The sequence below is a fragment of the Staurois parvus genome, unplaced genomic scaffold, assembly GCF_062004578.1.
Source record: "Staurois parvus isolate SC_StPar_1 unplaced genomic scaffold, SC_StPar_1.0 ptg000727l, whole genome shotgun sequence".
Taxonomy (NCBI): domain Eukaryota; kingdom Metazoa; phylum Chordata; class Amphibia; order Anura; family Ranidae; genus Staurois; species Staurois parvus.
The window spans coordinates 5064787-5353144 of record NW_028318523.1 but is presented as its reverse complement, the minus strand read 5'-3'; the positions used below and the strand labels follow the sequence as shown (position 1 = coordinate 5353144).

The 288358-nt window shown below is 41.8% G+C and overlaps 2 protein-coding genes across 6 annotated transcripts in view; both read left to right on the top strand.

Annotated features, from left to right (window-relative positions):
• The first annotated feature begins 116324 nt into the window (after positions 1–116324).
• Positions 116325–244606, top strand: PPM1B (protein phosphatase, Mg2+/Mn2+ dependent 1B). 5 transcript variants are annotated; one of them, XM_089653932.1, is made up of 6 exons: positions 116325–116496; positions 210845–211704; positions 218429–218546; positions 225944–226055; positions 228401–228458; positions 230800–232811. In XM_089653932.1, the coding sequence occupies exons 2-6, from the start codon at positions 210859–210861 to the stop codon at positions 231052–231054; spliced, it is 1389 nt and encodes a 462-aa protein (XP_089510058.1). In that variant the 5' UTR covers positions 116325–116496; positions 210845–210858; the 3' UTR covers positions 231055–232811. The 5 variants fall into 5 exon arrangements, with proteins under 5 accessions (XP_089510058.1, XP_089510060.1, XP_089510061.1 ...); XM_089653934.1 differs by lacking the exons at positions 116325–116496; positions 230800–232811 and adding exons at positions 166518–166703; positions 237350–244606; XM_089653935.1 differs by lacking the exons at positions 116325–116496; positions 230800–232811 and adding exons at positions 166518–166703; positions 232818–235036.
• Positions 244607–282579: 37973 nt separating this feature from the next.
• The window catches only part of SLC3A1 (solute carrier family 3 member 1), a 28869-nt gene continuing 23090 nt past the window's right edge, over positions 282580–288358 (top strand). Inside the window, exons 1-3 of the mRNA XM_089653929.1 lie at positions 282580–283191; positions 287002–287181; positions 287292–287446. Coding sequence (XP_089510055.1) covers positions 282777–283191; positions 287002–287181; positions 287292–287446 — 750 coding nt within the window. The 5' untranslated portion in view covers positions 282580–282776. The remainder of the gene's footprint in view (positions 283192–287001; positions 287182–287291; positions 287447–288358) is intronic.

Below are 288358 nucleotides of genomic sequence, written 5' to 3'. Positions count from 1 at the left end.
GTGTGGGACCTGCACCGAGGGGTAGCATAGCCAGGGGCGAAGAATAGAGGGAACCCCGATAGCATCATGGACCACCAGTGAGGGAGGGGTCAGCAATCCCTAGTATTGGCAGCGGCACGGTGGTCAAAACATAGTATTGGAACATGGCATACAGAAACATTCCTAACTGAGAGCCAGAGGCTCTAAATAGTCTAAGAACTTTATGACCATAACAGCAGGTTAATAGCATTGAAGTACAATAATGCAGGACCGTAAATACAAATAGAAAGATGCTCGAGTGAGATGAGAGTCACTTGTGTTGTGTAGAAATTCACAGGTGGAGGGAGAGGGAAAAAAAAAAAAAAGGAACCAGTTGACGTCCAAGGACCTGACAAAAATAAAAAATGAGAAGCAGGTCAGCAATAAAGCTAAAGGGGATAAACTAGAAGATATTTGCTCTGTCAAAGTGGTCTTTATGTCGTCGTAGTAAAGTTGACATGTTGCCTCTTTGCTGGGTCTTTTCACGGAATGAGTTGGTCTCTCGGGCCTGGGTCTCGGGGTGTATGGTGGGGGTGTAGAGGGCACACGATATCAGATAAATTGGCTTGCAGGTATAGAAGGGCTTCCTCTGGGTGTGTAAATGATTTACATTCCCCTGTAGGCGTCGTGAAGCGGAGTGTAGCAGAGTACGCAAGGGTGAATTTGACCCCTTTTTGGTATAATGCAGCGCATATTTGTTGGAACGCTTTTCGTTTGCGTGAGACTTCCTGAGAGTAGTCAGCAAATAGTAATAGTTTATGGCCATCTAGTTGTAGGGAGCGTGAATTGCAAAACAAGTTTAGGATAGCCACGCGGTCAGCGTAATTAAGATATTTGACCATTATAGAGCGTGGCGTGCGTCTGTCATTTGAGGGCGCCCCAAGACGGTGTGCTCTCTCAACCTGGCAAGGTGATGGGATACCCAGCGCAGCGGGAATGCGCATAGAACATATGTCGGGCAGTGTGCCTGCGTTGTAAGATTCTGGGAGTCCTACGACACGCAGGTTGTTCCTGCGCGAATGATTCTCTAAGTCGTCAAGTTAATCCAGGATATTTTGCTGCGTGCGTTTGGAGTGTAAAGCGCCCTCCTGCATAGTTAAAACTCATCCTCTAGGTCAGAGAGGTGTTGTTCAGCTTCAGATATACGTTTGGCGTTGTCTCCCAAGTCCCTTCTAAGTTGCTCTATGCCCTGCGTTACTGTCCACTGCCTGAGTAATAGTAGGTAGCAATAAAGAAGCGACAGCCTGTGCAATTTTATCATACTGGTTCCGTCGGACTAAGAGTGTCAGAATGCCCCAGTGAGTTTGTGGTGAGTGGCTGTAATTCTGCCATACCTGCTCCAGTGTCTGTGTCTATGCTGCTGCTCATGCTGCTGCTGTGGAGCTTTTGTTTGGCGGTCCTCTTAGCTGCAGGAGTAGGAGAATTGTTCCCCTGAGGCCGTGCAGCGAGACCGGAGCTGGGTGGAGCCGGCAACAAGTACCGGTCCATGCAGGGAGAATCAGGAGAAGTTCGGGGGCACTCTTGATGAGCGTCTCGGGTGCAGGGAGCTGGCTTTTTATGCCACGGGTCCTGCTCCCGGTGCCGGAACCGGAGGATTTGTCTTTTTTTAAGCCAGGCTAACTATGTAACTATGTGAATCTGGAATTTATTTTGCATCCAAGGAATCTGTAAGTGATCTGCTGTGGCATCTAAGACCCCCCAACCCTCTCTCCTTCTACCTTCTTTCCAAGTTCAACATTAAAACTTTAAAAAGATCAAAAGTGACTGGCACCCAATTTCTGTTCAAATCTCCCTATTATAGCCATGGACTCAGCCCTGGGGTAAATACCAACTCGCTCCCTGCCTCTGTAGGTGTTATCTTGCCATCAGGGGGTGCTACACTATGAAAAAAGACATTTCGAATTTGCCTGTTTCACTGTGCTTGCCTCTAATGTTGACTGTCTTCGCAAGCTAAACGGATCATGTCATTTTACCATGCCTTTAGCCCACCTGTCCAGCAAAGCCATAGAGGAAAATTAGTCTTGGCTTTAAGAAGTTCACCTTAGTAACTGGAGCTCATCCAATCAAAGAGAAAATGTATTCATTGAGAAAATGTAAAGTGTTCTCTGAATAGCGCCTGTGCACGGTAAGCAGTAGGGTAGTGGCTCGGCACAGGACCGGGAAGCTAGAGGAGATCACAGGCATAGTGTTGTCTGCTTCACTGATTTCCGGCTTCCATTGGGATCCTACAGGCATGGCACATACATATTACATTGGACCAAGCTGGACCAAGATAACTGCCAAATAGTCAGTAACTAAACTTCAGCTTTAAACCTGGAATAGGAGCAGCAGTGACAAGTGGGAATGAATGAAGAAATGGGGCCAGGGGAGCCAACAAGCTTGAGTTGGGCTTTAACCTCCCTGGAGGTATTCCCGAGTGAAGCTCGGGGTAAAGTTTCAGTACCACAAACGGTAACCCCCGAGCTACACTCGGGAATACACTGCAGCGCTGCTCCGGGATCCCTCGATCACTTACCTTGTCCTGCGCTCCCGCGGTATCCCCCCATGCAGCATCCCCGGCAATGTCCTCCGGCCGATGCCGGCATCTGTCTTCTGGGTTCCGTTCCCTGCGACGTCAGGATGTACGGGGTCGGAACCGGCGGGAAATTTAAAAACATCAAAAAGTGACATTCACTCAATACACTAAAATCACACAGTATAACATTACTGTATCAAACCATTTCACATACATATTGTCCCGAGTGCTTTGTCCTGCGCCCTGCCTGCATTTTTACTGTTCTTTCTGCCTGGAAACTGAGAAACGTCCATGGCGTCCAAAAAGCGTCCCTTTAGGTCAAAATTGGTTTTAGACCGGCTAGAGAACAGCGATAGTAAATCAGAACCACTTGCAGAATTGAGTGATAATGATTCGTGGGGGAAATTCATCATCAGACACTGAAAATGATTTTGCGACTTTACTCAGTGATGTGCGAACTTGGCGCTATATTTCAAATTTCAGTGTTTTTGGTTTGATTACATTATTGAATTAAATTTATTATTATATTATTATTTTTTATGATTATTTATTAAATTATAATTTATGATTTCATGTTTCAAATTGTATCATACCCGGGATGTTTACTAGACTCTTGTTCGGACAGATTTCAGTGAGTTATTCCTAAAAATTACAGCCTACAATAAAAAAAAAACATATTTCCATGCAAAAAAATGTACCGCTTTGAGCACAGAAATATGATTGATAGGCGTTTGCCAAGTGTTAAAACTGCACCACAAACGCCTATAATGAAGTTAAATAGTATTAACGCTCCGCAACCACGTCGCAACCATGTCGCAACCGCCAGCCAGGCGTTTGAGGAGCGGCACCATAGACTTGAATGGGAGGCTTCAACTCCTCCTGACTCAACAAGAAAGGTCAGCTTTGCCCCAAAGCGACACTAACGCTACAGTGTGAACAGCACTGTGTGCTGCCATGTGCAGAATTTTCATAGGCGTTGGAGAAGTGTTAAAAACACTTCCCAAACACCTGTCTGACACCTGCTGACAAAGCTAGTGTGAACTGAGCCTAATATTCCAGCCAGTACAATGCTCAAACACCATATGTGCAGAAATGCATATACATATTGTAATGTTAGAGATGTTTGGGGTTTTTTCACCAAATTCTAGCAGAAAAAAAATGCTCCAAAAATTGTTTTTTCTTAAATCCCTGTGCATGAAATCTTATAATGGTCATTTGGTCCTATAGGGCTTTGTAGACACTGGATATGTTTAACAGTGTTCTTAGGGGCATCTGTCTTTTTTTTTTCCCTGTGTCTACATGTCCCGGCATGTTATTCTATGTATCCATGCACATATAGCTGTTCAAATGTAGAAAACAAAAACCCCACTGCCAGTGCGTCCAGGAACAGTGGCGTTTTGGCAGAAAAAATGCTTGGCAACTGTAAATGTGTATAAGCACATCTAAATGCCGGTTATTGCTAGGTACGTGGAGTGCTTGAGAATTCATTCATTTCAATGGCTTAACATGAATAACCTGTTACGTGTATTTACATGCATCAAGAGTCTTTTCTGCCACAACGCTGCTGCCAGGAGGAAAGGTGTCTAGAAAAGATGGCTAGGGCCTCGTGCATGCTGGGCGTTTTTAAGGCTGATGTTTTTGGCTTTTGGTGTTTTTTTATACAGTCAATAAACTCCCCAGCATGTTATCCTATGTATCCATGCACACAGAGGCTTTCATCAGAGTCTTTTGGCAGGAACATTTTCTGGCTGGAAAAAAAAAACCCAGAACTAGTGGGATTTTAGAGCTTTTTAGCTGTAAAAAAAAATTCTCTAAGTCCTCATGCACATTTGACATTTTCACAGCAGCTGTTTTTGGCTTTTGGTGTTTTTTTTTCTACAGAAAGTAAACTCCGCACCATGTTATCCTATGTGTCCATGCACACATAGGCTGTAATCAGAACTTTTGGCAGGGGCATTTTTTGGCTGGAAAAACCCCCCAGAACTAGTGGGTTTCTAGCGGAGGTTTTATTTTTTTTGAGGAAGGTTATCTTTTGCATTAACAATTTTTATTGATTGTCACATATATATATATATATATATATATATATATATATATATTGTGACAGTATGAACGGCGAGGTGATAGAGGGACGCTATGTGTCACCTCGCATACGCTCATACCTGACAGTTTAGGTGGAGTCCACTCCGGGTTTTCGGGGCCACAGTTAAGCAGGTGGGTCCAGACCAGAGTTTGGGCTCCACTGATGTCCACCAACAGGTGATATAAAAAGGGCAGGGCTGGAGCAAGGAGTCGCTCGTGGCCTGGGACTCAGAGAGGTATTCTGAGAGAGCTGTGTGTGTACGATACCTACAAGAAAAGGTTTGCTTTTGTTTTGTTTTGGTGACAGGGAGAAGCCCTTCACCTCTGAGAGAGGAAATGTCTTCTGTTTAGTTAGTGCCTGGATGGCAAGGGTTTATTTTGATGTTTTGTTTATTTTGATATTTTTTACAAACCTTTTAAATAAAACTGACAACCAGTCAGATTTTGACGAAAGCCTGCTGTGCGGTCTACCTTTTTCCCAGGGAAGGAGATCCCCCCCCCCCCAAGCTAACCCCACAATATATATATATATATATATATATATATATATATATATATATATACAAAGAACACGTTAAAAAAGAATAAAGGAGAAAGAAGGAGCACATCGATGGTGAGGACTGCATGGTTACAAACATAATAATGTCATATAGCTACATTGGGGAGGCCATCAGAACTGTACATTTGTAGAAAGGTGGGAGGAGGAGAAATTGTCCCATGGGTGCCACACTGCCTCGAGCACAGTGGTCGAGCAGGCATGTATAGCAGTCAGGTATTCCATCCGTCGCACATCGGCAATAATTTTAAACAGAGTTGACACCGAAGGAGGTATAGCAGATAGCCAACACATAGGAATGCTTCTTCTGGCCGCTGTCAGAATATGTGTGGTGAGTTTCCTGGCCATTTTGGGAAGACCTGGGAATGGCAGGCTCAATAAAAAGTATAGGGCTCAAAAGGGAGAGAGGTATGCAATAACAATTGTAACTAGAAAAGCTACAATTTCTGGGGAAATTGTGTGAAGTGTTCTTGTTTCCACCAGTAGTCTACAACTGGAGTGGGCGGAGTAACTGGGTGGAGTGGCTGGAGTAACCGTTGTGTGGTTGGAGTGGCTGGAGCAGGGGCGGACTGACCATTCAGGCACTCGGGCACTGCCCGAGGGCCCAGGGTCAGTAGGGGGCCCCATGAGATGCCCCTGGTACCTTTTCATAGGCTTTTTGGGTGTGGTTTGAGTGTGGGCAAGGACACAGGGGCCCCATGATCCCCTCTTTCCCGGGGGCCCCATGAGTTGCCCCTGAACTAGAGTAACTGAAAAGGTTGGACTGGGCAGAGTAACTTTATGGAGTAGGCAGGGTAACTGTGTGGAGTGTTTGGAGTGAGTAAAGATAGTAAACATTACACTAACCAATTGATTGATCAAATTTAAAAAGTGCACATGGCAAGCTTGATAGAGTGAGAAATGCATTTCAACTTTTAATTATTTATATAGCACATCAAACGGTTTTAGTTTAAAAATTATAAATCCTACACCGAAGAGCTTTATATTGTGAGAATCACAAGACCCAGACCTACATTTTGATGCATAGTATGTCTCTGAAATATTAAAAATGAAGGCACAGTCACAGTTTAGAAATTGCCCTTCAAATTTGAGGTGGCTAGAGTGGAGTTTCAATGAATGTCAATGGGCGGCGTGAGTTGCAAACAAATGGTCATATTGTGAAAACTATCAGGACTATGGCTTAGCCGTGGACATTTTTAGTGGCAGCGGGGTTAGCTGAACGTTTTGATATAAGATTTGTGTAGGTGGGCTTGAAAATGAGGGAGTGATGGCAGTTTAGAAATCATATCCTGATTTTTCAGCTCACACTCTAGCTTTTGTCAGCTCCCACTCTAGTTTTGAACCATCCGCCATTCATTCCTATGGGACCAATTTCACCACAAAAACCCCGATATTTCATGAACCATTCGACGAAACGTTCCACAAAGTAATAGCACACCAATCGGGAACAATCCGCACGTTTCGGTGTATTACTGTCTATGTAGTGTAAAAACTGTGGGAGGAGGTAGGGTGGTAAATTTGGCTATAATAATAAGAATATATATGTGAGATAACAGTAAGTGGTCTTGCCATGCAAGAACACTTAAAAAAGACAAAACCTCTTCCCAAAAAGGGACAATGGATCCACAAGTCCAAAAAATGTGGAAGAGGGAGCCAAAATCTTTCCCACAACGCCAGCAGGCGGAAGAAGCATTCGGGTTAAAAGTATGAATAACCTCGGGGGTTGTGTGCTGCTTGGACCTTGAAGAAGGGGACACTCCCCGAAAGCTTGTCCTCAAAATTGTATGTTAGTGCAAATAAAAAAGTATCACGGACAGTACTCAATTGTTTCTGTACCACAACATCAAAATTGTGTATGTATTTTCTCTATAAACCACACAAACAGAAGATTTAGATGCGTTGTCCCAAATTTTCTTCCACTGCGTTATATCAATGTCACATTGCACAAACTGGGGCCACTTGCGCATGTAATGGTGAGTGTCATTAGAGAGGGGGGTAGCGTCCATTATGTATGTATTAAAAATGATGCCCTTTTTATGTGGGCCCCTAGAGGAGGTTTTTTAGCAGTCAGGCTCCATGCACACGGGGCATTTTGATAACACTGGTAACGTTAGCTGTGTAAAGTCACGTTAAAAACGTAAGTTTTTCAGCTTTTTTTAACATTTTTGCATTAGCGTTTAGCAGTGTTTTGCCGCGATTTGCAGCATTTTTCCATGTTTGCGGTTTTGGCATTTTGTTTGACCAAAAAAAAAAAGTCAGAAAACGCCAGTTTGCAGCATTTTAACACGTTTTGCCGCGTTGTAGAGCGTTTTTACAGCTAAAAAAACTCTCACTAGTCCTGGGTTTTTTTCCCAGCCAAAAAACGCCCCTGCGAAAAAACATTGATTATAGTCTATGTGTGCATGAACACATAGGATAACATGCTGGGGAGTTTATTGGCTCTAGAAAAAAACATCAAAAGCCAAAAACAGCCGCTGTAAAAAAGTCCAGTGTGCATGAGGACTAACATGGCAAAGCACAGCAAACCAGTGTTTTTGGATGTTTTTTGAGCAAAAAAATTTTTTTTGGTAAAAAAAGCAAATGTGGAAAAACGCAGCTAAATGCTAATGCAAAAACGCTAAAACATGCTGAAAAACTCACATTTTTAATGTGACTTTACACAGCTAACACTACCAGCATTAATAAAACGCACAATGTACACAAAGCCTCAAGCTGAAAAACGCTGAAAAATGTGGCTGAACGCTAAAGCAAAAACGCTAAAACATGCTGAAAAGCCTCCAGCTAAAAAACATCTATCCAGTGTTTCTGAGTGTTTTTAAACCTGAAGATTTTGTGGGAGTATAATTTTGATAAAAAGCACAAACGCTGAAAAACACTAGAAAACGCAGAAAAAAGCGAATGCAAAAACACGACAAAACTCATGTTTTTATTGCAGCATTCTACAGCTAATGCTATTGGCGTTTTTATAATGTCTAGTGTGCATGAGGCCTAAAGCGTCCAGTGTGCATGAGGCCTAAAGCGTCCAGTGTGCATGAGGCCTAAAGCGTCCAGTGTGCATGAGGCCTAAAGCGTCCAGCGCGCATGAGGCCTAAAGCGTCCAGCGCGCATGAGGCCTAAAGCGTCCAGCGCGCATGAGGCCTAAAGCGTCCAGCGCGCATGAGGCCTAAAGCGTCCAGCGCGCATGAGGCCTAAAGCGTCCAGCGCGCATGAGGCCTAAAGCGTCCAGCGCGCATGAGGCCTAAAGCGTCCAGCGCGCATGAGGCCTAAAGCGTAAAGCGCGCATGAGGCCTAAAGCGTAAAGCGCGCATGAGGCCTAAAGCGTAAAGCGCGCATGAGGCCTAAAGCGTAAAGCGCGCATGAGGCGTAAAGCGTGCATGAGGCCTAAAGCGTCCAGTGTGCATGAGGCCTAAAGCGTGTAGCGTGCATGAAGCCTAAAGCATCCAGTGTGCATGAAGCCTGAAGAGACCAGCGTGCATGAGGCCTAAAGCGTCCAGCGTGCATGAGGCCTAAAGCGTCCAGCGCGCATGAGGCTTAAAGCGTCCAGCGCGCATGAGGCTTAAAGCGTCCAGCGCGCATGAGGCTTAAAGCGTCCAGCGCGCATGAGGCCTAAAGCGTCCAGCGCGCATGAGGCCTAAAGCGTCCAGCGCGCATGAGGCCTAAAGCGTCCAGCGCGCATGAGGCCTAAAGCGTCCAGCGCGCATGAGGCCTAAAGCGTCCAGTGTGCATGAGGCCTGATGATCACTTGGATCCACCATGAGCTCCTACACAGACATTACATGAAGCATTATCAAGTGACATTCAGATTACCATAATGCTTATTGCATATTAGTACACACTGATTTTATACAACCTTGGCATGCACATAAAAAAAAAAAAAAGGGAGCTTCTTTTTATTTTACCCTTCGACATTAATCAGGAATTATCATACAGCTGCGTCATGTCTATTTACATTATATATATATATACACCTGTATAACCTTTCAGTGAAATATCTATGGAGCCCAAGATTGAGATTACTAGCACTAGGTGGCGCACTCTACTTCTGTATTAAATTTATTGGGCCTCAGGTTGTATGCAATGAATTAAACTGCAGAGTGCAAAGTATATTCCATGTAACATGAGCGAAAGGTTCGCGCGTGGTCTAGCTTGCCAAAATGACATTTTTTAAAGTAAAATGTTATAGCAAATTCAGAAATACTAGAGTGCTTGAAATCAAATGTTATATAATTGGCTGATCCAAGTTAATAATTATGACAATAATTCAGCGGTTAGTACAATTGCATTAGGTGTTAGATGTTGACCAGAAATATGTATTTATTACAGGCATTTTTATAACACAGACAATTTATACAGCACTTTACATATATTGTACATTCACATCAGCCATGGGGAAGCATAGTGGTTAGTACAGAGGAAAGAATAGTGCGGTGCTAAATCCTACTAAATAAAATGACCTTATACATGAAAAATCTTCAATACATGATATATGTGCAAAGAAAATCACTCTCAATTGTTATAATCAATTCCCAGATGAAATATCAATCCATACATGACATATGGACAGATACTACAAATAATAATCAAATGGTGATAACAAATAAAAACGTTCAATCAATGAATTGTATTTCCAAATTCATATAGTGTCCAAAACAGTGCGAGTCCTCATGCACACCTGACGTTTTTACAGCGGCTGTTTTTGGCTTTTGAGGGTTTTTTCCTGCAGCCAATAAACCCCCCAGCATGTTATCCTATCCATGCACACATAGACTGGAATCAACGTTTTTTGGCAGGGACATTTTTTGGCTTAAAAAAAAAAAACCCAGGACTACAGGGTTTCTAGAGGAGTTTTTTAGCTGTAAAAATGCACTAATGCTGAAAAACGTGGCAAAACGCGGTAAAACACAGCAAACTGGCCAGCATAGTAATACCAGCATTCCAGTCCCTGGTCACCTATTCAGAAGTCCTGGATGGAAAGGAGCTCACAGCCAAAGCTTGTTTAACCTCCCTAGCAGTATTCCCGAGTGTAGCTCGGGGTAAAATGTCTGTACCAAAAGCGGTAACCCCGAGTTACACTCGGGCTTACCATGCGGCGCTGCATAGGGAGTCCCTGCAGCACTTACCTTGTCCTTCGCTCCCGTGATGTGTCCCCTGCAGCGTCCCCGGCCATCTCCTCCGGCCGATGCCGGCATCTGGCTTCTGTGTCCCGGTCCCTGTGGCGGGAAATTTGAAAATTTTAAAAAATTTCATTTTTTTCAAAACACATTTTTCATAGTAAAACATTGCTGTTTCAACCAATTTCACATACATTTTGTCCCGAGTGCTTTGTCCTGTGCCCTGCCTGCATTTTGTCTGTTCTTTCTGCCTCGAAACTGAGAAACATCCATGGCGTCCAAAAAGTGTCCCTTTAGGTCAAAAGTGTGTTTAGATCAGCTAGAGAACAGCGATAGTAAATCAGAACCACTTGCAGAATTGAGTGATAATGATTCGTGGGGGAAATTCGTCATCAGACACTGAAAACGATTTTGCGACTTTGCTCAGCGATGTGCGAACTTAGCGCTATATTTCAAATTTCAGTGTTTTCGGTTTGATTATATTATTGAATTTATTATTATTATATTATTATTTTTTATGATTATTTACTAAATTATAATTTATGATTTCGTGTTTCAAATTTTATCATACCCGGGATGTTTAATAGACTCTTGTTCGGACAGATTTCAGTGAGTTATTCCTAAGAAAAACAGGCCTACAATAAAAAAACTACATATTTCCATGCAAAATAATGGTACCGCTTTCAGCACCAAAAATCTGAAATAATCATACCGCTAGGGAGGTTAAAGCTTTCTTTGACAAGCGTGCACCACCAGTATGGGGCTCCAACCATAAAGCTCATTTAGAGGCTGTAAAGGAAGGTCTTCTACCTAGGAGAGGCTGAACCTGGCTGGGTAAGGGATACCTTACGGCTCTAGTTCTCACCTGATCAGGACTGAAGCCAGGACGTATCCCTTACCGTTTGTCACCCCAAATCATTATGACACCTGTTGACATCTCTTCCTGTTTACCTATTCTTGGCTATGGCTAGGTTCACCCTCGTGCAGGTTGCCGGACACGTTCAATTGAACGGACTGCTGTACCTGCAAAAAAAGTGGGGAAAAAGTTCCCAACCCTTTTTTAAAAAACACGGCCCCATGGAACCGAATGTTGCTGTGGGGCAATTCGGTTTCAAATGCCTGAAAATGTGCTGCTTTTTCCGATCCATTTGTGTGCCATTAGGATTAAATGGCACCCTTATGCACCTGTTAAAAAGCAGCACATTTTACCTGCAGGTTGGGAACGTGTTCGATTGCGCACGCATTTCTCACCTTCACAAGTGTGAACCATTGCTCCTTCATCCTGAGTGGAGCCATCATTATACAGGAAATGTGTTACTGGCTGGATCACCAAGAAAAAATACTAAATTCTCCTCTCCCCCATAAAATGAAGATAAATAGTGGAAGGAAACCTATTTGCAGTCCAAATCAGGAGAGCAGCCAATATTAACCATGGCTGTTTTGCTTTGTACCTTTTAGGTCACTTTGCAATAAAGCAATTGTAATCCTCTCTAGGTTAGTTAGTTTTTTTTTTAGTCAGAGGCTGAGTAGCACCCTGGGGATGAGTCAGCCTGGGGAGTGAAGTAGTGAGGTTCCCTCAGGACAGGCTGGGGGGCTCTAATAAATCAGGGCTTCTGGAGCCCTCCCACCTCTCCAGAAACCTGAGAGCCTTCTGAAGGAGGAGGGGAGGAGGCCTAAAACTGCATGTTTCAGGGACTCTGGTCAATCCCCTGGCAAGAGGCTGGGCATGGTGACTACGGCAATCCTCAAATGTGGCGGGTCCTGGGGGGAGGTGTGCAGTGTTGGGTGGAAGATGGATTGAGGAAGGCTGGAGTGTGGAGTCTAGGAGGGGGCCCCAGGGAGGGGAGCCCATCAACTGGCAGGTTGCTGGAAAAGAGGATCTCTACTGCCTCAACGTCTTCTGGGAAGGACAGCCTGTGTAGCAGGGAAGGAGGAAGCCCAGTGTAAGACCAACCACCAATCCACCAAGCTAACAGAAGAGGACAGTGAGTACTCCTACACCCCCTGGGCCAGATACGGGGAGAGGGCAGTCATGTGCAAGACGCAACTAGCTCCTCATCTGGGACTATTCTAAATTAACAGCTCTTGGGCCCCCTTGCCCAAGGAATACTCTCAGGCAGCTGGGTGAAGAGGAGGAATCATCTGGGGTCTGAGGAGGTACATAAAAGAGCCTTTGGTGCTCTTCAAGAAAAGAGACTTTCTATCCACAATTTTGTACATACCTGAGCAGGGGCGGACTGACAACTCATGGGGCCCCTGGGCAATAGGGGATCATGGGGCCCCTGTGTCCTTGCTCAAACTCAAAAAAGCCTATGAAAAATGTACCAGGGGCATCTCATGGGGCCCCCTACTGACCCCTGGCCCTCGGGCAGTGCCTGAGTTTCCAAATGGTCAGTCCGCCCCTGTACCTGGCTAAGTTTGCCCTCAAGTTCTGCAGTTCCTCGGGCATCCCCTAGATCCCATCCCAAGTTCTTAACCCCTGATGAAAAAGCCTGGTAAAAACTACTGCATCCATGACATTTAAGGGCCAGTTTACGCAATGCCTGCACTTGAATCGCACAGGAACGCATTGTGCGTTCCTGTGTGATTTAGACCACATTTAAAACACACTCCATTTGCGATCTGCCACGGGTATCAACGGAAAGCTAATGACACCTCAAACGCAGTGCATTTGCCCGCACCTGCCGATATTGGATCACATGGAACTTTTATACCATATGATCCGGTTGAAGTGCATTTTAAAAAGTAGTGCATGCCCTACTTTTGGTGTGGTGCAGTACGATTTAAACCAATTCAAAATAAATAGGCTGAAATCGCACTGCACCGAACCGCGTGTGAATCTCACAGGATCGCACACCGCATTCCTGTGCGATTCATGTGTTGGTATGGTGTAGATCTGCCCTCAGGACTGGTAATCTGCAATATATTACATTTTTGTTTTTGAGTTTAAGGGCTCATTCACACTTGACTTTAGTTCTAACTCCTGCCAAACGCACCCTATAGCGTTTGTCAGGCGTTAGACAGGCGTTTGGGAAGCGTTTTTAACACTCCTCAAACGCTCCCAAAATGCCCTATGCACAGTTTTGAGGCGGTTGATAGGCATTTGCCAAGCGCTAAAACCGCACCACCATCTCCTATAATGAAGTTAAATGGTATTAACCCTCCGCAACTGCGTTGCAACCGTACTGCAACGCCTGCCAGCGGCACCAAAGATTTGAATGGGAGGCTTCAACTCCTCCTGACTCAACACTAGGCGTCAGTTTTGCCGCGATGCAACGCTAACGCTTCCTTGTGAACAGCATTGTGTGCTGCCACGTGCAGAATTTTCATAGGCGTTTGAGAAGCATTAAAAACTCTTCCCAAACGCCTGTCTGACACCTGCTGACAAAGCTAGTGTGAACGTAGCCTAACACTGTTTTAAGTGCTGATTCACAATGGAATTGCACAAGATTGCTCTGAGTTACTGTACTATTCAGTGAGACGCAATTTTTAGCCGATTCATCTGATGGGATCAGACTGGATCACACCAAAAGTAGTGCATGCACTGCTTTTAAAAACACACGGCAACCAGATTCCATGGTACCATGCAGGGGCGGACTGACCATTTGGAAACTCGGGCACTGCCCGACGGCCTGGGGTCAGTAGGGGGCCCCATGAGATGCCCCTGGTACCTTTTTCATAGGCTTTTTTGAGTTTGGGCAATGAAACAGGGGCCCCATGATCCCATATTGCCCGGGTGCCCCATGAGTTGTCAGTCCACCCCTGGTACCATGCAATCCAGTGCAGGCAAATGTGTTTGTGATCTGCGTTTGGGGTGTTGTTAGGATTTCATTGACACCAGCAGCAGATCGCACACCCTGTGCGTCTTGAACGCGGTCCAGGAAATGCACACAAAACACGAGTTTCCTGCCCCAGGTTCTGGTGTGAATGGGTCCTCAGTCCATAAGGCCACTTGGGGTCTTTTTGTCCAGAAGGCACATGGTAGCTTAATGTCAAAGCTGCACAGAAATCAATTTTTATCCGCTCCAACCCTACAGGGAGCCGAAACTTGTGTGCCTACAGTCACCGGCAATATCAATCCGGTCTTGGTTGCTTAGGTTTTTGCGTTTCGCTCTGTGCTGCCTTAATAGCTTGAAAGTGTTAAGTTGACCAGTATGAAAAAAAATCATCAGTATGGTGACTAGCTTAATGTATGTATAAGGGAATGAAAAGTTAATGAGAAAGTTGCGTGGGAGGGAAAATGAGGAGTTCAATTTTTGACATGCTGAGCTTGTTCTTGGTAAGAAAATGGCTAAACATGACAGGCGATTGTTTTCTTCCAGTCTAACTGCTGTGTTAGTGCGTTACATCCAGCTGAAAGGATCTCTCAGATCACCCATCAAGTAAACCATTCATTTATTCCCTTTCTTCCCCCCTCTCCTCGTTGTGTAGCACTTGCTCGTGTGTTGCTGCTCCTTCAGCTGGATTAAGCAATTAGAGACCTCCCCCTGTTACTCCGTAGGGCAGTTAAGTAGCATACAGCCATTAACCTTTCCGTCATAGTTCATGTACAGTAAATCTCCTCGGAAACACACTCCATTCTGATTGGCTGGTGCAGACAACGGGAGGAAAAAAAAATATCCTACTGGACTTTTTCTTTCTGCTTAAATTAAAATTCAGGTGCCATATAAGCACATTAACTTATGTATTTTTTTGGAAATAATGTGAAAAAATAAAACGTAATCTACTTGTTCTAAAAAGAAAAAATGCAATTTTAAAATACATTTTTCACTAGATTAAAAAAAAATTCTACTTAAAGAAAATACTTAAAGAATAATTCCAGGTATCAGCATGTTATATATAGGAACATTGGTCCAACGTGGATAGAGTTCTGAGTCCCATGCCAACTGGCTGCTCTCCTGCATTGTGAACACAGGAGGTTGGCCATTTGACACGGGCGCCATTCACAGAATGCTTTGCATTTTCTGAATGACTCTCTGATTAGATGAGGTGGAGAGGCAGGGAGGTGATGTCATCCTCTCCACTTCATCCAGTCAAAAAATGCTTTGCAAGGTATGGTATGTACATACATACTGCACCAATATAACTAGGTAGTCTTGGACATTCCTGAGGAGCACCCAAGTTTGAACTAGGGATTCCTTGAGCTGCAGTAAAATATTCTACCACTGAGCTATACATTGAAGAAAATACTGTAGGGAGGCAAGTAATTCCTGCTAGTCTTGGGAAATAATAAGAGCACTCTTTGCATTTTCTGAATGAATGCAAATTGTTCTCTGATAAGACGGGGTGGAGAGGCGGGGCAGTGATGTCACACTTTGTACCTCGTCCAATCAAAGAACGCTTTGCAAGGTACGGTATATACATAGCTGGACCAATGTAATTATGTATAAAATATCCATATCCATGCATGGCTGTCTTAATGAATGGGCACTGTTCAGGGGCCTCAGGTGCATGGGGGCCCCATGATTGGGGCCAGACAAGGGCGACCCGGCACTGTGTTGGGGGGTTGCACTGGTGATTTCCCCACTACTGCTGCTTCTCTTTGACAGAAGTAACTGCAATGTCACCTGTCAGAAGACACAGTGGCTGGGTTCTGCTGGAGGGACCATTAAGCTTTCTCCTCCCTCCTGTAGGGGGCGGAAGAGGGCCAGCACAGAGACTGAGTACTCACCTCAGTCTCAGTGTAGGAGAGGAGCAAGGAGGTGCCTTCATTTCAGGTAGGAACAGCATTTGTGATCTGTTTATACAAGGGGGAGGGGGCACAACTTTGATGTGGACACCTGATGTATGAGAGCACTGTGATGGGGACAACTGATGGCTGGGGACACCTGATGTAGGCTGATTGGGGACCCAGTGTATTACTTTGCTCAGGGGCCCATGATGCTACAAGATGGCACTGTATCCATGTAACTATGTATAAATATCCATATACTTCTCTTTAAACTTGGACATTGGGCACCCCAAAGACTTCTTGATCTGCAGTCAAACTACCGCTGAAAACTCAGGAAGGTGAGTGATTCTTCTTAGTTTTGGGGCTATTCAGAGAATGCAAAGTGTTTTCTGATTGGAAGAGATGGAAAGACAGTGTGGTGACATCATACTCTTCACTTAATCCAAAAGAAAATGCAAAGCATTCCCTGAATGGCACATGTGCCGAACGGCTGAACACCAGTATGCACAATGCATCAGGCCAGCCACTCGGCTCAGGACCCAGAAGCAGGTGGAGATCACTGGATCATCAGACTACTTTAGTGGCTTCCAGCTTCCAGGGGCATTAGCCAGGTATGATATATACTAGCTTACAATGGTCCAAACTTCATATAACAAGCTGATGCCTGGAATTATTCTTTAATACTAACCTGTTGGGCTGCCCACATAGCTACTCCCGGTTCTAGTGCTACCAAAGACTCTTGGGCATCTGACATTTCTGAAAGTGTAGCATGTCTGCCCCAAATCCCCCCTCCCAACCCATGTACTGTGGTTTCCTGTGGTTTCATCTGCTAGCCCCTTTATAACTATAGGACACAGAAGTGACAGAGGAGTCGGTGGATGGAACCACAGAATAGAAGTATGACTAAAGGCAAAACACTTTTCTTAGTTTTGAATAGAGTAGAGAGGGATTAAAACACCTAACAGGTATTTATTGCTGTCTATATTTGTCCTGGTGACTGTTATCACCAAAAGTGAAATAAAATCCCAAATTTTGGGTTGTCACCAGAATAGGAATAGAGAGAAAAACTTTCCATGGGAACACTAGTTTTGGTGATCAGTTTCCTGATGACAAGGGATTCCATCATTTTTGAGGGATTTTCACTCCATGTTTTGGCTAAGGTTGGCAATATATTGATACAAATTTGGCCAGGACCGAATTTAGCTCAATGTGTGGCCATCCTTGCTCCACAGAAGTTGATCGTTAGATCATGGTTTGGAGGGTTCCTCTATACTCCTCATGTTTCCGGATGGAGGAATCTGTTAATTTTTTTTGTTTGTTTAGCTGGTGGCTGAGTGAAAAATGCTAATCATCTAAGGTCAGCTTTAGAGAAGGAAAATCTCCACATTGGGACACTAAGGGGGTTATTTACTAAACCTGGAGAGTACAAAATCTGGTGCAGCTCTGCATATAAACCAATCAGATTCAAGGTTGCATTGCCAAAGCCTAATTGAACAAGCTGAAGGTAAAAGTTGATTGGCTGCCACGTACAGCTGCACCAAATTCTGAGCGCTGCAGTTTTAGCAAGTCCCCCAGAATGTGAAAAAACTGACAGGGGTTATAACCCTCCCTTATTCTTTTCAAAGTGAAAAAAATGCCTATAGTTCTACTTTAATGAAAAACGAAGTAACCAAGGATTTTATAATGAATTATGCACGCTTTGCTGTAGTACTCACATTCTGTCCAGGACTGTCTGCTGCAGACACTCTGCTCCAATGTCAAGCCACCAGTCCTCTTTCATGGTGAATGATGCTGGTTGCTGGAGATAGGCTTTAAATAATTTGTGGCCCCCAGTTACCTACCAGGGACAGCCTGTGATGACACCAGGGGGCAGGTCTAAATTCTGCTTCTTTGGAAGGATTCATGCTTTTAGCAGCTAGTCTCCTTTTATTAATTGATCAATTTTTTTTTTGACAGAGGCAAATGGGTTCAAAGCTGCAGATAGCAATTTTTATTAGATCCCTGGTTTGAACCTTTTTTATAGCTTATCAACCGCACAGTAAACTCACTAAATGACCATCTTGGGGGGATAGACAAAGTGTTTACCTTATTGTTCCAACACCTAGATATAACACCCCATACTCATCTCTTTGTTGGAGAGATTGTCAAACACAAGGATTATTTAGTTATATCTGCCCTCTGACACTGGGGTATTGGATAAGAAATAGTCATAGTATTTCTGTTTCAAGCTCTTTATTATATTTTAACAAGAGAAATACAAAAGTCAAGCATATGAATCGCCCACACAGTTGCTGTGATAGACAACCAGTACAGGCTAAGCAATAACAATTCAGTCAAATATGTCAAGTATCAAAATAGAAGAAATCTGGGAAAATTGGGATTAAACTAATGAATGGAATATGGAGAAAAGCCAGGTTCCAAAATTCTCTCTTAGACTCTATAGGGGAGGCTCTGCCCCTCAGTCAACCCCACAAGGTGGTGGCTGTGTGAGCATAGTAAAAGAAGAGCTACACAAAGGAAAAGGGGAGAAGGTTGTTTAGGAAGGTGAGAGGAAGAAGGAAGGGGGTAACTCGGATGCGGAGGCCTGTCTCGGAGGGGGCAGTCAGAGAAAGCCTAGGCATGATAGGTAAAGTGATGGGAACTCATATGAGATCCAAGGTTCCTAAACCCTAAGAAATTTAGCATGGTAGTCAGATACTGAATATGTGTTCGAGGAGCATCATTGTGGTCTATCTTGTGAATGGCCACCAGCTCGGTCTTCCAGGCTTGCACTATAGTCCATTTAGATGAAATAAAAAGATATGTGGCCAATTTCTGTTGTGAGGTGTATAGCCTGGGAATAGGGTAGTGTAAAAGGGCCAATTGTGCGTCCTTACAGACCGATAGTCATAATATTTCAAGGAGTCACTTCAATCTCCCTCTTACTTTAATCGTAGACAAGGCAAGGAGGGAAGTAGGGCTACGAGATTAGAAATGGACACAAGGCAAGGAGAGGAGTAAGAGTTCAAGTTAAAAATCAGAGAAAAGGCAGGGAGAAAAGTAAAGGTTCAAATTCAGAATCAGAGACAAGGCAAGGAGAATAGCAAGGGTTCAGGATCAGAATCAGATATAAGGTAGAAAGGAGAGGAAAGGATTTAGGTTCACATTCTGAGAAAATGGGCAGCACAGTGGCTAAGTGGTTAACATTTCCACCTAACAGCACTAGGGTCATTGGTTTGAATACCAACCATGGCACTAACTACCTGGAGTTTGTATGTTCTCCCTGTGCCTGTGTGGATTTCCTCCGTGTATTCCAGTTTCCTCCCACACTCCAAAGACATGGTGGTAGGTTAACTGTCTCCTGTCTAAATTGGCCTGAATATGTATGAATGTGATATTGTATACTTCTTGAGCACAGGGAAGTGAATGTATAATAGATATCTAAAACACTGCATAAATTGACAGTGTTATATAAGTACCTGTAATAATAACTAATACAGTGAGGGTTGTAAGGGTTCAGGATAAGAGGCAAAGCAGAAGGGGGCGTAAGGGTTCAGAATCGGAAGAAAGGTGGAGAAGGGATTAACCCCCCTGGAGGTATTCCCGAGTGTAGCTCGGGGTAAAGTTTCAGCACCACAAGCGGTAATCCCGAGCTACACTCAGGAATACCTTGCAGCGTTGCTTTGGGATCCCTTCTTCACTTACCTTGTCCTGCGCTCCCGCGATGTCCCCCATGCAACATCCCTGGCCATGTCCTCTGGCCGATGCCGGCATCTGTCTTCCGAGTTCCGTTCCCTGCGACGTCGGGACATACGGGATGTACAGGGGACGGAACTGGTGGGAAATTTAAAAATGTCAAAAAGCGACATTCACTAAATACACTAAAATCACATAGTAAAACATTACTGTATCAAACCATTTCACATACATTTTGTCCCGAGTGCTTTGTCCTGCGCCCTGCCTGCATTTTTACTGTTCTTTCTGCCTGGAAACTGAGAAACGTCCATGGCGTCCAAAAAGCGTCCCTTTAGGTCAAAAGCGGTTTTAGACCGGCTAGAGAACAGCGATAGTAAATCAGAACCACTTGCAGAATTGAGTGATAATGATTCGTGGGGAAATTCGTCATCAGACACTGAAAACAATTTTGCGACTTTGCTCAGCAATGTGCGAACTTGGCGCTCTATTTCAAATTTCATTGTTTTTAGTTTGATTATATTATTGAATTATATTTATTATTATTATATTATTATTTTTTATGATTATTTATTCAATTATAATTTATGATTTCGTGTTTCAAATTTTGTCATACCCGGGATGTTTACTAGACTCTTGTTCGGACAGAGTTCAGTGAGTTATTCCTAAAAATTACAGGCCTACAATAAAAAAAATACATATTTCCATGCAAGAAAATGTACCACTTTGAACACAGAAATACTGACATAATCAGACCGCTAGGGAGGCTACGGCTCCATGCACACAAGCATTTTTTCTAGCTCCTAGAGTTTTCCTATGTGTCCATGCATACTACTTTAGGCTATTAACATTTCTCTGAGCTTCAGTGTCTAGGAGCAGTAACAAAATTGTTTTTGTTGAGATTTTTGGACCGTTTTTCCAACAGAAAAAAACTGTAAACTCTCCTAAATGCTACTAAAACGCTCCTAACAGCTTTTTTTGAAGGTTTTATTTTTTTCTTCTACATGTACTGTAAAAACCCTAATAAAACACTAACACTTCCAAATGCTCCTAAATCCTTCTGAATGCTACTAAAATGTTATTATCAGCGGTTTTTATCCAGCGTTTTTGAGCTTAAAAAAAAAGCTAGTGTGCATGGAGCCTAAGGGTTGAGAGCCAGAAAAAAGGCAAGGAGGGGAGTAAGGGTTCAGAATTGGAGACAAGACAGGGGGAACAGTAAGTTTTCAGGATCGGAACTGAAAACAAAGCAGGGAGCAGTTGAGTACTCATGATCAGAAAAGGCAGAAGGGGGGGGGGGGGTAAAGGATAGAGTTCAGGATGAAAATCAGAAACAAGGCAGTAGGGGAAGAAGGCAAGCCATACTTGGGTTGAATTCTGAATTAATTATTTTTTTTCCGCAAATTTTGTGCGTTTTGTAACATGATGGTTCCATCATTGCTTTCGAAAAAGAAATGAGCATGAGTTGTGACCTGAAAAGAAAAGATTGCCAGCCACGAAAATGTTTTTCTGTAGCAACATGAGGTGAAATTGAAGGCTTGGCTGGTCGAATATCAAAATCAATGGTGGCACCATTGGATTCCAAAATGCATAAAAATTTCAAATTTTCTAAAGAAAATGTGTTCAGGTTTCAACCCAAGTATGGCCTGCATAAAGGCTTAGCTTAAGAAACAGAAAAAAGGCAAGGGGGGGGATAAGGGTTCAGAACTGCAGTCAAGGCAGGCGGAAGAGTAAGTGTTCAGGATCAGAACTGAAAACAAAGCAGTTAGCAGTTGAGGATCAGAAGAGGCAGGAGGAGGAGTAAAGGATAGAGTTCAGGATGAAAATCAGAAACAAGGCAGTATGGGAGTATGGGTTCAGATTCAGAATCAGACATAACAAAGAGGATAGTAATGCAGACCATAGGTGGGTCGAATTCCGAAATAATTTTCTTTTGAAAATTGTAACTAAGAATGTTCTTTCGAATTTCACACCATTAGTGGGCTGCGGCATTGGCAGATTTTGGTGCGGCCATAGAATTTGAGGGATCGGGCATTTTGGAAATTTTTAATCATTATTGGAAGAATCGTGTGAGAAATATAATTGAAAAAGAAATGAGCATGAGCTGTGACCTGGAAAGAAAAGAAGATTCTCAGCGACGAAAATTCTTTTCTGTAGCAACATGAAATTGAAGACTTGGTCAAATTTCAAAATCAATGGTGGCACCGTCGGATTAGAAAACGCACAAAATTTCCAATTTTTTAAAGGAAATGTGTTCAGAATTCAACCAATGTATGGCCTGCATAAGGGCTTAGCTTGAGAGACAGAAAAAAGGCAAGGCGGGGGGGGGGGGGGGGGTAAGGGTTCAGAATTGGAGTCAAGGCAGGCGGAACAGTAAGTGTTCAGGATCAGAACTGAAAACAAAGCAGGGAGCAGTTGAGGATCAGAAAAGGCAGCAGGAGGAGTAAAGGATAGAGTTCAGGATGAAAATCAGAAACAAGGCAGTATGGGAGTATGGGTTCAGATACAGAATCAGACATGACAGAGGGGATAGTAATGCAGACCATAGATGGATCGAATTCCAAAGAAATTTTCTTTTGAAAATTGTAACTAAGAATGTTCTTTCGAATTTCGCACCATTAGTGGGCCGTGGCATTGGCAGATTTTGGTGAGGTTATAGAATTTGAGGGATCGGGCATTTTGGAAATTTTTAATCATTATTGGAAGAATCGTGTGAGAAATATAATCAAAAACGAAATGAGCATTAGCTGTGACCTGGAAAGAAAAGAAAATTCCCAGCGACGAAAATTCTTTTCTGTAGCAACTTGAAATTGAAGACTCGGCCGAATTTCGAAATCAATGGTGGCACCGTCGGATTAGAAAACACACAAAATTTCCAATTTTTTTAAAGAGAATTTGTTCAGAATTCGACCCATGTATAGCCTGCCTAAGGGTTTAAGATCAGAATCACAAACAAAGTAGAGAGGAGGTAAGGATTCAGGTTTACAGTCATAGCAAGGGCAGAGAGGGGAGTAAGGGTTCAGGTTAAGAATCAAGGAGAAAGGTAAAGGTTCAGAATCAGAGACAAGGCAGGGAGGGGAGCTCGGGTTCAGGTTCAGAATTGGGAGCAGAGTGAGAGTTCAGGATCAGAATCAGAGAAAAGGCAGGAAGGGGAGTAAGGGTTCAGGTTCAGAATTGGGAGCAGAGTGAGAGTTCAGAATCAGAATCAGAGAAAAGGCAGGAAGGGGAGTAAGGGATAGAGTTCAGAGTGAAAATCAGAAACACGGCAGTAGGGAAGTGAGGATTCAAAATCAACATCAGGGCAGAATGGGAAGTAAGGGTCAAGGCTCCAAATTTAGAATCAGAGAAATGTCAGGTAGGGAAATAAAGGTTTAGTTTCAGAAGCAGAGACGAGGCGGGTAAGGTTTCAAAGAAAAGGCAGAAAGGGATGTGAGGATTAAGGCTCAGAATTACAGAAAAGGAAATCAAGAGAATAAGGGTTCAGGTTGAGAATCAGACAAGGCAGTGAGAGTAAGATAAAGACAGAAATACAGGAAGACAGTGGGGGAAATTCACTAAAACTGGTGCACTCAGAATCTGGTGCAGCTGTGCATGGCAGCCAATCAGCTTCTAATTTTAGCTTGTTCAATTAAGCTTTGGCAATAAAACCTGGAAGCTGATTGGTTTCTATGCAGAGCTGCACCAGATTTTGCACTCTCCAGGTTTAGTAAATAAGCCCCATAGTGTTGCTAGCTGATCATAAATGGCCATCACCAAGGTGCAGGACTGAAACTGTATGGTCTTCCATGGAGCCACTGATGGTGTGTAGCAGGACAATCACCAATTTGCAGCCTTTGGGGTTTTTTTTAACTGCTTTAATGTAAACTGACTTCCAAAGATGCTATGTAACCTAATGAATGCTATTCAGAAGATCTGATATGCATACTTTTTCAGGGTTGGCTATTCAAAGTATTGAAAATAGCCAGTAAACAAGTCAGGCAGGAGCTTGGCAATTGCAGCCTTTATGTTTTGCTCATGACATGTTTCTTTAAAAAGGAACCTTGTACTTATTTTCTTTTTTTTTTCCCTTTATTTTTACCTGCTGATCTGGCCAGTTATTCTATTATTTTTCTATTCCAGTTAACCTCTTGCCGACTGCCTCACATAGGAGTACTGTGGCACAGTGGCACAGTGGCTCTCCTACGTCAGATCATGGTAGGAGGCGCGAGTCCCTGTGAAAAGTCACAGCACAAGCCAATCAGGGAGTCCTGACCAATGATTGCCAGCCAGGACTTGCTGAATGGCAAAGAGGAGGACAGGATAGAGATCTGTGAGTGTAAACAACACAGAGCTCTGTCCTGTCAGCGGGATGTGCCTTTTTTTGCTTCCCTGTGAAGCAGTAGATAAAAACAGGCACATCTTTTAGTAAAAACACCGCACAGTAAATACACCAAGCACTGTTAGGCACACATTTAACCCTTTGATTGCCTTTAGATGTTAATCCCTCTCCAACCAGTATTATTATTAGTAAAGACAAGAATTCTGAAATTCAGAGGGGAGTTCAAAGGCACCACATCCCAAAAGGCATAACAATATCAAGAAAAAGAAAGAGGGGATACAAAGAAAAAGAAAAAAAGAGGAGAAAAAACTCCTCACTGGTGAAAAGAAGAATAAATGGGACTTTAAAGGTGCCATAAAAAATGTAAAACTAAAATTTATAACGTTTATTACAATCATTTAAAAAATCTCATATAATAGAAATACAATTTGAGTGTCCCAAACTTGATGATATTTTAGTCAGTGTTACATACTCGGTGCAATAATTCTCAACATGTTCCGCCTGATTAAAGCTTCTTCAGGAATTATTGCATGTAGCATCTACAACAACAAATCGTGCTAAGTTACGGAATATAATAATAAATGTGTTAAACAAACTGAAAAACCTAAGGGCTCATGTACACAGGGCGTTTGGAAAACTCTTCTGAACGATGGAAAGTGACTTCTGGAAAACGTAGGTTAAAAAGCTGCGTTTGCATAATGCATTTAGCCACGTTTATGCACATTTGCATTTAGAAGCTTTTTAAAAGATAACCTCAGGAGACCTTCCCAAATGCCCAGAATGCACTGAAAAATAATAAATTCACTAAAAAAGGCTACTAAAATACTGCAGGAGTTATTTTATCAAGTCATGCAGTATTTTAGTAGTGAAAAGCATGCATTAATGTTTCAGCTGTCAGCGGGCTTCTCACTGACAGCTGAATGTAAAAGAAAGAAATGCCTACAATTAAAAAATAATTTTAAAAAATGGTGTGGGGTTCCCCCTCCCATCCATACCAAGCCCTTCGGGTCTGGTATGGATCTTTAGGGGAAGCCCCATGCCAAAATTTAAAACAAAATCCGTACCAGACCCTTATCCGAGCATGCAGCCCAGCAGGTTAGGAAAGTGCTCGCTCGCCCCCCCCTGAACCATTCCAGGCCACATGCCCTCTTTGACAAGTCCTTTAACCCCCCTGGCGGTATTCCCGAGTGTAGCTCGGGGTAGAGTTTCAGTACCAAAAGCGGTAACCCCGAGCTACACTCGGGCTTACCATGTGGCGTTGCATAGGGGTTCCCTACAGCGCTTACCTTGTCCTTCGCTCCTGCGATGCGTCCCCTGCAGCATCCCCGGCCATCTCCTCCAGCCGATGCCGGCATCTGGCTTCCGTGTTCCGGTCCCTGCGACGTCGGGACGTACGGGCGACGGAACCGGCGGCAAATTTGAAAATGTAAAAAAAATGAAATTTTTTTTAAAACGAATATTTCATAGCAAAACATTACTGTATCAAACCATTTCACATACATTTTGTCCCGAGTGCTTTGTCCTGTGCCCTGCCTGCATTGTTACTGTTCTTTCTGCCTGGAAACTTAGAAAAGTCCACGGCGTCCAAAAAGTGTCCCTTTAGGACAAAATCGGTTTTAGACCAGCTAGAGAACAGCGAGAGTAAATCAGAACCACTTGCAGAATTGAGTGATAATGATTCGTGGGGGAAATTTGTCATCAGACACTGAAAACGATTTTGCGACTTTGCTCAGTGATGTGCGAACTTGGCGCTATATTTCAAATTTCAGTGTTTTTGGTTTGATTATATTATTTAATTAAATTTATTATTATTATATTATTATTATTTTTTATGATTGTTTATTAAATTATAATTTATGATTTCGTGTTTCAAGTTTTATCATATCCGGAATGTTTACTAGACTCTTGTTCGGACAGATTTCAGGGAGTTATTCCTAAATTACAGGCCTACAATAAAAAAAATACATATTTCCATGCAATAAAATGGTACCGCTTTTGGTACAAAATTCCTGACATAATCATACCGCCAGGGAGGTTAATAAAAGAATGTCCCCTGAAGTAGATCCAACATCAATCACAATGTCACGATGTCCGCCGCCGCTCTGAGGAAAAAAAAAGGCTCCACGATCGTCTCTGGCCCCTGGCCGTCTGCTCAGAAGCCGGTTTGACAGTTCCTAAATATGTAAAGGGCGGGGCCACCTGGTGACATCACCCATGTGACCCCCGTGCCTGTGTGACATCATTGACCAGTGCATACTGGTCACTGATGTCACACGGGGGTGGGGGCCCCGCCCCTTATATATTTAAGAACTGTCAAACCAGCTTCTGAGCAGACAGCCGGGGGCCAGCGATAGTGGCGGAGCTTTTCTTTTCACCTCCTCGGAGTGGCGGCAGCGGACATCGTGACATCGTGATTGACGTTGGATCTACTTCGGGGGACATTCTTTTATTAAAGGATTTGTAAAAGAATGACTCCTGTTTTTTTGCCACACTACAGCTTTTTTTTTTGTGAATGGGTAGCGGTACCATGTACCCCATACTCATTCACGTGGGGGGGGGCGGGATCTAGGGGCCCTCTTGCTAAAGGGGGCTTCCAGATTCCGATAAGCCCCCCTCCCGAAGACCCCCACAACCACCAGCCAGGGTTGTGGGGAAGAGGCCCTTGTCCCCATCAACAAGGGGACAAGGTGCTTTGGGGGGGGAGAGCTCCCCCTACCCCAAAGCACCCCCCATGTTGAAAGCATGTGGCCTGGTATGGTGCGGGGGGGGGCGCTCGCTCACCCCCACCCTTTCCTGACCTGCCGGGCTGCATGCTCGGATAAGGGTCTGGTATGGATTTTGGGGGGGAACCCCACGCTATTATTATGGATCAAAATCAATACCAGACCTGAAGGGCTTGGTATGGACGGGAGGGGGGACCCCATGCCAGTTTTTAAATTATTTCTTTTACATTCAGCTGTCAGAGGGAACCCCACTGACAGCTGAAACATGATGCATGCTTTTCACTACTAAAATTCCGCATGACTTGATAAAATCATGAGGTATTTTAGTAGCCTTTTTTAATGAATTCAAATGGGTTTTAAAAAAAAATTCTATGTGGTATCCTACCGCATACTCGGATACAGTAGGATACTGCTTAGTGAATTGTGCCCTGGATATGGACCAGTCAAAAAACGCTTCTAACCGCAAACGCTTATAAACACGGTTAGCTGCTTCTACAAGCGTTTGAAACGCTGATAAAATCTACTCCTGAACACAAGTTTGCTGCGTTCAAAAAAACGACTGTAAACTCAACTGTAGAGATGAGCGAATCGAACTTGGCGAAGTGGAATTCGTTTCGAATATTAGGAAAAATTCGATTCGCATCGAATCCGAAAATTAGCAAACTTCGGATGCACGAATCGAATTTTTCCCGATCGGCCGATTTTCATCCCTTCTACAGCCGGCAAAAAGTGTCCCTGCAGAGAGCTCCGCTATTTCTGACAGTTCTCTGACAGTTCCTTCACATTTACAGCGGTTGAAACATTGTATCTATTTGTTTCCATTTAGGATACAGATGTTTTTATTCGGAAACAAATAGATACAATGTTTCAACCGCTGTAAATGTGAAGGAACTGTCAGAGAACTGCCAGAAATAGCGGAGCTCTCTGCAGATACACTTTTTGCTGGAATGGAATTCTTCTTATTTTCATCCTACTTCTTCTTCTTCTTCTTCTTCTTCTTCTTCTTCTTCTTCTTCATCCTCATCCTCTTCTTCTTCTTCTTCTTCTTCTTCTTCCTCATCCTCAGAAGAAGAAGAGGATGAAGAAGAAGAAGAGGATGAGGATGAAGAAGAAGAAGAAGAAGAAGTAGGATGAAAATAAGAAGAATTCCATTCCAGCAAAAAGTGTATCTGCAGAGAGCTCCGCTATTTCTGACAGTTCTCTGACAGTTCCTTCACATTTACAGCGGTTGAAACATTGTATCTATTTGTTTCCGAATAAAAACATCTGTATCCTAAATGGAAACAAATAGATACAATGTTTCAACCGCTGTAAATGTGAAGGAACTGTCAGAGAACTGTCAGAAATAGCGGAGCTCTCTGCAGGTACACTTTTTGCTGGAATGGAATTCTTCTTATTTTCATCCTTCTTCTTCTTCTTCTTCTTCTTCTTCTTCTTCTTCTTCTTCTTCTTCTTCTTCTTCCTCATCCTCATCCTCATCCTCTTCTTCTCCTTCTTCATCTTCTTCTTCTTCTTCTTCTTCATCTTCTTCTTCATCTTCTTCTTCTTCTTCTTCTTCTTCTTCATCTTCTTCTTCTTCATCATCTTCTTCTTCATCATCTTCTTCTTCATCATCTTCTTCTTCATCATCTTCTTCTTCTTCTTCTTCTTCATCTTCATCATCTTCTTCTTCTTCTTCATCCTCATTTTCTTCTTCTTCTTCTTCATCCTCATCCTCTTCTTCTTCATCCTCATCCTCTTCTTCTTCTTCCTCATCCTCTTCTTCTTCTTCTTTTTCTTCTTCTTCATCTTCTTCTTCATCATCATCTTCTTCTTCATCATCTTCTTCATCATCATCTTCTTCTTCATCATCATCTTCTTCTTCTTCTTCATCATCATCATCTTCTTCTTCATCATCATCATCTTCTTCTTCTTCTTCTTCATCATCTTCTTCATCATCTTCTTCATCATCATCTTCTTCTTCTTCTTCATCATCTTCTTCATCATCATCTTCTTCTTCATCATCTTCTTCTTCTTCTTCTTCATCATCTTCTTCTTCTTCTTCATCATCTTCTTCTTCTTCATCATCTTCTTCTTCTTCTTCATCATCTTCTTCTTCTTCATCATCTTCTTCTTCTTCATCTTCTTCGTTGTGCCCCGTGACTGCCCAAATGAGTGAAGTGTGCGGTGATTCTAAGATCGACGGCACTCATCTGCATGTCATACTGACTGACAGTATTATTTCTCTTCCCCAGCAGACTCCAAGGGCATTTAAATTAAAGGTACAGTGTTCTGCACTAATATAAAGGCTCTCTGAAGTCTAGAAACCCTTTTAATAAGTTAAATTCGCAGTGAATAAATTCGCATCGAATCAAATTTATTCCGCAAATTCGGCGAATCAGCCGAATCGAATTTTTGAATAATTCGCTCATCTCTACTCAACTGCCTGAAAAAGGACTGTAAACGACGATGTGTACATGCACACATAGGAAAACATTAGGGAGAGTTCAGTGGCTGGTGAAAAAAACGCAGAAAAGCTCCTGAACCTGAGTTTATCAGTTGCAGTGTACATGAGCCCTAAGTATATGAATCAATGAATTGAAAATATGTAAGTTGAAAATATATAATCATACATGTGCTATATTTTAAACACACATCTCAAAAATCATTGAAGGGCAGCTTACCAGCTATTTCATGACTGGTTCAATAGGGCACTTTAAACCACACTTAGCATGTGGTTTTAAAGATACAAAAATTTCTTATATTGGCCTGGATACAGAGACAACTCGGATGGTTGATAGAGAAACCCATATAGGCTCACTGTAAAGATGTACAAGAATTGCATCAACTGCCACTCACAAAGTCCCCATATTTACTCAACTGATTTAGGCAATAACAATATACCTTTTAGAGATGGAAGTATATCAAAGAAATAGCTGCTCAGTGGGCACTAATTATCACTGCCATATTAATAGCATTGCATCAAACAAAGAGCCAAAAATATTGGTCCAAATGGAAAACTGAAACAAAAAATATAATAACTTAAGAAAAATAAAGCGTCTACAAGAAGCATAAAGGGGATGGAGCAAAACTCACACGTCACAATCTAACCACTGTAAATTTGCTGGACGTCACAATCACTCTCAATTTAAGTCCAATATGGGGGGCATTTCCTCACCTTCATCCTGTTCTTTACCGGTTACCAATTCCATCTCAGTTTCTTATGGTGGACCTAACCACATGTCCACCAATTTACCCAATGTTTCCACAATCCCCAAAATGGGAAACATATCGAACAGTACGTTCAGTGAACTTCCATCCTCCACTGATATACCCACAGTACCCATTGTTTTAGGGGGGACAAGCCCTATTGATAATGGCTTTGAATTCAATAATCGTTGAAATAACTCGACTTCGAGGTATAGGTTTATACCAAACTATATTGTTCAAAATGTTCATTACCATGAGTTCATATTGGTCAAGATCCATCACCATAATGGTTCCCCCTTTACCTGAGGACTTAATAATGATTTGTTCATTGTTTGAAAGAGAGATTAGAGCTCGTTGTTGGGAATGAGTCAGATCGGATATAGGCATTTCCCCCCAAGGGGTATCCTGAATTGCTTTACATACCTGTTGTATAAAGGCCCAAATGTTGGGATTAGCTTGTAAGAGAGAAAAGAATGAGATTTAGGTTTATGAGATAATGGGGAAGGAAAGGAAGGAGTGTTCTCTACATCATTGTCATTGATTTCATTTTTACCTTCCTCCAATAGTTCCATGCGATCACCAAGTGATTTCATGTCATGAATGGTTAGATCCTGCCATATGGGATTGTCCAAAGAATTGGTATTAGATTGCGTACGATCCTTATCATAAATCACTTTATACATCAATCGATGTGCAAATAAGTGGATATCCTTGATGAGATCAAACTGGTCCACCCTCTGGGCCGGATAAAATGTCAGGCCCAGATGGAGGACGTGGATCTCATCAGGAGAAAGATGAATAGAAAGCATGTTTATTACTTCGAGCTGGGTTTGAACATTAGAGGTTTGGGACTGAACAATTCCACTTCAGATGTCTTTCTGGGATTCATCAGTGTCCCCCCTAAAAAAATGGGTGCTGTGGGTATATCAGTGGAGGATGTAAGTTAACTGAATGTACTGCTCGATATGTTTCCCATTTTGGGGATTGTGGAAACATTGGATAGATTGGTCGACATATGGTTAGGTCCACCATAAGAAACTGAGGTGGAATTGGTAACCGATAAAAAACCGGATGAAGGTGAGGAAATGCCCCCCATATTGGACTTAAATTGAGAGTGATTGTGACGTCCAGCAAATTTACGCTAAGTGTTTTTCATATCCAAGTGCCCTATTGAACCAGTCATGAAATAGCTGGTAAGTTGCCCTTCAATGATTTTTCAGACATTCGTTTAAAATATAGCATATGTATGATTACATATTTTCAATTCATTGATTCATATACTTATGTTTTTCAATCCGTTTAACACATTTATTATCATATTCTGTAACTTAGCATGATTTGTTGTTGTAGATGCTACATGCAATAACTCCTGAAGAAGCCTTAATCAGGCGAAACATGTTGAGAATTATTGCACCGAATATGTAACACTGACTATAAAATCATCATCAAGTTTGGGACACTCAAATTGTATTTCTTTTATATGAGATTATTTAAATGATTGTAATAAACATTATAAGTTTTAGTTTTTCTTATTTTTTTATGGCACCTTTAAAGTCTCATTTCTCTTCTTTTCACCAGTGAGGAGTTTATTCTCCTCCTCTATTTTTCTTTTTCCTTGTATCCCCTCTTTGTTTTACTTGATATTGATGCCTATTGGGATGTGGTGCCTTTGAGCTCCCCACTGAATTTCAGAATTCTTGTCTTTACTAATAATAATACCTGCTGGGGAGGAATTAACATCTAAAGGCAATCAAAGGGCTAAATGTGTGCCTAATAGTGCTTGGTGTATTTACTGTGCACTGTTTTTACTAAGGGATGCGCCTGTTTTTATCCCCAAACAAAAAACGGCAAATCCCCGCTGACAGGACAGAGCTCTGTGTTGTTTACACTCACAGAGCTCTATCCTGTCTTCCTCTTTGCCATTCAGCAAGTCCCGGCTGGCAATCATTGGCCAGGACCCACTGATTGACTTGTGCTGTGACTTCTCACAGGGGAGATTTTTTAAATGATTGTAATAAATGTTATAAATGTTAGTTTTAGTTTTTCACATTTTTTATGGCACCTTTAAAGTCCCATTTACTCTTCTTTTCACCAGTGAGGAGTTTATTCTTCTCCTCTTTTTTCTTTATTATTATTAGTACACTGTCAGTGTATATTATTAGCTCTGATCACTGTATTAGTGTCATTGGTTCCCACGAAGTGTCAAAAGTGTCAGTGTAAGATTCCCCACCATATTATCACAGTGCTTCTATAAGTCGCTGATCACTGCCATTACTAGTATAAAAAATAATTAAATAAATAAAAATCCCAGTATATATACCATAGTTTGTAAATGCTATAACTTTCATGCAGACCAATCAATCTACACTTATTGAAAATTTTTTTACCAAAAATATCTAGCAGAATATAATTTGTGAAGAAAAGAGATTTTACATTTTTATTGGATATGTTTTATAGCAGAAAGTAAAAAATATAGTTTTTTCTTCCAAAGTTTTCAGTGTTTTTTCATTTACATCACAAAAAGTTAAAAAAAAACCCCAATGGTAATCAAATGCCACCAAAAGAAAACGTTATTTGTGAGGAAAAAAAATGATATAATGCTAAAGTAACACAATGCCAAATAGCACAAAATGGCCTGGTTATGAAGGGATTCAAATCTTCAGGAGGACAAGTGGTGAAAGTGAAAATTTAGTCATAAAATTCATAAAATAGTCCTGCTATATCAGTTCAGGCTTGCCATAATTCATGGTTAACCTGAAACTGATAACCTATTTAAAATTTTAGGTACAGTAATTATTCATCATTTCATAGGTATATGCAGTTTTGAGTCTGGACATGTTTGGTATCTGTGTACATGACGTAACCCCATCTTAAATATTTTACCAAATAATTGGGTATCATATTGCTTTTTGTGCATTAGAGATCATTTTATTGTATATGTTCCTAAAAATATGCAATAGATAACAAAAAAAAATTTCAACTGCCACCAATTTATTCTACAGGGCCTCTGCTTTCAGAAAATATATAAAGTTTGTGGATGCTAAGTAATTTTCTAGCCAAAATTGCTGATTTAAACGTGTGTGAAACAAAATTAAAAAATTGCACTGGATGCAAAGTGGTTATTACCGTTTTAATAAAGGACAAGCGCTGAAACGGAGCAGGGGAAGGAACAGAAGCAACAGATCCGAGAGAACATGGGTTGAACCCTGTTAGACGCTCAGGGATATAAGCCAGAGTTCTCTTTTAATCCTCATGCCCATCTAGAAAAACCTAAAAAAATGTGTAAAAACTCCATTTAAAAGTTTCCTAAAATCTCCATGAATTTAGTTTGTTTATCTTCAGTTACTTTGTATTTGTACCTGGGTGATCGCAGTTAATTTCACATATACAGTAGAGCACAATTTTATTTTGCTATTGCCTCTTGAGTACCAACAGCTCTGTCTTGATGGGTTAATAAACCTTATTGTCTGTAAAACAGCTGACACATATTGAGTAGCAATTGCACACTTGGAATGTTCGAAAAATGATTGGACTTGGCAGGATTGTTACAAATTTTAATGGGGACTCATCGCTCGGGCGCCAGCTTCCCGTCTATCCTTCCCGTGGCTCAAAATATGGAAATTTTTATTACTGCGCCTGTTTTTATTGTATAGGTTTCAATAAATAGTTTTCAAAACATTTATGTTGGAGTCATTTCCGAACGTATCACTTCCTTCTAATCAAATATAGGTCCTAATTTTCATGTTGCTCTAAGGGAAACAAGTCATCAATTGGCGATCTGCATGATACGCACACTGGCAATTGTAGTGCCGCTGCCAGGCCGATGGCATGTTGTGCTTGCCAAAAAAACAGATGTTCCTGCTAGACTAATACATTTCCCAGCTTGACGCTTTTATCAGAGCTACAGAGCAGCTTGAAAACCGGCATGGTGATGAGCACACACTATTTTACATCTCTCAGAAATTAGGCATATAATAGAGGAAGTAGAGGAAGTAAAAGTGCATTGGCGTCTATGAACACACAGAAGAGATACTGGTGCCTCTAATGCAAATGGGCACTGTTTGTAAGTCAACTATCGCTGCTTCACTTTCATCATCATAGAGGAAATGAGGCTTCCAAAACCACTAAATCTAAAATACTTGTAGGTGTTTCCGAAAAGGCCAGAAATAGAAAGTTGCCTTCTTAAAGTTGAGGTTCAGGCAGATAAAACAGACACAGACCAATGCAATACTTGAATTTAGCCAGTTATCAGCCTCTTCCAATCCATTGTAAAGCTCGGACTGAGCTCCGGTCCGATCATATGATTGGCTCGGCTCCCAGCACCTGCTTCAGGGGAAAGAAGGGACAGTGGACAATGGATATCCCATAGTAAGTCTATGGGTGATGTCACCACCTAGGCATAGCAGCTGTTTGTTACTGCCTCTCCTCTTCCCTAAAGCTGGTCGCTGGGGAGGCTACATGCCTGGACCAGTGCACCCTTAGATTAGGTAAGTATGCACATCTTTTCCTCTCCTCTTCCCTGAAGCCGGTCGCTGGGGAGGCCACATGCCTGGACCAGTGCACCCTTAGATTAGGTAAGTATGCACATCTTTTCCTCTCTTCTTCCCTGAAGCCGGTCGCTGGGGAGGCCACATGCCTGGACCAGTGCACCCCTAGATTAGGTAAGTATGCACATCTTTCCGTTATAGGCTAGTTAGTATAGGACTTAAAATGGTGGTGGGAGCAGGTTTAGCCACATGCCTACCCGGCACTAATACTCCCATCCTGCCCAGGCCAGCCCAATTTTCAGCTTTCAGCGCGGTCGCACTTTGAAAGACAATTGCAACACTACCCATATGAAATTTCTATAATTTTTTCACACAAATAATGCTTTCTTTTGGTGGTATTATTAAATACTGGATTTTTTTTATTTTTTGCTAAACAAATAAAAAAAGACCAAACATTTTGAAAGAAAAAAGTTTTTCTTAGTTGGTGTTGTAAAATTTTGCAAACAGGTAATTTTTCTCCTTCACTGATGTGTGCTGATGAGGCTGCACTGATGGGCACTGATACGCAACATGGATAGCCTGCACTGATGGGCACTGAAGAGGCAGCACTGATGAAGTGGCACTGATGGGCACTGATAGACTGCACAGATGGGCACTGATGAGGTAGCACTGATGAGGCGGCACCGGTGGGCACTGAAGGGGAGGCACTCATGAGGCTGTACTGATATGATGCACTGATGGGCACTGATAGGCAGCACTAATAGGCAGCACTGAAGGGCACTAATAGGCAGCACAGAAGGGTACTGATAGGTGGCACAGACTGGGACATTTATAGGTGGCTTTTATAGGTGCAACTGATGGGCACTGACTGGCAGTACTGATGAGCATTAACTGGCATCACTGTTGGACACTGATTGGCAGCACTGATAGACTGTTCTCTGATTGGATGAGGTGGGAAGTATGATGTCACAACCCCGCCTCTCAACCTTATCCAATCAGAGAAGGCTTTTCATTCATTCAAAAAATGCAGCATGGCAGCCTCTCACCATGAAACCTGGAAACTAGTGGAGATCACTGGTGTAGCGGTGTCTGCGTCAGTGATTTCCAGCTTCCAGAGACATGGGCCAAGTATGGTATATACATGTCAGGAATCAGCAGCAGGGGTAGCTACACTCAGGAAACTGAAGTAGTTCTCCTGTGAGTTTGACAGAGGACATCACGGCAGTTGAGGTGGTTAAAGCTATTGATAAGGTTGCCATTAAGAGGTCACCTGGGCCAGATGGATTGACAGCCGAGTTTTAGAAGCACTTTAAGGTTGCTCTGGACCCATATTTGGTGGAGGTTTTTAATGGTTGTCTGAGAGAGGGTTCGCTTTCTACCTCCATGCGACAATCTGCAGTGATTCTACTGTCAAAGGGTAAAGATTCTTTGAGAATTGAGAATTGGTGGCCCATTGGACTTCTCAATGTTGATAAGAAGATACTGGCAAAGATCATTTTCTGTTGTTTATCGTCTGTTGCAGGCAATTTACTTTCTCACCTTCAGCACTGTTCAGTTCAGGGTAGAAGCACTTTTTCAGCTGTGTTAGCAGGGCTACAGGCTGGGGAAAGTTCCTGCTGGGATTGGATCAGGCCAAAGCTTTTGATCGGGTCAATCATGAGTACATATGGCTGCTTCTTGGCAAGTATGGCCTGGAGGGGGGCTTTATCGATTGGCTGAAGATTTTATACAAGGGGGCTGAAACATTCTTGCTTGTAAATGGTTGGATTGGACGGCCCTTTGAGGTTGGCTCAGGTGTGCATCAGGGGTGTCCTTTGAGTCCTCTACTATACGCGTTCGCAATCGATCCCTTCATTCAAAGGATAGAGAGCGGACCGTTGTGTGGAGTTCTTTTGGGCCTTCCTGGGGAGCCTCCTCTGAGGGCAGTGGCATATGCCGATGATGTGTCTGTTTTCATCACTGGGAAGCAGGAGGCGGAAGAGGTGGTCTCAGTGATACAACAGTATGCTGGCTCAAAGATCAATCAGGATAAGAGTGAGGTTTTCTGGATGGCTTTCCGGATGCTTTCCCAGATCCCCAGCAAGAAATTAAAGTTTTAGGCATCAGATTTTGTCCCAATGATTACGGCTTTGCAAATTGGGTAAGCAGGCTACAAGATGCCGATGCCAAGATTGCCAGCTGGAAGGATTGGAAACTATCTTACAAGGAAAGGATTGACCTGATTAAAACTTACCTGATCCCAGTATTTCTGTATGTCAGCTTAGATTGTGTTTTGCCAGTGTCTCTCTATGTGAAGATCTACAGTTGTTTCTCTAAGCTGTTATGGGGGTGCAGACTGAACCTCATTAAGAGGTTTGTAACCTACCTTCCCAGGTGAATGGGTGGCCTAGGTATGGTAAACCGGGTGGTTTTCTCTGATGTTTTTGAAACATAATTTTGGTAGCATGCTGGCAGAGGAATCGCCTGGGTGGGTTGTTATTTTTCAGTTTAGGCCTTTTGTGCGGAGCTGGGAGAATGGTGGGCCAGTGAAAAGCCTGAGGGTCTAACATGGTATGTTGCCCTGTGCCTGAAAATGCATCAGCAATGGCAAGTGATGGTGGAGGACATTAATTCTCTTCCTAGGAAGGCCCTGGAGAGGAGGGTTGTTGAATCTGCCTTTAACGAGCCATTGGCCTTGAAGAATTGCCCAGGCCCTGTTATGAGGAAGGGTCTGCGTTCGATGGATCTGGAGAGAATCCCGTTAAAGTTTTGGGATTTGGCCTGGCTCTCGTTCCATGGCAGACTCTACGTGAAGGGTAACCTGAAGCATCGCTCTGCAGAGAACCATGGTTGTCCAAGAGTGGAGTGTGGTGGGGTGGAGGAGACGATGGACCATTTCTTGCTTCAGTGCCCCTTCAATATAGAAGTCTACATGCGAATGGGTGGGGCTCTGGGCATCCCTTTCCTTTCCCTCTTGAGTTATGCAGAATGGTTTTACAGAGCCTTTAAAACTCACTGGGACTTTGATTTGGAGACACTTTTTCTAGTTAGCTTAGTAGTCTGTTACTACACGTGGAATGCATGGTGTCAGGTTTCCATTCACAAAAAAGTCCTTCCTGTCGAGGTGGTGGTGCACAACATTCTGGGTGAGGTTGGGAAGATTTGAGGTCTTGAGAAGGACAGGTGGTGGCCGAGAGCCTGGACAAAGGCGTGGAGAAAGGTCAGGTCCCCGTAACTGCTGTCTGTCAGTCTCTGGGTGCGTAGCTTCTCTTTCTGTCCTTTCATCCTCTAGATTTTTGTAAGATCAGATTTTTTAAAAAAGGCTGCAAGCATGGGTTCAATATTTAATTGTTTCTTAGCCTCAGGGTGTGTTTAGGTGTAGGTAGGGTTTGTCGAGATACAATATAAAGATAATAATATTAAAATATGATTAGTTCTGTTGATGGTTTTCTCGGCAAAAAAGCCATTTCCTGTTTTCTATGCTGAAGTAAGCTATTTTTGTTTAAAGTGTGTTACTAAACCCAGGACCCTGCATTCACTATATCTGGTCTCCCACAGTACTCTGTGTGGACAGTGCTAATTGGACCTGTGCTGATCACATGCGCTCTCACAAGAAAAAAAACCTCTAAGCAATACACACCAAACTAAGCATGTTCTTATGACTACGGATTTGATCTGTATCAGGTGGACATTTCAACAAGAGGAGGAGCAGAGAAGAAAGGATCAAACAGCCTTTTTACACAATGCAGAGGATTAACTCCTTAGGTTCCATAGTGAGTATAACAAGATGCTTTACTGCATATACAGACGGATTTTACTGTTGTGGGTTTAGTAACACTTTATATCTCTATCTCTATCTATATATAAAACTATGTATTGTCAGGGCCTGGATCAACCGCACAGTGCCACCAGCAGGTGATCCAGGCCCTGACAATACATAGTTATATTGGTCTAAGCAAGTCGAATATGACTGTAAAAATATCCATAACTGTAATTAATTTTTAATTATATTTATTTATATTTTATTTATTCTATATATATGTAAATATGTTTTTATTATGTTTATTTGTAAGATTTTTAATAAACAAAAATGTACACTCAGGAAATTGAATATGTGTATGCTTTAACCTCCCTGGAGGTATTCCTGAGTGTAGCTCGGGGTAAAGTTTCAGCACCACAAGCGGTAACCCCGAGCTACACTCGGGAATACACTGCAGCACTACTCTGGGATCTCTTCTTCACTTACCTTGTCCTGCTCTCCCGCGATGTCCCCCCTGCAGTGTCCACCGCAATGTCCTCCGGCCAATGCCGGCATCTGTCTTCTGGGTTCCGTTCCCTGCGATGTCAGGACGTACGGGGGCGGAACTGGCGGGAAATTTGAAAGTTGCAAAAGTGACATTCACTAAATACACTAAAATCACTTAGTAAAACATTCCTGTATCAAACCATTTCACATACATTTTGTCCCGAGTGCTTTGTCCTGTGCCCTGCCTCCATTTTTACTGTTCTTTCTGTCTGGAAACTGAGAAATGTCCATGGCGTCCAAAAAGCGTCCCTTTAGGTCAAAAGCGGTTTTAGACCGGCTAGAGAACAGCGATAGTAAGTTAGAACCACTTGCAGAATTGAGTGATAAAGATTCGTGGGGGAAATTCGTCATCAGCACTGAAAACGATTTTGCGACTTTGCTCAGTGATGTGCGAACTTGGCGCTCTATTTCAAATTTCTGTTTTTGGTTTAATTATATTTAATTAAATTTATTATTATATTATTATTTTTTATGATTATTTATTAAATTATAATTTATGATTTCGTGTTTCAATTTTTAACATACCCGGGATGTTTACTAGACTCTTGTTCGGACAGATTTCAGTAAGTTATTCCTAAAAATTACAGGCCTACAATAACAAAAATACATATTTCCATGCAAAAAAATGTACCGCTTTGAGCACAGAAATACTGACATAATCAGACCGCTAAGGAGGTTAAGTACAAAGTAAAACAAAAACCATCCAAACACCAGCAAACAGAACATACAGAAAACATGAAGATATAAGTAAACCAAAATCAAATGACAAAATGCCTGACAACCTAACAAAGTGACAGAAAGCCTAACTAGCAAATACAATATATACAAAATGGGGAACACAGAAAAACAGGGTAAAATTGAAGGTGCATGGAACAGTCAGGAAGGGGGAACCAAGACAGGTATCAGGAACAAAGAGGAGTAGCTATAAGGCTGCAGAGTACAGAGTATATGTACAAGGCAAAAGCAAGATCAGGGTCAGGATAAATTGCAACCAGTACAGGACTGGAAGATCAAAACACTGAAGTGACGGGTAATAGAAAAGGAGGGACTAAATACCCTCCCAGCAGCCAGCATCAGGTGGAGACTGATTACTGGGATCTGCTGGCTGCTTGGAGGCACCCGCTGGTGTACACTGGAACTACAACCTTCCACTCTGGAAAGCACAGTACCGCCAGCAGGTGATCCAGGCCCTGACAATACATAGTTATATTGGTCCAAGCAAGTCGAATATGACTGTAAAAAATATCCATAACTGTAATTCATTTGTAAAAGAAAAGTATGAGCTGGAGAAAAAAACCCCATTATACTCACCTAGGTGGATGCAGCATTGAACCGATGCTGCATCTGTCCCTTGCCGACTCTGCAGTGAGAACTGAGCGATCAAAGACCATGGTTGCTCAGTTCTCCCCTTTGTTCTGAGCAGAGAGATGTGACTGTAAGTCTCTGGCTGTATGCTCTGCCTCACCCCCAACGCTGGGCTGTGGAGGGGGTGAGCCAGGTGCTGGTCCAGGGTTCTGGATGGATCCTGACAATATGGTTGAGATCTTTGCAGAGCCTGAACCAGCTCTGTGACGTCAGCCAACAGTGGGCTACAGCTGAACTAACCACTCCTGTGATCCATAGGAGAAGTACAGCCAAAAAAGCTTTGGCTATACTTTGCCTTTAATTATTGTTAATAATTGAAGAAGTTGAAATATATGTACCAGGCAGATTTAGTGGATTTAACTGTTTTATATGTTGCTGTGAATAACTCAGAAGCATCTTGAGTGCTCATGCAAACTGGCCGTTTTTACAGCGGTGTTTTTGGCTTTTGACATTTTTTTCTACAGCCAGTAAACCCCCCAGCATGTTATCCTATGTGTCCATGCACACATAGATTATAATCAACGTTTTTTGGCAGGGATGTTTTTTGGCTGGAAAAAAAAACAGGACTAGTGGGTTTCTAGAGGAATTTTTTAGCTGTAAAAATGCTCTAACGCTGAAAAAAGCGGTAAAATGCTGTAAAACACTGCAAAACAGCATTTTTGGAGATTTCTTTTTTACCCCCCCAAATTTTTTTTTGGTAAAAAAAACTGCTAATAAATGCAAACGTGGGAAAATGCCGCTAAACGCTAATGCAAAAACGCTAAAAAAAAGCTGAAAAACTCAGGTTTTTAATGTGACTTTATACAGCTAATGTTACCAGCTTTAACAAAACGTCCCGTGTGCATAAGGACTTACTGACGTAGTCCCTGACCACCAGGTGAAGAACCCCCACACACTGTCAGGGAAGGGGAGTCAGTTTGGAGCTGGGGGTCGGTTTGGTATTACATGGTGGTATTTACATAGTATTAATATGGTGATGTTACATGTGACACCCTAAATATTGGTGCCGCACTCTATTTATTATTGTAAAAATAAAAAAATTAAAGAATTATTATTTGTACCATTATTATTTAAACTAATGTGTGTTAATCGCTCTTAATTATCACCATGAGTGAACATTTGTGCACCTTGTGCCAATAAAAAATAATAAATAATAAATAAAAAATAAAAAAAAAGTTTTCTACAAAACTACATCCCCCAGAGGAAGCTACGAGTCCCTGTAGCGTAAAGCGTAGGGGAGGGGCAGTGACGTCACCACGCATCTACATTCAGACACGGCGAGTATTGACAGTGTGGGCAGGCACACCAACAAGGCTGGTCTCACCGCTATCCGCAGTTATAATATGAAAAGTGCATTCCTTTTTTAACTCATGTGAGTGTATTACTAGCGTACATTAAAGCTATATACCCTGGATAAGACACTATGTACTTCTTTTTATTCCCCTTATGATCCATGGGAGGAGAGCTGGAGTAAGGAGAGTGTGGGGGAAGGAGAGATCTTGTTTACCACAGTGATTTACAGAACAGCTTCTATTGATAACCATTGCAGCTACACAGTATATGCCAGCAAAAAGGAGAGTATACTGCATTCATTTTTCTGCTGAACCTATAAGGAATTTGACTCTATCACACTGCATATGGGACTATTTATCCTCAAATTATTTTTATTATTTATAATTATTTTGTTTTTTATTATATTATTTTTATTTTTTATTGGCACAAGGTGCACAAATGTTTACTCATGGTGATAATTAAGAGAGATTAACACACATTAGTTTAAATAATAATGGTACAAATAATAATTCTTTAATTTTTTTATTTTTACAATAATAAATAGAGCGCAGCACCCAACACAATTTTTTGCTATCTTACTGACGCACACCACGTGAGGGTGAGCAAGGGCGCCTGCGACATATTGTTTATATATACACAGATATTTGTATCCCTCAGTGGCTCACAAGTATATTTTATATAAGAACCCTAAATATGGGTGTCACATCTAATATACTCTAAATGGTAGTTTCAGCCTTTAAATCAGCAGTGTAGTGCCACAGAAGCATCTTGACTTAGTCATTGTCCACCGGGGAGAAGAACCCCAGTACACTGTTGGGGCGCAAGTCAGTTTGGACATGGGGGTCAACTCGGTATTAACATGGTGGTATTTACTTAATATTAACATGGTGATGTTACATGTTACAACGTAAATATGGGTGTCACATATAACATACTCTAAAAGGCAGAGGTAGTGTTAGCCTTTAAATCAACAGTGTAGTGCCACAGAAGCACCTTGACGTAGTCCTTGCCCACCGGGGAGAAGAATCCCCAAACACTATTGGGGTGCCGGTCAATTTGGAGATGTGAGTCAACTTGTTATTAACATGGTAGTATTTACATAATATTAACATGGTGATGTTACATGTTACACCCTAAAGATGAGTATCACATGTAATATTCTCTAAAAGGTAGAGTGAGCTTAACAGCATAGTGTCACAGAAGCATCTTGAGCTAGTTTTTGCCCATCAGGGAGAAGAACCTGCACACACAGTCAGGGAAAGAGGGTCAGTTTGGAGGTGGGGATTGGTTTGATTTTAACATGGAGGTATTTGCATGATATTAACATGGTTATGTTACATGTTTAACCCTAACTATGGGTGTTACATGTAACATACTCAGAAAAGTAGAGTTAGCCTTTAAATCAATAGTGTAGTGCCACAGAAGCATCGTAACATAGTCCTTGCACACAGCGGCATATTTACCACAAGCCAAACAAGGCATTTGCCTAGGGTGGCAAATTTCAGGGGGGAAATACTGCCCCCTGGAAGAAGAGACACACATGGCAGGGATGGGGACCTGGTGAGGTTCTGCCATGGAATCCAAGGAGGCTGTGTGCTGCTGGAGGGTGTAAGCTTCCTGCACAAGGAAGGAAGACACTGGGCCTGGTTCTGGGGAAGGGCTGCTTTCTGGAGAGGTTAAGGCTAGTACTTGACTAACTGTATCTCTCTCTGTGGGTGGGATGTGTTTGGCAGAGAGTAAAGGCGAGGCCCAGGAGGAGGGGAGTTGTGATGTTGGCAGAGAGTGGCAGGGCCTGGATATTTGGTGCTGGCAGTGGTGGGGGGCATCCAATTTTAGTGGTGGTGGGGGCTAGGGGGATGCTGGTAGTGGTGGTGGGGGGGGGCAATTTAGGGCATAGGGCAACACAAGAGCTAAATACTCCACTGCTTGCACACTGGATCGCACATACCTTTTGACACTGGGACGAGTCTATGGTTTTACTGATGTGAAAAGAGCACATACATAAAATAACACATGCTTCCCAACTCATTGCCCAAGACTCCAGAGCACCTGATACAAAATCACAATATTTAAACTCATATTTCATTTTTTTGACTGATGAAATTATGCAAAACTGATCTAAAAAAGTATATATTTTTTTACTTTCCTGAACACAAAATTGCACTTAAGAGTAATTTTTCTATATGCATAGATTTCCATCTTAAAGCTGAAAGAGTTAAGCACTTCTTGCAAATCAATTTAAATAAGTATATTTGACGCAACTAAATTCAATTTAGCTTTACCCAGGAAAAGAATAGTGTAAATGCTATCAATTTGTTTATAATCTTTGCAATCAGTAATCTTATGATTCACAAACACGGTCATGCTGTTCATTCATTATTATTTACAATATTCTCCCTGCAGTAAAAGAAGTCTTTTGTGCTCCATTTTTACCTTAAGTACTTCTCCATTCTTTCAGTATTGATCCTGTTATGTGAATGGAGCCTCTTCCCAATATGGGCCTGTAATGGCTGCAGGGAGATAGGTCTGCACTGACAGAATGTGCTTCCTCTAATTTACGACTCCAGATGAGAAAATTGTGTTTTTATGCCCTAACACTGTTTTGTTGTCTTTTTCTAAAGACCAATTGTACATCTCACTGCTGGCTTTGCAGAATCTTTGGAGTATGTGGGGTTTAGCCAATCATGATAAAATAATACCAACCGCGCATGAAAAAGAGACCACTCCAGCAGACCCCTGCCGCACACAACAATGTGGCAACGACAGACCTCAGGTTTGATGCACTAAAGATCAATGAATGAAACAGTTGCACGCAAAAAAAAAAATCTTCACATCATTTCTTATAGATAGTCAGAACTCTAATTGGGTTTATACACGATTCTGAATAATCTGCTTTAAAGGACAACTTCACCTTTTTTAAAGCTTTCCTTTAATACATCTCCCCACCTTCCCAAATCCAGCCCAGAGATCTCTCCTCTGACAAGGTTGTGTCCTATATATACTCAAATGTGTGCTGAGGCCCCATGGGTAAGCTGCTATTATGGCGGTGTCCAGTGGTCCATTGGAGTACAGATTACCCATACTGCACTAGGTTATTGAGTTCCATATTTTGGTTGGTTTAATCAGATGTGAGAAGGTTGGATCAAAACCTTGGCCAATAGTGATATAATTTTAGCGGTACCCCCATAGGAGCCGCTTGTATGATGTCCTGGTTACCCCATACTTTACCCAGCAGTCTGGCACAGTGTATTTCTTCAGCCAAATACACACACACACACTTCTGCTTGATGTCTTCAATGACCAGTCCTGGGGATGTTTGTTTTTTGGAGTTTATTGTAGAACGGGGGATAAGGATGGGGAATTGTAGAAGGATGCTCCAAAATCAGAACTATTCACACTGAGGACATCTAGCTGATCTCTTCGTTGAACACTTATGAAGTTTTGCCTGTTAGTAGATAGCAGACTTCCCTTTGTCACTTATAGCAGCAAGTAATTTAGGAGTGATCAAAGTCCTTTTGCAGTAGTAGTAGTTACAGGGCTGAGCTCCTCAGGTATAAGCCAGTTATGACAGACTGCGACAACACAAAGGTAACGTAGCTAAGCAAAGTCCTTTGCTGTAGCAACACTTGGATAAGCTCTTCAGAACACTGGCCGGTGTTCCCTTTTTCCTGACCAAAGCAGACAACCAACCCCAGTGGAGGTAGCAAGCACAGAGCATCCCCAAGTTCCTCAATGTTAGTACTCACAAGGCTCAAGGATAGAATGGTTGCCCCCTTTCAAACTTCCAAGCAAAGCCCTCCAGTGATACCAGAGAGAGCTTTGGTGGTCAACTCCCCTCAGTTAACTTACTAAAGAACCCGAGTCTAACTTTAGGCCCTCAGGTCAACCCACCTGAGGCCACATGACAGCGTGTGCCAGGCAAGGCAGCCTGCCTCCTTCCTGGCTGGTGCAATCCACTCCCAGGAAAGACTCTGAACTCATGTGCTCTAAGACTATAAATACCACTGACAGCATGCAATGGGACTGCCTTCCCCTGCAATTGGCCAGGGCTGTATCCATATTCATGCTGTTCATTTGCCTGGCCCCTACCTATGTTCTGGAAGGCTCTCATAGCTTCCTGAAGGCAGGCAGAACTCAGACAAACTCCAACAACACCAGAGCAGCATGAGCATACCTAACTAATCAATCACAGCACTCTGTTAAGCAGAAAACCTGAATTTACCTAACAGACTCTTCAGTAAGCAGAGAAACACAGCTATGCCTAACATAACTATACACAACTATACACATCCTAACACCTAACTAGGAGCGTGCCTGAAAAAGAGAGCACTCCAGCAGGCCCTTGCCGCACACAGCAGTGTGACAAATGACAGACCTCAAGCTTGATTCCCCAAAGATCAATAAAGAAAATAGTTCTCGCAAAACAAAAATCTTCACATAGTTTCTTAAAGATAGCCAAAACTGTAATGGGGTTTATGCAAGATTCTGAATAATCTGTCTAAAAGGACAATGTCACCTTTTATGAAGCTGTCTTTCATAAATCATTTCACACCTTCCTGAATCCAGCCCAGAGATCTTTCCTCTAGCATCTCTGTGTCCTATATACAGTATACTTTATGGTCCCATGGATAAACTGCAATTTAGCGGTCTCCAGTGATCCATCAGAGTACAGCTTAGCCATACTGCACTAGGCTATGGAAGTTCATATTTTGGTTGGTTTAATCAGATGTGGGAAGATTTGTTCAAAACCTTGGCCAATCATGATAAAATAAAACCAACTGCACAGGAAAAGTCGAACACTCCAGTAGACCCCTGCAGCACACAACAATCTGACAACGATAGACCATGGGCTTGCTTCACAAAAGATCAATGAATGAAATGGTTTCACAAAAGAGAAAAATCTTCACACCACTTTATAAAGATAGCCAGAAGTGTAACTGGGCTTATGCAAGAGTCTGAATATTCTGTCTTAAAGGACAACTTCATCTTTTGCAGAGTTGTCTTTGAATAAATCCTCACCACCACCCTGAGTTCAGCCCAGAGATCTTTTCTCTGACGAGGCTGGGCCCAATACAGACTCTATGGCCCCATTAATAAGCTGCTATTATGGTTGTCCAGTGGTCCATCAGAGTACATACTGCAGTAGGTCATGGTACTCTGTATTTTGGTTGGTTTAATCAGATGTAGAGGATATGTTCAAAACTTTGACCAATCATGGTAAAATAATACCAACCACTCATGAAAAGGAGACCACTCCAGTAGACCCCTGCAGCAAACAACAAGATGGGGGGATTGATTAACAAAATATGGTTTAATGCAAACGAAAAAAAAAATCTTCATATAGTTAGTCTGGCTGAAAAAAGACAAAACTCCATCCAGTTCAGCCGTAAAAAAAAAGTTTTTTCCCAGAGAAAGGCAAAAAAAACCCCAGCAAAGCATGATCCAATTTACTCGTGCACGGGAATTAATTCCTTCCTGATCCCCCGAGAGGCAATCGGATATTCCCTGGATCAACTTTACCTATAAATTGGCCTTACGCCAATCCAGTGGTACTATGCCAGTCGTTAGAGAGTCCCTAAAAATGAGAAACAAAGGCTTTGAAAGGACAGAGCTCAATTCTTTAAGGACCTGTGGGTGTATGCTATCTGGTCCAGGTGCTTTATTCACCTTTATTCTGTCTAAATATTTTTGGATTATATCAATTGTGAGCCAATGTGGATCATCTGGGGCTCTGTCAATACCATGCCCATTATGGACAAGAGCTCCCTCATGCTCCTTTGTATACACAGAGCTGAAGAAAGAATTTAATAAATTTGCCTTCTCTTTGTCCCCAGTCACCCACTCTAGATTATTTTGTAAAGGGCCTACATGCTCAGACCGGATCTTTTTACTATTAATATATTGGAAGAATTTTTTGGGGTTGGTCCTGCTATCTTTTGCAATCTGTTGTTCGTTTTCAATTTCTTCACATTGCTTCTGAAGGAGAACTAAAACTATAATTGGCCTCATGCAAGATTCTGAATATTGCGTCTTAAAGGACAACTTCAACCTAAGTAAACCTGTCTTTTAATTATTCCTCCACCTCCCTGAGTCCAGCCCATCTAGGATAATACTTACCTTACTTCCCAATACAGAGATCTTTCCTCTGTCAAGGTTGGTTCCTATTTATACTGTGCATGTGTGCTGAAACCTCATTGATTCCTATAGGTAGGTTGTCATCAGGGGCGGACTGACAACTCATGGGGCCCCCGGGCAATAGGGGATCATGGGGCCCCTGTATCCTTGCCCAAACTCAAAAAAGCCTATGAAAAAGGTACCAGGGGCATCTCATGGGGCCCCCTACTGACCCTGGGCCCTTGGGCAGTGCCCGAGTTTCCAAGTGGTCAGTCCACCCCTGGCTGTCATCATAGGTGTCTCAAGTGGTTCTTCAGAATAAAAACTGAATACACCTGGTGCTCATAGAGAAGGGTTTATTTATTTATTTCAGGTACTTACATCGTTAGGGAGATGCAGGAGATAAACACATGTGGACTGGGCACTGTTTGTTCTGTAGGGCTATATGCAGAATATCTAACAGGTTATAGGCCCAGACGGCAGGTCATAGGTATAAGATACAGCAACAGAAAGAAGACTGTAACAGAAAAAAAAGAAACTGTCCAGTAACACAGCTACAACAAAGCTTTCATTTGCAAACCTGACAAACCAGAACTACCAGTCTTGGCTAAGAAGAGAAAGTACGTGAAAATGTATAAATTAAGTCAGCCAAGAACACCTTTTGAGTGGATAGAGAAAAATCAGAAAGCTCAGAGCACAATCTCTCTTAGCATAGAAGATGATAAAATCATACATACACAGGTATCTGCTATGCAGAGCAATACAAAGCAGCATGCTTGTGCTGACAGGGGAGAGATCTGTATTGCTTACATACAGACCTCTGCCCTGTCAGTGTTCCTTGGTGATCACTGAGTGCTGGCGGGGAATCTCCGGCTGGGACCCGGCGATTGACAGCTGTAGCAACCAATGGCGGAGCGGGTAGAGAGGCGTGCACATGCACGCTCCCTACCCGGAAATACAAAATCACGTATATATAGGTGATTTTGCGCAGCCCTGCCGCCCTGTAGCAGTAAATGCCATTTATTTTACCTCTATGTATCACCGCAAATTGCGACCTGTTGTAATGCATTGCAATGCTACGCCTAAAAAATCAACCTGTTCTACCTTTGTCATGTAACACTTTGGTGCGAACTGAAACAATGGGACATAAAGCAATTTGCCTTGTCAATGCCTTGGGAATCAGTTGGGCAACAGTGCCCAGCATAGCCTAAGGAGGCTTGTGTCAACCAGTCCACCGTCAATGAAGACTCTGCTGACATCTGTGCCCACAATTCTGATAATGATTGAACATCAGCTTCAGGTCGCTTGACCCTGGCAAAAAGCATCATGAGACCTGCTCTCCTCAGGTGTGAGTTAGGTTTCTGCTGCTTTTCACATTACTACCCTAAGTCTCTTCTGCCTGCCTTATTAAAGACCTTACTTTATTAGTATGTAATGGAAGAATGTTTTTGCAGTCATTAACCTATGTGAATACAGGCCTGGATTTTGGAGCAATGTACGGCAGTGTATTATACACAGCATGAGCTATGCATAGAATTCTTTCTGTTCAGTGTATCACAATTGAGAGGAAATACATTTACATTTCTTCTTCTTGAGAATAAGAAGCCTCCTCATGGTGGAGCTAGTACTCTGTGTCCATTGCTCAGAAAGCACTAGGGAAGCAAGCAAGCGCTGGCACTGCTTAGAAAGTCAATGTAAGCCAGGCCAGCTGTACTGGAAAAACCCAGAGCAACTAATCAAGTTAAAGTGACACTAGATTATATCCTTGTTCTCCAAAATTAATCCATTCACATCCATTTAATTAATGGTCCTTTAATCTATTTTTCACAAAATAATTTCTTACTATGTTTTTTTTGGCCTCCTTGTAATGTCCCCCGTGAGCTCCCTAATCTATCCTTTCCCCCCTCACTTCTGTTTGTTTGAAATGAGCAGTGCACATTAGTTGCAGTCAAGCACACTGCTCTACACAAACTACAAATCCTATAGTCTATGGTCTATCTCAGGAGGGAATCTTACAGTGGGACCACGGAGAACAAACGTAGCTACCCATTAACAGGAAGTCAGATCACAGCAGCAATTAACAAAGAATTTGGAGATTTGGGGGAGGCTGAGAGCAATAGAAGGGAATTTTGGGGTTAAGAATACATGCTTGAATAGATTTTTTTTTTTAACCAGAGTTTAGTGCCACATTGATCAATATTCTATATTTAAAGCTAACTGATAGTCTTGGAAATAATCTATAAAAATGAGGGAAATCCCCTCTTAAACAGCTGTCACTTGAACAAGTGCCCCCCACTGGAAGATCTCCCCTCACCTCCTAACCAATAATAACCATATGGAGCCCCAGCCAGCAGCTGACAAGGAGAGGAGCAGCTGCAGTTTTCATTGTGTCTGCTGTTCTGTTGCTGTCCTTGCTTGTGTTCATCAAAGGCTTTTATACAGCCACAGTTTGAAAAGAGACTACACAGGATGTGGTCAGCACCTGGATAACCTGCTAGTGGCAATATGGTTCCCATAACTGAAGGGTGCAGTTTGGTAGCCACCAGAGGGTATCTCTCAGCAGTCAGCAGATTCCACCTGATGCTGGCTGTTGGGAAGGTTTATAACCCCTCGTTGATTTGCATCAGTGCTTCAGTGCTTGCTGTTACCCATATCCCTGCTTGCAGATTATCCTCATCCCTGCTTTATCCTGTATCTTGCATCCAGTACCTGTATGCCGTTACCCCATCTCTACTCCCCTAGTGCCCAGTCCCAGTCCTGTCATGCCCAGTCATGCCCTGTTAATGTCTGCTTCCCTCCCTCCATTTGTATATAGTTTATTACATTTGGGTTGTTGGTTTGGTTTTGTTTTGCTTCACTATCAGGTTTATTTTTCACTTTTGTTTTGTGTAAAATAGGATTTGGTGTTGTGTGCATTATTACACTTCATTCTAATCATACTCAGTCTGATTTCAGTTTCCTAAGTACAACTACGCTGAATTGGGGTCATCCTTGCTGCCGTTGGATACATGTACTTGATATCCCTTACACTAGGATTGTGGGAGGCACGGGCAGACTGACAACTCATGGGGCCCCCAGGCAATAAGAGATAATGGGGCCCCCTGTGTCTCCACCTACACTAAAGTCAAAGCCATACCCACAGAACACCCCACCTACATATTGCAGCTCAGCTGCATATATAGGGCATTAAAAATAACTTAAAAAATAATATAACAATGTCTTGGGGTCCTCCTTCTATCCATACCAAGCCCTTAGGGTCTGATATGGATTTTGAGGAGAACCCCCACGCCAAAATTAAGAAAAAATGGCTTGGGGTCCCTCCCAAGATGCATAACAGTCCCTTATCCGAGCATACAGCCCGGAAGGTCAGGAAAGGGGGCAGATGAGCGAGTGCCCCTCCTCCTGAACCATACCAGGCCACATGCCCTCAATCCCGATGCCCACCGTTGCCTCTACCCGAAAAGAGGGAGGGAAAAAAGGCTCCGCTCCCGACGCTGGCTCCCGGCCATCTGCCTGCTCTGCTGGCTTAACAGTTCTTAACCACTTGAGCTCCAGAGGATTTACCCCCGTTAATGACCAGGCCTCTTTTTGCTACTTGGCACTGCACTAATATGCAATGCTGCACCCAAACGAAATTTACGTCATTTTTTTCACACAAATAAAGCTTTCTTTCGGTGGTATTTGATCATCTGTGCGCTTTTTATTTCTCACGCTATAAACAAAAAAAGGCCAAAAATTTTGAAGAAAAACAATATTTTTTATTTTCAGCTATAAAAATTATATAGTAAACTCAAAGTTGGTTATAAATTTAGGCCAAAATGTATTCTGCTCCATGTTTTTGGTAAAAAAAAATCCCAATGAGTGTATATTGATTGCTTTGTGTGGAAGTTATAGCGTCTACAAACTATGGCATAAATACTGCAACTTACGCCATTTTTCTGCTATACAGCGCTGCGCTAGTTTAACAATTGCGCGGTCATGCAATACGGTACATAAATGAAATTTAAATCCTTTTTTTCCCACATATTGAGCTTTCTTTTGGTGGTATTTTGATCGCCTGTGCGGTTTTTATTTTTTGCGCTATAAAAAAAAAGCTGACAATTTTGAGGAAAAAAAATAAATATTTTGGACTTTTTGCTATAAAACATGTCCAGTAAAAAAAAATGCAAAAATCAAATTTAGTCATAAATTTCTGCCAAAATGCATTCTGCGACATGTCTTTGCTAACAAAAAAAAAAAACGTGTAAATTAATTGGTTTACGTGAAAGTTATAGCGTTTACAAATGGCGGGAAAGATACTGGGATTTTTAGGTTTTTTTTTAATACTAATAATGGCGGCGATCAGTGACTTATGGCAGCGACCAGCAACTTATGGCGGCAATCAGCGACTTATGGCGGGACTGCGGTGGACATTCTGACATTGGCGGGTACTGACTTGGGGTCACTGACATCCCCAAAAACACTAATACAGTGATCAGTGCAAAAAGAAAAACACTGACACTGTACTAATGGCAATGGGGAGGAAGGGGTTAACTTTATTTTGCAGGGAAGGGTTATCTGAGTGAGGGGAGTGTTTTACTAGGGGGCGGGGGTGTGTACTGGATGGGACAAGGCTGATCGAGAGAGAGAAACTCTTCTGTCTCGATCAGCTCGTCCTTGAGCTGATAAGGAAGTGACAGACAGCACAGCTACTGCAGCTGTGCTCTCTGTCACTGTTTACCGCCGATCGCCGGGAAACAGCCGCTAAGGACCGGCTGTGACCCGGCTACTGACATCCGCGGCGGTGATCAGCGGGACAGATAGGGCGGCGGCGCGCCTCGCACGTGCCCCCTATTTGTTTACAAAACACACGTTTTAAAACGTGGTTTTGCCTGCCAGTGCCGCCCTGCTGCCGTATTTCTACAGTGGCTGGGCGGCAAGTGGTTAAATATGTAAGGGGCGGGCCACCCAGTGACATCACGTGTGTGGTCCCACCTCCTTGTGACATCATTGACCCAACATGCCCCGGCTGATAATGCCACAAAGGGCGGGGTCACACACCTGATGTCCCCCTTATATATTTAAGAACTGTCAAGCAAGCGGAGCAGGCAGAAGGCCAGGAGCCAGCGTCAGGAGCAGAAACTTTTTTAAAAAATTTTTTGGGTAGTGGCGGCAGTGGCGGTCATCGTGATTGACATTGGATCTACTACGGGGACATTCTTACAGTTTTCTTCTTTTAATAAAGGACTTGTCAAAGATTGTCTCCTTTTTCCACACTACAGTTTTTTTTGTGTGAATGAGTAGCGGTACCATGTACCACATATTCACATGGGGGGCGGGATCTGGGGGTCCCCTTGCTAAAGGGTGCTTCCAGATTCTGATAAGCCCCCCACCCACAGACCCTCACAACCACCGGCCAGGGTTATGGGGAAGAGGCCAGTTTGAACTGGCTTTTCTTATCCCCCTTTGTTGATAAGATGTATATATCCTTGTTCCTTGCCAATAATAGCCACTATTAGATTGGGGTAGGCTGGCAAGTTGAACTGGATAGTTCTACTTTTTTGGAAATTTTTCACATAGTGACAGCCCCCCATGTTCACTGTTTTAAAAAGCCAGTTATAGACCTGGGCAGGTGATCAGTTTTTTCTTTGTATGCTTTGTAGGTCCAGTGGGTGCACTGGACTCCCTAGCTGCCGTTGTGCAATATGCTGGGTGTCAGGTGCGCTCCCATAACCTTTTTAATGAAGGGTGGGGCTCCCCTCATGTTTATCTGCCCTTGTTTCTATCCATTTAAATGCATGTGCCTCTACTGTGAGGACTCTTTAGATTTGTAGAGTTAGGACCACAGATACTCAGGGTGCCGTGACGCGGCTCTGTGGCTTACGTATGTATTTGCAAATGTGTGCTAACTAAACCCCTGTTTTTAAACGCATGTTTCTAGATAGGTTAATTTGGTTTTTGATAGTTGGCTAACTGGCTGACAGTTTGAACTGGCTTTTCTTATCCCCCTTTGTTGATAAGATGTATATATCCTTGTTCCTTGCCAATAATAGCCACTATTAGATTGGGGTAGGCTGGCAAGTTGAACTGGATAGTTCTACTTTTTTGGAAATTTTTCACATAGTGACAGCCCCCCATGTTCACTGTTTAAAAAGCCAGTTATAGACCTGGGCAGGTGATCAGTTTTTTCTTTTTTTTTCTTTATGGGGAAGAGGCTCTTGCCCCATCAACTTGGGGACAAGGTGCTTTATGGGAGGGGAGCCCCCTCCATCCCAATGCACCCCTCAATGTGGCCTGGTATGGTTCAGGAGGGGGGGCGCTCACTCATCCCCCCTTTCCTGACCTGCCAGGCTGCATGCTCGGAAGGGTCTGGTATGGATTTCAGGGGGGGGACCGCCACGCCATTTTAAAAATGTATTTTGGTGTGGGGGTTCCCCTCAAAATCCATGCCAGACCCAAAGAGCTTGGTATGGATGGAGGGGGGACCCAACGCCGTTTTTTAAATTTTTTTTTAATTGCTGGCAATTCTTTCTTTTACTTCCAGCTGTTAGTGGGGAACCCCGCTGACAGCTGAAACATTAACACATGGTTTTAACTTCTAAAATACTGCATGATTTGATAAAATACTCATGCGGTATTTTAGTAGCGTTTTTTGGTGACTTCAAACTTTTTTTTTCTTTTAAATGCTATGCGGTATCCTACCGCATACTCGGATGTGGTAAGATACTGCTTAGTGAATTGTGCCCAGTGAGGCTCTCACCGGGTCTCCTACTGACCCCGGGCCCTCGGGCAATGCCGAATGGTCAGTCTGCCCCTGGTGGGAGTTATAGTCCCACATAGACTGCACTGGATTGATAACATAGAAATAGAGGACTGCAGATCCCAGGAGACTCTGGGGCATAGAGAGGTTTTTGATCCTGCTATTTTCGCAGGTTGGGGGAAAGAAGAGCAGGAGCCATTGAGGAAAGGCTGAATGCACAGTTGGTTGCTGGCAGAACACGCAGCTGCAGCTGATAGACGGAAAGCACAGTAACAGACAGCTTGGACCTAGGAGAGATCCTAGGAGAGATCCATGGATGTTGTTGAAGTTTGCTGTTGAACCAAGAAGCAAGAAGAAGGATGTTATGGACACTTACCAGCTGTGTTTCACACAGTAAGCAGAGGGAGAGGATCTATTAACACAGGAGTTTATAAAAGGCTGCTTGCCAAACAACCCTACATTTTGACCAAATAGAGTTCGCATTTACAAGCACCACAGTGTCAGGGCCCGTGTCAGCTGTTAAGGGGACAGAGCTATCTGTAACACATTGATAGTACCTGCAATAGTTCTTAAAGAGACAATAGCCTGAGCACTCCAATGTAACAGTATGGGCCCCAACGGACTGGCCATCAGAAGAAGAGGGGGTGGGACTATATTACAGACTGCTGGTGGTATAGTACACCCTAGACAGGATTTCCTCAGCTTAGAGTTTAATAGGAATTGCTATCTATACCAATTGAGTGTTTGTTTACAGTACATTTCATTTCTTCTTGCTTTTTTTCTTACTGTCTACCTGTTTGAGATATATATATTAATATATTGTCATAACCTTCACCTATATGCAGTGAGTGGGCTTATATAGGATCAGTGAGAGTCTGGTCTCTGTGCTGGGAGCACATTGTGGTTTTGGCACGCTGTGCTACTTCCACTACAAACACAAGTACGCATATATGCAGCCTCACGGAAGAAGACCCACTTCAATGAGGCCATATATAGGTGTACATGCGATGGCAAGGGGTTAGTCCATACAGTTTGAAACTGTTATATTTGTCCCCTTTCCTGATATCTCCTCCTCTTTCTTTCTTTTAAAAATTAACAATAAATACAGGGCACATCCATGACACAGAATTCATGAAACTTCTAAAGACAGAGATTAAAAGAAGCTGTTTACCATCAGTCTCGCTCTCCTCTTCTCTCACTTCCTTCTGTCACTCCAACGAACATTGAATATGAAGCTGTATAAACATAGCACATAGGGAAAAGGAGGAGAGGAGATGACTCACTGTTCTAACCTATTCACTTTTGTTTGTAACTTGGATCTTGAGCTATTGAGCTCTGTAAATGGCTGGCTTTTAAGCAAAACAGCTAGTAGCCTGCTATATTTTTGACATGTAGCTGATAGGCTCCACCAGTCGGCTGAAGATAGGGAAGTGTCAACCACTTGTCCTCCCCTTCATGACCAGGCTGTGCTATTCGGATCTGTGCAGTCATGCAACACTACACAAATTACATGTATAGAATTTTTTCACACAAATAGAGCTTTATTTTTGTGGTATTTGATCATCGCTGGATTTTTGCTTTCATTTTTTGTGCTTTAAACAAAAAAAGACCCAATATTTTTTTCTTTTTGCTATAAAACATGTCCAGTAAAAAAAAAAAAAGTATTTATAAATTCAGGCCAAAATGTAATCTGCTACATGTCTTTGGTAAAAATAAATCCCAATAAGTGTATACTATTTGGCCTGCATGAAAATTAGAGCATCTACAAACTATGATATATATATACTGGAATTTTAATTTTTTTATACTAGTAATGGCATCGATCAGCAACTTATAGCAGGACTGCGATAATACGACGGTCATTCCGACGCTGCTGGGAACTGACTAACTGCCACCAACATCCCAATGACACTAGTACAGTGATCAGTGCTAATAAAAACACTGGGCAGGAAGGGGTTAACATCCAGGGGGATCAAAGGGTTAAGTATGTGTTAGGGAGTGATTTAACTTTGAACATTGTGGTGTTTTATTAGGAGATGTGCTGGTTCTTATCTCCCTGCTTTGTAGAGATATAAAAACCAGCACGTCCCCTTCTGACAGGAGAGAGATCTGTGTTTGTTACACTAACAGATCTCTCTTCTGTTATCCGCTCTGCCGATCACCGCGGCCATGAATTGCTGGTCGGGTCCCAGTGATTGACACCTACGGGAGCCAATGACAGCACGGGTAGGACGACGCGTGCCCCCTACCTGGAAATGAAGAATTATATATATATATATATACTGTGTGTATATATATATATATATATGTATATATATATATGTGGTTCTGTGCAGAACAGCTGCCGTGTAGCAGTAAAACTGCTATAGGGTGTACCCCAAGCAATTAAAAGATAATGCCACCTTTCTGATCATGTTACATGGTCAGCATGCACTACCAACACCACCTTTTACAGGATCGCAGGGTTCCTCTCCCTGCAGGCTCCTGTCAAATGTGATATTGGCACAGTTGTGTGTGTCTCCACGTGTACAGAAAGTTGTGAATGTAGAAACTACAAGTCCCATCTGCCAATGCAGCAGAGAAACCATAGTTCTCAATGGAGCACAAGTGTGGTGTCACCGTAGATACTTCAGTAGTGTGCAGGAGACAGAGCATTGCACCTCCGATGCTTTGCAGGCTCTAATGCAAGTAACAAATGCACATTTTTGCTTTTTGTAAAATAGGCCAATTTTTCTTTGCAAAGGGTGGAATTCTTCTTTAAACAGTCGTATGCATAATATCAGACACAGGATCCAGACACTAGAGCTCTGATCTAACAAAACGCCTTGTTTTTATTTGCTCATTGTGAGTGTGATTTTAAGGGGGGTTTGTTTGGCAATAAATTTGTTGGATGATACTGCACTATGGCGAGTATTTTCTTTACCCACATGTGCTAATCTGGATATGAGAGGATGTTCTCTGGAGTTTGTTTGGTGATTTGCTGGATACACAGTAGTATGCTGAGTAATTACCAACACATGAGGATCGTCCTTTGAAGTCTGTTTGGTGAATGCTGGATATATACTGACATGCTGGTTAATTACTAGCACATGGTGAGTGTGCATTTTAATGGGCATTTTTGAGCACTGAATACCTCATTGCTTATGAAGGAGGATCTCATTACTTCATTTACTGAGGATCATGTTTATATGGACTTTTCTGAATGGACTATATTGAGATTCCCTATTTATTGATTTTTTGTTTGCACTATTAATATGCACTTATTTGGTGGTGGTTATATTTAGTTGTGTGATTTGGTTTGCGCTATTATTTGTGATTTGTATATTTTTCACATTTTTATTATTATTTTGAGTTTTTTAATAATAGCAGCATCCAGTGAGTGTATTTCCTCTCTTTATTATATTGGCGCAATGATGTTGGTATAATAGAAGTATTGTATTTATTGGAACATTTCTTTGGTAACTAACTTTTTAGTCATAATATCATATTTGCTTCAAGATAAAAAAACCCTGAAAAAATGGTTCTGTGTAAATGTTACGTAGGACAGCTAAGACAAATCAGTGCCTTCAGGCTTATTGGTTGGGTTAGTTATGTACTTGCTTTTGTTCAGTAATACTGTAGGTCAAAGTGGCTTCTGCTGACTAATACGGGATAGCACAGTGGCTAAATGGTTAGCACTTCCACCTGGCAGTACTAGAGTCATTGGTTCAAATCCTGACCATGGCACCACCTGTCTGGAGTTTGCATGTTCTCTCTGTGCCTGCTTGGGTTTCCTTTGGGTGCTCCAGTTTCCTTCCACAATTCAAGGACATGCTGGTAGGTTAGCTGGATCCTGTCTAAACTGGCCCTAGTATGTGTGTATGAATGTGAGTTAGGGACCTTAGATTGTACGCCCCTTGAGGGTTAGGGATTGATAAATATACAATATATATGTAAAGCACTGCATATATTGACAGCACTATATAAGTACCTGTAATAAATAAAATACATAGTTGAGCAAAATCAAGATCTTCATGGATACCAAACTCATCTGCAAAAAAAAAAAAGTTGCGTTTGTTTATCCTCATGGAATAGAGGTTAGGTTAATAGAAAAAAAATTAGACTGTGAATGCAAATTGATTTTTTCCACTACAGTGCTCATTGCCTCCTTTCTACAATCAACCTGTATGGTCATTAGAAACAAACAAGGAAAGTATTTTACTGTACAGCCCAAACCCCCCTCCAACAAAAACCATCCACCAGAGATGTTCTGAAATGACATTTGAAGGAGAACTCTGGGCAAAAATCAGTCATACTTGTGTAACGTGAATCATTTTGGCAGGCTCACTTATTTCATATCAAGAAATAAATACAGTAATGTCCCATAAACCTTTGACTGTATGGTAGCAATTGAATCCTGTTTTATGAAAATACTTTGGGTTTAAATATATATAGTACCATGCCAGAATCACAAGTGCCACCTTCAGCTCTACAATCACAGTCTGTATTCCCTATGTGAATGTATTGGTAGGCTATCGTTGTCACCAACTTAAAGCAGTATTAAACCCAAAAGAAAACATTTAATATTTTGCAGCTTAGCATTTCCAGGATGTGATGGCTGCATTCGTTGTCTTTTTTAGGCTTTCTTTCTTCTATTTTCATCTAGTGATCCAGCCAGTAAGTCTGTTGTTTTTCAAAAGAAAAAGCTCTCCAGTAGAATATATCAATTACAGGGATGATACAAACCATTTACCACTGACAAGAATGACTAGTTTAGTGTTACTAAACCCACAACAGTAAAATCAGTCTGTATATGCAGTAAAGCATGCTTGTTATACTCACTGTGGATTGTGTAAGAAGGCTGTTTGATCCTGTTTTCTCTGATTCTCCCCTTCTTCCAGTGTCTCCCTCTTAGCTCCTGATAAGGCATATCTGTGGAGTCACTCTGCACATGCCCAGTTTGGTGTGTATTGCTAGAGAGGGTTTTTTTTTTTCTTGGGAGAGTGCATGTGATCAGCACAGGGCCAATAAGCACTGTCCAGACAGAGGTCAGGGGTTCTGCATCTTCCTAGAGCTGAATGAAAACTCCTGTAACATGGTCCATAAGGTGGAGGTAGCCTTTAAATGTACATTTAATCCTATGGGAAGATATTTTTTGATGAATGTGCTGGCGGCAGGGTTTCAGACCAGATTACATAGAGAGTAATTATACTGCTTTCTTCTATCCTTCCTTCCTTTCTTACCTTCCCTGGCGTTATGATTATTTTAGATTTTTGGTGCTGAAAGCGGTACCATTATTTTGCATGGAAATTTGGCGTTTTATATTGTAGGCCTGTAATTTTTAGGAATAACTCACTGAAATCTGTCCAAACAAGAGTCTAGTAATCATCCCGGGTATGATAAAACTTGAAACACGAAATCATAAATTATAATTTAATAAATAATAATAAAAAATAATAATATAATAATAAATTTAATTCAATAATATAATCAAACCAAAAACACTGAAATTTGAAATATAGCGCCAAGTTCGCACATCACTGAGCAAAGTCGCAAAATCGTTTTCAGTGTCAGATGACGAATTTCCCGCACGAATCATTATCACTCAATTCTGCAAGTGGTTCTGATTTACTATCGCTGTTCTCTAGCCGGTCTAAAACCGCTTTTGACCTAAAGGGACGCTTTTTGGATGCCATGGACGTTTCTCAGTTTCCAGGCAGAAAGAACAGTAAAAGTGCAGGCAGGGCACAGGACAAAGCACTCGGGACAAAATGTATGTGAAATGGTTTGATACAGGAATGTTTTACTATGTGATTTTAGTGAATTTAGTGAATGTCCCTTTTTGTCATTTTCAAATTTTCTGCCGTTCCGTCCCCTGTACATCCCGATGCTCGCAGGGAACGGAACCCAGATGAGAGATGCCGGCATCCGCCAGAGGACATTGCCGGGGACACTGCAGGAGGGACATCGCGGGAGCGCAGGACAAGGTAAGAGCAAGAGGGATCCCGGAGCAGCGCCGCATGGTATTCCCGAGTGTAGCTCAGGGTTACCGCTTGTGGTACTGAAACTTTACCCCGAGCTTCACTCGGGAATACCGCCAGGGAGGTTAAAGCAGTAGTAAACTCCACGTTTTTATTTATACCCTCAGATAAGCCAATAATAAGGCAACGTTTAGGAGATATGTACTTTAGTAGCAGCATGTGACATCACCAGCATATGTGCACTGCACTCTCAATGGACGACATGCTGTCCATGGAGAGAGTTGTACTCCGGCCGTGACTCCCATGCACATGCACGGAAGTGATGTCATTGTGGCTCAGCCGTTCAAGCATCCAGATCCCATGAACCTGGAAGGAAGACCGGGTGAAAATGGAAGCCCTGTCAGGGACAGTGCGCCGCTGGAGGAATCCATTTTAAGATAAGTCTCTCATAGTGTGCAAGTGTGTGATGCATACTAGCACATTATAACATTGTCCTGCAGGGTCCCAATTTTTCATTTTTTTTTTTTTTTTTGAGGTTTACTACAGCTTTAACAACAAATATATATGTACTGTAAGATATCAACAATAGAGAAATACCCAATGTTCTGTCCTGACTACACGTTTCCTTGCATGTAGCTTGACATGCAGCTAAACCCGCCTATTCTGCAATAAACTAGACTGAGTGTAATCTTGAAGCTTTGTTAACAAAACAGGGTGGTAAAACTATTAGGAAAAAAACAGATGAGAAATACATACAATCAGTGTAGAAACGTACAGAAAACACAATGAATAGTTAGGCTATAGATGACGATAAGTGATTCTCACCAGCGATGCTCCTGGTAGGGAATGCAAAAAGATGCAGGTTCCAGTTCAATATGTGTTCTGATAGCTGGCTCCTTCTCTCCCAGTCGCTAAGATGGAGTCTGAATTCCCAAGAGACATCTCTACCCTTTCTCTCAGAATTATGGGTATTTTTTAACTCTTATAAAAACAGTCTCTAGTTTCTGTAAAACAGTAAATTTTTTACCGGCTCCATTGAGTGGCCGAATATAATGCTGAAGGCTGAATTTTCCCTGTTGGAGGTAGAACATCCAATGACAGCCAGTGAAATATAGGTTTCTACATCAGTATTAGTTATGCAGTGAAGGAGAGGTCCCTCAAGCCGCACATTGCTACAAATCTACTAATGAAGAACTGTGTGCACTTCACTACATGCTGATGTTCGGAGCTTGGATGAGCTCCGTTTCCGGCCCGCACTCCTAGCAGTTGACAATTGATTGGTATCCTCTAGGACAGTGGTTCTCAACCTTCCTAATGCCGTGACCCTTTAATACAGTTCCTCATGTTGTGGTGACCCCCAATCATAAAATTATTTACCCAGTAATTATAATTCATGAGTGTCGTTTTACTTCCAATACTGCTGCTTTCAACACAGTAGCTGCTTTTAACACAGTAGCTGCTTTCAACACAGTAGCTGCTTTCAACACAGCAGCTGCTTTCTACACAGTAGCTGCTCTTTACACATCAGAAATGTGTTTTCTGATGGTCTTAAGGGACCCCTGTGAAAGGGTCGTTCGACCCCCAAAGGGGTCGCGACCCACAGGTTGAGAACCACTGCTCTAGGAGCATGAGCGGCATCACATTTGTACTTATGTTCACAATTACTTATACACTGCAAATCATACTAAATGTCAGTCTTCATTGCCCATTCTGCCCAGGTATGGTGCAACCTTTGTTTCCTTAACTGTAAAATGAAAATGTAGTGCTCAGGGAGTAAAGTAAAAATGCTGTCCCTTTAACTATACAGTAGGGCTAGTGCATAGTGCTTTGGAAATCCTTTGCCATGTATTACATATATATTATATTGCCAAAAGTATTGGGATGCCTGCCTTTACATGCACATGAACTTTAATGGCATTCTAGTTTTAGTCCGTCAGCTTCAATATTGAGTTGTATATTATATAGGGCGTGCTTGTTGGAGCCCAACCTCTGTAGCTGTAGGATAAAGGTGCCAGATGGATATTAGGGATGGATGGATGGATGGGAGCAGTAACATGGAGGCAGCTCTTCTTAGAGTGGAAGCAAGGCTCTAATGCAGTAACAAGAAAAAGAGAGGAAGGCGCCTCTAAGTGCAGTATTGACAATTTATTTAGTAAACAATGGATAAATCGCACTTACAAGATAAATAGTTAAAAACACTCATTGTTTGGTAATTAGATCCAGGTGGGACATCCAGCCGTCCAGCAGCAAACTCTGTCTATAGGATCAGGAAGTAGAGTCCAGAATGTGCCTGTGCATCAAAATGAAGCTAGGAGAGCAGAGTCGGATGTAGGAGGTGAAGGGGGCGGTAATGCATTTCGGAGCATGCTCAATAGGCTCCTTCTTCAGACCTGAGCCCCAGTAGAACCCTGAAATTTTTATAGTGTGAAGGGAATGGGAGGGAGGCAAGTAGTTCCTGGGTCCTAAGGACCTACATGTTTTCCTGCATAGTACAGGAATAATACAGGTATAAAAAAGATATAAAAACAGACTAGAGAATTGCTCTAATGCTTTTGGGTTAAAAAGTATACGAGTGTGTATGTATACATATATCTAAAAAAATGGCATATTCGATAGAAGGGAAATAGAAAATTACAATTAAATTAAATCTAAAAATAAATAGAATAGAACAATGGAGTTGAAAATAAATGTTAATAATAATAAATCAATGAGATAATGAAAAAGGTAGATTATTGTACCATAAATAAAACATTTATAGAAATAAATAAGGAAGGGATAGGGATAAGGAAGGGATATACCTACATTTGTTGGAGGAAAGGACTACTAGTGATAAAGTACAAACAGCTGTATAAGGATATTGTGTTGATATTTATAACCACCATTTGGAAGGAAGCGAATGTCTCTATAAAATGGTGATTATTTCAAGCTCTTCATTTAGGCCACCAGGGGATAACACATCCAAGGTGTAGATCTAAAAAGTTTCCCTCTGACAGAGACGCATAAAGCGCTCTGCCAGAGGGAGGTCCCGTTTCATTCCTTCAGTGATCCACACACTAAGACTGTCAGTGGATTTATCGTGGAACTACTTGCCTCCCTCCCATTCCCTTCACACTATAAAAATGTCAGGGTTCTACTTCAGGTCTGAAGAAGGAGCCTATTGAGCATGCTCCAAAATGCATTACCGCCCCTTTCACCTCCTACATCCAACTCTGCTCTCCTAGCTTCATTTTGATGCACAGGCACATCCTGAACTCTACTTCCTGATCCTATAGACAGAGTTTGCTGCTGGACGGCTGGATGTCCCACCTGGATCTAATTACCACACAATGAGTCTTTTTAACTATTTATCTTGTAAGTGCAATTAATCCATTGTTTACTAAATAAATTGTCAATACTGCACTTAGAGGCGCCTTCCTCTCTTTTTCTCAATATTGCGTTGGCCCACCCTTTGCAGCTATAACAGCTTCAACTCTTCTGGAAAGGCTGTCCACAAGGTTTAGGAGTGTGTTTATGGGAAGGTTTGACCATTCTTCCAGAAGCACATTTGTGAGGTCAGGCACTGATGTCAGACGAGAAGGCCTGGCTCACAGTCTCCACTCTAATTCATCCCAAAGGTGTTCTATGGGGTTGAGGTCAGGACTCCGTGCAGGCCAGTCAAGTTCCTCCACCCCAAACTCGCTTATCCATGTCTTTATGGATCTTGCTATGTGCACTGGTGCGCAGTCATGTTGGAACAGGAAGGGGCCATCCCCAAACTGTTCCCACAAAGTTGGAAGCATAAAATTGTCCAAAATGTCTTGGTATGCTGATGCCTTAAGAGTGCCCTTCTCTGGAACTAAGAGGCCAAGACTAACCCCTGAAAAACAACCTCACACCATAATCCCCCCCCTCCACCAAACTTTACACTTGGCACAATGCAGTCAGGTAAGTACCGTTCTCCTGGCAACTGCCAAACCCGGACACGTCCATCAGATTGCCAGACAGAGAAGCATGATTTGTCACTCCAGAGAACACATTTTCACTGCTCTAGAGTCCAGTGGCAGTGTGCTTTACACCATTGCATCTTACACTTTTCATTGCACTTGGTAATGTAAAGCTTGGATGCAGCTGCTCGGCCATGGAAATCCATTCCATGAAGCTATCTACGCACACTGTTGTTGTGCTAATCTGAAGGCCACATGGAGTTTGGAGGTCTTTAGCTACTGACTATGCAGACAGCGACTTCTGCACACTGTGCGCTCAGTATGTGCTGACCCCGCTCTATAATTTTATGTGGCCTACCACTTCATGGAGTTGCTGTTGTTACCAGTTGCTTCCACTTTGTTATAATACCACTAACAGTTGACCGTGGAATATTTAGTAGCCAGGAAATGTCACGGATGGACTTACTGAACAGGTGGCAGCCTATCACGGTACCACGCTTGAATTCACTAAGCTTCTGAGAGCGACCCATTCTTTCACAAATGTTTGCAGAAGCAGTCTGCATGCCTAGGTGCTTGAAATTATACACCTGTGGCCATGGAGGTGATTGGAACAGCTGAATCCAATGATTTGGAGGGGTGTCCCATTACTCCACTCAGCGGAGACGTCACTTTCGGGTACGGAGTCGCGGACCGGAGGTCCGGGTAGATACAATATGCTTGTGACTTCTTACTTTTGTGAGTGAGTATTTGTCAAATTTTATCTTTAATATTTAAAATAAACAATATTACACTACTGGAGGCTTTCTTCCTTTGCTGAGAGGAGAAGTAATAAAGGCACCGCTGACTGTCGATTAACGATTACCACTGTGGAGAAAGATACAGCAGGAGGTCTTACTGCCATTTGAGTCCTAGAACGGAATTAATCAAGCGCATGAGACCCGTATGTTTTGGTATATAGGTCCTGGTGAGCGGCCATCCTTAAGTGTGGTGGTGGGACACGTTGGTGATGCATTCAGTTATTTCGTGATCACTGAAGATAACACCTATTGCTGAAGATAATTGGAGCATGGTCACAATATATGTGGATATGGACTTTGATTTGTCTTTGGGATTGTATTCATTTATATGATTTATATGCACAGAGTGTTTTAAGAATTGAGTATTATAAATTACATATTTATGTATTAAGGCATTATTATGGAGTAGAGCAACACTTTCATTATTCAATTTACATTCTTAGACATGTTTCTATCATCAGTAAAAACTGAACGTGTTCAGCAGATTGAGGGAGGAGCCTGAACATGGCGGCTGTGGGGAGCGAGTGGCTCTAGCTCGCTGCTAGCTCCCGCTTCCCGACCTCCCCAGTGACCCATTGCAGAAATCGCCTCACCGGAGTCTGGAGGGCCGTGGAGCTGGGTCCGGAGAGCCGGAGATGGCCGTGGGACGGAGGCTGCAGAGACGCGCCGGTTCCCCCGGCGCTTCGTAAAGAGAGAGAGATCCAAGCGGCTGGGAAGTGAGGTGACGTGGAGGAAACACGTGACCAGCCGCGGAGGATCTCTGGGGGGAAAGAGGAGACCGGCCGGCGTCCTGATGTGACAGGGAGCTGCCGCTCCGCTGTTACCGGCTTTTTTTGTGGCTCGCTACCCCCGGCTTACTGCTGACTACTACCCGCGGCTGGCTGATTGATCCTGGACCAGGGAGACCCGGGAATACCAGGAGAACCACCCTGTGTCCCTGGGGCGAAATTTAGAGGGAAAAAGTGAAGCACAGTGTCGGAGATCCAGAGGAATCCCCCCCAGGACTGAGCTGAGCTGTTGTGAAGGATCCCCACTCAAGCCTGGAGCCGCTGTCGTGGTGAGTGAGAGCTGATGGGGGCTTATGGCGTAGTAGATCCCTAAGTGACATTAGGGACAAAGGGGCCAAGGAGGTGAGGGGAGGATTCCCTGGGTCTAGAAGAGAACAAGAGAAGAGCCCTAGGCGCTTCAGGAGAACAAAAAATAAGGAAAAATAACAAGTATATCAGGTCCACAAATCACAAAGGAGTGGTATAATCCCATCCAGAGAATATAGAAGAGAAAAGACATATAGAGGATATGAAGAATAAAGGTCCCAAGGGAGCAGGGCTCAAAGGGTCTCAAACAGGCGCGATAAGGAAGTTTACATCACATGGAAATATTACGCCAGAAAGGGCCCAAGGCACAAGCGCAAAAGGGGAAATGGACACTAGCTCAGGAAATAGTCCTAGATTATCACTGGATATGAATAGCTCCTGTAACCAACAAATAGCGGATGGCTTGGGGAAACAAGATCTTGATGGTGAACTACAAGTACCAAATAAGAAGGAGATGATAGAAATGTTTCAAAGTCTGGAGAAAACGATAAAACATGAAATGACAGCTATTCGAAACGATTTAGGGCATTTGCTATTGAGAATGGAAGAAACAGAGGAGAAAGTTAAAACCCAGGCCCAAACCATAGATAATCTAAGGAAAAAAACAACCCATCTAGAGAAAACTCAGAAAAAACTGCTCTATAGGATGGAAGTGCAAGAAAATAAAGAAAGAAGGAGTAACCTTAGAGTACGAGGAATTCCAGAGTCTGTAAAAGGGGGAACACTGAATTAGTAAAGAAAATCTTAAACTCCATAAGAGACAGACCTGAAACAGACGGGATTAAACTAGATGGAGTGTTCAGAACAGGAAAGTTCCAACAAGCTACTGAGAAAGAAAGACCGAGAGATATAATTGTTCAGTTCCAAAAATTTGGGGTCAAGGATGAGATATGGAAGAAGATCAAAGGAAGATCATTAATTAAATATGGAGGCTTGACTATCCAAATTTATGCGGATTTAACATCATAAACTCTATGGAGGAGGACATCCCTGAGACCCCTGTTGGAGCAAATGAGAAAGCAGAATGTGCAGTATAGCTGGGGTAATTCAGCATCTTTAATTGGGTGGAAAAATGGGGTTACAGCTTATCTGAGATCCCCGGAAGATCTGAGAGACTTTTGTGATAGACTGGACTTGCAAAGATTGGAGATAGCTGGCTGGGAAGAAGAAGAAGAAGAAAAAAAAGCTACGGTTGACACAAGAAAAGAGGACTGACAGCGGGTGGGGGGAGGAGGAGGGAGGCCTTGGGGTTGGTGAGAGAAGGGAGAGAGACTTTGGTAAAAAATATGTTTTTCCTTTTTTTTTTTTTTTTTTCTCTCTTACTCTCCCATCCCCCCCTGCCCCACCCCTGTCGATGTGGAAGTCCTTAAGGAAGTTCTGGTTAAGGGGGGGGAGTAAAGGTTATTCTCGAGCCCAGGTGATAGAGAAAGGGGATCTGGGGAGGCCGGAGAAGGGGTAGCCGTCCATGGGCGGAGCTTACGCCCACAAATTTTAAATCAATCGTGGAACTGTATCCACAAATGATTTGTAGGCAGATTACAAGCCTAAAAATGGGTAGGGGAAAAATGAGAAAGGGGGGGTGGAGGCGGGGGGGTGAGATGGGGATTGGGGGGTGGTGGTGGGTGAGGGGCGTTGGGTGGGAGAGAGCGGGGGGAGGGAAGGTTGGGTTAATATTCTGCAAGATAGAAGGACCTAAGAGGAGGAGGCGAGTTAGAGGAGAGATAGACAGAACAAAGTAGGATGGAAGAAATACAGTTTATAACATATAATGTGAACGGGTTGAACTCCCCTGGGAAAAGATTTAAGTTGTTTAAAGAGTTACATCATAGGGCAACATCAGTGGTATTTTTACAAGAAACACATTTTGAGATAGAGTCAAATGTAAAATTAAAATCTAAATATTTTCCAACATGGTATTACGCTGACTCTCCAATTAAAAGAGCAAAAGGGGTGGCAATAGGGTTGGCAAAGAACATGAGATTTGAGTTGGAGGATAGAAAGATCGATCCGGAGGGGAGGTTCTTGTTCTTGAAAGGCAAATTACAGGGAATCGAGTGCACGTTAGCCAATATACATTGCCCCAACAAAAAGCCGGAGATCTATTTGAAGGGTCTGCTGAAAAAATTGATAGACTTTAAAAAAGGACGTTTGATAGTATCAGGAGATTTAAATCTCTGTATGGATCCACAAAAAGATACAACCTCCCCTGTGCAGAGAGAAGGTGGTAGGTCTCTGAGAGCTTTGAAAAAAGCGATCCACGAGTACCAACTTGTGGACACCTGGAGAATAATACATATGAAAGACAGAGACTATACCTTCTTCTCCAATGCACATGAGATATATTCGAGACTGGACTATATCCTAATAGATCACCAACTTATAGAACTGTTGGTTAAAATAGAAATAGAGATGAGTACATTCTCGGACCATGCCCCTGTCATTATGAAAATGGGATGGGGGAGACGGTGGACGGGAGGCCTAGGATGGAGACTAAATGAGGCCCTTCTCTTGGACAAAGATATAGCTCAGAAGATTGGGGAAGAAATTGAGGTATATTTTAAGGAGAATGAGACAGAGGAAGTATCGACAGCTACAGTATGGGAAAGTCACAAGGCATATATAAGAGGAATCCTGATTGCGATGGGAGCAAGGAAGAAAAGAGAAAGAAGAGAGAGGGTCAGTGGGCTCCTAAAAGAAATCATGGACTTGGAGCAGATACAAAAGAAGAAAATAACAAGAGATACAAAACAGAAGTTAATGGATAAAAAAGATGAGCTAGAGAGATTGATGGAAGAGGAAAGGAGAAGAGTATATAATTAGGTATTAAGTGAAAGATATAGATGGGGAGACAGACCAGGAAACTACTTAATGAGAGCTCTGAATAAAAAGAAAAATAGAAATTACATAGAAAAGATAAAAAATCCTAACGGGGAGTTGGTTTACTCAACTAAGGAGATTATTAAAGTGTTTACGGAATACTATAGAAAGTTGTATAATATTAGACCCCAAAGCTCGTCAAAAGAAACTGGAGAGGATATTAAAGAAAAAAGGAAGACCTATTTAAAAAACGCAGGATTACCAAAGTTAAGTGATGTACAACTGAATGTCCTAGATGCGGAAATTTCCCAAGATGAAATAAAAGCAGCACTAAGAAGTACGGGGGGTGGAAAAAGCCCAGGACCAGATGGGTACACAGTTAATTACTATAAAAAATATAGTGAAATATTGTTACCTAAGTTAAAGAAGTATATGAACGATTTGGGAGGAGGGATGGAGGGTAGAAGAGAATCTCTTCAGGCCCATGTTGTACTCATTCATAAGGAAGGAAAAGACCCCTCTCAGTGTTCCAGCTATAGACCAATTTCATTATTGAACACCGATACTAAGTTGTACGCAAAGGTCCTAGCAAATAGGCTGAAAGATCTAATGCCAGAATGGATCCATGGAGACCAGGTGGGTTTTGTCCCAGGGAGAGAGGGTAGGGACAACGGGTTGAGAAGTCTGATGCTAATCCAGAAAAGTAGAAAAGGGAAAGCCCCGGTGGTGCTGTTGTCGATTGATGCTGAGAAGGCGTTCGATAGAGTGAACTGGGGCTTCATGATGGACAACCTAGAAGTGTTGGGGATTGGAGAGAGAATGCGTGAGTGGATAGGTAAACTATACAGGGAACCCACCTCAATTATTACGGTAAATGGAGAGAGATCGGAATCCATAGGGATGTCCAATGGAACAAGACAGGGTTGTCCTCTGTCCCCCCTGCTATATGTTTTGTCATTGGAACCCCTGTTGTCAATGATAAGGAACAGTGGTGCGGTAAAGGGAATCCAGATCGAAAATATAGAACATAAAGTAGCGGCCTATGCAGATGACCTATTATTCTATGTAGGTAACCCCCGAATAACATTACCAAATATAATGAAATTTTTGAAGGAGTATGGGGAACTATCAAACTTAAAAATTAATCCAACAAAAACAGAGATCCTGAACATCAATATATTAAAGAGTGAAAAGGAAAAGTTACAAAAAGAATTCCCCTTTATATGGAGAGAAAAAGATTTAAAATACCTAGGGATAAAACTCGCTATCTCTTATAAACAACTGTATAGATTAAACTATATTTCCTTAATAAATGAGACTAAGGAAGAATTGAAAATATTAGGAGGAAACCCATCATGGCTAGGACGTATAAACCTAGTTAAAATGGTAATTATACCTAAAATACTGTATAGATTCCAAATGGTTCCGATTAAACTCCCAGAGTCTTTTTTTAAGATAATAAAAAAAATGTTAACAAGATATATTTGGAGGAATAAAAAACCAAGAATATCATATGAAATACTGAGTAGGACTAAAGAAAAAGGGGGAATGGGACTACCTGACGTCAAGAGATATTATAAAGCAGTAATTTTAGCAAGAATTTATGATTGGACATTTAACCAGAAGGGGAAGAGTTGGGTAAAAATTGAAAATGCACTGAGTGGGATTAGTTTGAGTAAGATGATATGGATTCCAGCACATTATAGAAAAATTAATGAAAACACAAGTAATTACACTTTAAATGTTTTAAGGGTATGGGATAATTTACACAAAAATATGAAATGGGAATTCAACTCTATTAATGCCTCTTGCAAATACTGATTATTTCCCCCCAGGAAAGGATGAGATATCAGGGAGATGGTTTGAGAGGGAAGATGTCCAACTGAGAGATGTACTGGTAGAGGGGAAATTGAGATCATTTAAAGAACTTAAAGAGAAGAAGGGAGATATTTTTATTAGAATAGATGAGTGGAAATATCACCAACTAAAATGTTTTATTGGGAAATTACCAAAACCCTTGAGATTAAAGAAGGAGTGGAATATGTTTGAAAGGTTATTAGAAACACGTAGAGATGGGAAACATGGAATTGCCAAAATTTATAGAATACTCACAGAATTAGACACAGACACAAAGTTAATTTTTATAACGAAGTGGGAAAGAGATATGGAGGTGGTGTTAGATGAGGATCAACAGAAAAAGATATTCAGATTGACACACGAGAACGTTAGTATGAGAGAAGTGGAGGTTAATTATAAATGTTTGACACGATGGCACATTACATTATTGAGCACAGGATGAGTGGGGAGAATTCAAAAATGTGTTGGAGAGGATGTGGAGAGATAGGCACGGTGTTTCACATGTGGTGGCAATGTCCGAAAATTCAGGCTTTTTGGAAAACAATAGTTAAATTGATAGAAATAATAACTGGAAATGACATAGGGTTAGACCCAACGATGTGTCTTCTACATAACGTTGAGATAACAGTAAATAAATATAAAGAATCAGGCGTATGGTATTATTTAAATGCTGCAAAAGGGTTGATACCCAAGTTCTGGCAGAAAACAGAGGTGCCGAAGGAGGAAGACTGGATCAACAGAGTAAATCAGATCAGTAGAATGGAAAAATCGTACTATATACAGGAAGATAGGCTGGGAACATACTATTCGAGATGGGAAAAATGGGAAAAATCAGAAGTGAAAGAGAAATATAGAAAATCTTAAATTAGGAAGTTATTTAAAGTGATTGGGCCTCGTGAGACTGGTGAACTTGCAGAGGGGTGGGAGGGAGAGGGGGGAGGGGAATGGGGGGGGGGGTAGGGGAGGGAAAGAAAAGAGTTATTAGAAGGGGTAAAATAGAAATGTTAAGACTACTTAAATGTATTGTGTTTCTTTTTATGACATTTTTTGTAATAACATGAAAAACCAATAAATATTTAAATTAAAAAAAACAAAAAAAAAAAAAACAGTAAAAACGGAAGTTTTATCATACTAGGTCAATACACTCATTCCTGTAATGGTATCATTTTAGTTTTTTCTTTAATTCTTTATTTCAGACACACTGGGGTTGATTTACTAAAACTGGAGAGTGCAAAATCTGGTGCAGCTCTGCATAGTAACCAATCAGCTTCCAGGATTTATTGCTTTATAGCTTAATTGAACAAGCTGAAGTTAGCAGCTGATTGGCTACCATGCACAGTTGCACCAGATTTTGCACTCTCCAGTTTAGTAAATCAACCCCATCACATCACATACATGTTAGATTTTGAATACAGTGCATATCTAAAATTATTATTTTCCAATAATTTAGTCTTTCTCTCCTGGATTTATAAATCCCGGATTATGAGCTGTGTGTGTGGTGTGTTTATTTTCTCTTTTACTTACAATAATACAGTAAACAACTACAAAGAATTATTTTGGATGGGTTAGGATGGCAAAAAAAGAGATGTTTTCAATATAAGTGGGGAAGAAGAGAGAAAAAGACAAATGCAAGATGGGAAAGGGGGTGGGGTGAATGTGTGTATAGCACCGGAATTGGGGTCTCCTCCATTTTTCCACTTGGAAGGAGTTTTATAGACTGTATAGAGTATTTAAAAATAGTCTGTCTGTCCTTGATTAATTTCCAAGTGGGTTTATGGAAAGTCAAATCAGTCTTCCTTAGTCTGTAGCGGAGAAAGGGAGGAATACATTTTGCATATCAAGGTGCAGGTGAAATTCGATCATGGGAACCATGTGTTGTTAAATGTTTCCTCCTGGTTATGAAGGAAGCCAGTCAATTCCAGCATTTTGTAAAAAAGCTCATTAATTTTGGTAAACCATAAGTGAGTGATAGGAGATGTTGTATGTTTCTGTAGGCTGGAATGCAGGCTCAGGCCGCATTAAAGAGATAGACTGTAAGGGAGGATTTATAGCACTTTCAAGGCACTTTATTAACATGCAACAGGTAACTGAGGGATTTGTCCCTAGGTCCACAAAAGTAAGCTGAAGAGTCAGTCTTGGGAACTTTGTCCAAAATAGATGCCGGGGGGGTGGAGGGGAAGCTCCTGGAAGTGCTGAGTAATGTTCTTTGTTCTGAAAAACATCTCCAGCAGGGGCGGACTGACCATTTGGAAACTCGGGCACTGCCCGAGGGCCCGGGGTCAGTAGGGGGCCCCATGAGATGCCCCTAGTACCTTTTTCATAGGCTTTTTTGACTTTGGGCAAGGACACAGGGGCCCCATGATCCCCTATTGCCCAGGGACCCCATGAGTTGTCAGTCCGCCCCTGATCTCCAGTCATTTCTTCAAACCTGTGGGTTCATTTCGAGGAGAAGAGATGGGACCTGATAAAACCATGTTATCAATTTGTAACCTTGTTTTTGAAATCTGTCCACAATAGAAGACCTGTGCATTAATGTGATGACCTGCTGAATTTGGCTTTGTGTAAGTGAGATATGAGAGATTCCCACTTCTGTATATATGGTGGGACATAGTCTTCTGGTGGTGTACTGAGGATCTAATATAGAAGGGGAGAGTAACTGAGACATGTTTGCAGCATCACGGGATAAAATTTTAAAAGGCAAGAAGGGTCTGGAGAGTTGACTTCAATCTGGTATAGACCTATGTAAGTGCCAAACCTGAAACACCACCATGGTGTCCATTGGTAGTGAAAGCAGGTTTTGGACTGTCATGTGGATTAACCAACCATTTTGTTTCAGAAAGTCCAGGATTCTGAATTCCTCTGCATCCATAAAGTGTATGTGATTCTAGTTTTTAGGATTTTCCTGCCTCCATTTAAGTTGCAAGACCTCTGCCATTTACTATACAAAAGGAATCTTTTATGTGAACTCTGGTGTATGCTAGCTTAAACTCAGGTAAAAAAAAAAAAACCCTGTAGACGTCATTAGTGTGTGTTTTTTCCTTTGGGTTATACCAAGCTACATGTACCTTCATGTATTAAAACAGGTATACACTTTATCTTATGCAATGCCAAGCTGCAGTATCCAAAGCAAGCAAAATCCTTTTTTGTATTAAAAGAGGTATAGACTGCAGAAGAGAGAGACACAATTTTGCAGCTGTACAAATCATTAATAAGACAAGTTCACGAAAAGGATATCAGACAACTAGAGCAAGTGCAGAAAAGGGCAACCAAACTAAAAAGAGGCACGAGGAGCTCAGCTATGAGGAAAGATTAGCTGAACTGAATTTAGGGAGATATGATTACCATATATAAGTACATGGTGGTCCATGTAGTGAACTTGGTGTCGAGTTATTCACTTTAAGGTCATTACAGGGGACAAGGGGGCTTTACATCTGGAGGAAATTAAATCTAACCTTCACATATGAAAAAGGCTTCTTCACAGTAAGATCTGTGAAAATGTGGAAGAGACTCCATCAAGAACTAGTTCTGGCCTGCCATTGTTTTAAAAAATAACTGGATGCATTCTTAATTGCAAAAAATATAGCTAAATATTAACATTTACAAGTAATAACACCAGAGACTGTTGATCTAGGGAATATCTTATTGCCTACTGAAGATCAGCTTTTTCTGCCACTGGAGCAAATAGGACGATTTATAGGTGTTTTTTCCTTCACCTGGATTAACTGTGAATATAGTGTTTAGTTTATGGAGTTTTTCTATTTATTTATTTATTTCTGTTGGTTGAACTAGATAGACTTGTGTTTTTTTCAGCCTGACTAACTATTTACCTATTTAACTATTTATAGGACTTCAGGACAGCACTTTCTTCTAGTATATGAGGGGAATGCTTGTAACTGAGGGATTTGTCCCTAGGTCCACAGAAGTAAGCTGAAGAGTCAGTCTTGGGAACTTTGTCCAAAATAGATGCAGTGGGTTGGAGGGGAAGCTCCTGGAAGTGCTGAGTAATGTTCTTTGTTCTGAAAAACATCTCTAGCAGAGGCGGACTGACCATTTGGAAACTCTGGCACTGCCCGAGGGCCCGGGGTCAGTAGGGGACCCCATGAGATGCCCCTGGTACCTTTTTCATAGGCTTTTTTGACTTTGGGCAAGGACACAGGGGCCCCATGATCCCCTATTGTTATTGAGTTGTCAGTCCGCCCCTGATCTCCAGTCATTTCTTCAAACCTGTGGGTTCATTTTGAGGAGAAGAGATAGGATCTGATAAAACCATGTTATCAATTTGTAACCTTGTTCTTGAAATCTGTCCACAATAGAAGACCTGTGCATTAATGTGATGACCTGCTGAATTTGGCTTTGTGTAAGTGAGATATGAGAGATTCCCACTCCATCAAGAACTAGTTCTGGCCTACCATTGTTTCAAAAAATAATTGGATACATTAATTGAAAAAAATATAGCTAAATATTAACATTTACAAGTAATAACACCAGAGACTGTTGATCTAGGGAATATCTACTGAAGATCAGCTACTGAAGATCAGCTTTTTCTGCCACTGGAGCAAATAGGACCATGATTTATAGGTGTTTTTCCTTCACCTGGATTAACTGTGAATATAGTGTTTGGTTTATAGAGTTTTTCTATTTATTTATTTATTTCTGTTGGTTGAACTAGATAGACTTGTGTTTTTTTCAGCCTGACTAACTATTTACCTATTTAACTATTTATAGGACTTCAGGACAGCACTTTCTTCTAGTATATGAGGGGAGTGCTTGTAGGGTTGAAGCGGTGTACTTTTCTTAGACTCCACGTACAGTAAATCCTTCATATAATTTGCTAATATAATTCCTCTAAAAAACTAATCTTATGTGAATGGATCTGCACCATTCATTGCAAGCATTGCTGCAGCTGAAAGTAAAAAACCACAAACCAAATGCACGGAGCCGGATATTATTCCTGTTTACTGGTAAAGTTTCCTCTGAATGAAGATTTCTTTTAATAAAGGCCTGCTTGTTTTATTTCACTCTACCCTGTTATGTCTAGATGCTATTGATCAAAATTATGTACAACAGAAAGAGCTCAGGCCCTGCAATGTAATGATTAAACAAGATTATTGATCTGAATGTATGAAAGGCATAAACTGCAGCCTAACCAAGAGGTCAGTTCATAAAGTTCTCCTTAATACGGAAAAACAAACAGATCTACAGATTGTAATACAAACTGAAAGGACTCCTAATTTCACTTAAGGAAAAAAAAAATCACTGAGAAAAAAAGTTATTATTGAGGTCATGAAGCTCAAACTCGGAATCGGGAGTTGCATTAAATCTCAGTTCATGGATATTTGTGTTTTAAGAGAAAAGAGAGTAAACAGAGAAGTAGGGCATGCCAACCCAGGACTTAACTAATTGGAAAAGAGCCCAGGCAATGTCTTTCTGTCTTAACGAGTACATTAATGCTTTGCCCTAATGCTTCATCCATTTTGTAATTAACCGTTGAGACAGCTGTTAATTTGTTTTGTGGCTGTGCACTTGTTACTGACGATACAACGCATCCAGTGCACAATGCTAATGACACAAACATGCGATGTGTTTATATCGACAGTAGCAGACTGCACAAAGGCAAGCCCAATTAAGGAGAGCGGTGTTTCCTTTTGTTCTCGCATGGGGAAAGGGAAATATCAATTAAACAAACAAATACAGGAGCAAGATGAAGAAATAAACAGTGTATGCTGGAAACGTGTTACATTGTCTATTGGCAGATGATGATCTTGAAGATCATAGGATAACAATGTTTATTTCTTGCACACATTGACATTTAAAGTATCACCTTTGTTCCATATTTTTTATTTAGTTTTGTTTATTCCTTTTGGCATGATTTGCCATTGTCAGTTCCCTTTGCAACAAATATTTGGTGGTTATTAATAGTTCTGCCCCACAAACATCTCAACTCTAAGTATACATTTAGCTATTAAAATAGTTCAGTGATATATACAGTATATAAAGCAAATGGATGTATAGAATACACAATCATAATATTGCCTCTTCATTAATAATGACCTACATTTAATAAGATTCAAAAGCTGAGCAAATATAAACTGCAAATAGCTCGGTAATTATTATAGTTCTAATTAGTATTTTCATTATGTATTTATTTATTTACTTTCATTTTTAACATTTAAGAAGTTAGAAAAAATAGCATTGTATTTCAATGAAAAAAGACATTCTAAAATGTTTACAAACTTGTGAAAATATGTTTTCAAACTATCAAGTTAAAGATGTTGTCACATATACGATATAAAGATAGAGAGAGTGAGATGGCGAAAGTGATAGATACATTCTAGAATAATAGATTTAATTTATTAATATTATTAATCCTAATATACAGGATTTATATACAGTAGCACTGGTGGTTTACAAAATAAAGGGAAGCAGTTACAAAACAAATCAATACAAGAGGGTTAGGAGGGCCCTGCCCATGAGCTTGCAATCTAAAAGGGAGGGTCAAGTGATACAAAAGGTAATAACTGTGAGGGATGATCTGATATTTTAGATTATTTATATATATATATATATATATATATATATATATATATATATATTCAAATACACAGTTGTCTCAATGAGAGTGATAGTGACGTGACATAAAGAAAAAAATGTAAAGATCGATGATCAGTCTTCATCTCATGACTGACATGGTGGGATTAGTAGAATTGTTTGTGCATTCATGCTTTTGAGATCAGAGTGATTTCTGTGTCATGTTTCAAAATTCTAACCAATGCAAATCATGTTTTTGAATATGTTTAGGTCTGAATTTCATTTATGCCTCTCCACGGGCCGTAAAAAGTGTTTATAGGTTTCTACCTGATTGCATAGCGTACTACGGAAGGGAAAGGTCAGAGGAGACTCTTGGGATTCTGATTTGCATATGAAACAAAAGCATAAACTAAAGTACAATTTTAAATGGTGGCAGACTCTCTATCTACTGTATTTATCAATCTATGTCTATCTTGTTATTTATGTATCGCATATACTTTAACATTTTTGTATCTATTAATTACTATCTATCTATCTATCTATCTATCTATCTATCTATCTATCTATCTATCTATCTATCTATCTATCTATCTATCTTAAACACATAAGGATCACAACAGAGGTTCTAATGTTATGTCTTTAGTTCTTTATAAATTCTTTTTATTAAGTTTAAATTTAAGTACAAAACATGGCCATCTGGACATAAGGCATTCTCTCTTCCTCCCATCCAATTATTCTAAGTAACGGTGCTATCACTCCTTCCCCTTCCGATATGGAGACCATATTACTTATTGCTAAAGTACATAAATATTTGCAACCAACATGCAGTGGTGTCACAATATGTTTTAATTAAATATGAGGCAAGCCAAGAATCCCATATTTTAGTAAATTCATTGGGGCAATTTTAGATTTATATGTAGCCTTGTACAGTGGAAGCACAGAGTTCACAAGAGATTTGCAAAGCTCTAAGGTGGGAGCCAGCGCTGACTTTCATTTGAATACAATAGCTGAACTAGGAAACAAAAGAAGGAAATGAAGGCGGCCAATAAGTGTTCTGATTACTTGAGTGGTAGCCAATGGCTCCACCAAGCCCAACAAACATATAGCTACACTGAACAAAGGCCAATACTCAGTGTGGAGATAAATTGTTGAACCTGGGACCAGAACAGTTGAATAACAGGGCACTTCCTTAACATAAGAATAATCAGCAAAGTTATTAAGACATTTGCAACAATGTGCTGGAGTGGAAGGGTATCTTTTGTGAAACCTTTATAGGGTTAAGTAAATTAACTGAATTGTATTAACCTATCCCTGGCTAATATCAAATTAGGCAAAGAGTAATCCCACCCATGATTCCAGTCATCCTTGTCCAACTCTGGTACAGCTGTCTCCCCAAAGGGGAGGGGCTCTGACTTCACGACACTTAAAGCAACATACAGCAAGTATTCAACAATATTGGAAAAACCTTACTGTGCATTCAAAATTTAACTTTTAATGCAGTTTTAATTTTAATGAGGATAAGGCACTATATTCTTTTATTACATTTCATGGCCAATATACCTATGGAGAAAAATCCCTAAGGAAGCAAGGAGACCCCCTAGTGGGAAGAGGGATATTTCCGTCCATCCATTCAGCTCCAGGAAAATCCATAAGGAAGCGAGGGGACCCCCTGCTGTGAAGAGGGAACACTCCGTTCATCCATCCATCCCAGGAAAAGAGGGATGATCCAATCCATTTATCACTAAGTCCAATTAAAGGGACACAAGATTTTTATGAGCACGTTTAACGGTTTGGTCATATACACCAGGTAAGAGCACAACCGGTGAAGGTACACAATATATTTTTTATGCTTGGTGAACTGCACGGTTATTATCTCGCATCACAGCACTAGAAGAAGTATCAAAGGCATGGACTTATTAAGGACATGTTTGCAGCAGCAATATAATTGCAGTGATATTGTGACATATATTTTTTTGATGCTGGACTTTTATCTATTCAATATATATTCACTCATAATTTTTACAATTGGTAGTGGAGCACGACACTATTTCTGATTTTATTTTATATGACACAATGGTATGAGTATGTGTAGAGTGTAAGTGAACCACATTTTTCACAGTTTATACACAATTTTATTTATTTTTATTTGTATATCACAATTTTAGTATAATTTAAATATTTAAATATTTATTAGCACTTTACATACAAGATAGTAGCTCACAAGACCCCACCACTTTAGTTAGCAGAAATGTGTTGTAAGCTCTAGCAACTGACCAGTAAGCTGTAATGCGTGCTGCAACCTCTAGGAATTAGTCAGTGAGTAGTAATGATATACTGTAACCTCTGGCAACCATTTGCTGCCTGATCTGCTGCAGTAAACTGATTTTGAGTCTAGCTGCTATTTATTGTATGTCTCGGGGAGGTGGCGACTAGGGGGGGCCCCAAAAAATCTTTGTCCAGGGTCCAATCAATATTAAAAATGGCCTTGCTTGTTATGATCATTTCTGATACATACTTTATAATTATGGATCAATAAAATGTAAATAGGGGTGTTTATTCCCCATGTTTTAAATTGTGTACTGTGTAATGTTCCTGGGGTACCATAAAAGTCCACTGTAATTGCAGAATTGAATAGTCTTCGAGACTGGTGTGGTGCCCCTCTCTTTACAGCCTTGAATTCCTCAAATATCTATAACACATTTATGGATATGTGGTTATAAAACCTTATAAATATTGGAAAGGGATTTAATTATTGATTCACTTCTCAAGAGAAACCAGATCCTAGAAGATGTCAGTGCAAGCCCCATTGTCCCAAACTAAACATGGTAATTACAGGGAAGTTGCAAATATCTAAACAAGAATGAGGTAGGGAGATCATACTGTTGCCTCAATTGATCAAATGACCTAAGAGCAGGGGCAGACTGACAACTCATGGGGCCCCCAGGCAATAGGGGATCATGGGGCCCCTATGTCCTTGCCCAAACTCAAAAAAGCCTAGGAAAAAGGTGGCATCTCATGGGGCCCCCTACTGACCCCGGGCCCTCGGGCAGTGCTCGAGTTTCCAAATGATCAGTCCGCCCCTGCCTAAGAGTATTATTATCACAAATATGAGATTGACAATGATTACCCTGAAATGCCCATAGGGCTGGGTCAAGAACTGGAAAACATATGATAGTTAGGGATTCAGGCAAATGAGAAAGTTTGGATCCTGTCTGACAGGTGATATACCATGTATTAATGACTGCATGCATACAATGTATTAGGAAGAACAGGGCAGTCCCCCCTGTATGCAGTAACGTTTCTTAGGCTTCATAGGATCCTAAATGTGCTGCTTCCAAAACCACTAAGCCATTTGTTTTCTCAGAAATCAACCAGTCATGAAGAGCTGCTATAAAGAAAGTTTGAAATTCAAGACATGCCAGGCCCCCATGCGTCCGAGGTCTTTGAAGTATCATTAATCTAAACTATAGGCAGTGAGGATCCAACGGAAATGTAGACAGGAAGGAATACATATTGGTGAATGTCTGAGAACATAAAAATGGGAGGGAGAGTTTTAATTTTAATCAAATTAATTCTACCTATCAAAGATAAAGGTATATTTCCCATGCTTTCCGTTTATTCTTCATTCCCCGCATCACTGGGGGTAGGTTCAATTTGCAAAAATCTAAGACATTCAAGAAAATTTAAATGCCAAAGTATCTCAAATTGCATGTCCATCACATGTCCATCGCAATGGGAGGTTCAGGTCCATGACAAGTTGAGCTTCTAGGTCAACAGGCAAGATCTGGGATTTATCCCAGTTTACCCTGAGGCCTGAGTATGTAAAATATATAGAAAGGACCCAAAGCGGCTTCCACAGTAAGGGACTCAGGTCATGCATACATTATTATCTGCTTACATTGCCAATATTTTTTCCAGGGGGCCCACTTGGATTCCCTCCTGCTTAGAGTGATGAATGGCTATGATAATGGGTTTCATCATGCAGGCAAACAGGACTAGGGAAAGCGGATGTCTTTAATTTTTAGGAATGTTGAATTACTAAAATTACTTACATGAAGGCATTACCTGTAAACAAGGAAAGTATAAGAGCAGGTTCAATTGGTATACAAAACGGCATTATTACAACTAGAGATGAGCGAAGAAATGAAAAATTCGATTCGGCTGATTCGGCGAATTCCAGTGTGAAATTCGATTCGATGCGAATTTCTCCGCTACGAAGATGACTTATTTAAAGGGTTTCTAGGCTTCAGAGAGCCTTTAAATTAGTGCAGAACACTGTACCTTTAATTTAAATGCCCTTGGAGATGAGGAAGGAGAAGGAGAAGGAGAAGGATGAGAAGAAGGAGAAGGAGAAGGATGAGAAGAAGGAGAAGGAGAAGGGTGAGAAGAAGGAGAAGGATGAGAAGAAGGAGAAGGATGAGAAGAAGGAGAAGGAGAAGGATGAGAAGAAGGAGAAGGAGAAGGATGAGAAGAAGGAGAAGGAGAAGGATGAGAAGAAGGAGAAGGATGAGAAGAAGGAGAAGGATGAGAAGAAGGAGAATGATGAGAAGAAGGAGAAGGATGATAAGAAGAAGGCTGAGAATAAGGAGAAGGATGAGAAGAAGGAGAAGGAGAAGGATGAGAAGAAGGAGAAGGATGAGAAGAAGGAGAAGGAGAAGGATGAGAAGAAAGAGAAGGATGAGAAGGAGAAGGATGAGAAGAAGAAGGATGAGAAGAAGAAGGATGAGAAGAAGGAAAAGGATGAGAAGAAGAAGGATGAGAAGAAGGAGAAGGATGAGAAGAAGGAGAATGATGAGAAGAAGGAGAAGGATGATAAGAAGGACAAGGAAGAGAAGAAGGAGAAGGAGAAGGATGAGAAGAAGGAGAAGGATGAGAAGAAGGAGAAGGATGAGAAGAAGGAGAAGGATGAGAAGAAGGAGAAGGATGAGAAGAAGGAGAAGGAGAAGGATGAGAAGAAGGAGAAGGATGAGAAGAAGAAGGATGAGAAGAAGGATGAGAAGAAGGAGGAGAAGGATGAGAAGAAGAAGGATGAGAAGAAGGAGAAGGATGAGAAGAAGGAGAAGGAAGAGAAGAAGGAGAAGGAGAAGGATGAGAAGGAGAAGGATGAGAAGAAGGAGAAGGATGAGAAGAAGGAGAAGGAGAAGGATGAGAAGAAGGAGAAGGATGAGAAGAAGAAGGATGAGAAGAAGGATGAGAAGGATGAGAAGAAGGAGAAGGATGAGAAGAAGGAGAATGATGAGAAGAAGGAGAAGAAGGAGAAGGATGAGAAGAAGGAGAAGGATGAGAAGAAGGAGAAGGAAGAGAAGAAGGAGAAGGAGAAGGATGAGAAGAAGGAGAAGGATGAGAAGAAGGAGAAGGATGAGAAGAAGGAGAAGGATGAGAAGAAGGAGAAGGAGAAGGATGAGAAGAAGGAGAAGGATGAGAAGAAGAAGGATGAGAAGAAGGATGAGAAGAAGGAGGAGAAGGATGAGAAGAAGAAGGATGAGAAGAAGGAGAAGGATGAGAAGAAGGAGAAGGAAGAGAAGAAGGAGAAGGAGAAGGATGAGAAGGAGAAGGATGAGAAGAAGGAGAAGGATGAGAAGAAGGAGAAGGATGAGAAGAAGGAGAAGGAGAAGGATGAGAAGAAGGAGAAGGATGAGAAGAAGAAGGATGAGAAGAAGGATGAGAAGGATGAGAAGAAGGAGAAGGATGAGAAGAAGGAGAATGATGAGAAGAAGGAGAAGAAGGAGAAGGATGAGAAGAAGGAGAAGGATGAGAAGAAGGAGAAGGATGAGAAGAAGGAGAAGGATGAGAAGAAGGAGAAGGAGAAGGATGAGAAGAAAAAGGATGAGGAGAAGGAGAAGGATGAGAAGAAGGAGAAGGATGAGAAGGAGAAGGAGAAGGATGAGAAGAAGGAGAAGGAGAAGGATGAGAAGAAGGAGAAGGATGAGAAGAAGGAGAAGGATGAGAAGGAGAAGGAGAAGGATGAGAAGGAGAAGGATGAGAAGAAGGAGAAGGAGAAGGATGAGAAGAAGGAGAAGGAGAAGGATGAGAAGAAGGAGAAGGATGAGAAGAAGGATGAGCAGAAGGAGAAGGATGAGAAGAAGGAGAAGGATGAGAAGAAGGAGAAGGATGAGAAGAAGGATGAGAAGAAGGATGAGAAGAAGGAGAAGGATGAGAAGAAGGACAGTTCTGTGACAGTTTCTGTCTATTTCTGACAGTTCTGGGACATTCACTCCATACAGCGGTTTCAACCGCTGTATGGAGGGAATGTCATGGAACTGTCAGAAATAGACTATTAATGACAGTTCTGGGACTGTCCTTCCATGCAGCGGTTGAAACATTGTATGTATTTGTTTCCATAAATGGATCCATTTATGGAAACAAATACATACAATGTTTCAACCGCTGCATGGAAGGACAGTCCCAGAACTGTCATTAATAGTCTATTTCTGACAGTTCCATGACATTCCCTCCATACAGCGGTTAAAACAGCTGTATGCAGTGAATGTCCCAGAACTGTCATAAATAGTCTATTTCTGATAGATCTGGGACATTCACTCCATACAGCTGTTTTAACCGCTGTATGGAGGGAATGTCATGGAACTGTCAGAAATAGACTATTAATGACAGTTCTGGGACTGTCCTTCCATGCAGCGGTTGAAACATTGTATGTATTTGTTTCCATAAATGGATCCATTTATGGAAACAAATACATACAATGTTTCAACCGCTGCATGGAAGGACAGTCCCAGAACTGTCATTAATAGTCTATTTCTGACAGTTCCATGACATTCCCTCCATACAGCGGTTAAAACAGCTGTATGCAGTGAATGTCCCAGAACTGTCATAAATAGTCTATTTCTGATAGATCTGGGACATTCACTGCATACAGCTGTTTTAACCGCTGTATGGAGGGAATGTCATGGAACTGTCAGAAATAGACTATTAATGACAGTTCCGGGACTGTCCTTCCATGCAGCGGTTGAAACATTGTATGTATTTGTTTCCATAAATGGATCCATTTATGGAAACAAATACATACAATGTTTCAACCGCTGCATGGAAGGACAGTCCCAGAACTGTCATTAATAGTCTATTTCTGACAGTTCCATGACATTCCCTCCATACAGCGGTTAAAACAGCTGTATGCAGTGAATGTCCCAGAACTGTCATAAATAGTCTATTTCTGATAGATCTGGGACATTCACTCCATACAGCTGTTTTAACCGCTGTATGGAGGGAATGTCATGGAACTGTCAGAAATAGACTATTAATGACAGTTCTGGGACTGTCCTTCCATGCAGCGGTTGAAACATTGTATGTATTTGTTTCCATAAATGGATCCATTTATGGAAACAAATACATACAATGTTTCAACCGCTGCATGGAAGGACAGTCCCAGAACTGTCATTAATAGTCTATTTCTGACAGTTCCATGACATTCCCTCCATACAGCGGTTAAAACAGCTGTATGCAGTGAATGTCCCAGAACTGTCATAAATAGTCTATTTCTGATAGATCTGGGACATTCACTGCATACAGCTGTTTTAACCGCTGTATGGAGGGAATGTCATGGAACTGTCAGAAATAGACTATTAATGACAGTTCTGGGACTGTCCTTCCATGCAGCGGTTGAAACATTGTATGTATTTGTTTCCATAAATGGATCCATTTATGGAAACAAATACATACAATGTTTCAACCGCTGCATTGAAGGACAGTCCCAGAACTGTCATTAATAGTCTATTTCTGACAGTTCCATGACATTCCCTCCATACAGCGGTTAAAACAGCTGTATGCAGTGAATGTCCCAGAACTGTCATAAATAGTCTATTTCTGATAGATCTGGGACATTCACTCCATACAGCTGTTTTAACCGCTGTATGGAGGGAATGTCATGGAACTGTCAGAAATAGACTATTAATGACAGTTCTGGGACTGTCCTTCCATGCAGCGGTTGAAACATTGTATGTATTTGTTTCCATAAATGGATCCATTTATGGAAACAAATACATACAATGTTTCAACCGCTGCATTGAAGGACAGTCCCAGAACTGTCATTAATAGTCTATTTCTGACAGTTCCATGACATTCCCTCCATACAGCGGTTAAAACAGCTGTATGCAGTGAATGTCCCAGAACTGTCATAAATAGTCTATTTCTGATAGATCTGGGACATTCACTCCATACAGCTGTTTTAACCGCTGTATGGAGGGAATGTCATGGAACTGTCAGAAATAGACTATTAATGACAGTTCTGGGACTGTCCTTCCATGCAGCGGTTGAAACATTGTATGTATTTGTTTCCATAAATGGATCCATTTATGGAAACAAATACATACAATGTTTCAACCGCTGCATTGAAGGACAGTCCCAGAACTGTCATTAATAGTCTATTTCTGACAGTTCCATGACATTCCCTCCATACAGCGGTTAAAACAGCTGTATGCAGTGAATGTCCCAGAACTGTCATAAATAGTCTATTTCTGACAGTTCTGGGACATTCACTCCATACAGCGGTTTCCGGCAAAAAGTGTATGTGCAGAGTTCCTCTATTCTGCAGATACACTTAGAGGAGCTCTGCAGATACACTTAGAGGAGCTCTGCACATACACTTTTTTCCGGTTTGGAATTATTCTTATTTTCATCCTACTTCTTCTTCTTCATCCTCATCCTCATCCTCTTCTTCTTCTGAGGATGAGGATGAAGAAGAAGAAGAAGAAGAAGTAGGATGAAAATAAGATTAATTCCAAGCCGGCAAAAAGTGTATGTGCAGAGCTCCTCTAAGTGTATCTGCAGAGCTCCTCTAAGTGTATCTGCAGAATAGAGGAACTCTGCACATACACTTTTTGCCGGCTTGGAATTATTCTTCTTTTCATCCTACTTCTTCTTCTTCTTCTTCTTCATCCTCATCCTCAGAAGAAGAGGATGAGGATGAGGATGAGGATGAGGAAGAAGAAGAAGAATGAAAAGAAGAATAATTCCAAGCCGGCAAAAAGTGTATGTGCAGAGTTCCTCTATTTCTGACAGTTCTCTCACAGCTTCTTCACATGTACAGCGGTTGAAATATCTGTATCCTAAATGGAAACTAATAGATACAAATTGTATCTATTAGTTTCCATTTAGGATACAGATGTTTCAACCGCTGTACATGTGAAGAAGCTGTGAGAGAACTGTCAGAAATAGAGGAACTCTGCACATACACTTTTTGCCGGCTTGGAATTATTCTTCTTTTCATCCTACTTCTTCTTCTTCTTCTTCTTCTTCTTCTTCTTCTTCATCCTCATCCTCATCCTCTTCTTCTGAGGATGAAGAAGAAGAAGAAGTAGGATGAAAAGAAGAATAATTCCAAGCCGGCAAAAAGTGTATGTGCAGAGTTCCTCTATTTCTGACAGTTCTCTCACAACTTCTTCACATGTACAGTGGTTGAAACATCTGTATCCTAAATGTAAACTAATAGATACAATGTTTCAACCGCTAAACATGTGTTCCTTCTGTCAGAGAACTGTCAGAAATAGCGGAGCTCACTGCAGGGACACTTTTGCCGGCTGATCGGGAAATGTTCGATTCGCGCACCCGAAGTAGGCAAAATTTCGGTTTCGACACGAATCGAATATTTCCTGAAATTCGACTCGAATTCCGGTTCGCCTAGTTCGATTCGCTCATCTCTAATTACAACCAAAAACAAATACTTAAAACTTTATTTTAGTTATTTTAACCCCAATCTAGTCACCATTATCTATTTGTGATTGATGCTCCAAGTCTGGTTTCAGCTACAGCATCTGGCCAGTACCGGTGACTTACAGCAGCTGCCCACTGTAAGTCATAGTGAGAAAGCAAGCACTGTGGGCTGGCAACACTACCAATGGCTATAGGCAACATCAACAAGTATTTAGCATCATTTTTCACAAATATTTAGGAAACATCTGGAAAGGTATGATATGGTTGTGCCTAAGGAAATTAATAATTTAATTAGATTTTTTAGGTTTCTATATACCTTAAAATAGATTTTTAAACTGATCAACAAGTATGAGCACTGATAGGTTAACAATTACGGTAACTTTACAGTCACTAGGCTGAAAAGTGTAGGATGAATCCTTTAACAGGCATGGGTTACCATCCCTCTCAGGGCTTTACTGCTGTCTATGTTGCCACTGGATAGATTCCCATCACTTTCTGTGTAATCATCAAGAAAGGAAGTGGGATGAATTTGTAAACAGTGTGGTCACAGATAGCAAACAAAAAAGCTTCTTAATTCAAAGAAAAAAAAATGTCTGGAGTTGGGCTTTAAGATAAATAGCAATTTTGGAGTGCCTCTGGACTTTAAATCATCTTTTTCCTGGTCGGAGTGAATAAAATTAATTAAAATGTACATTTTGCCAGAGTTACTGTACATGTTGCAGGCTGTGCCAATAAAATCTCAAACTTTATCTGAACTAGATTACTAAAGCTGTGAAGGATTTTGTCTAGGTACACAAACGTTCTAGGCTGCATAGACATTTTCTCATAAGTCCCAAAGTGGTATAGCTCTTCCTAACCTGCTTTATATTCCCTAGCCATAGCCCTAACCAGACTGGCTGATTGGTTTCATGACAAAGGAGATAAATTGTGAATTACCATAGAAGAGTTAAACCTCTCTTTACAACTAAGGTTTCTGCTTTAGGTTGCCCTAGTTTTGCAGCCTTTGGCACCTTCCCTCCTTCAGTATCTGTCACTTTGCAGGTATAGGGCGACTTAGTTAAGAATGGAATCCTATCTCCTACACCAGGGCCAATGACACCCTGGTTATCTATCCCTGTATTCCCACCAGCCCTGCTCTCCCACCATCTTAGCATGGCAAAGGGAGGATAATATACAGATCACTGAAATCCTTCATAATGGTAACTTGACTTCCCTTTCAAAACTGTCCTCACCTTTGAGCCGTGGCAAATCTGGATGGCTGGAAAAACTTCAACATTCTGACTATGTTCAATTAATTAAACCATTATCATCCCTTATTAGTTCCCTTACAATTTTCAGAACGTACCTTCTTCATGAACAGGGACTGACCCATATCATATCCATGGTTTGTAAATCTCTTCTGTGTGCTATGTTCCCTAGGAACATATTTCAAAACAAAATGGTACAGGCAGCTGGGGCAGTCTATAACCCCTTTGAACTGGGATGAACTGTTAAATTAACATATAAAATGTCCCTTAATGCTAGACTCTAGAAAGGGAACTATAAGATCATTTCTAGATGGTATATGTGCCCTGTAGACATTCATGCTATGAATCCAGAATGTTTGGATTTATGTTGGAGATGTCTCAAAGAAAGAGGCACAAGATGAAAAATGCCCTTCAATTGTACCCATTTGGGACAAAATTCTGAAAATGTACAATATCATGAACCATTAAGCACGATCCTTATATTGCCTTATTGTTCACCCAGGTTCCTTCGAAGAAGGATCTATTGCACCATTGGCAGCACACACAACTATAGGGAGGCACTAGAGATCAGAACAGACTCCTACTATAGTGGAGTGGATGTGTGAGATGAATGAGATTGAATGTTTTGATAAAATAATCCCTCAGGAGGTGATTAGATCGGACTCATCAAATCATGATTCCAACAGGACTATTTTAAAGGATAAGTTCACCTTTTAACAAAAAATAATAAATGCACATTTTTTTTCAAGTAAAAAAAGTGCATTTATTATCTTTTGTTTCTGGAGCCTATAAAGCATTGTACCAGTGATCAGTAGGTCGCTGGTGCCATGTAGGTCTCCCTCTGACCTGTCACTGTATCTGCTTGCTAGTACATTCTGTACAGACAAGCAGATACCTACTCACAGGAAGACTCAATAAACTACCACGACGCTCCACAGCACTATGGTACTTCATTGACAACTACAAGCTAACAGCCACAAAGGCTGTCGGAGCTTGTTGTGTTCTCATTCACAGAACACTGTAAATGAGTGACGCGGCTGGACCGGCGGAGCCCCACACGGCCATGTTTTTTTTATATTGTTACAGCTAGCAGTGAGAAGAAGGTCCCCAGCTAGCTGTCACAATGAGGATGGGGGGGTGTGGGGGCCGGTCCAATCGTAACATGTTACATATTACACCCCAAATATTGGTGTAACATGTAACATGTTACAAAAGGTGAACTTATCCTTTATGTTCTCTGTGGAGTTATTCATTTTAGAGTATTTAGGGGCCTGATTGGTGACATCTAAGTATGCTGGCCTGTTGGAAGTAGCCTGGAAAGGGGATCATTCTCTCTTTTTCAAATTTTTCCACTTCTCTGTTCTCTTTTCTGCTGGGTTCTACTTTCTTATTGTTTCTGGTGTTCTTAATACTTTTTTCTTTTTTTAAAATCCTTAAGGAGGAATAAGCCACAACCATTGTGCCTAAGCCTCCGTGGTCCTAAGTTGCCATGATGCTTCTTGTTTAATAATGTCATTGACTCTTCTAATAGCAAACATTTTCTCTCGAGCATTTTCAGAAACCACTTTCTTATGATAACTTGCATCATCATGTTATGATAAAAGGTACTTTGATCCCAATCCAAGCTGTAGGTAACACTTATATAACATATTGATATAAAAAAATTATTTTCTGTGAATTTGCTATTGTATTTCTTCCTTGCTGCTTTCTGTATAATAAAATGTAAATTAAAGATAAATAGAAAATAAAAGGTTACTATTTGTAATCATTACTTTGTTTGAATATTTCTCTGCATGGATGGTATGTGAAGACGGATGAGTTATTGACAGGTGTTACCCAGGTCACAGCTGAAACTACGCCTGTCTTCTGGAAGGCCCAAAAGTCATTTCAGATATTTTTTTATTAAGTGCAAAATCATGTCATAGATGAGTCAGTTTTTTTTGTTTAACCAGTTGGTTGAATGAAAAATAATCTGACCTGATTCCAGTCCATGAAAAAAGTGTAGTAAAGTAATCCAAAGTCCATAAAATTAAATCTTCTAATTCACCATGTGCAGCAAACTGAAAACAAAGTGCTCCATAGGATTCCCCCACATAGATGTGAACTCACCACAAATATTTGCCTTCCACTCTCGTGGTTGGCCAACAAGCTTCCTGGGACATATTTCCCATTTATAGATGAATTATAGATCACTCGAGATAAAATTCCACTGCATCCAAATTGACCATGTAAAACAAACAAAAAACGCTCCAATGGTGTAGTATGAACAAACAGATCCTTTAATAAAGTGATTGGACCTTACTCACAAGAAGAATCAATAAAACAAGCCCGAACAATATATCCTTTGATAAGCCTGAAGTGAACATAGACCAAGTGCTCTCACCACCTCTGGTAATAGACGCCGTTGCGTCACTTCCAGTCATGGTCCACGTCACTTCTTGTCGCTGCACCGTCACACACTGACGTGTTTCGTCACTTCCGGCTTGCTCATAGGAGTGACGGTGCGGTGCAGCGTGTTACTCTTTATAAAGTTGGCAATCAGAGACATCAATCCTCCCATTGGTCAACTGCAATACACACCTCCACACAGGAAGTGAGGTGTGAACATGGCGGAAGTTCACAAGATTTTTATATACTGTATATTGCATAGGTTTATAAATATTTACTAGAGTGGGTTAGGGGAGGGGATGATAAATCAACTAAACATTCTCTTATTATTCAGTATTTAATAAGGTTTCATATGCATTATTTTAAATTGTGAAAAAAATAAGTATAACCTATTTAAATTGGCTAAAGAAAAAGGAGACCTTTAGCGCAGTTCAAATGCTGGTAACCATCCAATACATTGTACGAGTAACTTGTAATAAACATGGTGAATTTATTATATAACTACTACACTATGAGTGTTCTTCTTCTTTTTCTTATCTATATACTGGATGGGAGTCTTATTTTAGGGCCTGTAAAGATCTTTTGAGAGGAAGATTGAAATCTATCTTGGTGAGGACTGCTAGTTTCATTATCTGCAAATATTCATCTTCCATCTGAGCTGCGTATAATAACCGGTGTGTTTTGGTCAGAATGTCTGGTAAGAGGCAGAACCATTCGGGTGTTTTGGTGATGGTGGATCGTGGGAACTTCGCTTGGGACATTTTATTGTAATTTTTTCTGATTAATTGGACTTTATGAATATATGCTTCTGATTAGTGCTGCAATTTTATATCATATTTTTTATTATTTATATTGCCTATTATGCAAGCTGCTTTACTTTGATTTTTATTTTATATTTTTTTTAGTTCGATTTTTTGTGTATTTACCAAAGCGCAGGTTTATTGTTTTCATTGATACACATGTATGTTGGTTACTATTTGTTTATCTTTTTCTTTTCTTAGATTTTTTTATACAATTTGTACAATTGTACAGCCTTCAAATAAATTACTTTTGGTCCTGAAGAAGTGGGAACACCCACAAAATGCGTAGACCTACTTAATGGGACACACAAAGTATTTAGACAAAAAGTGCTTATATGTACTAACTTTTAACTTTTGTATGTAATGAAAAAAAACATTTTTTAACATATACTCAGTTGGTTCACATCTATTTTTTGTGAACAGCAGAAATATATTGAAAGTCCCACTTAAGTATTTATTTCTAGAGTGTCCTATATGTAAACTTAGTCACTAGTATTTTATTGAATTTTTCACAGATTAATGTAATTAATTTCATCTTCAATATTTTTGCATCTGCAGCCCTTATTAAAATAATACTGAGATGCTTGGCAAGATCCTTTTTCAGAAACTTCTTGTTATAGGGTTTTATGCAGGCTTTCACATTAGCTTTAAATGGAGACTACAAATAGCTGTTATAATACAGATCACCAACACTCAGATGTAAATGATATCAGAAAAAGGCATAACATTTTTTTCTTCAAAAAAAGAAAAAGGTAATTATTTATGATACACCATGCTTTAAAAAACTAATGCCATTCAGTTAGGTTTTACATCTACTTTAACAGAGTCACATCTTAAAAAAGAACTAGATTGTTTGGAAAAGATAGAGATCTTTAGGGATTACATTATCAATGTTTGTGCACCATTTTTTGCCTAAGATCCAGTTTTTCACATTTGTTTTTTGCCCATTTTTAAACAAGATTTGCCCAGCATTCAATGGTCCAAAATTGCATCAAGCAAGATTTGCTTACTGAGTTGCATGCACAACAACAGAGTGAATGTTGGCAGAAATGAAAGGGCTAATCCTATTGAATCTTTATGTAAATATTTACCCAGTGATTATTTTATAAAGCCTTTTTTTGACTATTTTTTTTAATTACTCCCTTATAGCAAAGCTGCATGTATATCACAAGGAACAATGGGTTATGGTTAAAATATTCTTTTGTAGTTTAACTTTAAATATATAAACAATGGCCAAGTTTGTTTTTAAGTAAGAAGTCTGTAAAATGTATTATTCTAAATGTCAATTTTCTGTTACATTTAAGAATGCATTATTCCTATGATAATTATATCTACCTAAAAAAAATCACAAAAAGTTCAAGTGATGCATGAGACATCCTTTTTCTTTGACTTTTGACCCTAATCAGGCTAGCCAACTTTTAGCAAAATGTCATTTTAAAACTAAGGTAACACATTATAGACAGTAGAATTTTGAGGCTAGAATAACCCCATAAAGTTTAGGACATCTGTGCAAAAAAAAATTATTTCCTTCATGACTTATTCATCTTTTGATTATCTATCATTATCTCTTTTTTCTTGGTCTATTTTGTTTCCATTTTGCTTAGATTTTGCATTTTTTGTTTTTTTCTTTTTGTCAATCTTCTTTTGTTTTCTAATGTCTTTTGCCTCTCTGTTCTAAATGTGTCCCTTCTCTTTTGTTTATCGTCCATCTTTTTAGTTATATTTTTTGTCCTTTTAAAAGATTTGCCAATTACATTTCTTTCTTTGGCTTTAAACAATTTATATAATTTTTTTTATTACAAATATTTTTAATTATGACTTTAATACTTGCATATTGCTCCTTTATTTGAATAATTTCTCCCTCTATGTAGTTCTTTATTTTGGTGCCTTTGGACATCAATGCCGTGGTTTCCGTAGCAGTTGACTTCACTAAGAGTTCTATCCTTTTCAGACAAACACTTACATAGATGGATAATTACTTCATTCCTACATATGTGATCATCCAAAATGTGTTTATTGTGGTTTTATAAAAAAGAAAAATAAATTTAAGTATTTTGCATCTGATCATGAGTTTACCATCAAAAAATATACATTGCAATGTTAAATTTGTTGTTGATGTGCACCTCAGAAAAAGGATTGCTGCACGTTTATGCAACGCTAATATTTCTGAGGCTAATGCCTCCCTAGTGTCAAAACACATTTTATATGTTCATGTAGGGAATATCTGTAAGCTTACCTTTCGGGAAAAAGAATGTATTAAAACTTTAAAGGCGGTGATTTAGGAAAGATGTTGCTAAAACAGGGGGCTTTTCGGATCATGACTTTGGAATGGATGGGATTTAAACTTACTAATGCCTTAAGCACCTGTGAATGGTGTTTTTTTTATTATTATTATTTTTATTATTATAATGCAGGATTTATATAGCGCCAACAGTTTGTGCAGCACTTTACAACGTGAGGGCAAACAGTACAGTTCCAATATAATTCAATACAGGATGAATCAGACGGCCTGGCTCGTTAGAGCTTACAATTTAAAAGGGGAGGGTCAAGTGCTACAAGAGGTAATAACTTTGGGGGATGAGCTGATGGAGAAAATAAAAGTACCGTTGTTTGGTGGAAGCAGGATAGATGTTTCTCTTTTTTTCTATAGGGATGGTTGATTTTACTTTTCATTTATCAGCCATTTTTAATTTAGCTATACCATTACTATACACGTGTATTTTATGCTACATGTTCTTTGTATGTGTAATTCCAAGTTTTGTATGCTACTAAAAGAATGTTCCATGTAAGCTTTTGTGTATTGCATTAGAAAGGACTACTCTAGTCTGAAATGCTTAGCAATGCTATGTTGCTTTTACAGTTGCTCCAATAAAATATGAATTTTACAGAATTGAAAAATGCCAATTTTTCTGTTTGCCTAATTCTTTTTATCTTCAATTGTATATAAGTCTATTGCACTCCTTCTATTTTAGAGTGTTTCCTATTCTTATGTATTTGTTTTTATTACTCTGTTTTGTTCCTTATGCCAAACCAGTGAACTACCTACTGTATATCACATTAGAATAAGTAAATGTTATGGATGATTATGGTACACTTGGACAAATTTACAGATGGTTCTGAAGTCCGATATCTGTGCACACCCAACAAATGGCAAGTTCTTCAAGTATTTATTAGATTAGGAAAAATAATTTTTGACAACAACGTATCTGATCAAAATGATCCCATGTACTAAATTTTGGTATGACTAGTAGAAAAATCCAATTAATAATTAGGCTCTACAAATATGGGAAGTAATTGGCCAGTGATTGGACCTCTGTGTGCCTGTATTTCTTTACATTTTTCTGGGAAAAGCAAAGTTAAAGGGGCCAATGTCTTTATAAAAATGATTTGGTAAGATGGTTCAAGGTGATCATATTGTTACACCACACAAAAGATCTATTAATACTATATAATCTTTTATTCAGCTCACAAGTGGAGCTATAGTCTGCTTTGGACATTTACTTCTCTCTGTCTATTAACTTCTGTGAAAACTCTGTTGTTTACAGACCTCAATAGTTTACCCTGACACACACACAAACAAACAAACAAACACACACAATGACTAATAGCAACAACCCATCCCTTACATTTTGCATAAGATAAATATTGCCTCCAACTGTGCTGCTTCTATAGATAACCCATGTGAATCTTTTATCATATAGGAAATATTTATTTGTAAAAATAAATTCTGTATAGTAAAAAGCAGACATAAAACATCATTCTAAGGCATTTCTAAAGTCAAAGTTTTTTTTTTAGTTTTAGATATGTATTGGGAAGGCATTAGGATCCATGTCATGTTTTATTGGTATCCGTGTCCTCGCTGAGGAGATGCACTCTCTCCCATTGTCCTGGTGACCATTGAATGATGTGTATACCATCTCTCACTGGAACATATGCAACGAACATCTTCCAGTGGGGACATCTGATCTGGTGAGATGAAGATTACTTGGAAAATATTTCCTCTCACTTCTGATTGTGTCTCTGGGACAGGAGGTTAAGGAAAATATCCCCAAAGAGACTATGAAGGTATAAAAATCATTTCCCTACTCTATCCAGAAGTAAATTAAAATTTAGCGTTAAATAATTAAAAAAAAAATTAATTCAAAACTCTTTCTTTTCCCTGACAAATATAGTTTTGCAACAATTCAAATTAAAATCTAGCACATTAAAAGAGTTTCTGTAAATTATTTTATATTTTTATATTATATCTCTATTAATTCAAGTTAGCATTTCTTTCGCAAGCTTTGCTATACAATGTTCACCACATTACCATGAAAGATACAATTTATAAAGCATGATAATACAATTTTAAAAATAAATGTTAAAATATCTAAGTACTAGGGGGCAAGTGCTGTTCTGTTAAGTGCTGCTGTATGTATACCATCTTGTACAATAACCATAACTGCAAAATACTATTTATCAAAATATATGCTTACAACAAACCTCTAGGCCACTGTAATTATATAAACTGTATCTGCATATCCAAGAAAAATATTGGTAAATTCCCAATAAAGCTTTAAATGAGACTACATACTACCATTTGTCTCAAAATGCTGCAGAATCCTTTATAGATTCAAATTTCTGATCATAAGTGGTTAAGGTTTAGTTTGAGTTACTGTTAGCTTTAGAGTTTAAGTTATCTTCGGAGTGGAGGGTTGGAGTAAAATCAAGTGCATATTGGCAAGATAATACTACATTTTGGAATTGAAAATATTTTTTTCAATCTAAAAATCTACTCTTTAATGATGGGAAGGTAACTTTCTAGTGTCTAATTGATAGCACCAAAACAAAGTATTGCCAATAGTGTGCATATACATTTTGATAAATTTATCGCTCAACACTCTTGCTAACCCTCCTGAGGATGCATGTTTTAAAAACACAAACTCTTTATTACTGTTAAAAAAAATGCCCAGGCCCAGAGGCATGTAATTTGAAAATGTATTTTTATTTATTTTGTTGGGTGCGGGGGGGGGTTATATAATTTTAAAATTATCTAGAAATCACAGATATAGCGCACCAACAAATTCAGTTTATTGCATTAACTGCCAAGCTTCATATAACACTTATGGCCACTATAAACTGATCATCAAGCAGCTTCAGAGCTCTTCTAGTGTAGTCTTTGCTTATTTGTCATATATTGTAGTGCTATTTAATGGATGCATTGTTTCCTTTTTGTTTGAATATCAGGAATTTTTTTCCCTTCAATTTTCTCTTTTTTTGAACTATTAAATAAAGTAAAATGTGCCCAATGTGGCACTTTATCCATAGTGCTAGCTATGCTTCTTTTAGCTACTAGGAAGGATATTTACAAGTTTAATTGTAAAATGGTATCATGGCGATACCAAGATTCCTAAAAATAGCTGCATGGGGTTAATGTTATTTTTCTAAACCTGAGGAATAAAGTTGATCATGCATTAGTTTGAAATAATTTGTAAAGAACCAACTCATGAAAGATATCTGCTCCAACATATACTCTTAAATACCACCTCAGTAGTCAACAAAGAAACAAAGACGTTTATCCAACTACAATGGGGAATCTTAGGGAAAAATGTCAACACGCACTATAAACCTGTTTGAATTTGATGTCCTGAGGTCATGTGTTGAGATCATTCCTGGCACTGAGGATATGTTCTCCATGCATCTCACATCCAGGTCCCTAGGCTTGATATTCTGTAAAGCATCATTATTATCGTGGGAAAAATATTTGAAAGTATAAGGAATATGTCCAGATGTTTTATTTATTTTATAAAAAGTGGTATAACTAATTCATAAACTTGTAGTGAAAAATTGACTTGCGTGGGGGTTTCCAAGTCATGTTTTCTTTGAGTTTCAGTGTATATATCTATTGCTTTGTGGGCAGCTTAACTAGTAAGTATCATTGGACCACCAAATGGTAGATCCTCTAAGGCAAGAATCCTTATATAGGCAGTCTCTAAGACATCTCTAGTTTTTACGTTAGTAGGTGTCATCATTGTTGAGCCATTTTATTTTTTATCCTTTCTATCTTTAGAGATGGAATTAGCAACTTCCTTTGGAACTGCTCCAAACAGAGGCCTGATTCTAGTAATTCTTCCAAACAACTTTTCAACTTTCCCAATCATACTTTTTTCTGCTTATCTTTTCTGCTTATTTGTTGTGATCTTTCTGCTACCTGTGATATGAAGATGTCAAAATAACTCATGTTTATGGCACTTCAACTAGATGTATGGGTCCTTAAAGCAAGCCAGAACCCTCAAACTTCATGTAATGTTTATATATACTAAGTCTGTAATGGGTTTTGTGATTTTATTTGAGATTAGGCCACGTAAAGGGTTAACTAGAACACTGTCACTGAAACAATCTTACTATGACCAGCTCTTGTCCCATCGCCTGCTAAACTGCATCTTCCATTTTAGCTCTGGTCAATTCACGGGAATTGCCATTTTTCATGCGTGGAAACACAGAGATAAAAAACACATTACTTCCATGGGCTGGCTTAATAACAGCACTGCAAGTGACTTTTGGTTCGGTGAATTTACATTTTTTTTCCTTGATCCTAATGGGACAGAAAGTGTATTTAGCCCAAAGACTGAAAATCAAAATGACAGTCATCAATACATGAAGTGACACATCCATCATCCCCGCGTCCGATCTTTCAGTCTGAAAGTTTATTTAAAAGCGCGCTTAGCCATCGGAACAACAATAGCCCTGCGTCCATCTGCTCACATTAGATATCGTTTCATGAAACAGCAATGATCGGCACCCTAAAAAAAGCTCAAACAATCACCTTAATGCGTCTGTAAATACAGGAACGTAAACAGCAGTTGAGAAAACCTATACTCTATGAGTACTAAAAACCTGCATATCAAACAAGGGCACCGGCGGACAATATCCACCCAAGCTCATACCACAACACTGCTCCGCCCCCCTGCCCTCCGAGGCAGAGCAAGATAATAGCAGGGCATGGAGCTCTGAATATTTATCAGTCCATCTAATATTAAATATTCACAACGAATTTCATTCCTCATTTCTCTCTTTGATTGCGAGACAACTATTTTTTGGAATCTGCCATTTTGTAGAGAGAAATTGTTATCTAAATGCTTTTAGCAGTTTCACTATTTATTTTATGGTGAATAAATATTAACATCCTTTTTTTTTTAATCTAAAAAAGCTTTTGATTTCTCATGACTGTTTAAATTTAGGGTACAAAACAACACATCAAAATACTTTCCAGAGAAACATGTGAGCTCTGTCTGTCAACCAACCCAGCCTTGCTAGTATGGATCAAGGAGCTGGTAGAACATGTAGAATACAAATGCAAACAGTCAAAGGACCACATAAAAATGTTTCAACATAAACACCAACTTTATATCTAGTTAAATGTAATAGTTTTAACTCTGATGAAGTCTTTCTCAACCTTAAAGTAAACCCAATTATTAAAATCTCTTATAGTCACATTAATGTCTTCTCAATATTTTTATTTGATGAAGTCTTTATCCAAGCTTAAAGTATATGTATACTTAGTCATTAAAATCTCTAGTAGATATATTAAAGTAATGTCAATGCTTTCATTTTATTTCATTTACATAATACCTGATGGTCCTTGTTCAGACACTTCCTGTTATAGGGAGACAGTGCTGTCTATGTCTTTCGATTATGTTCCTGCATTGTCACCATGTCACACAGGCTTCGAATGGAGGAAGTAGCTGTTTCAAAAACACATTTCGTAGGCATAGTCTACTGTTCACCTCAAGAAACCTGCCCAGAGAAATGTCCAACAGCCATCAGTGGAGTGTATGTAGATATGAAGTGGCTACAAAGAGACTTTGAAGGGTCAGCAGAGATGTAACAAAGCATTGAGAAAAGGTGGAAATAAGTGTTTTATAACCAAAAAAAAAAAATATTTGATATACAGTGCTATAGCAGCCTAAATGTTATCCCATTAGGATTTACATCTACTTTAACTGGGCCAGAACACAGCTGAAACACAACCTATTTGCTGGATTTGTTGATTCCACATAAAAAATATGTGCAAAGTACAATAAAAATGTCCACAAGAATGTTGCATAAAATATGATGATGCATGCGAGTAAGTGATGGTTATTAAGAAGACCAACGTTTATCTGTAGTTGAAGGAGATGAGATATTGACCCATTTATAGCTGAATTAAATGTATAAAATATTTGAAATATATAGATACACAGATACAGATATAACGGAAACAAATCCAATTTATTCTAAATAATAAAATGTATACTTGAATATAGTTACCACAAGCACCCGAGTGTGTCTTCATACTGGCTTACTGTTATCTCCTGAGCAGTAGGACTGTGAAGAGTGAGGCAGCACCTTGAGCTAATAAAACTCTATTGAATTTCATGTTCGAGCTGCGAGTCGCTGTATTACCACTAGGGCAGGGGCGGACTGACCATTCGAGCACTCGGGCACTGCCCAAGGGCCCGAGGTCAGTAGGGGGCCCCATAAAATGCCCCTGGTACCTTTTATAGACTTTTTTTTGAGTGTGGGCAAGGACACATGATCCCCTATTGCCCGGGGGCCCCATGAGTTGTCAGTCCGCCCCTGCACTAGGGGGATTGCTTACAGAAGGTGAGTGCAGAGCAAACAAATTGATGAATCTTTGAATCATTTTACTAACCAGTCAGGAGATGAATTTGGTTCAATAACTAAATTGTATTGTTTAACTGCAATTAAACAAATTTAGAGCTTGTGTAAATGGACAAGTGCAGCTTGATTTCATTTCTATCCCACTTGACTGAGATCATTCTAAATTCTTTCACTGTTGCATTTGATCTACAGTTGGACTGCATCTGACCTGCAGTGGACCTCCATCTAAACTGCATCAAGTTACATTACCATTGAATTGCATGGGTAGAAAATAAGTTCTAACTTAAGCAAAAACCTGAAAAAAAGGACACAGACCTGGAGGTTACTGACGTACTGTATATTGACATAAACCTTGATGAGGGTTTCACTCAACTCTGGTTTTATTGCCTATTGGCCATGGGTCTTTTGTGAGTATGCTTTTTCTAATAAGAGTTTCACATGGTAGTGCACTAGGCCTTTTCACCCTTTTGTTTTTTGTTTAGCTGCTATTAAGATTTTCTAGTCTGAAGAAGGCTGCATTGGTGCGAGTTACCAAAGGGTGCTATAAAGTGATATCTTGAATGGTCCACACTAGTACTCCATTGATCCTCACAATCTCTTTAATGCTTTGGCATCATTTGGAGATTTTCTCATCAACTGACCTTCCTTTGTTCTCTGGTAAGAAAATCCAAAACACAAGACTGGCTCATCAAAACTACAAATGATTGACATTAAGGCAGTTCAAATTTAAGTATATAGCCATGTACGGAAATGTTTTCGTCAGCTTTAAATGGCTCCTACCTCTTATAAGTAAATGGGGATAGTCATTTCTGCATAAAGAAGGAAGCAATGTTTTGGCCTAAGACACTCTTCAGACATCCTTGTTCAATTAAACTGTTAATGTCCATTTGGAAAACCGTTGTAGGTTCATCCAAAAGTAAGATGAAGATTTACTGAAGCATAACTAATATGGCTGCAGATGTTCCAATAATAACAGGGCCCACCTGCTCAGAGGATGCAGCAGACACTAAAAGCACCTGCCAGATTGAAGAACTTTTGTCATCGTGTTATTACTGAATGATAGAAATTCAATTATCTTTCCAAAATGATCTCTGGAAACCAATCAGAATAAACTGCACATCAACAAAAGGAGCTGTATAACATAATAATAGCACTGATAGGCAGATGGCTGATTCATTGACATTTGTGCCTCTGTCACCTTTTGTTTTATTGCCAGAAGATCCTATCCCTGCCACATGTCGATATGCTTCTGTAGGCAGCATTCATGTCTACATAAACTACTGTAGTTGATCCAGAAGAAGGGAATTCAAAACACCAGTGGACGTACCAGCAGTTCTGGGTCCTTTTATTCTGTGTATGTGTCCGTGTATTGAAGAGCAGCAGTTTCACTTTCAAGGTTTTGGCACTACCAAATCTTGGTAAGTAGCTGGCAGCTTTCTGTGCTGATTTTAGGGCATCCAATAAAATTCCTTTGGGGGGAGGAGGGGAGTATAAGAAACTAGGTTAGAGGCTAAGTCAGGGTTTACGGGGATTAAAGTAGTACTAAAGCTTTAAAGGATAAGTTCACCTTTGGAACATGTTAGATGTTCCACCTGTTTTTAGGGTGGAACATGTAGCATGTTCCCATAGTCGCAGCAGCTCCCGTACTATCTGTCAGATTTGAAACAGCGTGGCCGTGCGGGGCTCCACCCACATGGCCGTGTCACTCATTCACAGAGTTCTGTGAATGAGTGCCTACAAGTCCCAGCAGCCTTAGCGGCTCTCAGCTTGTAGTTTTCATTGAACTACCATGGCGCTGTGGAGCACCGTGATAGTTCATTCAAGCTTCCTGTAAGAATATCAGCTTGTTTGTACATTCTGTACAGCTAGCAGATATTCTGACAGGTCTGCAGGAGACCTGCATGGCATCAGCGATCTACTGATTGCTGGTGAAATACTTTACAGGCTCCTTTGGACAAAAACAATAAATGCACATTTTTTTACCTGCAAAAAAATGTGCATTATTATTTTTGTCCAAAAGGTGAGCTTATCCTTTAAGGTTTTTCACTTTAATGCATTCTATGCATTAAGATGAAAAACCTTCAGTGCTGCAGGATCCCAGCCCCCCCTTATTCTTATCTTTAAATATCCTTTTTTTGCTTGCGTGAGTCCACATTTGCCTGTCACCAATACCTCTTTGCTAATTGAAGACATGATATCCAGCACTGCAAGTACCAGAACTAGACCCTCCTATCCTTTTCAGCCAAGGAAGCTGCCATCTTAGTTCAGTTATTATCAGTTATGACACCATCCATTTGGTCAAATAAATAATGTAAAAAAAGTGCTGTGCTCCATTTTATATATACATACATACAAATAAATATATATTCATGTGCAAAAAAAACAATCCAATGTGAAAAAAAAGTCCATAAATAAGTGATGTCATGGAAATCCACCAACAAATATCTCCAAAAAAAGTGTCAAGTGCAAAAGTGCCAATATTCCAGGTAACACATTTCCCCACTATGTGCTCCCACCACTCATATGGTCACAACTACTTACTGAAACAAACTGACCTTCTAGTATACAGCAGTCAAAACAAGCCTCATATACAGCCAAACTCTTCTCAGAGGCCAGCCATTTAATAGTTTGATGGTTTGTTTGACAGCACAAGCAAATATTAAAGTCAGCAGTTTAGTTTAATTTTAAAATGTAGTTACTTTGTCTATGTGTTGGGACTGCATTGGGCAATTCTCAGGGGACCGATACTCACACAGCTACCAGAAAACAGACAAGCTCAGGCTAATATTCAGCATGCACTGACACGTAGGCACATCTGTGTGCACCAGCGTCCATCGAAGTGTATGTCCATGTGAATAGGCACCCAGTTGCCTATTTAAAGGAAACCCTGGTGTGTGTTAATCGCTGGATGTTCTTCAGCTTGTCCGTGACCCATGTTCCTGTGTTCCTGCTGTGTTCCTGCTTATGCTCACTGATCTCCCGTTGCTAACCTGGTTAGTTCCTGACCATGCTCTGTGGATTTTGGATACCAACCTCGGTTTACCTCTGACTACTCTCTGACTGCTTCCCTGGTACTGACTTCAGCCTGCTATTGGACCTCACTCTGCCTGCTTCCCTGGTACTGACCTCAGTCTACTACCTGACCATGCTTCATCCATACCATGTATAACCCTGGCTAACCCTGTTTTGTCTCTGACAGTTACCTGCTACCAAGCTACCAGCACCCATGCTTCTTTGAGACTTGTACCTCTGTCACCACTTTCAGGGGTGCTCGTGCCAGAGCCGCAAGGAAAGCCCTCTTATCAGCTCAGCCTCCAACCAAGGTATGTGACAGCAAGGCTGCCCAAGAACCTTATAAAAAGCCAACCCTGACCTATTTTACTGCTTTTAATGTGATGTTATTCCTTCTCAAACATCATAACAAAGGCTCTAGAGTTGGGTTTTAGTTGGTTTCTAACAGCTTAGAAAAATTAGTTAGTTGTTTACATTAGAAGGCTGGTAGCCTACCAAGATTCTAATATCCTTAGAAAACACAGTGCCTGTGTTGTGAAATTAATTTCTTCACAATTCTTATAGCTTTTTTCTCAACCCTTTCACGTCAGAGCAACCCTAAAATATTTTTTAGGTCTTGGGGAACCCTTACTAAAACCATTTAATCGGGGGTCAATGGGCAAAACGTACTTTACATTGGTGGTCAGTAGGAATAATGCAGCCCTTATGGTGGTGGTCAGATGGACACCCTTAAGGACAGCAAAAAAGAAAATTATTATCAGGTTGTTGGCTTAGTCAATTGGCATTAGCCCTTGAACTAATCAGGCACCATCAAATGGGAGGTCAGTTAGCCACAACTCAAGGAACCCCTAGCAACCTCTGGAAGAACTCTGGCTGAGAATGACTGAGAGAGATACAGAGATAAACGAAAGCTTGTTTTGAAGTGTTTTTAATGCTTGTTTAGTATATATAAATACTTTAGCTTGCCATGATCTGGGCACAAGTTCACTTTAAGCAAAGGTAGCTTTAGAAAAATGATAGAAGGTTCCTTTATTCCATTTTAGCTGCTTGAAAATAAAATATCTTTTTTTTAATTCTTTATTTAGTCCAAAATGAGACAGGGTTAAACAGTCACTCACATAGGGTGAATGTCAGTACAGTCATGTATAGTAGATACACTAAAACATATCAATGGCTAGAAACAGTTGCACACAAAACAACACAAATTAGGCATATGTAGTATCTATACATTGCCACAAGATATAAAAAAGTATCTGTTGATATCGTCCCTATCCTGGTGATTTTCTATTCATGGGATAGAGGGAAATAGTATGATGTAGAAAAGATGTTGGCAGGTAAAGGAGTAATCCCTTCACTAAGCATAATATATCTTTCCTTGGATTGTCATAAGAAAGCCCTGTCTGTCCTAAAATTATTAAATATAAATCAATTTTATTATATGAAACTATTGTTACTAACTTAAAATGACTCTGAGCCATGTGCAGGCACCTAGTGGTCCCTTTAAGTACCTGAGTTAGTTTCCAGTGAATTCCCATGCCCCTGTAGAGATTCTAGGCCCAGACTTCCAATTGGCCCAATTAGCCTTGACTTCTCCCTAAATTGAGATTAGGCCTTGCCCCTTGTCATTTACTTGTTAAATGCCAGGACAGCTGCTGCCCACTGAAGTTCTCAAATTTGACAGCGGAATAATGGGAGGTGGACTTAGTGCCAGGTCAGAGTGGGGCTGAAAGTGTTACTAAACCCAGGACCCTGCATTCACTATATCTGGTCTCCCGCAGTACACAGAACATGGAAATGCAATTATTTTAGTAAATATAAACTGCTAAATTCCTTTTCTAATCAGCAGTTTGAGCAGTCTTGTGACTTCTATCAGTGTCAGCCAATTCACCTTTAGTAAATCAACACTATGGGGTAGATTTACTAAAACGGGTGCAATCAGAACCTGGTGTAGCTGTGCATGGTAGCCAATTAGCTTCTAACTTAATTTTGTTCAATTAAGCTTTGGCAATAAAACCTGGAAGCTGATTGGTTTCTGTGCAGAGTTGTACTAGGTTTTGCACTTTCCAGTTTTAGTAATTAACCCCCTATATGTCCATGTTCCTAAGAGCATGCTTTTTATCAAGAAAGATTTTGGCAATCTGAAAGGAAGAGTAATATATGGCCAGATAGGGTTCACTTTGATACAGCTGACCAGCTTGAACATTATTTGCAAAATATGCAAATTAAAAATCCCTGTAAGGATTAATAAATTGTTACACTTCTTTACTATCCAAAGAAAAAATTATGTTTTTTTTTGTTCCTTGCACATGATTATGTATTCTTTGCAATGTGAAACTTCAACAAATGTACTATGTTCTGGGGCCAATTCCCCTGCAAAATGAATAGCCTATTTGTCTTTAGGAAAACAGCCCCTTCATGTACAACCTGCGTCTAGGATCCAAGGGGGTCTAAGAATTCATTAATTTGCTTTATATTGTATAGAGTATAATAAAATGAGTGGAAAAAAACTAAGAATACCCTGTAGTGGCAGATAGGAACACTCCAAGGAGGATAGAAAGAGAGTTAGGAACTATAGTAGAGAGATACTGACTCCTAAATGATATACACTCACCAGCCACTTTATTAGGTAGACCTGTTCAATTGCTTGGTAACACGAATTGCTAATCAGCCAATCACATGGCAGCAACTCAATGCATTTAGGCATCTAGATGTGGTGAAGACGACTTTCTGAAGTTCAAACCGAGCATCAGAATGGGGAAGAAAGGGGAATTAACCACTTCCTGTCTGGACACTTTTACCCCCTTCCTGTCCAGGGCAATTTTCAGCTTTCAGCGCTATCACACTTTGAATGACAATTGCGCGGTCATGCAATACTGTACCCATATGAATTTTTTACCATTTTTTGAGACTGATAAAGCTTTATTTTGGTGGTATTTATTCACCGCTGGGATTTTTATTTTTTTTGCTATGTAAATGAAAAAGTCCAAAAATTTTGAAAAAAATTGTTTTTCTTATAAAATTTTGCCAATAAATAATCTTTCATCATAAATCTTGACCAAAATGTATTCCGTTATATTTTTAGTAAAAAAAAAAATAAGCCAAATTAGTTTATAACCAAAAATTATCATTTTTAAACATTTTTTTACATTTTTATTTTATTTTTTTATATTATTATTTATGGGTTTTTTTTTTTTTTTTTTTACATACTGTCACCCTAGCAGTACAGTGTCACCATGGTGACACTGTACTACTTGTGGGGGGTGATGAAGATTTTTTTTTTTTTTGTACAGTGATTGCTTTTACACCCATATAGAATGTAAAAGCAATCATTTCTCTTTCTCTCTGTCTGCATACTTGCAGCCATTGAGAAATACCGAGTGAGCTGTGATTGGTCACACCTTGTCACATGGTACAAGGCTGTTGTGAATAGCTTTGTACCATGTGACCTCTGTGATCATTCACGATTTCACACGTAGTAAGCAATGATATCTGCAGTGACATCTTACTTACTACTTTGCATGATCACTGATTGGCCAATCAGTGATCACATGATCGGGACCTCGTACAGAGGTCCCGTCCGACGATCGGTGTTTCACTGTGTCCGGAGGATCGCACAGCTAGAAAAGGCGGGTGCCGTTTATGAACGGCAACCCGCCCCTGGAGTGCCGCCGCCCTGCCATTTATAAACAGCAGGCGGACGGCAAGTGGTTAAATGACTTTGAATGTGGCATTGTTGTTGGTACCAGACGGGCTGGTCTGAGTATCTAAAAAACTGCTGATCTACTGGGATTTTCATGCATAACCATCTCTAGGGTTTACAAAGAATGGTCCGAAAAAGGGAAAAAATCCAGTGAGTGGCAGTTGTGTGGAGGAAAATACCTTGTTGAGGTCAGAGGAGAATTGGCAGACTAGTTGCTGAAACATTCACATGGTAGGGTCAGAATTTGGTAGAAACAATATGAAAGCATGGATCCATCCTGCCTTGTATCAACGGTTCAGGCTGCTGGTGGTGGTGTAATGGTGTGGGGGATATTTTCTTGCCACTAGCAAGGTGTACCTAATAAAGTAGCCGGTGAGTGTAGCTCTCCAATGGGTGACTCACCATGCCAGATTGATCCATGGCTGAACTACCACTTTTTGCTGGACTGCCCCTTTAATAGGTAAAGTATTCCTGAACTTTTTTGTGATCTCTAGAAGAACATGTCGCTGTTTAAAAAAAAATGTGCAGCCAAGTAATTTTAACCCCTACAAAGGAAACTCCACACAAGTGGGCTTTCACTTTAAACCAGATTCCTATTTCCTTTTAACGGCTAGTTTAGTATATAATTGGAATAGATGCATTTCTATCTTTGCAACTCTGCTCTGTAAAAATGGCAAGGCATTGCCGGAAGGCACATGATATCTTATTTTAGAGAGTCAAATTGAGCAGAGGATTATCAAAATTAAAAAATAAAATAAAATATATGAAATCCCCAGGAGAATACACACAGGCCTGCTCACACATGTTGCTGCAGCAATTTCACATGTCTATAAAAAAGTTGGTGCATTGAATGTGCTGCTCGGCTTAAGCCTTACAAAAATAGACCCGTGACTAATTAATAAGGGAAGCAGGGCTTCTAAAAGAAAAGAAGGGAACTTCCCACCACTTCATATGACACCCCAGAATATCCCTGATGGAAAGATACATGCTGCTTCTTAAGGATGAGCCAAAAAGAAAGGATAAAATATTGGCCTGAATGTGACATACTGGGGTTGATTTACTAAAGGCAAATAGACTGTGGGGAAGCACTGCTGACTTCCATCATCCAACCATGTGCAAGCAAAACTGCTGCTATTTCTTTTATTTTCCTTGCACATGACTGGGTATTCTTTGCAAAGTGAATCTTTATCTCTTTTACTAAGCTATGGATCACCTGCACTTGCAAAGTGCACAGTCTATTTGCCTTCAGTAAATCAACTCAACTGTTTCATACAAGAATGCAAACTACATTTGTTTCATTAGATGTGATACAAGAGGAATCTGGATATGAAAAAAAAAATATATATATATATATATATATATATATATATATATATATATATAAATTTAAAACACAATGCGGTTACAGTACAGAGAGCATTAATATTTGCTCCTTCGAAAGAATAATTAAGCAGCTTCAGGCATCCCTGCCCTTTTATTCACTGACTAGAAATGGAGATATATCTGTGTTAAGATCCTAGATGGCTTCCATATATACAACACTTGGGGGATATTTCCTAAAACTGGTGCACTCAGAATCTGGTGCAGCCATGCCTGGTAGCCAATCAGCTTTTAACTACAACTTGTTCAATTAAGCTTTGGCAATAAAATCTGGAAGCTGATTGCTTTCTATGCAGAGTTGCACCAGATTTTGCATTCTCTAGATGCGACCACTTGTTAACCTTTACAGGGATTCTTAGTTCGCATATATTCTGCCTGGCAGTACTGGAGTCGCTGGTTCGAATCCAAACCATGGCACTACCTGCCTGGAGTTTTCATGTTCTCCCTGTGCCTGCATGGGTTTCCTCCAGGTACTCTGATTTCCTCCCACACTCCAAAGACATGCTGGTAGATTAATTGGATCCTGTCTAAATTGGTCCTATGTATGTATGAATGTACAATGCGGTTACAGTACAGAGAGCATTAATATTTGCTCCTTCGAAAGAATAATTAAGCAGCTTCAGGCATCCCTGCCCTTTTATTCACTGACTAGAAATGGAGATATATCTGTGTTAAGATCCTAGATGGCTTCCATATATACAACACTTGGGGGATATTTCCTAAAACTGGTGCACTCAGAATCTGGTGCAGCCATGCCTGGTAGCCAATCAGCTTTTAACTACAACTTGTTCAATTAAGCTTTGGCAATAAAATCTGGAAGCTGATTGCTTTCTATGCAGAGTTGCACCAGATTTTGCATTCTCTAGATGCGACCACTTGTTAACCTTTACAGGGATTCTTAGTTCGCATATATTCTGCCTGGCAGTACTGGAGTCGCTGGTTCGAATCCAAACCATGGCACTACCTGCCTGGAGTTTTCATGTTCTCCCTGTGCCTGCATGGGTTTCCTCCAGGTACTCTGATTTCCTCCCACACTCCAAAGACATGCTGGTAGATTAATTGGATCCTGTCTAAATTGGTCCTATGTATGTATGAATGTAAGTTAGGGACTTAGATTGTACACCCCTGGAGGGCAGGGACTGATGTGAATGTACAATATATATGTAAAGCGCTGCGTAAATTGACGGTACTATATAAGTACCTGAAATAAATAACCTGGACAACTGCATCAAAGTGATCCCTTTATTACTCTTCCTTGCAGATTGCCAAATGTCTTACTTGCTATATTTCACGCTCTTAAGAACATGGACATATTGGGGGAGATTTACTAAAACTGGAGCACTCAGTATCTAGAGCCACTGCACATGGTAGCCGATCAGCTTCTAACTTCAGCTTCTTCAATTAAGCTTTGGCTATAACATCTGGAAACTGCTTGGTTTCTATGCAGAGCTGCACCAGATTTTGCACTCTACAGTTTTAGGGTTGATTTACTAAAGGCAAGTTGGCTGTTCATTATGCAATGGGAAGTCACAGTTTGAAAGGGAGTTATCCCCAGAGCTTAGTGAATGTAGTGAAAGTCCACTTTGCAAAACACCCATTCACGCGCAAGGAAAATTAAAAAAAAACACATTTTTGTTTGTACATGATTGGATGATGGAAGTCACCAAAGTGTCACCACATTCACTATGCCCTGGAGAAAATCCCCTTGCAAAGTGAACAGTTTATCCAACTTTAGTAAATCAACCCCAGAATGCCAATATGGAACAATCAGGTACAGCCGGAGGTGAGCTACAGACCAAAATCCAGCAATATATGTCCACAATGGGAGAAATCACAAGGGGTGGACAGCACCAATGGCTAACGATAGTAATCTATGCACCTAACCAGGTGTCCCCCCAAAAACACCACAAAAAATACACAAAATATAAGGGGGTTACAGCACAGAGAGCGTAATTATTTGCTCCTATTGAAGAATAATATATTTTTAATTTGCAAAATGTCTTACTATGGGATGTTTGTAGGGTCACAATATTTCTTTGCATAGAAAATCAAACAAAACAAATGCCCGCATTTGAGTTTCCACAAACATTTTGACTTAAAGTGTTACTAAACCCAGGATCCTGCATTCACTATACCTGGTCTCCCCGGACCCTGCATTGACTATATCTGGGCTCCCCGGACCCTGCATTGACTATATCTGGTCTCCCCGGACCCTGCATTCACTATATCTGTTCTCCCCGGACCCTGCATTCACTATATCTGGTCTCCTCAGATCCTGCATTCACTATATCTGGTCTCCCCAGACCCTGCATTCACTATATCTGGTCTCCCTGGACCCTGCATTCACTATATATGGTCTCCCGGACCCTGCATTCACTATATCTGGTCTCCCCGGACTCTGTATTCACTATATCTGCTCTCCCTGGACCCAGCATTCACTATATCTGGTCTCCCCAGACCCTGCATTCACTATATCCGTCCTCCCTGGACCCTGCATTCACTATATATGGTCTCCCCGAACCCTGCATTCACTATATCTGGTCTCCCTGGACCCTGCATTCACTATATATGGTCTCCCCAGACCCTGCATTCACTATATCCGTCCTCCCTGGACCCTGCATTCACTATATATGGTCTCCCCGGACCCTGCATTCACTATATATGGTCTCCCCGAACCCTGCATTCACTATATCTGGTCTCCCTGGACCCTGCATTCACTATATATGGTCTCACCGGACCCTGCATTCACTATATCTGGTCTCCTACAGTACACAGAACATGGAAATGCAATTATTTTAGTAAATATAAACTGCTAAATACCTTTTCTCATCAGCAGTTAGAGCAGTCTTGTGACTTCAGCAGAGCACTGGTTAAAGCTTGTAGGAGGAGTATTCTTTCTGCTCTAGGAGGATGCAGAACCCCTGACCTCTGTCTGGACAGTGCTGATTGGCCCTGTGCTGATCACATGCACTCTCCCAAGAAAAAAAAAACCTCTAGCAATACACACTAAATTGAGCATGTGTATGTGACTACAGGTTCAGTCTGTCTTATCAGATGGACATTTGAACAAGGGGAGGGGCAAAGAGAACAGGACCATACAGCCTTTTTACACAGTGCAGAGGATTAACCCCTTAGGTTCCACAGTGACTTTAACAAGCATGCTTTACTGCATCTACAGACTGATTGTACTGTTGTGGGTTTAGTAACAGTTTGAACACAAAAAAGAAAGGTTTTCAGGGTTTGAAGTTATTGAGTGTGTTAGATGTTTTGATCAGGACAATGTGATTAAGAATAAGTACCAGCATCATTATGCACACCAAAGCATTCTGTGCTTCAAAATGTGAAAGATTAAACTGGTTGTAAAAGTTTTTTAATGCATAAAGGTAAAAAAACTTTTTTATTAGCAGTTCCCCCTCAACCCCCACCCCTAAATACTTACCTGAGCCTGATCTTAATCTAGCACTGTGCACCTCATTGGCTCTGCTGTCAGTAAAAACCTGTGAGCAGAGAGCCAAGAGGCAAGCCGAGCTGCTTGGGATCGAGCATGCACAAGTGCCCCCATAGGAAGCGGCTTCCTATAGGGGCATTCAGCAGGGGGGAGGAGCCAGGAGTGCCAGCAGGGGGTCCCAGAAGAGAAGCATCAGGGCTGCTCTGTGCAAAACCATTATTTTAAGAAAAAAAAAATATATAAAGCTTTGCAAGCGCTTTAAAAATGTTGGACAGGCAAACAATGAGATAAACTGATATTGTTCTAAAGAAAACCAATATAGTCTTTCTACAGTACATTACAGCAATGCAGCAAATTTGTAATAAAAAGTATAAAAAGTAAAAAGAATTAAACATAAGAGATCAGGTAGTAAGATTTAACTATTTATTATATTTTTTAGAAAAAAAGAGAAACCTTTGCCTGGGAACAGCAAACACTACAGTGACATTTCATGCAATCTAATGCTTTCCAATAAATATCCTGTATATATACAGTATACACTATTGTGCAAAAGTTTTAGGCATGTGTAAAAAAAAGCTGTACAATAAGAATGCTTTCAGAAATAGAAGTTGTCAAATGGAAAGTAAATGAACAGAAAAGAAATCCAAATCAAACCAATATTTGGTGTGTTCACCCTTTGTCTTCAAAACAGCATCAATTCTTCTACAGTAGGTGCACACAGTGCTTGTACACACAGTTTGTGAAGGAATTCGGCAGGTAGGTTGTTACACAATGAATGAATATATATGTATACAGAATATGGGGGTTATTTACTAAAAATGAGAAGTGCAAAATCTGGTGCAAATCTGCATAGAAACCAATCAGCTTCAAGGTTTTATTAAGAAGCTGAAGTTAGAAGCTGATTGGCTCCCATGCACAGCTGCTCCAGATTCTGAGTGCTCCAGTTTTAGTAAATCTCCCCCATATATATGAATATAAGATGTAATTATAAAAGCTAGCATGTAAAATATAGAAGACATTTAAAATGTACAAAGCAACCACAAACTGTTAGTAGCTGTACATACCAAACAATTTAATTTCATCAGTAATCAGGCAAATTCTTATAAAAAGAAGTTGTGATGTTTAATAATGGATTAAGGGTGGGGCTCCCCTTTATGGAATCTGTATTTTTAGGTGGTAAAACTGTACACCATCCATAGCATTCCATGACAGCTGGCATGGCAGTGCAGAATGAAAGAAATACCAGAGGCAAGTCTGCTAATTTTAGCTAGGCAGGTTTATATAATAAGATACTGAGCAATAGACAAAGTGCCGTAACCTATAGTAACCAGTAATACATGGCTGTTTATTGCCTTGGTTGCTCTTAACAGGAGAACAGCTAAATACACAGTCCTGTGATTCAGGATTTCCAGTTAGACAACACAGCCAGCTGCTGTACTCTTTAGGACCTTGCTGAAAACTACACTAAAGTTGAGAAATGCAGCCTAGTGTAGGACCTGCCACAGCCTGTGATTAGATAATCACATAGCTCCCAACTGTCCCTGATTTCAAGGGACTGTCCCTGATTTGGAAAAACATCCCTCTGTCCCTCTTTCCTCCTCATTTGCCCCTCATTTTGGTCGAATTTATATAGTTGTATATAAAATGCACAATTTATCTATCAAAAAAGTGTTTTATAGTGCCAAACCATTCATCCAGTTTCTAAATTGTTGCATTTGTAAAATCCAAAAGCCAATATAAAGGAATAGTAGTGCTAAAAAAAAGCACTCGTGGGTTCAACTAATCTATTTTTTTGTATAATTCTCCTTCAACCACTTCAAGTCCGGACACTTTCCCCCCCCCCCCCCCCTCAAGTCCGGACACTTTCACCCCCTTCCTGTCCAGGCCAATTTTCAGCTTTCAACGCTATCACAATTTGAATGACAATTGCACGCTCATGCAACACTGTACCCATATGAATTTTTTAGCATTTTTTTTAGACAGATAAAACTTTATTTTGTTGGTATTTATTCACCACTGGGATTTTAATTTTTTTTGCTATATAAATGAAAAAGTCCAATCATTTTTTAAAAAAGTGTTTTTCTTATAAAATTTTGCAAATAAATAATCTTTTTTTTTTGTTTACAAACGATTTTATTGTACATGAGTAGACAGTAAAACAACAGCACATTATGAAAGTGATATTGTCAACAAAAATAAGGCATATTTGAAATGTACAATACATAAAAGTATATTAACATAAAAAAGAAGATAGAGGAAAAAAGGAAGTTATGAGTGCATGAGATACATAAATGATAAAATAGATTGAGTGATACATCTATCAACAATACATGTCAGCCAACCTTTACCGGGGATGTTGTCAAGCATGCAATAAATGTCTACAATCTTTCCATGACTCCCATTTTTTATCGTATAAGTGCATCTTATCCAGTAGGGTATAATGAATACGTTCCATAAGCATTACAGCGTCAATTCTGTGTAAAACGGAGTCCAAGGGTACAACATTGGACCTCCAATGCAGGGCAATGGACCATAAAGTGGCAATACATAATGTATGTATCAATCTCAGAGTGGCATCAGAGACCCCTGGGATATGAGCCCCCAATAAACAGGTCTGTATGGACAATCGTATCAGGGTGCCCGATAGTGAGGTAGCCACCTCAGATATCTTACGCCAGATCAAAGATATGTTCGGGCAATCCCAAAATATATGGACCAAAGTACAATAAATAATCTTTTTTCATTAATCTTAGCCAAAATCTATTCAGTTATCTTTTTAGCAAAAAAAAAAAAACCTAAATTAGTTTATAACCAAAAATTATAATTTTTCAAAAATGTATTTTATATTTTTATTTTATTTTTTTACATTATTATTATTTTTTTTAAATAACATACTGTCACCCTAGCAGTACAGTGTCACCATAGTGACACTGTACTACTTGTGGGGGGTGATGAAGATTTTTTTTTTTTACACTGATTGCTTTTACACCCATAAAGGCTGTAAAAGCAATCATTTCTCCTTCTCTCTGGCTGCATTCTGCATATAGAGGAGTGTAGGGCCCTATCACTGCCTACATCAGTGTTTCGCAACATTTTTTCACTCAAGGCACCTTTTAAAATTATGGACAGTCTTGAGGCACCCCATTCTGAAATGTGAAAAACTATTCTAATAGGTTTATCTAATGCAGCAACATCCACACATGTAGGACATCCAACGTTAGAGGTGATTTATTCTTTCAAAGCAAATACACTTTTGCACACTGGTACTGAGTAGTATTTCAGTAGTATTTCGGTGTTTCTCTTCTCCCTCAGTTTTTCTCCATCACTGAGCTAATGTGACCTCAGCACTGATGGAGAGGGGCAGGGGAGGGTCAAACTAGGATGCTGTGCAGGCAGCTGACAGTCTCCTTATCAACTGATGTTGTCATTGGTTGTCAGGGCGCCGATGGCTAGAAGGTCATAATGGTGCACAATTAAAACCTGTGACTTTGTGTAACTAAAATGCAGGCTTGTTCCACCTGCTGACTTGTATACAAGTTTTGGGCAATTTTTAGACATTTTGCCAAAGCACCCCTGAAGAAACCTCAAGGAACCCCACTGTGCCTGGGCACCCTGGTTGGGAAAGGCTGGCCTAAATGGTTGCTGGCCAGTGTTTCCAGACAATCTTCCTTGATTATCTGGTGGCATTTAAGGACCAGTGGGTAGAGTCAGGGTGGTTCGGTTCCATTGGCCAGGGAAGGAATTTGATGAGGAACTCCACCTGCATAGGGCGCACTTTGAAATCTGTCATGTCAGTGTTTGGAGAACAGGGCTATGCGTTCCCCTTTAGGGAGGCATTGGGACTGCTGCCTGCTGGAGATAAAAGGGAAGGAGAACATTTGCCCCTTTTTTTTGGAAAAGAATATAATTTGATCTTTATTTAAACTACGTGAACATTGGATCTCTCCACCGGGAGCTATGTTACTTTGGAAGATAAAACATTTATGACTGTGAAGAAACAGCTACCTTTGTCCAATGCTGGATTTTTTAATTTTGATTATACAAGTGAAGAATTCATCTTCTTATAAAGAGAAATAGCATTTGTTTATTTATTTGGAATAATTCTCTTGATGAAAGAACTTGTGTGTGAATTAAAGAGGACAACCACTGCTAAAGAGTTTTTGGGAACTCTAGTGGCTCTGGTTAATCTGCCAGGCTAGTTGCTGACTGGTGTTCAGGAGGGGGTGAAGGTGTGGGTGATGTTCTTCACACCTACTAGTGCTGCTCTGGGCAATTTAGGACTCTAGGTCACTGTGATTAACAATGGAAGCCCCAGCAAGATTCATGCTAAGCCGCTGTGAGGTTCTGGGGTTGGAGCTTCAACTGTGAACTGTGTGGAAGGAGAGGCTGGAATTCAGTAGGCAGATCTACAACTGCCCTGGAGTTTATAGAATTAGTCATTTGTGTCCAAAGGTATTAAACACTCTGCAGAAAGTAAACCCCTGTTGCAGTCAGGAACAGTGGGAGCAACAGGTGAATAGTGGGCCCCATCCCCATGGCCAAATATCTTCTCAATGCTCTGTAGGAGCCTTTGGTAAAGGCATGGCCAGTCAGGTTCCTTATTACAAGTTTTCAGTGCAAAAAGGAAGAAAAAGGGGGAACATCATCAGTTTCTTAGTGTCCTCCTTCAGCCATGTTATACGCATGAGGCCTAGTGTGTACAAACAAGTGGTAAGAGCAGGGCATAGTGACATCATCCCACCATGCTTCCTCCTAATCTCAAACATGCCGTGTTCTCCTAAAGATCTGCAGCTCTCTATTATTTTCTGGACATGTTCCCTGTAGACCCGCCACTGGCCTAATTTTAGTGATCAAATTCTGTGTACACATTCCATTCAGTCGTCATCATATTTCAATGGCGAGTGCTGTCCACACACTTCCAGTGACTCTAACTGATCTGTACACATGTTGATGTCTCTCGTTCAGTACCAACACCAGCTTTGTTTTCTTCTGCAGCTGTCAAAGCAGACAGAGCACTATAAGGATTTACTGAGAAAATTAAATCATAGAAGATCAGAGAATATTATATAAAGGAGCAAAAGACAGCTGTTTTCACATACATACTGTAAGTATAGCACAGTTGTATTGGTGTATTGGTGAATAGCAACCATTTGTGCTTGATTTCCACGGACAGTTCCAAGTTTTAAAGATATTGTCCCTGGAAATGTCCCTGATTCTGAGGAATCACTAGCTGGCCCATGAAATTCTGCTTTATCAGAATGGTGGGTTCAAGAATATATTTTATTATTATTATTACTAATAATAATACAGTGTAATAATTTAGAAGAGCTCTATAATGCAATATTTATTGCAGATGGACAATTGGCGTTTACTGATTATTATGGTGTGATAATTGGTCACTGTCAGGAATATGGTGTTCAGTGGTCATCTGGCTTGGTATTTTGTGTGACAAACTTAGAAGGTGCAATGAGGTTTTCTCTGCAAATCTTTCTGAAATGTTGGCTACTGTGGATCTGTAATGTGAACAGGATTTTTAAATCCATTGTTTATATAGGTAACTATACTTAGCATACATGCATTTTTATCAATATGTTTATCTGAATGTAAGTTTCCACATGACTTTCATATTCATATGCTATTCCTTATTTCCATAATTGTATATCATATACAGATGTATAGATTTTCCTTCTAGTGACTGTCTGTAGATCAAGCAAAGTCTTGTCAGTCCCTATCAGATTTAAGAAAATCTTAATCAATTTCTCCATCCACACATTCGAGGAAGATGGGGGAATCCTCCCCACTGTACTGGACTCTTCCATTGTCAGAATACATAGTTCAGTGCTGCAGCCATTAGATTTTTCCAACAGAAGTCAGTTGATAGGCCAACTTCTGTTGAGTATCAGTGGCCTCACATGGATTGAAATTTCAATCCATCTATGGCCACCTTAAGTCAGTTATAGTATAAGTCACCAAAAGATAGTATTTCAGTCAATCTGATTGATTTGTTTAAAGGGAAGTTATCAATAGACATATCAGGTAACCTTCTCATCCTTACTACACCCTACCACTTGATACATATAAAAATACCAAAAACTCTCCAGTTTAGGGAAATAAAATGATTTCCATAAACAATCATGATTCTCACCATAAGTTCTATAGGAAGGATCCAATAACAATGACTGCAGATGCCCAGTAAGGGTGCCCAGCATACACAATAAGGAGAGAAGAGGTGCTCAGTGAGAAGAGTGTGGGTTTCCAGTGAGAAGGCTATTGGACTGCATGTGCCCAGCATGGATGCAGCTGGTGTCCAATAAAAAACATGGCGCATACCAAGATGCCATGTAAGGAGGCTGGGGGCTCAGTGAGCAGAGGATGGCATCATCCAGTGTACCCAGTAAGAATGGTGGGGGTGCCCAGTGTGCCTAGTAAAAATAGTGGGGGTGCCCAGTAATAAAGATGAAAGTTGTCAGTGAGAAGGGAGGACTGAATATACATAGAAAGGAGGATAGAGGTGCCCAATAGGGTAGGGTGGTTAGGTCTTAGGTACAAAATGGGGCAATGGGGCTCATCAGTTTTCGCATACATGATTGCTTATAAAATTGCAGAAACTATAAATGCTAATTTCTGGGGACAATTAAATGATTCATTCTATCATATTTAATGATTTTAACTAGTTCAGTGTTTTTGAACCAGTTGAAGATGACTGCTAAATTGATTACAACTGCCAGTTGCATACTGTGCTTTCTACAAGGTTAAAAGATCATTCTAAATATTGTCAGAGAAATGTATGCGGAATTACACTGAATTTGAGCACCACAAACCAAAATGCTATTTAATTCATTTTTAATTTTTAACATGCAAAGCAAACTCACCCATCCATATCTCAATGCTTGTTTTTGGTGAAAACACCCTGCTAGTATTTATTTGGTTGTGGTCATCTTGAGAAAGGGAAGATAATTCATGTAGCATTTACTTACTGGAATCCATCTGCCCTTATATTAGGCATGCAGGTACGAAGGTGTGCTTAGCTGAGAAAATCCCCCTCTTTCCTCCTGAAGACTCCTGGGATGTATGATATAATTTGCCTAGGAACTAGGAAGTAACTGAAGAAATTTAAACAAAAGTTTAAAACAAGCAAATCTGATATACTTTCCTATCTACAATGTTCAGCATAAATGAGAACACCACAGAAAACCTTTACTTTCTTTTCAGAATCCACATTTTCTATGGGACACTATACTACAAAATACTCCCACAAATGTGGGCCATTGATTGCACACAAGATTTGTTAATTTGCACACACAAAACATTATTTTTCCTAACAAATTAATTCAAGACCATGTTGCAAAAATGAATATACCCTAATGAAAAGCTTAGGAGCAAAGCTAAATTTTAGACAACAAAATCCTAATTACCAAGAATTCAACTACAGGTGAGTCTAATTATTAATTAAACAGGTGTCCAACAGACAGTTGATTATAAAAGGGTGTTACTTAACAAAGAAAACCCCTGCCTATTTCATGCTGTCAGCAATGGCACCACATAGACGAGAAATGTCAAAAGGCCTGAAAAAGAAAATAATTTCTTAACACAAGAAAGGTGAAGGATACAAGAAGGTCAGCAAAACGTTTCTGATCCCTCAGAATACTGTAGCAAATATGGAACTGCAACCATCTCACAGAGACCTCCAGGCCATCCATGGAAGTTAACACCTCTACAGGAATGTCTTCTGATGAGAGGGGCTGAAGAAAATTTTAATGCAAGATCACTACAGTTAGCTAAATAAAGTATAAAGCCAAACTAGGGGTGATGGTTTTCCGTGACACAATATGGCATACACTGCAGAGGAATGGCATGCATGGGTGTCATCCATGAAGGAAGCCTCTCTTAAAGCCCATGCACAAAAAAGCCCACCTAGAATTTGCCAGGCCCCATGCTGAAAAAGAAGAAGACTACTAGGACTGTGGTGGAGTGGTGAGACCAAGATAAATGTTTTTTGAACTGATGGCTTCAAAACTGTATAGCAACACAAAGGTGAGGAGTACAAAAAAAATGCATGGTGCCTACAGTGAAACATGGAGGTGGCAGTGACCTTCTGTGGGGCTGCATGAGTGCTGCTGGTGTCGGGGAGCTGCATTGCGTTGATGGTATCAAGAATTCACAGATGGACTGCTCTATATAGAAAGAGAAGATGCAACCAGCACTCCGTGCCTTTGGCGCCGTGTACTTTTGCAACATGACAATGATCCAAAACACACATCTAAGGACACTGTTGCATTTCTGAAGAACAGGGGGAAAGCGATTCGGTGGCCTAGTATGTCTCCTGATCTGAACCCAATCAAACACCTATGGGGAATTCTGAAGAGACAAGTTGAGCATCACTCTCCATCCAGCATCCAGGCTCTAAAAGAGGTCGTTCTTGAAGAATGGAAAAAGATCAATGTTGCAATATGTCACCAACTTGTTCATTCCATGCCTAGAAGATTTGGTGCTGTCCTTACAAATCATGGAGGTCATACAAAGTACTAGATGGAGTAGTTTTTTTGTGGGGTTTATTCATTTTTACATCAACTAATTTGAGTAAAAATGAAGATTTTGTAATATAAGTTCTATTATTAACCTTACTTTCATGTAATGAGCTAAACAAATATTCTCTAAAACTCAGTTTTGTCAAAAATTTGGAAATTGTGTTCATTGAGATATTGATTAAAATACTTACTTACTTACGTTTCAAAAGGGGTGTACTCATTTATGCTGAGTACTGTATTTATTATTGGTAGCAGCATAAGGATTAAAAATAGCCAATGTTGATGAAGCCTTGGTTCACACTGTACACCGTATCTGAATCGCACAGGAGCGCACCGCATTCTTGTGCAATTCACATGCGATTCAGTGTGTTGGGATTTGAACACATTCATTTTGAATGGGCTAAAATCATACCACATCTCACCAAAGATGTGCAAGCATCTTTTTTTGGAGCCACACTGCAACCGGATCGCATGGACGTTTTGTACCATGCACTCCTGTGCGGGCAAATGTACTGCATTTGTGACCTGCGTTTGGGGTGTTGTTAACTTTGTACTGATACTTGCAACAGATTGCAAGGGCAGTGAAATTGGAATGCAGTGCAGCAAACGTGTATGGATTGCAACATTTCCTTCACAGCAGGAAATTAGTGTTTGGCTAGGCTGAGAGAGTGATGTTTCACTTTAAAGAGCTTGGTCACAAGCAATTCTCTCTTTTCATTGTAAAATGAAGAGTGCTTGCACTGAAGGATACAAATCAGTTTCACAGGAAAGTAGAAGTCTGTATTCACTGCATTCATAGATATGGAAATGTCCATTGTTGTATAGAATCAAGGATTTTTTTCAGCAGGAACTAGTGGAACTCAGTTTCACCACCTCTGGCTCAGTCCCGCTTCTCCCTGCTCACCACTGTGACCTGTAAACACAGAAGTCCGGCTTCTGTGTTTACAAGTGACAGCTTGTCTCCCAACGGCTCCCACAGATCTGATCTCCTGAGTGGCTCCTACTGAGTGCAGGATGGTGACAAGGTGGATGCAGGTTATTGGGGTGCAGTGGAGATGTTGAAACCCTACTGGATGATCTCCCTGCAAGTGAGAGAGGCAGAGCACTCTGTATGCAGCGCACCCTTGAACTCTGCACTATGTACAGTATGTAGTGCACCCCTGAACTCTGCACTATGTATGTAGAGCACCCCTGAACTCTGCACTATGTACATATTGCACCCCCAAACTCTGCACATAGCGCACCCCTGAACTGTGCACTCTGTGTATAACCCCCCTGAACTCTGCGCTCTGTACATAATACATTCCTGGTATTTAATGCCCCTTTAAGACCCTCTCACTGTTAGTAAAATTTGACCACATCCACTATTTGATGTGATTTTGAGGGTGTGTGTGTAGGGTTTTTTTGGGTGGTTGTGGTTGAGTTCCTGCACCTATTTTCTGAGAAAAAAAGCCCTGGATAAAATTATTATCAGAAATTGTCAAACTTTACAGAGCACAGCAGCATGGGGCAATGGAACAACAAAATAATGTCACATTGATAGGAAGTGAAAGAGCTGTAAAACCCCCAAACAAGTTCTAACCCAATACCACTCTATCCAAAACTTTAAAAAAATTCACTTTCACCAAATGTGCAATTAAAAAATGTATTACTGTTTTATGAACAAAACAAAATGTACTGTGAAGTGGGAGAGAAGTAAAACACAAAAGTGTTCCTGGAAATGGTTCACCAAATCTGAAATTAAAAAAAAACTCACTGCATTTATAGATACGGCAATGTCCATTGTTCTATAGAATCAAAACTTTTTTCAGCTGGAACTAGTGGAACTCATTTCCATCACCTCTGGCTCAGTTCCTCTGCTCCCGGCACACCACTATCACCTGTAAACACAGATGTCTTCTTTCTTTGGTCTACCAAGTACAGGTAGACCAAGAAAGATTGCAGCCACAACTGCCAGAAGAATTGTTCAGAATACAAAGGGAAACCCAAAGGTAACCACAAGAAAAATCCAGGCTGCTCTGGAAAAAGACAGTGTGGTTGTTTTGAAGGAATACAATATGATGACACTTGAAAAAAATTAGCTGCATGGTCGAGGTGCCAGAAAGAAGCCATTAATGCATCAATGAAAAAAACGTATTGCACCATTATGTTCTCTTTTTTGTCCCTGAGTGTACTGCATGCTCTCATGGAGGTATGAGAAAGAGTGGAGAAGTTCACCATAAGAGCTTGGGCTGCAAAGTTGTTTGGCTGTGATTATTATTATCTGGAAGTATCTGAAACATCACCATATCTATTTGGACATCGGGTTCATTGCTCCCAGAGCACAAGCGCTGTTGCTGGTTTATAATCTGACCAGCCATTAGCTCTGGTGAGTTAATTTAATCTCCTTTGGTGGTGGATTTTTCACAATTGGTTCAAGTCACTGAAGATATATATATATTTTTTGGACACTAATTTATGTTTGGACACTATAATTATTTATTTAAAACACTAATGTTTTTTGGATGATGATATACACCTTTGTATAAGTTTGTTATTAGCGCATACCTTTTAATTAGGATTATTGTTGCCAAAATTTATTTTGGGTGGGATATGCTGCTGACATTTTGGTGTTTTTTGTAAAGTGGCGCTTTTTTTCTTTTTTAATTTGGTATTACTGCATCAATGTAACAAAAAGGCCTGGTTAGGCATGTCAAGGTGTTGTCAGGCATATGGTAACTGGGTTTTGTTGTGGAATTGGTGCAGTAAAAACGTCTTTCTGGCACCTCGACCAAACAGCTCCTTTTTGTTCAAGTATCACCGTATTGTACTCCTTAAAAACAACCACACCATCTTTTTCCAGAGCAGCCTGTATTTCTTTTGAGGTTGCCTGTGGGTTTTTCTTTGAATCTCGGACAATTCTTCTGTCAGTTGTGTCTGCAAACTTTCTTGGTCTACCTGTACTTGGCTTGGTATCAAGAGATCCCTGAACTTTCCACTTCTTAATAGGTGATTTAACAGTACTGATTGGCATATTCAAGGCTTTGGACATCTTTTTATGTCCTTTTCCATCTTTATAAAAAGTTCCATTACCTTATTACGCAGGACGTTTGACAGTTCTTTTCTGATCCCCATGGCTCAGTATCTAGCCTAGTCAGTGCCTCCACATAAGAGCTAACAAACTCACTGACTATTTATACACTGACACTAATTGCAATTTAAAAAGCCACAGATGTGGGATATTAACCTCTAATTAGCATTTTAACCCGTGTGTGTCACCTTGTGTGTTTGTACCAAGGCCAAACATTCCCGGGTATGTAAACTTTTGATCATGGCCATTGGGGTGATTTCTGTTATCATTATTAGAGATGAGCGAATCGAACTCGGCGAAGTGGAATTCGTTTCGAATATTAGGAAAATTAGCAGACTTCGGATGCGCGAATCGAAATTTTTCCAAAAATGGCGGCGACATGTGAGGCGACGGAGCGGGGATCTCTGGGAAGGCGCGTAGACAAGGCGCGCTGACCCATAATGCATTCATTCATGACATGTGATCGCATTAGCCAATCAGCAGCCAGCCAGCCAGCACTGTGTAATGGTGGAGCTATAAATTGCGGCCATCTTACAATTCTCCATTTGCCTCTGGTCATTCAAGAGAGACAGACCTCTCTGTATTAGGGACACAGAATCGTTACTTAGGGACACAGAACCGTTACTTAGGGACACAGAACCGTTACTTAGGGACACACAATCGTTACTTAGGGACACAGAACCGTTACTTAGGAACACAGAACCGTTACTTATGGACACAGAATTGTTACTCAGGGACAGACACAGAATTGTTACTCAGGGACAGACACAGAATTGTTACTGAGGGACACAGAATTGTTACTGAGGGACACAGAATTGTTACTGAGGGACACAGAATTGTTACTCAGGGACACAGAATTGTTACTCAGGGACACAGAATTGTTACTCAGGGACAGACACAGAATTGTTACTGAGGGACACAGAATTGTTACTGAGGGACACAGAATTGTTACTCAGGGACAGACACAGAATTGTTACTGAGGGACACAGAATTGTTACTCAGGGACACAGAATTGTTACTCAGGGACACAGAATTGTTACTCAGGGACAGACACAGAATTGTTACTGAGGGACACAGAATTGTTACTGAGGGACACAGAATTGTTACTGAGGGACACAGAATTGTTACTCAGGGACACAGAATTGTTACTCAGGGACCGACACAGAATTGTTACTGAGGGACACAGAATTGTTACTGAGGGACACAGAATTGTTACTCAGGGACACAGAATTGTTACTCAGGGACACAGAATTGTTACTCAGGGGCAGACACAGAATTGTTACTGAGGGACACAGAATTGTTACTGAGGGACACAGAATTGTTACTCAGGGACAGACACAGAATTGTTACTGAGGGACACAGAATTGTTACTGAGGGACACAGAATTGTTACTCAGGGACACAGAATTGTTACTCAGGGACACAGAATTGTTACTCAGGGACAGACACAGAATTGCTACTGAGGGACACAGAATTGTTACTGAGGGACACAGAATTGTTACTCAGGGACAGACACAGAATTGTTACTGAGGGACACAGAATTGTTACTCAGGGACAGACACAGAATTGTTACTGAGGGACACAGAATTGTTACTGAGGGACAAAGAATTGTTACTCAGGGACACAGAATTGTTACTCAGGGACAGACACAGAATTGTTACTGAGGGACACAGAATTGTTACTGAGGGACACAGAATTGTTACTGAGGGACACAGAATTGTTACTCAGGGACAGACACAGAATTGTTACTGAGGGACACAGAATTGTTACTCAGGGACACAGAATTGTTACTCAGGGACACAGAATTGTTACTCAGGGACACAGAATTGTTACTCAGGGACAGACACAGAATTGTTACTGAGGGACACAGAATTGTTACTCAGGGACACAGAATTGTTACTCAGGGACAGACACAGAATTGTTACTGAGGGACACAGAATTGTTACTGAGGGACACAGAATTGTTACTGAGGGACACAGAATTGTTACTGAGGGACACAGAATTGTTACTCAGGGACACAGAATTGTTACTCAGGGACAGACACAGAATTGTTACTGAGGGACACAGAATTGTTACTGAGGGACACAGAATTGTTACTCAGGGACAGACACAGAATTGTTACTGAGGGCCACAGAATTGTTACTGAGGGCCACAGAATTGTTACTCAGGGACACAGAATTGTTACTCAGGGACACAGAATTGTTACTCAGGGACAGACACAGAATTGTTACTGAGGGACACAGAATTGTTACTGAGGGACACAGAATCGTTGAATTAAAGAGTATGTCAGACAACATGCAGAGGAGTGGCAGAGGAGGCAATGTTTTAGGAGCGAGCAGACGTGGCAGCAGAGGAAGGGGTCGAGGCAGCACTAGTCGCAGCCAGAGGCCAGTGCTCCCGGTGTCATCCAGCGGTCGTGTCTCCACCGACAACCCTGCCGTCATCGATTGGTTGGCTCGGTCGTCTTCCTCTTCCAAGGTCACCTCTGACACCTACAGCCAACGGTCGGTGGGTACGTCAGACACAACCGTTAGTTGGCATGGCTCGGGAGCAAGCCCACTGAAATCACGTGTCCTCTACCTGCCCCTGTCCTTTGGTGTTCCCTCACCAAGCGAAGTATCGCATGCTGTGGGCTCAGCCCCACTGTACAGTGAGGAAGAGCTAACAGAGGGCGGTCAGGAACGGGGGGAGACATCCGCCTCTTCAGCAGCCAGGCGAAGAAGTACTGGCGAGGAGAGTGGCTCGGTAGCCGGTCTAGAGACAGGTCTGTCTCCTGACCCACACGCAGCCGAGGGGGCTAGTAGTGAGGCGGAGACCCTAATTGATGATGATGAGGCTGATCGCACTTGGCAGCCTCGTCGTCATCAGGCTATTGCTTCCGCATCATCAGGAGAAGAGCTTGGCAGCGAGCAAAACAGTCGGTGGGTTGCCCAGGAGGCAGCAGAGTCGCAGCAGTGTCAGTGGAGGCAAACGGCCACGGAGTAGAGCACCAGCTCCACTGCAGCCTACCACCACGGCCAGTAGTGGTGCCGGTGTGCACGGAGGAAGTAGCAGTCAGCCAGTGAGGAGTAGCGGGGGCAAAGTTTCCTACTCGGCGGTGTGGCAATTTTTCGTCAAGCCGCCCGAGGAAGTAAACGTAGCCGTATGTCGACTATGTGGCCAGAAAGTCAAGCGTGGCCAGGGGGCCCATGTTGGGATTACAGCGTTGCGTCAGCATATGCAGCGTCGCCATTTGGTGGCCTGGGAAAACCGTGATAAAGATACGGCGGTTCTGCCTGCCCCAGTTCCCGCTCCATCACCCGCTCCGTTACTTGCTCCGTCACCCGACGTCAATCGCCCTCTATCAGCCAGTCAAGGCTCCAACACCTCTGCTGAGGGGAGTTGTCGCTCGTTGGCATCTTCCGCTCGTTCAGATGCTCCTTCTCCTGCTACTCCTCTTCACGTATTCCGTCAGCAGTCTTTCTTGGAATCCGTTTCCAAGAGACAACAGTTTGCGAGCACGCACCCGACGGTGCAAAAGCTGAACGTCCTCCTGTCCAAGTTGCTGGTGCTGCAGTCCCTCCCTTTCCAAGTGGTGGACTCAGCACCTTTCCTAGAAATGATGGCTTGTGCCGCGCCGCGGTGGAGAGTGCCAAGCCGGCATTTCTTCGCCAAAAAGGCAGTGCCAGCCCTGCATTCACATGTAGAAGAGATGGTGGGCCAGTCTTTGAGCATGTCGGTCTCTGCCAAAGTGCACGGCAGCGCCGACGTGTGGAGCTGTAACTACGGTCAGGGACAGTACATGTCATTTACGGCCCACTGGGTGAACGTGGTGCCGGCACAGCCGCACCAGCAACTTGGACAGGTCACGCCGCTTTTGCCTCCACGTTTGCACGTCCTTGGTCCGGCAAAGATGTCCGCCTCTACCACCTCTTCTTCCGCCGTGTCCTCAGCCGCCACCCCCGTGCCAAGTCCCATTACCCGACCGGCATATCACATGTGCAGGGCGCAATGGTGTCACGCTGTGCTGCACCTGGTATGCCTTGGCGAACGTAGTCACACAGGGGAGGAACTTCTGAGTGTAATGAACAGAGAAATCGACAGATGGCTGTCTCCGCGCAAACTGAAAATCGGAACCATGTTGACCGACAACGGAAAGAACATGGTGTCTGCTCTGCGTCAAGGAAGGTTGTGCCATGCGCCATGCATGGCTCACGTGTTCAATCTGGTTGTCAAGCGGTTCCTAAAATCCACCATCCCACTGCAAGACATCCTTAAAATGTCACGTAAACTTTGCATGCATTTCAGCCATTCCTACACCGCAAAGCACACCCTCCTTGAGCTGCAGCGGCAGAACGGAATTCCACAGCATCGCCTGATCTACGACGTTGCAACAAGGTGGAATTCAACCCTACACATGTTAGACCGCCTTTACGAACAGCGAAAGGCCATCACCGATTTCCTGATGTTACAAGCGGATAAAGGTACTCCCCTGTGTAACTTAGATGTCAGCCATTGGCAGCTCATGCGTGACACCTGCCGCTTGCTCAGGCCCTTTGAGGAGGCCACGCTATTCGTGAGTCGGCAGGACTATGGGATGAACGACGTCATTCCTCTGTTGCACGTCCTGAAACAAATGCTGTTAACAATGGCTGGTCAGGGTGCGGTAGACGTGGCGCACAGATCTCAACGCCACATGACCCCTGTGGGGGCAGGACAGGAAGAAGAGGAGGAGGTAGAGGAGGACATTGGTGCTCAGGAATTATTGAGTGAAATGGGTGGTTTTTCCACTCAGCAGACAGGAGTGGAGGAGCAGGAGCATCTGGTAGAGGAGGAGGAGGAGACAGAGGACCCAGACGCACCGTGGCAGTATGCTGTGGAGATGGAGGCAGGGAGTCCCTCGCATTCCTTGGCACAAATGGCCCATAGCATGCTCGGTTGCTTGCGTAGCGACAGCCGAATAATAACCATCAGACAGAGGGATGACTTTTGGCTGTCCACCTTGTTGGACCCTCGCTACCGTTCAAAAATGGTGGCCTTTTTCACATCCTGCTGAGAGGGAGGCCAAAATAACGTACTATAAAAACCACCTATGTAGTCAGTTGGTCTCTGCCTTTCTGCGCCAACGTCCATCCTCAGACACTGTGGGCCCTGTGTGCTCGCGTTCTGCTGCCATGGCAGCAGGGAAGGGGTGGGGTGGTAGGAGCAGTGGAAGCTCCACCAGCAGCGGCTGCCACAGTCTGCAGTCGATGATGAGTAGCTTTCTTCACCAGCGCAGTGAGGAAACTACTAACCAGCCGCAGCAGCAGCAGCATCAGGTGGACCTGGAGCAGGACCTCAAACAACAGGCTTGGGCCTACTTGGACAGCACCCTGCCAACCGAGGTAGACAATCCCCTTGACTACTGGGCAACGAAACTTGACCTTTGGCCCCAACTAGCTGAATTTGCCCTTGAAAGGCTGTCATGCCCGGCCAGTAGCGTGGCATCGGAGCGCGTGTTTAGTGCGGCAGGAGGTATTGTAACTCCGCGGAGGACACGACTGTCCACCCAAAGTGTGGAGAGACTCACGTTTGTGAAAATGAATCAGGTGTGGATTAGTCTGGATTTCAAACCACCAGTTCCTGACACAACTGACTAAATCCGCCATGAATCATGCCCCAAACATGTGCCACTTTCAGGTCTCCTCACACTGCTGGTGTGTTCCATTTTGTCATAGGGTGCTGGCAGATTACGGGCCTCCCATTGCTGCTGCCAGGCCCGTAATCTGCCATGGGCCCCCGTACCGCCTCCTCATGCTGCTGCCAGGTCCAGAGTCTCTCATGGGTCCCTGTACGGCCTCCCATTGCTGCTGTCTCCATCGCCACACTCTGCCATATGCCACTTTCAGGTCTCCTCACACTGCTGGTGCTGTCCATTTTGTCATAGGGTGCTGGCAGATTACGGGCCTCCCATTGCTGCTGCCAGGCCTGTAATCTGCCATGGGCCCCTGTACCGCCTCCTCATGCTGCTGCCTGGTCCAGAGTGTCTCATGGGTCCCTGTACGGCCTCCCATTGCTGCTGTCTCCATCGCCACACTCTGCCATGTGCCACTTTCAGGTCTCCTCACACTGCTGGTGTGTTCCATTTTGTCATAGGGTGCTGGCAGATTACGGGCCTCCCATTGCTGCTGCCAGGCCCGTAATCTGCCATGGGCCCCTGTACCGCCTCCTCATGCTGCTGCCAGGTCCAGAGTCTCTCATGGGTCCCTGTACGGCCTCCCATTGCTGCTGTCTCCATCGCCACACTCTGCCATGTGCCACTTTCAGGTCTCCTCACACTGCTGGTGTGTTCCATTTTGTCATAGGGTGCTGGCAGATTACGGGCCTCCCATTGCTGCTGGCAGGCCCGTAATCTGCCATGGGCCCCCGTACCGCCTCCTCATGCTGCTGCCAGGTTCAGAGTGTCTCATGGGTCCCTGTACGGCCTCCCATTGCTGCTGTCTCCATCGCCACACTCTGCCATGTGCCACTTTCAGGTCTCCTCTCACTGCTGGTGGGTTCCATTTTGTCATAGGGTGCTGGCAGATTACGGGCCTCCCATTGCTGCTGCCAGGCCCGTAATCTGCCATGGGCCCCCGTACCACCTCCTCATGCTGCTGCCAGGTCCAGAGTCTCTCACGGGTCCCTGTACGGCCTCCCATTGCTGCTGTCTCCATCGCCACACTCTGCCATGTGCCACTTTCAGGTCTCCTCACACTGCTGGTGTGTTCCATTTTGTCACAGGGTGCTGGCAGATTACGGGCCTCCCATTGCTGCTGCCAGGCCCGTAATCTGCCATGGGCCCCCGTACCGCCTCCTCATGCTGCTGCCAGGTCCAGAGTCTCTCATGGGTCCCTGTACGGCCTCCCATTGCTGCTGTCTCCATCGCCACACTCTGCCATGTGCCACTTTCAGGTTTCCTCACACTGCTGGTGTGTTCCATTTTGTCATAGGGTGCTGGCAGATTACGGGCCTCCCATTGCTGCTGCCAGGCCCGTAATCTGCCATGGGCCCCTGTACCGCCTCCTCATGCTGCTGCCAGGTCCAGAGTGTCTCATGGGCCCCTGTACGGCCTCCCATTGCTGCTGTCTCCATCGCCACACTCTGCCATTTGCCACTTTCAGGTCTCCTCACACTGCTGGTGGGTTCCATTTTGTCATAGGGTGCTGGCAGATTACGGGCCTCCCATTGCTGCTGCCAGGCCCGTAATCTGCCATGGGCCCCTGTACCACCTCCTCATGCTGCTGCCAGGTCCAGAGTGTCTCATGGGTCCCTGTACGGCCTCCCATTGCTGCTGTCTCCATCGCCACACTCTGCCATGTGCCACTTTCAGGTCTCCTCACACTGCTGGTGGGTTCCATTTTGTCATAGGGTGCTGGCAGATTACGGGCCTCCCATTGCTGCTGCCAGGCCCGTAATCTGCCATGGGCCCCCGTACCGACTCCTCATGCTGCTGCCAGGCCCGTAATCTGTCATGGGCCCCTGTACCGCCTCCTCATGCTGCTGCCAGGTCCAGAGTGTGTCATGGGTCCCTGTACGGCCTCCCATTGCTGCTGCCAGGCCCGTAATCTGCCATGGGCCCCCGTACCGACTCCTCATGCTGCTGCCAGGCCCGTAATCTGTCATGGGCCCCTGTACCGCCTCCTCATGCTGCTGCCAGGTCCAGAGTGTGTCATGGGTCCCTGTACGGCCTCCCATTGCTGCTGTCTCCATCGCCACACTCTGCCATGTGCCACTTTCAGGTCTCCTCACACTGCTGGTGGGTTCCATTTTGTCATAGGGTGCTGGCAGATTACGGGCCTCCCATTGCTGCTGCCAGGCCCGTAATCTGCCATGGGCCCCCGTACCGACTCCTCATGCTGCTGCCAGGCCCGTAATCTGTCATGGGCCCCTGTACCGCCTCCTCATGCTGCTGCCAGGTCCAGAGTGTGTCATGGGTCCCTGTACGTCCTCCCATTGCTGCTGTCTCCATCGCCACACTCTGCCATGTGCCACTTTCAGGTCTCCTCACACTGCTGGTGGGTTCCATTTTGTCATAGGGTGCTGTATGGCCTCCCATTGCTGCTGCCAGGCCCGTAATCTGCCATGGGCCCCCGTACCGACTCCTCATGCTGCTGCCAGGCCCGTAATCTGTCATGGGCCCCTGTACCGCCTCCTCATGCTGCTGCCAGGTCCAGAGTGTGTCATGGGTCCCTGTACGGCCTCCCATTGCTGCTGTCTCCATCGCCACACTCTGCCATGTGCCACTTTCAGGTCTCCTCACACTGCTGGTGGGTTCCATTTTGTCATAGGGTGCTGTATGGCCTCCCATTGCTGCTGCCTCCACCGCCACACTGTGGCTCCACACTCTGGTTTTGGCCCCGTGACTGCCCAAATGAGTGAAGTGTGCGGTGATTCTAAGATCGACGGCACTCATCTGCATGTCATACTGACTGACAGTATTATTTCTCTTCCCCAGCAGACTCCAAGGGCATTTAAATTAAAGGTACAGTGTTCTGCACAAATATAAAGGCTCTCTGAAGCCTAGAAACACCCTTTTTAAAGTTAAATTCGCAGCGAATATATTCGCCTCGAATCGAATTTATTCCTCGAATTCGCCAAATCAGCCGAATCGAATTTTTGAATACTTCGCTCATCTCTAATCATTATGATCTAAAAAGGAGCCAAACAACTATTTGATAATAAATGGCTTCATATGATCATCATCCTTCAATAAAAGAAAATTTTTTGGCATGATCAGTCATATTTTCAGTATCAATGCCAAAATTTCACAATTTATGCCAGGGTATGCAAACGTTTGAGCACAACTGTATATGAATGCATTTATATTTCATCTATTTTATTTTTTTCACTCAATATTAATAATTTTACTGCTTGTTCTTTAGTTATTGGGTAGCGCAGCACCATTTTTGTTATTCAATTTATTATTATAGAGGATTTATTATACAGGATTTATGTAGCGCCAACAGTTTGCGCAGCGCTTTACAATATAAGGGAGGCAGTACAATTACAATACATTTCAGTACAGAAGGAATATGAGGGCCCTGCTCGTGGAGCTTACAATCTAAAGGAAGGGGGAGGTGATACAAAAGGTGATAGCTGCGGGGGATGATCTGGAGGAGGTGATTCAAGTAAAGTTCTTAGGTGGAGGTGGGGTAGGCTTCCCTGAATAAGTGAGTTTTCAAAGATCGCCTAAATGCAGACAGGGTGGGGGCTGACCGGACATAATGTGGTAGGGAGTTCCAGAGAATGGGAGAGGCTCTGGATAAGTTCTGGAGGCGAGCGTGGGAGGAGGTGATGAGGGAGTTAGAGAGGAAGATATCTTGGGAGGAGCGGAGTGGGCGATTTCAGCGGTATATGCGGATAAGGTTGGCGATGTAGCTAAGGGCAGTGTTTTGGATGGCTTTGTAAGCTGTGGTTAGTATTTTTAATTTTAAACGTTGGGTTAGTGGAAGCCAGCGGAGGGATTGGCAGAGAGGGACAGCAGTCGCTGATCGGTTGGTAAGGTGTATGAGTCTAGCAGCAGCATTCATAATAGACTGAAGGGGTGTCATTGGTCAGAAACGGGCAGATTTTGGAAATGTTCCGGAGGTTGAGGTGGCAGAATTTTGCCAGTGAGTGGATGTGGGGCCCAAAGGAGAGGTCAAAGTCACCTTGGCATGAGGGGAAGGACCAATGTTTGTGCTGTTGCTCTTAATGGTAAAGCCGTGAGTGGAGGATCGGGGAGGAGGAAATATTACAAGCTCGGTTTTGGAAAGATTGAGTTAAGATAGTGGTGTGACATCCATGCTGATATGTAGATTAGTAGATTTGTGATACGTGAGGATATTGAGGGGGTGAGCTGGGGAGTGGAGAGATAGATCTGGGTGTCATCAGCAAAGAGGTGGTATTGGAAGCCATGGTATTGGAAGCCATGGGAGGTTATCAGTTGGCCCAGGGAGGAGGCGTAGAGAGAGAAAAGGAGAGACCCAAGGACGGAGCCTTGCGGTACTCCAACAGATAGAGGAAGAGGAGTGGAGGAGAAGGAGTTGTATGTGACACTGAAAGTGTACTGAGAAAGGTAAGAGGAGAACCAGGAGAGAGCAGAGTCACGGAGGCCGATGGAGTGGAGTTTACTGAGGAGGAGTGGGTGGTCGACTGTGTCAAAGGCAGCGGAAAGGTCAAGGAGTATGAGTATGGAGTAATGGCCATTGGTTTTAGTAGTTAGTAGGTCATTAGTGAGTTTTAGTAGGGAAGTTTCTGTGGAATGTTGTGGGCGAAAGCCAGACTGTTGGGGATCAAGAAGGTTGTTGTTGGTGAGGTAGCAGTTTATACGGTTGTGAACAAGGTGCTCGAGAAGCTTGGAGGCAAACGGGAGCAGGGAGATGGGCCTTAAGTTATTCAAACAGATGGGGTCCAGCGAGGGTTTTTTGAGTATGGGGGTAACCAGTGAGAGTTTCAGCGGGGAGGGAAAGGTGCCCATGGAGAGTGAGAGGTTAAAGATGTGGGTTAGAGAGTTTAGGATAGAGCAGGAAGGAGACTGCAACAGTCCTGAGGGGACAGGATACAGGGAACAGGAGGTGAAGTGGGCCTTGGAAAGGAGTTCGGTAACTTCCTCAGTGGTAACAGGATCGAAAGAGGAGAGTGTTGAGTGTGGTGTTGGGCCTGGTATGTTGGTTAGAGGAGGAAGCCTCACACTGGAGATCTCATCACGAATTATGTCGATCTTCTTCTTGAAATGACTGGCAATCTCCTGTGCAGTAAGTAAGTTGGTGGGTGGAGGAAGTGGGGGGTGGAGTAAGGAATTAAGGGTAGAGAAGAATTGACGAGGATTGGATGAGAGGGTCTTGATGAGAGTGTTGTAGTAGGTTTGCTTAGCACCATGGAGGCTGGAGTTGTATTTGAGAAGAGAGGATTTGTAGAGGGTAAAGTCTTTCAGGGATTTAGTTTTACGCCATGCTCACTCAAGAGTGCGGCTGTGTCTTTTGAGACTTCTGGTGTCATTCAATCACCTACGTTCTCATTCTGATCTACACCTGTTGTCCATGGCTACCCATATAGTTATGATATTAAAACCTGAAAAGCATTCCCAAGACCCACATAATTTTCTCCCTGTTTCCTTGCTCAACATCGATATTAAAATTCTCGCCAAAATTCTCACCATTAGAATAAATTAATTTTTACATAATTTTATTCACAAAGACCAAGTGGGGTTTGTCCCTTATAGGTAGGCTCCCAATAACACAGTGTAAGTAATTCATTTAATCCACCTGATCCATCCTGGCTAGGGGCTCTATACTGTAGGTCTTAGGCCTCGGTTCGCTACCTCTATTGGCAATTCCCTTCCTTCCCAATACACATTGCAAGCATCAGGGGTGTCCCTTATCCCCTATATTTTTAATTTTGGCCTTGGAGTCTTTACTGCACTGTATTAGATCCAACTCGGACGTTAAAGGGGTTACGGTTGGCCAACAGTCATTCAAACTTCATTTGCAGATGACATGCTTCTCTAATATCTCTGGTTTGGTAGTAAATGAAGACAAATCTTCATTTTTCTCAGATGCCCTCAACATCTTCCTTCCTGAGGTGGAGATCACTTTATTAAAACAAAATTTTAACTTTACCTGGCCCATTGCTCACTTAGAATATTTAGGGATCCACCTTACCAAATCTTATTACACACTTTATGAAGCTAATTATATCCCAACTTTCCACTCCCTCAAAGCCTTACTCATGTCCTGGTTTCATCACCATCTTTCGTGGATAGGCAGAACCAATGCTGTAAAAATGGCAACCCTTCCAAAGCTCTTTTATCTATTCCGCACCCTTCCCATTCCTATCCTCCACTATGCTCTTAAGTAATTTCAGAATTATGTTCTGAGATTCATTTGGACAAACAAAAGACCTCAAGTCTCCAAACACACCATGCTCATACACAGGAAACAAGGAGTTCTGGGAGTTCCTAACTTTTCCAAGTATTATGTAGTGGCCCAAATCCCATCTACAATCTCGATATATGCTGCACAGCAAGCCCCTCTATGAGTTCCCTTGAAAGCGATTTATTGTCTCCCGGCATCTCTTCGCTCACTTTTGTGGCAAAATCTACCTAGTTATCAACTCCCTATTGTCTCATTTGTTTTGAGTATGGGACTCTACCAAATACTCCAGTGGCCTAATCTCCCCCCACCTACCGCTTCTCCCCCTTTTAGATAACCCACTTTTTTTTGCCAGGCCTTGATTCCCCTAGCTCCTTCCATTGATGGGTCTCTAACAATTTGAACTGTGTCCATTCGTTCCTCACTGGTCATTCTACTTACACCTTGGTGGAAATTAAAGATAAATACCAAGCTCCCCATACTGAACTCCTCCCTCTGACAGATAATACAGGGAGAAGTTTCCCCATGCTATCTATCATACGTCTGTGAATAGATGAACTGCAAGTCCAGACAGCCTTAGCAGCTGTGGGTTTCCAGTTTTCAATGAACTGCCATGGCACTGTGAAGCGCTGTGGTAGTTCATTGTAGCTTCCTGTCAGAATATCTGCTTGACCGTACATCCCGTATGGCAAGCAGATATTCTGACAGGTCTGCCGGAGACCTGCATGGCATCAGCGATCTACTGATTGCTGGTGCAGTGCTTTCAATGCTCCTTTTGACAAAAATAGTAAATGCACATTTTTTTTACCTGCAAAAAAAATGTGCATTTATTATTTTTGTCCAAAGGCGAGCTTATCCTTTAAACAGAAATATGCCAAATCACTAAGTCAGTGCAGTCCCTGAAGCATATGTATTGATCAGGGGCAGACTGACAACTCATGGGGCCCCCGGGCAATAGGGGATCATGGGGCCCCTGTGTCCTCGCCCACACTCAAACCACACCCAAAAAAAGCCTATGAAAGGTACCAGGGGCATCTCATGGGGCCCCCTACTGACCCTGTGCCCTCGGGCACTGCTCGAGTTCCCAAATGGTCAGTCCACCCCTGGTATTGATACAAAAGGAAAAAGGTGACTGGAATACTAGTCAAAGGGAAGCTGCTAAAGTTAAATTAGTTAAATACAAAATATCTTTATAAATGTCAGATATTGAATTAAAATAGTATAAAAAATCACATGCATATATAAATACCCTTCTTCTACAATGCTGTCTTTTTTATTTGTGGAAGAAGGGTATTTACATATATGTGGGATCTTTTATACTATTTTCATTCAATATTTGACATTTATCAAGATATTTTGGATTTACAGAAATTAGAGAGGGATTAGAACACCTATTACGTTTTTATTCCTGTCTGTCCCCATTAGAGGGATTCACCCTCTCTATTTTCCCTGTTTATCTTTATCATTGAAAGTGAAATGAAAATTCCATATTTTAGGTTGTACCCAGAAAAGTAATAGAGGGGAAATTTTCCAATGGGGACACTAGTTCTGGTGACCTGGTGTCTCCATGAGATTCCTTTAATTTGTAGAGATTTCCTGTTTTGGCCACGGGACAGGAAGTAAAGGTAAACCTCCCCAATGGGACACAGATGGCAAAAAAAAAAAAACTTACAGGGGTTTTAACCCTCCCATACTTTAGTCAAAATGAAAAAGAGAGTTTGGTTTAGTTTAGTTACACTTTCAAGCAGCCTTTCTCAACATTTTCAACACATAGGAATCCTTGAAACAACTCCCCGGTCTCAGGGAACCCCTGCTAAAAATGACTATATCTACAACTCATGATACATTAGTGCAGTCTTTCTCAACTTTTTCGAGACAGAGGAACCCCTAAGATAACTTTTAAGTGTCAGAGAACCCCTGCTCAAATTACTATATCTATAACTCATGATACATCAATGTAATGATCGATGGGAAGAATGCTTCTTATACTTGTGGTCATTGGGAAGAATTACCCCTTCAAAGATAGCTAAAAAGATCAATGGTGTCAGTGGGAACTTATCTGAGAGGCAGAAATTGCTCATTGCTCAAGGAACCCCTAGCAACCTCTGGAGGAGCCCTAGTTGAGAAACCCTGCATTAGTGTGATGGTCAGTGGGAAGAATGCTCCTTACACTTGTGGTTATTGGACAGAATTACCCCCTTATAGATGGCTAAAAAGATCAATGGTGTCAGTGGGACGATATCTCTAAAAGTAATTGTGAAAAAGTATAGCATCCCCAGTACATATGACATACTGTAACAATGTTGTAACAAGGGATTAGACCATTGTGATATTCATGTACTTTGTATTATGTTTGGAGTGATTGTATATGATGTATATGATTGTATATACACACAAAAAGTCTCTGAAAATCTATCGAAATTACAAAAGAAAATAGATAGATAGATTTTACCACATGTAATGTTGTGGATTTACTAAAAGTAATAGGATGGATTTACTCAAGCCACCTAGACTGAGCACTTTGCAAGTAAAGTTGCTCCAGAACTTAGTAAATGAGGAGAAGCTCTGCTGACTTCCATCATCCAATCATGTGCAAGCAAAAATGCTGGTTTTTATTTCTTGAATGTGATTGGGTATTCTTTATAAAGTGAAGCTTTTCCTCAACAGCACAAAAAATAAGTAAAGGGTGTTCAAGGGTGGCCCGTTGATATATACATGTAACACATCTAAATAGACTCCCAAATTTAAAAAAAAAACAAATACGGTATTTTATTACACATATCATAAAAACATTGATACATAAAATATGTTAATGAGATATACTGTTCATAATATAGAGCCAGATTTGGTTGACACATTTTGCGGTTAATATCGCTTCTTCAAAACAATATGCTCATCTATGACAGGCATACAATACATATACCAGCAAACACAAATGCTCCTGCGCTTGGGGATGGACTCGATGCTACAACCACATTAAGAATGTCCTGGAACATGCACACCTTGCTGCCCTCAAATGGACCGGGGGAATCCAAATATACTGAATGGGGAAAGAACAAAAAGAGGGCGCACAGGCCTAGTGCATTACCATAAAAAATGTTTAATAAAAAATAAAGTAGGTGTTGTACTCACAAACGACAATATAGTCAAGGCACATCATAGAAGAACAGCTGGATCAACACCGCGCTGAGTAACAGTCCACAATAGGGAGTTTAGACATCCCTATTTAGACATGTGTACATAAAAAGTCCAAGAGGTCTTCTTTCTTCACTGCTGTGTCTCTGAGGTGTTCTTACACCCTATGCACTGCCTCCAAATTTGCTGGATAGTTTGCTGATCAGATTCATCACTTTTGGGTTGGTGTTATACTTTGATATGTTAGCTGGATTTTGAGCTACATCTTGAAATGCAGCCATGTTGGCTCTGAGGAAGAGGCAAGTCCTCGAAACGCGGTGTTGATCCAGCTGTTCTTCTATGATGTGCCTTGACTATATTGTCGTTTGTGAGTACAACACCTACTTTATTTTTTATTAAACATTTTTTATGGTAATGCACTAGGCCTGTGCGCCCTCTTTTTGTTCTTTCCCCATACAATACATATACAGTGGGGATCGAAAGTTTGGGCACCCTAGATAAAAATTTGTATTAATGTGCATAAAGAAGCCAAGGAAAGATGGAAAAATCTCCAAAAGGCATCAAATTACAGATTAGACATTCTTATAATATGTCAACAAAAGTTAGATTTTATTTCCATCATTTACACTTTCAAAATAACAGAAAACAAAAAAATGGCGTCTGCAAAAGTTTGGGCACCCTGCAGAATTTATAGCATGCACTGGCCCCTTTGCAAAGCTGAGACCTGCCAGTGTCATGGATTGTTCTCAATCATCGTCTGGGCAGACCAGGTGATGTCAATCTCAAAGGTTTTAAATGCCCAGACTCATCTGACCTTGCCCCAACAATCAACACCATGGGTTCTTCTAAGCAGTTGTCTAGAAAACTGAAACTGAAAATAGTTGACGCTCACAAAGCTGGAGAATGCTATAAGAAGATAGCAAAGCGTTTTCAGATGTCAATATCCTCTGTTCGGAATGTAATTAAGAAATGGCAGTCATCAGGAACAGTGGAAGTTAAAGCAAGATCTGGAAGACCAAGAAAAATATCAGACAGAACAGCTCGCAGGATTGTGAGAAAAACAATTCAAAACCCACGTTTGACTGCACGATCCCTCCAGAAAGATCTGGCAGACACTGGAGTTGTGGTACACTATTCCACTATAAAGAGATACTTGTACAAATATGGTCTTCATGGAAGAGTCATCAGAAGAAAACCTCTTCTACGTCCTCACCACAAAAATCATCATTTGAACTTTGCAAATGAACATATAGACAAGCCTGATGCATTTTGGAAACAAGTTCTGTGGACCGATGAGGTTAAAATTGAACTTTTTGGCCGGAATGAGCAAAGGTACGTTTGGAGAAGAAGGGGCACAGAATTTAATGAAAAGAACCTCTGTCCAACTGTTAAGCATGGGGTTGGATCAATCATGCTTTGGGGTTGTGTTGCAGCCAGTGGCACAGGGAACATCTCACGAGTAGAAGGAAAAATGGATTCAATAAAATTTCAGCAAATTTTGGATGGTAACTTGGTGCCATCTGTGAAAAAGCTGAAGTTAAAGAGAGGATGGCTTCTACAAATGGATAATGATCCTAAACACACCTCGAAATCCATGGGGGATTACATCAAGAGGCGTAAACTGAAGGTTTTGCCATGGCCTTCACAATCTCCTGACCTCAACATAATTGAAAATCTATGGATAGACCTTAAAAGAGCAGTGCGTGACAGACAGCCCAGAAATATCAAAGAACTGGAAGACTTTTGTAAGGAAGAATGGGCAAAGATACCTCAAACACGAATTGAATGACTCTTGGCTGGCTACAAAAAGCGTTTACAAGCTGTGATACTTGCCAAAGGGGGCAGTACAAAATATTAACTCTGCAGGGTGCCCAAACTTTTGCAGATGCCATTTTTTTGTTTTCTGTTATTTTGAAAGTGTAAATGATGGAAATAAAATCTAACTTTTGTTGACATATTATAAGAATGTCTAATCTGTAATTTGATGCCTTTTGGAGATTTTTCCCTCTTTCCTTGGCTTCTTTATGCACATTAATACAATTTTTTATCTGGGGTGCCCAAACTTTCGATCCCCATTGTAAAACCAATATAAATCAGTCCAGGATGTAAAGAGAGGTAAAAAAGAGGAGCATAAATGGGAGGGATATGAGCCCAATCACAGGGTCCACTAAATTGAAGAGCCAACCACTATAAGAAAAAAGATCATCCAAAGATTGGAGGCACCAAAAATGATCCCATCATTGCAGAGCCACTCGGATGTATAACTCTAGGAGACAAGGAGTATAGCTTATAGGCAACATAGAGGTAGATCGATAAACTCAAGGAAGAATTCCCATGGTTTGAGAAATGTTGTTAATCGTATCAGCAGCCAGTTGTTCTGTCAGTTACCATACAGTGGTCACGATACACATCTGGATCCCTTGTCGCACACACTGATGGAACACACGCCACTACGCATACAGTACGTGATCCTGCTGTGGCCATCTTGGATTTTGGAACATGAGTTGTTTATATAATATGAAGTGCCTGGTTGTCATCTTTTCATTCTAAGTGCATTTACCACATTAAAATGGTGTTTTAATAGGTATTACACTATGGAGAGTGTGTCTTTTTCTTTTTCATGATATAATGTCCAACTGAGTATATATGCACAGCAAGCTGATATAATGCAGCAGTACCATCATTTGACATGTTGTTTTGAGGAAAGCTAGATATCCTGGATTGATACACAAGCGCTGGTTGACCACTCTTAATTGGGGGTCATATGATTCTGGTAAGCCCCCTTCTGTTGTGCACCGAGGTGCTGTGTGGTTTATCATTAAGAAGTTAGGTGGCATTTGGTGTCCACATCTGTCATTTCCTTCATAATCGAAAAAAGAACCACTGAATTTATAGTTTTTGGGTTCACATTTGGATTCCTTTGTTTTATTTTTTCAATTTGTGGTGACACATAACAGTTTGGTCTATTTGCATTGCACTATTGTATTGCACATATATTTCAATTTATCCTAGCACTGCACTATTGTTTTGAGATGTTTATTATGCTATGTTTTATGGTATTGTACTAGCTGCTATTTTTTTTTTTAACATCCAACAGAGCCCTAGCATGTTTTTTTTTTCGTTCTTATGAAATATTCTATAGAATGCCAATTTTCACACATTGGTGGTAACATATCTATATATAAAGTCATTCTGGACCTCTGCCAAGAGGAATATTACTATATATGTGGAATTGTTAAAGTGGTTATAAAGCCTTAGTATTTTTTACCTTAAAGTGGTTGTAAAGGCTTAAGGTTTTTTACCTTCATGCATTTTGTGCATGAAGTTAAGAAACCTTCTGTGTGTATCAGCCCACTTTCATACTTACCTGAGCCCCATCCTGATCCAGCGATTTCCACAAGAACCTCAGTTCTCCAGGGACTTTCAGTTCTGATTGCCTGAGGCAGCAGCGGGAGCCAATGGCTCCTGCTGCTGTCAATCGCAGCCAGTGAGCCAATCGGGAGAGTACAAATCCACTGCACAGAGCAGGTAAGTGTGACATGTTTGTTTTTTTTGTTTTTTTAAAACCAAGACTTTAGTATCACTTTAAATAATTCCTTCCATCAAGGCAAAAATTTTTTAGGCGACAGTATCCCCCATAATTCCGCTCCCCCCTTTTACTTACCTGATCCCTCATGTGATCCAGCACTGTTGAAATCTGCAACTCTTCTCTCCCCTCAGTTCCGTATCTCACAGGCTTTGCTGGGGCCCCAAGAGCCATTGGCTACTGCTGCTGTCAATCAAAGCCAGTGACGAGGGCACGGAGCTTGGGAGCGAGCATGCACAAGTGCCCCCACAGGAAGCGGCTTCCTATGGGGGCGCTAAACAGAGAGGAGGAGCCAGGAGTGCAGGTCGGGGACCTAAGAAGAGAAAGTTCAGGGCCACTCTGTGCAATTCCATTACACAGAGCAGGAAAGTATGAAACTGTTTGTTATTTAATAAAAACAAATAAGTTTAAAACCACTTTAAAGGTTAAAGAGTTTTTATGTCTATGCACAATGTATTGGAAATTTAATTGAATTAGATATTTTATTTCCAGTTTAATTTCAGTTACATTGTGTTAGATAAGAGCACCTCTCTAAATCATTGGTTCACCAAAATCGATGAACTTAGAACCATGGAGAAGCTGACTGTTTTGCTTCACAAGAAGACCAATTTAGAGCTACCTGGATGCCATGCACCTCTCTGTACATGTCTTGGTATCAGTGGATGAAATAGTGCCTCAAGGACCCGATAAAAGCAAGCAAAGGGCCACATCAGCATTTTGCAATTGCTCTCTTATATATTTCCCATAAGCATGAAGCCAATCAGCTTATTTCTTTACAATGCTCATGTAATGATCATGTTGTTTTTTTTTCACTTGCCTCTTAACTTTGTAATGTAATTAGTTGCTAATGATTTGTGTGATGTAGTGGTTGTGCTATTACAAGTAATTAAATAACTAGGCTCAGGAGAAATTTAACCACTTGCTGGCAGTCACCTCAGTTGTTGCATGTTTAAATCAATGTGATGGCAAAGTGTCTGTGGGGAGGCACTGAGAAATTGCCCCCATGGAACACCTTGGGTGTAGTTTAACCTATATCATCTCACATTCAACAGTTAATTTGGGTGGCATTCCACTTCCAGGCTTGAGGTCACAGTGAACTTACAGCATCATGCTTTTGCAGAAGGACCTTTTCTTCTTCTTCATTTTCTCTGCCATTGACTTAGTCTGTTCCTACCTGTCTTGACATATGACTCCAAAGCATTTTGAGTAAGACTAAGCATTTACATAACTCCAGCATCTTATCTCACATCTTCACTCTGCACTTTTAATATTTTCTACCTTTGGGCATACATGGAAGTCTTCATACTTCACCTTGCTCACCATGACCCCAGGCTCGGGCTGTAGGCAGGCCCTGTACTGCAGCGGGGTTTAATATGGGGACCCTGCAGCTACGTGGGGAAGTACTAACTATTCCCTCACTACCAGGACCTCTGTCACTTGCCATTCTCACTGCATCCACTGCCAACTGGCTGCTCCTCCTTCTTATACTCGTTACACAGACTTGTTCATAGCTTCAAGGGTTAACTAGGATATAATGGTTACTGTACAGCTCACTCTCTGGGGGGGGGGGTAAATATAGCTTCACTCCCAGTACCCAATTCTTTGTGATACAACATGACTACACTGTTTAATGACCTCCTCCTTTCCAATTAAATTACATGGACAACTACTCCTTTAAAACAAACTCTATTTACTGCACTGTTTTGAAAATTTACACTTGAGATAGTACATTTCAGTGCAGAGCATCATCCTCATTAACATGCCTTCTTCACAAGGTCAGGCCCCTCAGAGACAGTCATACACATAGGTAGGTGGGAAAGGTTGCCCCACTACCCAGTATGGGGTGCGCTCTGATTTCGGTTCTAGCTTGCTGTGTTTGGTGTTCTTTACCAACACCTGGTCCAGATGTTTAACATGATCGTCAAATGTTTTGGAGAAGATGATTATATCATTAAGGTAGATTAGCACCATCTCAAAGTTAAAGTCTTTAAGAAATCTTTCCATCAGGCTTTTGAAGATGCTTGAGGTGTTGCTGAGGCCAAAGAGCATCCAATTGAACTCAAACAGTCCCCAAAGGCATAATGAAGGCAGTTTTCCCCAGTCCTGGTCTCAGACTGGGACTTGCCAGTAGCCAATAGCCAGGCCAAAGCTGGAAAAGAGCTTAGCTTCTCCCAGGGCCATCAATGATTCTTCTATCCGAGGTAGTGGGTAGGCATCCCAGTAAGGACAGGCATTGAGTTTGTGATAGTCCATACAAATGTAGGTCACTGTCTTTCTTTTGCACCAGGATAACCGGGGCAGCCCAGGACTCTGACTCTCCCACATCACTCTGCCTTGCAGCATGTTACAGAGCAAGTCATTGACATTCTGGCACAGTGCTAGGGGAATGTGACAATATTTGCAATGGGAGTAGCGACAGGGCAGTATCATTGTAGTGATGGATCAATATCATCGGGTGTTGCTTATCATGACTGAAAAGGATCAACATTGTTGGGTGATGTGATTGATGAAGGATTTACATTGGGGGACTTTTTTATTTAAAAAAGTACTAATCATCTGAAGGAGTAAGTGGATAAGGGGGGGAACCCTAACCATTTTTTCCTATTTTTTTAAATGATGGACGTAGTAACAAAAAAACACACACTGTCAAAAAAACCCTTTATTTGAGAAATTGAGAAAAAAAAACAATATCCCTGATGGAAAGCCAACATCATTCATGTCTTCCAGTATTGTAGTAGCTGCAGCAACAAAGATGCTGCCCCACCGCTACTCCCATCTTACATTACAGCTCCCCAGAACTGCTAAAATATGTGTCAGGGATCCTGGGAGATGACATTGGCCAAATATGATCATTACAACTACCGGAACCTGAAGCTTATAGCTAATGGGCACAAAGAGAGGGAAAAAGTTTCTAGTAATGGGTGTCAGACAGAGCAGAACTTGAACACAGGCAACAATGAAAACCTGGCAGAGGTTCCATCCCTTCCTGACCGTATAAAAAAAAGTTCTGTGAGAGTGAACTTTTTCTTTCTCCAAGAAGGGCAAAGCCACATGATCGCTCACCTCTTCAATTTCACATACTTGTCTTGTCTTTGCTCCCCTTATGCTCTGTTTGGCACAAGGAATAAACTGATACTTTCAGGTATTGGGCAGCATGTGAATCACTCCCTTACTACCTTAGTGACAACACCAGTACTTAGTGGCTGCTCTTCAACCCAGTGCTGTCACATATGATTGACGACAGAGTCCTTGGTTTCTTTCTTCTCTCCCAGGAGCAAAAATGACCAAAACGAAGATATGCAGCTGGGGAGGGTGTATGTACACCCAGACAATGTTTAGCCTTTTCAGTGTGCACTTAATGCCTGTGAATAATTTGTCTGGCAGAGAGTCTAAAAACTAGGAACATGCACATTTGTGCAAATTCTCTGATGCATGGTCAATTACCACTCTCACAGCAAAGGACATTGTTCATTTGAACCTAAAAAGTTGGTTAAAGTGATTGAAATAGCTGATTTTTAAATTTTTCAAAAATATTAAACATGTTATACTAACCTGTAGCTGTATTGCACAGAGCGGCCCTGGACCTCCTCCTTTTGGGATTTCCTGCCAGTGCTCTTGGCTCCTCCTTTTCTCATGTGCCACTGTAGGAAGCTGTTTCCTATGGTGGCACACCTGCGGGCACGCTCTCGAGCTGGGCTATGTGTGTCCATTGACACCCACAGCACGGCTCGGTTGTGCCCCATCCCTACTTACAGGATTTGATTGATAGCAGCAGTAACCAATTGCTTCCGCTGTTGCCTCTGTGTCTTGTGAGGAGAGGAGGAGAAAGCAGCGCTGCTGCACATGGGCATGGCGCTGGATCGGGATCAGGCTCAGGTAAGTACAAGGGTGGTGAAGGGGTGATACAACCACTGCAACATTTTTACCTTCATGAAGAGAATGCATTAAGGAAAAAAATGTTCTGACTTTACAAGCACTTTAAATTAACCTGTTATGTTACCTTGCATGTGCAAAGCACACATTCCCTTTAAAGTATATAAAGGCAAAACTTTTTCTTGGCACCAACATGGCAGCATATATGCGGTAGTAGCCCTGCCTACAGGACCAGTGCATAGCTCTAAAGAGTTAACACCCACACAACAGCCCATTCCCATTTTTTCAGCATTTCTGATGGACTCAGTAGTCCTCACTACATCTGTCTTTGGCGAGAAGGTGGTAGCTTACTCACTTAGATAGGATTTGCTTAAGCCTCTCACCATGATATCTAGTTATTGGTCTACCACATGTATGCTGTCATGTTGGTGTCAGGAAAGTGGAAAATTGTATCAAATACTTACTGTAATTTTCCTTTCCTCACGCCAGTGGCAGCATACTGAACCCACCCAGTTCATGCCTAGTGATGTACAGGGAATGGGCTGTTGTGTGGGTGGTAACTCCTTATAGCTATGCACTGGCCCTGTGGGTGGAAGTAGGTGGGCCTACTACCACATGTATGCTGCCATGGATTGGCTGCAGGAAAGTAAAATTATGGTATTTCATACAATTCCCTGTTTTTTTCTGTGTGGAGAGGGATTAGAACATCTGTTGGGTTTTTATTGCTGTCTGTGCCCCTGGCGGGGAGATTAACCCTTTCTGTTTGTCCTGAAAAAATCCAAAATTTTGGGCTGACATCAGAACAGTAATAGAGGATAAACCTTCCAATTGGGGCACTAGTTCTGGTGACAATCAGGGATTTCCTAACTTTGGAGAGATTGAAATCTCCCCAATGGGGCACAGATGGAAAAAATATCAAAAATGACAAAAAACGTTTTGGCTTTAGTTCTACTTTTAGCCCCAACTACACAACACAAGAATTAGAGTAGGAGTAGGTAGCAATCAATGTTTTCACCTAAGTCACAAGATTAACTCAACTTTCACCCAAGATTCAATGTATTATTTTTCTAATTGACTTCTAAAGTTATAATTAATTAATATAACTGTAAATCTTAGTTTATTGTTCTTAAAAAATGCCCACAAATGCTAATTGCCTGCCTTGAGTGAGTGATATACCTTGTAGACTTTCCATTACATCAATACTTTCCCTTTAGAAAATTATTTAACAGTGCAACAAGTACTGAATGTTCTTATTTTATTGTGTATAATGGGCGCTGGTTTCTTTTTTAATAAACTCCTCAGCTGGAACTCATTGCCTGTTCCACGGATAGTATTCCTTTTTTTAGCCAAGCTGGTTCATCTGTCAAGGCCCTACCCTGAACGCCTGAAATATTTTCACAGATAGTTTTCAATGCCTGATATAAGTTGACATAGCTGGGAAAAGTCTTTCCGCAAATTCACTGAATTTTAAGTTATTCGTATGATATACTGAATATATATATATATATATATATATATATATATATATATATAAAATATAAATTATATTATACTGTTCAGGACTACAAATTGCCATGCCTCCATAGTCAGGCTTACTCAGAAAATACAGTAGTACAACATGCAGTAGCCCACAGCAATTCAGTTTAAAGGCTCTTTCATACCTGTGCAGCACGTTAGAACATGCATGTTAAAGTGGTTCTAAAGCCTGAAGGTGAAAACCTTCTGTGTGCAGCAGCCCTCCAGCCCCCACCCAACCCTTACCATTGATCCAGTGATGTATTCAACAGCCTCTGCTGTTTGGGGACTCCTCCTCCTCCACTGGCTGAGACAATGGGCTCCCGCTGCTGTCAATCACAGCCAGTGAGCCAATGAGGAGAGAGCTGGGCGGGGCCAAGCCATGGCTCTATATGACCTATGGATGCGGTTCTGGGATGAGCACACAGCGGTGCCCCAAAGGTGAACGGCTTCCCCTGGGGGCACTGCTCGAGGGGGAGGAGCCAGGAGCATCGGTGGGGACCTGAAAAGAAGAGGATCTGGGCTTCTCTGTGTAAAACCATTACAGCAGATAAGTATAGACATGTTTGTTACTAAATAAAACAAACTAACCTTTAGTGTCACTTTAAGTCAAGCAGCCTATTAAAGTGGTTGCAAAGGGTGAAGGTTTACCTTCATGCAATGTACAGTATGCATGAAGGCAGGGGCGGACTGACCATTTGGAAACTCGGAAACCCGAGGGCCCGGGGTCAGTAGGGGGCCCCATGAGATGCCCCTGGTACCTTTTTCATAGGCTTTTTTGAGTTTGGGCAAGGACACAGGGGTCCCATGATCCCCTATTGCCCGAGGGCCCCATGAGTTGTCAGTCCGCCCCGCATGAAGGTAAAAAACTTTCAGGGTGCAGCTCCCCCTAATACTTACCTGAGCCCTAGCATGATCCAGCACTATGCATGGGAGTCTCAGCACTCTTTCTTGTTGCACGTTACTGTTTTAATTCCTATTTTTTGTCTTTAAAGCAGACTCTGTGACAGAAGCACTGTCATTGTTAATGCGTTCTGTTTTATGCTTATATTCATCTACAAAATTGCCCTTAACAAATTCCAATGTCAGCTCATCATCTGGAGGTGCTGTGACAAGCGTTTTATAACTTTCTGGTAAACCATTAAGTAATAGTGCTGTGACATGAAAATCTTTTATATCTTCTTCTATACCTCTCAGGTGTTTATATTTCCAATATCCTGGCCTTTGATCAGCTGGATTTGGTACAGCTTTCTAATGAAATACACTTTATTTCTGAGATCAGCTCTTTCATGTACCTTTTGTAATCCTTCCCACATTTCTTTAGCAGTTTCACACATATATGTATGATTTGATCATCTTCCATGCTAAGAGAACTCACCTGAAGGCCTGACTTCATTTATACATTTTCACGTACCTTCTCTTATTAGCAGCATTTTCATTTTGAATTCCCAAGACTGGTAGCTCTCGTTTGTCAAGTATTCAAATGAAAGCTTTGCTGCAGCTGTGTTACTGTCCATTTTCTTTTATTCTGTTGCATTCTTCTTTCTCTTGCTGTATCTTGCACTTATATGCTGTAGTAGGCTATGACTGGGCCTGGGCCCATAACATGTTAGAAATTCAGTATATAGCTCTACAGAACAGACAGTGCACAGTTCACATGTGCTTTTCTAGTTCACTGCAACAAGGAAACAGGAAACTATATGTAGTGAAAAGACCACAGAAGCAGCTACAAACGTATGAACACCGCCATCTACTGGTTGGAGAATATATCTCTACTGAATACTGATGTAGTTCTCACATAAAATACAAGAACACTGTATTCCAACACAGCCTAATTATATCCTAAAAATGTTCCTTCCCCTCTCCTCCTTCGTATCCTGCCTAACCTGTATGAAAAAGATCTGACATAACTATTTTTAATCCACTCCAGTCTTCCCTACTCTATCCAAAACTAAAAGAAAAAAAAGAAATGGCTGTAGATACAATTTAAATCATTGAAAAGATTTCCAACATCACACAGGAATTTGGGTGTCGATCCTAGAGCTACACAACAGCTTTGTTTATTATAAGGAAGTTCCACTCCCACTGCTGGATTTTTAATCTTTTCCATATTATAAAGCATCCCGGCCATCTCTGTTTATTTTCTTGTCTTGCATTTCTTATCACAGCTCTGCTGTACCAGTGATTCCTCCATCTCATCTGCCCGTTCATTTGATATTGTATGCTAAATGCAGAGATACTGTGGCTGTGAAAGATCCCATCATTGCAAACCAAGTGTATAGTCCTGGTAGCCTTGGGCTTCCAGAGATAGTCCTAGATCTTCAAGATTTGCCCCTGGAATTTATCTACACAAATATGCTTAGCTTTCAGAAGTATCCAAATGTGCAATAAACACTATTATACTAGTATATGTAATGTAGAGGTGGGCCATTATTATTATTATTATTATTATTATACAGTATTTAGAAAGCACCAATAGTTCGCTCAGCGCTGTACATTACAAAGGGGGACAGAACATGTGACAGAACAATACCAATACAATGCAAAACATGAGGGGATTGAGGGCCCTGCTCTTTCGAGCTTACAATCTAGGAGGGAGGGGATGGTGGCACAGGAGGAGATAGCTGTGGGGGATGGAGTGGTAGGAAGAGTGGAGGAGGTCGGCAAGTTAGCAGGGGGTGGGGTAGGCTTCCCTGAAGAGATGGGTTTTCAGGGTGCGCCTAAAGGAGAGGAGAGTAGGTGATAATCTGATGGGTTGGGGCAGGGAGTTCCAGAGGATGGGTGACACCCTAGAGAAGTCCTGGAGGCGGGCATGGGAGGAGGAGACCAGGGAACTAGAGAGAAGGAGGTCTTGTGAGGAGCGGAGTGTGCGTGCTGGGTGGTACTTGGATATTAGGTCAGTGATGTAGTTCGGGGCAGTATGGTGGACAGCTTTGTACGTCAGTGTTAGGATTTTGAATTTGATCCGTTGCGCAATCGGAAGCCAGTGAAGGGATTGGCATTCCATGAGGGCTATTTTCACACTAGTATCTACATAAATGATACATGGGGTTTTTTTTTAAGCAGTCTACTCTCAGACTAGACTTCTGCATACCTAATACGGTAAACTCCAAGACACCAGAAAGGCATTTTTTTGTTCATTTAACAGGTTGATGTTCAAGTTGGTGAAAAACCCCAGGTGGGGGGCGGGGACTCTAACTTACCAACGCCAAGTCTTCTCTATTAACCACTTCAGCTCTGGAAGGTTTTACCTCCGTCATGACCAGGCCATTTTCTGCTATTTAGCACTATATTAACTGGTAATTGCATAGTCATGCAACACTGTACCCAAACAAAATTGTGTATAATTTTTTTCACACCAATAGAGCTTTCTTTTGGTGGTATTTAAACACCACTGTGTTTTTTTTTTTTTTTTTATATATATACGAAAAAAATGAAAATTTTGAAATAAAAAAACAATATTTTTTATTTCCTGCTATAAAATAAATCTAATAAAAGATTTAAAAAAATGTTATTTTTTCATAAGTTTAGGACAAAATGTATTCTGCTACATGTCTTTGGTAAAATAAAATCCCAATATGTGTATTTTGATTGGTTTGTGTGAAAATTATAGAGTCTACAAATGATGGTATATTTACTTTACTTTTTTTATACTAGTAATGGAAGTGGTCACTAACTTATAGTGTGACTGTGATAGTGTGGACAATCTGACACTAACTGATGCTGGGTGGGAACTGGCTAACCGCCACTGACATCTTCAGTGACACTAATACAGTGATCAGTGATAATACTACACACTGTCACTGTAGTAATGACACTGGCTGGGAAGGGGTGCCTAACAAGTGTTAATGTATGGTACTAAATATCTATGTTTCTTCTTCCTGCTTTGCAGGGAGAAGAAACAGAGAGATTGTTCCCTTTGATTGTCAACACAGAGCTCTGGGCTGTGATTGGACACAGCATATCCCAGCCATAAAACATTGCTGGGACCTTCTGACAAACGCCCACAGTGTACTAATCACAGGGGGGAGTAGGCGGATGGGGGCTCGTGTCCTGTACCCAGAGAAAGGCAGCGACATACAGGTACCTTTGCATGTACAGGCCGCCTGTCCACAGTACATTACAGCTGGGCAATCCACAAGTGGTTAAAAAGTATCCTGCTGCTAGCCAATTTCACACTGCTGTATCATCTGCAGCCTCTTAATTCTTAAAGTAAAACACCTGGATGCATTCTTTTTCTCTAGTACATTTTGGCCAATTCTCTCTCATAAAAAATGTTGCTGCTGACTAATGTTGTATTGCTGTATCATCTAATGTCTCTTATTTTTTAATGATCCCACAGCCAAATATGCTCTGCCGGGGTAACCTGTCACTGACACTGTCTGTGAAAATCATACAGCTTGATATATTCTGAGCCTATATGAGGGAAATAAATCCTTTCCCTAACAATATCCCGTTTCTGTAGGTTTCAGACATCAAGTCTAATGGAAATGTTTATTGTAACAAAAATTATTTCTTAAAGTGGAACTCTGGACGCAGCATAAACTACACTATTGGTATTGCAATAACCTCCTTTTTAAAGGACACAGGTTTCAAAACCTATTCACATACCGTAACAATGAAAGAGCTCTCCAGAGCATGTGTATCAACATCAACGGGTACCATCGTCTCTTCTATAACGGCCCACACCAATATTGTATTACCTTGGGGTTATTTAGGTACCAATAAATCAAAATTTATATATTTATTTATCAGTTCATAAAATCCTTTGCTTAAAAAACACACATAGAAGCTGTCACATGTCTTGGAAATTCGCTTTGACGAATTTCTCCTTACCGTGAGTACTCGCAGTTGGATGCGCAGAAATCCCCCATAAAGCTGTGCGAATCTCGCTTACCACGACTGCAGCTAAACTACACGATTCCTGCCCATCCAACTGGGTTAGCTTCTGTTGAAATGTGGGGGATGGAGCTCCCTATACCTGGAAATGATCACACGACACTTTCAGGTTGCTGTTGGAATTCACATAGCGAGAGCTTTCATTCTCACCCTCTGGTTTTATTACAAATACACACACGCCCCCCACATGAATAAAGTCAATCCCCTCCCACCGAACAATGCAATGGGGAGTGCCTATACACAGGATATACATTCCGATTGGAGCATAGCCTTTCCTATTATCTATCACTGGTCCTCCCCCATGAGCCCTCTGAGGTCAGCAGACTTCCTCCCCTTCCCCCCATGAGCCCTCTATGGAGGGCATACTTCCTGTCCTACTAGCTCCTATTGGTATGCAAATTCCTTGTACAAGCATTCCCTAGAAACATCAGTCTGTACCTGGATGGGCCCGATACGATCTTTATTAAAACACATCCATCCGGATACAGTTCAGGTCGGTAATGAGTTGTAAGATATGCATAAGCCTACACCCAGAGTTCGTACTGCTTGGCGCCTAGCGTTATGAAGTCCATGTGGTACTATGCTGCTGATATGTGGATACAGGCCGGTGGCATTTGCATCGAATGCCGTGGTGGTATACACGCTGGTCTATAAGCGCAGATCTGCCATCTCATCTATTACCGAGCTGAGTACTGTAATACATACATTGTACATGCGCATGGCCCAATTGCAGCCTTCAGAACTTTAATTAAGCCACACGAGAGACATATGAATAACACTCATATATGACACATTTAAAGTTCAACCAACAATACAAAATTTCCATGACATTCCCTCCTGTTTTATCATATTCTCCTCGTGTCCCTTCTTGATCTTCTTCAGCTTGATGGGTGTAGTCTCAAAACCTCAAAGAGTTGGTCTTAGACCAGAGTTCCTGTAGTTGTCCCTGAGAATAAAGCTCCACGGGGTACCTGAAACAACAAGACCCGACGCAGATTCGACGCAAACAGGCTTGATTGAAGCAATGATCCTCAAGAGCATTGGAACCTTCACTACAGGAAGACTCTTGCAAAAACCACAAACAGACTTGTGGTATGAAGAAAGCTTGTGATCCCACGGTGGTCTGGGGAGATCCAGCAGCAGATTCTCAAATTGCCCCTGCAGACGGGGCCACACAAGGCTGGTCTCGACCCAGACAGTTTTCCAAATCGCAGACACAAACCATGATGAGGCTTGAAGCTTGCTTGGAGGTCTTGGAGAATGTGGTCTTCAGGGAGAAAAATTAGAGGGAAGCCAGGACGTAATCTGTAGAGAAGGTGGTTGGTTGGTGAGGTCTTCCTCCGATCAGTGGTTGGAGTGGGATCCCAGGAGCGGGCATGGAGATGTGGTCGTCTGCCCGAGCTTGGCTTACACGGTCGATGAGGCAACAGGAACATCTCACCGCGGCATATAAGAGGCAGAGGAAAAAGAGAAGCATCAGGATATACACTCCCACTTCCTTCAACCAAGATCCGATGGAGAACAGGAAATCTCCCAATCCTCCCAAACCCTTGAACGGATTCCAACCCTCACTAGCTATAGCTCTAGCTTTTCCCTGTAGTTCACTAACTTTGTCCATATGGGCCTGGACCTTGTCATCGGTGTCTTCTATCCAAGTACAACAATCCTCTCCGATGAACTCACAGAACCCCCCTTTGGCGGCTAAAAGGTAATCAAGGGCCATCTTCTCCTGAAGTACTAAAATTCCCATCTGCCGTTGTTCTTGGGCAATTTCTCTGACAGCCTCTACGGTCTCGTTAAACATACTATCCACGATGACAGAAAAATTGTTCAGGCGCTTCATAAGTTCTATTCCCCAACCTGTCCATGAGGGGAACTAAGCCCATGCTTTGTCGCCCTCAGAGAACAGCTCCCTGCGAACTCTCCCTGCCATCCTTACCTTCTTGTGGACCATCAACTCTTCATGATGCATCACTACATAGGATGCGGGGACTAGCTTTATGAGGGCACACGAACCTTTCGCGTTCTGGGGAAATGTTCTATAGGTGGTATACACGCCGGTCTATAAGCGCAGATCTGCCATCTCATCCATTACCGAGCTGAGTACTGTAATACATACATTGTACATGCGCATGGCCCAATTGCAGCCTTCAGAGCTTTAATTAAGCCACACGAGAGACATATGAATAACACTCATATATGACACATTTAAAGTTCAACCAACAATACAAAATTTCCATGACACACAACATTAAACATATAACTACAGATGTTGACATATCCCCATTGCCCCTTAAACCATCTTGTATATTGTCATTTTACTTGAAATTTTTTTTACTGGACATGTTTAATAGCAAAAAGTCCAAAATATTGTTTTTTTTTCTCAAAATTGTCGGGCCCTTTTTTTTATAGTGCAAAAAATAAAAACCGCACAGTTGATGAAATACCACCGAAAGAAAGCTCAATGTGTGGGAAAAAAAGGATGTAAATTTAATTTGGGTGCAGCATTGTATGACTGCGCAATTGTCAGTTAAAGTAACACAGTGCCATAACGCAAAAAATGGCCTGGTCAGGAAGGGGGGAAAATCCTCAGGAGGGCAAGTGGTTAAGGAATTGTGCAGGGAGCAGGGGTGGACTGACAACTCATGGGGCCCCCGGGCAATAGGGGATCAAGGGGCCCCTGTGTCCTTGCCCAAACTCAAAAAAGCCTATGAAAAAGGTACCAGGGGCATCTCATGGGGCCCCCTACTGACCCCAGGCCCTCGGGTTTCCGAGTTTCCAAATGGTCAGTCCACCCCTGGCAGGGAGTTGTCCAGCATCACAGGTGGCTCAGCTAGAACAGACATTGCCAGACACAGCCGAGGTCGTAGGTTCAGACCCAGGTCTTGACTCAGACTGTTATAAAGCACTTTTTGTTGCTTTCCATAAGATTCCTGGAAACAGGCGATTTCATCATGGCTCATCACAGGATACAATAGTTTTTATAACTGCTACACAAAACATATACTCTCTTAAGTAGGAGTTTCCTGTGGAGTGTGTGAAAGTTCAAAATATTCTTATAAGACAAAGTCTCATAAACCTGAATTTATTGATAACAGATGCCAGTACTATCTGGTGTATGCTTTCTCAAAATCATCAAGGAGAGTCAGGATACATTGCATATAATACTGAGTATTAGGCTCTTTTATTAATGATAGTAGATGCTAAAAATAACTCTTTACAAAAGTATTCATTTATTTAAATGGAGGTTGCAAGGCTATGTTACGTAGAATTCCTTTGTGAAGCTCTCTATAATACTGGGGACATACATTTGTCATAACTAGTTATTACCCGTATGTGTGTGTTGAATTCTCTCTCAAATTTTGGATAGCATTACAGGTCAGTGAAGGGATGCCTACTTCTTTCCATATTTTTCCTGCCAACTTTCTTTTTGAGGTGCTTACAGATTACAGATGGTAGTTGGCAGTTCATCCATAATGCCTGCCAAAGTATCATTCTTAGGAATGGCTGTTGTACTAACAAGCAGGTTCCATCAAATTAACTTGCATGTCTATGCTAGTAAAAAAGGAAAGGGGGGAGGTCTGCAGATGGTGGCCATCTCCATTAAATCTATAGCCAGTAGTTGTGCAATACAATCCTGGCAGACCAATTATTTCCCCAAGCAGAAGGTATCAGAAGTCTACAAACATATGAATATTCCCCATTTGAATGTAAATGGAGGGTTCAGGCAAACTGTCTTTTATGACTGTGGAGACATACTTATACTGTATGGCTGGGGCTACATGGGCTATTTTAATTGCTTTCTACTTAAAAATGTAGCTTGTTGTTGGTAATGATCTCTTTAGCAGCACATGGTTTCAATGTATTGCAAATAGGGTGGCTGTCAACAAGTGATGTCATGGTTGAAGTAGCAAAAGGTCAGAATCATCTATGTTAAGCCCTACCCTGAATGAAAATGACACTGCAACTACTAAATACATTCTCCAATGAAAGACCTCTTAAAGAAATTACAGAGCTTGCATGTGTTTTTTCTCGTCCACATATTGGACAAACCAACATTCTCACTCACATTTTGGCTCCAGAGACATTCTTATTCATCCTTGTTCACATATTGGACCAACCAATATTCTATTTTATGTAAAGGTTCAAGATTTTCCTTCACCTGCTAGCCCAACCAGCATTCTTGTTGACATGTTAGCCCAATCAGCATTCTTGTTTATGCGTTGGCCCAACCAGCATTCTTGTTCATGTGTTGACCCAACCAGCATTCTTGTTCATGTGTTGACCCAACCAGCATTCTTGTTCATGTGTTGAGCCAACCAGCATTCTTGTTCATGTGTTGACCCAACCAGCATTCTCATTTACACATTGGCCCAGCCAACTGTCAGGGCTCCAGGTATGACCAGAGATGTGTGGACTGACATAGGGAAACGCAGGCTTCAGGTATAGTATAAAAACAATACAATTTATTAAAGACTAAACAATACATAAACGCAGTGCAAGACTAAACATAAACACAGTGCAAACAAACTAAACCTCCAACAGATAACAATAAGAACAATACTAAATGTAGTCGGGCAGGCCGGGTCGGTAGCAAACGGGCAGGCAAGGTACAAGGAGCAGGCAGAAGAGTAGTCAGGAATAGCCGAGGTCAGTACAGGCAGAGTTCGTGCAGAGTTAGGATTGAAGCAGGCAGGATCAGGATACAGGGGCCAAGGGAAACTATACACCAAGGCCCTGACTGCAGGCCTGGCCAGACCTTAAATACACCTCCTGCAATCAGCCTCAGGTGATGACTTGATTGCAGGAGTGAGCTTCTGGCTGCTGAGAGCACCCGCTGGCCAGCCCTGGTACTGCAGCCCACACGGCAGGTGAGTCCCACCACCAGTGGTGAGTCCATTCCTGACACCAACGTTCCTTTTCATGCATTAGCCCAACCAACATTCTCATTCACATGTTGGCCAACTGACATACTATGGTGATCATGAAAAAGGTTAAAAGTAATTCTATATTAAAAAGTAAAAGGATGCCAAAGACTGAAAAGCTATGAGATAGACAGCTTAACACAGAACTACAAACATATTTCTTTATAAGAAAAATCTTCTGTTGTGTTCATTCTCTGGGGTTACTCAGGTCAACTGTGTTTATGTGTACAGTCTAAACATTACAAAGTATCTTTTTGCAACGTTTGTCCTGCTAGGGTTGTGGATCTGAGAAGGAAAAGTAATGCTGCTGGACAGGTTTTCCCACTCTTTTTCAGAGGGTTACCACCTACAGGTTATACCACATAAATAGGGGCTTATTTGATTTTCCACCATCAAGATGTAACCGTTACTCTGTCAGTCTGTGCCCCCTTCTGGGGAGCCCAGTCGGGGTTCCCAATGGGGTCTGGAGCCTGTGGACTTTTAAGGACTAGTGCTGCCTTATCCTGAACCCCTTTTTTTTGGATTATTACTACCTCTTGTGGATTTACTGCCTAAGTGGACTCTTGCCTCAAAAAACGATTGCTTTATGGACTTTACAATCTGTCCAAAGTATGACTATCTCATGGGGCACTAGAGAACTCTGTACAGGAAAGTGTGTGGAAGATGTCTTTGAAAACTGTATGTATGCCTTTAATTACTTCAGTAAAAGATCTTTGTTCACTTAAAATGCCTGGTCTGAAGTCTCTAAAGGGGTGCATGTAAGGTGTATCAAAGAACAGGGCTTACATTGGGGGACTGAAGGTTAGAGAAGGTACAGTACAGAGTCTAATAAGCAAAATGCTCTCCAGAGGAGGCTATATTGCCATTACTAGGGCCTACTGTATTTGTGTCACTTGCTAAAGCAGCCAATCAATGGGTGACATGGCTGAGGTGACAGATACTGTGGTAGTGAAGGGGTGTTGTGCTTAGCCCCTTCACTAGCAACCAGCTCCCCACATCCTGGACTGACCTTGCAGCTCAGAGTATATAGGGACCCAGCCTAGGAGTCACGGGAGTTATGGAGAGAGGTCTCAGAAGGACAACTAACATGAGGTTATGTAAAACTGCATTTCCTGTGTCCCATAATAACATATGTCACTGGGAGTGAGGTGATGATGGGATTTCTGAGCTGGTGGAGACCAGTACATGCTCCACGGTAATGGCTCAGAAATACTTCACGCCTAGGGGAGTGATGTTCCAAAGTGCTTAGTATTAACAGTGTGAGAAGTATGGCCACGGATTATAAAGAGTTAACTTTGAAAGTTGCTGCTTGCTTCTAAGTCTGGAATCCTGTCTTAGTCTAGATTCACACCTATGCGTTTTCTGCATTTTGCAGAAACGCACAGCAGTCCATTTAACATGATTTCCTAAGGGACAGATTCACATTTCCGTGTTTTCACCCGGTGTGTTTTTTGGAAAGGGTCAGGGACTTTTTTAAATGCAAAACGTTGTGTTTTTGGTTCTATAGACTTCAATGGAGACGCTGCAGAAAAGCATGTAGTCCATTTTTGATGCGTTTTGATCTGCCCAGCAACAAGTTAAAAAAACCCTCGCAAAACGCATATGCAAAAAAACACAAAATGCACTACAGAAATATATCAAACACAAACTGCGTAGGTGTGAACCTAGCCTTAATGTTGATTTCACGTGACCACAGATCCTGCTGAAGTTTTAGGTATTTAAAAGTACAGTTTCACGGAGTCTCCACCAGAGCACCTTAAGCTCCACTTGCACACTTCCAGCAGTGATGAAATAGTAATAATTTTGATTTCTGATCAGTATTGTATAGCCCAATAATACTGTACTATAAACTGATATTGTATCATCCCAGTGCACCCCACTGTCCAATCACTTTAAAGCTACAGTACTGTGAAAATTAGCTGGGACAGTCAGGATATTACAAAGAGACAATTTCAGGTTTACAAAACCAATTTATTTACTATCTGTCAGTAATTGATATGGCCTCCCTTAGTTTGAATTACCCCCCCCCCCCTTACTCTCTTAGGCATTGATGTCACTCATTTTTCACACAAATCCTTCACTCCAGGGTCCCTAAACATCACTTGGAGAACAGTTTCTATCATTTTAATTTTGTTGTACAATCCATCTTTCTTAGCGAGAATCCATCTTTCTTATGAGAACCTTCAGAATGGCCCACAGGTTTTTTAATGGGTTTACGTCTGGTGAATTTTCTGGCCATTCCAATACTTTTATTTTTTTGGGGGAAAAAAAGTCCTTCGGTAACTTGGAATTGTGGCAGGAGCTAGGTCTTGCTGGAACACTCTGTCTCCATCAGTAAACCGCCTCTTTAGTATCGGGGTCAGTGTTGCTATCTGAACACCTATATACTTATTACTGTCCATCATGTCTTCTCCAGGTTTTCCAGGTGAGAGAAGAACAAAGTTTGACCTGTATCCATGAACATTAAAACTGTGTCTCGTCTGAGAATATTACTTTCTTTCATTTCTCCAAAGTCCAGTCTCTATACTTCTTTGCCAACAACAACTGCTTCTTCGTCATAAAGGGTGTCAAGAGCTACTTCCTAACTGGGCGCCAGCTCTGCAACCACACTGGAGGAGTCAGCGGGGCACAGTGGAAGCATTCATATTAACGCCACGAGCTGCAAGCTTCCTTTTGATATCCCCACTGGTCTTCTTTGGCTTTATGATGCTATGTAGACCATTGTCCCTCAGCATAGTCTTTCTTTTTCTTCCACAACGTCCTTTCCGAGACGTGTCTACAGACCCTGTCTGTTGATACAGGTCTACACCAACTGCATTTGCTATCTCCTGAACTGGTAATTCAGTATTTGTCCACAAAGCAATTATTTTCTATCGCTTTCAGGGAGTGATGTCCATCTACATCCGTATACAAATAACAAGATAATAATGAATATAGTGGACCAACTTCAATCACTATTAGTATACTCTTTCTTTTTCTTCCCCAACGTCCTTTCTGAGGAGTGTCTACAGACCCTGACTCTTGATACAGGTCTACACCAACTGAGTTTGCTATCTCCTGAACTGTTAATTCAGTATTTGTCCACAAAGCAATTATTTTCTATCGCTATCAGGGAGTGATGTCCATCTACATCCGTATACAAATAACAAGATAATAATGAATACAGTGAACCAACTTCAATGACTATTAGCATAGTCTTTTTTTTTCTTCCACAACGTCCTTTCCGAGAAGTGTCTACAGACCCTGTCTGTTGATACAGGTCTACACCGACTGCATTGGCTATCTCCTGAACTGTTAATTCAGTATTTGTCCACAAAGCAATTATTTTCTATCGCTTTCAGGGAGTGATGGCCATCTACATCCGCATACAAATAACAAGATAATAATGAATATAGTGGACCAACTTCAATCACTATCAGCATAGTCTTTCTTTTTCTTCCCCAACGTCCTTTCTGAGAAGTGTCTACAGACCCTGACTCTTGATACAGGTCTACACCAACTGAGTTTACTATCTCCTGAACTGTTAACTCAGTATTTGTCCACAAAGCAATTATTTTCTATCAGGTATAGGTGAATCAGAGTGACTTGCGAGCCACAGGTGTGATAATTACTAGAGGATCGCAAACATGAAACACATAACTACAATTGTGTTGGAAATATCTACAAATATATGTTGCGCTCCTAAATACTTCTCAATAAATAATAATTAAATTATTACCATTAAATTAATTCAAATTATGATACAAATAACTAATAAAAGTGTATACATACCAAAGAATATTTAAATAGATAATTTCAACTAATCAATCTCCTCCAAATAAATATCAAAATAATTCCACATGAAATACTCCTCTAAAAAAATATTTTACCAAGTGCTCATAAATCATCTATTAATGACATGATGTACTTACTAATACCCTCAATTTCATTTATATTCATAATACCCTCATTTAATATAATAAAGATAATAAACCAACTAATAAACCTCAACTAAAACGCATTTAAATGATCCCCCATAAATAAAAATAACCAAATGCTCATAAATAATTAGTAGTGATTAGTATGAATCCAAATATCATCAAAATAATAGTCCCATTGAATAAACAATTGTTTATATATAGTGACTTGGTGCTTGTTGTTCTTCAATTTGTGACTTTTGTGAATCCTTCAAATAGTGAAGATGTGCGCTCACCTCCTTTGATGCCTGCAATTAGGCTATACACGCTTTCGGTTCACTTTCCCTGGAACCTGCTGGACATATACTTTTGCTGGTAAAATTGGGAGATCCTTCCTTTAGGAGTAATGGATGTATCCTCTGGTGGCTGATTATCCCCTCAGGGATTACACACTCCTTTTGTTAGCTCAGACCTCCTAATTATCCTCTCCTTGTGTTACTCCGCATGCAGGAAGAAATAGAGGACATAGTGCTTTACCTTTTAAAACTTTTTATTCCCACCATCTAAGTATTAAACTCACATTAGACAGGTTTAAATAACGCAATATCCCATTGGAAGTCCTCTGCTGGCCTCTGAGTCATACACCTGCCGTCTATCGTGTTGTCCAGCTCCTCTCCGAGTGATGACGTAGCCCCTCCCCTACGCGTTACGCCTCCAATCACGTGGCTTCATCAGGGGGTTGTGATAGGTCAATAATTTGAATTATTTTAATGGTAATAATTTAATTATTATTTATTGAGGAGTATTTAGGAGCGCAACATATATTTGTAAATTATTTTCTATCGCTTTCAGGGAGTGATGGCCATCTACATCCGTATACAAATAACAAGATAATAATGAATATAGTGGACCAACTTCAATCACACCCTCACTGCGAAAAATATAAATTCAGACTGAAGTAAAAGAGTGAAAAACAGGACAGCACCTTCTAGTTATGCAGAAATCAATCTGCAGCAAGTATCAACATTCATAGGCCCAATAAGAGTCTTGAAATAGTGCTTGCAAGCTTGTCCCAACTCATTTGCACAGTACAGTACTGCATCTATAGTGTCTAGATATAGCGCCCACGTATGACCTGATTCTATCACAGACCTACCAAAGTTGTCTGTGGGACTGTAAATTGTGATAACAACTGCATGTAGATCCTACAACCTATCCATTGGCAAATTCTCTACATAATTTTCTAATGCCATTCTGCAGATAATAATACTGTATTGGATTTGTTTAATTGTAAAAGACAGATCTATCTTTTAAAAGGCTCCAAATCTGCTAAGGGTCCATGTGCTTTAAATCTGATTGATATGTTAATAACAGTTTTAATCAAGCGCACAAGTAAACAGTCTCCTCGCCCGTGCCACAAATCGGGGATTTAGCTTCAGATAACAAATTAAGGTCCATTAGTATTGTCACTGCTTACGTACTGCAGCTTAACCTTACTGAAATGTAGATGCTTAGGATGGGAATACGTTAACCAGCTTCTCGTTAAGCATCATTAACTGACAGTATCCATGGACTAGCAGATGGGCCGAAAATAGGAAATCCAATAAAGGGTTGTAATGTTGTTATTACCAGGACAACTGTACAGTGGCAAAGGGTGGAACAAGATGTGACAATAAACTCATTGTGGGCTTATGTGTCATGACGTGGGCAACTCTAGTTTTACAGGAGAGTGAACAGTGACAACTGGGCTACTGACTTCTCCTGTAAAGGTATAGCAACACATAACAGAAAATGTATTATGGCAACTCGGAAGATCCTTTCTTCAGCCATGTGCTTAGACTTTTCAGTTCAGGTCAGGTTACACACTTGATACCTATTAAAAGAAGACTTTTCTCGATTGGGCAATTTTTTCAAATTATTTATTTTTTTGCACATATTAAAATCTGTTAGAACATTACTTTAACCACTTGGGCTCCGGAAGATTTTACGCACTTCATGACCAGGCCAACTGCGCTACTTTAACCACTTGCCCTCCAGAGGATTTACCCCCCCCCCTTTCCTAACCAGGCCATTTTTTGCGTTACAGCGCTACGTCACTTTAACTGACAATTGCGCGGTCATGCAATGCAGCACCCATATGAAATTTATGTCCCTTTTTTCACATAAATAGAGCTTTCTTTTGGTGGTATTTGATCACCTGTGCATTTTTTATTTTCTGCACTATAAAAAAAAGACCTGGTCTTCTATTCATGCAGTTTCTAAGTTGTATTAGGTTGATGTTCAGGATGCACCTAATGCCATCTTTGGGTGTAAGTTCCTTCAGACAGCTCTTTGCATTGCATGCAGTTTTATTATTTATTTATTTAGTTGTGTTGTCCCTGTTAATGTTTGGTCACTGTTGCCCATCCTTCATTTGGACTGCATTGGGACTTCCCAGTTGTTTCCTAGTAACTGAATCCTGTGCCCTTAACCATTTGCCCTCCAGAGGATTTACCCCCCCCCCCTCCTGACCAGGCTATTTTTTGCGTTACGGTGCTGCGTTATTGTAACTAACAATTGCGCAGTCATGCAACACTGCACCCAAATGAAATGTATGTCCTTTTTTTCCCCATAAATAGAGTTTTATTTCGGTGGTATTTGATCGCCTGTGTATTTTTTATTTTTTGCACTATAACAAAAAAAGACCTAGAATTTTGAGTAAAAAACTATATTTTTGACTTCTTGCTATTAAACATGTCGAGTAAAAAAATTTAAAAATCAAATTTTGTTATAAATTTTGGCCAAAATGTATTCTGCTTCATGTCTTTGCTAAAAAAAATCCCAATACGTGTAAATTAATTGGTTTATGTGAAAGTTATAGCGTTTACAAATGGCGGTATATATACTGTAATTTTTTTTTTTTACTAATAATGACGGCTATCAGTGATTTATAGTGGGACTGAGGGACTGCAGCGGGCATTCTAACACTGGGGGGAACTGACTTGGTGTCACTGACATCCCCAGTGACACCAATACAGTGATCAAGGCTAATAAAAAAAACACTGACACTATACTAAAGGCACTGGGCAGGAAGGGGTTAACATGTGGGGTGATCAAAGGGTTATCTGTGTGCTGTTTCACATTATGTGCTGTGTGTGCTTTCAACTTTAAGCACAAATCCTCCCATTCTCACCGCGCATGCACAGCTCAGGGAGCACGCAGCACGGCGATCAGCGGTCGCTGTGTCCCTCGGACACAGCGGATCACCAATCACGGAAAGAGCCGAGGATGTCGGCTCGGTCATGTGATCAGCTGTGTCCAATCACAGATGATCACATGTAAATAGGGAAATGCCGGTTATCGGCATTTCTCTCTTCTCGAGCTGTCACGCTGACAGCTCGAGAGGAGAGGAGAGCCGGTAATCGGCTTTCCGCGGAGGGGACATGTACAATGATCATCAGGGCACTGATGATTAGTGTGCCCTGATGATCAGTGTAGCCCCAGCAGCGCCACCTGTCAGTGTCCATCAGTGCCTTGTGTCAGTGCCCATCAGTGCCACATATCAGTGCCCATCTGAGCTGCCTTTCAGTGTCACCCATCAGTGCCAGTCAGTGCCACCTATCAGTGCCAGTCAGTGCTGCCTATCAGTGCCATGTATCAGTGCTGCCTTTCAGTGCCCATCAGTGATGCCTGTCAATGCCCATCAGTGCCACCTACCAGTGCCTCCTCATCAGTGCCAACTATCAGTGTTCATCAGTGCAGCCTCATTAGCGCATATCAGTGAAGGAGAAAAATCACTTATTTACAAACTTTTATAACAAAAACTAAGAACAAAACTTTTTTTTTCAACATTTTTAGTGGTTTTTGGTTTGTTTAAGAAAAAATGAAAAACCCAGAGGTGATTAAATACCACCAAAATAAAGCTATATCTGTCACAAAAAAATGATAAAAATTTCATATGGGTACAGTGTTGCATAACCGCGCAATTGTCATTCAAAGTGCGACATCGCTGAAAGCCGGAAATTGGCCTTGTCAGGAAAGGGGTATAAGTGCCCTGTAGGCAAGTGGTTAAAGGGGCTTCCAGTTCATCCACTGAGAGTATTGTCTCTAAATGCGCTCATTGATTGCGCAGTCTTTATACCATTGGTCACATCACCACAATACCGGATGAAACACCTATTATTGAAGATTATCAGATCTTCCATACATTTATATTTGGACAATATTTCAACACTTTAAAGCACCATTGGTCACTATACAGTGACGGACTTCACTTTACCACTGAGTCACTTTAATTTGAATGATTTATTTGGCACCTTGTTACAAGTCACTTTATTTATTTATATGATGATTGATATATTTAACGTATGGAGTTTTCACATTTATGGTTGGAGTTCTAGCGCTGCACCTTATTTTACATTGATGTTTCGGAGGTTATTTGGTATCCTTTGGTGTATCAGCAGCTTTTAGACTTTCAGCGCTCACTTGCCCTATTCTGTTTTATATAGAGACATATAGAAAGGGTGAATCTCCCTAACGGGGCACAGACAGCAATGAAAACCTGACAGGGCTTCTAATCCCTCCCCATTATGTCCAAAACAAAAAAAAATATCTAGTTATACTTTAATATCTGCAGCTTTCATTAAAATAATATCTGCTGATCCTGCCATACAAGTCCTTGTTCAGACACTTCCTGTTTCAGGGTGACAACACTCTGCCCCATCCCTCAATGGTGCTCCTGTGTTGTCACCTTGTTCCACAGCTTCTGTTGGAGACTACAGGTGGTGGTTTCCAGACACAATACAGGCATGAGCCGCTGTTGTCACCAGCAGGAAACCCGCCCTGAGAAATGCCACACAGCAACCCTTGGAGTGCATGTAGACAGGAAATGGCTGCAAAGAAGCTCCGGGAGCTCAGTAGCTACAAGACTAGGATGTAAAAATCAGATGAAAACAAGTTTTATATGAAACAAAGGAAAGTGTTTGGGATACTTCTTCGTTAGGACAGTGCTTTAGCACACTAAATGTTGTCCAGCTGAGGTTTACAATAAAGTTTTGTGAATGGAGTCTATATTCTGTGAGCATTAGGCCTGAACCCTGTCACCATGGTAACACCTCTTTCCCCTCCTCTTGGATAAACATCTCCCCCTGTAACCTATGCCTAGCCACGCCTCTCTTCAGTTATGAGAGGCGGGCCGGGCAAGATGTTTTGGTAAGGGCGATGACGTCACCCTTCCCGCTTATTGGCCGGCGATGATCTCATGTTACATCCGGGGCTCTGTCTCTCTTTCCCCCTCCCCTCAGCAGTTTCGCATTGAGGAAAACAACATTCCCTCTGCTCTTCTCGACTCGCACTTCACGCTTGAAACAGTCTTCTCTCTCTCATTGGCGATCTCCCACGCCGATCACTCCTCCTCAGCCAATAAAAACGCAAAAGCGCAAGACCTCGGCGCCCTTCACGTCAAACAAGGCCTGTTTCAGCTCTGACAGCTGGGCTAACCAATCAGGCGCTGGCTTATCTTAGCAGCTAGCCAATCAAGTAAAAGAAAGCATTATTTTCCATATCCCCCTGATAAACCGGCGGCGTTGAGCCTCCGTTGATTTCTAGTGTTCAATTAGACAGTTACAACCGTCAGCCTCCAAGTTACCGAATTGACAAGCACCGCGCGACCTCTCGCCGCACGACGCTCTATTTTGACGTCACGACGCACCGCCCTTTAATTCCCACCACGGCCGACGCTGATTGGGCCCTGGGAGTCGTCAGAGCAACCGCGCCGCGTGACGCCACCGCGGCTACGCGACGGCCCGGGCTTGCCAACCAACCCAGAGTGCAGCGCGGCCCATGGTGCGCTTGCGCAGTTGCCCTCGGGCGCAGACGCATGCGCAGACTTAAATACCGAGCGTCGACCCGAAGCTTGTGCTGAGACCGGAAGAGATGGGGAGAGTGGCAGCCTGGCGCATGTAATCTGCGGCTGTTCGCCTCCCCGAGCGGTAGTGTGACGAACAGAGAGGCCGGCGGTGTAGGGAGGAAGCTCAGTAGAAGTTGTACCGATAGGTAAGTCTCCCCCCCCCTCAACTGACACCAGAGAGGTCACACACACGCCGGGCCGTCTCTGCCTGTTACATGCGGCTTCATACAGTGTGCAGGGCCCCAGCCCCCCCCCCCTCCCGTGAGGGCTGTGTGCTGAGGTTACATCATGGCATGCTGGTGACATTTCACCATGAATGCTTGGGGCTTTGTTAGACTGACTAACTTCACCATCCTTGTTTTTCACAGGACATATCTGATGGATGGGTGTTCCAATGACACGTCTATGGCCGTTGGTGCAGCAAAAAAATCTGTATAGATGTGATTGTCGCAGGAATAGGTTTACATAGAGAGTTATATATTCAGACCCCATTCACACGGGCTCTCCGTATGTCTGTTCGTTTATGGATGACCAACGGACACCCATGTATTTCTATGGACTAGTGGACGTAAACGGATGATTATTTGTTTACATCTGTTAATGTTTGTATCCGTTAACATATTTTTATTTTTTTTTTGGGCGGAAGGAAACCCCTTTTTTTTTTTTTCCTTCCATTTGAAAAAAAAAAAACAGAATGGATGTTAACGGATGTGAACTCATGAGAAAACTGATCCATTTTTTTTGTTTTTGTTTTATTAATGTGACTGAACTGATCAAAAAAAGGAATGCCCGTGTGAACGGGGCCTTAGGCTGCTTTCACAAAGAGCAGCTTTGAAGCATTTTGTGTTTAAAAGAAAAGCTCAAGAAAAACGCTTCCCTATGTATGTTTTCACGTTGTGTGTGCGGTGCAGCATCTTTGGGGGATTTTTGGTGAGTTAAAAAATAAAAACTCCCCTTCCATTGAAATCAATGGAAAGTGCCTGAAAAGCACCTCCAAAAACTCCTCTGAGAAGCATTTTTGGGTGAAGTTTTTAAGTTGCATGCCCTTTTAAAACGCTCAGTGCTGAAAAAGTGCAGTAAAACAACCTATGTGATTTCTTTTTTTTTTTTTTTGCGTCAGATCAGTGTGAAAGTAGCCTAAAGCTGAACTCTGGGTGGAAAAACTGTCATCCAAATACCTGCAAGGTCTACAAATCCTCCCAATTCCTTTTCCAGGCCAGATATTACCTTGTAAATACAGTGATAGCCTGGGAGGGGACCCTCAGGCTCCACCCACTAGAGGTTGTCTGCAAAAAAAAAAAAAAAACTACATAAGGGGCGGAGATAAAACCAGTCACCCTACACAGAGAGCAGCTGTGACCAATCTGTATTACAGGAAGCTCCTGGTGATGAAGGTTGGCCATACATTATCCAATTTTTTTTCTTTAGATTTACTAAAATCATATAATATGAGATCAAATGTAAACACTTTTTTTGTTTTTGTTAGATTGTAAGTTCCCAGGATCAGGGCCCTCCTAATCCTCTTGTATTGTTGCTGTATTGTCTCCCATTATATTGTAAAGAGCTGTTGGCGCTATATAAATCCTGTATAATAATATAATATAAATCTTGTAGAATAATATAAATCCTGTATTATAATAATAACAATATAAATCCTGTAGAATAATATAAATCCTGTAGAATAATATAAATCCTGTAGAATAATATAAATCCTGTAGAATAATGTAAATCCTGTATTATAATAATAATAATATAAATCCTGTATTATAATAATAATAATATAAATCCTGTATTATAATAATAATAATATAAATCCTGTATTATAATAATAATAATATAAATCCTGTATTATAATAATGATGAAATCGGTCAGACCCTAGCACTGCATAGTTGATGGTAAATCTAAAGGAAATTAAAGAAAATTGTATGATGTATGTCCAGCTACAGTGTGACACTGAAATACTGTACAGATCAGGAAGAAATAGACAAAGCCCATCAAGAACACACTTCATGAATCGATTCAGACTAGGGATGGGGAACTGGAGGCCTCCAGCTATTGCGGAACTACAATTCCCATCATGCATCAGGAAGTAACTCAGTCTCACCATTGTGCACCTACCTCCAGGAGTCATGCTTGTATCTGTAAGTCTTACAATGCCTCATAGGATATTTAGTTCCACAATAACTGGAGGGCCACAGATGCTCATCCCTGATTTAGACAATATTTTCTGATCCCGGAGTTCAGATGTAAAGCGGTATAAGCCCCCGCTCACACCAATGCCATTTGATGGTTCGAATCACATGACAATTCGCACACAATGATCGGAAATGGAACCCTCCTAATCGGTGCAACTTCGTCAGAGTCGCACTGATTTGTTCCTACGCTACTTTTGCCCCTTTTGAATGCGACATGTATAGACACTTGTACATAGAGGCGTACTGACAACTCATGGGGGGCCCCCGGGCAATAGGGGATCATGGGGCCCCTGTGTCCTTGCCCAAACGCAAAAAAGCCTATGAAAAAGGTACCAGGGGCATCTCATGGGGCCCCCTACTGACCTGGGCAGTGCCCAAGTTTCCAAATGGTCAGTCCACCCCTGCTTGTACATGAAGTCACACAGATGTCTGTCAAGTCTCACTGACGTCCGACTTTGAAATCAAGAGACTTCAAGCGAAGTTGGACGATTTCAAAGTCCTATTCAGTGTGATCGCAGGCTTAAACCTGAAAGCAAACCTTTGTTATATTGCAGCTTACAATCATAGATGTGATGTCTATCGATCTTTATTTTTTTTAGATCTGTTTTTCATCTGGTGATCCAGCCAGTAAGTCTGTTGTATTTCACCAACCAAGCTGTCCTGCATATGTAGCAGGTAGAGGGTTGAGACAAACTGTTTAATGCTGACGGGGGGGGGGGGGGGGGCTTATTGTGATCAGAATTTTATGTAAAACTTTTATCTCAAAAGGGAAAAAACTGTTTCTATAACTGTCCAGTGCATTGAGGGTAAAGGATGTTTGATCCTGGCTTCTCTGATCCTCCCCTTCTGCTACTGTTCCCAGTCCTTCTGCTGATAATCATAACCTTGGGAGCAAGTTGCACATGCTCAGTTTGGTGTGTATTACTGTTTTTTTCCCTTATGTGATCAGCACAGGGCTAATCAGTGCTGTCCAGACAGAGGGTCAGGAGTCATGCAGCCTCATAAGACAATTGGGGGAAAATTAAAACTCCTCCTACAATCTTTAACCAATGCTCAACCGGACGTTGATAGTCACATGACTATTATATGCTGAGAAAAGGTATTTAGCAAGTTATAATTACTAAAATAATTGCATTTCCATGTGTGTGTACTGTGGGAGACCGGATATAGTGAATGCAGGGTCCGGGGAGACCGGATATAGTGAATGCAGGGTCCGGGGAGACCGGATATAGTGAATGCAGGATCCGGGGAGACCGGATATAGTGAATGCAGGGTCCGGGGAGACCGGATATAGTGAATGCAGGGTCCGGGGAGACCGGATATAGTGAATGCAGGGTCCGGGGAGACCGGATATAGTGAATGCAGGGTCCGGGGAGACCGGATATAGTGAATGCAGGGTCCGGGGAGACCGGATATAGTGAATGCAGGGTCCGGGGAGACCGGATATAGTGAATGCGGGCTCCGGGGAGACCGGATATAGTGAATGCGGGCTCCGGGGAGACCGGATATAGTGAATGCGGGCTCCGGGGAGACCGGATATAGTGAATGCGGGCTCCGGGGAGACCGGATATAGTGAATGCGGGCTCCGGGGAGACCGGATATAGTGAATGCGGGCTCCGGGGAGACCGGATATAGTGAATGCGGGCTCCGGGGAGACCGGTTATAGTGAGTGCGGGCTCCGGGAAGAGCGGATATAGTGAGTGCGGGCTCCGGGGAGAGCGGATATAGTGAGTGCGGGCTCCGGGGAGAGCGGATATAGTGAGTGCGGGCTCCGGGGAGAGCGGATATAGTGAGTGCGGGCTCCGGGGAGAGCGGATATAGTGAGTGCGGCCTCCGGGGAGAGCGGATATAGTGAGTGCACTTTAACTCCTTGGCACCGATGGTGTGCAAATATGTGGCTTCTCAGTGGCTGGGCCTTGACGCCACGAGGTCACACATTTGTGTACCCAATGTAAACAAATGTACCGCGAGCGCCCTGTGTGCTCCTGGAACAGTTGCTGGCGCCTCACAGAAAGCTTTCTAAACATGTAACCTCTGACAGCCAATCACAGCAGACACATGACCCTGAACCCCGCCCAGCCTCCTGGCGTCATAAACCCCTTAAACAGGCGGGAGGTGCTGGCGCCAAGAGGTTAAGCACGGTTAGCTGGAGTTTGACTTTAACCGCCTCCCGCCCGCCATATAGTAATATGATGGACGCAAGGCGGTTCTCCTGTTCTGGGAGGACGTCATATGACATCCTCCCATTCTAACCAGGCATGCGTGGCTCCCAGAGCGCGCGGCGATCGGTGGTGTGCTGTGTCCCTCGGACACAGCGGATCACCGATCCAGGGAAAGAGCTGAAGATGTCAGCTCGGTCATGTGATCAGCTGTGTCCAATCACAGCTGATCACATGTAAACAGGGAAATGTCGGTTATTGGCATTTCTCTCCCCACGAGCTGTCGTGCCGACAGCAGTGCCAGCTCTCAGTGCTCATCCATGCCACCTGCCAGTGCCCATCAGTGCCACATATAGGTGCCCATCTGAGATGCCTGTCAGTGCCACCTATCAATGCCTGTCAGTGCTGCCTTTCAGTGCCCATCAGTGATGCCTATCAATATCCATCAGTGTCGATCAGTGCAGCCTATCAGAACCCATCAGTGCAGCCTCATTAGCGCACATCAGTGAAAGAGAAAAATCACTTATTTACAAACTTTTATAACAAAAACTAAAACTTTTTTTTTTTTTCAGTGGTTTTTGGTTTGTTTAGGAAAAAATAAAAACCCAGAGGTGATTAAATACCACCAAAATAAAGCTCTCTGTCACAAAAAAAGATAAACATTTCATATGGGTACAGTGTTGCATGACCGCGCAATTGTCATTCAAAGTGCAACAGCGCTGAAAGCTGTAAATTGGCCTGGGCAGGAAGGGGGTATAAGTGTCCTGTAGGCAAGTAGTTAAAGTAGTTGTAAACCCCAGACACGAGGGTGTGGACATTTTTAAAATAACTACTTGTCCAAGAGATTAAATTGGGGTCTTCATCTACTTGTTCTGATAAAATTTTATAATTTTAACCAAAACCGTATTTAAGTCTGGGGTGTTTTTAGGAAAGTGAACTTCTAATGTTTTTAACATTGCACTGCTTTATCTCTTCACCTCCCTGCCTATCTCCAGCACTGCACCTGGGGACTTGCAGGGAGGGGGGAGACCTTGCAGAGTGATGAACACCGATTGGGTGCTCATCAGAAAGGGGGAGTGTCAGGCAGAAGCGCATCCGCTGAGCGAGTAAATAAGGCGCCGCCCCAATGAGGAAGAAAAAATACATTATTCCTTCAGGTTACCTTCGCTCATGGAGACACTCGGGTGCTCAGTACTAGCTGAGCAGCTAAATCAAGCTCCGGTGTCTGATCCATTAGGCCCCCTTCACACCTGGGCGTTATGGGACTGCAGCAAATCGCTGGGATTCTGCCCACAATCCCAAAAAAAGACATGAACTTGCATTTTGTTTTTTGTATTTTCCTCAAATGGCATCTAAAGTGTGGCACGATTTTGCCAAAACTGTCGTGCAATTTAATCCTCATGCACACTTGACATTTTTACAGCGGCTGTTTTTGCCTTTTCTTTTTTTTTTTTTTTCTCTCTATAGCCAGTAACCCCCCCAGCATGTTATCCTATGTTTCCATGCACATAGTCTGTATCCTATATGTCCATGCACATAGTCTGTATCCTATATGTCCATGCACATAGTCTGTATCCTATATGTCCATGCACATAGTCTGTATCCTATATGTCCATGCACATAGTCTGTATCCTATATGTCCATGCACATAGTCTGTAATCTGTTTTTTTGGCTGGAAAAAAACCCCAGAACTAGTTGTTTTCTAGAGGAGTTTTTTAGCTGGAAAAACACTCTAACTTGGCAAAACGCTGCAAATTGGCGTTTTTGGAAGTTTTTTGACAAAAAAAGCTAACTAACACGGGAAAATGCCACAAAAAAAAAAAACAGCTAAAAGCTGGAAAACATGTTTATAATGTGACTTTACACAGCTAACATTACCAGCAGTATGAAAACGTCCCGTGTACATGAGGGCTTACTGAGCAGCAAGTAGCATCGTAGCCATAAGCAAAGTGATTCCTTGAAGTCAATGGGGGGAGTTTTTGTATGAAAGTCATGGGGGGGGGGGGGAGTTTGTGCAGGGGGGTTGTGTGTGTGTTTTTTTTTTTGTTTTGTTTTTGGGGGGGGGGGGGGAGAGTCTGCATTGAAGTTCGTGAGGGGTGTCAGTGGGAGGTAGTTGTGGGGAGAGAGCCGGCACAATCGCACCTGTACTTATATCGCACAGAAACCAGAATGACATTGCGATTTCAGCATAGGCTAAAGAGGCTGCTTGCCTGCGGCATTGCTAAATTAAAAAAAAAAAAAAAAATTCCACCTGCTCTGCGCCTGGAACTGCATGTCCCGGGTGTCGGTGATGATAAATCATGCATCCCTACATGAAATATGACCAAAGCATATCCCTCTATAGGGACCTCCCCCTTGTCTCACTCAGAGTTTGAAGTATCATTTCTTTCTGCTTCCTCATTCCTCTGCTACCAACATGAATCAAAGGAAGGGGCTTCCAGCAGATTGACAGTCTCAGCTCTTTTCCTGTAAGCTGTGTGTGTGTGTGTGTGTGTGTGTGTGTGTGTGTGTGTGTGTGTGTGTGTGTGTGTGTGTGTGTGTGTGTGTGTGTGTGGGGGGGGGGGGGGTTCCCCCACCCCAGTCAGCTCTCGGTACTCCCCTCAAAAACTAAAGCTCTTTCCCTTTTTTCTGAACTCGGACAAGCGTTATAAATTCAGCACTTTAAATGGACGTAGAGAACAGGTACAACCTATATAGGAGGATTTGTTTGATCTGTGGATCACCTGAGGCCAGTCACTTCACTTAGTTATATGTAGGGATTTACAACCACTTTCATTTTATTATTCACTCTATCTAAATTTGTTGATGTATTTAAATCTGAAAGTACATCTAACACTCCCCTCCTCCCCCAGGCTGGCAATGCTGCTCTTAAAAGGTGTCCCCTGTGCTCCTTCATCTAGAGTGGGGGCTCTCTAATACAGGGGGTGTATTAGTGGCCAGATCACCAGGTAAAATCGAGGGGGAAAATCCTATAAAAGAAAACTAATGCAACCATCAGATCTAATGATTGATGTGCTGCAACATATTACATCTTTGGTTTTGCGTTTAATACTGCTTTAACTCAAACGTCTGCTCTCAGGCTCCTCCAAACCCTCAAGCCCCCCCCCCCCCATTGCTTTGATTGGGCTTTTTAGAGCTGTGATGCCCAACTTGTGTCCTTGGGGCCATATGCAACCCCTTAGGACCATGCAAACGGTGATCAATTTCCCTAGAAGTCCTCGTGCACACGGGATGTTTTTACAGCGGCTGTTTTTGGCTTTTGACGTTTTTTTCTACAGCCGGTAAACTCCCCAGCATGTTATCCTACGTGTCCATGCACACAGACTGTAATCAACGTTTTTTTTTGGCTGGAAAAAACCCCCAGAACTAGTGGGTTTCTAGAGAAGTTTTTTTAGCTGTAAAAACGCTGTAATACTGAAAAACGCGGTAAATCATGGCAAACCAAAATATTTTTGGTTAAAAAAAAAAAAAACAGCACTAAATGCTAATTAAAAAAAGCTAAAAATGCTGAAAGTCACGTTTTCACTTGACTTTGCACAGCTAATGTTACCAACGTTTATTAAAAGAACCCGTGTGCATTGAGCCTAATAGCTGTGCTCTCTGGCAGTCTCGTGTAATGTCTCCAGGCTGTCTGTCTCTTGGCACATTGTCCAGTATGGCAGGCCATAGACGGGCAGTTTATTGGCTGAATTTTCAGGCGATAAACGAAAAATTGGTCGGCCCCGTTGCCGATGCTGCCATCCATGTCCACAAAAAACGGCAGTTTTTTTGCGGATTTTCCAGCATGACCAATAAAAATAAATGAGATCCACGAAAAACGGCCGATGGGCTGGCCCCACCAACGGCGTGATTATCGGGTGATTTTTCGTGCGGATGTAAATACGGCCGATAAACGACCAGTCTATTGCCTGCATAACCACAAACTCCTGTAGTATGTTTGTACAGTCTTCAAAGACACCCCCCCCCCCCCCCTTATAGCATATTTGTTATCTCTGACCATCTCTTGTAGCATGTATGCAGCCTGTCATGGCTCTGTGTAGCATCACAGCCACTGATGTGTGGCACTTTGGTGATGTCAGGGGATGAGGTGCATTCTATCAAGAAATCGAGAGGTTGGCTATGTTAAATCTCCATAGTTCTACTGTATGTAGAAACGTAGCCACCCTGTCGTGTGCTCCTGAGACGGACTATGTGTTTTGTAGTGTACATAGAGCAGTGCACACGACCACATGCACAACTAACTTGCACCTCTCATTCCAAACGGAAATTAATGGGGGGTGGCAGGGATATATTTGGGTGCTTAGACGATATTATGAGGAGGCAGAAAAACACAGTAAGTCATAGTTTCATGAGAAATAGATTACAGGCCCTTTTATATACTCTGTGTATACAGGGGTGTGGACGTTTTGAAAAAACTACTTGTCCAGGGTCTAAATCTGTGTCCCAATCTGCTTATCCCTCATGAAAATCTACTTGTCCTGATTAAAAAAACTTAAATTTTGACCAAAACCATATTTAAATCTGCTTTAGGTAATGTCTGGGGCTTTTAAAAATGAAAGGGTCTTTATGGCAACATTGAATATTTTTAACATTGCGCTGTTTATCTCCTCCTCCCCTCCCTGCCTCGCTCCAGCACCGCACCCGGGACTAGTAGGGAGGAAAGAGACCTTGCAGTGTAATGAGCACTGATTGGCTGCTCGTCAGGAAAGGGGCGTGTCCGGCTTATCCTTTGTCCCTTTCGCTGGCAGAGCTGTTTTTGCGTTATTTGCATACGTTTAAAAAAATAATTTTAGGCCTGAAGATGACAATTATCCAATTTTTTTTTTTTTGTAAAATATAAGACAAGATTACATCGAGTAATTAGATATCTAACATGTCAAACCTTAACCGCCGAACCAATCTTGGACAAGCGGAGCCTGGGACATATAGCGGGGTAGAGGCTGACACTGTGGGCCGTGTGGAAGCAATTGGGCGGCAGCGCTGCTGCCCCGATTGTTTCCACCTGACAGGTGAGCCCTGCTGCTTGGCCGCAGCAGGGCTAAGGGCAAAAAAAAAAAACTACCTGCCCGGCACCCAGAACTACATGTCCCAGGTGTTGGGTGATAGGAATTGGACATCCCTGCTTAAAGATTATTTTTGAAGGAAAAGGATATCATTTAGTGTCACTTTAAAGGAGATCTACGGTCACAGTTTACTCTTTCATTTTAGAACATCAGCATTGTAATACCAATACAAACCATAGTTATACAGTCCATAAGCTTACTTTGGAAAATTGCCTTTCAAGTTGTGAGTTGTGCCTGCCTGCTGGCCGTCTTTCCACAACTTCTGGATTCCCTGCATGCTTCGCTGCTTCTCCATTTACAGGAACTACATATCCCAAGGTACAATGGTGACCAGTGATTCCTGTACTGACTCCGCCTCCTGAAACTCCTCCTCTCAGCACCTCTGTAGTTCATAAGGTAGGCTCTGTGAAACGTGACACAGCTGTGCCTACTCAGAGGGCAAAATGACTACAGGTCACAGGATTCATGCAAGGAAATGTGTTGGGATCTTCATAATGTAAGTTTACAAACTTCAACATTATTCTTAGTATCAGGAGTAGGCTAGAAATAATTGAAATACAATGTGGAAATTAATGATTTTACATTTTAACCATATAAATGCTTCAAGTATGTTATTTCGGTGATTGCAAGAATGTTTAATATTACATCCATATAGGTAGGGTGGAACTAAACCTTCATTAACTACTTGGGGACTGCCTACCACAGATGTACTGCGGTAGAGCATCCCTGCTGCATCGGATAACATACAGGGAGCGATAGTTCTGAGTCCTGTGTTGAACAATTCCAGAGTGTGTATATGTGTATGTATGTACAGTGGGGCAAAAAAGTATTTAGTCAGCCACCAATTGTGCAAGTTCTCCCACTTAAAAAGATGAGAGAGGCCTGTAATTGGCATCATAGGTAGACCTCAACTATGAGAGACAAAATGAGAAAACAAATCCAGACAATCACATTGGCTGATTTGGAAAGAATTTATTTGCAAATTATGGTGGAAAATAAGTATTTGGTCAATATCAAAAGTTCATCTCAATACTTTGTTATATATCCTTTGTTGGCAATGACAGAGGTCAAACGTTTCCTGTAAGTCTTCTCAAGGTTGGCACACACTGTTGCTGGTATGTTGGCCCATTCCTCCATGCAGATCTCCTCTAGAGCAGTGATGTTTTGGGGCTGTCGCTGGGCAACACGGACTTTCAACTCCCTCCAAAGGTTTTCTATGGGGTTGAGATCTGGAGACTGGCTAGGCCACTCCAGGACCTTGAAATGCTTCTTACAAAGCCACTCCTTTGTTCCCCGGGCGGTATGTTTAGGATCATTGTCATGTTGGAAGACCCAGCCACGTTTCATCTTCAATGCCCTTGCTGATGGAAGGAGGTTTGCACTCAAAATCTCACGATACATGGCCCCATTCATTCTGTCCTGTACATGGATCAGTCGTCCTGGTCCCTTTGCGGAGAAACAGACCCAAAGCATGATGTTGCCACCCCCATGCTTCACAGTAGGTATGGTGTTCTTTGGATACAACTCCGCATTCTCTCTCCTCCAAACACAACGAGTTGTGTTTCTACCAAATAGTTCTATTTTGGTTTCATCTGACCATATGGCATTCTCCCAATCCTCTTCTGGATCATCCAAATGCTCTCTAGCAAACTTCAGACGGGCCCGGACATGTACTGGCTTAAGCAGGGGGACACGTGTGGCACTGCAGGATCTGAGTCCCTGGCGGCGTAGTGTGTTACTGATGGTAGCCTTTGTTACGTTGGTCCCAGCTCTCTGCAGGTCATTCACTAGGTGTGGTCCTGGGGTTTTTGCTCACCGTTCTTGTGATCATATTGACCCCACAGGGTGAGATCTTGTGTGGAGCCCCAGATCGAGGGAGATTATCAGTGGTCTTGTATGTCTTCCATTTTCTAATTATTGCTCCCACAGTTGATTTGTTCACACCAAGCTCCTTGCCTATTGCAGATTCAGTCTTCCCAGCCTGGTGCAGGTCTACAATTTTGTTTCTGGTGTCCTTCGACAGCTCTTTGGTCTTCACCATAGTGGAGTTTGGAGTGCGACTGTTTGAACTTGTTATCAGTATAAAAGACACCTGTCCACAACCTCAAACAGGTGCCATTGATACAGGTAATGAGTGCAGGACAGAGGAGCCTCTTAAAGAAGAAGGTACAGGTCTGTGAGAGCCAGAAATCTTGCTTGTTTGTAGGTGACCAAATACTTATTTTCCACCATAATTTGCAAATAAATTCTTTCCAAATCAGCCAATGTGATTGTCTGGAGTTTTTTTTTCTCATTTTGTCTCTCATAGTTGAGGTCTACCTATGATGCCAATTACAGGCCTCTCTCATCTATTTAAGTGGGAGAACTTGCACAATTGGTGGCTGACTAAATACTTTTTTGCCCCACTGTGTGTGTGTGTATATGCACTTGTTGGGATTCTGTTTTTTTTTTTTTTTTTTTTTGTTTTCTTTTTTTTTTCCCGTTCATATAATAAAAAAAATAAACCAGTGGTGATCAAATGTCACCAAAAGAAAGCTCTATTTGTGTGAAAAAATGAATTAAATTTAATTTGGCTACAGTATTGCATGACCACACAAATACCAGTTAATTTAGCACAGTTCTGAATAGCAAATATGGTCTGTTTGTGGAGCTGAAAGTGGTCTTTTGAATTCACATTGGACTGTCCATATGCAGCTTGGTATACCTTCTTGGCACAGTGTCTAAGGAAGGATAACACCAGTGCGGGAGCCACATCATTCCCCGCCAGTCAATCAATAGGTTGAAAACCCGGCACCCAGGGAGAAGATGTCAGCGGCTGGTGAAGTATACAGCAGTCTCATTGCTGGGATAGAGGTCAGTGTAGACTTTGGTTCCACTTTAAAGATTAACTTCATTCAACCCCCTCCCAAAGCAGAGCTAAAGGCACACTTGCCTGCATTAGTTCAAATAGTCCAATGCCTATGAGACCCCCTCATGGATGCCAACAACTTCTCGCCAGGTTCTTCCAGGTGTTGGCCTTCGGCAATATAATTAGCCAGTGGGGGATGAAGTCGTTCCCCATACATGTGTGGGAGTGTAGTCATCTTGGGACACTGGCATTGTGCTGGATTTTACACTGATCCTTGCATGCGTAGCTTGGTGTGTGTTCTGTAGATGATTGTGAATAGGCAGGTAACTACTTTATTGCAGAATAAAAAATGGAAATTTTTTTTTTTCTCACCAGTGGGTTGAATGAAATATGATGACGCTTACCCCATACACATACTCTGTGGATGGGGTAATCCCTCCCGCTGAACCTTGTATTTTGACAGCGGGGGGGACTTCCCCACTGTCAGAATGCACTGGTGGCACTGATCAAGCACATTTTCTAACAGGTTGCTTGTCTACAAGTTGATGTACGTGTACCAGGAGCCTGCCCATACATGGATCAAAATTCGGCAAGGCCCTGCTGAACCATCTGAATTTTAATTCTATTTGTGGCCAGCTTTAGAGACAGTCGGCCACCTGAAGATGTGCATGTGCTGCAAAAAAGACAGCCAGCATCCTAATGATGTTTGTTGTACATCATGTTATCCGGCAGTTGGCTGCAAGCCCAGCCCCTGAGGAACATGTACAGTATCTCACAGACGTGAGCACACCCCTAAGTGAAAATGTCCAAATTGGGCCCAAAGTGTCTCATTTATGTGTCCACCATTATTTTCCATCACTGCCTTAACTCTCTTGGGCATGGAGTTAACTAGAGCTTCACAGGTTGCCACTGGATTCCTCTTCCACTCCTCCATGATGACATCACGGAGCTCGTAGGTGTTAAGAGACCTTGCGCTGCTCCACCTTCCATTTGAGGATGCTCTACAGATGCTCAATAGGGTTTAGGTCTGGAGACATGCTTGACCAGTCCATCACCTTTACCCTCAGCTTCTTTAGCAAGGCAGTGTTTGTCTTGGAGGTGTGTTTGGGGTCACTATCATGTTGGAATACTGCCCTGCGGCCCAGTCTCCAAAGGGAGGGGATCATGCTCTGCTTTAGTATGTCACAGTACATGTTGGCATTCATGGTTCCCTCAATGAACTGTAGCTCCCCAGTGCCGGCAGCACTCATGCAGCCCCAGACCATGACACTCCCACCACCATGCTTGACTGTAGGCAAGACACACTTGTCTTTGTACTCCACACCTGGTTGCCGCCACACATCTTTGACACCATATGAACCAAATCAGTTTATCTTGGCGTCATCAGACCACAGGACATGGTTCCAGTAATCCATGTCCTTAGTCTGCTTGTCTTCAGCAAACTTGTTTGCGGGCTTTCTTGTACATCATCTTTAGAAGAGGCTTCCTTCTGGGACAGCAGCAATGCAGACCAATATGATGCAGTGTGCGGCGTATGGTCTGAGCATTGACAGGCTGGCCCCACACCCCTTCAACCTCTGCAGCAATGCTGGCAGCACTCATATGCCTCTGGATATGACGCTGAGCACGTGCACTCAACTTTCTTTGGTCGACCATGGCGAGGCCTGTTCTGAATGGAACCTGTCCTGTTAAACCACTGTATGGTCTTGGCCACCGTGCTGCAGCCTATTTTCAGGGTAATCTTCTTATAACCTAGGCCATCTTTATGTAGAGCAACAATTTTTTTTTTTTTTTTGTAGATCCTCAGTTTTTTGCCATGAGGTGCCATGTTGAACTTCCAGTGACCAGTATGAGAGAGTGAGAGCGATAGCACCAAATGTGACACGCCTGCTCCCCATTCATACTTAAGACCTTGTAACACGAACGAATCACATGACATCAGGGAGGGAAAATGGCTAATTGGGCCCAATTTGGACATTGTCACTTAGGGGTGTACTCACTTTTGTTACCAGCGGTTTAGACCTTAATGGCTGTGTTATTTTGAGGGGACAGCAAATTTACACTTATACAAGCTGTACACTGACTACGTCACATTGTAGCAAAGTGTCATTTCTTCAGTGTTGTCACATGAAAAGATAGAATAAAATATTTACAAAAATGTGAGGGGTGGACTCACTTCTAAAAGATGCTGTATGTGCTGCAGAACAGACAGCTGGAGCTCTAATTACAGCAGAGTACACGGCAATTGATGAATCGGGTCTGTGGACCAATATGACCACAATTCATTCTTTTTTTGTAATGCCCATGTTAAGGGTTAGGCCCAAGAAAGTTTTTAAATTCAGAAACCGTGTTAGGTTTCCATGCAAATTGTCTGGCAAGAGCTGGATTTGTGTGTGCGGCGATGTATTGTGCGTATAAATTGCTCTGGCCCACAATCAAATACAAATCCGTGAAAAACGACGGAGGGGCTAGGTGCTAGCGCTGGCAGTGAACGGGACTGATCCTGCTAACACTGCATTTTTGGGGACACTGTACAAAGGAGACACTAATATAGTGTTTGTGTTCAATATATTGATCTGTATGAATACTATACTAGTAATTGTGGTGATCAGCGACTTATAGTGTGTGGGGAAAAGTAACACTAGCTGACCCTGGCTGAGAGGGGCGCTAATGGACCCTGACACTATCTGATGTTGCTAGTGGCAATAATACAGTGTTCAGTGAAAAATTCTATATACTGACACTGTACTAATGGCACTGGGTGGTTAATAGGAGCGATCAAAGGGTTAAATGTGCTAATGTACCATGTGCGTGTAAAATGTAGTGCTTTTACCCGGTGCTGTTCGTTCTTTCCCTGGACGGCATAGGGGGCATCGGGGGGCTCAAGCATGCACGCACACCTGGAAATAGAAAGTGACGTGAGATTACGTCCCTTTGCCCAGAACTGGCACTCTTTGTTGGTGGGCAGGCAACAAGTAATTCTTTAAACATTACACACACTTACACACACACACACACTTACACACACACACCTTTTGCCACATTTAGTTGTTATAGCCTTATTCCAAAATGGGTTTAATTCATTTTTTTCCCCTCCACATTCTACAAACAATTCCCCATAATGACAACATGAAAGTTTGTTTTGAAATCCTTTGCAGTTTATTAAAAATGAAAAGAACCCATGTACATAAGTATTCACAGCCTTTGCTCAATACTTTGTTGAAGCACCTTTAGCCCCAATTACAGCCTCAAGTCATTTGAGTATGATGCTATAAGCTTGGCACACCTATTTTTGGCCAATTTCTCCCATTCGTCTTTTAGTTCCTCTCAAGCTCCATGAGGTTGGATAAGCATCAGTGCCCAGCCATTTTCAGATCTCTTCAGAGATGTTCAATCGGGTTCAAGTCTGGGGTCTTGCTGGGCCACTCCAGGACATTCACAGAATTGGCCCATAGCCACTCTTTTTGTTATATGGGCTGTGTGCTTAGGGTCGTTGTCCTGTTGAAAGATGAACCGTTGCCCCAGTCTAAGGTCCAGAGCACTCTGGAACAGGTTTTCATCAAGGATGTCTCTGTATATTGCTGCATTCATCTTTCCTTTGATCCTGACTAGTCTCCCAGTTCGTGCTGCTGAAAAACATCCCCACAACATGATACTGCCAGCACCATGCTTCTCTGTAGGGATGGTATTGGCCAGGTGGTGAGAGGTGCCTGGCTTCCTCCAGAGATGATGCTTGGCATTCAGGCCAAAGAGTTCAATCTTTGTTTCATCAGACCAGAGACTTTTGTTTCTCATGGTCTGAGAGTCCCTCAGGTGCCTTTTGGCAAACTCCAGGCGGGCTGCCATTTGCCTTTTACTGAGGAGTGGCTTCCATCTGGCCACACAGGCCTGATTGGTGGAGTGCTGCAAAGATGGTTGTTCTTCTGGAAGGTTCTCCTCTCTCTACAGAGAAATGCTGGAGCTCTTTCAGGGTGACCATCGGGTTCTTGTTACCTTTCTGGCTAAGACGCTTCTCCCTTGGTCGCTCAGTTTGGCCGGGTGGCTCGCTCTAGGAAGATTCCTGGTGGTTCCAAACTTCTTCCATTTACGGATCAAGGCAACTGTGCTCACTGGGACCTTCATTGCTGCAGAAATGTTTCTGTACCCTTCTCCAGATCTGTACCTTGATACAATCCTGTCTCGGAGGGCTACGGACAATTCCTTGGACTTCATGGCTTGGTTTGTGCTCTGACATGCACTGTTAACTGTGGGACCTTATATAGACATGTTTATGCCTTTCCTAATGATGTCCAATCAACTGCATTTCCCACAGGTGGACTCCAATCAAATTGTGGAAATATCTCAAGGATGATCAGTGGGAACAGGATGCACCAGAGCTCAATTTTGAGTGTCATGGCAAAGGCTGTGAATACTTATGTACATGTGTTTTTTTGGGGTTTTTTTTGTATTTTTATTTAATTGCCAAGATTTCAAAACTAGCTTCTTTCACGTTGTCATTATGTGGGGGTGTTTTGTAGAATGTTGAGGGGGGAAAAAAATTAAATCCATTTTGGAATAAGGCTGTAACATAACAAAATGTTGCAAAAGTTAAGCGCTGTGGATACTTTCTGGATGCACTATTGAGTTGTAGTGAGTCATGGAGCAGCCTGCTTGTTGGCCATATTTGATTTTGTCTGCACATCTGACAGGGTAAAGGGCCAAAGAGGATAAACAAGACATCAGCTAAGAGCGATTTGGTGGAGTATGGACATTGATTCACACTCATTTTTATTAATAAAATGCTCTACATTGAGCAATTAATCTACAGAATCCCGTGTAACACTAAGCTGCATGGCAGCTCCAGGATCCAGAGGAGGGATATCCTTTCCAGGCTGTACACCCATTCCACCTTAAAGGGGACCTCTGGCTGATTACATCTTGTATATTGTACTGCATATTTTAAATGCACATCTAGTAAGTGTGCGTTTTTACCTTATTCCCTGCCCTTCACCGAATGGAATAATTATCACATGGAATGTATCTACACCTGAGCACAGGATTTCCACTTCACATTAACTAAGTACTATATATTACACTCATATTGGACTTTTATTTTTATATTGGACTTTTTATATGGTCAAATATATTTACACTTTACAATGCAGGTGCGTTGAAGAAAGATCCTTGTCCTGCAATGCAAAGATTGCTTTGAACTGTCATGAATGTGTTAAGTTCATGAGAGTTCAATATAATAGTGATCTGTGATTGGCTCTAGCTGATACCATGGCACAGGGTGCTGTGATTGGCCCCATGTGACATGTGAGAGCTGTGCACCAATCGTAGTTCTCCAGGAACAGAATCAACGCTTCTTTGAATCAGATAAAAGCTTTCTTATTGTGATCATGTGATCGCATAGTGATCACCGGGATTCTCATTTTGCTGAGTCCAGTGGACACAACAGACCTGGGGGGGGTAGGGTTGTGCGCCCACTAGGGCGCACAGTGCCCCCTGTGTTGGCAAAGGTCCTGCGCCCTATGGGTACATTGCTGGTAATGTATCTGCCACTCATCTGCAGTACATTGTAGGTGGGCTGCCCAAAAGTGGTTAAAGGATAAGCTCACTTAATCTGCTGATCGTGGGTGCCATGCAGGACTCCTACAGACTTGTCAGTCTATCTGTCTCCTTGTACTGGCACGCAAATACACTTCCAGGAAGAGACCATGAACTACCAGAACACTCAACAATGCCATGAGGACTACAAGCCGCCAACTACAAAGGCTATTGGTACTGTCTTACCTGCTTTTGTGAAATGGTTTTGCACAGTGGCCCCAATCCTTTTCTTCTCTGGTCCCCCTGCCAGTGCTTGGGGCTCCTCCTCTTATCCGTGTGCCAAAACTATACAGCTGCTGTGTGCTGTATTGTGATGTACTATTGGCTACATACAGTGGTGCTATCCTCCAGCAGCAGTATTGGTGACTTCCCATGTACTTCTGGAACTTATTCGTTGGACTTTTCCACCACTCTCCAGTGAATCCATGAATACAAGGCTTCTTCGGATAGGCAGATAGGATGAGGCGGATGGATGTCATGGTTTCCTATTTGGCCAATCAGAGGAAGCCTTGTATTCACAGATTCGGGGGGATCCAAAGATTTTTCTGAAAGGCGTTGAAACAGCAGATGGGAAGTTGCATGATGCTGGGCATCACTCGGTGAGAAGCACAGGCAGTTTTCGTGTCTGGCCAGCTGTCATGGACCTACCTCCCATGTACTTAATAGAACTACAGGGGTGACATCATGATGCCAGCATTATTAGAATCGTTGCAGTGTTGTGTGAGGAAGTATAGCGTGTTCATCTGTCTCTTTCTCTACCCACAAACGCCTCCACACTCCCATGCTAGGATGCTGTAATTCCTTTTGGGACGCTTTATTCCTGGTTGGCTGCACGTGAATTATCAAGTGCATCCTTCTACTCCCCACTCATGAGGAAGTGAGACTAACCTAATGTGTCCGATTTATGGTCATTCAACCTTGATTCTGTAAAATATATTATAGCAGCGGTCTCCAAATTTCAGCCCTTTGCTTAAGTTTATCAGGCCCTTGGGGCACCATTTCATCCACTAATACCAACAATGGGGCATAATTCCCCCCTCCCAACCAACGAAGAGGCACAACTCGTCCCAATGGCACAAACGATGGGGCCCAATGACACCAGTGAAGGAGCACAGTTCTTCCCCATGATGCCAACGATGGGACACCATTCCTTCCAAATGACACTGAAGATGGTGTCCTAACATCAGGATCATTTACACTCCTCCTGGCCACAGTCTGGCTCCCCTAAATTCAGGAAGGGCAGTAAACTGGTCCTTTGTGTAGAAAGTTTGGAGACCCCTGTATTATAGCAAACGAACCATTGTGCATTGACAGACCAGGGTCAGAGACCTCGCCTACAAGTCTTCTTTGTAAGAAAAGCAGTCCTGTATTCTACATCTGGTATATAGTGTCTGCTTTGCATCTTTGGGGTGCTACCTAGCACAGTTAGGTGCTCAGTAATGGTAGTAAGCCATCTCGTTTGCAATGTATTTATTTTTTTGTTTTACAGTGAGAAGTAAACACATTATTTTAAGTTGGAGGACAATAAGCATCTGTCAGAAGATTGAATCATAAGGTGCAGTAAAAAATTATTTTCAGTTTACAGGTACTGAGCATGTACCAAATGAGCAATAGACAATGCAGTGTATTCAACGTTCAAACAACTAGCCACTGCATATGTAGTAGAAGTAATTTTTAGTCCAATATGTCCAATATTGAAAATTTATCTCTAGCAGTTAGTACTTTTCACGTGCGAATGTAAACTTAACTAGAACAGAAATTGCTTCTAGTCCAAAGCTGTGCAAGTAACCAGATCACCACTATACATTTATACAGGTGAAACTCAAAAAATTAGAATATCGTGCAAAAGTTAATTACAGTAATGCAACTTAAAAGATGAAACTATGAGATTTATTACATGCAAAGCAAGATAGTTCAAGCCGTAATTTGTCATAATTGTGATGATTATGGCTTACAGCTCATGAAAACCCCAAATCCACAATCTCAGAAAATGAGAATATTGTGAAAAGGTGCAATATTCTAGGCTCAAAGTGTCCCACTCTAATCCGCTAATTATGCCATAACACCTGCAAAGGGTTCCTGAGCCTTTAAATGGGTCTCTCAGTCTGGTTCAGTAGGAGTCACAATCATGGGAAAGACTGCTGACCTGACAGTTGTGCAGAAAATCATCATTGACACCCTCCATAAGGAGGGAAAGCCTCAAAAGGTAATTGCAAAAGAAGTTGGACGTTCCCAAGGTTCTGTATCAAAGCACATTAATAGAAGGTTATGTGGAAAGGAAAAGTGTGGAAGAAAAAGGTGCACAAGCAGCAGGGATGACCGCAGTCTGGAGAGGATTGTCAGGAAAAGGCCATTCAAAAGTATTGGGGACTTTCACAAGGAGTGGACTGAGGCTGGAGTCAGTGCATCAAGAGCCACCACACACAGACGGATCCTGGACATGAGCTTCAAATGTCGTATTCCTGTTGTCAAGCCGCTCCTGAACAACAAACAACATCAGAAGCATCTTACCTGGGCTAAAGAAAAACAGACGTGGTCTGTTGCTCAGTGGTCCAAAGTCCTCTTTTCTGATGAGAGCAACTTTTGCATCTCATTTGGAAACCAAGGACCCAGAGTATGGAGGAAGAATGAAGAGGCACACATTGCAAGATGCTTGAAGTCCAGTGTGAAGTTTCCACAGTCTGTGTTGATTTGGGGAGCCATGTCATCTGCTGGTGTTGGTCCACTGTGCTACATTAAGTCCAGGGTCAACGCAGCCGTCTACCAGGAGATTTTGGAGCACTTAATGCTTCCTTCTGCAGACGAGCTTTATGGGGATGCTGACTTCATTTTCCAGCAGGATTTGGCACCTGCCCACACTGCCAAAAGCACCAAAACCTGGTTCAATGACCGTGGGATTACTGTGCTTGATCGGCTGGCAAATTCTCCTGACCTGAACCCCATAGAGAATATATGGGGCATTGCCAAGAGAAAGATGAGACCTGAGACCGAATAATGCAGAAGAGTTGAAGGCCGCTATTGAAGCATCCTAGTCTTCCATAACACCTCAGCAGTGCCACAGGCTGATAGCTTCCATGCCACGCCGCATTGAGGCAGTAATTGCTGCAAAAGGGGCCCAAACAAAGTACTGAGTACATATGCATGCTTATACTTTTGAGAGGTCCGATATTGTTCCATGTACAATCCTTGTTTTATTGATTGCATGTAATCTAATTTTCTGAGATTGTGGATTTGGGGTTTTCATGAGCTGTAAGCCATAATCATCACAATTCTGACAAATCACGGCTTGAACTATCTTGCTTTGCATGTAATGAGTCTATCTCATATACTTCACTTTTTAAGTTGCATTCCTGAAATAAATGAACTTTTGCACAATATTCAATTTCAAGTTTCACCTGTAGATGGAAGAAAAAAGGAGGAGAGAGAGAAGGGAGAAAAGGGCAAAGTACAATGTTTATGGTGTGAATTTGGTAGCGAAAAAAGGGCTGAAAATTGGGAGGCCAACATCAAATTCCTAAGAATGTCCCTCGGCACAAATATTTAGTATTCAGATTGACAGCATGATTGGAGGGGGACTTTTAGTAGAAATCTGTATATCCAGGCAGTACATTTTAAAATTCTACTGTGTAAAGCTTGCCATACACAGTTTAACTTTCAGCGGATTCCTGCTGAATCTAAAGAATTTCAAGTTGTGGGCAGGTGGCCCTGATGGCACCACCTTTCTCAATACTTTGATTTTAAAAATAATCAAAAAGCAGGGTGTAAAACTATCAGTCATTGTTTGGGTGTTCAGGCAGCTGTTAGTGCTGTGGTGTTCATGAATATAAAGGGATTACACCCTTTCACATAGACATCTAGGTGTGTATGGCTAGCCTAAAGTGGTTCTAAAAGTAAAACATTTTTTATCTTAATGCCTTCCCTGCATTAGGGTAAAAAATGTGTTGCTCTTTATTGCTCACAACAATACTTAGCTGAGTCCTGTATTCATCCAATGCCATCCAGTCAAATCCTGTGAATAGAGTGGGTGCTCTGGGCCGAGCCTCTGTCTGTCAATCGATGCACACAGGTCAGCTTGGGAGCGAGCCTGCATATCTGCTCCCCTAGCAAGTGCTTGCTAGGGGGGCAGACACAGAAGAGGAGGAGCCCAGATCACTGACTGGAGACCCCCAGAAGAGCAGGAGCCCAGATCACTGACTGGAGACCCCCAGAGGTGGAGGTTCTGTGCAATACCATTGCACAGACCCCCAGAGGTGGAGGTTCTGTGCAATACCATTGCACAGACCCCCAGAGGTGGAGGTTCTGTGCAATACCATTGCACAGACCCCCAGAGGTGGAGGTTCTGTGCAATACCATTGCACAGACCCCCAGAGGTGGAGGTTCTGTGCAATACCATTGCACAGACCCCCAGAGGTGGAGGTTCTGTGCAATACCATTGCACAGACCCCCAGAGGTGGAGGTTCTGTGCAATACCATTGCACAGACCCCCAGAGGTGGAGGTTCTGTGCAGTACCATTGCACAGACCCCCAGAGGTGGAGGTTCTGTGCAGTACCATTGCACAGACCCCCAGAGGTGGAGGTTCTGTGCAGTACCATTGCACAGACCCCCAGAGGTGGAGGTTCTGTGCAGTACCATTGCACAGACCCCCAGAGGTGGAGGTTCTGTGCAGTACCATTGCACAGACCCCCAGAGGTGGAGGTTCTGTGCAGTACCATTGCACAGACCCCCAGAGGTGGAGGTTCTGTGCAGTACCATTGCACAGACCCCCAGAGGTGGAGGTTCTGTGCAGTACCATTGCACAGACCCCCAGAGGTGGAGGTTCTGTGCAGTACCATTGCACAGACCCCCAGAGGTGGAGGTTCTGTGCAGTACCATTGCACAGACCCCCAGAGGTGGAGGTTCTGTGCAGTACCATTGCACAGACTATAGTATCCTCCTCTGGCTGCTACCTAATAAGGTTTTGTCGGGAGGGATTGAGGCGCTTGGCCAGCCAAAACAGTAGTTGGATTCTCCATAGGGCTTTGACATGCAAGAAGGTAGAGGGCCGTCCTAGGGAGTTGGCTGTTTCTAAAGACGTTACATTTGCTAGAAAATTCAGAGTTGCATTAAAAGTAAAAATCACTTACGGACAGGAAAAACACTGCAAAAGGCATTTAAAAATGCTTCATTTTTCAAGCGACCTGAGAGATTACCTACCTGTGAGGGACAGGAAGCAGAGTTAAATGAAAAGTTCACCTTTTTGACAAATATACATGCACATTTTTTTTTTTTTTTTGCCTGCCGGAGCCTGGTAAGCATTGCACCAGCGATCAGTAGATCTGTCATGCATGTCTCCTGCAGATCTGTTGGAATATCTGCTTGCTGTACATGGGATCTAAGATGATGGTTTCTGTGTTTTTCTGTTTGTGGCTCCTTTGCGGGCTGCTCCTGGTCCTTTTCACTAGGAAAGCAGGGGTGTGGAACGTATTGAAAAAAACGACTTGTCCAGGGACTAAATCTGTGTCCCAATCTACTTGTCCAGATCAAAAAAGATACATTTGACTAAAATCATATTTAAATCCTAGGTGCTTTCAGGAATGTCTGGGATTTTTAAAAAAGAAAGGGTCTTTATGGCGACTTAAAACTGTTTTTTCATGTTTTTAACCTTGCGCTGTTTATCTCCTCCTCCCCTCCCTGCCTGTCTCCAGCACTGCCCCTGGGGACTAGCAGGGAGTAGAGACCTTGCAGTGTAATGAGCGCCTATTGGATGCATGTAAGGAAAGGTGGAGTGCCGGGTTTATCCTTTTATCCCTTTTGCTGCCAGTGGCATTTTTGTTTGCATGTTAAAAAAAATTTTAGGCCTGAAGATTACACAAAACCCCTTAACATTATGTTTTCTGAAAGCAGGGACCCTAGGGAATAAAATAGTGTATGTTTTCAATTTTTTTTATGTCACACAATATTACTACAAAGTAAAAAATTTCAGTTAAAAAAAATACTTGCACAAAAAAGCAATAAATTACCCAATTTTTTGGTAAAATCTAAAAAATGAGGTTGCACTGAGTAAATATCCAACATGTCAGACCTTAAATTTGCATGCACTCGTGATATGGTGATAAACTTTACAACCCTGTATTTTCTCTAGGGGGCACTTTTAAAGCCACTTATAGGTCATCTGTTTACCATTACAGAGGAGGTCTGGTTCTAGAATTATTGCTCTAAGGTGATTCTCCCTGTCAGTAGATCTGCTTGCCCATACATCCTGTACAGTCAAGCAGATGTACAGACACGTCTGCAGGAGACCCTCATGGCAACAGTGATCTGCTGAGTGCTTTTACAGGCTCCCAAAAACGGCTAATTTATTTATTTTTGTTTTTTTGTTTTTTTTTTGTTTTTTTGTCAAAAGGAGACATTCATCTTTTTGAAGTATTAAATGCAAAGACAAGGTGGTTGTAAATTTCCTTCCATCATGCAACAATGAATGTAGTTTATTAAGGCAGAGATTCAGAGCTCTGTGACATCTGATGCAGACTACTTCCCAGTCATCTCCTAGAACTCAATCTCTCCAGTCACCTGTACAATCTCACTCGGATGAGGAAGATGAGATTTGGAGCTAGGAGAGAGGAACCTGAGGAGGATGAAGAGGAAGCTAGTGCTGAGGGTGACAAAATAATTTTTTTTTCTTTTTTTTCCTTAATGTTTATAGAAAATGAAAATTTTCTCTTAAATCTGTTAATGCCCAGATCTTGTAAGAAAATATTTTACCTCAATTCGTTTTGGGACAAAGCCCCCAAGGTAAATAAGTCCCCAAACCTAAAAAATATACCCTTCTCTTTGAAGATATGGGTTCCCTAAAGGACACTATAGAATAGAGTATGGATTTGTCTCTTTGAACCTGGGAAGCAGTCTCCATTCTAGAATTGCCAGCATTCCAGAGCCCTGATTTGGATGTCACAGCTAGAATTGCATCTGCAGAACTTTTATCCCCAGACTGCAGATTCTGAATTTTCTACCAATTCTGACCAAGATGGTAGATTGCATCTGTGACACATCATTGGAGACTAATTGCATTGTTAAAATGGCAGCTTCATCCAGCCTTACTAGTAGAATGCTTTGGTTTACATTTTGGTGTGATAATGGCATAACTCCTTAGTATCTCCTTGAAAGGACAATTCTTGATTTCCAAAACTCTGGATATTTTAGATAAAATGGTGGATGAAAATTAGAATTTCTGAAGCAGCAAATGCAATATAAAAGGACACACATTTTCATCTCACAAAGGGTCAATTTAAGAACGATAAGGTGAGTGGAGGCAAATGGCTGTTCCAGAGAAAATCCACAGGATTTAAGTTTACTTAGTGCTGAGAACAATCAAAAGCATGCCAAGCAGTGAATTGAATCCATTAGGGAGGAGACTGTTTTTGATTGCTGAAAGAGCATAAATTTGAACCCATATGCTTCAGGAAATCAAGACTAGCTACAGTCTGGAATTTGAGGAACAACCCTCCCAAGTTTCAGTGACCCAAAGTCTTTCCACATGCTGCCATGGAGGAGGCAGTGAGACTGATCCTTCAGGAAGGTCTTATACCAGGAAGTTCTCATATCCATGCCTCTTGTAGAGCAACTCAGAGGCTTTTTGTCCAACAATATATTTGGTCCCCAAACCAAATGGGACTTGCAGGACTTTTCAGGACTACAGTGCATTCATAAAGTCTTTAGATGGGTGAAGTTTCAGAAAGGCAAGATCAGTGCAGCCTTCCACAGATCTGTGCTTTATAGCAATAGTACAACCTGCTGTGCTTGGATGTGGTGCTTAAGCGTGTATCCAGCCTGTCTGGCTAGTGGATATAACATCAAAGGTCTTGCTGCCCTCTCAGGACTGTGGGTGTCCTTGCATAACTGAAATCAATAATGGAGAGGGTGCACTGTTCTAGCGCATTACCAAAAAAATTATTTAAATCCATAAATTGTAGGTAACCTACTCACAAACACATGATATATGCAGACATGTAATAGGATGCGGACAAGACCAGCTCTAGGTCCACGGTACCAAGCCAGTGGTGTGGGAAGTCTCTAGCGGTTTGAGGACAGACCCTCTTTAGAGCTTTGGCTTTGAAGTAGATAACCTACAATTTTAAATACATTTTTAATTTATATAAATGGTCTTTATGGCAGAGTGGCTAGACAAAAACCTCTCCTCAGGTCAAAACACTTGAAAGCCCACATGGAGTTTGCAAAAAAGAAGAAAGCACCTGTATGACTGTGGGAGGAACAAGATTCTCTGGTCTGAAACCAAGCTTGAACTGTTTTGGCCCTGATCCTAAATGTTATGTCTGGTGGAAATCGGGCACTGCTCATCACCTGCCCAATACGATCCCGAGCAACATTCTGCTGTAGGGGTGTTTATCAGCAGCAGGGACTGGGAAGACTGGTCCAGGGCTGCCTGAAAGCTAAATGGAGCAACATACAGAGATCTCAATGAAAACCTGTTCACAGCTCTCAGGATCTCATACTGGACCGAAGGTTCACCTTCCAACATAACTATCCCAAGCACACAGCCAAAACACAGGAGTGGCTTAGGGACAACTGAGTGGCCCAGCCAGAGCCCTGACTTGAAACATATTGAACATCTCTGGAGAGACCTGAAAATGGCTGTCCACTGACCATCCCCATCCAATCTGACTGAGCTTTGAGAGGATTTGCAAAGAATGGCAGAAAATCCCCCAATCCAGGTGTGCAAAGCTTGTCACATCTTGCCCAAAAAGATTTGAGGCTGTAATTGCTGAGTAAAGGGTCTGAGTACTTAAATACATGTGATATTTATTTGGTTTTTCATTTAATAAATTCTCAGACATTTCTATAAAATGTTTCAACTTTGTCATGGGTTGAGTTTAGAGGAGGAAAAAAAGTAAACAACTGTAGTGTCAGGCTGCAACATATTAAAAGTGAAGGGGGTCTGAATACTTTGCACTGTATAGCAATCTGAAACTTTTCAACTGACTGAAGTATAAGACATTCAAGCAGGAAATGGTAAATTCTGCTATCTGTTCTACTTCATGGCTTCATAGATTTAAAAGATCCCGATTGTTACTGTGTACAATACATCCAGCTTCCCAGAAATGTCCAAACATAGCTGTTGTGCCATGTGGAGGAAATGGTTCATCAGCAGTTTCAAGCCCTCCCATATGGGGTTTCATAAGCCCTCAGAATTGAAACAAAATTGTTGACCAAAGGGGCATCCCATCGAAGGGTGAACAATTTATAGTCCTGTAGCAGCTTGGTCTTTTTCTGGCTGCCCAAGTCTTCTAGGTAGGTAATGTGCTTGCTGCTTTGGGGTGAATTGTTAACTGGGAAGTCAAATTTATTATTTTTTTTTTCTTATGGATATGGGTCAAGAAATAATCCTTCATACACCAGGATAAGAGGGCAGCCCTTACTCTTAAGAATGCTGTGTTTAGGCAGAAACCACATGTGTCAATCTGGGTGGCCATGTCTATTCTTGGCTTTGACTGTTTGTCTTTCTAGAGCGCCTGGGAATTTGCTCACAGCAGACCCCTTCTGTCATTCTGAGGCCATGGGATGGTACCTCTAAATTGCTTGATACATTTTTTTTTTTTTTTGTCCTTTCTTCCCCGGTCCAGGAATCCCATGTCTGGCACAGACTGGGAGAGTGTTTTCAGGATCTAGCACAAAGATCCTCCAGTTTCATGGAATTGAGAGGCCCCCCCCCCCCCCCCCCCCCCAGAGGCATATGAAAATCATTTCAGACAGTACCGTGGTGGTCACCTTAGACTGATGGGGAGGAGCAGGGACTCGTTGCAGGATTTAAGGCAAAAAAAATCTGTCTAGGTGATCTGAGCAAATGTGGGAGCAGGTACCGTTCAGGACCATGTAACCTCCCCTCCAATACCCAGAAAAGATGTGCCAAAAGAGAGCGGAACTTCCTGTTTTTGGTTGAAGTTTTGCTTTAATTTGAAGCTATACAGAGGTTGAGGCAGCAAACCAGCCCCACAGATTTGTGCTCCCTCCAAAATGCTTCATGGTTGTGATGAACTCTTGGTGATCGTATACAGTGTTTGTTCCCAGAGGACTGTGCATTTCCTCGGTGATGTTCTTCCAAAAGTACCATTCTTGTTAATCGGCTTCCTATATATTTTATATATAAATGCAGATTTCTGCGTAAAGAAGTACTGGAGATTGCTGCAAAACCTTAAGTCACCTGTTTGTGGGTTTTATGGTATGCCCTTGTATTGATCTTTGTGGGTTTTATAGTATGCCCTTGTACTGATCTTTGTGGGTTTTATAGTATGCCCTTGTACTGATCTTTGTGGCTTTTATAGTATGCTCTTGTACTGATCTTTGTGGGTTTTATAGTATGCCCTTGTACTGATCTTTGTGGCTTTTATAGTATGCTCTTGTACTGATCTTTGTGGCTTTTATAGTATGCCCTTGTACTGATCTTTGTGGAACACCTACTTCTAGATAGCGTAGACACTAATTTTTATGTAGTGACCAATTGCTGTATTCACTGCTAAAGAAACAACAAAAATTGGCTCCTACTATTGAAATAAATGGCGTGCTATTGTGCAAATAAATTCATGCTTCAAGCTTTAATTTCGTGATCTCTTGTTCTGTTTTTGGAAAGTTTGTGTTTTTTGTTTTTTTTTTTTTTTTTTTTTTTTTTAAATTTCTGTAAATTGCTCTATTGTGCTTTCATAGCTGAGCATTGTTTCCTAATATTCTTGTGGCTTTCAACTGAATCTTATGTTCTGGTTATAGTTCACTTTTTAAAATTTAGTATTTTAAAGCAAATCCATGCTGGGGATGAGGGGAAAGCTCCCTGCTGAGGTTTATTTTACTCTATGTAGCCCAGTATGCAGTAAAACCGTAGACCAGTTCTTCTAGTTGCTCAGAGACCAGCCCCTTCCAGTTTTCCTTGGTATACAACTGGTCACTGAGGTTGAATACAACTCTGTAGCCAACAGGTGGCTGAGAAGAGCAGGAGGCCAAGTAAACAAGTATGCGTACAGGCATCTGGGGGGTCCTTGTGTGATCAGCTTGGCATAGCTTTTCTAATTTAAACCAATTTAGTACTGGATATAATACACAAATCCACAAAAAACTTCAAAATACAAAGGATGTCAGTAGTATGGTCTGTCCTCCCTCCTCTGTTGCACTTGTTGACAATTTCTGACTGTCAAAATGATAGCCGGGAGTTGCTGATGTCAAGAAGCTGAACTGTGTATCACTCTGACCATCTGATTTGGTGTTGAACATTATATTTCTGTATTTGTCTGTTTCATTCATCTGCAGGTCAGAAGGATGAGCTTAGAAATGCGTATGTCAGTTAAAGAAACATGAAATGTTTAGTGTTGTGTGTGGTTTTTTATTTTTTTTTCTTATAAGGCCATATTGAACCCATATGTAAACCTTTTATTATCTTGTAGCTTACCAACTCTTGGTGTGGTGTGTGCATTATTCAATCAATGTATATCCTTATAAACCTCAAAAAGTCAATACTTTCTCCCTAGAAAGTGCAATAATATATATACAACCTTTTTGTGAATTACCTAAATAAATAAAAAAAATAAATTAATTTTAAACCTATAATGTGCACCAAAGTCCCACTAATCCAAAGAAAATGTCCAAAATAGTGTCCACAAATATCCCAAGTTTATTCACTCTTTTCATCCACTGTAAGGATTGGCTGCTATTTCATCCAAAATGCACCTCGAAATAAAAAATATGAAAATATCCAGTGCATTACCTCAATTATAATAAAAATAATCACCCCGTGCAATCAAAATACACTTCAAAAAAGCTTTTTGTGCAAAAAAAATATATATATAATTTATTTTCTTATAGTGCATATAATCACACACATCAAACTGTGAACACTCTGTGGTCACTGCAAATCAGTGTCTACCATCAACCAGCACGCAGTAGTACTAAATACTATTATCCTCTGAGTATTGAAAATGCTCAGACAATACTATGGATAAAGTATTCCTCCACCTTATCTTCCAAGATATTTTCCCTAGTCATCTTCTAGGACAGCTCACTTGAGAGATAGGGCTCCTCCCAGGAAACACCCGCTCCACCTTTTTTTCCCTTTATAGGCGTCCTCTCTCCCATTGGCCCCCAGTTTTAGGGTTTCCTCCGGCCAGGAAGGAGCTACGCCCGTTTTTTATTTTTAGTCTGGGCTCTCTGGCGAAGTACAGAGGGTCCCTGGCTGAGGTCCCCCCATCCTCCTTTCTCCAAGCAAGGCAGGGGCCTTGTGGGGGGGGGGGACCTTTCAGCCAGTTTCATCCTTGAGTGCCCTTTGTAGGGTGGGGGCGTCGGACCCCGGATGGTCCCAGCGGGGCTCTCCAGGGGGGTAGAGCCCGCTCCGCCGACCGAGGCATTGGTGTCTTTCCCTGCGGGGGTTTTCAGGTAAGTCTTACCTGCTCCTGGATCCCGGCAGCATGGCCAGGCGGCGCGGCTGCGGTAGGTCTGGACGCTGCGATCGCGTCACTTCCGGGTGACGTCACTTCCGGCGCAGGAGCATGGAACGGCCGCCGCCATATTGGAAATGGGCGGCGGATCGCGAAAGGAACCCGTGCCACGGCCGCTTCTCCACCGGTGGCCGTGAGAGGAAGGTCGGCGAGTGGGGATCGCAGGGGGGGGCGGAGCCCTCCAGCCCCTGAAAAACCGCCGCACCGAGGCAGAGTCTGCGGCAGCATGGAGGCAGATCTGTCAGGACCGGGGGAGGCCTGCGGTAAGGTAAGGGCCTTTGTTTGGCCACTCTTCTTTATTCCCCCCCCGGGATAATGGGGTACCCCCACGCACACACAGCCCCCCTCTCCCCCCCCCCCCCCCCCAGGCCCACGGCTGGAGCTTTCACAGTGGCACGGGGGGGGGGAGGCGTTACTTTCACAAACGCATGAAAACTTGTATCTCCTTGTCCCCAGATGGGCCCACAGGAGGAGGATAGAGGGGAGAAAGAAGCTCCTTGTGAGCAGAAAAAGAAGTGTGCCACTTGTAGGAAGAAACTGGCGAGCTCCTGGAGGAAGCAGCTCTGCCAGGGGTGTATAGACAAGCTCATCAAGAAGGAGTCTGGATCTCTTTTTAAAGACTTCCTACAGAATATGACGCAAGAGATGTCCAAGACATTTCAAAGCTTCAGGGAACAGAAACCGGGACCGGCCCAGGATGAGCCCCAACCGGGCACTTCAGGCAGCACCCAAGGGGGGAAAGAGGAAGCTGGACAAGGTAGCGACTGTAAGGGACTGGGAAGAGGCCGAACAGTCGGACACCTCAGATTCGGAGGAGGGCGAGATTGAGGCTCAGGGCCCAAAGGCAGACAGGTTCCTTTTTCAGGTGGAAGACACGGAGGACCTGTTAAAGGTGATCTACGAGACCCTGGATCTGGAGGAGGAACAGCAGGACCTCTCTCTCCACGACCAACTGTACGCAGGGCTACAGGCAAAAAGCAGCCGTACATTCCCAGTGCACCCTGCCCTATGGTCCACGATCAGGAGAGAATGGGAAGAGCCGGAGAAGGCTTTTCTTCCCAAGAACCTCAAGAGACGTTTCCCCTTTAAGGAGGAAGATGCCTCGGTTTGGGAGACTTGCCCGAAGCCAGACGCCCCTCTCTCGAGGATCTCGAAGGAAACGGACCTGTCCTTTAAAGACGGTGGGTCCCTGAAGGACCCGATGGATCGGAAAGCGGATGCGTTCCTGAAGAGAGCATGGGAAGCGTCCGCAGTGAATTTCAAACCTGCAGTGGCGACGACCTGCGTGTCCAGAACCCTGGATGTGTGGTTGGGGCAGCTCCGTTCGCATCTGGAACAAGGCACCCCGGGGGAAGAGATTCTGAAATCGCTGCCGGTGCTGGAGAAAGCGGTAGCCTTCATCGCGGACGCATCAGCAGGGACCATCAGACTCTCTGCTAGATCTACAGCGCTCATAAACACGGCGAGGAGGGCTATCTGGCTGAAATCTTGGCAGGGGGACCTGGCCTCCAAGTCTAAACTCTGCGGCCTGCCGTTTGAAGGAAAACTCCTTTTTGGGCCGGAGCTGAATTCAGTCCTGGAAAGGTCGGCCGACAGGAAAAAGAGCTTCCTGGTCCCCAGCAGGCAAGTTGGACGGAAGGGGTTTCGCCCATCCAGGCGATACACATCGAGGGAAGCTAGGTTCCAAACCCAGAGCCCAGGCTGGGGCGCGAGAAGAGGCAGGAACGAGCCGAGAGGCAGGGGAGGGTTCCTCTTCAACCCAAGCCAGAAGAGACCCAAAACCCAGCCGAAGTGACTGGAGAGGCCAGGTGGGAGCGAGGCTGGGGCGCTTCCACGCACAATGGCTAAGGATAACCCAGAACACCTACATTATGGAGGCCATCCACAAGGGGTACAGAATAGAGTTCACAAGGGCCCCCCCTCAGAGATTCTTTGCAACACCCCTGCCAAAGGACAGGGCCATGGCAGATGCATTGGTGGACCTCCTACAGAGTATGCTCAGTCAGAACGTAATCTGCCAGTTGAGAGAAGAGGAAAGGGGAAGTGGATTCTTCTCCCATTTCTTTCTAAGGAAAAAGCCGTCAGGTACTTACAGGATGATTTTGAATCTGCGAAAGGTGAACGAGTTTGTGAGGCCCAGCAAGTTCCGTATGGAATCCATACACACGGTGAAGGAACTCCTATCACCTGGGGTGTTTATGGCCTCGATAGATCTGCAAGACGCATACCTTCATGTCCCGATAAGGGAAGAATCCAGGAGATTCCTGAGGTTTGCGCTGGAAGGCGAAAAGGGTCCTGTGCTATTTCAGTTCAACACACTCCCCTTCGGCCTGTCGTCGGCCCCAAGGATATTTACCAAGATCCTAGCGGAGCCTTTAAGAGTCTTGAGACTGGAAGGGATAAACATCATCCCCTATTTGGACGACCTGTTTTTATTTGCGGACACAGAAGGAGGCCTGAGATCCCACATCGAACGTACGATATCTTTTCTGGAAAGTTTGGGGTGGCTTATCAACAAAGAGAAGTCACAGCTAACCCCCTCCAGGAGGATTACATACTTGGGGTACGTCCTGGACTCCGCACATGCCCACTCGTACCTGACATCAGAAAAAGCCCTCAACCTGCGGCAGGACACAAGGGCCCTCCGGAGGATGTCGACCTGCACGGTCAGGACCGCGATGAGGATAATCGGGAGGACGACAGCGGCAATACCAGGGGTGCAATGGGCGCAACTTCACTCCAGGGTTCTGCAAAATCACACCCTTTCCCACTGGGACGGCAGCCGAGTGGGTCTGAGTTCCAGGATCCGCATCACGCACGAAGTGAGGGAATTGCTAAGGTGGTGGGGAAGCGTCCTCACCTTGGAACAAGGAAGAAGTTGGAGGCTGTCCAGCCCACTGAGGATCACCACGGATGCAAGCATGACTGGTTGGGGCGCCCATATGGAAGACGGCCTGGCCCAGGGCACGTGGGGTGCAGTAGACTCCAGCAAGTCGTCAAATTACAGGGAGCTGTTGGCAGTTTTCAAGGCACTTACGACCTTTCAGGAAAAGATAAGGGGGAGAGGTGTCCAGATTCTCTCCGACAATACCACAGCAGTGGCATATTTGAACAGGCAGGGAGGCACAAGGTCCCCAAGGCTGATGGAGTTGGCCGGATCCCTCCTGAGCTGGGCGGAGGAAAACCTAGAGTTCATCACGGCAGTACATCTGAAAGGGGACCTGAACCAGTTGGCGGATCAGCTGAGCCGAAGAGAGGTCATCCAGACAGAATGGTGCCTCAGCCCGTCAGCGTTCGATCAGATAAGCGCCAGGTGGGGCTCCCCCTCTATGGATCTCTTTGCCAACAGCCAGAACACAAAGCGGGAGAGGTACTTCCGCCTGCAGAAGGACCCCAAAAGCACGGGGATAGATGCGCTAGCCCAGCAGTGGGAAGGAGACCTCCTTTATGCCTTCCCTCCATTCAGACTACTGCCGAAGGTGGTACAAAAGATCCAGTTGTCTCAAGCCAAAGTTATTCTGATCGCGCCGTTCTGGCCCAAGAGATCTTGGTTCTCCCGGTTGAAGGAGCTAAGTTTAGCAGACCCATGGATGATACCACCCACACGCGATTTACTCACCCAAGGGAGAGTGTTGCATCCTCATCCAGAAAGGCTGTCCTTAGCGGCGTGGCTTCTGAGCGGGACAGGCTAGCAGAAAAGGGGCTGTCGGCAAGAGTGGTCGCCACCCTCTTGGATGGCAGGAAGAGGTCGACGAACGCCTTGTACGACAAGGTCTGGAAGAAGTTTTCCGCCTGGAAGGTCAGAAACGAGGCACCGGGCGCCCCCATTTTGCATACAGTTCTTGAATTCCTTCAAGCCGGGGCGGATAAGAATCTGGCCGCCAGTACCCTAAAAGTACAGGTAGCGGCTCTGTCAAACTTTCTGGAGCTGAGGTTGGTGGTAGACCCATTAGTAATCAGATTCCTGAAGGCTATCTCCAGGCGCCGTGCCCCGTCCATGCCGAAATACCCCACATGGGACCTGGGCACAGTCCTGAAGAGCTTTCAGCAAGGGCCTTTCGAACCGCTGGATGAGTGTTCGCTCAGATCTTTGACTCTTAAAACCATCCTCCTCACAGCGCTAGTTTCTGCCCGCAGAGTCAGCGAGTTGCATGCCCTTTCAGTGATTGAGCCATACTACACCATCTTATTGGATAGAATCATCCTCCGCACGGACACGGCCTTTCTACCTAAGGTCGCGTCACACTTCCATAGATCTCAGGAAATAGTAATACCTTCCCTGGAGGCCGATCCGGGCAGCACGGAGGACTATAGCAGGTTAGACGTTAGAAGATGTTTGATTACATACATCGAACGCACAAAGACAGGGAGACACTCGTCCCGGCTTTTCGTCCTATTCCAGGGGCCAAGGAAGGGGGACGGTGCCTCCAAGGGCACCATCGCCAGATGGATCAGGGAGGCAGTTTCGGAAGGTTACAAGACTGCAGGCCTGTCACCACCGCCCGGCCTAAAAGCCCACTCCACAAGGGCCACCGCGGCCTCCTGGGCGGAAAAAGGGGGGGGCCCCCCCGGACAGATCTGCAGAGCCGCAACGTGGTCCAGTTTCGCCACCTTTACTAAGCATTACAGGCTGGACCTGATCAGCAGCAAGGACCAGGCATTTGGCAGGAAGGTCCTACAAGCAGGGTGCCCGCCCTAATGTACGTATTTCTATTCTACTCCTCTCAAGTGAGCTGTCCTAGAAGATGACTAGGGAAAACGCAGTTATTTACCTGTTAACTGTATTTCCAGGAATCTTCTAGGACAGCGTAACTCCCCCCCTATTACTGTATGATCACACAATTATGTGCAGGTATGTTGCGAACCTATGAGGGGATATCTTTATTACCGGTTTTCGTCTGTTTTCTCCTAGGCCTTCGGTCATATTCTTATACTGGGGGCCAATGGGAGAGAGGACGCCTATAAAGGGAAAAAAAGGTGGAGCGGGTGTTTCCTGGGAGGAGCCCTATCTCTCAAGTGAGCTGTCCTAGAAGATTCCTGGAAATACAGTTAACGGGTAAATAACTGCGTTTTTTCAAAGGTCCTCAGAGATAAAAAGGGTCTCAGGACTAATATTCCAAGCATAGGGATAACTTTTTTATGCAACACTTATATTTAGATTTAAAATTATCAGCTCCAGACATGGTTTCAAACTTTCCAACCAAACACCATAGAGAACCATGTGTTGAAAACCAACAAAATGGCCGCGGCGACACTTCCGGACTTCGTCTTTTTGTTATTATTGAGGTAATGCACTAGATATTTTCATATTTATTTCGAGGTGCGTTTTGGATAAAATAGCAGCCAATCCTTACAGTGGATGAAAAGAGTGAATAAACTTGGGATATTTGTGGACACTATTTTGGACTTCTTTTTGGTGTGTGCATTACTTCTTCTTTTTTAGGCTTTCTTCTTTGTAGGAAGCGGTGCCTTTTTATGACAGGTACCCACTTCCTCCATTCTCACCTAGGCAAGAATGGCATACTTGGGCACAGCCCTGCCTTGTTGTGTCCTCTGACACATTACAATAAACTGCAGTTAACTCACATATCAAAGGTGGTGCTGGGGTCCTGCAGTGGTAAGAAGAAACCGCTTCAGGAAGAGAGTACTGGACCCCGGGTCCTGGTCAGTACCTTATTTTTAAGTCAGCAGCTACAGTTCTGACTTTTAATAAAACAAAGGCCTGAAGTTCCTATTTAGGCTCAATGCACCCTGGGAGTTTTAATAACGCTGGTAGCGTTAGCCGTGTAAAGTCGCATTTTTTAGAACACAAGGTTTTTTTTTAGCGTTTTAGCCACTTTTTTTTCACGTTTTGGGCTTTTTAGTGTTTTGGTGTTTTTAGACAAAAACAAACTTTTTCCAAAAACATAAAACTGCTGTTTTTTTGAGCATTTTTACAGCTAAACTCTAGAATCCCACTAGTTCTGTGTGTGTTGTTTTTTCTGAGACTTTTTGATTTAAAGTAGTATATACAGCACTATAGTAAATTTGCATATGTCCTATATTTATGAATAAATTACTGTTTTAGGTAGTTAATTGCAATTTGGAACATTTTTATAGTTCTATGTTCTGCCACTTGGTTACTTCAATTTTCTGGAAATGTGCAATGGTCACAAACATTTTGAAATGGTGCTGCTATTTGTTGCATTTGTGTGAATGGTGACACTTTTCCAACCATAGAGCAGTTTTGCAGCCAGTGCTCTAGTAATAAGCGCAGTGTTTTGAGAGTAGGGGAGGTAAACTTACATCTGCTACCTGCAAAGAATAATTGAAAAAAATGCTGCCTTAATGTGAACAGTTAACTTTTACATTATTCCTTCTCTTTATATGGATGATGCCACTGTATTTAAATTTTTTTTTTTTGTACTTCTTTTCATAATTGATGTATGTCTTGTCACATGATTTGGCTTTCCCTGCAGGAAAACTTCAGCAGGAGTAGTTTATAGTCCTACTGCCAATCTGATTAAAGAATAAAAAAAACACCTTTTGGAGTATCTTTTATTTTGTGCAAAAACATGGTGTCGGCTATCTAGGGGTAGGTTCTGCCAATCAAAGCCTGTTTCACACCCCTCCAGGCTGTGTGTTTGTTGGTTGGTTGTTCCTAGAATTAGAGAGGTGATGCCTGTTTAGTGGTGGTAGATGGAGGGAATGGGCTGTCCTTTATCTAGGGTGTATCTGCCCACACATTTGATTCTTTGATCATGCGGTTGCACAGATAAGAGGGGAAGAAATTAACAGCTTAGAAGGGAGCTGAAACTGGAACATGCTCAGTTGTGGCAATGGCTGGTCTACATAATCTCCTCTGGTTGTAGTGGGGACACAAACTAGGTTTATTGCAGAATACAGAATGTGGATAACAGGGTATGAATAGCTTGAAATACAGCATGTAATTAAGTTACATGCTGTAGTCTTCTGCTACTGGTCACATGTTCCAAATGATATATATATATATAATCAAAAATCTGTTTAAAATTGTCATACAAATATAGATTTGAAAGGAAATTCTATTTTGGCAGTAACATGGTGTTGTGGATTTCTGCCGATCACAGGCTTTGTCACACCCTTCCAGCCTGTGTCTTAGAATAACAGGGAAGTGAAGCCTCCATCAGTAAAGATATAATATCCCACCCATTATTTTTTTTAAGCTGGTTAGTGGGCATGGATGGGGATGAAGGGAGTGGGCTATCACTTGCCACTGTGTATACACATGTCACTCTGTAGTCATATTGGCTGCTTAGAGGGGAAATGGTCAGGGTTGAAATATACTGAAAACTGAGCATGTGTACTGACTGCCAATGCTGCTCTGCAAAATCTCCCAACAGCAGTGGGGATATGAACAGGAGGGGGAGACAGATCCGCAGGATCAACCAGATTTTTTGCAGAATACAGAGAATGAATACCATAGTGATTGAGAATAAACATGTAGTGCAGCATTTATTCATTTTTAATGATGTGGGTTTTACCACTTGCCCTCCAGAGGAGGCCATTTTTTGTAGTATTGCGCTGTTACTTTCGCTGACAATTGTGTGGTCATGCAACGACTTCTAGCGGGACTGCAGCGGGCATTCTGACACTGGGGGGAACTGACTGTGTCAGTGACATCCCCTGTGACACCAATACAGTGATCAGTGCTAAAAAAAAAAAGCACTGACACTGTACTAATGGCACTGGGCAGGAAGTGGTTAACATCTGGGGTGATCAAAGGGTTAACTGCTTTTTGTGTATGCGCTTTACACTATATAAGTACACTGCTTGGTATGGCTCTGCTATGCAGAGCCATATCAAGCAGTGTTGCAGGAGCTGACGGGAGAGATCTGTGTTTATACGATCACCAGATGCTGGTGGGGAATCGCCGATCGGGACCTGGTGATTGACAGCTGAGGCTGCGTGGGTAGGGTGTGAGCATGCCCCCTGCCCGGAACTGCAAAATCGTGTGTGTACGTATGTGATTTTGCTCAGCCATGCCACCCTGTAGCAGTATTTCACCTATGGAGTGGCATGGAAGTCGTTAATGCATTGCTGAAAACTAAAAATTGCTCCAGCCATTAGGGCTATATGTAAGAGTGTCCCCCCCCCCCCCTCCCCTTACCATATGTTCTTTTTGCCCACCAAGTGATCTGTGCACGTGGGGCCCCTGTTCATATAAAACAAAGTGGTTGATGGGAGAAGTCCTTCAAATATAAGAGGAACTTTTTATTATTTAATCAGCTGATGCTACAAACCTCTGCTTTTCATGACATATTAACCTCCCTAACGGTATTCCCGAGTGTAGCTCAGGGTAAAGTTTCTATACCAAGAGCGGTAACCCCGAGCTACACTCGGGCTTACCATGCGGCGCTGCATAGGGAGTCCCTGCAGAGCTTACCTTGTCCTTCGCTCCCGTGATGTGTCCCCTGCAGCGTCCCCGGCCATCTCCTCCTGGCTGATGCTGGCATCCGCCTCCTGTGTTCCGGTCCCTGTGACGTCGGGACGTACAGGCGCCGGCAGCGGCGGGAAATTTGAAAATTTAAAAATAATTTTTTTCAAAACGATTTTACATAGTAAAACATTGCTGTTTCAAACCATTTCACATACATTTTGTCCCGAGTGCTTTGTCCGGCGCCCTGCCTACATTTTGACTGTTCTTTCTGCCTGGAAACGTAGAAAAGTCCATGGCGTCCAAAAAGCGTCCCTTTAGGTCAAAAGCGGGTTTAGATCAGCTAGAGAACAGCGATAGTAAATCAGAACCACTTGCAGAATTGAGTGATAATGATTCGTGGAGAAATTCGTCAGACACTGAAAACGATTTTGCGACTTTGCTCAGTGATGTGCGAACTTGGCGCTATATTTCAAATTTCAGTGTTTTTGGTTTGATTATATTATTGAATTAAATGTATGATTTAGAATCTTGTTCGGACAGATTTCAGTGAGTTATTCCTAAAAATTACAGCCTACAATAAAAAAAACGACATATTTCCATGCAAAATAATGGTACCGCTTTCAGCACCAAAAATCTGAAATAATCATACCGCCAGGGAGGTTAATGACTAGCTTCATTTGAAACTTCTTACACTGTAGGTAAACTATTACCCAACATACTGCTTGGTGATGCATGCGGACATTGTGTCTGTACATGCTGTAATAGTTTGTGTTACATGTTTTATACTTCTTGCTAAACATCCCTCATCGCTCTCATGGAGACGTGGCACAACTGCTTGGAGTTTGTTGTGTCTGTGTAGACAGATGATCACCCTGATTAATCTTAGTCTGAAGAAGTAATTAACTACAGTTTTCTGTAAGTTTCATAAGCTTCACCTTAAACAACTTTTTTTTTTTTTTTTTCTTTTTAATATCTAGAGGTGTCACTTCCCAGCAAGTGCACAGATTGGGAAAAAATAAAAAACTTCAGAAGATCATGTTGGAGTGTACTTGCAATGACTATCCAAACCAAGCCTAAGTGCGTATGACTTCCAAAGTCCTGTGCTGTTGACTGATTGCTCTGTACCATGCCTTAGCACAATTCAGTGTACCATGCCCTGGCATACTTGAAGAGGTGGGCTTGGGCACAGTTGGAGGATTGCCGAGTGCCTGCAGCTACAGAATTCCCAACATAAATTTGTCCCAAGTTCTTAGCAGCTCAATTCACCCTTTTCCCATGTACTTGTGGTCATCGGGAACAATTACCCCCCCCCCCCCCCCCTTACAGATAAAAATCAGTGGTGCCAGTGGGAACTTATCCAAGAGGCAGAAATTGCGCATTGCTCAAGAACCCCCCTAGCAATCTCTGGAGGAACCCTGGATTAGAAGGTAGTAATGCTGTTGGGAGGAAGCATTGAGCTGCTTCTTTGTGAAACTTGAGAACTCGGTGCCTACAGCTATTGAAGTGAACAAGGGCTTGTTTTTTTTACATACCATTTACCTGCTTGTTAAGATTATGTAAATTCTTTAACGTCCATACCCTGGCCACATATTTCACTTGAAACTTGGAATTGAAATTCACTCATGATACAGTTACAGTGCAATTTGATGGCAACCTGACCTGCTCATTTGTGGCCTTTATTTTTTGACAGGCATGTTGAATAGACTGGTTCAAATCTGAATTTTGAGGAGCATTATCCCCTGAACATATTTGTCCATGGCTGTGAAGGCAGTGTTTTTCAAATTACCCCCCCACCCCTTCCCCCAATTCCCAATTCTAATGTTTAGAAGCCTCCTTGTTCGTGCCATGGTGTTCTAGCAATGTTCAAACCTGACATTTTATATTTTTCATTAATTGTCAAGCTTGTGTACATTTGATGACAAAATAGCCATTTAAAGGCGTATTGAGCCCAAAAACCAGAAATGTAATATATTGCAGTTTACCAATCCTTGGATGTGGTGGCTGTACTCCTGTATTAGCGTGCCCCCACTTTGGAGGAAGGAGCATAGGCAGCTCCTTTTGGACAGCAGCATTGTTGAGCTGGGAGGAGTGTTAATGTACTAGCAGATTTAGATGAACTAAAAAACATTTGAAGCCAAAATCCAGCTTATACTTATAAGCCATTACAGTAAACTTTTTTTTTTTTTTTTTGGGGGGGGGGGGGGTGGTTTTTGTTTTCTGACCATTGTTAGCACCCCTGCCAGTGTTGAATGGTTTTTCTCAACTATATAACTGATGCGTTTTGCTAGAGCACTTGTTTCTCTTGAAAACAGACTTGCTAGCTGGATCAGCTTTCTTGCAATTACAATGTTTGCTTTTGGGTTTAATACTTTAGAAGGGGAGGGAAAGCGTTCACCTGGCTTGCTGACCATGCTGGAGAAAGGCAGTAGAAATTGTCTGTTTTTAGATTCACTTCATGACCTATTTCCAGATTTGTGTTAGGTCTGTATGGAAAATGTATTTTGTAGAAAAATTATTATAATTTGTGCTGTTTATCCCAGAAAATGTACTCAAAAAGGTGAAATTGCCCTTGCTGTAGCTGTGTCTGCTTTTGTAAATGTTCTTCGAAAACTGCTCCGTGCCAGAAGACTGTCAGCCAGTGTTTGATGGCTGGCGTTCTGGAGCTTTCACCAAGGTTCATGTAAATTAAGCACTTCGTTTACTGCAATTAACCCAGACATAGTTCATCATCTGGTGTCTCAGGAATATGAGGACACTGTGTAGACATTCCACGATGTTCACTTCAGAACATTTAATAATGTCTGCTAAATACTAAAGGGGACATCATTTAAACTGATGCCTTCCCTTTAAAATCTGTAAATGTAATTTAAAGCACCTTTAACTATACATGAGGTACCCACACTGCACCAATGTAGAGGTATGGCTGCTATTGATAGCTTCTCTGGTACTGGTAACGCGGTCATGCAACGCTATGTATGTATATGTATATGTGTGTGTGTGTGTGTGTGTGTGTGTGTGTGTGTGTGTGTGTGTGTGTGTATGTATGTGTATGTATGTGTATATATATATGTGTGTGTGTGTGTGTGTGTATGTATGTGTATATATATATGTGTGTATGTATATATTATGCATAGACCGCAAATTTAAACGATTTTACAATCTGCTATAAAACTTATCCAATAAAAAAAAATCTCAAATTTCTTCATACATTTTGGTCAAAATGTTTTCTACTATGTCTTTATAAACAAATATCCCAATAAGTGTGTATTGACTGGTTTGCGTGAAAGTGGGCAGCTCTTAAACTAAAAAAGAAACCCACATTTGGCTTCTAATAAGGAATGGTTCAGCATGACTGGCATTAGTGTAACTTATTTCTGTATGGCTAATATACCTGCGGTCTGTTGCTTTAAAACATATGGTTGTTCCACAAGGTAGCTTGTCCTCAGGTGACTTTATCAGAAACAAGCCATCATGAGCTTGTAGGGAAGTCTCAGATTAGAAAGCTTTACCCAATTTAGTAACTCATCTAAGTACCTAGGATGTTAGTCCTGTTGGTAATAAGAATGCTATTAAAATGCACCGTTGTCACAAGATAACAAGGGCTGTCTTTATAAATACATTGCTTCATTGTGTAGAGCAACATTTTTTTTTTTTTTTTCAATTCTCAACTTTTTTTTTTTTTTTCCAGTTAAGGCACCCTTTTAAAATTCTGCACAATCTTGAGGCACTACATTCTAAAATGTAAAATAAAATTTCCTATAATACAGCAACATCCACACAAGTATGACACTCGGATGTGATTTATTCTTCCAAAGCAAATACACCTTTTATGCACCGATACTGACTAGTAGGGATGCACTGATATAGATACCGGTATCTGTGCTGATACCATGGATTATCTCAACCCACCCCCCCTTGTGAAAATGCTTCCGATACTGGAAACCAATATTTTGGGGTGTGATTTGCGTCAATACAAAATGTAAATTGTACCGCGAAGAATAGCATGCAATTTGAACAGGAATGTGATTCCTTTCCAAATCTCCTTGCAGTTTCCCCATTGTTCCTATGTGAAGCCAGGCTTGTCATAGTTCACACAGGGCTAGTGCTGGAAACCTCCTTGCACTAATCCCATACTGAGTGGAGAGTGGGCACATGGGGATGTATACCATGGTGGCAGATGCTCTGAATTCTCAGCTGTAGGAGTGAAAGACATGGGGAGTTGAAATCCCCACGGCTTTCCCTCCTCTCCTTACAGGGATGACAGTTTGGGCTAGAGGACTTTTGGTTAGCACCGTCACATGGACAGTCTGGACTAGTCCAGAAGCCGTCTAGCTTCTGGACTAGAAAGCTAGATTTCAAATCCCCAGACCTGTGAAGCCGCTTTCTCTTCTCTCCTTGCAGGGATCACCGTACAGGCTAGAGAGCTTCTGATTGGTTGGCGCTGTCCATGTGACTGTGCTGACCAATCAAAAGCTCTCTAGCCCGTACTGTCATCCCTGCGGCTTTCTCTCCTCTACTACAGCGGAGAATCCAAAGCATATGCCACCAAGGTATACATCCCCACATACCCCCTTTTCCACTCTGCTGCACCTCCTTGCACTGCTCCTGTGTGTGCTCCAGGCTATGACGAGCCTTGGTTCACACAGGAGCGGTGGGGAAACCGCATGTGATTTGGTCATGATTGCATGCCTGTTCAAATCGTATGCTATTCTTTGCGGTGCAATTTTACATCCGTACATCTTGTATTGACACAAATCGTACTGCAGAGTATCGGTACTTTGATATCAGCAACTACCTGACCAAAATTATTCATACTTGCCAATCAAAAAAGGGTATCTGTGCATCCCTACTGACTAGTATTCCAGTATTTCCCTTCCCCCTCAGTTTCTCTTCAACAAAAACTCTTCATTTCAGGCTGCAAAGGAACAATATGTGATTATTTTAAAAGGTGGGGGGGGGCACTCTTTTCTAAAACCACTGTATATTGCACCAAAAGCTGGTTTTGCCATCGTTTTAATGTCTATTAATTTTTTTTCCCTTATTTTTGTTTGAAAGTGATGCTAAAGGCAACACAAATAACACATGTTCTACTTACAGTACCTGCTCTGTGTAGTGGTTTTGCACAGAGCAGCCCCGACCCACCGCTTAAGGCTTGCTATGGGAGCACCCAAACAGGCTTGCTCTTGAGCTGCCACTCTATGTACATTCACCCACAGAGCAGCAGCATAGCCCTTCCACGCCATCTCCTCATTGGCTCACTAGCTGTAATTGACATTTTCTTAGCCAATGAGTAGGGCGAGTCCCCGGCGAGCCGAGACTCGTGTACATCGCTGGATCGTGATGGCGCTTAGGTAAGTATGCTGCACACAGGTTGTTTTTCTGTGGTGGTTTTTTTTTTTTTTTTTTTTTTTTTTTTTTTTACCTTCATGTATAGAATGGATTTGAAGTTTTTATTTTATTTTTTTTTACTTTTTACATTTTGGTGAGGGTTGGAGGAGGGGTTGGTATGTGTTGAATTGAAAAACTTTTCTTTCTCTTCCATTTTATTTATTTTTCTTACCAGATTGATTACCGAACATGGGGGCATTTCTGGACAAACCCAAAACTGAGAAACACAATGCTCATGGGGCAGGAAATGGATTGCGCTATGGACTCAGCAGTATGCAAGGCTGGCGAGTGGAGATGGAGGATGCTCACACCGCTGTGGTGGGTATCCCTCATGGTTTGGAAGACTGGTCCTTCTTTGCCGTTTACGATGGCCATGCAGGGTCCCGCGTTGCAAATTACTGTTCTACGCACTTACTAGAGCATATCACAGACAATGAAGACTTCAGGGCAGCAGAGACTCCAGGATCTTCTTTGGAACCTTCTGTAGAAAATGTAAAAAATGGTATTCGAACTGGATTTTTAAAAATCGACGAGTACATGCGCAACTTTGCTGACTTGAGGAATGGTATGGACCGAAGTGGCTCTACAGCTGTTGCAGTCCTTATTTCACCGAGCCATATGTATTTCATCAACTGTGGAGATTCTAGGTCTGTTTTGTTTAGGAGTGGACAGGTTTGCTTTTCTACACAGGATCACAAGCCCTGCAATCCCAAGGAAAAGGAGAGGATCCAAAACGCAGGAGGAAGCGTCATGATTCAGCGTGTCAACGGCTCATTAGCGGTTTCTCGCGCTCTCGGGGACTATGACTACAAGTGTGTTGATGGCAAAGGCCCTACCGAGCAGCTTGTGTCTCCAGAGCCTGAGGTCTACGAAATTGTTCGGTCAGACGAGGATGAATTTATAATACTAGCTTGTGATGGTATTTGGGATGTCATGAGCAATGAGGAGCTTTGTGAATTTGTCAAGTATAGGCTGGAGATAACAGATGACCTTGAGAGAGTGTGTAATTCTGTAGTGGACACCTGTTTACATAAGGTAAGCCATTACCAGGTAAAATCTTATGTCACATGTAAATTACCAGCTACAGGCAATATCTATCTTTTTAAGGTTGGCTTGACCTACTTATAGACCTTTTATAGGTTGGTGAGATGCATGCATGTATTCTTCCAGTGACCAACATAGAAAATGTCTTTTAGAGCAAGCGAGTTGCGTTGGCTGATATTTATCCTTGGAAAGTGGGGGGGTGGAAATGGACGAACACACTTGAGCAGGTTAGAAAACCTGTCTGGTTCTCCAAGAATGATTGTCTGACCAGCATCTGCCTAGAAGTCTCAGATTGTGAGTGGATCCATGGAGAAACTGGTATGCGATGGCAGTGTTCTGAAACCTGGATGTAATGGTATCCAAACACCCTAACCAAAAAAAAAAATTGTTAGTTGACCAGTCTTTTAGATGTGTATCGGTTTCCTTTTATATAGGCTTTCTTTTATTTCCGCCTAGTGATCCTCTGAGTAACACACTTCCTGTCCAAGGATGACAACGCTCACTGTCTGTACAGTATTTATAAAGTTGTAGGCTGCTCTCATGGTTTCAACTACAACACCTCCCTCTCACCTAATACTCACTACAGAGAAGTTGCTTTGTAGTTACAGCAAAAAGTAATTATTTAAGTTGTGTCCATAGGAAGGAAACCATGGGGTTAGAAGCTGATTGACTGACTGCCATGCACAGCTGCACCAGATTGAGAGCTTTTTTTCCTCTGGTTTAGATATATAGCTTAATTCACAAAAACATAAGTATGCGGGAGGTGGAATTGAATTACAAATGTTTAGCAAGATGGTACATCACACCGAATGTGGCACACAGGTTGTGTGGGGAGAATTCACCATTGTGTTGGTGGGGGTGTGGCGGGAGAGGCACGATGTATCATATATGGTGGGAGTGCCTGAGAATACAAGAATTTTCGGAGAAAATAGTGTATTGGATCCGGAAGATTTCTGAAGTTGACGTTATATTAGAGCCAGAGATTTGCCTTCTCCACAGTACAGAGTCCTCAGTGAATAAATACAAAGATTCTGGTACATGGTATTATTTAAATGCAGCAAATGGTCTGATACCCAAGTTCTGGCGGAGACGGGAGGTGCCGAAAGTAGAGGACTGGGTGGATAGAGTAGACCAGATATGTAGGATGGAGAAACTTTACCATATGAATGAAGATATGATGGAGAGATTTTGTGTGAGATGGAAAAAATGGGAAGCGTTTAAATTGAATATGGTATATATGGGGGTATAAGGTAAAATATTTTGAGCACACCTTTCTCTTTTATAAGAAGGATGGGGGAATATGCTGAGTGGGGGGAGGGAAAGGGGGGGTGGGTTGATAGGTGGTTGGGGAGGGGTTTATGGGAGGGTAGAGTTAATTAGGGGAAAAGATAAATTTATTTAAATGTGTTAATGTCCTTTAAGAGAATAAGGATGGTTTAGATATGCATTAAGAGCTCCTATAAATATTCTTTAGGGTGGCTTTCTGATACTTTCTGCATCAAGCTGCAATCTGCCTTTGGGATTCATGCTGGTAACTGTCAGTTTTGCAATGCCTCATGGGACTTGTAGTTCTAAAACAGCTGGAGGGCCACAGTTGCCCACCCCTAAGGCCAATGTTCTGCGAGAGGTTCCCAAAGGTTCCGTTGCAATCTACCAGTCAGTCACAAGCAGCTGATGTTTAGCTTGCATCCCCCACTTGGAGAGTGGAACCAGCCAACAGCGGGTTTCTCCCCTGTTCCCCGATGCCCCCCCCCCCCCCCAGTCTGTCCCCCATTGCTTGTATGTGACATCACCTGAGATGAACAGGAAGGGAGGTGGGGCCTTTGGGGATTACTGTGGCACAAGAGGAAATATCCCAGGATAGGAAACAGCTGTAAATGGTCAGAAGAGCCGGTCAAGGAAGGTGTTTTAGGGAGAGCTGACGCTGAATCCGATGTGCATTTGTTTTTATGTGCCAGTGAACAGGCAGGTGACATGAGCTGTAAAGCTAAACCAGAAAGTTTTTTCCTCTGTGTGTTAATTACAAGAAGGTTTTTACCAAACTGGAAAGCCTTTGGCAGGTAACAGGTTCATTTGCAATTTAGATTGGCAAATGGTTTGTGCTATCTATGGTGTACTGTTTTTCAACCAAACTTGTCATGGGATTGGAACATGTGTTTCTCTGAAACTTTAGTTCGTGTATTTTTTTTTTTTTTTTTCTTTTTTTTTTTTTTTTCTAATGCAAAGGTCTGTGGTAGGTGTATGGTTCTTTTGATCATTGGTTTCCTCTTTCTGACAGTCTTGCTGAGTGCCTAATTTTTACTTTGACCACAGCTCATTTAAATGCTATATGATCAGGCAGTGTGCATGCAAGTCAATACCTAGTCTGTGTTTGAGCAGTTTAGTTACTTTTGATGCTGACTTCAAGTTTACAAAATGTAAGTACAAGCATGGAAATTAACTTTTTTTTTTTTTTTTTTTTTTCCACCCCAACATATTTGAACAGGCAAACATTTTAGGTTTATCCTGTAGAAGAAATATGTACACCCCAACATTTCAGCACTTCCAACCCATAAAATTTAGAATTGGGTGTTCCGATATGGTGCCATCGATTAGAACCATCTTAGGTCCTTTTTCACAAGAGTGGACCAATCTGTTCCTCCTGTCAGTTTTTCGAACCCAATTGGACCATCCATTCTCCTCTATGGAGCAGCAGGTGAAATCGGATGTGTCTTTTAACATATTGGATGTAGGCGGGTGTAAACGGATGAATGGCGATCCGTTTCCCTTCCATCTAGCAGATCAGATGGCAGTCAGGTGTAAATGGTCAGACCATAAGTGGGGCAGCTCTCCAGTGTTCTCACAGTTGTGGATGCCCGAGGTTGCCAAATGAAATGAAAATCATTCAAATTTAAAGACAATATCTAATTTGCATAGGCTTCAAACTTCTACTTTTATATAGGACTGACCTGGCCCGTAAAGCCAACCCAAGAGTTTTTTTGTTTTTTGTTTTTTTTTCCCATTTGTGAAGCCTGATGGTGGAAATGTTCTGGCTTGGGGTTGCTTTAATTACAAGTTGCATAAATTTGACTGAATTCTGCATCATATCAAAGTGTATTTGATGAGCATGTGAGGTCATATTTTTGAATGTTGACACAGGCAGAGTCCTTGAAGCACAATGATCCAAAACCACCATAGTAGGTATCAAATAGAAGAATCAGACTGTTATTGACCAGCTTAGTCAAAGCTCTGATTTTGAATTCCACTTAAATTTTGTGAGGAAGTGAGTGATTTTAAAAATGTAAGTTCATGCATGTGAAGCAATTTTTTGTGCAGTGGACAATTGGTGCACAGTTAAGTAATAAGCCATTTAATAAATGTCAAAGGACAACTCGCTTACATAACAAGTATCAAGAGATATAATGGCCTAATGTGGAAAGTACATTTTGCCTTGGAAGTGGTTTTTACCACTTTTTCCTGCTCCATGCCATGAGGCTTACTGCAATGCATCTCTGGGAGAGGGGGAGGGCTACCTATGCAACATTAAGTAAACCAAAGGAAAGGGAGGAGCAGAGACAAAACACTGATAACATTTAAAGGTACAGTGGGGATCGAAAGTTTAAGCACCCCAGCTAAAAATTTGTATTAATGTGCATAAAGAAGCCAAGGAAAGATGGAAAAATCTCCAAAAGGCATCAAATTACAGATTAGACATTCTTATAATATGTCAACAAAAGTTAGATTTTATTTCCATCATTTACACTATCAAAATAACAGAAAACAAAAAATGGCGTCTGCAAATGTTTGGGCACCCTGCAGAATTTATAGCATGCACTGCCCCCTTTGCAAAGCTGAGACCTGCCAGTGTCATGGATTGTTCTCAATCATCGTCTGGGAAGACCAGGTGATGTCAAGCTCAAAGGTTTTAAATGCCCAGACTCATCTGACCTTGCCCCAACAATCAGCACCATGGGTTCTTCTAAGCAGTTGTCTAGAAAACTGAAACTGAAAATAGTTGACGCTCACAAAGCTGGAGAAGGCTATAAGAAGATAGCAAAGCGTTTTCAGATGTCAATATCCTCTGTTCGGAATGTAATTAAGAAATGGCAGTCATCAGGAACAGTGGAAGTTAAAGCAAGATCTGGAAGACCAAGAAAAATATCAGACAGAACAGCTCGCAGGATTGTGAGAAAAACAATTCAAACCCCACGTTTGACTGCACGATCCCTCCAGAAATATCTGGCAGACACTGGAGTTGTGGTACACTATTCCACTATAAAGAGATACTTGTACAAATATGGTCTTCATGGAAGAGTCATCAGAAGAAAACCTCTTCTACGTCCTCAGCACAAAAATCATCGTTTGAACTTTGCAAATGAACATATAGACAAGCCTGATGCATTTTGGAAACAAGTTCTGTAGACCGATGAGGTTAAAATTTAACTTTTTGGCCGGAATGAGCAAAGGTACGTTTGGAGAAGAAGGGGCACAGAATTTTAATGAAAAGAACCTCTGTCCAACTGTTAAGCATGGGGTTGGATCAATCATGCTTTGGGGTTGTGTTCCAGCCAGTGGCACAGGGAACATCTCACGAGTAGAAGGAAAAATGGATTCAATAAAATTTCAGCAAATTTTGGATGGTAACTTGATGCCATCTGTGAAAAAGCTGAAGTTAAAGAGAGGATGGCTTCTACAAATGGATAATGATCCTAAATACACCTCGAAATCCACGGGGGGATTACATCAAGAGGCGTAAACTGAAGGTTTTGTCATGGCCTTCACAATCTCCTGACTTCAACATAATTGAAAATCTATGGATAGACCTTAAAAGAGCAGTGCGTGACAGAGAGCCCAGAAATCTCAAAGAACTGGAAGACTTTTGTAAGGAAGAATGGGCAAAGATACCTCAAACAAGAATTGAAAGACTCTTGGCTGGCTACAAAAAGCGTTTACAAGCTGTGATACTTGCCAAAGGGGGCAGTACAAGATATTAACTCTGCAGGGTGCCCAAACTTTTGCAGACGCCATTTTTTTGTTTTCTGTTATTTTTGAAAGTGTAAATGATGGAAATAAAATCTAACTTTTGTTGACATATTATAAGAATGTCTAATCTGTAATTTGATGCCTTTTGCAGATTTTTCCATCTTTCCTTGGCTTCTTTATGCACATTAATACAAATTTTTAGCTGGGGTACCCAAACTTTCGATCCCCACTGTATATGACAGTCGTGAAACATGACAAGGTGTACTTACTTTTTCAGATGACTATGTTGCTGGGGTCAGTTTAATAGTGACACTTAAGCCAGCTATAGATGAGTCAAACAATGAAATTCATGTCAATCGTCTGATCGTTCGTTTTTCACATCATTGGTGTGCCAGCTGCGAAACTGGATTTTCGTGTCCTAATCTAAAGTGCCTGATCCAACATGCTGTGTTTTTTTTTTTTTTTTTTTTTTTGTTTTGTTTTGTTTTTTTTGCTTTTTAAAAAAAAAAAAAAACAAAAATCAGACAATTGATGGCACGGTGTGTAATTTTTTTCATTTTTTGAATGATCGTGTTTGGTTTTCATCCTTGCATGGGGTGGGTGGAGGTGAGCTGTGCAAAAAAGATAAATTGGGAAATTTTCAATACTCTGATCTCACAAAACATTTAGAAAACTTCCCATTCATAAAATCTCTGCCTGCACAGCACCACCCACAGACAGGTGTGGATGAATTATGTTAGGGACGTATGCATATTAGGATTTCCAGCAAATGGCGGGTATTGTAGTTTGAGTAGAGCGATGCACTTGATCGCAATATACGTGACTGTATGCAGTCAGTGGAAGAAAAAGGATGTCTCACAGTGGGGTCTGTGTGGTAAAACCAAAGGACAATAAGTGTTTAAAATGAGTCTGATTGAAAAATACAAACACTTTGCTTTAGAACATTGAGCAAAATTGAGAAATATAAGAGGTTCACACTTGCGAATGTACCCTGCCTGCGATTTATGTGGGGTGTACCACAACTGACTGCAAGAGGCAGCCCCATTGAAAGTAATAAGACCATTGGCTCCCGTGTCTAATTGCACCCACTTGCATGTTATCACTCTTGTAGCGATCACATTTGAGTGATTGACCCTGGACCAAGACTGTCTGTGTCCAGGGCTGATTGTAATTACACACCAATGTGTGCGATCAGCTCAGAGAGCCGACAGCCCCCTATTGCTTTTAATGGGGCTGCTGGCTAATCGCGGGAGTTCACGCTGGGGTTCTCGCATATAATCGCAGGCAGGGTGCATTCGTAAGTGTGAATGCGCCCTTAGGGGGGTGATTTATTAAAACTGATGCCCTCAGAGGCTGATTGGCTACCATGCACAGCTGCACCAGATTCTAACTACTTTTTTGCTTAAGCTTTGTCAACAAAGCCTGGAAGCTGATTGGTTTTTATACAGATCTGCACCAGATTTATCCTCCAGGTTTCGTAAATACCTCTCATGGTGTCACCTTTTGATGATGGTTTAATTTATTGACAAATGTGTACAAGTGAATTTGATACATGTAAGTACTTAAATGTATTGTTTGGAAACAATTTTGCATCTTATAAAGATTTCAATTAGGACAAAGCAAAAAACCTAACCTATTTATTTCTTTGTCAAAAACCTTTGGGCTGCAGTTGGCTTTTTTAAGGACATGAATGGAAGAATACCTGCAGTGGCTTACATTACATTGTTTACCAATGTGTTTATTTTGATAACAGGGAAGCCGTGATAATATGAGCATTGTACTGGTTTGTTTTCAAAACGCCCCCAAGGTGTCGGAAGAAGCCATCAAGAAAGATGCTGAGCTGGATAAACATTTAGAATCAAGAATTGAAGGTATATCTTTGACATTATTTGTGTTCTGCCTTGTTAAAGGGATTTCCCGGTTTAAATAGTAATGTTCTTTGCTTTTTGCCTCTTATGTACTGACACTGACGCACAGGTGACCGAATCTCCTGCAGCCCTTTGTTTACTGTGCCACTGTATGATGTAGAGGTTCTTCACCTCCAGAAAAATGGAGAACCTGACCATATCCTGGTGATGCCAGTTTTTACCTGTTTGGAAGTCGTTTTTCTAGATCTCAATCACAGTAAAATCTACATGTCACAATCAAAGGGGACCTGTGTGTGTGTGTTACTAAATGGAAAGGTTCCCAAACAACACTTTTTAAGAAAACCTGTGTTTTTAAGTATGTGATCTGCCACTGCTGATCTCTTCTGATGTTGCCAGTTTCCTGGCTGTCCAATGGTTACGGTACTTTACTGTTTGAGCATTTTCTAGGACAAAATCTTCGGACTTTATTCTGTCAATATGCTCATTTCAGGTCTGCATGTCAAAGTTTTGGAAGCCAGAGATGGCGTAAATCCTTTTTAGGAGGGGTCTCAAAATAGAGGCCTCCACACTTCTCAGAAGAGGTTTAAACTATATCTAAAATAAACTTTGTCATCCTTGTCTCAATGGAGAGATACCTGTCCTGTAGACACAATGGGAAATCGGAGGCAGCCGCTTAAGTAAGATTAGACAGTTGTCGTCCGAATAGGTGTCTGCTTGGGAAGATTTCCCCCTTCTGTTGTCAAATCAGTTTAGATCTCCCTTCACTTTCAGTCCTAGGGACAGTGGTTCGGCCGGGACAGAAATGACAAGCACTTTGAGCTTACCACTCAATCAAAAAATAAAATGACTTTAGAAACCCTTTAAATTGGTATTAACCCCAAACCAGCAGTAGTAAACCTTTAAAAAGTAAAGTCCTAATGTGCCAGTATGCTTCACCGACTAGCACATTATGAAAGGCTTACCTGAGAACGAAGCCCTCCAGCATTGCACTGTCATCTCTTCCATCTTCTGCTTCCCATTTCATCTTCACCTGGTCTTCCTTTCAGGTTCCCAGGCTGCGGCCACTTGAATGGCCGAAGCTGCAATGACGTCACTCCCATGCATGCACATGAGCTGCGGCGGTGGAACACAGCTCTAAAGGAATGGCATTCAGAGCGCATGCGCTGTGAACTCACCTGCTGCCGCTCAATAGAATATCTCGTAAACGGCGCACATTTAGGAGATTTATTAAAGCTTACCTGTAGGTAAAGGTATAAAAATGAGTTTATTGCCACTGCAGAAGTTTTTTGGAAACAAATTGGCCTCTGTTAACTCACATTACAATTACAACAAAGTTGATGGTGAGATCATAAATTTACACTCCAGCTATCTAACCTGCGGCTAAAGGAAATGTTTGTTTTTAAAGCGATATTAAACCCCAAAATAAAAATGTATTTCAGTTTAGCGACCCAAAGATGTGGCTGCATTTAGTGTCAGGCTTTTTTTTTTTTTCCCTTTCTCACCTGTTGATCTTACCGGTAAGATTTATCCCAAAAGATGCTGCTACTGTTCCTGCTTAAAGTGTTAGCTGGAGTTCACCTTTAATTTGTTGGTCAGGTCCATCTAAAGTTTGTTAGTGTACCTAACATAACCCTCCACACAGATTGTTAGTATTGCTGTCCAAGGTATCTGTTGCTCCTGGAGTGGAAACTGCTTAAAACGGGAAATGTTACTGGATCATGTGAAAATTAAGGGGGGACTGAAAAGCCTACAAAAAAAAACAAAAAACCTACCACTTCTAAGGATTATTAAGGCCCTATATATTTTGTTTGGTTTATTATAGTTGTACGTTCTTGCTTTGTAATTGCGGCCTAAAGGAGACCTTTTTATTATTGGTGGTGATTGTCTGTCTACCTTATCCTATTTGTAGTTGTAAGGTAAATGAGAGATGGAGGAGTTGACAGAATAATTTCATGTGGTGTCCAAAAATGGCTTCTGTGTTGGAGATTATTTTTTTCTTAATTTTTTCATTTCAGTGGGCCTTTTAAAGCATATGAACACTCAAATGTAGCATGTCCTAGTTAAATTTCGACATACATTATAAAACGATATACGCTTAGAAGTACAGGCCACATGAATGAATGGGAATCTTTACCTATATTTTTTTTTTCTCTTGATGTGTCAACGAACTCTTATGCAGGCCATACATTAGTAGATTTCAGTATGGGAGAATCTTTATTAACATTTATACTAAAAAAAATTTTTGTACCTTTTTTGAAGAATGGACGAATGTAGTTTGAAAGTTTTTTTTCAACTGCTTTTAACGGTGTATTTTTGTAGTATGTAGTTCCTGAGCGAAAACGACATTATCTGAAAAAAATCCATCCTGCTCCTTCGACATTTCTTGTGACCGTTCAGTTTCCTAATCATGGTGGGGTCAAACCTACATTCGTTTTTTTTTTTGTGTTTTTTTTGTTTTTTTTTTTTTTACCACAAACCTTTTCTTAAAATAATATTTTTCAAACAAAAAAACCTTACATGTATGGTCAACATAGGTTTGTTTTCTCTCATTAGATCATTAAAATAACATGAGGGATTGTTTTCTCTTGTCTTGTGTAAGATTATAGAATGCAGCTTTTTCCAACCTGCTGTGTTTACAGTTCTAACTAGCTTTCACTAGGGCCTAATCTGCATGGGTGATTTCTAGTTGTCTTCACTTGATTGCTAAAACAGTGGGGCCCTATAGAGCAAGCTGTATGGTCTTATGTAGCCAAGGTTACCAAAGATTCACGCAGTGCTGCAATTAAAGAGTTTATACTGTATTTAGCGTTTTGAAGATATGTATGTAGATAGAGGGAGCTTCTAAATACCAGCATTGGAAGGTTACTTCATCCTGACTTTTTTTTTTTTTTTCTCCTCCCAAATGTCAGGTATGTTTCCCAAGGACAGGTGGGAAACCTGTAACATTTGTATAAAAGAATGCATTTAAAATTGGGTATTAAACTTCTATGGTTTATAATAACAGGGTACATGTGCGCTAGGTAGTGCAGGGAAAAAGCAGCTGACATAAAAGGCAAAACCTCTTAACCTTCATAAAATCTAATATATTCAGAGCTAAAATTCAAGTAACACCAAAATATATGCAGGTAAATTTGCGCTGTAGAGCGCTAAAGTTATATTAAAGTGCAATGAACGTCCACGGACGTAACTGTGCAGGTATTGAACTTGGCAATAAGAATAAGCGCAAGTCCCAAACTCTATATAGAGGTGAAAAACGTGACACCAGTGATGTGGAAATGAGTACATTGCACTAACCGGACAGCGCAATGTTATGTATATTTGAGTACTTAAACCACTCCTGGTCCTCCTGGATTCATTTTTTGCTTGGCAATTATTAATAAACATACTACACTATTAGCCTTTTCTGTTTGGGCTCATTTGATTTCGACCCCCCCCCCCCTTAAGATGGATTCTTGTCCTGCTCTGCATCTGCTACTGAGAGTACCCCCCCCCCCCCCCCCCTTTGGTGGTGGCATTTGATACCCGTTACCTGGAGAGTGATCCCCCTGGTGGATGGTTTAGTGTTCTTGATCCCTGGAGATTGATGACCATATGATTACCTGTCTTTCGGTTGATTGGCCAGTTGATCCTTGGATTTTCATCTTTCCATACACAGAGGACCAGGAGTGGTTTAAGTACTCAAATGCGCATAATTGGTTAGTGCAATGTACTCTCATTTCCACATCACTGGAGTCACGTTTTTCATCTCTATATAGAGTTTGGGACTTGTGTGCTTATTCTTATTGCTAAGTTCACTACCTGCACAGTTACGTCCGTGGACGTTCATTGCACTTTAATATAACTTTAGCACTCCACAGCGCAAATTTATCTGCGTATTTTTTGGCGTTACGTGAATTTTAGCGCTGCATATATTAGATTTTATGGTTTTATAATTTATGTATCTTGCCAACAGCCATATTTGCTTATTGCATAAACTTACTGTGGTGCCTACTTGGTATCCTTGCACAGAAGCATTACTACTTTTTCTGGAATATTGGCTCCATCAAACTGTTTGTGGCTGCATCTATGGCTGAAGGTTTTTTTTTTTTTTTCCTGATGTTGCCTGTTGGAACCTTCTCAGTCAGCTTAGTCTTCTATCTGAACCTCCTCAGTCTGGCATTGGTCGCAGCATCTGACTAGCTCTATTTTTGGCATGTAACAAGCGGCCTATTTTGGCTAAAGCAGAATTTTCTACATCAAGGTCACATTTCCTCTGACAGATTACTGCTTTAATACAGCCATCTTTGTCCAAAAATGCCGTCCCTCTTCTCCTACCCTTGTTGCTCAACTGGTGTTGGATCCCATATGCCAGTCCTAAGGGATGCAGACAATGAAGAGAATATTGAGGCAGTACTGGTGGAAGAACTTTTCTTTCCCAGATTATCACTATATTGAACAGGGAACTTAAAGCAACATGTGTGCCAGCATTGAGAAGCTCATTGCCTGTTTCTGCAAAAGCCTTGGTATTCTGCAACCTGACTCTCCTCTGTATCACCATGCCCCTTTGGGGTACAGTGAGACCTGCAAAGCATTCCTTGTTCATGAATCTGTTGAATATCTAGTCAAACAATTGGGTCACTCCTGAAAGCATGTTCTCTCCCATATCTTTACTGAATTTTATCCAGTGGAAAAGGTTTGCAAATAAGTGGGTTATTCCTGTATTTTATCATGCTATCTGTCTTAAATATCTCCTTGTACTTGTTGAAGATGTTTCTCCTTCCAAAGATTCTATAGATGGAAATTTTGAGATGCTCTTTTAATCTTGCCGGCCCTGTCCTGCCACCAGCTCTCGCTGCAATTTCAGTATGTCAGACTGCAGCCACATAAATTAGGACAACGAACAACTAACATGACCCCGTGTTTCAGGATTGTGCTTCTATGGAGCAATTAACAGCAGTTTACTTCTACTTCTAATCTCCATTATCAATTCTTGGGCAATTTTTTGTAAAAGTGTGCATGGTATTTGCCAAAAGCTTTGAACCAACTCTTGTCCCAGAGAGTCATTGTGTCTGTGCTTCCATAAGACAGGTTCAAAGGATTCTACTCAAACTTTTTCAGTGGGTCAAAGCCCAACAGAGCTATTTTGTCCTATTCTCAACTTGACATCCCTTAACAATTCCCAAATTTTGCAGATCAGTAATTGCCTCTGAGACAAGTGGCATAAGTAGGCATCCTAAATATACATGTCCCTGTTTTACCCACCTCATCAGTGCTTTCTCTGCTTTGCAGTGGCAGGCAACCAGTTAAGACAGGCTGCTGATTGTACCTTCATAAAGCCACTAGCAGCCTGTTTACATTGGCCTGCACAGTAAAATGTATAGGGTGACTGTCAACCTGGTTTAGGTCTGGGCAGAGGTACTGCTATATGCTTTTAACACTTTTACCCCCTTTCTGTCCAGGGCAATTTTCAGCTTTCAGCGCTATCACACTTTGAATGACAATTGCGCGGTCATGCAACACTGTACCCATATGAAATTTTTACCATTTTTTTTTTGAGACAGATAAAGCTTTATTTTGGTGTTATTTATTCATCGCTGGGATTTTTATTTTTTTTGCTATGTAAATGAAAAAGTAAACATTTTGAAAGTGTTTTTCTTATACAATTTTGCAAATAAATAATCTTTCATCATAAATCTTGGCCGAATTGTATTCCGTTATCTTTTTAGTAAATAAATATAAGCCAAATTAGTTTATAACCAAAAATTATAATTTTTAAACTTTTTTTTACATTTTAATTTTTTTCTTTGTTTTCTTTTTTTTTTTCATACTGTCACCCTAGCAGTACAGTGTCACCATGGTGACACTGTACTACTTGTGGTGGCTGATGATTTTTTTTTTTTTTTACACTGATTGCTTTTACACCCATATAGGATGTAAAAGCCAATCATTTTCTTTCTCTCTGTCTGCATTCTTGCAGCCATTGAGAACTACTGAGTGAGCTGTGATTGGTCACAGCTTGTCACATGGTACAAGGCTGTTGTGAATAGCCTTGTACCGTGTGACCTCTGTGATCATTCACAGATTTCACACACAGTAAGCAATGATGTCACAAGTGACATCTTGCTTACTACTTTGCATGTGATCACTGATTGGCCAATCAGTGATCACATGATCGGGACCTCGTACAGAGGTCCCGTCCGACGATTGGTGTTTCACTGTGTCCGGAGGACACAGCGGGCACCGGATCGCGGTGCTGCGCGCTCCCAGGGAGCGCACAGAGCTAGAAATGGCGGGTGCCGTTTATCAATGGCAACCCGCCCCTGGAGTGCCACCGTCCTGCCGTTTATAAACAGCAGGTGGTCGGTAAGTGGTTAAGTGTGTTGCAATGTACTGCTGTGATGTGTAGAAACACAGCATAAGGATCCTTCAGGTGTGCTCTGGCCTTTCGCAGGAGAATTCATACAGAGTGTATTTTTCTGTACCGCAGTGCTTGGCACCCAGGGGCTCTGGCGGTGTCAATGGGGCACATAGAAAAAATTGTTTTCTTTGTGCACTTGTGGTAACTGATGTTGATCTGATGTCCAGATAATGCCAGTCGCACCTATTGTCAACGAACTCTAAGGCTGACAAATCCATTATATGAAACTTATGAATATGATGCAACTTACGGGAACAAATGCAAAAGTCCCAATTTCATTCTAGTATTCGTTTGAGTAAAATTGTGTATTTGAGGGAAAAAAAACAAACTATCTTTTCTTACAGGAGCTTTGCAGCCACAATGTCTTAAAGCCATTGATGATGCAATTTTCTGTCCTGCAAACACAGAAAAATAACACTGACTGTGTTGATGGATGGGGAAAACCCTCCTGCAGTGCTATTGTGTTCTGTTGATGGGGAGCCTTCCCTGAAGGCAGAACACAATGATAGCTGCTGGCAGTAATCTCATGCAAAAAATCCAACAGGCTGGTTGTACTGAAGTCAATTGATTTCTAGCTTGCCCATAGATGGTTTCGTTCCATCTATTGGCATTCAGCCATGTTTACACAGTTGTGGTTGAAATTTTGGTCACACGAGACTAATAACTTAGGTGGACCTAGTTGATCCTTCACTAACCCCACGTCTGGAAACAGAACAAGATTAACACATGTTACTCTTACCAGCAACATATATCTGCATTGTATATGTATAGTTTGTTGACATTTGAAGTCATGCCATCTTGTGGGGTTTTGTTGGTATATACACTGAGGATCCTAGTTCCTGCTTCCCTAGAATAACATGACATGCTGTTAGCATAGTTGGTGTGCTTCGCGGTGATATAAGTTTACATAAAGCTCTGTATTTATAGCAACACACAAGTTGCTATGTGTCTGGTTTGTTTCATTGTTGCCAAAATAAAAATTGTTACTATTTCTTCCTCCTAGAAATCATGACAACTGCTGGGGAGGAAGGAATGCCAGATCTCGCTCATGTAATGCGCATCCTGTCAGCAGAGAATATCCCAAATTTACCACCTGGAGGTGGATTAGCTGGAAAGTGAGTGGTTGAGTGGTATTTTATGGAAAATTGAGGCTGTGCCTATTAAAGGGATGGGTTTAAAACTGAACTCCATAAAAACGTTCATTGATGCCCTTTCATGTGTGTTAAGGAGAAAAAAAAAAACAAAACCTAATGGTGAAAGCAAAATTAAGATCCAGCGGAAAAGAAATCAATATTTTTCTTTGATTGAGATTATAGAAATTTAGGAACCCCTCCGCATATGCTGTTTTTTGTAGCCTACTGAAAGGATTCATAGGCCAGGCTACACTTTCTTCACAGAAGTGGTTTTCTCATTAGCAGTGACTTATTCCTTAAACTGGCCATAGATCGAAATTCGGCCATTTCTCCAGGCACCTAACAAATGTTTATATGGCTGTCCCTGTTTGACAGAATTCATTTGACTTCTTTTGAAGGGAAGTTATGGAAAGCTTTTCAAGCTGCTGATCCCTGTATTTTGACGGACTGGTCCTGTTGTCAGAATACATTTTCCCGGCAGGGGAGGATTCCTTCATTTACCTAACTTTATGTAGGTGGAATAATTATCATATTTTTTTTGCTTTTTTGATCAGCCAGTGGGCAGAGCTGGACACACAAAACTCAGCCTATGGACCACTTTAACCTCAGTGTTCAGGCAGGCAGCCACTGTTTGTTGTAGCTAAATCATAGGGCTCTGGGATTTTTGTGCAATTAAAGTGGTAATAGTTAGTAAGCAAACTAAAGGAATGGGCCCCCATGCAGGTTTTAGCCATAATTTACTAGTATGCACTACATACTAGCACATTATGACAAATTGAGCCCTCCATCGCTGCGCTCTGGCCGGTTCCCTGGTGCTTCCATCTTCAGCCGCTTTTTTATTCAGGCTGAGGTGATGTCACTCCTGCACATGCGCACTGGAGTCACATTGCCACAACACAGAGCGGTCCGTAAATGTCATCTGAGAGGTATGGCTCAGATCACCTTACTGTCAGGCAGAGGGACCACTTTTGACAGAGCCCTCCAGAAGCGACCTTCGTGACAGGAATGTTTTTCATGTTTTTTTTCTAATGTATGAGTCTACTACCACTTTTAAATGTTTGTTAAAAAAATAGTATGAAAGCTAAAATTGACCCAAATTATTAAACTTTTTAGAAAAATTTTTTTTGGCAGTTTTACCCCACATTTCCAGCCCCCCCCCCCCCTTTCCCCTTGTCAATTTTTGGCTGCGAGACAAAGTCCTGTAGCATACAGTTCCTGTTAAGTCTCCCCTTTGGAGATATGCTAAGGTGAGAACTGATGGTAGTCATGGGGTTAAGTTCAGGTAAGGGTCCACAGAACTCCATACTGGAGAGGTAAAGATGTACAAGATGGGCTTCAAGATCAAAGGATGACGAAAGCCTATGACTGAGACCTTGAGGATCTGGGTAGTTGAGAATATGAGAGAGTGGTTACTGGCTGGTCCAAGAATGCTCACTGCTAGGAGATATACGGATTGTGCCATGTCTTTTACTGAAGTATATGATGCAAAATTTTGTGTGCTAAAACAGGTAAATGTAGGCAGCTAGCCGTCAAGTGCATAAATATAAAAGTGGGTGCAGCGCTATAAAATATAACCAACAATAATAATAAAACTCAATCACAATCGGAAACAAATAGTGACTGTGTACCAATAACCAAGGCCACTGAATGGTGGCTATAAAGTGAAGAAGTGCAAATAAAATGAAGTCCAATAAAGGGGTGCTCTTAAGATCCAAGATGATCCTCATTCGTCCAATATGTGGAAACGTAAAGGTGATAGGTAATGTAAAGATTGTGCACTCACCAGATACGCAATCTTTATGCGCATTTGTGTAAAAAAAACCACTGGACCTCTGGTGTCAACGAACTGGTCTGGTCAGATCTGGTCAACGTAACTTTCACTGCCTGGTACTTGGATAGATGCGGCTGCTCTGTAGATCTGGCTGGTTCTCACCAGAACTTTGTTTCCTCTGATCAAAAAGCCGTCAAGTGCGTTTCACAGAACATTGTGTTTAGGGGCATCATTCTGAGTTCATTGCAGGTTTAGTTGACCTGATTTTCTCCCTTCAAAATTAATATGCACCATACAAGTCTATGAATGCAAAAGCAGTCAAAAGCCTATTGACATTAGTTCTAAAGGAATGACGAAGGCAATGAAACATTTGGGCAGGTGAAGAAGGGGGCACTGAAGCACTCCACATTGTAGTGTAGGAACAAGCATTAACATTCTATTTTCCTAAAGCTCCAAAGTCTGTTTTGTCAGGTCACTGTACTTGTTCTTGCATTCAGGGACTCCATTGCTGTGATCTTCTTCTGACCGTAATCCTGTTAACGTGTCTTTTTTGCAGACGCAGTGTTATCGAAGATGTTTATAATAGGTTGAATCCACATAGAGACAATGATGGGGTAAGTTTTTATACATGACAGAATAGCTTTTTCTATTTGTACTGCTACAGCCATATTAGAACTGTGCACATTTTCAGCCCAAGTCCAGCCACATGTAATTTAACAGCATTATTACACGCTGGTCATGTTTGCAATCCCCTGAAGTGATTTCCTGGTATACTGCAAAGGATCTACAGAGACGTACAGTGTGGAAGCTAGTAAATCCTATCTAGGAGGTCTGGTGCACTTCATGTGGCTATAATGGGTGTGCTCCAGATGGTAATGTTTTCTCTGAACTTTGTCCAGCCATATATTAAGCCGGGTACACACAGTTTCTCGGAAATTGTCTGGATATGAAGATGAAAGCTACCACTGCTGACTTAGTTCAAGGCTGCCTGGTGTATCACTGGCTCAGAACAAGTGTGCATATGAGTTGTGTCCAGAATGTAATGGGAATATTTTAAAAATTCTTTTATTGAAAAATGTTATGTTGAACATTTTGTCTACTTCAAAGTATGCTCCTTGTGAGTGTACTTAACACTCCCAGTGATTTTTCTTCATAGCATCTCTAGAAGTCTTCAAGTGGGATAAGAGCTTGCGTAATGGCTCTTTTGATGTCCACACTACCAAAATGGTGTCCTTTCGAACCCTTTTTCATTTTTGGGAATATGAAAAAGTTGCAAGGAGCCAAGTCGTGGCTGTAACATGGATGGGAAAGAAACGTGATGTTTTTCAACTAAAAACTGAGAGCCAAATCATTGTGACTCGGTTTGTTGTGATGAAGGATCCGAGTTGAGCTGATCTCAGGACACACCCTAAAAACTGTGTCACGTGACCAAGAACTTCCAGGTAAAATCTTTGATTCACAGTTTGACCAGTAGGTACAAATTCCTTATGGACAATTCCACGTGAATCAAAAAAACAATGACCATTGATTTGACTTTTGATTTACGCATTCAAGCTTTCTTGGGGCGAGGTGACATGGCTGTGTGCCATTCTGAACTTTCTTCGTCTCCTGTGATTGCTCAACTCAAAAAATCAGGCTCTATCCAAACCGGTCTTGTCATCAGAAGGAACACAGTCAACTAATTTGCCAAGTTCTTTGGAACAAGTTTTGCGCACACTTTTCTTGTTTTCAAGTTCTGAGTCACGATTTCATGAACAATAGGCTAGGTAATTCCCGTTTCCTCTGCAATAATTCTGATGGCAGTCGGTCATGGTTGAGAACAAATCTTGCTGCATCCACATTTTGTTCTGTATTTGACGAAGAGGGGCGTCCTGATCTCTGTTTGTCTTCAACATTTTTCTTGTTCATCCTTGAAGGCCTGGTACCATCAGAACACTTGTGCAGATGATAGTGCAGCTTCTCACCATTTCCAAGGTTTCTGATGCTTTTGTACCCAATTGCACACAATATTATTGCGTACTACTGTTCCAAACTTGCTTGCATTTTTCTTAATACGAGTCACTTGGACAGGGTGTTCCTAAAAAGAATGGCTCGACTCTGACAGGGCTGGAATGCAGCTGATCAGTGTTCTAACATATACCTGGAACCCCTCCCCAAGTGGCTTTGGCCATTCTCTCCTTTCCCAGAGCCCTTCTCGAGTGTAGGAACTTCATTCTCATATTCTGGACACACCTCGTATACAGTATGTTGTCAAAACACTTTGACTGCATACTTATTGCAGGTCATTGGTTCAGTAAGCAGCTTGGTCCCAGAGCAGGTTTATTCATAAATCACCAGTGACAGCTCCAATATTTCTATCCTGACTGTTTACCTTTGATGCTGTTCTTTTTAAATCCTGATACTTCTGAATAAAAATATATTTATTATGATGCACACACGTCAAGCTAAATTGAATTTGTTAAAGTTTCCAAGCTGAACATGTATGACAAGTTTGCACATGGCCTAATTCTCTTTACTGAGTCTTTTAGCCTGAGTATAATTCTTCTGTGAAGGCGATTTCCCCCAGTAAAATTCACCATGGGACTTTATCTTGGACCATCGGGCAATTCCCAGTGTGATCTCCAAGACGTTTTGGTGTCTTATGTGCCATCAGGCCCTCTGTCAGAAGTCCATTTCAGTTGCTTGAAGTGCCAGTCTGCTTTGCCTCATGTTGTCAGATTGTTGGTAAAGCCATTAAAAATCTACTTTGAGTAGCCAAATAAAAGCAGTTTAGAATCCTGTCCTATGACTGAAATTCTAAAATGATTGACTTTGTCACACATTGTTCCTTCTTTTAAAAGTAACAGCCATTTTTTTATTGCTGTAATGCAGACGTTTATTTTTGTATGTTTGTGGCATGTTTAGAATGACGCTTGTTTTTACGTACTGACACTGGGGTCTTGAATCTTAAACAAGGACCCCACTGGATCAGAGGAAAATTCAGCGCATGGAAAATTGGTGGAAGCTCTCAGGGAGCTGAGAATTAATCATAGGGGGAACTACCGCCAACTCCTGGAGGAGATGCTTTGTAGTTACAGGCTAGTTAAAATGCAGGGCGAAGAGTCTGCTGCCGGATCAACACAATCTTCCTCTTCAATTGACAGTGTGGAAACTGAAGCAGTACCTGGAGACCAAACCCACACTGCAGTGGATAAACCCTCAGAAGTGTGAAATGCATGACTTTTTTTTAACTTTCTTTTTGTACCCATCTGAGTGTAGGTGATATATATGTAAAAGTGGAATCTAAAACCTCGATATTGGATGGTCAGTCCACCCAAAAGTGTATAGGACATGGGCATAATGTTGTCAGAAAGGAGAGATCAGTTAGGAAGTACACAGTAGAACAACATTAGGGAACATTATATATATATATATATTTTTTTTTTTTAACGAATACAGGAAAGTACCTCCTGTGCTTGTGCAGTCAGTTTCATCACATGGCACCAGCTTCTGTTTCAGGCTGACGGTAGCAGAGCTGTGATGTCAGTCATGCATGGTAAACTGCAGTCACCTGTGTTGTCCTACTCTGCACTGCAAACTTGATGCATCTTTTGTCTTTTTCATAAAATAAAAAAACATTGATTTGGGATGAGGCAGATATGAAAAGGCCTATATGCTCATGCCCTTAGAAGTATACTGGTAAATGTTGGAGTAGCAAAAAAACAAATCCAACAAACAATCCACTAGCTGTATATGTTCCCAGAGTTTTCTTTAGCCTCTCCTTTCCTTCATAGACCTTAGTCCCATACAAGGGACTTGCTGCTGCTGCAGTCTCCATGAATCCAAAATCAGGCTGCCACAAACAACGGAAAAACAAAGCTGGGGTCTGACGTAAATAAAACCAGTGGGTGACTTAAACACCTGTATTCTAAATCTGTGTTGGGCGGGCTGATCTTTTGTATGGTCTCTACATTCACATCTTTTTCAGGCAGTTTGTCTAGCAGTCTAGTATGGGCATTTTAGTGCTGCAGAAGTAATTCTGGAGGAACGTCTTGTGCGTCAGACACCAGTCCCTTTTTTTTTTTTTTTTTTTTTTTTTTTTTTTTTTTTTTTTTTAATGCATTTGTTTTTAAACCCATACTTGCCTAGTTGCAGGTCCTGCATATTTTAAAGTACTCGCTCTTGCTGGGATCTGCTTCTTTTCTTCCCCCTGCTCAGTCCCACACTGCCATCTTCAGTGACATAATCACGAAGCTGCCGGCTCTTCCTGGTTCAACTGGTAGCTCCATTTGGCGAGCCGCTAGGTCCCGCCCCTTCCTTTCTCTAGGACTCCTGCTGGGATATATGATGTACATGTCTCAGGAAGCACAGCAGACAAAGTGCCGGTCATTCACCTAGGTCAGGGGTAGGCAACCTGAGAGCCGCAGGACTACAAGTTCCATCATGCCTCTGCAAGTCATAGCTGTAACTGTCAGTTTTGTAATCTTTGCAATGCCTCATGGGAAATGTAGTTCCACAACAGCTAGAGAGCCACAGGTTGCCTACCCCTGACCTAGGTGAATGGGGGGGTCACATGTGGAGGTTTAAGGAAAAAAAAAGCAGGGGAGAAGATGTAGGAGAGGCAACATTTTTTAGGGTGAAGATCTGCTTTAAGCTTCGGACATTACTTATGGGTTTGTAGAAATTAGTGTCTGTTTTACATTTAATCCTACATTTTAGACTCTTGACTTTTTTACTTATTGACAAATATTAGTTTTGGGGTTCTTGGATCATCTGTATAATTCCATGCAATCTGTTTTTATAGAACATGGCTACATATAAAAAAAAAATTTGTTGGTTTTTTATATACTATACAGTAGTATTTAGTTTGTCACATCCTCTTGATTATGTAGATATGCACTGATCCAGTATAATTAATGCTCTCATTCACTGTATTAAAGGGCTTTTCAATGTATACCCAAATCTCCAACATGACTCTTATCCCTTTGTTTTAGTAACGCTGAGAAGATCTCCATACCACATTTCCTTAGCCTGCTGTTTGCTTGAACTATTTTACAATCCACAGTATTACCAGGAGGAGGCTCTGCAGTAAGGCCCAGTATACATGGGCTTCAGCTTGTATAAGGGCAGTGTGTACAGCAAGCTTCAGACAGGTTTTATGAATATTTGAAAGCAACATTGAGCTCCAGTTTGAGGATTGTAAGCAGATGTTAATGAGTGTTGAATGTACCCCTTCTTTTTTTTTTTTTTTTTTTTTTTATATTAACCAACTTGCTAGCAGACTTCATTAGTGTTTTACCCAAGTAGTACTGAAGCCTGCTAGCTTCTTTAAAGCTGAACTGAAGCCTTACCTTCTGTCTCGCAGAGTTGTACTGAAATGGCTTACTCCGTCTCTGCACACTGGGAGCTTCTCACAGTGCCGCAAGTTGTATATTGCTGGCTGGAGGACATTAAGCATTTAGCTCTTCCCTCCCTGGCCTGCCTCTTCATTAGATTTTAGTTTTTTCAGCCATGGAGATACAGGATTACATGTGCAAGTTGGCTACTGCATGCAAATGCAGCCTGCTTGGGGACACTCGCCTGTCAAGGCATTTTGATATTTGCATGGCACCTCCCAAAAGCCATTCCATTGCTTGTTTTAGACGTGAGGAGTAAAGAGGCAGGATGCAGGTTTTTTTTTTTTTTTTGGTTTTATTTTTTTATATACAGCACCCTGCTGGTCTTTGGCACCATCATAATTCAGTGGTGGATAATGGTTGGTGGGAGGGGCCAGCAGGGTTTTGCGCATGACTTCCTGAAAACCTCACTGCACAATACCTGTGTACTAATCTCATGAGTCCTAAATCATGATGGAAACTGTGGGCTTGCTCTTGGGGGGCGTTATAGAAATTCAGAATGCCTTGATGGCTGCGTTGGCATCCCTACGAAGGCTGCATTTGCATGTAGACTGCCTTGGGTAACACCCACATGATACAGAGCCTGCATGATTGAAAGAACTGAAATCCAATAGATGAGAATCAGGGCAGTGACCGTAAGGATGGACATCCACTATACAATTTTCTTAGTTTTTTGATCAATTTCCTTTAGATTTTACCTTCCTCTACGTAGTGCAAGGGCATGCCTAATTGGATACAATTGAAAGTGGTGTTTTAGATTTGACCTCCTATTATGCTATGGTGTTTGGTAAATCTAAAGCAAAAATCTCAGGAAAATTGTATACTGTATGGCCAGCCCAAGGCCTCATGCACACAGGATGTTTTTAAAAGCGCTCCACTTTCAAAAAGAAAAGAGCCTCACTCTTGTAAAAGTGTCTTTACGCTTTTATAACTGCACTTAGGCATTAATTTAATTGGCCAGAATAATTTATTCTGGCCATTATAATGAATTAATGCTAAAGAGCTAAATGCACCTACCATTAACGTGCTTAGTCACGTTTACTCACGTCCCGTGGTTTTTTGTTTTTTTGGTTTTTTTTTGTCTAAACCCTGCTGGTCCTTGACACCGTGGGTTTTGTCCTGCCTGTAAACGCCCCTGCCACTAAGATTCTAAGTGTGCATGGAATCATAGGATCACATGGAGGCGTATTTACAAGCAGTTAAAAAAAAAAAAAAAAAAAAAGAGATGCCTAATGCCTGTAAAAGTGGCTGCAAAAACACCCTGTGTGCATGAGGCCTAAGCCGTAGAAGGAAAATGCCAAATACTTTCTATCCTGCAGCCAGGAAATGAGGTGGGCACCAGCTAACTAGCTGTGGCTTCTGAAGCTCAGAGTAGGATGTTTAGTACAGGAAATGAATTTGTACAGTTGGACCAGACTGAAGGTAATGCTGGAGTGCACTTCAAAGCAGTTTTGGTTTCCCCTTCCCAAACAATACCCCCTAGCAGTGGCCAGAATCGGCTTATAGCAAGGCACAGAGTAAACCTAGAACTGAGAGGTTGCAGGCCATACTGCATCATACTGGCTGTGTGTTCAGCATAGGGACAAGCACAAACGCCAAGAAAATTACAACTGCCCTTTTTTTCCATTTTTCATTTAGAATTGTTTTGGTGCCGTTTTTATATGGTTAATCGTTTGTGAGATTTTACTTTTTTGTTTTAGCTGTTTGAATGAATGTATATTTTCCTTGTTTTTTCTTTAGATGGTGCTTTGTAATAAATGCAAACTGCAGTGTAAAATGTATCAATGCTTAATAAAAGCTCCAGTGTTTGGAACACATGCACTGCCCTCTTCTTTTTATGAGCATGCAAACTATGATATATGTATAGATCTGTTTCAATGTGTCTGCTTTGTATGATGTAATGGCTGTTGCATTTTCTGTGTGTTCATATTGAATACATTAGTAACTAGGTAGTTTGATTTTGTAAGATCTGTCAATTGCATAGAAGCACTTAACAGGATTATTCAATAAAACAATGCGCTGACCAAAAAAAGCAGTACCTTTTTGTCAAACATGTAGAAGTGGTCTCATTTTCCAATTTTAGCTGAGCAAGTTGTGGTTACTTTGGATTGCTGCACTTTGTTTCCTGCACCATTTTTTTTGCATAAGCCTAAATATTCTGCATTTCAGGTGTGAAGTATAAGGCCCCTTTCACACGGGGAGGACTCTGCTTTACCAGTGGGCCATCTGTCTGCTGATACCTTGCTGAGTGGAGCTGTTGGGTGGCAGGTCCATGTCTACTCTGCTTATGCAGAGCAGACATGGACACTGTCCCCTCTGCTCTATGGCCAGGCAGATATAAAAGGATTGGCTGTCTGTTTACACCTAACTGCCTTCTGATCTGCCCAGATGGAGGGAAACTGATCCCCTTCCATGTGTTTTTTATTGGATTGGAGGTAGGTGGGTGTAAACTGACACAAGTCTGTTTCCACCAGCTGCTCCATAGAGGAGAATGGAAGGTCTGATCAACTGGTCCACCGGAAAAACAAATAAGCCCCTTTCATACTAGTTTGATCGGGTACAAGGCCTATATTTTTAGGGCTAAATTATATGGACAACCTTAATACTTTGTTACTCCAGGTTTACTTTCACTTTAAATACTTTGGTAGGGCTAGATTAGCCATCTTTTGCCAATTGTTACAGCCATTGTCAGCACTGTATAAACTGTATGCAGCATCATCTACATCTAGTATACGTCGTTGTTTTCTGGCAGCAGTATGGGGCCTTCCCATCTACTGCCATAACAAAATGGATGTTCCAAGTACGTCTTAGCCATTCACAGGACGCCTTGTATTTTTATCAGTGAATACAAAGCATCCTCTGACTGAGGCAGAGTTTGTTCCTTCATCTGTCAGCCCTTTTTTCCAGAACAAAAAAAACTATAGAGAAGTGTTTACTACTTTTTGGCTGCATAAAGACAGATGAACATCAGAAAAGTGCCACAGAATGCACTAGTCTGCTCGGATAGCAGTGAGAACATTTCTATCATTACACCAGGAACTATTTTTATGTATACCAATAATGTGATTTTGGTCTGTGATGTGATAATTTATCATTTTGAATAGTCTGCCCTATGTGTTACCACATGGATGCGGCGTCCAAAAGCCTCAGTTCCCATAGCTGAACATTCATTTTGAGGGTGTGAGATTTCATTTGATGTAAAAATGGTGATATTTTCTGTACGCTGCTTTTTGTAACACAATTGATTTTATTAAATATTTCGCTAGCCCAGTGATCCAGTTTACTGGCCATTCTAGCAAACTTATACTTTTCTGGCAAATCTCTGCAGCAGGCTGGGCATTGTTAGCTTCGCATAGAGATCTGTGGGATTTCCAAATTTAAAGCCCAACTCCAGATTCTGCTCTGCTAAAGTATATAAATGAACTCCATATTTGGCCACGTTCTGCTTTTAGCGGCTCTGGCTCCTTTTTGGAACAAAGTGGCCTGTCTCCTAGCAATAAGCAGCAGAATACCGCTGCCATCTGTGTAGCAGTCTATCTTCAGCGCTCTCTTTGCAGGAGTCCTCTGGGTTATACCACAGCCCACACTCCCTAGAGATTTTGATTTAGCTTGGGTTCAGGGGGTGGGGTGTTGGACTTCTGCAGTGAGACCACTGCTTTCAGAGTAGTAATTCTGTGTGCTGCTGAATACTGGAACAGGTTGATTACTTACTAAAGAAGCTCCAGAAGCTAATCTTCACAAGTAACTGGCTGCCTCTTGAGTTCACTTTTATTTTTAGGGGCAACTTCAGTTGGGCTTTAATGTGCATATTTCATAGCTGTGCTCAAGGACCAAGAGCTGTGACAGCCACAGAACAGTTGGTTGGCTGTCTTCTGAGATGTGTCCAGCTTTGGCATAAAGGGTCTATAACTGAGTATCAGATTTGGCTGAATTTCTACAAAGTAAATGCAAATCACTGGGCTGGTGTAACCAAGAAAACTTTTCTCTTAATTCACCTTCTTGTGCCTACCTCATGACAGGTCCACTTCAGTTTGCTTTTTACACCTATAATATACCTGACCCAAGGGTCAGCAATTTGCATAGATCATTAGTCACGCTTTTGTTATATATTTTCTTTTTCTTTCCTGTAGGGTGCTGGCGATCTAGAAGACCCATGGTAGCCTTTCAAAACTCCTAATATGTTTTTGGTCTGGAGTAAAAGGGGGAAAAAAACTTTTTTATCTCGGTTCTCTTCAGTCCAAGGAAGAGATTGTGGTGGAGCGTCAGCTATGTACAAAAAAAAAAAAATGGGCAAAACAAGAAATAATTAGTATTTTGCACCATTTATCGGTTTGTTTTTATAACATTGTCACTTAGCAGTATTTTTGCCAGCCTCAGGATTTTTTGGTCACCTGTGCAGCAGCATTACTCCTTTTAACAGGTAAAACTGGAGGGCCTTGCAGCGCAGTGTATTGCGGGCACCTTTTGGTGCTAAAGAGCTTGGGAAGAAATAAGCCTCATGCAGTTTGTTAGATGTATCGAGGTGCATGCAGTTGTACTTGAACGGGTAGGGCACTTCCGAACTAAAACTCCACAAGCGCATGTAAAAACACGTAGTTGTATGAGACATTACTTGTATTTTTTTTTTGTTTTCTTTCTAGGCTTTGGTTGTTCCACTGGATTATTTTGGCTTAATATTAAGGGAAACCATCCTGCCACCTTTAATTCCGAACATGTAGACTTAAATCCATTCACTCAAAACTATTTTTTGTTTGCCACAGGGCTGAATTACCCACAGGGTTCTTGCATCTCTCAGGGATGTCAGAATTTTCTGCCACTACCCCTTCAGAGCCATTACAATGCCAATTTAAAGGAATTTTACTTGCCCTTTGTTGGAGAACCAAGGAGTTGATGAAACCAAGTAAGGGCTGTAGAAGGGAGGCAGGGCTGGGAATTTGAGAGGCTTCTTTTGTCATTTTGGGTCAGTCTTTTTATAAAGATTTTCCAAGCTCTGCCCATCCTTATCCTTCATTAGAGGGACATCTAGCTTCTTTGAAAATTTGTTGGCTTTTTTTTTTCAGCTTTAACAAAAGTGTTGCTTTCATATCCCTGAGAGATGACAAAGCCATTGGGCGATTCATTCCACCATTTGGCTACCTATACTGAAGTGTGTTTTTTGAGTGAGCTAAAACGTTAAAGCTTAATTAAACTTTAAGTCGGCAAAATACATTCCAGGTGCATCAAAACAAAATGCTGTAAAGTCTTCATTTTTTGTTTTCTTTTAAGACTTCACACACGGGCACATGAGGCCACGGCTGCATTGTACAGCTGCCCATAGTAATGAGCGACTGTACGGGAGTATATGCTGTGCTTTCAGAAACTTAAATCCCTGAATGCAGCGTGCAGAAGACAGGCATTTCTCCTTGGGCTGTGCCTAGCTTTTAAAGAACATAAACTGTAAGACTTTGAATGCACCTGAAATGTGACTAAAACTGCACATTCAGCTGATATTTAAAGCTGTTCACAGATCAAAGGGAATTTGTAGAAGTGTGGGATCTGCCATTAGTAATTCTAAGGGTTCAAGGTATTCACTTCTCCCTAAGTCACCAGTTCAGCACCAAGCATTTGTATTGGGTGTTCAAATATACAGTTGTGTTCAAAATAATAGTCAGACATCACTAACCTGATCAATCACTGTTTTTGGTAGAAATTCTATTTCTACATGGCAAATAATTTTCTAGCAGGTGTAGTAGAGTAATAGAAATCCAACAGTCATGACATGCATGCTGCTGATTCTGTGTAATTGAATCACTAATTGAAAGGGGCATGTTCAAAATAATAGCAGTGTGGAGTTCTATTAGTGAGGTCATTCATTCTTTGAAAAACAGGCGGCAGTTATTGCCCTTATTTAAGAAAGGAAGGCAGCAAATGTTGTACATGCTGGTTACAGTGCATTTCTCTCTGAAATTCAAAGGAAAATGGGTCGTTCTAGACATTGTTCAGAAGAATGGCGTACCTTGATTAAAAAGTTGATTGGAGAGGGGAAAACATATAAAGAAGTGCAGAAAATGATAGGCTGCTCAGCTAAAATGATCGCAAATGCTTTAAAATGGCAACCTAAACCTGAAAGACGTGGAAGAAAGCGAACACTACCATTCAAATTGATAGAATAGCCAAAATGGCAAGGACTCAGCCAGCAATCAGCTCCAGGAAGATCAAAGAAGGTGTGACGTTCCCTGTGAGTACTGTTACAATTAGAAGACGCCTATGTGAAGCCAAGCTATCTGCAAGAAGCCCCCGCAAAGTCCCACTGTTGAAAAAAAGATGTGCTGAAGAGGTTACAATTTGCCAAAGAGCACATTGACTGGCCTAAAGAGAAATGGCCCAACATTTTGTGCACTGATGAAAGTAAGATTGTTCTTTTTGGGTCTAGTGGCCGGAGACAATTTGTCAGACGACCCCCAAACACTGAATTCAAGCCACAGTACACTGTGAAGACAGTGAAGCATGGTGGTGCAAGCATCATGATATGGGGATGTTTCTCATACTACGGTGTTGGGCCTATTTATCGCATACCAGGGATCATGGATCAGTTTGAATACATCAGAATACTTGAAGAGGTCATGCTGCCTTATGATGAAGAGGAAATGCCCTTGAAATGGATGTTCCAACAAGACAACGACCCCAAACACACCAGTAAATGTGCAACATCTTGGTTCCAGACCAATAAGATTGACGTTATGGAGTGGCCAGCCCAATCCCCGGATCTTAATCCAATAGAAAACTTGTGGGGTGACATCAAAAATGCAGTTTCTGAGGCAAAACCAAGAAATAGAGAAGAACTGTGGAATGTAGTCCAATCACCCTGGGCTGGAATACCTGATCACAGGGGCCAGAAGTTGGGTGACTCCATGCAACACAGATGTACAGCAGTTCTCAGAAACAGTGCGACTACAACCAAATATTCATTAAGTGATTCAAAGGAAAGCAAAATCTTCAAACATTTTTCAGTTTATATAGTGAATGTTTGAGTTTGTAAGGAAGAATACAAACACTGCTATTTTTTTCAATAGTCTAATATTCACTTTCTTCAATTTTTTTTTTTTTTTAGAGGAACACAAATTTTGATATTTTTCTTCATGTTTTGATTTGGAATAGAATGTGTAGTGTTCCCAATGCATTTGTGTGTATGGAAATAAAAGCTATTAGGATTTTAAGCTTTATTCACTTTTTTCAGCACACTGCTATTATTTTGAACACAACTGTACTTCCATGCTTGTTCTAGGTCTTTGACTTGCCAAGAAGGGAAGCAAGGATAAGGATCAGCCAGCACTTTCAAAAAGTCTGCACTGGCAGCTCCTACCTTTGTGCCCTGACTACTTCCTTTTGAGGTAAAGACAATTTGTTATCTCTGACAGCATGTGCTGGGAGTTAAAATTCCTTTCCCTTATGAGGGTGGAGACTAGGGCGTAGGAGTCAGGCAGTTGGTGAACCTAATAGGAAAAGTACTGGTAACAACTTTTTTTTTTTTTTTTTTCCCCTCCGAACATAAGAACATTTTTATTGGCTTCTTAAAAGAAACTTGTCTTGAAAGACCCTGTTCCACCTCTGTTTTTGGTTCTGATGGAAGCAGCCATTTTAAATGCCTAATACTCTTGGACAGTAGAGGTAAACCTATCTGGTGATTGGGGAACCCATTTAGCTCACCTTTTGATCAATGCAGGAGAGGCACTTAACACAACCACACAGTACAGTTGTATGTTTGTGCTATCTTTTCACTTTTAGAAGCCCAGTAATTCAGTATCCATTCCTTTAGACCCAAATTCAAGTTTGGACGTTACTTGGTAATGCATTAAGCAAAAGGGAAGCAGAAATTAATATAGCAGTGTCAAAGCAGGTCCACCCACAAGGCATGCAGTACTGGGCTGCAGTGGCTGGTGTGGGCCTCCGGTATATTTAGTGGGCTTGCACTTAAACCCTAAAAACCTGGGTGTGTGATTTTATATTGCAAAGCTAGTCTGCTTCAGTATTTCAAAGTAAAAGAAAAAAAAAACCTTTAAAAGCTTCCTGAAAACTGTTAATTTAGTTCACATCTGGCAGTGTTGACTAAAGATTTTAGCATGAGAACATCTGCCCAAAGCTTTGTTAATGGACCCATTCAAACATATGCATGAGTTGCAGCTTGTTGTGTTAAGGTAGCCTATTTGTTTTGAATAGATTGTCAGATGCCTTAGTGCATTATTCCTTTGACAGCACAACACCGTAATCACAACTGCTCAGAAGCATTTGTGTGTGTGTGTATGTATATATGCATTGGGGTGCCTTTTTAATATGGCACCTCAGCACATATAGCTTGTGGTAAATTCTCATTACTGCAATACATGTGTGAATGGCCCAAAAGGAAAAAAATGGAGCTGTACTTGTTTTTTAATGTGCATACTCCACAGCTGTCCTACTGCCTACTTTCACAACCATGTTTATTTAGCATCTATGTGGTAGTGGGCCTGGCTGGATATAAAATATTGAAGTAGATCCTCAAACTACATGATTTTTTTGGTAAACTTAAATGTTTCAATCCATATCAAAGCATTTGTGGCTTCACAGTTCCAGACTGCAAGTGCTGAATACATGGGAATATGTCAAAAAGAAATAAGTTATTGCTGTCATGCTTTAAAGTACATGTTCAGGGGCTGATTAGCCTTATGTTTTGGTTTACTTATTCAGTGGTCCAGAACAATATATGCTAGATTATGGACTCCTAGCCATCTCGCCTAATGAGTTTTTTTTAGACATCCCATTTGTAAACTCTAAATCCATGGGCTTTAATCAGGAGTTGTCCCTTCACCTTGCATCCTTCCTTTGTAGTTTTGACAGCCTCCACTCTTGACAAGGCTTTCTCAGTACTTCCGTACAAAGCATTTTGTAATGTCAGGTATTAACGATGGATCAGAAGACCTGACTTGAAGTCAGCATTCCAAGTCAACCCAAAGGTGTTAGGGTCGAGGTCAGGGCTCTGCAGGCCACTTTTGAGTTCAAACCAATCCATATGTTTATGGACCTGGCTTGGTGCACAGGGACATAGGATTGCTGGGACAAGAGGCCTTCCCCAAACTGTTGGAAACGCATACATCTCGGATATCTTTTGTAGCATTGTCCATTTCCTTCACCGGAAACATCTGATCTCATTTATTTACCTACCTACATAATTTTGGCCATTTTGGTTTAAAGCGTGTTAGATAGGGGTCTCCAAACTGTCTAAACAATGAGCCAGTTTACTGTCCTTACACTTTTGGGGGGCTTAACTGTGGCCAGTGTAAACAGAAAATGCCCCAGGGTCGTTGGAAGTAAACTATGCCCATCATTGGTTTTAGTGGGAGGTATAGTGCCCATTGTTGGTATCAGTAGGAATAGTACCCCACTATTGATATCAGTGGGATAAATGGCACCTCATCACTGGTGTCTGGGAGAAATGGTGCCCCATCATTTTGTGTCAGTGTGAGGAATGGTGCCCCAATATTTTGTGTCATTTGTGGTTGGAATAGTCAAAGGGCTTGGTAGAGCCAAGCAAAGGGTCACATCCAGCCCTTGGGCCACAGTTTGTAGACCAGAGTTGGGACATCAGCTACTTGATATGCACATGCTTGGCCTTGGTCAGACTCACCAGTGACTGGTTGCTTCCATGAGTCTACACAGTTGTTTGGTCTGTGACGGGTTACCTAAGAAAACAGATTTAAATCCTCTTATCCTTTTACAGCCAAGGAAACTGCCATGTTCGCCTCTATTTCATCTGCAGTTGCCATGGTGCTGCACATGTGATCAATTATGACACTAGCCATTTGATGGTATGGCAGTTGGATCAAGAGCTAACCTAAGCTTTCTAGTAACTGTAATAGTTATTACTCAAGGCATGCCTGGAATGTAACTTTGGGGAAATTGTTAAATTTTGTGGCTTTAGTTCTGCTTTAAAAAAAAAAAAATCTGTGTTGAAAGAGGTGGCTCCTGTTGTGGACTTCAGAAAATAACAGAATGAGCCAACATCAGCAGCATGGTCTCACTGAGCAGAACAAGTTGTACTTCTTGACGTTGACTCCTGATTTTGCATACCTGTTTGAGTATCTGTTGTGATCATTGGCTCGCAGTATTGAAGTAAGCGAATTGTAATGGCGGCCAAGGATTTAACATTTGCAGAAATAGAAGTAATAAGTGTCTAGGGTCTCCTTTATTTGGCCTGGGCAGTCGTTGAATTTGATTGCAGCAGAGGATGTGGAAAAATAGACCATGTAGCAAGGACCCCCATTTCAGGCAAACATTCATTTCCCCTCTTAATTTAAACAAGAAAAACCCTATCCACTTATATTGCAGGTTATGAATTTTTCTATCCATCTGGTTTCCTGAGTTTGATTTCAGTGTAAAATGGTAGCAATGTGTAATGTGGGTATAACTTTTTTTTAATTGTTTTTACATTCTGTTTCAGGTCATCTTAACAATTTTGAAAATGACTGACTATATATACTATTAAAAAAATCTATTTTAAAGAAAATCTTAGATAATACAGAGATATTTTCATGGGTTCCGTGACATTTTTTTTCCTTAATTTTCTAAATAATGGGCATGGTACAAGAGTGGGTGTCGTGAGGTACTTGAAGATTGTTAATCTATTTTTGCAATAACCTTGTGTTTTTTTTTTTTGCTTTTTTTTTGTTTGTTTTTTTTAAGTTGTGCATGTCAGAAAATACTGTTTTTATGCTGAAAAGGAGCGAGAGAAGTATTTATCTAAAAAGCTATTGGAGGGGGCAATGAGGAATGTATACCTTGATTTTACATGCTGTGGAGTCCTTGTAAAAATTCTGCTGTTTTTAAACGTGTTTCGGCAAAAATGTTATGACATGTTTTCCCATATTGTTTTGAGCTGATGACTGATCAACTCTTTGTGAAATAAAATTCATGATATTTTTTTTTTTTTTTTTTTTTTTTCTTTTTCCTTGCTGAATTGGAAAGCATACTTGCATACTGGTACATAGATCTGCTATCCTAAATACATAATTTCTTTTCTGATTTTTATTTTGTCGTGTTTTTTTTTTTTTTTTTTTTTGTCTAAGGATATTGCTACCATACTTTTATTTATTCATTAGATTTTAGGTTCATAAGTTAAAGTGTTATCCACGATAATGCAAATCTTTGTCCATTGGCTGGGCTGTTTTGGGTTTTTATTCTCTCCCCCAAACACATTTCTTCTACTTCCTTGTCTTTTTTTTTTTTTTTTGAGTAAATAACTCAATGACTTGATTTAAATCTGTCCACTCTGGTCCAACCTGTAATGATACCTTCCCAGTATGATATTGTGATGTTTCATACAATACAGTGAACATAACCAACTTGTTTCCTTCAATAAAGGATTGCTAAAATTGTGTGTGTGCTCCTTCTTTCTCCTTTTCCTATATTCTGGCATTTCTCATACTATGAGGCCTAGTTCTCTTTTATGTAAAAAAAAAATAAACATTTCAAAATATCCATACCACTATACTGTAGAATGAGTGTTCTGTACTTTCACCGACCTAATCTACACCTGCAAATCTAGAATTACAGGGTCCACCTTCGGTTTGTCTTGCTTCACTTTGAATTGTAGTTTTGAGGGAGAAGTTACATGGGTGTTATGCTCTGTGGTGGGGGATGGCAGCCCATTGATTGTGATTTACCCTGTCACCCGTTGGCTGGTAATGGGTAGATTAAGGCCTTTACCCAGTGTGACACCTGCTCACCCAATACTAGTCTGCGAAAGCAGCTCGTACCATATGTGCTGGTGTGGAGCAATCTTCTGGAATAACTGGGGCAAGTTCAGGCTCTTGTCAGAATATGCCTGAGCGCTTTCCTTGCGTGTAGTGTGCTCATCCCCAATGGCCCTCCTTCCCACTGCAAGGGGCTTTTGGGTGATATGGGAAGGTGAGAAATGATTGGTGGTGGGGGTTTTGTGCCAGAACTTGCAGTTTTTTTCCTCTTCCACACAGAATTAAAAAAAAAAAAAAAAAAAAACCACCCACCTCTACGCTCCTGCCTCCCACTACCATGCCCTCCTGAGTGCTAGATGCTGCTGTATATACTAATTGCACTGGCTGGAAATCAGATAGCTAGGCTGAAACTAGTCAAGCAAGACATTTGCTATGCATGGGGGAGTTATTTGTATGAGATGCAAGTCTTTATTTTTTTAGTGTGTTGAGGGACACAGCTTGTTAAACAACCTCAGGTTATACCACTACTTATAGGAGAAATGCACACTAGACACATAGAAAACTAAAGCCTGCCCCCTTAAAACTATAACCTCTACTCCTGTTCCTTTTCTACAAATGACACCAACGGAGGCTAATCTTCCAATACAAGACCATCTAGCAGAAGGGAAATAGATATATAATATATCAAACACCTTCTGTTGAATATTGAAAATCCTTGAAGGCTTTCCAACTAAGGTCAGAAAAGTGTATCTAGGGTTTTCTTGCTGACTCTTGGAAACCTATGGCAGTTCACCTGCCTCTGAAGGTTCTATTTTGTAGTGAATTTGGTATTGGGTTCTACTTTTAGGTTAGGCCAGTTTATCTAGGGATTTTATGCAGAGGTATCCAGACCAGAGATGCAACATTTAACCCTGACCCTCTTTCTAAAGACTCTAGGCTTGGGAGTGACTAGCGGGCTGCTTTCTTTATGCATTGGTTCTGTTACAATGGTTACTGTAGCTATAGCTAAACTTTTCTTTATGGGGCTTGCCTATAGTTTATGCAAGTCTGAGGGTTTATCTGCTATAGTTGATGCTGATATAGTATAATATATATATACACATACACACACATTAACCTCTCCCTCACTATAGCTCAAAAAAAAAAAAAGTAGCAGAGGAGTTGCTTTTTACGTATATGTGAATCTAATCACTAAAATCTCCTGGAAGCATGTTCCTGTTTCAGACATGTTTAAAGCTGCTGGTTTCATTTAAATTCCAACTGGCGCTCTTGCTATCACTGTTCAGGAACTTCCTATTACCATGTCATGATGCTCAGTTCCCTATTTGTGCGCCTTTGTTGTCATCTGCTCATAGGTTTTTGAGGGTAACAGACTGCTTCACACATTACACAGGCATGGCCCACTGTTTTGAGTATCAGGAAAAGCAATCCTGGGAATTACAATGTACCTATTGCTGAAGTGCATGTATTGTAGATGGAAAGTGGCAGCAGAGAGACTGCAGGTAATCAGCACCATCAAAAAGATAAAAAAAAGTATGAGAGTCAAAAGGAGTATGAGACTCCTTTTGATTTTCCTGGAAAAAATGTATGCAGTGTTTTATCTACAGAGAATAATGCAATTAAGGTGTCTTTTTATGATGCAGTGGTAAATGACTGCTGCTCAGTTCTCTGGCATTCTCAGAGGAGAGAGTTCTCCTGTGAATGCCTTTTTATGAAGCGGTGTAGATCAGTTCTCTGAATGAAGGGAGAAGCTATCTACAAACGCTGGAAAACGGCTGCTTTTACGATAATCTCGTGAGATTACAGTTAGGTCAGTCAAACACCTTTTACTAAGCAGCGGTAAATTTTTTGATTCTTCGTTTGCTGTTCCTCCAATTCTCCAGCTCTCAGCTGGAGAATATGGAGAGAGAACACATCTTCAGTGAAGGGCTGACCTCGCTCCTTCATACACTGGCCATCTGTGTGCTGAGATGATCAGTGGAGAACATGTTCTCCGCTGATCATCTGTTTCCTAAACCACAAATGAGCGGAGATCAGCAACGATCTTCAGGATCGTCGCTGATCTCTGTTTCATAAAAGGACATCTAAGTTGTAAATTGTGTGATTCTATAGAGCAATGGTTCTTTTTACCTTTTTTCATAGGTCCCTTTAAGAATTTGATGAAAGTTATGCACCTCCCCCCAGAAATATTCACATAAACACAACTTTGCATACAATGAATATATGTACTTTATTGACATTTACTTGCCTCATACATGTGACATTCAACAATTTTGAATAAAGTAAACCATTTTACAAAGATTCACTCCTTTTCATGCAAAAAGCAATAGCCACCCATTACAACAATGAAATCATCTTGTATAAATTAGACAAAACAATTTTAATTCTGTTCAAAATACTACTACTAGAAAATGAAAATTAGCACTTGCTAATATGGAGAGGCGCAAAATAGTGGTTGTGTGGAGACTGATACAAATTTAAATGGTAAACATGGGTCAACAGTGAGTCAAGGCGTTTAGTGGTCAGTGCTGTAAGCAGTGGCAGGGTGTGTTTTCTTTCAATAGGAAACCATTGATTTGGATGTTTTGGTAAATGGTTTTCTTTTTTTTTTTTATCTGACTCTCCTGGACCTCTGTTCTAGAGCTTAAAAGATTTGTATGGTTGTATTCACACACATACACAACAATGCTCAATCTGCAAACAGATCATCCACTCATCACTGTGTTGTATACCAACAAAATTGGGTAAACTTATCATAAACCTGGGCTGTTCAAACTGAGCAAATGGTCAAAAAAACTGCATGAGCAGAGTGGCTTTTATCAGTTAAAATAATAGAACAGAGATCTGTTCAGCTGAACTACTATGCAAATCTGAATATCTTATTTGTACAGTATAGAACACAAAGTATTCATAGATCCTGAGGTCCACTGCAAGGTGCGATACGAGTTCAGGGCTATGGTCTATTGCGGTGAAACCCAGGCCCCCTTCAGGAGTAGGTCCACTGTGGTGGGTGAAGCCTAGACTTTATGTACATCCAGTGTTGTGAACAGGTAAGACTGGGCCACCCTGTAAATTCTAATCGTTATGATAAAAGCTGGAGCTATGCTTGGAAAGTATTCACTTTACTGTGTAAATTTTACAAACTTGATGCTAAAATGTAACCACCTAGTGCTTAGGCTCAGGTGGAGGACTGAGTATTGCAGCACATTACGGTTCGTACAATATACTGTTATCCCACCTACAACCTTTGAAAGGCATGTAGGCACTAATGCCCTTTTTCCACAAGGATTTGTGGTACAAGATATTTTGCAACTGGGTTGTTGTGTTTTCCTTCTGGACACACACCCTATATTCCGCACCCTGCTTTCTGAGTATCCATTAGAATATCCTCAATTTTTTGCAAATGGTGGAATCCAAGCACAAGGGAGCTGTGTGAAAAGCTCAGGCAAACGGTTGCCTCACGTGACTCTCCCATCTCCGAGTGTTAAAGGCTTCCTTAACACTGGAGCAGGAACACCTTAAAACGGTTCCTGCATCCAGTGCTGCCTGTACTGTACTTCCAATATGCAGCAAGCTACCTATTTGACAAATGAGAAATTTTCTGTACTAGTGGCACAATTGCTTAGACTGATAACTGTTTTAATAATGCTAGAATAAAAGCCTGCAAGGCACCTGCTCTAATATAGCCATCTCTTTAGCATTTCTAATGTGCCTTCCCTTAAAGAGGCATGCTTACAAGAGGTTTAAGAGGCCCTGGAGAAAGTTGTAAAAAGGACCGAGGAAGATATCTCTTTCCCATGCTCCTTTGCACAGGTTACTATAACCTCACATCAGTCTGCTGATATGCAGCTACTTGTCTCTGCTGTTCACAAGGGTTTTAGCCCTATTGCAACTGGCTCCTTTCCATCTCGTCATACCCCCTCAGGTAAAAAGCAACTTTCTAAGTCTAGGTTCACACCTATGCGTTTTCCGGAAACACACAGCAGTCCATTTAACAAGATTTCCTGTGGGACAGGTTCACATCTCTGCCTTTTTGGAAAGGGTCAGGGACTTTTTTTAAATGCAAAATGTTGCATTTTTGGTTCTATAGACTTCAATGGAGACACTGCAGAAAAGCATCGTGTGCGGTTTTGATGCATTTTTAAGGTGTTTTGCTTTTTAATCTGCCTAGCAACAAGTAGAGAAAAAAAATGCACTGCAGAAACAGGTCAAACGCAAACTGCATAGGTGTGAGCCTAGCATAAAACTTGTCTTCTCCATGTCATGGATTTAAGAATCCATGTCCATAGGACATTTTGAAGGGCTCTTAAAAGCTCGCTTTAGTCTGGCAAGTCCAGCTCTATAGTCTGCTATCGCTGCAGCAACCTACAGCATGTGCAACCACTATGATCCTGTTTTCCAGGGTCTGCCTTAACAGTGCACCTAGAGTGGTTTCCACCTCTACTGCTTCACTGTGTAGACTCTTTACAATCAGTCATTACACAGAGTTCTAAGATGGCTTTGATTTCCATCCACTTGCATAGGATTTTATGGCTTAAAGCCTGCTCAGTAAAAGGCACTCAGAAAAGACGCCTCATACATTTACCCTGGGAAGGAGCTTCTTTATTTGGTGAAGCTCTGCAGAGCCTCATGAAAGATGTAATGAGAAAATGCTTTTTTTTTACCTACAAAAGTTGCCTCGAAATGTTTCCTCTTTATGAAGCTCTACCCCAGTCTTTCTCAACCTTTTCAATACAGAGGAACTAACTTTTCAGTCTCCGGGAGTCCCGGCTAAAAATCACTTTATCTGCAACTCATGATACATTAGTGTGATGGTGAGTGGAAAGAATGTTCCATACAGTTGTGGTCTTTGGGTAGATTTACCATCTAAAAGTTCAATGGTGTCAGTGGGTACTTATCTGAGAGTCAGAAATTGCTCATTGCTCAAGGAACCCCTAGCAACCTGGAGGAACCCTAGTTGAGAAACCCTGGTCTACCACTTTAACCGCCTCCTGCCCGCCATATAAGGAAATAATGGGCGCAAGGTGGTTCTCTTGTTCTGGGAGGACGTTGTGTGACGTCCTCCCACTCTAACCTCGTGTGCATGCTTCCGGTGGTGTGCTGTGTCCCTGGAACACAGTGGATCACCGATCAGCGGAAAGAACCGATGACTTCGGCTCTGTTATGTGATCAGCTGTGTCCAATCACAGCTGATCGCATGTAAATAAGGAAATGCTGGTTATCGGCATTTCTCTCCTCACAAGCGGTCATGCTGACCGCTCATGAGGAGAGGAGAGCTGGTAATCGGGATTCCTCAGAGGGGGTATCTTATGGTCTATGGTGAAAATAAGGTTTGCGTAACATTATCCTTTAGTACAGAGGATAAGAACCTCTCGTCCTGAACTAGTTCTTTAATTTTGACTCCTACTCGTTAAACTATAAACCCATAAAATCTCATATTGAATTCCAATATCATGCCCTGATTTCACTTCAGGTGTATTCTCAATCATTACTATAGATTACAAAGATCTAAAATAGGTTGCAGAGAATCCTTCCTATTCCACTCTGGTTGTTTCAACCTATCACATCAGGCCTTTTATCCTACCTATGGAAGGATTTATAACCCTTTCAACTGAGCCTTCCTTTCCGTAAGGTTTTCTTATGCCCTTACTTTACATTCCTGTTCCCACAGAAATTCATGCAGTACAGGACACGAGTTAATTCTTACACCATGGGTTGTATGCTGCTACCTTCAGGTAATTGGACTTTGGCAAAAACCTTGCTGGGACTGCCCCCCAGGGTACCCATATAACCCTGCCCACTCCGTGAGGCTTGAGTTTTTTTTGCTAGTGTCTAGGTGATGGACTCATCTTATTGGACCCTTATACATGCCCTGAACATCCATTTTTCAGGATGCCATGGAGACCTTTTACTAAAAGTCTCCTGAGCAAAAGTCTTTAACATATGCTCATACGTTGACGCTCACACTTCTCCCATGCTTCTAGGGCTTCTCCCCCTACCTTGTACTGTTCCCTTTGTCTAATCCTGACATTATTCTTATCCACATTCTTTTTTAGCATGACATTTTGCTTATGTCTAGTCCTATAGTCAGGAACATACTCATTCACTCGCATTAGTTGCCCCTCTATGAGAATTTCTCTAAGGTTATGCTGCTTGACTTTTAGAGAAAGCCTTGCCTGGTTTTTGCCCACTCACGGTCATTGAGACTCTTCAACTCAATGCATGGGAAAGTTACCTCCACTATGTATAGCCTATTTTAGTCCTCATTACATAACACATATCCCCATGACTTAATCACTGACCTGACCTTTGATATGACCTTCCCTCCCCGTATCAGGGTTGTGAATGACCAGTTTGCTAATTTTATGGGCCAAGGTGCTATTCTGATATTGCCTTCTCTATAGCCTGGAAAACCAACACCCGATCAGCATGTTCTGGTGGGGAGGGCAGTTCCCCTGTCAGAGCACAAAGGCACAGCAGGAGAGATCACCACTCCAACATCACTTTTGTTAGTATGGCCTCTCTCACAAAACTCCTTAAATTTTATGACTGCTCTACAGACCTTTTTCAAATGACCTCCCAGCTTTTCATAGATATTCTTCAATTAGAAACTTTCCAGCTCTAGGTTGGGTGCCCTTCTCACCTTGAGGCATGCAAATCTCTTCACACATATCTGCATCCTATTACATGGAATAGTTCTTATCTAGAATGATAGGGAACCCTATCCCATAACTTGTTCCTCATCCTGCCACTTCTTCACTTTGGAAGCAATAAACACCTAGCCGTTGGTACCTTGCAGGTCTTGGTTCAGCTTTTTATATCCTCTTCTTAACATGTTGGCTCTTGCACTCTCCTTTGCAAGAAGTTGCTCTTCTTTGTTGCCTGCTGCAACCTTCTGATTTCCTCCAAGGGCCTTCTTCAGGTATCTTGCCCTCACAGGGTTCCTCACTTGTGACCAAGGGGGTTAGCCCCTAAAAGGTCCTCTGTAAGAATTGAGCCACCTTCTCTCTGTTGCCCCTGGCAGCTATAGTTCTGTCACGGCTACCCCTATTTTTTTTTTTTTTTTTTGGGAGCCCCTTTTTTTAATTAAGCTACAGTACATGGGGACACAGCCAGTCCTTGCTTTACTGGTGCTCTTCCTGTTGCCTTCTGTGGGAATGTCATCCTTCCTACCTCTGTCCTGCCATGAAGGCACATGTATTTACTATTCACTTTATGGGTGGGATCAGAACTGTCATCCTTGACTGCCTGCCATGTCTTCCCTTGGGAACTAACCACTCTTTTGTTTTCTCACAGCATGGTTCCCATATGGGATTTCTCATTCTTCTTCCACCCGCCTGCATAGACTACCTTCACTGACCAATAGGGTTGCTTTAAAGATGGGGCTGGGGCACAGCTTACTGTGTTCAAGGAAGGCTACATGGTTAATTTTGAGTTAACCAGGTTTATTTTTGATTCTGGATTCTACTTTTCCAGGCCAGCAGATGTCAGTGCAGTGCTCTATCAGATTAGCTGTTCACCTGGTGCTATGCATCTCCAGAGTCTACATGTGTACACTGCTACAAACATTTTGTTTGGTTCTGATAGTAGAACAAGTCAGTCCAGGAGTAGTTGACCCAATAGGAAAAAACAAGTTTTCTTTAAAATGTAGAATTTTTTAGATCAGAGGCGTCCCTAGGGTTGGTGTCACCCGGTGCGGTAACACATGATAACATCCTCTCCGATGAGCCCTGCAGAATGGATCGGATCTGCGGATTGAGCATAATGGATCGGACTCCGATCCATTATGCTCAATCCGCAGATCCGATCCATCCTGCGGGGATCGTCGGCTTTCTTTACAACTTACCCTTTTTTTGGAGCTGGTCCTGTGTCACCCTGTATAGGTTGCATGACGATGATCTCCGCAGGTTCGTTGGCATGCAATCTATATGGGGTGACACTGGACCCGCTCCAAGAAAAGGTAAGCTGTAAAGAAAGCCGATGATCCCCGCAGGATGGTGCGGATCTATCGTGCGGGGATCATTGGCTTGCTTTACAGCTTACCTTTTTGTGGAGCAGGTCCGGTGTCACCCCATGCGGTCGGTATCACCCCCTGCACCTGCCTCGGGACGCTACTGCTTTAGATCCTGTTTTAGATTGGTCTTTCTTGTACTTTCTGCTCCACCACTCTTACATTTTAATGATATTTGTGTATTGAATAAAAAAAAAAAAAATGGTTCGGCTGGATAATCCTAAAAGCAGTACAGAACCACATCGAAAACCGGGCATTGACAATTCTTTCCACATTGACATTAGCCCTACCCCTATCATTCAGTTTAATGGTAGAACCTCAGTAACTAGTAGGCTTTGAATCGTTGAAGGGTGGGAGGTAATCCTTGGTGCCAGAAATGCATGTCTTATTGCCAGCTTTGAGAAATGTCAAGGCCCTGGATATAGCCTGATCCTGGAAGTAGAGGAATTTTTTTAAGAGATTGCAGCAAGGCTTGGCATTTTAAGGGCTTGTATGAACAAGCTTTGGGTTTGTGTCAGTGCTATTTGTTTTAGAAGAGTTTTAGGCACTTTGGAGATCATTCAGAGTTAATTGTAAGCTGCTATTGATCTGTAGTTGGCATGCTCCAAGTGGGTTTTGCAATCTGATAGACTTGTATGGGAATGTAAAACCCATCTGAGGCAAGCAGTAGCATGTTGACACAAGCCTTTAAGAACCTGACATATTTTGCCCTAGAATAAGACCTATGTTCATTGTTCTTTATTTTTCATATTTGTTTTTAACATACAGAATGGTAAATACCAACTGACCTCATGTTACATTTAGTAGCATTAGTCGCATTGTCCTTTTTCAAAGATGTGGGTCACTGCTCTGGGGGCTTGCTCTTCTAAAATGCCATCCTCCCAAACTACTGCAGCAGGGGCCACATGACCAATGCCTGTGCATTTGTTACATTACCAGTACAAGAAGGGAAACGATAATGAAGACTTAAAAAGATATATATTTGTTACACAGGGAGGTAGGTGTGAAAAAACTTTTAGTTGAAAGCAGAGTTTGAGAGAGTTTTATTGTAACTTTTTTTTTTAGCAATTAGCAGGTCAAATAGACAATTTAGTAACAAATGTAGTGACTGTGTGGGAAAATAACTTCAATAAACATTAATTTAAGAACATACCTTCACTGACAACGGTTCCAAATTTTAGGTTGGGTGCCAAACTCTAGTTTTTAAAGTCATTTATGGACCAGATTCATTAAGGTCTGTATTTGTTAGACCCTTAATATGGTCATCATAGGTTCTTACTTTTAACTAGTGGGAGGCTGCCTTCCTACTTAAGTTACCCTTAATAAACAGGCGTCAAGAAGCTTACCCTGTGCCCCATAAACACCCCAGACTTAAAGATTGTATTGAAATTAGTGACGTCATACACTTAAGAGGTTAACAATGTTTGTTTCACTGCATGTTCGCAGTTGCAAGTTTTCATGCCTTTGAGTACCCGGAATGGCTTCTTATCAGTTGATCTCTTAGCCAGTAGAGGAGATTTTGGTGATTGGGTGTCCAATCCAGTGTTTACTAAGCCGTTATTGGTAACTGTTCAACCCAGTGAACGTTGTACGTATGAAGAGGAAACCACCACTGATTTGGGAGGTAAGATGTCACTGGGTGTGCAGTTTGTCCTTTGAAATTAATGATTTAATAAATAAAGAACACATGAATTTTCTTGCTTTCTATTGCCTTCCATTACTGTTGAAAATCCCTGAACTTTCAGTTTTTAACTGGATTTGTCTGACACCCCCTTGTTTTTTTTAAGCGGTAAAAAAACCAGGGGACACATTTATCCAAGTTTATAACTAATAACACATTTCTATTGTGCCATAGCTACCAATGAGACTAAAGCTGGATTCACATCATTAGGCAACAGTGGTAGCAGATGCAAAAAGGGATAAACAAAGAGATCAAAATAGTATGTTATAAAAAATAATCACACAACATGGCAATAGTTTATACATGATTTAGCAAACTAATTTTCATTAGGTTTTAGACTTAAAACTGTATGATTAAAATATTAAATTGTATATTCATTTTCACAATTTCTACCCTACTCCAGTTATTCAGAATGATCTTGCAGTTTGTAAATTTACTTTGTAAAGAATTTACTTCCTTGATTTCTCTGGCAAGAATTTACTATAAACTGTGGGTAGGCACTGGTGTGTCACATATTTCACAGAGCCTGCCTTCTATACTACAGAGGAGGTGTTTCCAGAGGTGGAGTCAGTACAGAAATCACTGCTCACAGGCAAAAGGCACCATAGGATATGTAGTCCTTTGAAATTTGAAAGTAAGGGAATAAAGGAAATTGTGGACGAGATGGTCAGTAGACAGGCAGCACTCACAACATTAACCCTGGTATGAGGGGAGAGAATTATAGTTGTGTTATTGATCTTGATGGAGAAATCTGGGGAGGGGACATGGGCTCAGATTTAGAAAGACTTCAGTTTGAGGATGTGCTTTGACATCCATACTGATGTCAGTCAATGTGTTAGTAGTGCAAGAGGAGTCTGAAGGGTTGAAATGTGGAGAAGAGAGATGGTATTGGACACCATAGGATTTTATCAAGTGACTAAGGGGGGAGATGTAGATAGAGAAAAGAAGGGGTCTGAGGACAGAACCATGGGGGACCCCTACAGATAGAAGTGAAGAGGAGGAGACTGAATTCAATGAAGTGAAGTTTTTTGAAGAGGAGCATGTGCTCAACAGTATTAAAGGCAGCACAAAGGTCTAGTAGTACGGGTATGGGAGTAGTGACCATTGGGTTTTAGCAGTTAGTAAACCAGGACTTTTAGTAGGGCAGTCAGGTCAGGACGAATGAGGGTTTATCATGGAGGTGGTCAGTAGCAGAATAGAGAAGAAACAGGTTAAAGTGATTTCTACGGGTAATCATTTGCTGCTTTGCGGGATAGGGGTTGAAGACAGAGATGAGGTTGTGATCAGAGAGAGGGCATGTTGGTGAGCTTGTAAGGAGTGCAGAGATGGGAGAATACAAGGTCAAGGGTTTTAGCATTAGAGTGAGTGTAGGACTATGTCCATATTTTTAGGTCAAAAGATTAGGTTAAGTTGAGATGTAACTAGATTAACATAATTGGAGATGTTAAAACCACCAAGAATTATAGTGGGTATTTCAAGGAGAGAAGGCAGTGAAGTCATCAAGGAAGCATGACACTGGTCCAGGAGACCAATAGGTAACTGCAATCCTTAAATTGGAGAAAACAGATGATTACAGTGAGTTTCAAAAGAAGAGAGCGATAGGCAAGGGGTTGTAGGAAGGATGTGAAGGGTGCACAGTGGGGATAGAATAAAACCAACTCCACCTTTCTGTGTATCGGTTCTGGGTAAGTTAGTCCATTGGAGGCCACAATCGAAGAGGGCAATGGGACAGGCACTTGAAGCCTATTATTCATAGACATTTGGTTTATACTACCACCTACGGGAAGAATTGGACACTGGCAAACAAAAATGTTGTTGGAGGACCAGGTAAAACCCCTTCAACTCCCGTCATGCTTCGGTTTTTTCTGGAAATCTAGGAAGATGGACATCTTTTAACCACTGAGAAAAGTTTACCCATTTTTTTTTCCTGAGATCATTTATCTTAAATTAAGACTTTTTAAGATTTTCCTTAGCTGGAGTAATGATTGTGGGACCCATCATGAATGACCTCCAGGCAATGGTCTTTGCTTTTGGTGCTTTCCAGACCTATGTGTGCTATGTTACCTGCAGAGTGCTCTCAAATTTCAGAACCATGGTAAGTCTGTAAGGATTTCTTTTACCGTGTCTGAGCATTGGAAACTACTATGTCACTGGTACTGTTAAAGTAGTTCTAAAGGCTGAAGGTTTTTTCCTTCATGCATTCTAAGCATGAAGGTAAACAATCTTCTCTGTGCAGCATCCCCCCAGCCCCCCCTAATACTCACCTAAGCCCCTTCTCGATCCAGCATTGTGCAGTAGAGTCACGCCTATCCTGGAACTCCCTCTCCTCATTGGCTGAAACAGAAGCAGGAGCCATTGGCTCCCACTGCTGTCAATCACAGCCACTGAGTAAATAAGAAGAGAGAGGGGATGGAGCCGAGCAGTGGCTCCATGTGTGGATGGATACACAAGGCAGCGGGTACCCTCATAGCAAGCAGATTGCTGTGGGGGCATCTTACAGGAGGGAGGGGCCAGGAGCGCCGGCTGGGGACCCGTGAAGAGGAGAATCCAGGCTGCTCTGTGCAAAACCACTAAACACAGCAGGTAAGTATAGACATGTTTGTTATTTAAAAAAAAACCTTTAGAATCACTTTAAGCACTGAGCAGTATTATTAGCTGCATGTTGCGCACACACACACACTCTCCACACTCTGTTTCTGCCTTTAAAGTGTGAGGTAGTTTAATCCCCCCCCGGATTACTAACCATTACTTGAGTCCACACACTCCTCATAGTCTCCCTTTATTCCATCATGTGTGGCCTGACCTTATCTAGGGTGGCGCTCTCTACAGATCTTTGCCTGAATTTATGGACAACATTGCAACTATGATTTCTGATTTGGTACGCACAGTGCATAAGCGTACTTCTACACTTTCCCCTCTAGAATGTGATATTCCTGCAGTTGTAGTGGCCCCTGAGTCTTTTGTTGCAAAACCATTGTCTAATGAACAGTCTCTTGACCCCACTTTGGATGTGTTTGTTCCTGAGGAACCACAATCGGCTAATGTAGATTCCAAATTTAAAGATATCAGATTGGTTCTTATTGACATGGTCCAATCTAGCTTAAACTCCCTTAGAAGCACCAAGACTTGTCCAGTACACTCCTTACTTGAATTTGTTCTGTACAGAGACTATGCAAATATTGTTAAGTTATTCAGTTCTCAAACATTTTTTTACTGATTGATATCTGTTTGAGGAGGTTTTTATTAAGAAGTGGGTCATTAACACTCGATTCCGGCTATATCCTGTTTTAAGAAAGCATCTTTTCCAAATCTTTGCTTTCGCTAGCTGGCCCAGCTATGCAACTTACCATAGCTGTGATGTACTATTTACCAAACCTTGACAGGGGATTGGACTAGGCTTTATGTCTAAGGATCCAGCTACTGCGTTTACCAATGATTTAGTTTTAGGGGGCATCTGTTTGCCTTTTTTGGAACCTGGTCAGAAGGAAATGTGGCTGCCGGAGCAAGAGATTCATTTCCAGGGGCAGGAAGCTAGAGTTCTGCTCTTTACCTCTGCTTGATTTCATGTTGTCCAACCTTCCTGTGTCTTCCAGGCTAGCAGATGTTTTCAGCCAAGCAGCTATTGCCATTGTTCCCACAACAGAAAGGTCTGAGAGTTTTTACTCAACCTGTTACACTGTTTCAAAACCAAAGGTGGGCATCCATCCTATCTTGGATTTAAAGTCTTTAAATGTCTTCATTCGAGGGAATCCACCAGGTCTATTATAGCCTTTCTCCTTCAGGGACTTTTTAGTCCCTGTGGACATCAAGAATGCATACTTCCATGTTTGCATCTTTCCAGGGCTTCAACACTACCTCTGTTTAGCTGTGGGCACACCACTGCCAGATTGTATCCCTTCAATTTGTTCTGTCATCTGGGCCTGTTCACCAAGTGTTCACCAAGGTATTAGCACAAGTACTTGCTTTACTACACACCCAGGGCATTACCTTTGTGGGATACCAGGGTGTTCTCCTATTGAGTGAAAACGTGACTCAAAACCTTTCTAACAAGGTGATGTGGAGAATCCACACTGAACAGGTTTGGTTGGATCCTAAATCTTCAGAACTTGGCACTGGAACTGATACAGTACTTTTCTTGAAATATTTAGTTCTAATCCTAGATACAGCTCAAACAAGAGCCTTTCTTTCCCAGGAAAATCTCCTGACTCTCTGCTACCAGACTCTGACAGTACAGTGAAGGAGTCTGCAAACTGATTTTGATAGTAGCCTCCCTTGAGGCAGTTCCATTTGCTCAGTTTTACTTCAGACCCCTACAACACAACATTTTTTCATTGTGGGACAAACCGGTTAAGTCTCTAAACAAACTTACTTGCCTGACACTGAGAACTAGGTTAGATCTAGCCTGCTGGCTTATGAATCCATTTCTGGAGCTGGGAAACTCCTTCCTGTAGTCCTCTTGGAAGATCCAAACAATGGATAAATATATATACAAATAGTGCAGTGCTACAAATGAATGAATGAATACAAATAAATACAGAACCCCTCAGTGCATACAGGGAGTAAAATATACACAGTGCAAAACGTGTAATCAAGTGTACATGTGACCAGTGTCCAATCCAACACTCGTGAAAAACATATCCAACAAATTTATATATAAAGATGTCCAATATTGGTGCTCATCACAATAATATTCATATGGCTTTATATCAAAGGTCCAATCTTGGTGCTCAGAAAAATACTCATGCAGGTGCTAACACGTGTTCACTCTTGTGCAAATCCTGAAAGGCTGAAGTGCCCCCTCACCTCCTTATGTCGACCCTACAGGGTCAGCTCGCTCAGAGATATAAACCCCTCAGGTTGGTATCAGGATTATTAGCCCAAATCCACTTCAACGTATTCCAATCTTCCCATACACAGCCCAGTCAATGATGTTCTCTCCAGGCCATATATAGACAGAAAACCTCCATAGTGTAAAACCTTTTTATTAGGGTATAAACAAATAAAAATGCCCACTCACATAATACTTCGCCTCTGACACTGCAGATCTACCACATGCTGGAATTGTACTGCATGGGTATATAATACAGGATTTTCAAATATGGCTCCCATGCCGGAAGTGACGTCACCGCGCACCCGAAAATGCCTCCTCGCGTACCGACACGTTGCGTCACGGGACACGTGACTTCATCAGCTTGAGAATTAGGACCCATTTTGAGCGCAGGAGGATTTTTACCATTTCCAAACAATGGATGCCAGCCTGAAGGGAAGTATTAGACACCATGTCAGTGCAGTGGACTTGGCCATTGGTGGAATCCCATCTCTTGAATACCTTGTGGATATCTGAGCCTTTTGGTTGTTCTTACAAGGTTGGACACCCCAACTAGAGGGTCATCCAATCAGGATCCAGACAGACAATGAACAGCTGTGGTGTACGTTATCTACCAGGGAGGAACCAGATGTCTTGCTGTGGCAAGAGAGGTAGAAAAGACTCTACTTGGTGTAGACCGCCACATTCCAGTCTTGCCTGCCATTCACATTCCAGGCATAGACAGCTGGCAGACTACCTCAGTTGGCATCTTCTGGACCCAGGAAAATGGTCTCTGCACCCAAAGGTGTTCGGGACCTTTGCCACAGGTGTGGGATGCCAGATGTGCGCCTCCTGGCCTCCATGCTCAGCAACAAGCTAGTTGGGTTTGTCAGAAGCAGAGATCCTCTGGCGGAATCAGTGGATTCTTATGTGGTTCTGCGGGATCTGTAATACCTAATCTATGCCTTTTCTCCCCTAAAACTCCCTTCTCATCTCCTCTGCAGGATTGAGATGGAGGGCATTCCATCAAACTTTCCCAGGAAGATGTGGTACTCTGCCCTAATCCAATTTCTGGCAGACACCCCATGCGCTCTTCAAAATCATCTTGATCACCAAGCCCATGAATCAGCTTACCACCCTGCTTCACAGTTGCTGGCTTTAGAAACATTACTGTTGAATCCTAGGTCTTGAGAGACCGGGGTCTCTCTGATTTATTATATCCCACTCTGTTAAAAGCTGGGAAGTCTACATCCTGTAAGGTATACTATCACACATAGAAGCTTACTTTGCTGGGTGCAAGAAAAGAAAGTTTCAGCTAGGGATATATTATTTGGGACACATCCTGACCTTTCTGTAATTAGGTCTGGATCAGCATTCAGCCACGAGTACCATCAAGGGATACATTTTGTCGCTTGCGATCTTATTCCAAAGCCTGCCATTTTTTAGTTAAGACCTGTACTCATGTAGTTCCTTCCATTAAGCCATCTGTGACTCCATATAACTTGAAACCAGTTCTTGTAGCTTGTCAAAAATTGCCTTGTGAACCCATCAGAGATTTTCCTCTTTCTACTTTCACCAACATGGTTACCTTCCTTGTTGCCATCACCTCTGTGAGACACGTGTTTGAGCTGACTAGACCTCCATTTCTCCCATAGGGTCCTTTTACAGAGGCATTTTTCTCATTAGTTCAGTCACGTTTTTTCAAAGAAAAAACGGATCTGTTTTCATCAGTTTTTTTTTATCAGTTTACATCTGTTTTTCATGAGTTTACATCAATTTTTTTTTTCAACTTTTTACATCCGTTTACATCCGTTTTTCGTCTGTTCGAGTTTTTTTCACGAAAGAAAAATAGGGTTTTCTAAAAAAAAAAGAATGTTAACGGATAAAGACATTAATGGATGTAAACAGATGATCATCCCTTTACATCCGCTAGTCCATAGAAATACATGGGTGTCTGGTTTTCATCTGTAAACAGACAGATGAAAAAAGGACATACGGAACGCCCGTGTGAAAGAGGCCTAAGGTTGTTTATGCCTTACAATCAAGATAATTTCCCCCTTGTAGTAGTTAACCCGCCAGTACATCTGAAGGAAATCTCCCTTTACTGCCTGAAAGTGGTTCATGCTGTACTAGTTTACTTTTCAGACCCGGCTTCTATTTGGAAGACTGACTCTCTTTTCATCATTCCATATGGTCCTAATAAAGGGGAACCAGGCTGATCATTGTTCGAGCCTATGATCTTAAGGACAAGGTTCCACCTTTTCTTGTCAATGCAAGCACTACCAGGAGTGCTTTTAGTCTTTTCAGCATCATTTACTCATTTACCACGTTTGCAGTGCTGCCACCTGGTCTTCTATTCACACAGTTGCCAAGTTTTATTAGGTTGATGTTCAGGATGCACCTAATGCCAACTTTGGGTGTAAGTTCCTTCAGACAGCTCTTTGCATTGCATGCAGTTTTATTATTTATTTATTTTGTTGTGTTGTCCCTGGTAATGTTTGGTTACTGTTGCCCATCCTTCATTTGGACTGTATTGGGACTTCCCAGTTGTTTCCTAGTAACTGAATCCTGTGCCCTTAACCACCTTCCTTCCGGAAGATTTACCCCCCTTCCTGACCATGCCATTTTTTGCAATACGGCGCTACATTACTTTGACAATTGCGCGGTCATGTAACACTGTACCAAAATTAAATTTATGTCCTTTTTCCCCACAGTTTTCTTTTGGTGGTTTTTGATCATCTCTGTGTTCTTTACTTTTTGCATTATAAACAAAACCAATATTTTTTTATTTTCTACTATAAAATATGTCCAATAACAATTTTAAAAATCAAATGCCTTCATAAGTTTAGGCCAAAATATATTCTGCTACATGTTTTTGGTAAAAAGAAAATCCCATTAAGTGTATATTGGTTACTTTGCGCAAAAATTATAGCATCTACAAACTATGGGACATATACTTTTTTACTAGTAATGGCTGCGATCAGCGACTTATAGCGGGACTGCGATATTGTAGCGGACATTTTACACTAAATCACATTAACTGACACTAAATAATACTTTGTAGCAACCAAATGATACTTTTTTAGGAACCAGTGACACTAATACAGTGATCAGTGCTAAAAATATACACTGATCACTGTACTAATGACACTGGTTGGAAAGGGGTTAACATCTAGGGTTAACTGTGTGCCTAGCTATGTGCTTGGTGTAACATTGATGGCGCTGGTACAAGAGGAAGAGATGGATCGTGTTCCCACCTCTGCAGGGACACACAAATGGATCACTTTCTCCTGTCAACACAGTCACAACACATATGTAAACATAGGCACAGCTTTGTTCTTCCTCCCTGCATGATGATCTGGGGGTGCCGGTGAAGATCCATTCACCTAAACAGCACAGCAGAACGATCCTCCGATGATGTGTGCTCACCCCCAAGAGGCGTAAGTGCAAAATCGTGTATATATTAATATAATATATATATATATATGATTTTGCAAAGGAGAGTCGCCCTGTAGCAGTAATACTGCTATAGGGCAGAGGGAAACTGGTTAACGAATCAGAAAGAAAACAGGCTTTTTGTGTATGATCTACTGCTAATATTTATTTTCTACAAAACTGAAGCATAGTGGGAAGGGTTATACCTGGCTGGTCAACGGCTTTTTGTTTGCTAGTGTCTAATTCCTCCTCCTAGGTAAGTACGCAAACTCTCTTTTTATCAAGAAGTGTTCCCTTGCACATCAAACAACTGTCAATTAATGCCTATATTAACGCTTACTTTCCACACAGGTTTGTCCCTGGTTAAATCTACATTATAGTCAAAAATAAACTCATATTATTTATATTTAAAAAGGGGGCCTACAAAACCTCTTAAATAATCCAGAGTTGCTTGGTGATATTAAATCAAATACACAATATGACCAAAGGTTTGTGAACACATGACCATCAAAACTACAGGTGAAACTCAAAAAATTAGAATATCGTGCAAAAGTTTATTTATTTCAGTAATGCAACTTAAAAGGTGAAACTAATATATGAGATAGACTCATTACATGCAAAGCAAGATAGTTCAAGCCGTGATTTGTCATAATTGTGATGATTATGGCTTACAGCTCATGAAAACCCCAAATCCACAATCTCAGAAAATGAGAATATTGTGAAAAGGTGCAATATTCTTGGCTCAAAGTGTCCCACTCTAATCAGCTAATTAAGCCATAACACCTGCAAAGGGTTCCTGAGCCTTTAAATTATCTCTCAGTCTGATTCAGTAGCAATCACAATCATGGGAAAGACTGCTGACCTGACAGTTGTGCAGAAAACCATCATTGACACCCTCCATAAGGAGGGAAAGCCTCAAAAGGTAATTGCAAAAGAAGTTGGATGTTCCCAAAGTTCTGTAAAAAGTTAATAGAAAGTTGTGTGGAATGGAAAAGTATGGAAGAAAAAGGTGCACAAGCAGCAGGGATGACCACAGCCTGGAGAGGATTGTCAGGAAATGGCCATTCAAAAGTGTTGGGGACTTTCACAAGGAGTGGACTGAGGCTGGAGTCAGTGCATCAAGAGCCACCACACACAGATGGATCCTGGACATGGGTTTCAAATGTCCTATTCCTCTTGTCAAGCCACTCCTGAACAACAAACAACGTCAGAAGCGTCTTACCTGGGCTAAAGAAACACAGACGTGGTCTGTTACTCAGTGGTCCAAAGTCCTCTTTTCTGATGAGAGCAACTTTTGCATCTCATTTGGAAACCAAGGACCCAGAGTATGGAGGAAGAATGGAGAGGCACACACTGCAAGATGCTTGAAGCCCTGTGTGAAGTTTCCACAGTCTGTGTTGATTTGGGGAGCCATGTCATCTGCTGGTGTTGGTCCACTGTGCTTCATTAAGTCCAGGGTCAATGCAGCCGTCTACCAGGAGATTTTGGAGCACTTCATGCTTCCTTCCGCAGACCAGCTTATTGGGGATGCTGTCTTCATTTTCCAGCAGGACTTGGCACTTGCCCACACTGCCAAAAGCACCAAAACCGGGTTCAATGACCGTGGGATTACTGTGCTTGATTAGCCAGCAAACTCACCTGACCTGAACCCCATAGAGAATCCATGGGGCATTGCCGAGAGAAAGATGAGAGACATGAGACCGAACAATGCAGAAGAGCTGAAGGCCGCTATTGAAGCATCCTGGTCTTCCATAACACCTCAGCAGTGCCACAGGCTGATAGCTTCCATGCCACGCCGCATTGAGGCAGTAATTGCTGCAAAAGGGGCCCAAACCAAGTACTGAGTACATATGCATGCTTATACTTTTCAGAGGTCCGATATTCTACTATGTACAATCCTTGTTTTATTGATTGCATGTAATATTCTAATTTTCTGAGATTGTGGATTTGGGGTTTTCATGAGCTGTAAGCCATAATTATCACAATTATGACAAATCACAGATTGAACTATCTTGCTTTGCATGTAATGAGTCTATCTCATATATTAGTTTCATCTTTTAAGTTGCATTACTGAAATAAATGAACTTTTGCACGATATTCAAATTTTTTGAATTTCACCTGTATAAACTTGTTAGACATCTCTTTCCAAAACCAGTTGCAATAATATGGAGTTAGCCCCCCTTATGTAGCTATAATCACCTCCCCTTTACTGGGTCAGATATTAAGTGTGGCTCTACCCCCGCAGGAGCCGCTGGTGATGATGGGTTCTCTGTTTTGCCACGATTCTTTTAGCTACTTCAGTACCGGACACTTTCACCCACTTCTTACCCAGGCCAATTTTCAGATTTCAGAACTGTCAAACTTCGAATGACAATTACTCAGGCATGCAACACTGTACCCAAATGAAATTTTTATCTTTTTTTAGACATGTATAGTTTTCTTTTGGTGGTATTTAATCAGCACTGTGTTTTGTTTTTTTTTGCTATATAAACGAAAAATTACTAAAAATTGTGAAAAAAAACACATTTTTCTTTATTTGTGTTATTTGCAAAATCTTATAAGTAATCTCTGTTCATAAATTTAGGCTAAAATATAGTCTGCTACATGTATTTGGTAAAAAAATAACCCTCTTCGGTGTATATTATTTAGTTGGTGTGAACGTGATAGAGTTTAGAAGCTACAGTATATACAGCATATTTGAAAATTGATAAAGTCTAATGTATTGACTGCCTATCTCATTTCTTGAGGCCTTAAAATACCAGGACAGTACAAATACCCCCCAAATGACCTCTGTTTGGAAAGAAGACTCCTCAAGGTATTTAATAATGGACTAGGTGACCTTTTTGAAGTTGTATTTTTCCCACAGTTCTGGAAAATGAAATTAAATAAAATTTGTTTTCAAAATATTGTCATTTTTACAAGTTATTTCTCACAAATGGCATAGGCAAACTTTCAATTACACCCCAAAACACATTCTGCTATCCCTCCCAAATAAGGGGGGGATACCACATGTGTGAGACTTTTTCACAGGCTAGCCACACAGAGGGGCCCAAATTCCAAGAAGCACCTTCGAGCTTTCAAGGAGCATAAATTAGGCATAATTACACCTTCCTGACTACCTATCACATTTTTGAAGGCCCTGGAGCAGCAAGACAGTGAAAACGCCCACAAAATGACTACTTCTTGCAAAGCAAGCATCCCAACGTATTTTCTATGAGGCATAATGAGTCTTTTGAACGTCATTTTCTGCCACGTTTTTGAAAAATGTGAAATGAAAAAAGTTTTTGTTTTTTACACAAAGTGCTTGATCAGGACACTGATGAGGTTGCACTGGTGTGGCTGATGAGGGTATTGCTAAGACTGCACTGGTGTGGCTGCTCAAGACACTGATGGGGCTGCACTGGTGTGGCTGATCAGGGTATTGCTAAGACTGCACTGGTGTGGCTGCTCAAGACACTGATGGGGCTGCAGTGGCATGGCTGATCAGGACACTGATGGGGCTGCACTGGTGCTGATGACTTTCATGGCAGATCAGTGCATGGATGTGGCTGCACTGGTGTGGCAGATCAGGACAGTGATGAGGATACACTGGTGTAGCTGTCAGCGAATTGATAAGGCTGCACTGACGTGGCTGATCAGGAAACTGAAGCTGCACTGGTGTGGCTGCTCAGGACACTGATGAGATTGCACAGGCATGGCAGCACTGGCACCCAGCAATCGCCGAGGAACAGTGACAGAGGAGAGGTCTGTATGTAAACAATACAGATCTCTCCCCTGTCAGTACCAGCATGCTGATTTGTATTGCTTACACAGTAAAGCACACACAGTAAAACAGCACACAACACACAGTTAACCCTTTGATCATCCCAGATGTTAACCCCTTCCAGCCCAGTGTCATTAGTACAGTGTCAGTGATTTTATTTAGCACTGATCACTGTATTGGTGTCAGTGGGGATGTCAGTGACAGTCAGTTCCCAAGACCCAGCAGAATCAGATATGTCCCACCAAAGCGAGCTAGACTCTTGTTTAAATATGAGTCCACAGGAGTTGTTACTTTCTGGCTTCCATGTCTAGGCAAATGATGAAGCCACGTGACCCTGTGGCGCAATGCGTAGGGGAGGGGCTTTGACGTCGTGACGCTCGGAAAGCAGTAGAGAGAGGTATCGGTTGGCTGCGTATGAAGGAAGGCTAAACAAGACCAATAGCGGCACTCTTGAGGAGTTACTTTGCAAAAAGCGCTTATTCGCGTCCCACATGTGAGTGGAATACTGCATATTATAAAAGAGATGTTTTGTAAGGATAAATCATTATGTTTTGGTCATCTTTTTTGCAATTGATCTGATGGAGGAGGATTACTAGGACAGGGAGGGAGACCCAGACCCACTGGACAGCATTACCATCCCACCACAGTCCAATAAAGGGACATATGCTATGACCTTACTTAGCGGTTTGGTCATATACACAAAGTGAGAGCACAAGCGGTGGAGGTGCACGATATTGGCTTGAATATATCACACGAGGTGTATTAAGAAGCATCCTATCCCTACATAATAGTGGATGGAAACAACCACGGATTCTGCACGGACACTTATTTAATAGATCATTTGATAGATGATTTAAGTTCTATTTCTGTGTAACAGTGCAGGGCCCTGTCACAGAATACAAAATAGGTAGAAGTGGTCAGGTAATGGACACAGGGTCTGCACATGTGTGCAGTGCAGAACTACGCAGCGTAGATTTTGAGTGGAGAAGACTGCTGTTGCAGATTTCTCCGGATTTTGATATTTCTGGATGGGGCTCCGTAGTTTGTAGAATTCAAAGTGCCTTGGGAGGGAAGAAATCTCCAATCCAGTGTCCAGAGTTTGTAGTCAACCAGCATGGCGTGGGCCCAGGTGCTCACAGCGCTTATAATGATGGTCTGCTGAGGGTTGCATGGGGGAGTGGAGTGCACTTGGAGTAGTGGCTGCCATTGTGAGTCTCTCTGTGAGATGGATGCAGTGTGTATCAAAAGGGCTTAAGGCTGTGTGCCTTAACCTCCCTAGCGGTCTGATTATGTCCATATTTTTGTGCTGAAAGAGGTACATTTTTTTGCATGGAAATATGTATTTTTTTATTGTAGGCCTGTAATTTTTAGGAATAACTAACTGAAATCTGTCTGAACAAGAGTCTAGTAAACATTTGGGGTAGGATAAAACTTGAAACACTAAATCATAAATTATAATTTAGTAAATAATCATAAAAATAATAATATAATAATAAATTTAATTCAATAATATAATCAAACCAAAAACACTGACATTTTAAATATAGCGCCAAGTTCGCACATCGCTGAGCAAAGTCGCAAAATTGTTTTCAGTGTCTGATGATGAATTTCCCCAAAAATCATCACTCAATTCTGCAAGTGGTTCTGATTTACTATCGCTGTTCTCTAGCCGGTCTAAAACCGCTTTTGACCAAAAGGACACGTTTTGGACGCCATGGACTTTTCTAAGTTTCCAGGCAGAAAGAACAGTCAAAATGCAGGCAGGGCACAGGACAAAGCAGTAGGGACAAAATGTATGTGAAATGGTTTGATACAGGAATGTTTTACTATGTCAAATTAATTTCTAAGAAAATGACTGTTTCTAAAAATTATATGTATGTCCCGACGCTCGCAGGGATCGGAACACGGAAGCCAGATGCCAGCATCGGCCGGAGGAGATGGCCGGGGACACTGCAGGGGACGCATCGCAGGAGCGCAGGACAAGGTAAACGCTGCAGGGAATCCCTGAGCAACGCCGCATGGTAAGCCCGAGTGTAGCTCGGGGTTATCGCTTTTGGTACTGAAACTTTACCCCGAGCTACACTCGGGAATACCGCCAGGGGGGTTAACCTCCCTAGCGGTCTGATTATGTCAGTATTTCTGTGCTCTAAGCGGTACATTTTTTTGCATGGAAATATGTTGTTATTTTATTGTAGGCCTGTTATTTTTAGGAATAACTCACTGAAATCTGTCCGAACAAGAGTCTAGTAATCATCCCAGGTATGATAAAATTTGAAACACGAAATCATAAATTATAATTTAATAAATAATCATAAATAATAAAATAATAATAAATGTAATTCAATAATGTAATCAAACCAAAAACACTGAAATTTGAACTATAGTGCCAAGTTCGCACATCACTGAGCAAAGTCGCAAAATAGTTTTCAGTGTCTGATGACGAATTTCCCCCACAAATGATTATCACTCAATTCTGCAAGTGGTTCTGATTTACTATTGCTGTTCTCTAGCCGGTCTAAAACCGCTTTTGACCTAAAGGGACGCTTTTTGGACGCCATGGACGTTTCTCAGTTTCCAGGCAGAAAGAACAGTAAAAATGCAGGCAGGGCGCAGGACAAAGCACTCGGGACAAAATGTATGTGAAATGGTTTGATACAGTAATGTTATACTATGTGATTTTAGTGTATTAGTGAATGGCACTTCTTAAAATTTTTAAATTTCCTGCCAGTTCCGGCCCCCGTATGTCCCGTACATCCCGACGCTCGGAGGGACCGGAAGACGGATGTCGGCATTGGCCTTAGGAGATGGCTGGGGACACTGCAGGGGGGACATCACGGGAGTGCAGGACAAGGTAAGTGAAACAGGGATCCCAGAGCAGCCCTGCATGGTATTCCCGAGTGTAGCTTGGGGTTACCACTTTTGGCACTGATAATTAACCCCGAGCTACACTCGGGAATACCAGGGGGATTAAAGAAGTCTGAAGTTGTGTGCCAGGAATAGCCAGGGATATGGGAGACCCACAACAGCAGAGGTACTGCTGACCAGCAGTGCTAATAAGGAGTAGCCAGGAGGCTTAGCATTTTTCATGAGGATTTACAACTGGGGAAGAACCCCTGTGTGGGAAAGCTTTTGTACTTTTGTGTTCTTGTTTCTTGCCTTTTAACCTCTTCCCTTCCGGCCCATGTCGATAAAGGGCTGGACGGGAGAGCTACCGATGTGGGTGGACGTCTCTAAACATCCCCGCCCACAGCCATTGCTTGTGCACACTCCCTGGGAGCGCGCGCCACTGCGATCAGAACATAAATCGCTGTACGGGACCTCAGTGTGCGGTCCTGATTCGTGATCACATCAACAGTAGTAAACAATATGTCACTTCCTGTCATCATTGCTTACTACTTGTGAAATCTGTGAATGATCACAGAGGTCACAAGGCTATTCACAACAGCCCTGTACCATGTGACAACCTGTGACCAATCGCAGCTCGCACAGTATTTCTCAATGGCTGCAGAAATGATTGCTTTTACAGCCTTTATGGGTATAAAAGCAATCAGTGTAAAAAAAAAGAAAAAAAAATCTTCATCACCCCCCACAAGTAGTACAGTGTCACTATGGTGACACTGTACTGCTAGGGTGACAGTATGTTAAAAAAAATATATATATATAAAAACAAAAACATTTTTGAAAAATTATAATTTTTGGTTATAAACTAATTTGGGTTTTTTTTTTAACTAAAAAGATAGATTAATACATTTTGGCCAAGATTTATGAAGAAAGATTATTTATTTGCAAAATGTTATAAGAAAAACACTTTTTTAAAAAATTTTTTAGACTTTTTCATTTATATATAAAAAAAAAAAATTCCAGTGGTGAATAAATACCACCAAAATAAAGTTTTATCTGTCTCCAAAAAATGCTAAAAAATTCATATGGGTACAGTGTTGCATGACCACGCAATTGTCATTCAAAGTGTGACAGCGCTGAAAGCTGAAAATTGGTCTGGACTGGAAGGGGGTGAAAGTGTCCGGACGGGAAGTGGTTGAAGGAGAATTATACAAAAAAATTCCTTTATAGTAGTGCTAAAAAAAAGCACTCGTGGGTTCAACTAATCTATTTATTTAAAAGCACAAAAAATATAAAAACAAAAACATTTTTGAAAAATTATAATTTTTGGTTATAAACTAATTTGCTATTTTTTAACTAAAAAGATAGATTAATACATTTTGGCCAAGATTTATGAAGAAAGATTATTAATTTGCAAAATGTTATAAGAAAAACACTTTTTTAAAAAAAACTTTTTGACTTTTTCATTTATATAGACAAAAATAAAAATTCCAGTGGTGATTAAACACCACCAAAATAAAGTTTTATTTGTCTCCAAACAAATGCTAAAAAATTCATATGGGTACAGTGTTGCATGTCTACGCAATTGTCATTCAAAGCACTGAAAGCTGAAAATTGACCTGGACTGGAAGGGGGTGAAAGTGTCCGGACTTGAAGTGGTTAAAAAAAGTGGGCCCTGAAAAAGAGTTTCTGACTAGCGTGGACTCACTTGGAAAGCATCTACCACCAGAGCTAATCACCCCCCATGTTACAGCTGATAGCGGCACTCAGGGGCGGACTGAGAACTCATGGGGCCCCCAAGCAATAGGGGATTATGGGGCCCCCGTGTCCTCGCCCACACCCAAAAAAACCTATGAAAAAGCCAATGAAAGGTACCAGGGCATCTCATGGGGCCCCCTACTGACCCCGGGCCCTCAGGCAGTGCCCGAGTGGCTAAATGGTCAGTCCGCCCCTGGCGGCACTATATTTCTATTTAATTATAATTAACTCATTTGTATGGATGTGTATGGTGTAAGCGATTCACAATTTTTATACAGTACATATATTGTTCACATTATTATTTGGAATTTGCACTCAGATTAGCAGCTCACAAGATTTTTCGATATATTGTCAAGAGTGCCCACCGCAGTCCCGCTATAAGTCGCTGATCTCTGCCATTACTAGTTTAAATATATAAATACAAATCCCAGTATCTTTCCCGCCATTTGTAGATGCTATAACTTTCACATAAACCAATTAATTTATACATATTAGGATTTTTTTGTTAGCAAACACATGCAGCAGAATACATTTTGGCCAAAATGTATGACGAAATTTGATTTAAATTTTTTTTTACTGGACATGTTTTATAGCAAAAAGTCAAAAATATTGTTTTTTTTTCAAAATTGTCGGCCTTTTTTTGTTTATAGCACAAAAAATCAAAAACGCACAGGCAATCAAATACCACCGAAAGAAAGCATTATTTGTGGGGAAAAAAGGACATAAATTTAATTTGGATGCAGCGTTGCATGACCGCACAATTGTCAATTAAATTAAAGCAGCGCCGTATCGCAAAAAATGGCCTGGTCAGGAAGGGAAGTAATCCTCTGGAGGGTAAGTGGTTAAAGTGATTGTATTCTGTAGCTTTAATAGGACCCTTCATTGGAAACACCTGAACTCACTAATTTGTAGGGGGTGTCCACCAGGGGCGGACTGACAACTCATGGGGCCCCGGGCAATAGGGGATCATGGGGCCCCTGTGTCCTTGCCCAAACTCAAAAAAGCCTATGAAAAAGGTACCAGGGGCATCTCATGGGGCCCCCTACTGACCCCGGGCCCTCAATAGGGGATCATGGGGCCCCTGTGTCCTTGCCAAAACTCAAAAAAGCCTAAGTAAAAGGTACCAGGGGCATCTCATGGGGCCCCCTACTGACCCCGGGCCCTCAATAGGGGATCATGGGGCCCCTGTGTCCTTGCCCAAACTCAAAAAAACCTACGAAAAAGGTACCAGAGGCATCTCATGGGGCCCCCTACTGACCCTGGGCACTCGGGCAGTGCCCGAGTTTCCAAATGGTCAGTCCGCCCCTGGTGTCCACATAATTTTGCCCACTAGGAGGGGAACTGGGGGCTGAATGTTGAAGAGGTGGACTGCTGCTTGTATGTGAGAGGGAAGCCCGACTCTCCTAGTGCTGCCAGCACATTTTTTTTTTAACACTTGCTGCAATGTAGATAAAAAATTAAAAAGAGGCATAGTCATTGCTGTATGTGCAGCCTCACTGCATTACAGTTAGGCTCAGTTCCCACTAGCTTTGTCAGCAGGCGTCAGACAGGCATTTGGGAAGCGTTTTTAACACTTCTCCAAGGCCTATGAAAATTCTGCACATGGCAGCACACAGTGTTGTTCACACTGAAGCGTTAGTGTCGCGGCAAAACTGACGCCTCGTGTTGACTCAGGAGGAGTTGAAGCCTCCCATTCAAGTCTATGGTGCCGCTCCGCAAATGCCTGACAGGCGCTTGTGACGCGGTTGCGGAGCATTAATACCATTTAACTTCATTATAGGCATTTGTGGTGCGGTTTTAACACTTGGCAAACGCCTATCAACCACCTCAAATCTGTGCATAGGGCATTTGGGGAGCGTTTGAGGAACGTTAAAAACGCTTCCCAAATGCCTGTCTAACGCTATAGGGGCGTTTGGCAAGAGTTAGAAATAAAGTCACGTGTGAACGAGCCCTAATATGATAAACCTAGCTAGTGTAAGAACCTGAAACTGACTTGTTTTTAGCCTCCTGTAATCCCCTGTGCAGCAAAACTCTGACTGGGAGAAAAGGATCAGACCTAGAAACCATTCAGCTTCTACTGCTGTACACACGTGCTGTGAAGCTGATAGGAGGAGAGAGCAGAGTGACGACTCATGGATGTGCTGCTGCTGCTTTATTTTCCATTCAGCAACCTGGGGGTGTGTTATTGAAAAAGCTATTTTACAATCACCATTGTCTCATAGTTACATAGTTAGTCTGGCTAAAAAAAGACAAAAGTCCATCTAGTTCAACCATTAAAAAAAAATTATAATCCTATACCCACAGTTGATCCAGAGGAAGGCAAAAAAAAACCCAGCAAAGCATGATCCAATTTGCTCCTGCTGGGAAAACAATTCCTTCCTGATCCCCCTCATATTATTTCTTTCTATATCTTCTATTTGCAGCTGACTGACTGCCATTACTTTAACCTCCCTGGCGGTATTCCCGAGTGTAGCTCGGGGTAAAGTTTCAGCACCACAAGCAGTAACCCTGAGCTACACTCGGGAATACACTGCAGCGTTGCTCCGGGATCTGTTCTTCACTTACCTTGTCCTGCGCTCCTGCAATGTCCCTCCTGCAGTGTCCCCTGTAATGTCCTCCGGCCGATGCCGGCATCTGTCTTCCGGGTTCTGTTCCCTGCTATGTTGGGACATACGGGGGACGGAACTGGCGGGAAAGTTGTAAAAGTGACATTTACTAAATACACTAAAATCGCATAGTATAACATTCCTGTATCAAACCATTTCACATACATTTTGTCCCGAGTGCTTTGTCCTGCGCCCTGCCTGCATTTTTACTGTTCTTTCTGCCTGGAAACTGAGAAATGTCCATGGCGTCCAAAAAGCGTCCCTTTAGGTCAAAAGCGGTTTTAGACCGACTAGAGAACAGCGATAGTAAATCAGAACCACTTGCAGAATTGAGTGATAATGATTCGTGGGGGAAATTCGTCATCAGACACTGAAAACGATTTTGCGACTTTGCTCAGTGATGTGCGAACTTGGCGCTATATTTCAAAATTCAGTGTTTTTGGTTTGATTATATTATTGAATTAAATTTATTATTATATTATTTTTTTATGATTATTTATTAAATTATAATTTATGATTTCATGTTTCAAATTTTAACATACCCGGGATGTTTACTAGACTCTTGTTGGGACAGATTTCAGTGAGTTATTCCTAAAAATTACAGGCCTACAATAAAAAAAACTACATATTTCCATGCAAAAAAATGTACCGCTTTGAGCACAGAAATATGGACATAATCAGACCGCTAGGGAGGCTACAAGTAAAATATCAGTTTTGGGTGGATGGGAGTAAACTGTCATTTCTATTTGCTGAGGTTTGCCTTTGACCAGATATAATTTTATGTATGTGGCAGAGGAACAAGGTTGTCTGAACTCAACAACATGAAACCAAATGTTCAATTGTGTTCTAGTTTACACGGCTCCAAGGTCCATGTCACTAAATAAATATTACTGTATGCATCTCCAGGCTGGGGCATCATTTACAGATAACATTATCTAACGTTTATAATCAAACCAAACGTAATTCATGGAATTTATGGTAAAGATCTACTGCAGAAAGCAAGAGTGTGACAGACATCTTCAACTCCGGCCTCCCCTTGCACAGTTGTTCGGTCTCATCTTCTGTACTGAAATTGTTTACTTTGATTGCACTGCACACTGTGAGCGTTTCACAGTATGCATTAGAAGCTCCAGCAACTTAGATAGATCCCATTTCATTTCTTTGCTGGAGGGTATCCTGCATCATCTAGCCCTCTCGTCCTTATAGTGAAAGTTCAAGCAAAACCTAACTAATGCCCCCTACACACGATAAGAAAATCGTACGAAAAATTTTGCGGAACCACTGATCGTATGATTTTCTCTTCGTTGATGAGCAGGATGTTTTAATGTTTTAACCGATAACCATATTGTGAACGAATGTAAATAATAATCCCCCTGCGCTCCACTGGTATTGATGAAATTTACCTCCCTGGCGGTATTCCCGAGTGTAGCTCGGGGTACAATTTCAGTACCAAAAGCGGTAACCCCGAGCTACACTCGGGAATACCATGCGGCGTTGCTCCGGGGGTCCCTGCAGCACTTACCTTGTCCTTCGCTCCCACAATGTGTCCCCTGCAGCGTCCCCGGCTGATGCCGGCATCCGACTTCCGTGTTTTCCGGTCCCTGTGACGTCGGGACATACGGGCGCCGGAACCGGCGCCAAATTTAAAATTTTTAAAAAATTTCATTTTTTTAAAAATGACTATTACATAGTAAAACATTGCTGTTTCAATGCATTTCACATACATTTTGTCCCGAGTGCTTTGTCCTGTGTCCTGCCTGCATTTTGACTGTTCTTTCTGCCTGGAAACTTAGAAAAGTCCATGGCGTCCAAAAAGCGTCCCTTTACGTCAAAAGCGGTTTTAGACCAGCTAGAGAACAGCGATAGTAAATCAGAACCACTTGCAGAATTGAGTGATAATGATTCGTGGGGGAAATTCATCATCAGACACTGAAAACGATTTTGCGACTTTGCTCAGCGATGTGCGAATTTGCCTCTGTATTTCAAATTTCTGTGTTTTTGGTTTGATTATATTATTGAATTAAATTTATTATTATTATATTATTATTTTTTATGATTATTTATTAAATTATAATTTATGATTTCGTGTTTCAAATTTTATCATACCCGGGATGTTTACTAGACTCTTGTTCGGACAGATTTCAGTGAGTTATTCCTAACAATTACAGCCTACAATAAAAAACTACATATTTCAATGCAAAAAAATGGTACCGCTTTCAGCACAAAAAAATCAGAAATAATCAGACCGCTGAGGAGGTTAATGAATCTATGCGAGCTGCTATCATATTATCCTGACACCTAAGGATGAACAATGATAATGCAATAGTGGTGAAGCGCTACACATACAAATGTGAATCAATGGATGTAATAAATCTACAATGCTGTAAAATTGCATAAATCCACCAAAGGGAACAATAACACATACACAGACGACATAGTAAATGCTAAAACAGGTGCTCAACCATTTCCATACCAGGCACTTTTACCCCTTCCCTCCCAGGCCATTTTTCAGGTCTCAGCGCTCTCACACTTTGAATGACAATTGCGCGGTCATACAACATTGTACCCAAACTAAAATTTTATCATTTTCTTCACACAAGTAGAGCTTTCTTTTGGTGGTATTTAATCACCGCCGGGGTTTTTATTTTTTGCTAAATTAACAAAAAAAGACCAAAAATTGTGAAAAAAAAACACATTTTTCTTTGTTTCTGTTTTAAAAGTTTGCAAATAAATAATTGTTCTTCATAAATTTAGGCCGAGATGTATTCTACTACATGTCTTTGGTGAAAATAACCCAAATTAGGATGTATTTTTTAGTTTGTAGGAAAGTTATAGAGTTCACAAACTATGGGATAGATCTGAATATTGATCAATCCTGAAGTACTGACAGCCAATCTAATTTCTTGAGGTCCAAGAATGTCCGAACAGTACAGATATCCCACAAATGACCCCTTTTTGTAAAGTAGACAGTCCAACGTACTTCATAAGAGGCATGGCGAGTTTTTTGAAGTTGTATTTTTTTGTCATAATTTTTCGGAAAATGAAAAAATTTAAAAAATTATTTTCACTATTTTTTTTTTTTACATACTGTCACCAGTGCAGTACAGCGTCATCATATAACTGGCATGGCGGTGATCAGGGACACTGACAGTATGAAAAAAAAAATACAATTTTTTTTTTTTTTTTTTTAAACTTTTTTTATTAATTTTAAATTTTTATTATATTTTTTTTCTTTTTTTTAAGATTTTTTTTTCATATTTCACTATGACCAAAGTAGTACAATGTTACCATAGTAACATTGTACTACTTTGGGGAAGTGATCAGTATTTTTATCAGTCCACCCTGAAATCTAATGTATTTTTCTGGCTGCCAAACGGCTATTGGCCGGGCGTCTATTGGTTAAAAAATCATGCTCAAAAAAGTGCTGAAGTGCAACTGGGTCAGTCAATCACTGACCTGGAACCAATGTGCCAACAAGATGACCCTCATAGGGTAAGGTTGATGAGACAATAAATGCAACACACTCTAATTAAAGGTGACAAGTGCTCTGACTGTAAACATACTAAGTAAAAACATATATCAAAAAAATGTCCACAGTAAAGTGCAATAGCTGGTGCAAAAAGGTTGATGTGCAAAAATCAGTGATGGTGCTTCAGTTGTTTACTCCACACATGATTGGTGCTTGTGTGACACACATGTGTATCACAATCCAAAAGTGGCTAAAGTGCCTCCTCACCTCCTTAAAGCGACCCCTTAAAGGGCCACAACACTTTGAGCAATCAATGCTCCACACCACTGGAAAACTCAGATACTGGGCTTCTGCAGTTCCACTCAGCCTCCACTGCCAGGTCGCTTATCCCCTCAGATGGTATTCACAACATCAGGAATGTCATAAGGCCATAAAGAGGTAGACAAAGAGAGCCTCCATAGTGCAGTAAGGTTTCCCATTGACAGCACATTTATGCAATTTTACAGCATTGTAGATTTATTACATCCATTGATTCACATTTGTATGTGTAGCTCTTCACCACTATTGCATTATCATATTGTGAACAGGGGTGGACTGACAACTCATGGGGCCCCCGGGCAATAGGAAATCATGGGGCCCCTGTGCCCTCGCCCACACTCAAACCACACCCAAAAAAGCCTATGAAAGGTACCAGGGGCATCTCATGGGGCCCCCTACTGACCCCAGGCCCTCGGGCAGTGTCCAAGTGCCTAAATGGTCAGTCCGCCGCTGATTGTGAACGAAAAAATCCGGTTGAACAACAGTGAAAAATTTTGTAGTTTTGCATATGAACGACCGATTTTCTATGCGGTGGTATGACGGTCGTACGAAAAAAATCTATCAAGCGCTATCACGCATGACTGGAAACAGAAGATGACCCGGATGTTTATGTCCAAGGAATCTTCGTAAACACAAACGAAAAATCCAAATGTTAAAAGTAGATTAGCCTAATGAGATAATGAAAGCAGAATTCTGCAGATTATATTTTATGTATCACTATATATGTATATAGGTCATGTAATAAACAATATTATACTCATTGCTGGTAATTGTTGTGTATATCGCTCGTTCTGGCCGGAAGGGCGTGGCTACAAAGTCACACGCACACCGCATCACTTCCACTTGTACAGAAGACGTCAACACTACGTATTGTCCGACGAACAATTTTTTTAGATTGGTTAATGTGGGCCACGTTTTCGACCAACGAACGAACGCCTCTCGGTCGCCGGATGACCGATTGGTCGATTTTCTAATCATGTATTCCCACCTTAAAGCTAAACCTACTCCCACCCCTTATTCTAAGCCCATTCTATCTAGAAAATAAACTTTTTTTGTGGCTGTGGATGTGGTTGCCAGCATCCCTGTTAAATCACAATATTCGAGAACCCCGTTTCCTTGGGATTTTGAAGGCAACCATGGTTCTCCAATATTGTGAAGCCCATTCTATCTAACCCTGTAAAGAAGAGATCTGCATACTTACCTATACTGACGCCCAGAGGCGGACTGACAACTCATGGGGTCCCCGGGCAACAGGAAATCATAGGGCCCCTGTGTTCTTGCCCACACTCAAACCACACCCTTAAAGCCTATGAAAGGTATCAAGGGTATCTCATGGTGCCCCCTACTGACCCTGGGCCCTCGGGCAGTGCCCAAGTACCTAAATGGTCAGTCCACCCCTGCTGACGCTGCTCCGGTCCGGTCCCATGATCAGCTGTCAGCAACAGCTTCTGTGTAGAGGAGGGGCAGTTGACAACAGATGCCCCAAAGTAAGTCTATGGGTGACATCATCAACTAGGCATTTCCAGCCGTAGTTGTCAATCCTCTACACAGAAGATGCTGCTGGAAACTGGAGCAGCTTCAGAATAGGTAAGTATACAGATCTTTTCTTTACAGCAGTGGCCTCCAAGCTGCAGCCCAGGGGCCGAATGTGGCCTTTTGCTTGTCTTTATCCAGCCTTTGGAACACTATTCTTCGCACTGAAACCAAAGTTGGGGCACCATTCCTACCAAAGACACCAACAATGGGGCACTATTTCTGGTACTGATACTAACAATGGTGCATTAGGCCTTCCATTAAAATTAATTATGGGGCATTGCTTACTCCTATAGATCGCAGGGCATTTTCTACTTCTACCAGCCACAGCCTGGCCCCCCTAAAGCCTGAAGGACTGTGAACTGGCCCTTTGCATAGAAAGTTTGGAGACGCCTGCTTTACAGGGCTTGATAGAAGAGCTTTAAAATGAGGGTGGGAGTAGCCTTAGTTAGGTTTTGCCTGAGCTTCCACTTTAACCTGACTGTCCCTAGCTCAGAGGCGTCCCTAGGGTTGGTGTCACCCGGTGCGGTAACACTTGGTGACACCCCCTCCGACGATCCCCGCAGAATGGATCGGATCTGCGGATTGAGCATAATGGATCGGACTCCGATCTATTAGGCTTTCTTTACAACTTACCTTTTCTTGGAGCGGGTCCGGTGTCACCCCGTATAGGTTGCATGCCGACGAGGATCATCGGCATACAACCTATATGGGGTGACACCAGACCCGGATCCGATCCATCCTGCGGGGATCATCTGCTTGCTTTACAACTTACCTTTTCTTGGAGCGGGTCCAGTGTCACCCCGTATAGGTTGCATGCCGATGAGGATCATCGGCATACAACCTATACGGGGTGACATCGAACCCGGATCCGATCCATCCTGCGGGGATCATCTGCTTGCTTTACAACTTACCTTTTTGTGGAGCGGGTCTGGTGTCACCCTGTGCGGTCGGTGTCACCCGGTGCGGACCGCACCTCCCGCACCTGCCTCGGGAGGCCACTGCCCTAGCTCACCCCTTTGATTCATTGGATTTCAGTTTCTCCACATGTTGGCATTATCTAGGGTGGTCTACATGCAAATACAATAATTCAAATAATCCCCAGTCCATGCTCATTAAAAACATAAAATGTCGACTTGTGAGCTCAGATCCAACTCAAATAATATCAATATATTCAACAGCTGCTATTCTTAATAACCCCCGAAAAACTCATGAACCCAATGGAAACCTCATATAAAAGAGTGCTTAAAATGATGGCAAACTTGTTAAAAAAAAAAAAAAAAAGCTTCCCTTGCAAGGTGATATAATGTACTAGTATACATTGCCTACTAGCACGTTATGAAGGACGTACAGTTCCTAAGAATGAAGCTCTCCAGTGGCGCGCTGTCACCGCTGCGGAAGGCTTCCATCTTCACTTGGTCTTTCTTCCAGGTTCGCTGGCTGCGGCTGTTTGATTGGCTGAGCTGCCGATGACGTTTCGGCTCTGGCACACAGCTCTGAAGGAACGGCACGTGTCTCAAGCAGACACCTAAAAACATGACTGAATGAGGCAGAGCAGTATATATCTCACTAAAAATGTGAATGCATCCCCTTTAACTTAACCCCTTCACGCCTAAGGGTAAAACAAATCTAAATGCCTAAGCACAAATTTGCAACGTTGACATGTGTTAGTAAAACCGTACATATCATCACAACTACTTTGTACATCCAGGAGAATTATACTGCGTTTTTTTCAGGACAAATTGGGCTTTCATTTGGTGGTAAACGGTAATGAATATCTCCTGATTTTCTTTTATTATCAAAGGAAAACTGGCCCAAAATAGTAAAAAAAATATATTTTTTTAATTAGCTGTGTGTTTCTTGTTACTATCATAACCTACCACCAAAGAAGAACCCAAAATAAATTCTCCAGCTCTTGACGATCGCAGCGATCCCATATATGTGTATGTTATTTGTTGTTTGCACCTGTAGTACAGCCCAGAAACAATAGTGCGTATTTTGTTTTTGTCTTTTTTTTTTTTTTTTACCTAAAACACACTAACACTGACATTGACACTAACTGGCACCAGATTTTTTTTTAAAAGCCTGACCTTTGACCCTGACCTTTTGACCTTGACCCAAACACTAACCCTGGCACTAATCAAACCTAGATCTAGGTATTTTTTCTTTATTTTTTATTTTAATATTTATTTATTTGTTGTTTTTTTTTAACAAACATTTTTTTCCCTCTATGCCAGGAGTTAGAGAGATACAATGTATCTCTCTCCTCCATTCATAGAGAGAAAGAAAAACAAGGGGGCCGGGCTGTACAGTGACTGATCACTGTGATAGCCAATCAGAGGCTATCACAGCGATCATGTGACCCGGAATCGGGAATCCCGGGTCCCAATCGTTAGAACGGGACCCGGTGCTCTCAGCGACACTGCGGTCTTTGTGCTGGGAGCGCGCCATGCGGTGAGCTCCCAGCACAAAGACAGGTACTCAAATACGTGGCCTCACGGAAGGAAGCCCAGTTCTGTGAGGTCACATATTTGTGTTATGTCTGCATTAAGGGGTTAAGCTGGTAGGTTCTCAAACAAAAAATTCTCAGTACATTTAGATGACTTGATGAATGTCGTATGAAAGTAATTTAAAATGTCACTTGCTTTTACTTTTTTACTTTTCGATGTTGGAATGGATGTAATTTCCTGAACAAAAAACACATACACTGTGTGTAGAAATTTGTTAAAGAAAATATTCCATCCTGTGCCTTCAAATGTTATTATTATTTATTATTGGATGTCCTGGCAATGATTCTGGACATTCAACACATTCCTTATTCTTTCATTTATTCTTTTTTCTCCACTTACAGTTCATGCCAATATATCCTGAGTTGTAGATAAAGTATTTATTAGTAAGGTTCCTGAGACCTGAAAGTTATCTCAAGAGTTCCTCTATGTTAAAAATGACGATCCTTACAGATGAGTGGAGCCTGCGTTAGATGCACCAAGGCTCTCTAGCTTTTGGAGAAATGAAGAGCAGACGGCTCACGGCTCATTTGAACAAGCCCATTGACCATACAGTACATATCTTTTATGGTGTATTAGCGTCTTTGCATACATTTTAATGCCATTTCTAGATTTCAAATGCGCCCTTAATCCCATCTTGACCACACACCCCCTGTATCTTTATACAGCCATGCAAATCAACTTGTTAAACGTAACCAAGCACTGCAATCAAAATATTTGAAATCCAATCTAGTGTTCATAATGGAGGCATTGTTTGATCCAAGTCAGGAATTTCTCTGTCTCAAACAGACATTGTTTTGTGCCACAGAGATCAGATTGCCAAGAATGACTTGTATTTTCCTGTATGTTCTGAGCTCTCTTATCCTTATCTGTGACACAGTGCAAGTAAATTGCAGCCATTCAATTATTTAGCTGAATGCAGGCTGAGGGGTGTTAGTAATTACTAGGACTTTGTACTGTTTTCTCTTTGTGTACCTTGACCTGGCCATGAGTATTTAAAGGGGATTTGTGTTGGTTGGCTGGCCAGCTTCAGGTAAACCTCGCCTGCAGGCAGTCTTCACTGTACTAGGTCGGTAGATCTGGAAAAGAAAACACAGATTTGCAGGCAGTCTAGCTGGTGAACATGGATGAAGAGGTCAACTCAGTGGAGTTAAAGGAGAAATCCGGTCTTGAGAATAATGGATTTATTGCAGATCACGACGAAAAGGAGGAGACGCCAAGCAGGAAAAACAGCCAGATCGAAGAGTCCTCTTACGCGGTCAAACTGAATGAGTATGACCAAACCCTTCCATTAAAGCCATATGCTGGCATGCCAAAAGAAGTCCTGCTACAATTCTCCAATCAAATGTGCTACAAGGTCACACGAGAGATTCTATTCTGGCTCATCATTGTCGCTACTTTGGCCATCATTGCCGCCACAATCTCGATTATAGCTCTGTCGCCTAAATGTCTCGACTGGTGGCAGAGCAGCCCAATCTATCAGGTTTACCCGAAGTCTTTCCGAGACAGCGATGACGATGGCTCCGGAGATCTTAAAGGTAATTTCCAGATTTTGTGTTCCATTTGATATTTTATATAATTATAAAGATCTGTTGTCTAACAAGGTGCATATTATCTATGCAGGCGTTTAAATGCAAAATGCCCCATTGACTTGCTTTATTTGCAGTTCAAACGCAACTCAATAGGTAATGCTTCATCTGAAGAAATGCAAAGCATGTTGACCAGCTCCCCTCTGGAGCAATTTTTAAATTTTTAACACACATTAAAATCTGCATTTTTGGCTAGAAAATTGCTTAAAAATCCCCAGAAACTTATATATTTTCTAGAAACAGAGACCCTGTCAAATAAATGGCAATAGCAATTGTTTACATCACACAATATTTGCACAATTCTTGATCAAATCAATATTTCCAGTAAAAAAATACAATTTTCATGACTTCATCCTCATTTTTTTCTTGTACAAAATAAAGGATGAGGTATTGTCAGGTAAATAGATACCACACATCTGCGACCGTGCAACAGCGAAAAAGTATGGAACCCAAAGTTATCCACCATCAGCATTTTACTGTAACTGACAGTGCATGCTTGTATTTGGATGTGTGTGCACAGGGTGATGGGGTACTTTTACATTTCTTTATTATATTTTACATTCTTAAACACTTTTTAATTTTTTTTTCACAACTTTATTGCTATCACATGGGACCAATGAGCCCAGAATCCTAGGAGGCTGCTGGAGGAGACTTACCTTGATTGCTCAGATACTGCTGGCCATAGATGGATTGAAATTTGTTCAGTTCAGCAGGAACCAGCCAAGTATCCATCTATCTATGGCCGATTCTGATTAAGAGCATTTTATCTACTGATCATTTGCTCATGAATGGGCTTGCTGGAAAACTTTAGTTTGATCATTGTATTATTCTGACAGTGAAATCATCTGCCTCCTCTACAGTCAACATACAACGGCACACTGGTTCAGAGAAAAAAACCTGAGCCATGTAGGGTTAGCTTAATGTAGGCTATAGATGGGCTATAAATGATGCGATTCAGTTTTGATGGGGGAATCCCTACCGCGGAGCTATTGTGTTCTCCTGGTGAGGGGGGCATGAGGAGCCATACCTGCTGGGAAAACACAATAATTATTGCTAGAGGCTATAGTCACTGGCAAAAATCGCATGCTGAAAATCCAACATGCTGATTGTACCCAATTCAATCGATGGATCGATTTGCATACAGTCAGCCTGCCCATAGATGGATTGAATCTTCGCCAGTCCCTGATGAACTGGCCTGGCCGAGATTCGAACCATCTATGGCCAGCTTAACTCCTCTAATCCAGTACTTAGTTCCTTACATACAGTAGATTAATACAGGAAAGTCTTATTTTGAGTCCATTCAAGGTTCATATTTTAACTGAAGCCTTAATGAAGGGGGGAGTCTTTTCTGACACCTGAAACATGTTGGCTATTTTTCATTGTAAACCAAGAAATCAATTTGGAATCTTTTATCCTTTGGTTTGCTGTTTCTTCTATTGGTGCATGTTTTTTTCCTGGAGGATGCAGACATGTCAGAAAATTGGAATGGTGCAAAGAGTATTTTTCGTTAGAAGGGCCCCTTTTTAAACTTTCTTTAAAGTGAATGTAAAGCCAGATTTATATTATCTATCAGGTTTTTAATGCTGCCTGTGTCCCGCTGGGTAGGTTCCTCTCTGTTTGTTCTATTGACCATTGTCACTGGGGCTAAAAGTATGGGGAAATTCAAAGTTTTGAGCTATCAGTAGAATTGGAATGAAGGGGAAATATTTCAATGGGAACACCTGTCTATAGACAGAAAGTGAAGAACCCTCCCAATGTGACAGAGATAGAAAAATATCTAAAATGATATGTTTTGGCTTTACTCATCCTTTAAGTAGTCAGCGATCAAGACCTAAGCTCAGTTCTTCTACACCTTGGTCAACTGCATACAAGTGTGTACCATAACATGTCTGTTCCTCTCACTCTTATTGCACTTGGCACCTCATTTACCTCCATGTATAGTACCAGAATAATGATTCACGTGTAAATAGCAGTAACCATAATGATTTTTTTCTGCATGAGTCTCCTTCAAAAACCTTGTGTAGGTCTGCTCTAGACCCTACCTGTTGCTCTGTGCCACCTGCAGTGAGGGCATGTTCCACCTGTGACACACATTCCACACTTTGGGATCCCCTGCCCTGGCCATGAACGGCTGATGACATAGAAGAATGGGCTACAACTGGCCTTAGAGCAATTACAGATCATTTCTGTACTGACATGGGGAAATCGTCCATACATACTTGTTCATAGCAGGTACAACCTTCATAGCACTTTTGTAATATTTTACCTGTCTTATCTTGCCAGTATGTGTTTAACATTTGTGAGCATGAAATCTTATTCGGAATTAGACTGCAAATGTGATTGCTGTCATCTCCACTTGTATTTAATGCCAACTCCTCTGAATAATTAAATGATTATTGAAGTTTCACAATTCCGCCAACTGTATTGGCTACAAGAGCCAAGAATGTATAAACCACAAACTTTATTGAGAAAGAGCTCCTGGTGGACATTGAGCTCAGGACCCCAGAATAACAAAGGAGTGATGCAAATTGACAAGATGCCATGTTGCTGTAGTCACACAGGAGGCCTTAGTGGCAGTTGATGAGAGATAATATTGCTCCTCCTGAGTGATAATTGAACCGTTCTATTTGCCTCCAAACAACTGCCACAGAATGATACAGCTGCCCATACGTAGCAGGATCTCATTTTTTTTTTAGTTAAGGATTGAGTAGATTAAAAATTATTCCTCCCCCCCCCCCCCAAAGTGACATCCACCTTTCACTGCTTGTCATGTGCTAGCGCTGTGCTTAGTTCTGCTTTATCAGCCAAGAGGAATAGACCCATCAGACCACAACGTTACACTCCACCCAATCCATTGCACTGCCAGTCTAATTTAACGGTCAGAAAAAAAAAAAAAAAAGTATATATTTATAATTACATTTTTGCAATGCATGCGCATTCCCCAATGTTTTAACCATTTACAGATTCTGCAAGTACAGAAGAATAACTTTTAATCTGCCAGAAATGCACTAAACTCCTTTGGACTGACACCACATGCATTTTTGTGGACTGAAATAATGTGGTGTCAGCCCTGATCTACTATCATTTGTAAAATTACTAAATCCATCCCATGCTCCTCATCTCCAAAATATTGTGACTAATTGGTATTCTACAAGTTGTTTCCTTGATATAACCCTAGAGGTGTGCACATGACTGCTCTGAATTTGACATGATTAAGCGGCATCTTTTCACTTACAGAACATAAAAAGGTTGATTTTACACTGGAGAGTGCAAAATCTGGTGCAGCTCTACATAGAAACCAATTGGCTTCCAGTTTTTTTCAAGCTTAATTGAACAAGCTGAAGTTAGAAACTGGCTACAATGCACAGCTCCACCATATTTTGCACTCTCAGGTTTTAGTAAATCAACCCCTAAATGTTTATAATATTATATTTAACAGATCCAAAAAGAACAATTGAGAGGTTCATAGATAAGGTTTAGATTCACTTTAAGCTCCACAATTTAATCACTTGCCTTTAAATGTTGTATCGAAAATGTTAATTTACTTTCTCATCTTGTGTTGCCACCTTTTGCATTCATGATAACAAGTCTAAAAAAAAAAAACCGAGCAAACACTAGCTAATATGAAATAAAGCATCAAAGTGAAATTTATGTAGTGAAAATGAGAGCCTTTCACAAATGTAGTATTAAGAGACTCAGGTTTCTCAGCTAGCTTCCGGAATTCAACCTTCTCTCTGTCTTTCTGCTTTCAACTTCCAGGTGTGCAGGAGAAGATTGACCACTTTGTGTACCTTGGTGTGAAAGTTGTCTGGATTGCCCCATTCTACAAGTCAACGCTGAAAGACTATCACTGTGCTGTGGATGACTTCCACCAGGTTGACCCAAGTTTCGGAACTATGGTGGACTTTGAGAATCTGCTTTCTGCTCTGCATGATAAAGGTGAGGTGGTATATCTAAAAGTTATTTTTTTAATGTTTTGGATAGAAGAGTGAAGGCTTTGGGTTACTGAATTGTTGTATAAAATCATTATTTTTCTGTTTTTCACCTAGGTATAAAACTAATAATTGACCTCATTCCAAACCACACCAGCAATAAACACGATTGGTTCCTGCTGAGTAGGAATCGAACAAATAAATATACAGACTACTACATCTGGAAGAACTGTACGGGGGCAAATGACCAGGTTGTTCCTCCCAATAACTGGGTAAGCCTGTGTGATGTTGGAACATATAGCATTATAAACACCCTTTTAGGTGTGAAAGTCTACGTCACCCAAAGCTGAAATATCAGTTTTATGTGAACCTGGGTGGGCTGAATTCTCTGTCAGCTTATTATAGCCATCAAAGGCAGTATTTCCCCCAAAGTATGTTGATTTTCAGTGTTGTCTTTTATGGCGTTTACTAAAAAAAATGAATTTACTGCACCTAAAAAACCAATAGCTACATACCAACTTGAAACTTCAATGTAACCACGCACACTCACACCCAGCATCACATACTTAAATATATTTTGCCCTGCCATTCTGTTTAAAGATGGAAAGCAAAGGAAATACTTGGCACTTCTAGGTGTACAGAACATGTGACAAGGCTGGGCCAATCTGCTCAGTCACAGTGGAGTCCATAGGCCTTTGTCAGTTACTGCTCCAGACACTCAAGGTTTACACAGGGCTTGCCTTGTTTCCTGTCACCTTAATGGACTGTTGGGGGAATGAGATTAAGGTAAGTCTGTGTCATGGCCAGGGGTCCGACTCGGAGATCAGTAACTATAGCAGTAGAGAGGCCAACAGGAAGAATACATGGTCAGGTCACCCTAGTGGATGATGCTGGCTCACCCGAGGCACTGGGTCTAAGCACTAACTGGTATTCACCAGCGCTTCTGATGGTAGAGAAGAGTTTTGCTATGTGTTGGTACCAGGTTTCAGTCCTCAGGATCGGCCCACCAGGAAGTAAGCAAGCCGGGGTCCAGTGGCAGACAGCATGTAGAGGTCACACAGAAGTGTAGTCGGTAAACAAGCCGAAGGTCGGTAACAAGTTGTTTCAGGTTGGGATCAAGCAGAAGAGAAGTCGTGGAACAAGCCAAAGGTTGGTAACAAGAGGTAGCGATGATACGCACGGCA

Excerpts from the sequence above, each read along its gene's own strand:
- PPM1B (XM_089653932.1), top strand. The coding sequence starts at position 210,859 with ATGGGGGCATTTCTGGACAAACCCAAAACTGAGAAACACAATGCTCAT. Across the intron at positions 226,056-228,400 it reads GGAGGTGGATTAGCTGGAAA|ACGCAGTGTTATCGAAGATG; the intron begins GTGAGTGGTTGA and ends TCTTTTTTGCAG. Across the intron at positions 228,459-230,799 it reads CACATAGAGACAATGATGGG|GACCCCACTGGATCAGAGGA; the intron begins GTAAGTTTTTAT and ends ATCTTAAACAAG.